Source organism: Chrysemys picta, chromosome 5 (assembly GCF_011386835.1).
Source record: "Chrysemys picta bellii isolate R12L10 chromosome 5, ASM1138683v2, whole genome shotgun sequence".
Classification (NCBI taxonomy): domain Eukaryota; kingdom Metazoa; phylum Chordata; order Testudines; family Emydidae; genus Chrysemys; species Chrysemys picta.
In genome coordinates, this window is record NC_088795.1 from 99,239,055 (window position 1) to 99,457,395 (window position 218,341).

Here is a 218,341-nt window from a genome sequence, read left to right on the forward strand (position 1 = left end):
TGGGGAGTGGGAGGAGGTGAGGGCTCTGGGTGCCGCTTACCTGTGGGGGGGGGGGTTGGCTCCCCGGAAGCAGCCGGCATGTCTGGCTCCACACACTGCCTCTGCCCAGAGGCGCCGCCCCCGCAGCTCCCACTGGCCGCAGTGCCTGGTCAATGGGAGCCACGGAGCGAGCACTCAGGGCGGGGGCAGCACACGGAGCCCCCCTGGCCGGGCCTCTGCCTAGGGGCCACAGGGACATGCCGGCCACTTCTGGGAGCCACACAAAGCTGGGTAGGGAGCCTGCCAGCCCCGCCAGCCCACCCCTATCCCCTGCCCCACCACCAGTGGGGGTCGCAGGCCACTGTCCCCCCCTCAAGCACCAACGGTGTCCCTGAGCCGCCCCAGAGCACCCTAGTTTTAGTAAGGAATATATAGAACAAGTCATGGACAGGTCACAGGCCGTGAATTTTTGTTTACTGCCCATGACCAGTCCATGACTTTTACTAAAAATACCTGTGACTAAAACGTAGCCTTAATTATAATTGGGAGGTGTGATTGCAGCAGGTGTAGGCTTACCTAAGCCAGTTTGTTAAAAATAGCAGTGAAGCTGTGGCACCTGGGGCAGCTGCCCAAGTACAAGCCCACCCATTGGCCTCTCAGAGGTGGTAAGACAACTCCCACCTGTTTATGCTCTCTGTATGTGTGTATATATATCTCCTCAATATATGTTCCATTCTATATGCATCCGAAGAAGTGGGCTGTAGTCCACGAAAGCTTATGCTCTAATAAATTTGTTAGTCTCTAAGGTGCCACAAGTCCTCCTGTTCTTCTTTTTGCGGATACAGACTAACACGGCTGCTACTCTGAAACCACAAGCCTGGGTACATATTTGAGCAGCTAGCCAATGCTGCCATGACTTCATTGCTATTTTTAGTGAACTACCTCTATCAAAGGGGGAGGGATAGCTCAGTAGTTTGAGTATTGGCCTGCTAAACCCACGGTTGGCAGTTCAATCCTTGAGGGGGTCAGGGGCAAAATCAGTACTTGGTCCTGCTAGTGAAGGCAGGGGGCTGGACTCAATGACCTTTCAAGGTCCCTTCCAGTTCTAGGAGATAGATATCTCTCTCTCTCTCTCTCTCTCTCTCTCTCTCTATATATATATATATATATATATTAAAAAAAAATGCTAGCTTGGTTATGCCTACATGTGCTGCAGTAACAGCACCTGATTGCAACATAGACATACCCACAGAGATTACAGTAACTAAAGACAAGACACAAATGGTTGTAGCAAACAATTGGTGAGAGAAAAAAAAGGATGGGGATAACAGTGAATGAACATGTATTTCCATCTTTTAGCCATGTAACAACTAGCAGGTTTGAAATACAAATATATTTTTTAAATAAATAAACTGGGCATATTTATTGATATCAATAGTTCCTAATGGCCAACTGCCTAGCCATCATCAGTTGGCAATAGACATCACAGCAGAAATGAATCTGGAGAATGGACTTGAACAATACAGTGGCTCTACAGATTAATTTGGGGAAGGCATTCAATGCACAAGGAGCAGCCAGAAGTGTCTATGAGAGAAGTAGACCAGTGTGTAATGGAGGCTGCCATCACTGGCAGATTGGAGGGGGAGAGGTGCAATACAGTGGGATACTAGAGCAGTTAATTAGGAAAGGGATCAAATTATGAAGAGTCTGAAAGGCCCAACAAGGAGTTTGTAATTGATGCAGATGTGAAGGGAGAGGTGGAAGGTCTCAAAAAGGTGGGTGATATGGTCATGATAGGTCAGATGATCTTAGCAGCTGTGTTTTGAGCTGATCTGCAGGGAGCCAGATAGGGAGAGACTGGAGTTGTCATGAAGAGTAATAAGGGCCTGAAGGGGAGTTTTGGCTATGTGGACAAAAGAAAAGGCCAGATCTTGGAAATGTTATTGAGGTAGAAGTAGCAAGTCTTAGGCCTGGTCTACACGGCTAGGTTGACACCAGGCAGGTTACATCAACCTAGCTGTGGATGTGTGTTCACTTAAATTTGGCTCCCTCTGATATAAGTACCCTGCTATGCCGATTTAATATCACCACCTCCCTGAGCAGTATAGAGTCAGGGTTGATGTAGTTAGGTTGACACAGTGATAGGGTAGACGCTCTGTTACTTACGTCAACTGTTACTGGCCTCCAGGTGATGTCCCATAAGCTGTCCCATTGACCGCTCTGGTCACCGTTGTGAACTCCATTGTTGAGGGGTCAAGTAGACAGGAAGCCACCCCACCCCTTTAAAACTCTGCCAATTTTTGAAATTTATTTTTCTAGTTGTCTGGCTTAGTGAGAACACCTAGCAGCTCTCCACTGTTGAGTGTAACTGCCCAGCTGACCATGCTGACTACACATTGCAGATGTGCTCCTGCCTGGAATACACAAGAGGTATTGGATTTCCTGAGCTTCTGGGGACAAGAAGCTGTGCAGGCACAGCTCTGATCCAGCCACAGAAACATGGACATCTATGAGCAGATTGCTCAGGAGTGCAGGAAAAGGGCTATAACAGGGACCAGCAGCAGTGCCATGTGAAAGCCAAGGTGCTGTGGCAGGCACGCCAGAAGGCCAGAGAGGCCAACAATTGATCTGGTGGAGAGCCACAGACCTATACAACTATAATAATGCCAGTGAGCTGTTCCCCCCTCATTATCCCCCCTGCCTCCTGAGGACCATACTCATTATGGCTGGTGCTGTGACTGGCGCCATGCTCTATCAATCCCAAGCAGCAGTGCGAATGTAGTGCTTACAACTTTTGGGGAGCAAGGAGAATGTATTCAGTATCTTAAGTTTCAATTTCCATCATGAATACACTGACAATGGTACCTCTGTGTGTTGTATCAGCAGCTGATGTCAATGTAGCCTTTAGGGTCTCCCCCTCCAGACCCGCAGAATGCCTGAGCCAGATAAGGAGGAGAAAGAAGAGGACTCAGGATGACATGTTCCATGAGATCCTGCAAGCCAGTTCTGAATCAGAGAACAAGACTAGGGCCTGGAAGATCACCCTTGGAGACAGCATGGAGAAGGATAGAGTGGAGAGGAGAAAGGCACGGGAAAAAGAGAGGGACATGCAGCAAGAGATACCTGAGCTTCTCAGACAGCAAATTGAGATGCTGCAGACTCCGATAGACCTACAGGTTCAACAATGCCATGCTCGCCTCTTTCTGCAACCCATAGAGAACTCAATATAGGGACCTTCCTATACTCCCCCTTAACATTCCACATGGCATAAGGGGTAATTGCACTACCTTTATCACTCCACCCAGGGAGACATTAAAGACAATCACAGTTTAACATGCACTGACTTGTGAAAGCCACAATTGGTGTATGTGTACCTGAAATGGAGTATTCTCTCTCCTTCATAAATTCTGTTCCCTTAATTTATTAAGTTTTAAATTTTTTTAATTACCTGGTTCATGTTACAGAATAAATTCTATTTTTGGAACAAAATTTATCTTTATTAGCTCATAACATATGCTGTCTGGTGCTGAGCAAGTCTGACAGCAATCAATTTCCTGTTACTTCACTGTGTCACAGAATCCATAACATCATTCACAGACATTATTAATAAGTGCATTGACAATGTTATATTCTTACATACAGAGCTATCACTACAAGATTCATATCGGGATGCAAAAGAGCAAGGCTAAGTAGACCACACTACAACAACACACACTACTCTAGCTCACTATTAAAATGATCTTTCAAAGCTTCCCTGAGCCGTATAGCTCCACACTGAGCTCTTCTAATAGCCCTTGTATCTGGCTGTTCAAATTCAGCAGACAACTGCTCCACTTCTGCCCTCCACCCCAAACTTTCCCCCTTTTGCTTCACAGATATGCAGGACACAGCAGGCAGCTATAACCATTGGGACATTTTTCACACTGAGGTTCAATCTTGTAAGTAAACAACACCAGGTCATTCTGCACCTGCTTAGTCTGTAGTTGAAGCACTTCTTGGTGCTGTTGAGGTGGCCAATGTATGACTTCATGAGCCTTGGGAGCAAAGGGTAGGCTGGGTCTCCCATGATCACAGTTGGCATTTCAGCAATACCAATGGTAATCCACTGGTCAGGAAATAAAGTCCCTGCATGTAGCTTTCTGAACAGTCCTGTGTTCTCAAAGATGTGCATGTCATGCACCTTCTCTGACCAGCCCACACTGATGTCAGTAAAGCATACCCAGTGATCCACCAGCACTTGCGTTACCATAGAAAAGTAGCCCTTTCTGTTGATGTACTCTGTGGCAAGTTGGTCTGGTGCTAAAATAGGAATCTCTATGTCCTAGTGAGGAGCAGGGCCGCCCAGAGCGGGGGGCAAATAGGGAAATTTGCCCCAGGCCCCGGGCCCGCAGGAGCCCCCATGAGAATATAGTATTCTATAGTATTGCAACTTTTTTTTTTTTATGGAAGAGGCCCCCGAAATTGCTTTGCCCCAGGCCCCCGGAGTCCTCTGGGCGGCCCTGGTGAGGAGGAGAGGATGGAAAATGATAAAGTACAGGTAGGGTCTGTTCAGAAACAGTCAAATAAAAAAGAGTCCCATTCAATTACATCGTGTAATGGCAGACAGCTAAAAGGAGACAAGTTTTTACAGTGCTTATATACCAATGCTAGAAGTCTAAATCATTAAATTGGTGAACTAGAGTGCCTTGTATTAAATGAGGATATTGATATAATAGGCATCACAGAAACTTGGTGGAATGAGAATAATCAACGGGATACAGTAATACCAGGGTACACAATATATCGGAAGTACAGAATAGGTAGTGCTGGTGTGGCATTATATGTGAAAGAAAGCGTAGAATTAAATGAAGTAAAAATTGTAAATGAGTCAAACCGTATCATAGACTCTCTATGGATAGAAATTCCATACTCTAATAATAAGAATATAGTGGTAGGGATATATTACCGACCACCTGACCAGGATGGTGAGAGTGACTATGAAATGCTAAGGGAGATTAGAGAGGCTATTAAAATAAAAAACTCAATAATAATAATGGAGCATTTCAATTATCCCCATATTGACTGGGTACATGTCACCTCAGGACGGGATGTGGAAATAAAGTTTATTGACACCTTAAATGACTGCTTCTTGGAGCAGCTGGTCCTGGAACCCACCAGAGGAGAGGCAATTCTTGATTTAGTCCTAAATGGAGCACAGGATCTGGTCCAAGAGGTGAATATAGCTGGACCGCTTGGTAATAGTGACCATAATATAATTAAATTTAATATCCCTGTGGCAGGAAAAACACCACAGTGACCCAACACTGTAGCATTTAATTTCAGAAAGGGGAAGTACACAAAAATGAGGAGGTTAGTTAAACAGAAATTAAACGGTACAGTGCCAAAAGTGAAATCTCTACAAACTGCATGGAAACTTTTTAAAGACACCATAATAGAGGCTCAACTTAAATGTATACCCCAAATTAAAAAACATAGTAAGAGAACCAAAAAAGAGCCACCGTGGCTAAACAAAGTAAAAGAAGCAGTGAGAGGCAAAAAGGCATCCTTTAAAAAGTAGAAGTTAAATCCTAGTGAGGAAATTAGAAAGGAGCATAAACACTGGCAAATTAAGTGTAAAATTACAATTAGGAAGGCCAAAAAAGAATTTGAGGAACAGTTAGCCAAAGACTCAAAAAGTAATAGCAATTATTTTTTTAAGTACATCAGAAGCAGGAAGCCTGCTAAACAACCAGTGGGGCCACTGGATGCTCGAGGTGCTAAAGGAGCACTCAAGGATGATAAGGCCATTGCGGAGAAACTAAATTAATTCTTTGCATCGGTCTTCACGGCAGTGAGGGAGATTCCCAAACCTGAGCCATTCTTTTTAGGTGACAGATCTGAGGAACTGTCCCAGATTGAGGTATAATTAGAGGAGGTTTTGGAACAAATTGATAAACTAAACAGCAATAAGTCACCAGGACCAGATGGTATTCACCCAAGAGTTCTGAAGGAACTCAAATGTGAAATTGCAGAACTACTAACTGTAGTTTGTAACCGGTAGTCATTTAAATCAGTTTCTGTACCAGATGACTAGAGGATAGCTTATCTGACGCCAATTTTTAAAAAGGGCTCCAGAGGTGATCCCAGCAATTACAGGCCTATAAGCCTGACTTCAGTACCGGGCAAACTGGTTGAAACTATAATAAAGAACACTATTGTCAGACATATGAACATAATTTGTGGAGAAAGAGTCAATATGGTTTTAGTAACGGGAAATCATGCCTCACCAATCTACTAGAATTCTTTGAGGGGGTCAACAAGCATGTGGACCAAGGGGATCCAGTGGATATAGTGTACTTAGATTTTTCAGAAAGCCTTTGACAAGGTCCCTCACCAAAGGCTCTTTTGTAAGCTGCCACGGGATAAGAGGGAAGGTGCTCTCATGGATTAGTAACTTGTTAAAAGATAGGAAACAAAGGGTAGGTATAAATGGTCAGTTTTCAGAATGGAAAGAGGTAAATATTAGTGTCCACCAGGGGTCTGTTCTGAGACCAGTCCTATTCAATATATTCATAAATGATCTGGAAAAAGGGGTGAACAGTGAGATGGCAAAATTTTGCAGATGATTCAAAATTACTGAAGATAGTTAAGACGCAGGCAGACTGCAAAAAAGCTACAAAAGGATCTCTCAAAACTGGGTGACTGGGCAACAAAATGGCAGATTAAATTTAATGTTGATAAATGCAAAGTAATGCACATGGAAAGCATAATCCCAACTATACATATAAAATGATGGGGTCTAAATTAGCTGTTACCACTCAAGAAAGAGATCTTGGAGTCACTGTGGATAGTTCTCTGAAAACAGCCATTCAATGTGCTGCAGCAGTCAAAAAAGCAAACAGAATGCTGGGAATAATTAAGAAAGGGATATAATAGGACAGAAAATATTATGTTGCCTCTATATAAATCCATGGTATGCCCACATCTTGAATACTGTGTGCAGATGTGATCGCCCCATTTCAAAAAAGATATATTGGAATTGGAAAAGGTTCAGAAAAGGGCAACAAAAATGATTAGGGGTATGGAACAGCTTCCGTATGAGGAGAGATTAATAAGACTAGGACTTTTCAGTTTGGAAAAGAGACGGCTAAGGGGAGATATGATTGATGTCTATAAAATCATGACTGGTGTAGAGAAAGTAGATAAGGAAGTGTTGTTTACTACTTCTCATAACACAAGAACTAGGGGTCACCAAATGAAATTAATAAGCAGCAGGTTTTAAACAAATAAAAGGAAGTATTTCTTCACACAACGCACAGTCAACCTGTGGAACTCCTTGCCAGAGGATGTTGTGAAGGCCAAGACCATAACAGGGTTCAAAAAAGAACTAGATAAATTCATGGAGGATAGGTCCATCAATGGCTATTAGCCAGAGTGGGTAGGAATGGTGTCCCTAGCCTCTGTTTGCCAGAAGCAGGGAATGAGTGACAGGGTACAGATAATTTGATGATTACCTGTTCTATTCATTCCCTCTGGGGAACCTGGCACTAGCCACTGTAGGAAGACAGGATACTGGGCTAGATGGACCTTTGGTCTGACCCAGTAGGACCATTCTTATGTTCTTATGTTCTAATATGCGTGCCATCTATCACCCCTCTGCAGCTTGGGAACCCCACTGCTACAAAACCATCCACTATGTCCTGCACATTGCCCAGAGCCACAGTCCTGCATAGCTGGAGAAGATTAATGGTCCTGCACATTTGCATGACAAGGGTCACTGCGGTAGATTACCCAACTGCAAATTGATTCCTGCCTGACCATTAGAAATCTGATGTTGCAAGTTTCCACAGTGCAATTGCCACTCGCTTCTCGACTATACGTACAGCTCTCATTTTGGTGTCCCTACAGGTAGAGGGCCAGGGCAAGCTTGGCCCACAGATCCAGGAAAGTTCTGCAGCCATTGCTCGTCATCCCAAACCTGCATGACAATGCAATCCCACCAGTCAGTGTTTGTTTCTTGGGACCAGAACCGGCATTCTAGCACCTCACGCTGTTCTGTGAGTTCCAACAACAACCTTGAACTTTTTCTTTCTATGTCCCACAGCAATCTTGCCGCCAAGCAATTGTCATGTTCCCCACAGCTCTTCCTGCAACTCTTCAAATACTGCTCCCTGTGCTTGCAACACTCATGACAGTAGTGCAGGCTCCATGCTTCTGTCAGAGAAGGCAGATAGGGAGGAGGGACGCGTGGGTTTGTGTGGATTTTGAAAAGAAATCGCAAAATATTATTGGGTGCAGATGAAATTATAGTATGGAGAATACTGCATTATGGAAAGTTGACCCCGTGCTCCCAGTTACCCCTGCGTAACTTGTTTTGGCCCCAGAAGGCACTACAAAAACTTCCCAAAACACCCTGTGCTGGTTGGTGGTGAGTTGCACAGTGGAATATCTTCCCACGGTGCACTGCACTATGTATGCGCATTGCTGACACAAGGAACAAAGCATGCACATGCAATGTAATAACTGTGGTGATTATATGCTGATGTAACTTAGGTCGGCATAATTTTATAGTGTACACATGGCCTTAGAAATATCCAATGATCCTCACAGCCCCCAGGGAATTTCCTAGCAACCTGTGGCCATTCAGTGGTCTATGTGCTTCCTTATCACCTCAGCTGCCTGTGCTAAGGAGATAAAACTGGCCCTGGGCTCCACTCCTTTCTGCTTCTCATTAGAAGGTGAGCAGCTGGAGTTGGGATCAAGATGGATTTTACCCCACCTCCTCCTTCTTTGGGCAGCTCTTCAATAAGCTATCTTCCCCCACTTTTGAGACATGGGTTCCTTCTGCATATATATTCAATCCTATCACTATATAGTACACTTCCTTTTTAAAAATAAATAAATGGAGATATCCTATCTCCTAAAACTGGAAGGGACCTTGAAAGGTCATTGAGTCCAGCCCCCTGCCTTCACTAGCAGGACCAAGTACTGATTTTGCCCCAAATGGCCCCCTGAAGGATTGAACTCACGAGCCTGGGTTTAGCAGGCTAATGCTCAAACCACTGAGCTATCCCTCTCCCCAATATCCTCTGAGGGAGAGAATTGGAGGTAGGTGATTTACCATGGCCTTATTTTCTGTTTTCTGACTGAAGAGAAGTGAAGAAATCTTAGACTGATTCTTCTTCTGCTGTGAAAGGGAAAATCAGGAAGGGGCCCACTGTCCCAAACAATGTGACAATATCTCCGATCCCAATCAGTGTTTATGCTGTGTGCTTCATACAATTAAGCAAAAGGGGTGGTCTCACCCTGCCTGATTTCTCCTCCACTTTTCTTTAAAGAGGAGAGCAAGAGGTAGCCTTTTACAGATTCTCCCTGCACTGAAGCAGAAAGTCAGGATCTAATCTTCCTTCTATCACCACAAGAAAGAGCAAGAGAAAGTGTCCTTTGCTTCCTCCCAACCCCACCCCCCTTCAGGACCAGCTGTTGTTTCTCTCTGCTGGTAGGACTGACATTTTTGCTTGAGAGCTCTGAGGCTCATTTTTATATTTAATGTGAATAAAGACCAGGCAAGTATGGAAAAAAATAAATAAATAACCTTGAGTTTTTAAAAAGATTAACTACTTATAAGTAGGTTAAAAAAACTACTAGAGAAGATTACTCACAGTCACATTGTGTATAACTTGTGAGTATCAGAGTCTCTCTGTGCCTGCTCTTGGAGAGCAGAGCAAATGAGAGGTAAATAATATGTGCATCCTTAACAGGAATGCTTATGTGTCACCAAAATACAAATAATAATATTACAATTTCTGAAAATGCTCTTAAAACAGAGAGAATCCTGAACTAGTATGGATTGATTTAAGCAATGCTAATTTGCCTTTCATTATGGTATTTGAGCACATACAGTATATATTTTATTTATCTGCTATGTAATATACAAATGACACATTTCTAATATTTGCACACATTCAATCCACAGAACATGTTGGCGGGGTTCAGTGAAGCAATCTCTGTCATGACTCATTAAGAAAACAAAAGAAAATCTTCACCACTGTGAGACTTTAATGCCCAAAAATATGGAGAGGAAAAGCTGATCAGAACTCAATATACACATGGTGCCAAGTGATAGAAGACAGTTCCTTATAAGTACATAAAAACTTCCTTATTTTTTCAATTTTGAGCAAGTAGGAAAAAGACAACCTCTTCTCTCAATGGGTGTGATGTTGGTATTATGTTAATAATACATATGGAAAAATAGGTCATGTAAATTCCAGTTTAGTGACTGCATCTTTACTTTTCAAGGTTGCAAAAAAAAAAAGGAAGTGAAATAAGGTTTTAAGCATGCTTGAGTCTGATATATTGCCTACTGCCTTGATTAAACTCGAGTGCTAGTGTGATGTTGCTGCTGGCACTTTATGCCTGAAACTATGAGGTTCTTTGCCAGTTGTACATGTTACAGTATTCGACACCATGAAAATGCAAGACTAATTTGGGTGCTGGCAGCCTGCCCTCTACAACAGTTCACACTTTAAATAGGAGGGATATTGGCATCTTGATAGTTGTAAAAACCTCCATGAGTTTTTTTTAATTAGCTCAGGCCTTATTTTTTGAGTGTTGGTAAGGCTGTTTCTTAAACTCAATAAAGTAATCATCTTGTATGCATTATAAATGTTTTTCTCATTCTTTTGTCTCTGCTTTTGTCTACAGCTGGCCTGTGTTTATCTGGAGTCTCCTGAACATATAGGATGTAATCTGTACTGGTTGTCACAAGTGTTTATTTTTCTGGTGTGCAGCAGATACCATATAGAAAATTCAAAACAGAATCTGTTCCTTAATCTAGTCTTTTCAAATTAAAAAAACAAAAACTAAAAAATTGTTGGTCCTCTTTTGCTTTTATTATAATTAATTATATTAACATATTAGTACCATGGAAGTTGAGCCATAAAGCCGTTAAAGCACAAAATACCACTCTTTCACTCTGTTATATTTTAGTTTTGCCATATGCATGGCCCTCTATGGGAGCTCAAAGAAATGTGTGATTTCTACTATGTGAAAAATGGCTTTTTGAAGCTCTAGAATTAAAACAGAATAGATTTTTTTATTTGCAAGAATAACTTGAACTATATTCTAGGCCTGAAACTTAGATAAAATGGTGTGGTAGTAAGACAGACAAAGACTAACCTAGGTGTCATTTTTTAAAGATCTTTATTTTTATTCACAATGACATATTAAATATAGAATGATTAACTAGATTAAATAAACATTAGTGTGGTGGGATAAGATTCCCCACACTAGCCCTGGAAGAGCAGAATTGGGCCAGGTGGGCCCAATCAGCTAGTTAGGCTGCAAACAGGAGAACTTTTGGGTGGAGGCAGCTAATTAGAGAAGCTCATCTGTGCAGGATCAGGTGGGGCCTATAAAGCCAGGAAGCTGGCTATGGACTGGGGCTGTAGGGAAAGGCTGCAGGAAGGCAGGTAACAGTCACTTCCTGAGATGAGCGAGGCGGCTTCTTGGTGCTAGTATAGCCAGAGAGGAGGGGAACTGGAGTGGTAGGAAGCAGTCCAGGGAAGGAGCAGTGAGGAATGCCTAAACTACTGAGCTGAGTGTCCCTGGACTAGAACCTGGAGAAGAGTGCAGGACTGGTTTCCCTTACTAGCCACCAAGGGGGTGGCATAGATCTGAGGTAGTGAATGTGAAGACTGCCTAGGACTGCTGATAGACTGTACCCCAGATGGGGAATGCTGAGTAACCTAGCTGGAGGGATGTCACGAAGGAGATGCAGTGAATCCTGGAGTGAGCTGCCAACCAGAATGGGAGTTGGAGTGATGGTATGCAAATGACAGGTGGGGCATTGGCCTCCAGAGTTAATCCCCAGAGTGACCAGGAGGAGGTGCTAGCCCAGTGGTGCACCCCTTGACAATTTGTGAAATGGGTGTAGTAAAACATTATGAATACCAACATTATCCAGATAGCTGGTCACAGGCCAAATTCATGACCTGACTGAAGATTGTACCTTGTGTCTCTGGAAAGGTAATTTGTTTTAGATTCATTATCCAAGCCTCTTGAAAGATCTCACTTTAGTTCATTGATGTGGACAAAGTCTTAAAATCATGCTGAAATTTTCAATCCTAAACAAAAGATCCCACCTCATGCAGTCCCCACCACACTTTAAATATAGTTCTTGCACAGCAACCTTTTTTGATTCAGTCTGATCATACTATAATCCTGGCACTTCCCACTGATCCTTTCATTCTGCTGCCAACTTTAGGCTTCATTTACCATGGGGGTGGGAAATCTGTTGGCTTGATCCCGTTTTAAAAATTGGGTTTACTGTAGTACTGGTTTAAGATGTTTTGCTTGGCCAGTTTGGATCCCTTTATCTCCAGTTCTTGTGCCTTTTTCCAGAGTCTTCTAGTTTACAGTTCCTCAGAAAAATAACTCTCCTCCCTGCACTTGAATTGTGTTCCTGAAGCATAGGCCCATGTCTCATTTAAAGAGCTAGAAGCCTAATATAAATATCTGCAGGGAACAGTTGCATAGTGCTGTCTTATCTCCTCTGATACTGTCTTTTCCAGACTTTGGTCTAATGCATGGTGCTTTTAATATTTTTTCCATAAACCTTATACCTTGAAAACTTGCTGCAGACTCCCACATTTGGCTTCCATACTTGCATAGTACTGATCACATTTTTTTTCTGTGTCTAGACTTGCTAGCAAAGACATGCAGGAAGGACCCCCACCCCAACTGTCACAGCCATTGACAGCAATATAATAATGCCCTTAGTGGTTCTTGGATGCTGAAGCTGTTTTCATCCTGTGTAATTTCTTTTTTACACCTATACTGAATAGCATATTAACATCTTGTTGCCTGAGTTCTGCTGCAGCATTTAAGTGGGAGGCAGCATTGTTTAACGGTGAAAGCCGAAAACTGACAACTTCTATTGACTTCAATGGGATCAGGACTTCCAAGTTGTATTGCTGGCACTGCCACTGACCCACAGGCAAGTTACTTAACACGTCTATGCCCTAGCTTGCTGATCTGTAAAATATCAATCTTGCAGTATGGTTTATTTTCTTTGGAAATATTTTTAGATCCTCTGTTAACATTTTGTATTTGCATTGTACTTTATAAACTGGGTGAAATCTTGTTATGGGGTGAATTAAAATCTCACTGAGATTGAGTCACCCTTCAATTAACTATAAGGATAAGACTCCACCCAAGACAAAAGGAGTATATGAACCTCCCCAGGAGTTCTTGCTAAGTATTGGGGGGGGGGGGGGAGAAGGGGGTTGGGTCAATGGTGCTGGCTGAAAAGTGTTCTTGGTACTGTGAGCAAAACAAGCAGTTTCCTACTATTTGATTTCTTCTGCATTCAGAGACATAGGACTTTCTTAGTAAGTAAACAAAACTGCATCAGTGAAATACCTGATTACTACTCCCAAATTGACCATCCCCAGGTACCCAAACTTTGGCTAGCTGCTCATGCTAAAAAGCAGCAAATATACATCTAGAATTCTGGCTCTTAGGTAGAGACATTCCAGGTGTGAAATACATAGATTTCTGTTTTTTCCAAAAGTAAAGAAATGTATGTGTGTTTTTCTGCAGGAGGAGAAATATAATGTAATATGCCAGAAGGAGGCCCCATTGCCACAATTTCCTTTTTCTGAATTCAAAGTCCATTGGCAATTTGGACTTGAGTTGTGGTTATTTATTTATTGTGATGAAACTGATTCAAGTATTGGATGCACTCTACTATGTGGGTTCTGGTAATCTGATGTCACATTTCATAGATGCCAACAAAATAACACATAGCTTTAGGATTAATTCATCTTGACCTGCTGAAGTGAAAGAATCAGGAGGGGATAAAAGCAGCAAATCCAATTCAATGTTTCTCCCTTGCACATGAGAAACAGTTTAATATGCACATTGGCTGACTTTCATTGTATCTGTCATGATTTTGTGGGGGATACCACTATCTTTGTAATAAAAATAATTAGTGAGCTGCTTTTTTTAAGATCCTCCAACTATTAATACTAGGAGGCAAATTGATTAAAGAGCCAGCATATTTGTATTATGGCAATAACTTGCATTTAATTTGCATCAGTACAATAATTAGAAGCAGTTTAGGATTTGGAACCGATGATAGTTTCTCCTCTATCTAGCATTTCCATAACTCATACCATCTGAAAATGCTTTATAAAGGCTATACAATATCTGAAGGGATCACTTCACATATCATTCAGCTGTGGCTATCTTTGAAATTAAATGCAGCAGCTGTTTAACAGCATCCAACAATACAACACAATAGTTGAATGAAAAGTATAACATCCAATTGAAATTGCAGGGGGAATGTAGGTAGGCATAATGAAATTATCCAAGCTAGAATTTACACTCCTATTCTTGAAAAAAGTTCCATCTAATGACCACAGAAGAACCTAGTTTTATGCTTTATCTGAAAGAGGACCTATCCAACAACACAGTAACTCTAGCACCATGCTGTGGTTTTGGTTAACTACTGACTCAAAAGTAACATGGAGTGAATACCTGTCTTGAGCACTTGTCATCACTAAGGAAAAGTTTGTTTTTTAACCACCTGTTAGCTAATACATGGGGAAATTCTAGCTGTTTTCCACATGCTCAGCCCTGTGCTTCCCTTTAATCTTTACCTGGACCTGCTATCACATGTAAAAAGCGACAGAGTCCTGTGGCACCTTAGACAGACGTATTGGAGCATAAGCTTTTGTGGGTGAATACCCACTTCATCAGATGAATGTAGTGGAAATTTCCAGAGGCAGGTATAAATATGCAGGCAAGAATCTGTCTAGAAATAATGAGGTTAGTTCAATCGATCAGGGAGGATGAGGCCATCTTCTCGCAGTTGAGGTATGAACACCAAGGGAGGAGAAATTGCTTTTGTAGTTGGCTTGCCATTCAGTCTTTGTTTAATCCTGAGCTGATGGTGTCAAATTTGCAAATGAACTGAAGCGCAGCAGTTTCTCTTTGAAGTCTGGTCCTGAAGTTTTTTTTGCTGCAGGATGGCTACCTTTAAATCTGCTATTGTGTGTCCAGGGAGGCTGAAGTGTTCTCCTACAGGTTTTTGTATATTGCCATTCCTATATCTGACTAGTGTCCATTTATTCTTTTATGTAGGGACTGACCAGTTTGGCCGATGTACATAGCAGAGGGGCATTGCTGGCACATGATGGCATATATTACATTGGTGGACGTGCAGGTGAATGAACCAGTGATGTTTGTGGCTGATCTGGTTAGGTTCTGTGATGGTGTTGCTGGTGTAGATATGTGGGCAGAGTTGGCATCAAGGTTGTTGCATGGATTGGTTCCTGAGTTAGTTACTATGGTGCAGTGTGTGTGGTTGCTGGTGAGAATGCCTAAAGTTGGCGGGTTGTCTGTGGGCAAGGACTGGCCTGTCTCCCAAGGCCTGTGAGAGCAAGGGATCGTTGTCCAGGATGGGTTGCAGATCACTGATGATGGCTTGTCTTGCAGCAGAAGGCTTCTGGGTACCCAAGAAAGAAACCAACAGAACTCCACTGGCCATCACCTACAGTCCTCAGCTAAAACCTCTCTGATGCATCATCAGTTCATTCACCTGCACATTCACCAATGCAATATACACAATCATGTGCCAGCAATGCCCCTCTGCTATGTACATCGGCCAAACTGGTCAGTCTCTACATAAAAGAATAAATGGACACTAGTCAGATATAGGAATGGCAATATACAAAAACCTGTAGGAGAACGCTTCAGCCTCCCTGGACACACAATAGCAGATTTAAAGGTAGCCATCCTGCAGCAAAAAAAACTTCAGGACCAGACTTCAAAGAGAAACTGCTGTGCTTCAGTTCATTTGCAAATTTGACACCATCAGCTCAGGATTAAACAAAGACTGAATGGCAAGCCAACTACAGAAGCAGTTTCTCCTCCCTTGGTGTTCATACCTCAACTGCGAGAAGAAATTTCCACTACATTCATCTGATGAAGTGGGTATTCACCCACAAAAGCTTATGCTCCAATACGTCTGTTAGTCTATAAGGTGCCCTAGGACTTTGTCGCTTTTTACAGATCCAGACTAACACAGCTACCCCTCTGATACTGCTAACACAGGTAAACTGTAAACTTCCTTGTCCATGGGTTGCCAGGCAGGGGCTGCCCCTGCCCTCGCACCTGCAGGTGCCACCCCCACAGCTCCCATTGGCCAGGAACTGCCTGCCTTAGCCCTGTTGCACTGCTGACCAGGAACTGCACAAGGGAAGTGCCTCCCAGCTGGAGCCTGCACCCCTGCCTGCACTCAAACTCCCTCCCAGTGCCTGCCCCCCAACCCTCTACCTCAGGCTCAGTCCAGAGCCCTCTTCCACACTTCCAACCCCTTAGCCCAGCCTGCATTTTATCAGTACATTTAAATCATGAGATGGTAATTTAAGCAAACATGATTGGAAAAACGCCTTTTGCTGATGAGGACCTACCCTATTGGCTTGTCTACACTAGAGCTTTTTACCTCAGATCAATTGTTTGCAGTTAACAAACAAGTAACAAGCACGTTAATTGGTTACCAATTTGAGATAAATAGGTTTGTCCACACTAATCTTATTCTCTTTGGCAGCAATGTGTTCTCTGCACCTCTGGTATCCAAGTATCTAGTGGGTGAGGCCTAGCTTAGTTTGCAAGATTTTATGGCTTCCCAATGGCTGAAGGCTTTAAAAATGCAACTAAGAACTAAAAATAATCAGACCTATATTTGCATCCTGGTTAGTGTGAATTCTCAGCCACCAAATATCTATTCTGTATTCAAGTGCATGAAAGCACTCTAGAAAACAGCTATGTAAAGCAAGGCTTGTATTTTCTAAACATTAGAGAAACATTCCAACTGATAATAAAATGCATCCATTAGGAAACATTAGCATCTAAAAATACTAATCATGTATGCATTAGTATTTACTAACCACACTCAAGCAATTCACATTTTTAGGAACTGTTTAAGGTTGTAGCAGGAAGTCAGGCAGAAGGGGAATGAGTAATAATAAATCACAGTAACTTTAGGGATAATGCTATTTTCCTTATTCCAGGGCTTTGGAGGGGAGTCCGGAGCTGGATTGCAGAGCAGTGGAGCTGCAGGCTTTTGCCTGGAGCTGGAGCGGAGCTCCAAAGCCCTGCCTTTTTTCTAAGGAAATTATTTCTGCATGTGATTTGATGTCAAACTCAATTATTTAAATGAGGAATGCCTATATGTAATGTGGCAGCTGATGAATGGAGAACTGGGCCTCCCTTTAGTCTCCTGTAAAGTTAACCATCTTTTAAACAGGTTTTCCTTTTTATCTTTAATCCCCCCCACATCGCATCTGGGGTTGCCAGGCATCCAGTTCTTGACTGGAATGCCCAGTCAAGAAGGGATCCTGGCAGCTCTAATCAGCACGGCTGACCAGGCCATTAAAAGTCCGGTCAGTGGCACAGCAGCATCCCTGTGTGCCTGGATTCTATGGAGCTCCCAGAAGTGACTATGTCCCAGCGGCCTCCAGGCGCAGGTGTGGTCAGGGGCAGCATGCAGAGCTTCCAAGTGCCATCACCACAGCTTCCATTGGCAGGAACCACAGCCAATGGGAGCTGCAGGGGCAGCACCTGCAGGTGTGGGCACTGTGCACTGTGCAGAACGGCCTGGCTGTGCCTCCACCTAGGGGCTGGACATGGCAGCTGCTTCCATGAGTAGCACAGATCCAGGGCAGGCAGGGACCTTGCCTTAGCCCTGCTGCATCGCCAAATGGGAGCTGCCTGAAGTAAGCGCCGCATGGCTGGAGCCCAGACCCTGAACCCCCTTCCCCAGGTTGGAACCCCCTCCTGTACCCAAACACTCTCCCACAGCCTCCTCCCATACCCTGAACCCCTCATTTCTGGCCCCACCCTGGAGCCCTCACCACTTCCTGCATCCCAACCTCCTGCCCCAGCCCAGTGGAAGTGAGTGAGGGTGGGGGAGAGCAAGCAATAGAGGGAGGGGGGCTGGAGTGAGTGGGGGTGGGGCCTCAGAAGTGGCAGGGCCTCAGGGAAGAGATGGGGAAAGGATGTTCAGTTTCTTTCAATTAGAAAGTTGACAACCCTAATTGCATCTGTTTTTAAACATTCTATACCAGTGGCTTTCCCCCAGGGTCTGCAGACTAAGATTTCCAAAGGGGTTCCTGCACCTCCATTTGAAATTTTGAAGGTGTCTGCAAATGAGAAGATCAAACCACTGCTCTATACTGTCACTAGAACTAGAGCCATGTTCTTTCACACTTAATATCCACTAAGGAAACATTTATTTAGAACTGTGCAGCTGAAGATTGTCCTGTAGCTTCAGTTATGGACAAGAGAATAATTCATAGCAATAAGACAGCCTTCAACTTCCATTTTATTTGGAACTAGATAAAAATTAAACTAGAGCTATAAAATTGACACCTGAATCCAAGCAGCCTGCACAGAGTTCCAGATCTTAATCCAGACTCAACCAAACCCCATAAAATTCTGATTCATATCAGAATCCAGATCTAGCCCACCCATAAAATTTGGGATGCAGAAGGTGGTGTAATTTGAATCTGGGCTCATTTCAAATAGATTTCATCCTGTTTGTTTGTTTTGTTTAAGCTGATAAGGCTTGCATAAACATTGCTTTGGCATGGTTCAAATAAGCCAGTAAATTCTGAATTGCTTTCTTCTGTTTTTATTTAACCAGAAGTAAACAGCACTCAAGTTTGAAGAAACAAATATGTAAATACAATAATAGTTCCAATGCAATCATCCATGGACAATTGTAGCAAGTGGATGGGGTAGAAAGCATAAGAATGCTTAAAATGTGGATTTTTTTTCTGGTATTGCCATTTTTGTTGATGAACTTGGTCATTTCCCGGGAGCAAAGCAATAAACTTACTGCTTGCAATACAGTTGATCTATAGAAGAGCAATAATTTGAAGAGAATAACATTAAATTTATGGACACTAAACATCTTGTACATCACCCCATCTAGAATTCTTTTCTTTAGTACCATTATCTCTTGTATGTCTATTAATTCTGACATTAATGGTCTTCAGGACTTTAAGTAGTCCATTTGTTAATGACTTTCTAAAATCAGAAGTGATTATATGGATGTAAACAAAAAATAATCACACATTTAATTTGCTTTTTTAAACCTATTTTTGTAGTCCCTAAAATGATTAAAACCAAAATGAGAGCAATAATACTTCTATTTGTCTAGTTTGTTTACCTTGTGCATTTGACAGCGAACTTCCTAAACAGAAAAATGACTTTTTCTAACGGGCCAGTTGCATCACTCTCATGCACTGCTCAGGGGTCTGTCACATATATGCTCTTCCCCAGGCTTTGCAAGAGGATAATTGCTAGAAATAATAGCAGCAAAACTGAAGTAGGAGCAGCAGGCAAGTATATGCACAGAGGAGGAAAAGCTTCTGAGCATATTTGGTGTTGCTCTTGGGTCTACCTAAAAAACCCTTTTAAACATCAACAATGGGACACCTCCCCACTTCATTGAAAAGAATTAAATAGTATGTCCTGATTTTTTTTTTAAGTGTGCTTCATCAATTTTTAAAATATTTTTCTGAGGGTGGAAAGGAGGCCAAGACTTGTGACTGCAAGTTAGAATTTACACAAAACAGCTGGAGGCTCCCATTTTTCCAGCTTGAAATATTATAACACAGCCTTTATCATTAGCTAGGCAACCCTGCCTGTGTCTCCAGAATATGCCAGAGCAGATCTGGCTGCTGGTAGAACAGGAGTTGGTCTATTCCCTGCCAGTTAGTAAAAATACTGGGTTCAGCCTATTAGTGTTCTGACTGTAAAATGTTCCCATTGATGTTAGTCACTGGACAAATGTGGGCCAATTTGGCTAGAAAACTTAAATTTGATCCCCATCATCCACTGATGCTTTGCTTTGAGGCACCTCCTTGTTGAAAACCAATAAGCAATCCAGTGTGGAAAATAGATAAGGGGATAATATTTGGCGGGGGGGGGGGCAGGTTCTCAGTTGAACTCGGAGAATCAGTTTTTACCATTCCAACAATAATAGAACTTACCTGGTCCACCTGTCTGGCATCATTAGCAGCTTATGGCTCTTTTGAAGAGTGTATTTGCTCCTCCTGTGCTGGGAGTACCAGAGTCTCTGATACAGCGAGAACTCCATAGGTCAGTCCAACTGTAGCCTGTTACGATTTCCTGGTCTTCCCAAAAGACCCTCCCTAATTTGCGAAGATTTGTGCATATTCTTGAACCCTAGCCAGTTGAAGTGCCTGGCAAAACATGAAAGCTGCTATTGATTTATGGTGTGTGGGGTGGTTGTGGTTTTTTTGTTTTTTTGTTTCCCCCCCCCCCCGATCAGCCTTAATTTCGTTCAGACTTGTCCCTAAATAGGTAGAGTGCATGGACCTTCTCAAAACAGACAGCTGCTGGATATGTGGGTCTTCTGGAGCCACACTAGCTCATGTTTTGTGACTGTCCTGCAATACAATCCTCTTGGCTACAAGTAAGCAGGAGGATTAATATATGTCCTTAAAAACTACTTAGAATTGTTTTGGGATATATCCCAAAATCTTAGGAACTCTCCAACTCTGAGGTTGGTTCTCTGCAACAGTACTCCTAGCCAAACAACTTTATCTTGCTCAGGTGGAAGAGCAAATTGCATCCAGGGATAGAAGCTTGACACAGCAACTTGGCTGTCAGGAATTGGGGCTTGCACCAGAGAGCCATTTTTGGGCACTAGTTAGGTTACCCCATGGCCTGTTCAGGGGTAGCAGAGCCTGGCCAATGGGAGCTGCAGAGATGGTGCTTACAGGCAGGAGCACTGTGCAGAGGGAGCCCACCAGGCAGCTTCCAGGTGCGGCATGGGGCCAGGGCAGGCATGAGACAGGGAGCATGTCTTAGCGGCAGCCCTGCTGCGCAGCCAGAGATCACAATAGACTGGGAGATCCTCCAGGATCAACCTGTTGGTGACCACTGCACTATAGTATATAAAATAAATCAAATGTTAATTGAGTGGCTCTCAACTTGGAAAGATAAACAAAATGTAATACAATGGAATATGTCTAATCTTTAGTTCCAGTTTGCACTGGGAGTCTCCTGTATGTCAGGGAACTATTCTGGCACTAACACATCCACAAATGATGTTCAAATGTGAGGTAAAGCTACTATTTACCATATAATATAGGATAAATATGTCTTTCGAGCTATACCCTGGAAAAGTCAAAATATTATTCCACAGATCAAAAGAAACCTGATCCACTTAAGTTTTCTATTAAGTGCCTGCTCCTTTGTTCCAAAATAATTTGGTATTTAATAGGGCTGTCGATTAATTGTAGTTAATTTTTTTAATTGCATGAGTTAACTGCAATTAAAAAAAAGTATTGCAATTAATCACAGTGTTAAACAATAGAATACCAATTGAAATGTATTAAATATTTTTGGATGTTTTTCTACTTTTTCAAATATATTGATTTCTATTACAACACAGGATACAAAGTGTACAGGGCTCACTTTATATTTTTGATTGCAAATATTTGCACTGTAAAAAAAACAAAAGAAACAGTATATTTCAATTCACCTACGTACTATAGTGCAATCTCTTTATAATCAAAGTTGAATTTACAAATGTAGAATTATGTACCCAAAAAAATGGGGGGGGGGTGTTTTGTTTTTAATACAATGTAAAACTTTAGAACCTACAAGTCCACTGAGTTCTACTTCAGCCAATTGCTCAGACAAACAAGTTTGGTTACAATTTGCAGGAGATAATGCTGCCTGCTTATTGTTTACAATGTCACCTAAAAGTGAGAACAGTCGTTTGTATGGCACTGTTGTAGCTGGCGTTGCACAATATTTATGTGCCAGATGCACTAAAGATTGATATGTCCCTTCATGCTTCAACCACCATTCCAGAATACATGCATCCAGGGGCGGCTCCAAGCACCAGCGCACCAAGCGTGTGCCTGGGGCGGCAAGCCACGGGGGGGCGGCCTGCCGGTCGCCTTGAGGGCAGCAGTCAGGCTGCTTTCAGCAGCATGCCTGCGGGAGGCCGCCGGTCCCGCGGTTTTGGCACTGGGTACACCGAAGGTGCGGAACCGGCGGACCTCCCACAGGTGCGCCGCTGAAGGCTACCTGACTGCCATGCTTGGGGCGGCAAAATACATAGAGCCGCCCCTGCATGTGTCCATGCTAATAACGGGTTCTGCTCAATAACGATGCAAAGCAGAGCAGACGGACGCATGTTCATTTTCCTCATCTGAGTCAGATGCCACCAGAAGAAGGTTGATTTTTCTTTTTTGGTGGTTCGGGTTCTGTAGTTTCCGCATCAGAGTGTTGTTCTTCTAAGACTTCTGAAAGCATGCTCCACACCTCATCCCTCTCAGATTTTGGAAGGCACTTCAGATTCTTAAATCTTGGGTCAACTGCTGTTGCTATCTTTAGAAATTTCACATTGGTATCTTCTTTGCATTTTGTCAAATCTCCTGTAAAAGTGTTCTTAAAATGAACATGTGCTGGATCATCATCCGAGACTGCTATAACATGAAATATATGGCAGAATGCAGGTAAAACAGAACAAGAGACATAAAATTCTTCCTCACGGAGTTCAGTCACAAATTTAACATGTTATTTTTTTAACAAGCATCAGCATGGAAGCATGTCCTCTGGAATAGTGGCTGAAGCATGAAGATGCTAGACATTCATATGCCTGTCTGGCACATAAATACCTTGCAAGGCCAGCTACAACAATGCCATGCGAACACCAGTTCTTACTTTCAGGTGACATTGTAAATAAGAAGCAGTCAGCAGTATTTCCTGTAAATGTACACAAATTTGTTTCTTAGCAATTGGCTGAACAAGAAGTAGGACTGAATAGACTTGTAGACTCTCTAAAGTTTTACATTGTTTTTGTTTGAGTGTAGTTATGTAACAATCTACATTTGTAAGTTACACTTTCATGATAAAGAGATTGAACTACAGTATTTGTATGAGAAATTGAAAAATACAATTTTTATCATTTTACAAAGCAAATATTTGTAATAAAAAAGTGACCACTGTACACTTATTATTGTAATAGAAATCAATATATTTGAAAGTGTGGGAAATGTCCAAAAATATTTAAATAAGTGGCATTGTTTAACAGTGCAATTAATCTTTAGACAGCCCTAGTATTTATCTTAGCACCTCCTAAGGGTGCTCAGTAACAATATATGTATTTCAAATTAATGTTGTAAACACAGTTTGGTCAGATATGATAGTGATGTAGATCTTTTCAGCCTGAATACAACCCTTGAGCAGGCACAATGCCTGCCTGACTCTTGATATGCATTAATGGCTTCAGATCTAGGTAAAGGAAGCTTAGTACTTTAGAACATACTTACCCCGACAAATGTATGGTTAGGTTGGTACCTTGGAGTTGATGTACAGAGCATTGTAGGTAATGCTATAGGTGTCAGGTACAGTGTAGATTTAGTAGGGTATTCTGGAGCTGAGGAGCCAAATTCAGAGATATGAATAGTGGTGCTAGATGTCAGTAAGTTTGCAGAAGGTCATCAGTGTCACTTGCAAACAAGACCACCTACTCTACTGAACTGCCTCCTATTAATTGCTTCTCTTCAATACAGTGCTGTGTAAGTTACACCAGCATACACTTGTTTCATCTGCTTAACATGTAACGCTACTGTTACTTCTGAATTTGGTCCGATATCATACTGTTTTTTTTAGTGCTGCGTGGGTGTCATTGTAAGTGATCAGAAATGGGACATTTCCAGTAGGTGTTTGGGGAAAAACCTTTACTCAAAACAGTTGTCAAAATACCATTGTCTAAATTTTTGATATAGTCTGGGGTTAGTTTCGGAGAGGAAGTCCATAACTAGGCTTTCCTCTTCCTCAAATACTTGGTTGGTGTTTCCCATTCCATGAGATCAAATAGTCTGACTCTTTTCCCTAAAGAAGCCCCGTGTTTTACAAAGCTGACTGCTGTCTCTGGTGTGGCTGACTCAAGTTCCATCTGACCTTCTAAGGATGTATCTTATTCCTTTGATCAGAGCAATTGTCTAAAGCCTGCTTCCCTGACTTCATATCATGCTCACTCTTGAGTATTAAATTCAGCTGGAAAGTTTTCTGCCAGGCATGATGCTTTTTGGCTTACCTTGCAGGGTGGGATATACTTTAGTCCTTGTCTCCAGGACCGAGCATTGACCCCTTTGCAGCCCTGGTCCTATGTGGATTTATTAATACTACTGCAAATAACTTAAGAAATGGACTACATTAATCTGCTCATAGGATTAAGCCATAGTTGTATTATGTATATATTTTGGAGACTTACACATTACTTTTGTCATGGCAATTTTGTCTCTCTTGCCCCCACTCTCTTTGTGGCTCTCCCCTTATTTGAGTGTGACTACCAACTGCAAAAACATAGTGTGGCAGGAGGATTACATGGGTCCTCCTAGTCAATTTCACTCTGCCCATTCTGCCACTTGGTGCTATAGGTAAAGCAGAGCATTACAGTTATACCAAGAGAGGTCTCTTGTTAGGCAACCTGATAGGGTTATTATGACTAGTTCACCTCTAGTGACAGATTTCTCACTAGGGTCAGGTCTACGCTGCTACTTACATTACATTGCTTGGGGGGCGGCTTATTCACACCCCTGAGCAATGTAAGTTATGCCAAGTAAGTGCCAGTGTGCTTCTCCTGCCGACATAGTGGAGGTGGGTTTATTATACCAACTAGAGCACTCTCTCCTGTTGGCATAGAGCATCTTCACCAGATGCGCTACAGTAGTGCAGCTGTGCCAATGTAGCACATCTAGTGTAGGCTAACCCTGGGACTATTTATCTCCAAATTATTCTTGTGCATGCTTATTAAAAAAGAATCCAAAAGTGATACTTCAGGCTTGTCTACACTACAGTTTTGTCAGGTCAGGTTTCATCAACAAAACAGTGGAGTGTACACACACAAATGTTCCTTCTGCCAACAAAATAAAACCACCTCTGAGAGGAGTAGAGCTTTTTGCGACAAAAATTAACTTAGGCCTGGTCTACACTGAGTTTAGGTCAAATTTAGCAGCATTAAATCGAATTAACCCTGCACCCATCCACACAATGAAGCCCTTTACTTCGACATAAAGGGCTCTTAAAATCGATTTCTGTACTCCTCCCCGATGAGGGGAGCAGCGCCGAAATCGACATTGCCATTTCGAATTAGGGTTAGTGTGGCCGCAATTCGACGCTATTGGCCTCCGGGAGCTATCCCACAGTGCACCATTGTGACCGCTCTGGACAGCAATCTGAACTCGGATGCACTGGCCAGCCAGACAGGAAAAGCCCCGCAAAGTTTTGAATTTCATTTCCTGTTTGCCCAGCGTGGAAAGCACAGGTGACCACGCAGAGCTCATCAGCACAGGTAACCATGCAGTCCGAGAATAGAAAAAGAGCACTAACATGGACAGTACGGAACGTACTGGATCTGATTGCTATATGGGGAGAGGATTCCATGCTAGCAGAACTACGTTCCAAAAGACGAAATGCCAAAACATTTGAAAAAATCTCCAAGGGCATGATGGAGAGAGGCCACAATAGGGACTCACTACAGTGCCGCGTGAAAGTTAAGGAGCTCAGACAAGCCTACCAGAAAACCAAAGAAGCAAACGGAAGGTCCGGGGCAGAGCCGCAGACATGCCGCTTCTATGCTGAGCTGCATGCAATTCTAGGGGGGGCCGCCACCACTACCCCACCTCTGACCATGGATTCCGAGGGGGTAATCTCAGCCATGCCTGAGGATTCTGTGGATGGGGAAGATGATGCAGAGGACGACGAGCTTGCGGAGAGCACACAGCACTCCGTTCTCCCCAACAGCCAGGATCTTTTTCTCAGACTGACTGAAGTACCCTCCCAAGGCGTCATCCCAGAAAATGAGGCCATGGAAGGGACCTCTGGTGAGTGTACCTTTTGTAAATATAAAACATGATTTAAAAGCAAGCGTTTTTTAATGATTAATTTGCCCTGAGGACTTGGGATGCATTTGCGGCTAGTACAGCTACTGGAAAAGTCTGTTAACGTGTCTGGGGATGGAGCGGAAATCCTTCAGGGACATCTCCATGAAGCTCTCCTGGAGGTACTCCAAAAGCCTTTCCAGAAGGTTTCTGGGCAGTGCAGCCTTATTCCGTCCTCCATGGTAGGACACTTGACCACGCCATGCTAGTAGCAAGTAATCTGGTATCATTGCATGACAAAGCCTGGCAGCGTATGGTCCTGGTGTTTGCTGGCATTCAAGCAACGTCCGTTCTTTATCTCGCTGTGTTATCCGCAGGAGAGTGATATCGTTCATGGTAACAGGGTTGAAATATGGGAATTTAATTAAGGGGACGGAGGTGGCTGTTCCTACTGGGCTGTTTGCCTGTGGCTGAAAAGAAATCCTTTTCCTGCAGTTAGCCTAGCGGGGTGGGGGTGGGGGATTGGTGCTGAGCTTTTCGCGTTTGGCTAGCAGGGATCTTCCCTGATACCAGCCACGCAGTGCGGGGAGGGGTAAAGCGATCATCCCAGATAATTGGATGGGGGGGTAGTTTGGTTGCTGCTGCTGCATGTTAACAGGAAAACCTCAGCACTCAATGGGCTTGGCTTGGTATGTGGGAAAGGAGGGCGCTGCTTTTCTGAAGGCTGCAGAAGCTGAAAGACAATGGTTTACCATAGCCACATGCAAGCCGAATTCTGTTGCCAAGACCTGCGTCTGTGATCTCTAACACCAAAGCCGCAGGCACTCAATATTAAGATGCAAAATGCGACCTTGTACTGAAATCACATGTACTATGTAATGTGAATAGTGTTGTTCACCGTGAAAGAATATAAACATTGTTCTGTAAAATGTATCTTTTTAAATACTTCTCTCCCTTTTTTCCCTCCCTCCCACAGCTGCAAATTTTTCAAGCCTCCGTCCCGAAGGCTATCTCAGATAAGGCAGCGGGAAAAAAGGACACGAGACGAAATGTTCTCTGAAATCATGGAATCAACCCGCAATGAAAGAGCTCATCTGAATGAGTGGAAGGACGCAGTATCAAAGTACAGGAAAGATACCAGTGAACGTGAGGACATGAGGGACCAACGTGAGGACAGAAGGGACCAACGTGAGGAGAGGAGAGTTGCTCGAGATGAGAGTTGGCAGCAGGAAGATCAGAGGAGGCAGGATGCAACGCTGGGGCTGCTGCGTGAGCAAACGGACACGTTCCGGCATCTGGTGGAGCTTCAGGAACAGCAGCAGGATCAGAGTGCCGCTGCAGCCCCTGTATAACCACCCTCCCCCCTCACCATGTTCCATAGCCGCCTCACCCAGACATGTAAGAACATGGCCGGGGGGAGGGAGGGAGGCTCCGTGCACCCTCCCACTCCACCCCAGTGGATAGCCCAACCAAAAGGGTGTCATTATTTTGAACTTTTTTAGTGGCCTTTTCCTTCCCTCTTATCCTCCTCCCAAACCCCACCCAGGCTACCTTGTCATTTCTCTCCCTCTTTTTATAATCAATTAATAAAGAATACAGGATTTTTAAACGATAGTGACTTTATTTCCTTTGAAAGCAAGCTGTGATCGAAGGGGGAGGGTGGCTTGCTTACAGAGAACGAGTCAATCAAGGGGGCGGGTTTTCATCAAGTAGAAACAAACAGAACTTTCACACCGTAGCCTGGCCAGTCATGAAACTGGTTTTCAAAGCTTCTCTGATGCGCAGCGCTTCCTGGTGTGCTCTTCTAATCGCCCTGGTGTCTGGCTGCATGTAATCAGTGGCCAGGCGATTTGCCTCAGCCTCCCACCCCGACATAAAGGTCTCCCCCTTATTCTCACAGAGATTGTGGAGCACACAGCAAGCAGCAATAACAATGGGAATATTGGTTTGGCTGAGGTCTGAGCGAGTCAGTAACATGCGCCAGCGACCCTTTAAATGTCCACATGCACATTCTACCACCATTCTGCACTTGCTTAGCCTGTAGTTGAACGGCTCCTGACTACTGTCCAGACTGCCTGTGTATGGCTTCATGAGCCATGGCATTAAGGGGTAGGCTGGGTCCTTAAGGCTAACTATAAGCATTTCAACATCCCCAACAGTTATTTTCTGGTCTGGGAAGTAAATCCCTTGCTGCAGCCATTTAAACAGATTAGTGTTCCTGAAGACGCGAGTGTCATGAACCCTTCCCGGCCATCCCACGTTGATGTTGGTGAAACGTCCCTTGTGATCCACCAGTGCTTGCAGCACCATTGAAAAGTACCCCTTGCGGTTTATGTACTGGCTGCTCTGTATATAGGGGCAAGATAGGGATATGGGTTCCGTCTATCGCCCCACCACAGTTAGGGAATCCCATTGCAGCAAAGCCATCCACTATGACCAGCACATTTCCCAGAGTCACTGCCTTTGGTAGCAGCAGCTCAGTGATTGCTTTGGCTACTTGCATCACAGCAGCCCCCACAGTAGATTTGCCCACTCCAAATTGATTCCCGACTGACCGGTAGCTGTCTGGCGTTGCAAGCTTCCACAGGGCTATTGCCACTTGCTTCTCAACTGTGAGGGCTGCTCTCATCTTGGTATTCTGGCGTTTCAGGGCAGGGGAAAGCAAGTCACAAAGTTCCATGAAAGTACCTTACGCATGTGAAAGTTTCACAGCCACTGGGAATCATCCCAGACCTGCAACACTATGCGGTCCCACCAGTCTGTGCTTGTTTCCCGGGCCCAGAATTGGCGTTCCACGGCTAGAACTTGCCCCATTAACAACATGATCTCCAAAGCGCCGGGGCCCGCGGTTTGAGAGAATTCTGTGTCCATGTCCTCATCACTCTCGTCGCCGCGCTGCCGTCGCCTCCTCGCCTGGTTTTTCAGGTCCTGGTTCAGCATAAACTGCACGATAATGCGTGAGGTGTTTACAATGTTCATGACTGCTGTCTTGAGCTGAGCGGGCTCCATGCTTGCTGTGGTATGGTGTCTGCAGTGTTCACCCAGGAAAAAAGGTGTGAAACTGTTGTCTGCCGTTGCTTTCATGGAGTTAGGGGTGAGGCTGTACCCAGAACCACCAGCGACAATGTTTTTTGCCCCATCAGGCATTGGGATCTCAACCCAGAATTCCAATGGGCGGGGGAGACTGCGGGAACTATGGGATAGCTACCCACAGTGCAACGCTCCAGAAGTCAACGCTAGCCTCAGTACATGGATGCATACTGCCGAATTAATGTGCTTAGTGTGGCTGCATGCACTCGACTTTACACAATCGGTTGCCCAAAATTGAATTCTGTAAATTTGGAGTAATCCCGTAGTGTAGATATACCCACAATGTCTGTATGGCATGGTGGTTGGTTTTGTTGCTGTAAATAGCCTCCAGCAGGTGTCCCACAATGCCCGTCCTGACTCTCTGGCCCGCAGTTTGAACTCTACCTGGCTGCAGGGTAGCAGACAGGCATCTGCCCCTCCCACTTTAAAGGAATTTTTGAAATTCCACTTTGTTTGCTCAGTGTGGACTGCTCACATCTTATCTTCCCAGCTGATCATGGCAGCTCTGTGCAGCAAATACTCTTCAGCTTGGAGCATGCTGGAGTTGTTGGATCTGCTGGGTCTGGGGGGAGATGAGGCTATGAAGTTCCAGCTCCACTCCAGCCATAGAAATCTGACCATAGGTACAGAGTTCCTTGTGGCATGTTGAAGGGCCACAAATGGGACTTGCACCAGTGCTGTGCAAAGATAAAGGAGCTGAGGTAGGCATGCCAGAACACAAGGGAGGGAAACCATCACTCTGGTGCTGTGCTGAGGACCAGTCGCTGCTACAAGGAGCTGGATGCCATCCTCTGCAATGACCCCACCTCCACTGTCAAGAGACAGCAGCCACCAGACTCAACCACAAGGATAAAGTGGTGGATGAGAAAGTTGAGTTGGAGGATGAGGTGGTACAGGCGACAGGATCATCCTGTAGCATAGCAAGCCAGGACATCTTGACCCGGGTAGGTTCAAGCCAGTCCCAAAACCCTGGCGCTGCTGCACATGATGCAGGAAAGGGGAGCTCTGGTAAGTGCTCATCTTGATTTGATATAGCTCAGTTACATGAGGTAGAGCTATCCTTTGTTTCATAATATGCTAGAAGTGGGTTAAGGGATAGAAATGTACAAGACTAGCAGTGTTTGCATCTGCTTCCTATTCCCCTGTGCAGCTACACAGTGGGGTGGAACAGTGATCATGCACACCAAGATTTCATGGGAATCCTCCAGAGAGATCTCTAGGAAACTTTCCTAGAGGTACCCTCCAATCCTCTGCCGAAGGTTCCTTGGAAGAACTGCTTTTTCTTCCCCCCATTGTAGGAAACTTTGCTGTGCCAAAGTGGCACGCATGCAGAAGATAAACAAGGACGCAAGGGGTCACCTTCAGGAGTGAGATTGGCTCCAATGACCCCACACACACATACACTTGTGGGAAATGATGGCAGAATTTACAATAGTGTCCTTAGTTGCTTGCAGTGATCCCCCCTTTTAAAAAACCACCAACAACAAAAACCATCTAGATCCTTTGCCCCATTGTGGACCTTCCCCACTCCCCTCTAGGCTAAACTCACCACGGTTTAGGGTGCTTGCTGAGCTGAGTGCTTGCTAAGGGAGATTGAGAAAGAGGTGTATTAACTATTACGATTCAATGCTATGAGTCTATTCACAATACTGCCTCTGTTTCTTGTGTCTTGTGTTTTTGCAGGTGTGCCCTTGAGGGGGAACCCCCTACACACTGGCAGAGTAAGGAGAATATGTTTAGGGAGGTGTTCCAACTATCTGATGCCACAGATCATGATCACAGGGCCTGGAGAGAGACAATTAATGAAAAATTGAAAACAGATAGTTTGGCGAGGAAGCAGGGCCAGGATTGTTTTAGTGGACCGGGAGCAAATGATAAAACTGATGGAAGACCAACCAGATGCTGAAGTCCCTGATTGAGCTGTAGTCAGAACACATGTGTGCTCACCTCCCCCTGCAGCCTATACAGAACTGTGTACTATGCCCTTCCTAAACTTCCCCCACGCATGTTCCTAGCTCACTGCAGTATCCTTTTGCTCTCTACCTCTTGGGACAGGTTCCCTAATGACACTTGTGATAACTCCAGGTATAAGAGCCTCCATTAAGAGAGTGCTCTTCAGTGTCATGTCCCTTGGAAGAAATCAAATTCTATGTATTAGTTATTGCTGTTTAGTAAAAATGTACTCTTCTTTCTTTTTTCTCCTACACACTGTGTGTGACGGGTTGGATCACAGAAACCCCCTTGGGAGCTGCCACCCGATGTGCAAAGACTACCCCTGCTCCTGTTTTCCCTGCCAGCTCAGGACTCCAGTACCCTGTCTTGCTGAGCCAGACACTCCTGTCTGGCTCCAACACAGACCCAGGGTCTGAATCACTTGTCCCAAAGCTGCAAGTTTACCTGAAAACAGCTCACAGTAGTGTGCTTGTCTTTAGCACTCAGATGCCCAACTCCCAATGGGGTCTAAACCCAGATAAATCCGTTTTACCCTGCATAAAGCTTATGCAGGGCAAACTCATAAATTGTTCACCCTCTATAACACTGATAGAGAGATATGCACAGTTGTTTGCTCCCTCAGGTATTAATACATACTCTGAGTAAATTACTAAATAAAAAGTGATTTTATTAAATACAGACAGTAGGATTTAAGTGGTTCAAAGTAGTAACAGAACAAAGTAACTCACCAAGCAAAATAAAATAAAATGCGCAAATCTATGTCTAATCAAACTAAATACAGATGATTTCCTCACCAGTTCCAGAGCACTCCCTTTTACAGGCTAATCTCCTTTTAGCCTGGGTCCAGCAATCACTCACACCCCCTGTAGTTACTGTCCTTTGTTTCAGTCTCCTTCAAGTATCCTGGTGGGGGTGGAGAGGCTCCTTCTTTAGCCAGCTGAAGACCAAATGGAGGGGTCTCCCACGGGTTTAAATAGACTCTTGTGAGTGGGGACCCCCCTCCTATGCAAAAGTCCAGCTCCAAGATGGAGTTTTGGAGTCACCTGGGCAAGTCACATGCCCCTGCATGACTCAGTCTTTACAGGCCGACGCCATTGTCCACATGGTATCTTGCATGCAGGGCCGGCTCTAACTTTTTTGCTGCCCCAAGCAGCAAAAAAAAGCACCGCCCCCCGAGCCTCCCGCCGAGCTGCCGGAGCCCGCCCCCCCGCCCCCCCTTGAGCGCCGCGCCGCCGGAGCCCACCCCGCCCCGCCGAGCGCCGCCCCGCTGGAGCCCGCACCACCCAGCGGAATGCCGCACCACGTTCCCCCCGCCGCACCTTACCAGGGGGCGCCCCAAGCATGTGCTTGGGTGCCTGGTGCCTGGAGCCGGCCCTGCTTGCATGTTTCCAGGAAGACTTCTTATGTGGATTGGAGCATTCCAAGATGCATTGTTCTCCAAGTGTTTCCTGATCAGGTACTTAACCTGGCGAATTCCTTCCTAAAGAAGCTGACCAAATGCCTCCCAAAGCTTACTTAGAAACCAAGCAAGCATACAGCCCATATTCTTAACCTCGAGTAGAAAATGATATATATGTACAAATAGGATGAATAGATATAGTAGACCATAACCTTTACGGAGATATGTTACATGGCAGAGGCAGCACAAAACATATTCCAGTTATGTCATACATACATTTATAAGCACCCCCTCCCCATGAAGCCTTATGGGGTACACTGTCACACAGTGTTTGCTGCTGGAATTCATATAGTGGCAACTGGCATGTTTGCAGATTACAAACCACGCTCAGGAAGAAATCATCAGAAGGGTCATTCCAGGTGGCAAGTAAATAAAGCCTGGTTGAATGCATTTCATAAAGACACATTACTGGGGCTTATGTCAAAATGCTGCTTCAAAGACTCCCTGGTTTGAATAGCTCCCTTTGGAGCCCCTCGAATAGCCATGCTATCTGACTGCTCAAAATCAACTGCCAGGCACTCAACCTTAACACTCCACTCCTGGGGAAACTTTCCCCCTTACCTTCACAAATATTATGCCACATATAGCAGGCTATGACAATTGGAATATTTTCCTCATTGAGGTCTAACCTGCCATAAAAGTAGTGCCAGCATTCTGCACCTACTCAGCCTGTTGGTGGCAGCAGCGAGGAGCACTTCAATGTTTCCCGTGTAAGGCTCCAGGATCATTATAGGCATTTCAATATCCCCACTGGAATGTTCTGGTCTGGAAAGAAAGTCCCTGCTTGCAGCTTTCTATACAGGCCCCTGTTCCTGAAAATATGTGCATTATCTGTGAAATGACCCTGGTGATCCACAAACACCTGCAATAACATAAAGTAGCCCTTTCTATTGATGTACTGTCCCAAGCTGGTCTGGGGTCAAAATTGGGATATGTGTGCTGTCTATCACCACACCACAGTTAGGGAATCCCATTGCTGCAAAGCCATCCACTACTTCACACACGCTTCCCAGAGTCATAATCCTCCTTAGCACGATGTGACTAACAGCCCTGCACACTTGCATGAACGCAACCCCGTCACTGTACTTCCCGACTCAAAACTGATTCACAACTGAGTGGTAGCACTCTGGAGTTGCCAGCTTCCACACAACAATCACCACACACTTCTTCATTGAGAGGGCAGTGTTCATTTTGGTGTCCTTGTGCCACAGGGCAGAGCTGAGCTCCACATACAGTTCCAGGAAGGTGGAATTGCGCATCCAAAAGTTCTGCAGCCACTGCTCATCATCCCATATCTACATAACAATACAATCCAACCACTCAGTGCTTATTTCCCGAGCCCAATAGCAATAATTCACCATGTGCCGCTGCTTCATGAATGCCAAAAGTAATCAGGGAATTGTTTCTTTCCATGGCACACAGCAGGGCAGGCACCACCGATTCCTGTTTGGCTTTGCAGCTCATTAAATTCTACATGATCAGGGTTCATAACATTTATCCCAAGACTGGTGAGCAAAACTTTTTGTAGGAAAGAAAAACCTGCTCAGAGATTAAGAACCCCCCAGTCCTGCAATGCATATGCTTAACTTTACTCTCACAAATAATCTCATTGAACTGAATGGAATTAGTGTAGTGGTTAAAATAAAATCTGTGTAATGTTTACAGGATTGGGGTTTAATGCACTTCTACTTTTGTAAAAAATTGTGAGATTAAAAATGCTTTTTAGAGGAAAATTAAAGTGTAGTGTAAACTATTCTAATCATAGCTAACAAAAGAAATCACTTAATGTAAACAGTAATATATAATTAAAAGAAATTATTTACAGAAAATAGGATGCTTCAAAGCTATTCAATGAAAGCTGAATGCAGATGAGAATGGACTTCAATTACACCACTGGCTTCACTGACCCAGAAACTGCAGCTTCCATTTGACTGTGAGAAACCAGACGTGTTCTAAGTTAAAGTGCTATTTATTTATTTATTTTTAATTGGTTAATGTAATTATATGCTACATCAACTAAAACATGCTAAAAACTAGGGCTATCAAGCAATTAAAAAAGTATTGTGATTAATCACACAATTAAAAAAAATAATCACATTAATTGTGCTATTAATAATAGACTACCATGTATTTAAATATTTTTGGATGTTTTCTAAATTTTCAAATATATTGATTTTAATTGCAACACAGACTACAAAGTGTACAATGCTTGCTTTATTTTTTATTACAAATATATTTGCATTGTAAAAAAACAAAAGAAATAGTATTTTTCAATTCACCTAATACAAGTACTGTAATGCAAGCTCTTTATCATGAAAGTTGAACTTACAAATATAGAATTATGCATTCAGAAATAAAACAATGTAAAACTTTAGAGCCTACAAGTCCACTCGGTACTACTTCAGCCAATTGCTCAAACAAGTTTGGTTACTATTTGTAGGAGATAATGCTGCCCACTTCTTGTTTACAATGTCACCTGAAAATGAGAACAGGTGTTTGCATGGCACTGTTGTAGCTGGCGTTGCAAGATATTTATGTGTCAGATATGCTAAAGATTCATATGTCCCTTCAAGCTTCAACCACCAATCCAGAGGACATGCATCCATGCTGATGATGGGTTCTGCTTGATAATGATCCAAAGCAGAGTGGACCAACACATGTTCATTTTAATTATCTGAGTCAGATGCCACCAGAAGAAGGTTGATTTTCTTTTTTGGTGGTTTGGGTTCTGGAGTTTCCGCAATTGAGTTTTGCTCTTTTAAGACTTCTGAAAGCATGCTCCACACCTCGTTCCTCTTAGATTTTGGATGGCACTTCAGATTCTTAAACCTTGGGTTGAGTGCAGTAGCTATTTTTAGAAATCTCACATTGGTACTTTGTGTTTTGTCAAATCTGCTGTGAAAGTGTTCTTAAAACAAATGTGCTGGGTCATCATTCAAGACATGAAATATATGGCAGAATGCGGGAAAAACAGAACAGGAAACATACAATTCTCCCCCAAGGAGTTCAGTCATAGAATACCAGGGTTGGAAGAAACCTCAGGAGGTCATCTAGTCCAACCCCCTGCTCAAAGCAGGACTAATCCCCAGGCCGATTTTTGCCCCACATCCCTAAATAGACCCCTTGAGGATTGAACTCACAACCCTGGGTTTAGCAGGCTAATGCTCAAACCACTGAGCTATCCCTCCTCACAAATTTAATTAAAGCATTATTTTTTTAAAAGCATCATCAGCATAGAAGCATGTTCTATGGAATGGTGGCCAAAGCAAGAAGGGGTGTACAAATGTTTAGCATATCTGGCACATAAATACCTTGCAACGCCGGCTACAAAAGTGCCATGTGAACACCTGGTCTCACTTTCAGGTGACATAAATAAGAACCAGTCAGCAGTATCTCCTGTAAATGTAAACAAATTTGTTTGTCTTAGCGATTGGCTGAACAAGAAGTAGGACTAAGTGGCCTTGTAGGCTCTAAAGTTTTACATTGTTTTGGTTTTGAGTGCAGTTATGTAACAAAAAAAATCTAGTTTTGTAAGTTACACTTTCACGATAAAGAGATTGCACTACAGTACTTGAATGAGATGAACTGAAAAATACTATTTCTTTTGTTTATCATTTTTACAGGGCAAATATTTGTAATAAAAATAATATAGAATGAGCACTGTATACTTTGTATTGTTCTGTGTTGCAATAGACAGCAACATATTTGAAAATGTAGAAAAATATCCAAAAATATTTAATAAATTTCAATTTGTATTATATTGTTTAACAGTGCGATTAATCACAATTAATTTTTTTGAGTTAATTGTGTGTTAACTGTGATTAATCAACAGCCCTACTAAAAACAGAACTTTCCCTAACATCTTAAAGTCCCTGATTTTCCGCCCCCTTTCTCTAGACATGCAAGGGTGAGATACTGAAATAAATGCGGGTGGGATGAGGCCCTCAGAGGAAAGAGTTGCAGCCTGGGACCCTGATTCAGATCTCATGCTGGTTTTATACTGCTGTTTCTCTATAGATGTCAATGGAGTTACTCCTGGTTTACACCAGAGTAAAGGACCTTGTGTCACTGACTTCTAAGACCTGCTCTACATTCTCTCATAATTTTAGCAAATAGTATGCATAAGAGAGTACAAATGAAGCCCATGGGGGAAGAAAGGCAATGAGAAGAGCGGACACACAGAGACAGAGAAGCAGTTAGAGAAAGGTGGATAGAAAAGGAAGAGAAAAAAAGGGCAGAAATAGCAGTGGTCCTAAAGGGGAGCATGTTTTCCCCACTAATTGATGCTGAATGAATCAATATTTAAGTTTTTATTTACTACAGAAAGGCCATATTGTACCCTTGATCTAGGTACAACCCTCCTGTTGAAATCCGTGTGAATTCCATTGTGGATGGAGCATGTAGTCCTGAATTTATAACCCAGCTCACATTCCATAATTAAAAATGGAGTCCAACCACCTCCACCAAATGAGTAACACCCTAATCTAGGTACTTATTATATGGCCTAAATCAGTACTCTGTCCAAGGCCTGAATCCACAGAGGGACTTAGGGTATTGCAACACGTAACTCTTTAAGTGCTTTGAAAATCACTGGAATCCACAAAGCTTGGGTTAGGTGCTAGGCTCCCTATACATGGGGAGAGAGGTGGCTTAGGATGGGATCCTGGCTAACCCAGGGAACTGCCTGGGTTAGCCATTGAAAGAAGGCATCAAAAGGGTTGTGTCCTCTGTGCCTAACTCTGTGAGAGGGGCAGGGCTTAAGTCCAGACTGCAGGGAGGTGCCTATCTTTGCTTGGGATCCACATCTGGGAATCCTACAGGAGTTAGGTGCATAAGCCAATTCTTGCAAGAAATGCTGGAAGAGGTGGAGGTGGTGGTACCACTACCTCCCTTAACTTTTAGCCAGAGGTTAGAGTACTCTCAGGATTTGGGAGACATGACTTCAATTCCCACCCTCTGTCTGATGAGGGGGAGGGAAGGATTTGCACAGGAGTCTTCTATCTCTCAGGAGAATCCCCTAACTACAGTACTGGGTTATGAGATTCTGATGGGATTTCTGTCTCTCCTGTTGAAGCTGTTCCACTTTGGATAAATAGTCATTGGAGCAGGGGGAGGACCTGGGGTCTCCCTCCTCCCAGGTGAAGGCTCTAACCACAAGTCTCTAAAGATATTCACTCTTTCTCTGATCCAATAACTATTTAAGTATTCATACAAAGTGGAACTTCAACTGGAGAGATTGAGACCCCCACCTCACAGTATTTTAAATCTAAGGCTAGGTCTACACTACCCACCTGAATCGGCGGGTAGAAATCGACCTCTCGGGGATCGATTTATCGCGTCCCGTCGGGACGCGACAATCGATCCCCGAATCGACGCTCTTACTCCACCAGCGGAGGTGGGAGTAAGCGCCGTCGACAGGAAGCCGCAGAGGTCGATTTTGCCACCGTCCTCACAGTGGGGTAAGTCGGCTGCGATACGTCGAATTCAGCTACGCTATTCACGTAGCTGAATTTGCGTATCTTAAATCGACTCCCCCCTGTAGTGTAGATGTAGCCTCAGTGGTTAGGGTGCTCTCCTGAGAAGCAGACTCCTGTTCAAACCCTGTCTCATCAGATTGTGGGTGTTGGATACAGGCCCATAAACTTGGTTTCATTCTGCCTTCCAAGCTTGCAACAATCCCCTAATTAATGTTCATCAACTGGACTCTCTCCTCTTTCTAATTCCAATTTAAAACCAACTTGTTCTAGAAATCTATCCTTCTGTAATGTATTTCCCACACCAGTAATAATTCTTTAGTCCCCTTTACCTGCACTGTTGTCTCTTATCTTTGCTTACAATCTCTGGACCTGATCCACTGAAGAGAAAATGGAAGTTGAGGCCTCACAGAAGGTGCTCAGCACCTTGACAGATGAGACCCTAAGTTTATAAAATCTTAAGAAGTGGGAATTTGTCTCACTCTGTTTTGTAAAGGGCCAAGTACATTTCCAGTACTACATTTAATTAAAAAAAGGAATAAAACTAAAAAAAAATCCTGAGAGATGTAGGCAAAACTTTTATGGACTTTAATGGGAGTTTCTGTAAGTAAAGACTTGGTAAAATCTGAGTAAGGATTTCTGGATTTGGCCTAACAGTAAGGGAGAGGAGTTCATTAAAAGCTGAGAAGTAATATGAACCTCACTACTGCTGTAAAAGAAGCTGTGTCGAAGTCAGATTCTACTTGTATGCTGAAATTAGAAGGGTGGTGGTCAAATAGGCTAAGACAACAAACCAGACACCAGTGGCTGCAATTAAACCTGCCAGCAAGGTCCTGGACTACTCAGATCCAGAGGCACCACAAATCAGTCATCTGAAGAGTTTGTGTTTTCACATTTTGAAAATTCCATGTGTATATTCCCCCAAGTTAATGGTAAGTTAAGTGGTCATTCATGTACCTAAATGTATTTTTCAGCTATTTTAATTTTATGTATCAGAAAACGGGTTTTAAAACAAAAAAATTAGAAGTTTATCTTTGTTTTGTCTCTAAACTGGATGGCAGACATACTGGTGTTCAGCTTATACTCTGCTGTTAGCACCTCCTTTAATTGGATTTGATATCAGAACCTCGATCACTCTGTTCTAGTCCCCTTCAGAATTTTTGGTAGTGCAGAAGTATGCCCCACACTATTGTTTTGAGGAGAGGTCGAAGATTGTTCAACTGTCCTGTCATTAAAGAATTTGAACCCCCCACTCTCCTAGGAACTTAAATGAGCACCATCTTTCTGGGATTTATTAAAAATAACCACTATCAGAAAGTATGCAGGATAGTCAACTTTCTACTTATATTTTTCTGTACTAGATCTGGGACCTTCAGTATTCCACTCAAGACTTGAAAGCCTGAGAATAAATCTCTCTCTCCAAACATTACTCCCCATTCTTGGATTACAAATTTCTTTCACTCTCTCTCATTTCACTACACATCTGAAACCTACTGTAGGATTTGGGGGACCTTTACATTAAGGCCAAAGGTGCCCAACCTGAGGGCTGGACTACTTGTCAAAGATAACCCAAACTTTGATAAAATGAAGCAGAGAGTAGTTGGCTGTTTTCCTTCATACAGATATGCAACCTTTCATTGTATATTTTAGCTTCAGAGACTACATATGTACCAGCATGGAATGCTCCATCTTGTTCTTCAGCAGAAGAGAAGGGCAGCTAGCGTTGTCTTGTATAACTGCCTTTTGTTCACTCCTAATTTAGACAAACCCAAGCTGTAAGAACTCTGGCCTAACTTTTGACCCTTCTCACTATCTCATGTGATCTGTCAAATCAAAGTTTCTTGGTAAAGATGGGTCAGTTACTGTGGAAAAAGTTTTAATCACAAGATGAATCTAATACCAAGAAAGTGAAGTGCATAAATTGTTCCCTCACACAAATAAGGTGAAATTGCAGACAAATAGCAGTGGTTTGAGTGTTAAAATACATTTTAAGAAAATTAAGATTCTTTTTAAAGAAAAACACCAAACATTAGAAACCCAGGAAATTCAGAGTTATGGTTGCACTTCTCTAACATGACACCCATCCTACCTTAACTCTGCTTCCATAGAGATGCCAGATTACTGACTTCCTTTTTTTGCATGTTGGGTATAAAAAAGTACACAAACAAGCATTGTAACTTTTTTGTATAGTCCATGCTGATTTACATCCTCATTTTCTTACCATCCTAAACAGTTCACACAGAATTTTGGTATACATACATTGTGTTTTGATTTCCTGTCTATAGATAAGTATTCCAGTTTGTTTCTAATTTATAATTTCGATGCAATTATATTAAAAATAATGAAATGGGTAAGCCTGATTTGCCCCTCTAATTTGGGGAGCAAAGTATAAGGAGCAGAAATGGAAATAAAAAACTCCAAAAAATATTTTAAAAACGTAAGTCATCTTTCTTCATGTCCATTAATTAATTGTGACCATATTTTTGTATCCTATTACTATCAGTGAAATTTGACTGCTGGAATGTATCCCACTACAGTGTGTCCAACAGTATTAGCTATGGTCTAGCTCTAAAGGTACCTCTGAAGTTTGCTTTGAGTAAAAACAAAGTACATTGTATTGGTTTGTTTGGGATGACCTTGTTATAAGTTGGCCCTCTATCCCATTGTGTGGTCACCAGTCTGTTACAACTGGACCCAATCCCTGCAGTCTGGGTGCTTCCAAGCCAAATTGATCTGGGTGGAGTCTAGTCAGTGTTTCTAGCTTTGGGACTACCTGTTCAGGCCTCTTGTTTGATACCCTTCTTTGGGACATAGGGCAATGCCATCTAGCTGCCCTAGACCCCAAAAATCAGTGCCAGAGACTTCCCAAGCCCCCCATTTCCCATTGTCTACATGGGCTCCCCAAGGGCTCCATCTAGGCCGTAGGCACCTGTGGCTTCTAGTTTAATCCCTTCAGAGACAACATGGCAGGCAAGCAAGAACCAGAGACTTAGCAAAGAAATATTTTACTCACATAACTTTACTCTTGAACACTTGAGTTACAGATCTTTGAAAACAAGTCTTAGGTTGCACCGTCCCCTTTTTTCCGATTCAGAAGTTTGTCAGCAATTCAGATTAGACAGAGTGCTTCCTGTTAGCCCTTCTTACATGGGGTGAGGGTTGTGCCCCTTTAACCCCTGCCTGCACAGAGCAGCCCGCTCTTAAGTAGATCTCTGTTTCTCTGCCATGTACTCCACAGAGAATCTCCAGCCCCACTCCAGTTTTGCTTGCTCCACCCCACTTGTAGGGCACTGAATAAAATAAGTCCTTTATTCCATAGGGATTGCAGGGTTGACTGTTCCTTAGTGATAGGCCTTCAACAACGTGTTAAGAACCTTTGCCTAGAAGGGCAGCAGTCTGGGAACTGGAATAGTTTAGACATGTTCAGTATACAGTACAAAATGGAATTCATAATTTGACAAAGGCATATCCCATTCTGTCACAGATCTAACCAAATGTGTTCAATTTCTAGGAAACAGTAGATGAAAAACTATTAAACAGTTATGATTTTTGCATGTAAGGGCCTTCCTGAGCTCATTCACAAGCTCTCATTTTCTCTGTATATTCAAGATCCCCCTGAAGGCCTGCATCTGTGGTGATAGCTGAGAAACTTGCTGGCTGACAATGCCATGTTTGACAAATAACTTAGCTACAACATGTATTTTATTTTATATATGTACAGATGTTGCTCCCCTTCTCCTATCCAATCTCTGTTACTTCCCTTGTCTATCCTTAGCTTGGGGGTTACTTGGACACAGTTCTGGGTTCTTCTCTGATTAGAAAGCAATGGTGTCACTGGAAATAAGTAAAACATGGGAGCAAGTATCAGAGGGGTAGCCGTGTTAGTCTGAATCTGTAAAAAGCAACAGAGGGTCCTGAGGCACCTTTAAGACTAACAGAAGTATTGGGAGCATAAGCTTTCGTGGGTAAGAACCTCACTTCTTGCATCTGAAGAAGTGAGGTTCTTACCCACGAAAGCTTATGCTCCCAATACTTCTGTTAGTCTTAAAGGTGCCACAGGACCCTCTGTTGCTTAAAACATGGGAAAAATCATTGCACTGATCAGAACTTAACAGTAGCGAGAAAAGTTAAAGTCAAAAGCAAACAAAAGCTAGTTGAGACCAGAAGGAAAATGCAGCTCAGCAAAATTAACTGCACTTCTTTCTGGGGCAACCTGCAAGGAGAACAGAAAAAACGTGGGACAGGCAAAGGATTAATACACCAGGGAAGCTGATAACCAGAGTAATAGCTAGAACCTTGGGGAATGAGACAGCTGGAATCGCGGGAAGCCGCTGGACCCACTCCAGCAAGCCAGTTAGCACCTGCTCACAGGCGAAGCTGGCAGTGAGTGGCCCAGCACGGCCTCGGGGCTCAGAGCAGAGCTAGAAGGCAAAGGGATTTTCCTGACTCGTGCGGAGGGGGCGCCCCGCCTCGGCGGGATTCCCGCAGGTTTCCTCTTTGCTCCCAGCTCGCCCTGCAGTGACCCCGTAAGCCCCAGGGGCAGCTTAGCCCCGCTGGAGCGGGCAGTGCCCGAACAGGGAGTTCCCTCCTGCGCGCCTGTCACACTCGCCTAAGAGCTGCGCAGCCACTGGGCGCGGGGGAGACCCGGGCAGGACCCCCGCCACACCAGGCATGTGCCGGGTGCGTGCCCTTGTCCCTGGGCTCGAGCGAGGGGAGGGGGGCTGGTGCCTGTGGCCCTGACACCCCGACCGTGCTCAAGCTGCCATGAAGGGGACGCGGTGGTGGGCTGCCCCCTCATCCTCCCCTTCTTTCTGGCCCGTCGGGATCGGCCAGCCCCCGCCGCCGGCCGGCTCCGGACCGCTGCTAGTTTTGGCGCCAAGCGGGAGGCGGCGCTGCTGCGGTCGTGCCCGGTACTGCCTGCCCCGCCGCCGCCCTGCCTGAGCTGGGCACAAGGCGCGAGGGAGACGAGCCGGGGCGCGGGCTCTATTGCCAGGCTGGGGCGGGGATCCCGGCTGGGCGGCGCTGCTGGGCCAGGCCCCGGGGGGTGGGGGGAAGAGTAGCGCGGAGCCTCCTCCTGGGCTGTTCTTCCCCGGCCGGACGGAGAGCGGCACTGTGTCCCCGCGGCGCGGCGCACGCTCCGCCTGAGCCGCCCCCTCTCACCCCCGCTCCTGCCGCCGCCGAGCAGCCTCCTCCCCCCACCTCTCCCCGGGCAGGAGCCGCCGCCGCACCGCGGAGCAAGGAGGCAGCGGGAGCAGCCAGGGCGCCGGCCGGCCGGCGGTGGCGGAGCAGCAGCACCCACCCGGCACGGAGGCTACTCAATGCTGCACCTTCCGGAGCTGCATGAGGTAAAGGCGGCTCCGGGTCCCGCTTCCCTCCTCCCCGCCCCGCGGCAGCACTGGGGGAGGGGGGCTCTTTGTAGGCTTCGCAGAGCTAGTTGGGTGAGGGGCTCCGGGGCGGGGAGGGGGGCTGGGGCTGTGGGCACCTGAAGTTGAAGGAACAAATGTAAAGTGGAGAGTGGCCTGGTCCCCTCCTGGGGGGGCTGCCCCCCTCTCCGGGGGGAGGTAGGGGCCAGGTGTGGGGCTCAGCACTTAGCTGCGCGGGGCTGGCTGGCCGGCAGCGGGGTTTTGTTTAGGATCCCAGCCACCTCCTTCCTTCCCCCCCTCTCCTGTTGGTCTCTTTGCCTCCTGATAGTTTTGAGGCCTAACTGCTTAGGCCTCGTCTCCCAGGTCTGAGGCTTCTGTGACGGCCCCAGAGACACGCTGAGGCCAGGATTTGGCCCTCCCCGACCCCCCTTGGGCTATAATGGGCCTTAAACTTGGGGCATCCTTTGATCTGGGTTAAAATTTCATTGTAAAATATGAGGCTGCAAACTAATAATGTTGGGCTGGAGAAGCCCCGCACTGAAAGGAGGCGCTGGAGGAGGCTGGAAAGGCAGGAGTTTGGGGGAGAGAGGTGGCTTTGTGAGGGCGTCAGTGAAGCCCTCCCGAAGGGGTGGGGGTGCAGGATTTTTGCCCTCATGATATTAAGTGGGGCCTTCTGTGAATTGAGGTTTAGAAATGGAAAAAGAGGGCTGAAAGTCGTCTCTGTTCCGTTGAACTTTTGTTTTCTGACCGATAGAGGCCGGTAGAGGACTGTGGAGAAGGAAAGTTTATAACCAGTGGCACCAGGATGGACTTTCCTGCTACCCAACCAAAACCTCCTGCCGATGGCAAGATCATCTACTATCCTCCCGGAGTAAAGGAGATCACAGACAAAATTACTAACGATGAGGTGGTCAAACGGTTGAAGGTAAGTGTTTCTTCTCCTCACCTCTCAGCATTTGCCCCTTTAAGCACTACCCAAACTAAACAAACATTTTCATCTCTGTCTTGGGAGCTCCAGAGTTTTTTTTATGTAGTTGAGATGCATATCACTTACCTCCAGATCCTCCTGGCAAAATTTGTATTATTTCTTTTTCAAAGGTTTATGATTTACTTTTATCACTTTGGTACCATATTGCCATGTCTGCTTTTATACATTCACTTAAAGTGGTGAGGGGTAGAATCATCAGTTTACTAATTTGTGTGTTTTGTAAGCTAATATTTTAATTTGGCATGAAATAAATTAAACTTCCCACAAGGGGTCAGAAGTGGAATTGCAAATATGGATTACAGGAAGCTAAATTTGTTTTTAAATGTGACGATTATTGAGAGTTCCAGGGGTTTGAAAGATACGTCATAGTCCAAGCATGGCATGATGGGAGTTGATTATATTACACACAAGTAATTGTAGTTTAGAAAGCTGGCTATTATTGATTATAAAGTTACTTGTCATTAATTTATAGCAAGTTACAAACGTAGAAGCTGCATTTCTAGAGTTTCACGACTAGACTTATGCTTCTTTGTGCACACACTGCTGCTGAATTATGTAAAGATTATGAAGTTTTGTGTTCAGACTATTCAGGGCTTGTCTACACTTGAGGGTTAATTCAGATCAAGGTAGCATGTGGATTTAGAGTGAAATGGCTGTTCTGGAATAATGTCATGTGTAGATAAGCCCATAGTGTAAATAAAGTCACAAAGTTTTTAAACTTTCATAAGTAAGAGGGATTGTCACAAGTATTTTTCTCTCCCTTTTTTTTGTTTCTTGTTTTGTGGACTCTGAGGTGTACAGATGACTTTAAATCAGTTTTTTTCAAGTGCAGAACATACAAATTTGCCATGTTAACTTTTGTGCCATGGCATATTATTTTTAAATGTATGCTAAATATAGAGGATAAAGTCAGGTATTGATTAAATATCTGGGTCACTCAATTGGTAGTATTGTGGTCTTTGGGCCAGAGAGTTGAAGATTCAAGTCTTAAGCTAGGATTTGGGTCCATGCTCAGGATGGATGGTATACTATGTAGTACTAGAAGGTTTCTGGCTGTCTAATTTGATTATATGGCGCCCATCACTGTAGTAGCTGGGTGTCTCACAAGTATTGAAAAACAGAACTAACAAATTATTCTTTAATCCTGTAGAAGAAGTAACTTGATTAGTTGATGTGAAAAAATATTCCTCTGTATACATTTAAAAAATATATTTAAGAAATAAGTTTTGCATTTAATTCTGGAAGTTGCAAAGCCTGTTGTTATCTCTTGCATAAGTGAGTTCCATAGTGTGGTTCCATCTCTTGTGAAAGCTCTATCTCTTGCACTCATGAGCCTCACCAAAAGTTAATTTTTTTCATTGTTCCAGTGGACCATAATTGTGGGGGTCATGATTGTAGAGGAAATGTCCCCGGACTGGCTCTGGCTAACTATGTTTTGTTTGTTAGGACAGAGATCTTGAATTGGAGTCTATAGAGAATGGGGAGCTAGTGTAGTGTGGAGAACATGGGTAAAGTGCCATTCCTAGATCATTGTAATATCAAGTCTGGAAGTCATGAATGTATAGATTACTGTGGCCAAGTCTATGTATGATGAGATATGGCATAATTTTCTGGAAGAGGGTGTTTTTCTCCCCTTTTCTGTAAGAAAGCATGCTCTTTTAAAAACAAACATAAACTTGTTTCCAATGGAGTTTTAAAAAGTTAGTTTGTAGGTTTTGAAAAAACAAACCTTTACAATTTAAAAGCAGCAAAGAGTCCTGTGGCACCTTATAGACTAACAGACGTATTGGAGCATGAGCTTTCGTGGGTGAATACCCACTTCGTCGGATGCATCCCTGACTATCTTGGCTGATAGCCACTGATGGATTGTCCTTCATGAACTTATCTAATTCTTTTTTGAGCCCAGTTATAGTTTTGGCTTTCACAACATCCCCTGGTAATAAATTCACAGGTTGACTGGGCATTGTGTGAAGAAGCACTTACTTATGCTTATTTTAAACCTGTTGCCTGTTAATTTCATTGGGTGAACCCTGGTTCTTGTGTTATGTGAAGGGGTATATTAACACTTCCTTACTCACTTTCTCCATACCATTCATGATTATAGCCCTCTATCATATCTTTCCTTAGTCGTCATTTTTCTAAATTGAACAGTCCCAGTCTTTTTAATCTCTTCTCATATGGAAGCTGCTGCATATCCCTGGTAATATTTGTTGCCCATCTCTGAACCTTTTCTGATTCTAATGCATCTTGTTTTGGGATGGGGCAACCAGAACTGCATGCAGTATTCAAGGTGTTGGCATACCATGGATTTATATAGTAGCATTATGATATTTACTGTTTTATCATCTATCCCTTTTTAATGGTACCTAACATTCTGTTGGCTTTTTTGACTGCCATTGCTCATTGAGAAGATGTATTCAGAGAAGTATCCACTATGGCTCCAAGATTTTTCTTGAGTGGTACCAGCTAATTTAGATCCCATCATTTTGTACTTTTAGATTTGGGATTATTTTTTCCAATATGCATTACTTCGCACTTATCAGCATTGCCTTTCATCTGCCATTTTGTTGTCCAGTCCCCCAGTTTTGTGAGATTGCTTTGTAACTCTTCGCAGTCAGCTTTGGACTTAACTATCTTAAGTGATTTTGTATCATCTGCAAACTTTTCCATCTCACTGTTCACCCCCTTTTCCAGATAATTTATGAATTTGTTGAACAGCACCTGTCCTAGTAAAGTAGCGTGACCAGATAGCAAGTGTGAAAAATGAGGACCGGGAGTGGGGGAAAATAGATGCCTGTATAAGAAAAAACCCCAACTATCGGGACTGTCCCTATAAAATCAAGACATCTGGTCACCCTATAGTAAAGATCCCTGGGGGACACAACTATTTATCTCTCTCCATTTATTCCTACATTTTGTTTCCTATCTTTTACCCAGTTATGAGAAGACCTTCTCTCTTATGTCATGACTGCTTACTTTGCTTAAGGGCATTTGGTGTCGGATCTTGTCAAAGGCTTTCTGAAAGTCCAAGTATGTTATATCAGCTTCTCCACTCTTTTGTTGATACTATCAAAGAATTCTAATAGATAGCTGAGGCATGATTTCCCTTTATAAAGCCATGTTGACTCTTCCCCAACATATGTTCATCTGTGTCTCTGATAATTCTGTTCTGTTCTATCATTTCAAACAGTTTGCCTGGTACTAAAGGTAGGGTTAGTGGGGTATAATTGCCGGGATCGCCTCTGGAGCTTTTATAAAAAGTTGGCGTCTCATTAGTTATCAGATCACCGGCTGATATAGAGGCTGATTTAAGCAATAAGTTACATACCAGAGTTAGTGGTTCTGGAATTTCATATTTGAGTTTCTTCAGAACTCTTGGGTGCTTTATTACTTTTTAATTTATCACTTTTGTTCCAAAACCTCCTCTATCGACACCTCAGTCTGGAACAGTTCCTCCAATTTGCCACATAAAAAGAATGACTAAGATGTGGGGATCTCTCTCACATCCTTTGCAGTGAATACTGATGCAGAAAATTCATTTAGCTTCTATGGAACAACCTTGTCTTCCTTGAGTGCTCCTTTAGCACTGTGATTGTCCAGTGGCACCCCACTGATTGTTCATCAGGCTTTCTGCTTCTGTTTTGCTTAAAAAAAAATGATTTGCTGTTAGTTTGTGTGTCTTTTGCTCGTTGCTCTTCAAATTCTTTTTGGCCTGCCTAATTATACTTTTACACTTGACTTGCCAGAGTTTATGCACATTTTTATTTTCCTTGGTAGGATTTGACTTCCAGTTTTCAAAGAATGCCTCTTTGCCTCTAACCACCTCTTTTATTCGGCTGTTTAGCCATAGTGGCCTTTTTTGGTCTTCTTACTATTTGTTTTTTACTTGGGGTATACATTTAGTTGGAGTCTATATTATGGTGTTTTTAAATAGTTACCATGCAGCTTGCAGGCATTTCACCTTTGTAACTGTTCCTTTTAATTTCTTTTTAACTAGCTTCCTCATTTTTGTAGTTCCCCTTTTTGAAGTTAAGTGCTATTATGGTATTTCCCCCCCTACAAGGTTGTTAAATTTAATTATGTTATGGTCGCTGTTACCAAGCAGTTCAGCTATATTACTTCTTGGACCAGATCCTGTGCGCCACTTAGCACTAATATTGCCAAATGTCTTTTCAAAGTCCATACTTGGTTATTCTTGGCAATGTAAACAAAAATCTCTGATATAACTTCATCAGTCACATGGGAAAACGTTAATATATTTACATATAAATTGATATAATTACCATCAATATTATTCACTAGTAACTTAATGATAGACTTACTTATAATTTTGACTTAATAATGGCATTTTAACAAATGTTTACATAATGAGCGGTGCAAAACTGTCTGAGGTCGTCATGCTTTATGCATCTTCTGTACCACTCCTTACCATTATCTGTTGAATTACCACACCTGTTGAATTATTTTTAGTAAAAAGAGAGCAAGAAATGTGACCAGCTCAGACACAGTTTTGCACCATTCACTATGCAGTTTGGGAAGTTTAAGTTTATGACAAGGCTGGGGGGAGGAAAGGCACTTTACAGTGTTTGTTTTTATATAGAGCCATTAATGTAAACAGTACTGTATAGTATCACCTACTATACAGTACTATTTACACTAATGGCTCTATATAAAATGTACCAAATGTCTAACAGGTCCCTGCCTCAAGAGATTTAGTCAGAGGCTCAGTAGGTACCATACAGTACAGAAAAAATATAAAACAGTAAAAGTGCATTATATACTGAATACTTAATGGAATTGGTAGAGGGTTTTTTGAAGGAAAGGAGAGAGGGGAATACATTTTCAGAGTACAAATTTAAACAAATCCTTGCAACATACTTTTTGAGGTAGGTTTACAAACCTATTTTATATGTGACAATGGAGATCTGTAGAGATTAAGACTTGTCTCAGGCCATGTAACTGTGTGACAGAGATGAGATCAGAATTTTGAAGTTTTTTTTCTCTCCCTTGTGATCAGTTAATTCAGGGGTCGGCAACCTTTGAGGAGTGGTGTGCCGAGTCTTCATTTATTCACTCTAATTTAAGATTTCGCGTGCCAGTAATACATATTAATGTTTTTAGAAGGTCTCTTTCTATAAGTTTATAATATATAACTAAACTATTGTTGTATGTAAAGTAAATAAGGTTTTTAAAATGTTTAAGAAACTTCATTTAAAATTAAATTAAAATACAGAGCCCCCCGGACCGGTGGCCAGGATCCGAGCAGTGTGAGTGCCACTGAAAATCAGCTCGTGTGCCGCCTTTGGCACGCATGCCATAGGTTGCCTACTCCTGAGCTAATTAGACACTACTTTCCTTCATGTAAGGGAGACAGGTGCTGGCTGAGTGTTTACTGTGATGGTTCCTTCATTTTGGAACTCACTATTTTATCATTGCCTTCTCTAGGACCTGGTCCATTAGTACCTGGATTAGTTAGCATTTGCAGCATATTTGGAAGTTGCTTTTCCCCAGGATTTTGGTTAGGGCATGGGCTGACGGCTGGAGGAGTTTGGATAGACTTTATTTATCCACATATTAGCTGATAGATCTTTGTGTCAACATAGGATGAGCAGTTCCTTTCCCCTTTCCTGCTTGCTTGTCTTGTCTAGTTTTATATTATGAGCTCCTTGGAGCAGGGCTTTTGTTCTGTTTGGAATGTGCTATTGGAAATAATTACTTTTAATAATACAATATGTTTTATATTATGTGTGTTAATTTATGGAATGGGTGCTTCGAGCAAAGGAAGAGGCTCTCTAAAAGTCTCTAAACATATGGAAGTAGTCATGTTGAGAGTACCTGAAGAATATGAATTGGTGTGTTATCTATGGAGAGAATCTGGTAACTGGTTTTGGACATTAATGTGTTGGAGATTTTTTGTATGTGCTTGCTTTTTGAGAAAAAATGTATCTGTATTAAGTACCTTAATTGATAATTGTAGCCAACTAGTACTTCATAATGCTGTTTTTCCAATAACATAACTGAAATTCCAGGTCTTATCAGTATTTTCATGACTTAGGGCCCCAATCCTGCAAACACTTACTTCTATCCTTAACTTTATGCAATGAGTAGTCTTGTTGAGGTTGGTGGGATTAAAAATTGTAAAATTAAGCACATGCTTAAGTGTTAGCAAGATTTGAGGCTTACAGGAAAAGAGTAGCCTGGTTATTATAGAGATCCATAGATAATTATTCTAGACTTCAAAAACTTTGATTAATTGTACTTATAGTTGCAGTAAAGTTGCACAGGCAAACTGAGTTTGCAAATGTTCTTGAGCTATTGTTGGGTACACAAGCCTAGGGCCAAATTCCTATTTTTTAGTTTACTCCGTCTAATTCTTTCAGTTAGTTTTACAGTTGTAACAATAAAGTTTCTCATTAACTAGGACAGATCACTAGTCAGTGTATAAGAAATCATGGTCTGGCTTTCTTTTTATTAAAACAACAAGAGCAAAACAGAATGCAAGTATGTATGTTTTGCAAGCTCTCTGACTACTAATCCTAAAGCATTCACCTTATGTAGGTTTCCAACTCACCCAAATATTATTGGTCCATTGTAAAATAAAGGAATAAAGTACTTCATTTTTGACCACAGTAATTTTCTTATTCTAAGTGCAGCAGCTACTAATGGCAAACTCACATCTCCAGCATTACTGTGATGGTCTCCTGGCAACAAGAGGGTAAGTTTATTAAAACAAGAGGGTCCCCAATGATCGAATGTGTGCATCAGCCCTGGTGTAGTTTGCCTAGTTTTATGGTCAGTCTAGTCAATAACCCCTTATAGTACTTTGCCTTAGGCATTATTTAATGGACACTATTCAAGGCCTACCCTGAATAAAAAATTATTAATTTTCTCATGGACTTTTCTATGGTGCTCCCTGCTATGGAATTGGAGTGTTTCGCAAACACACATGAATTAATCTTCATAACACCCCTTTGTGAAGTGAGGAGATGTACTATCCCTATTTTACAGATGGGGACCTGAAGCATGGAGAGATTAAGGTCAGAAGTGCTAATTCATTTTGGGTGCCCAATTTGAGATGCCTAGGACCTGTTTTTTTAACAGTACTAAGCATTGTGTATATCACTTAATATGGTCAAAGTACAGCTCCCATTGACTTCAGTTACAGCTGTGAGTGCTCAGCACTCCTGGAAATCAGCCCCCAGGGTCTCAAGTTGGGCACCTAGAAAATAAGGAACACACAATTAATGATCATCTGTGAAAAGTTTTTCGTTTTAAGTGACTTGACTATCATTACATTGGAATTGTGTCACAGGGATAGAATCTAGTTCTTCAGGGCAGCATTCAACTGCCTTAACCATGAGACCATTTTTTCTTTTACTGCTTTATTCACTGCACAACTTCAAAGGGAGAGGAAAGATGGTCCAATGATTAGGGTGTTTGGGAAACCTGGGTTAAATTCTTAGAAACCTTGCACTTTTGGGGGTCCTCTGCTCAGTGTCCCCTTCTAATTTTTAATCTTTCACCTTCATTCCTATTCCTTTTTTCTCATTTGTTGTCCCAAGAAATCATTTGTGGCTTGGGCTCAGTGGTCCCTCCCCCTTGGCTGAATGGTATAGGAAAGGTAGACTGGAAACTTCTGTTGTGCCTGTCTCATAACATAAGAACAAGGAGACATTTGATAAATTAAAACGTGGGAAATTCAAAACTGATATTTTTTTCATACAGTATATAATTAAACCGTGGAGCTTGCTGCCACAGGAAATCATTGAGGCCAAGGTCTTAACAAGATTCTAAAAGGGACAGGATTTTTATATGGAGTATCAATAGTTTTCATAATTAATTACAATAAGTTTTGTGAAAGGGATATTAAACCTTGTGCTTTAGGGCTTAAGCCAACCACCAACTATTTGAGATCAGGATTAGAGCTAATGTTGTGTGCGTGTGCACCTAGGGGTGCAGATATCCCACATCTGCCTATTCCTGGGTTCTTGTACCTTTGTCTGAATCATTTGGACTAGAACCTAGATGACCTAGGGTATGATCTAGAATCACAGTTCTTACATTCCTAATGCATTTGTTCCAAACTTGTGCATCGGAAACCTTTATGCCAGCACATACCAATTTGTATTTTACTTTGTATAAGATTAAACGTTAGTCATTTTTTTGTTTTTGTATTGGGATAATGCTTAGAGCACTGGTCTCCAACCTTTTAATGCCCAAGATCACTTTTTGAATATAAGGGCAACCCAGGATCTACCCTGCCTCTTCTCCAAAGCCCTGCCCTGCTAACTTCATTCTCCCCTCTCTCCGTCGCTCGCTTTCCCCCACCCTCAGTCACTTTCACTGGGCCAGGGTAGGGGTTTGGGAGGGGGTACGGGCCCTGGGCTGGGGCCAAGGGGTTCACAGTGTGGGAGGGGGCTCTGGGCTGAGCCTGGAGCAGGGGTTTGGGGGGGATGTGGGGTGCAAGCTCTAGGAGGGAGTTGGGTGCAGGAGGGGGCTCCCGGATGAGGCAGAGTGTTGGGATGCAGGAGGGGGTACAGGATGCTGGCTCTGGGAGGGGCTGGGGGTTGGGGCCCGGCGGGAGGCCACACAGGACTTACCTCCGGTGGCTCCTGGTCGGCGGCAGGCGCATCGAGGCTAAGGCAGGCTCCCTGCCTACCCTGGCCCCACACCGCTCCCGGAAAGAGCCAACGCCCCCCTGCGGCCCCTAGGGGAGAGTGGGGGACACGTGGTTCTGCGTGTTGACCCTCTCTGCAAGCACCGCCCCTGCAGCTCTCCAGACCAATGGGAGCTGTGGGGGTGGTGCTTGCAGGCAGGAGCAGAGTGTGGAGGGAGACCCTTGCCCTCCTGGGGCCGCGCTGGCCACTTCCAGGAGAGCTGTGGGGGTGGGGTAAGCAAGGAGTCTGCTGTAGCGGCAGCCACGTTACACCGCCAGAGATCACGATTGACTGAGAGATCCTCTAGGATAGACCAGTCGATTGCTATCAACCGGTTGGTGACCATTGGCCTTGAGGCTTCAGCTGAGATCAGATCCACATTGTATAAGATTACAAACACATGGTAAAAGACAGTCCCCGCCCAGAAGAGTTTACAATCTAAAAAGACAAGGCAGATGAATGGTGGGAGAAGCTTTCCTGGGGACACTGGAAACAGCCTCTGAGTCATGGCTGAGGTGGCTCTTTAGCAGTGGTCACCAACTGGTCGATCATGATTGACTGGTCGATCCTAAAGGATCTCCCAGTTGATCGCGATCTCTGGTGGTGGTGCCTACCCTGGCCCCACGCCGCGGCCAGTGTGGCCCCGGGGATCGGGGGGGGTGGGGGTGTAGGAGTCTGCCCCTGCGCTCTGCAAACACCACCCCCGCACCTCCCATTGGCTGGGAATAGGGAGCTGTGGCCAATGGGAGCTGCGGGGATGGTGCTTGCAGAGAGGAGCAGCGCCATCTGCCCCCTTTCCCCAGGGGCCGCAGGAGCGCATTGGCCCCTTTCGGGAGTGGCGTGGGGCTGGGGTAGGCAGGGAGCCTACCTTAGCAGCAGCCATGCTACGCTGCCAACTGGGAGACACCGGAGATAAATGCTGCCCAGTGGGAGGCCGCACCCCAGCCCTGAGCCCCCTCCCAGAGCCAGCACCCAAACCCCCTCCTGCACCCTGGCCCCAGCCCTGACTCTCCCCCCCCCCCCCCGAGCCAGCACCCTGTACCCATTCTTGTACCCCAACACTGCCCCAGCCCGGAGCCCCCTCCTGCACTCCCTCCCAGAGCTTGCATCCCTCATCCCCTCCTGCACCCCAATCCCCTGTCCCAGGTTCAGCCTCCCACACTGTGAACCCCTTGGCCCCAGCCCTGAGCCCGCACCCCCTCCTGAACCCCTACCCCAGTCCGGTGAAAGTTTGTGAGGGTGAGTGAGAGTGAGTGATGGGGGGGTGGGTGGGGGGTTGTGTGGGGCGGGCCCTCAGGGAAGGGGTGGGGTAGATCCTGGGTTGCCCTTAAATTCAAAAAGTGATCTAGCCTGTGAAAGGAATAATTGGAGTTTTAAGCTGCAAGCAAGTGCAGTTTGCTTTTAGGAATCTCTGCAATCTGCCTAAAACAACATTTAGGGTGAGAATTTGCTACACATATCCAATTTCTTTAGTATATTAAGCTTGGATTGCATGTTTGTTTTATTTGTTAGGTAATCTGCTTTCATCTGTTTGCTAGCCCTTATAATCACTTAAAATCTATCTTTTGTAGTAATAAACTTGTTTTTGTCTAAAACCAGTATGTGGAAATCATAACTTGGGGTAGAAAGCTGTGTATATTCCTTTCCACATTGAGGGAGAGGGCGAATTTCATGAGCTTATTCTGTATAGTTCTCTGTGCAGCGCAAGGCAATGTAATTTTGGGTTTATACTCCACAGGGGGGTGTGCACTTGAGTAACTGGGCAGTTTCTAAACTGAGCCTTCCCATGCAGAGCTGATCTCAACATCTGTGTGTATTGCTACAGCTGGATTTCTGCTGGCAAAGTGCAGTCTGAAGCCTGGGGAAGGGCTTGACAGGCTGCATAGCAGTACAGTGTGAAGGGAACCCAAGCTGATGGGTCACGTGGGCTCAGTGGTACCCCAGTCCCAAATGGCACCCGGGGCGGGGAGAGGGACTTGCCACAAGAAGTTTTATTCCCATTTTACAGATGGAAAAGTGGGGCACAGAGAAGTTGAGGATCACACAGGAAATCTGTGGCAGAGCAGGTATTGAACCCAGATCTCTTGAGTCTTAGTAGCATTCCTTAATCACATGGCCAATCTCCTTCAAATCTGGAAGACTTTATCCTGTCAGATTCAAAGTATTTTAAAATAAAAATTTGGGCCTAAGTCCATGATGTACCACTAAATTTCAAGAGTTAGAACACATGGTGGATTAAAGATCTGTAAAACATAATATACTTAAAACTTCACATGTTCAAAGTGCTATATAAACATTAATCCTCACAACATTCCTGTGATACATGGTGGTGGTGTAGTATATTGGTACCAGGATATTAGAGAGAGAAGATAGGTGAGGTAATATCTTTTATGGGGCCAACTTCTGTTGGTGAAAGAGACCAATCTTTTGAGCTTACACAGAGCTCTTCTTCAGGTCTGGAAAACGTATGCAGAATGTCATAGCTAAGTACAAGGTGGAACAGATAGTTTAGCAAGTTCTCTCTCGGTATTTGGGGGAAACTCTACAACCTTATCCTCCATGAACCTATCCCAGGGACTTTATACATGTTTCCCAAAATACACAAATCAGGGAACCCAGACAGACCTATCATATTTGGTCATGGCACTCTTACTGAAGGAATTATCAGGGTTTATAGAAACTATCCTCAAACTACTTACCACTCAAAGGGCCACCTTCCTTCATGACACAACAGATTTCCTTCAGAAACTCCACAACATTAACAACCTCCCTCAGAACACCATCTTGAATCATTCCATGTAGTTTTATCCCCATAATGCCACGTATGCTTCTCCTTCCACCAGAAAGCAAAATCTAGTTTTTAAATGAGCGGTAGGTACAAAATAGTTAACAGACGATTAGTTCACAATGGGTACTGAAGCCTTCTTAGTATTTAAAGAAACCAAACTTTGGTCCAGACTCTAACCAATGTAAACATTCTTAGGCCTGGTCTACACTAGGAGGTTATGTCAAATTTAGCAGCGCTAATTCGAATTAACCCTGCACCCGTCCATACAACGAAGCTGTTTATTTCGACATAGAGGTCTCTTTAAATCGATTTCTGTACTCCTCCCTGACGAGGGGAGTAGCGCTAAATTCGACATGGCCATGTCGAATTAGGGTTAGTGTGGACGGAATTCGACGCTAATAGCTCCAGGAGCTATCCCACAGTGCACCACTCTGACGCTCTGGACAGCAGTCTGAGCTCGGATACTCTGACCAGCCACATAGGAAAAGCCCTGGGAAAATTTGAATTCCTTTTCCTGTCTGGCCAGTTTGAATCTCCTTTCCTGTTTGGACATTGTGGCGAGCTCAGCAGCACTGGCAACGATGCAGAGCTCTCCAGCAGAGGTGACCATGCAATCGCAGAATAGAAAGAGGGCCCCAGCATGGACTGATCGGGAAGTCTTGGATCTGATCGCTGTGTGGGGCGATGAGTCTGTGCTTTCGGAGCTCCGATCAAAAAGATGGAATGCGAAGATCTACGAGAAGATCTCAAAAGCCATGACGGAGAGAGGATACAGCTGGGATGCAACGCAGTGCCGCGTGAAAATCAAGGAGCTGAGACAAGCGTACCAGAAGACCAAAGAGTCAAACGGATGCTCCGGATCCCAGCCCCAGACATGCCATTTCTACGAGGCACTGCATTCCATTCTAGGTGCGGCCGCCACCACTACCCCACCACTGTCCGTGGACTCTGACGATGGGGTATTGTCGACAGCCACTTCCTCGGAGCTGTTCGTGGACGGGGAAGATGAGGAAGGAGATGAGGAGGACAAGGCAGTCGACAGCGCTTTCAACGCTGATTTCCCCGACAGCCAGGATCTCTTCATCACCCTCACGGGGATCCCCTACCAACCCTCCCAAGGCAGTAACCCGGACCGTGAATCAGGGGAAACACCAGTAGGTAAGTGTTTTAAACATTTATTTTCAATAGAATAGGCATGGTGTGTTAGCAGTGGGTTTTTAATGATTAGTTTGCCCTAGGCGCTTAACTTTTTAGTCCTTGCCAGTGCAGCTACTGGAAAAGTCTGTTAACATGTCAGGGGCTAGAGTAGAAATCCTCCAGGGACATCTCCACGAAGCTCTCCTGGAAGTAATGTGAAAGCCTTTGCATCAGGTTCCTGGGGAGAGTGGCCTTATTGCCTTCTCCACGGTAGGAAACTTTTCTGCGCCAAGCTAGCAGCCGGTACTCCAGTATCATTGCCTGGCAAAGCATGGCGGCATACGGCCCTGGTGTTTGCTGGCATTCACGCAGCATGCGGTCTTTCTCTGCCTCCGTAATCCTCATCAGAGTGATATCACTAATGGTGACCTGCTTTGAATTAGTGGAATTTTAGCATGGGGACTGATTGCCTGTTCCTTTAAATAACTGTAACCGGCGGTTTACTGCCATGCGGTGGAGGCGGGGAGGCGAACCGTTCATGCTGAGCGGTTCGCCGGCAGCATGCAAGGATCTTTCCCGGGGACAGCCGCGACGGGGGTGGGACAGGGGCAGAGTTCATGCCGGCTGGATCGCCGGCAGCAGGAACTGGCCAACGCTCGGAGCATTGCTTGGAACGTGAAAGGAAGGCACTGCTGTAAATTAAGCTTTAAGCAGCCAAAAGTCTACGGTTTACCATGGCCACCTGCTAGCAGGATTCCGGTGTCCGGCCCCTCTTGTGTGATCTGTACAGCAAGACCCCAGGCACTCAAGGTGAAGACAGAGAATTCGACCTTGTACTGAGTGCACATGTGATAGGTACTGTGCATGGTCTTGTTCACAGAGAGAGTCTATATTCATTGTTTGCAAAAATGTATCTTTTTGAGGAATTCACTACCTTTTTCCCATCCCACAGCTGCGAGCGTCTTCAGAGCTACCCGGCATCCCCCTCCCAGAGGCTGGCGCAGATCAGGCGGCGAAAGAAGAGGACACGGGACGAGATGTTCTCAGAACTTATGGTCTGTTCCCGAGCCGAGGCGGCACAGCAGACCCAGTGGAGGGAGAACATGTCGCAATACCAGCGATTGCACAGCGAAAGGGAGGACAGGTAGCAGCAGGAAGACCAGCAGGTGACTCAAATGCTGCTTGGACTAATGAGGGAGCAAACGGACACGCCGTCCGGCGCCTTGTAGATGTTCTGCAAGACCGGAGGCAGGAGGACAGAGCCCCCCTGCATTCTATCTCTAACCGCCCTCCCCTGCCACAAAGTCCCCCCCCCCCCCCTCAACCAAAGTCCCAAGAAGGAGGGGCGGCAGGGGCCGTGAAAACAGTCACTCCACCCCGGCAGACTGCTCAATTTGCAGAAGGCTCTCATTCCCAAAGAGTTGATACGTCCTTTCCTTCCCTCCAAATGCACCTCACCCAAGCCCCCGTCCCAGTTTCATCCCCTAACTGTGTAGTTCTTAATAAAAAATACGTTTCTGTTAATTACTGTTTCTGTCATGTTCTTTTAGAGGAGAGTGTGTTTGAAGGGGGGGAAGGGGCTTGGTAATTGGAGAGCACAGTCACCTTTACCAGAGTACAGACACGGGGACAGGTTCAGCAGAAGGTCACACACACATTGCAGTCACTAGGCACCCTGGTCAGTCTGGGAGGTGGTTTTCATGTTCTGTGTGTGTGTGGGGGGGGGGGGGGGGGGGCGGCTATGTGAGTTTGTGGCGGGGGAGGGTGGTTACAGATCTTATGCAGCGGTCCTTAGCCTGGATGACAGAGCCACACAGCAGGGGATCTGTAACCGCCCTCCGCCACCACAAAGTCACATAGCTCACACACACAGAGTCCCGAAAAGGAGGGGTGGCAGGCTCCGTTGAAACAACCAGTCCACCACTGCGGACCGCTCTAGGAGCAGGAGCCTGTCATTCCTCAAGTTTACAAGCGTCCTTTCCATCACTACACCCGCTCTCCACCACAGTCTGCATCCCAGTTTCATCCCTTTACCGCGAAATCCTTAATAAAGAAAACGGTGTTAAAATAAATGAAACTTTGTTCATTATTTTTAAAGGTGTGTTGGAAGGGGGGGAAGGGGGTTGGTAACTGGAGAGGATAGTCAACATTAACTGGGTAAAGAAACGGGGGCAGGTTCAGCTTCTGTTTAAACAAACGTAATAGTCACAGGTTACCCTGCTCACTCTGGAACCTAGCTTTCAAAGCTTCCCGGATGCATAGCGCGTCCCGCTGGGCTCTTCTAATCGCCTGGGTGTCTGGTTCGGCGAAATTAGCAGCCAGGCAATTTGCCTCAACCTCCCACCCTGCCATAAACGTCTCCCCCTTGCTCTCACAGAGATTGTGGAGCACACAGCAAGCTGCAATAACAATGGGGATATTGGTTTCGCTGAGATCAGAAGCTTCTCCATCTCCCCTTCAGACATCCAAAAGCACACTCCACCACCATTCTGCACTTGCTCAGCCGGTAGTTGAAGAGTTCTTTTTCACTGTCCAGGGCGCCTGTATAGGGCTTCATGAGCCAGGGCATTAGCGGGTAGGCTGGGTCCCCGAGGATGACTGTAGGCATCTCCACATCCCCAACAGTTATTTTGTGGTCTGGGAAGTAAATACCTTCCTGCAGCTGTCTAAACAGACCAGAGTTCCTGAAAACGTGAGCGTCATGAACCTTGCCCGGCCATCCGACATTGATGTTGGTAAAACGTCCCCTATGGTCCACCAGTGCTTGCAGCACCATTGAAAAGTATCCCTTTCGGTTAATGTACTGGCTGGCCTGGTGGTCCGGTCCCAGGATAGGGATGAGAGTTCCATCTGTAGCCCCACCGCAGTTTGGGAATCCCATTGCAGCGAAATCATCTATGATGACCTGCACGTTTCCCAGGGTCACTACCTTTGAGAGCAGTAGCTCAACGATTGTGTTGGCTACTTGCATCACAGCAACCCCCACGGTAGATTTGCCCACTCCAAATTGATTGGCGACTGACTGGTAGCTGTCTGGCGTTGCAAGCTTCCAGAGAGCTATGGCCACTCGCTTCTGGACAGTCAGGGCTGCTCGCATCCGGGTGTCCTTGCGCTTCAGGGCAGGGAACAGCAACTCACAAAGTTCCAGGAAAGTTCCCTTACGCATCTGAAAGTTTCGCAGCCACTGTGATTCATCCCAGACCTGCAGCACTATGCGGTCCCACTATGCGGGCTTGTTTCCCGGGCCCAGAATCGCCGTTCCACAGCATCAACATGACCCATTGCCACCATGATGTCCACGGCGCGGGGTCCTGTGCTTTGTGAGAGGTCTGTGCCCCTCTCAGACTTAATGTCCTCACCGCGCTGCCGTAGCCTCTTCGCCCGATTTCTCAGCATCTGCCTCTGAAAAAGGTGCATGATAAGGCGCGAGGTGTTGACAACGGCCATAACTGCAGTGATGATCGCAGCGGGATCCATGCTCGCGGTGCTGTGGCGTCCGCGCTGTCACTCACCAGAAAAGTGCGCGAACTGATTGCCCGCCGACGCTTTCACGGAGGGAGGGCGGGAGTGAGGGTTGAATGACGACAGTTACCCCAAACCACCCTCGACACACTTGTTTGCCCCAGCAGGCATTGGGGGCTCAACCCAGAATTCCAATGGGCAGCGGGGACTGCAGGAACTGTGGGATAGCTACCCACAGTGCACTGCTTCCAATGTCGACGCTTGCCCCGTTAGTGTGGAGTCACAAAGTCGAATTACTGTCCTTAGTGTGGATACACACGTTCGACTTTGTAATATCGGTTCGACAATTCGTTTTAAGTAAAATCGAACTACTCTCGTAGTGTAGACATACCCTTCGTTACAGTCTGGAAGACTTTCAGATACTATCTTAATTACTATTGTTACCTAAGAATTTAAAACACATGCTTATTGTTAGTGTCACTCACAACAGTGTATGATTGCTAGCTCTGCAGCTGCAGTTAACTAATGAACACTATTCCTAGGGCTATGCTGATGTTAGTCGTTGGCTGCTGCAAAGATGTCTAATGTTTATTTACTGGTGCAGGTAAACGAAGATAGTGTTGGTCCAAAATGTGTGCTTGCAGAGCCACAAAGATTGAAAATTTGTGTCCTTAAATGTGTCACCAAGTTTTAAATGCATATTTTATTTGCAAGGGGCAGATGACATGAGTGTGCTTACCTAACACAGATCTTAGAACTGCAATTTAGGGCTGACTTTTTGGCTATATTGCCAAATTTAAGTTACACCAATTAAAATTTAGCATGACATTGGTTATATTTTAAACAATCTTTGTCTTGATGGTCATTCACTTGGGACCAACTGTCAGTTATATAGTGTTTTGTCATATCACCTAATCTTAATTGTATTCTGTCTGCTTCTATGAATAATTTTCAGACTCTGACCTTTTACTCAAACTGAGCAACTGCTCAGTGTTGTCATGTACTACTTGTTTGTCATGTATGTTGCAAGGCTGCTACTAGCAGGTCAGGCTTCTGTATCAGATATCGCCTGTCTGCAGAGCTTACTCCTGAGAGAGATACATTCCAGATGTGTTCACTATAAGATCCTTTAATGCTCTTCCAGGTATGGCAAAGGTTAGCTTAAATAAGGTATTTTACACACAGCACCACTTAGTGGCTGAACAGTATAATACCGTTTAGCATTCCATTACATCTCCCCCTTTAAGTTGTACATTCCTACCATTTACAAAATATATACTATCACACTATCTTTGAAGTCTGTTAAGTGTGACTTAATCATACTAGCTTTCTAATTACACAACCCAAACATGTAACAACTTGGTCATATGGCTGTCCATTAGTTGCAACAAGTGGCTGTGGTTGGTGTAGAATCTGAGTCACCTTGTTCTGTACCCACCATCTCTAGAGTTTGCTTGGTTAATTGTTCTTGCTGGAAAAAAAATGTAGATGTCAGCGGTTTCTGTTAAACTGTCCCTTGTTGGTCTCAATCACATGTGATCTTGGTGCTGAATTCCTTTGCTTTATAACAGCTGGAGTGATCCATAGTTTTTCTCCATCCAGTTTGACACAGTCACCACATTCTAGACCCAGCAGTTCTTTGAGTGATGTCTGTTGTAAAAGTATTCATAGGCTCTTTTTGCCTTTTTGTACGACTGGGCTACTCTCTTCATGCCTGGCCATTTTGGAGATAAATTCTTTTCCAGAGTTGGAACAGTAGTTCTGAGTTGTTCTCCCATTAGGAGTTTTGCTTGACTATATCCAGTAACTGCTATTGATGTTGATCTGAACTCTGAAGAGCAGGGAATGGATGTTCATGCTATAGGATTTTCTTTGCTGTCTGTACAGCTCTCTCAGCCTTTCCATTCGCCTGTTGGATGCTAGTACTATGATCAAAATCATATTTTGTTCAGAATGACTTAAATTCTGCTGCAGTGAATTGTGGTCCATTGTCCATGAGTAGTGGTTTGGAATACTGAAATTAGGAAACATACACTTCAGTTTCTTGATAACATTGCAACATATTATGTCTTTTGAGTACATTATTTCTGTATATCTGGAAAGATAGTCCATTATGACCACGTAATGATGTCCTCTGAATTCACATAAATCTGCAGCTAGTCTCTTCCAAGGCCTGTCTGGTAAGGCGTGGTGTTATTAAAGTTTCCTTGTGTTGGTCTGTTAGTTCTGAAGTGTTCACATGTAGTACTTTGTGGTTTATGTCCATGCTGATGCTCAGCCATCATACTGACTGACAGTTCATGGCATTTAGTTAATCTTTGGTGTCCTTCGTGGTTGAGGTTTAGGATTTCTCCTCTCATTTCATTTGGAATTCAGAATGCAGTTGCCTTTTTAATCATGACTTTTTTTTGACTTGCTTAATTGTCCACATACCACAAAGTAGTCTCTTGTTACTTCCTTAGTGTCCTTTAGATACTTGGGCCAGCAGGCCCTAATGTAACTTAAAACTACTTGAAGGTGTGTGTCTGTCGAGGTTGCTTTTTGTAGCTGATGTAGTGTCAGAAGAGAGACTGTCTCTCTTCTGACACTAGTCTTTATGTATTCACATATGCCATTATGTCATCTTCGAGCTCTCAGGTAGTTGAATGCTGGGCTCTGTGACAGTGTCTGCTACTGCTAGATTTGTTGAGAAACATATTTAGCAATTGGGTTAAACTGCATTAACCTTAGCAATAGACATTGGCATTCCAGCAGTGTCTGATCCAGGTTTTTTTCCTGTTGGTCAGGGTTACAAGAGGGTTATGGTCTGTTATCAGTGTAACCAAATCCAATCCACACAGATACCTTTAAAAGTTCTCAAATGCCCATATGCTTGCCAGGTACTCTTTGCCAGTTGGTGCATATTTTCTGCTTCTATGAGTGTGCGAAAGCAAAATGCAGCGGGCCTCTACTCAAAGCGGAGGTGGACAAACTATGGCCTGTGGACCACATCTGGGCTGTCGGACCTTTTAATCCGGCCCTTGAGCTCCTGCCGGGGAGCGGGGTCAGGGGCTTGCCACGCTCTGCGCTCCAGCTGGCAAGCGGGGTCTGGGGCTTTTTGCGCGGCTCCCGGAAGTGGCGGCATGTCCCTCCGGTTCCTATGTGCAGGGGCAGCCAGGGGTAGAACCATGGCCAATGGGAGCTGCAGGGGCAGCGCTTGCAGACGGGGCAGTGCGCAGAGCCGCCTGGCTGCACCTCCACGTAAGAGCCGGAGGGGTAAGAGCCGCTGCTTCCGGTAAGTGTCGCTTGGAGCCTGCACCCCTGAGCCCGCCCTGGCCCTAGCCCTGATCTGCCCTCCAGACCCCTCGATCATAGCCCGGAGCACCCACCTGCACCAAGCCTCATCGTCTGCACCCCCAGCTGGAGCCCCCAACCCCCCCTGCACCCTAACCCACTGCCCCAGCCCTGATCCCACTTTCCAAACCCTTCAGTCCCAGCCCGGAGCACCCTCCTGCATCCCAAACCCTAAATCCGCAGCCCCATCCCAGAGCCCGCACACCCAGCCAGAGCCCTCACCATTCCCCCCACACCCAAACCCCCTTCCCCAGTCCAGAGCTCCCTTCCACACCCTTAACTCCTCATTTCTGGCCCCATCCCAGAGCCCTCACCCCCTCCTGCACCCCAACCCCCAATTTCGTGAGCATTCGTGGCCCGCTATACAATTTCTATACCCAGATGTGGCCCTCAAGTCAAAAAGTTTGCTCACCCCTGACTCAAGAGCCATGTTGTTATAACAGTATACCATGTAGGCCAAACTGCTTGAGTCCACACTGACCCAGGGGTTTGTTCACACCAGAGTACTTGAAAACTAGAGCTGTTATGATTTTTTACCTTTTTAAGGCAATTTCTTGATTTGACCCCTATATACAAGATGTGTTGGATTTTAATAGTTCATTCAGTGGTTTTGTCACTGTAGAAAGACAGTCCATGTATTGGCCAAGGTAATTTACTATCCCCAGTCCGTAGCTCAGTTCTGATACATTATTTGCTGTATTCAGTTTTTGAATTTTGTTTTTACTTTCTCAGGGCTAGGACTGATTAGTCCAGACTCAATGATTAGGCTTAGAACTTCATTGAGGATTTTGTTGTGTTCTTCCATTAAAGACCCATGTATCAAAACATAGATAAAAACTGCAACCCACTTGTGTTCATTAACATTTCTACTACACCTCTACCCCGATATAATGCGACCTGATATAACACGAATTCAGATATAACGTGGTAAAGCAGTGCTCCAGGGGAGGCACGGCTGCACACTCCGGTGGATCAAAGCAAGTTCGATATAACACAGATTAACTTATAACGCGGTAAGATTTTTTTGGCTCCCGCGGACAGCGTTAAATCGAGGTAGAGGTGTATCTTCTTTTCTTTCTTTCTTTCTTTTTTTTTTTTAAATTTCAGTACACAAAAAGTAATTTTCAGAAACAAAATCTTCCAAGGAATGTGATAAATATGATCAGTTTAGCACTTTCTTTGGTTAAAGGTTTCAGAGTAGCAGCCGTGTTAGTCTGTATCCGCAAAAAGAACAGGAGTACTTGTGGCACCTTAGAGACTAACAACTTTATTAGAGCATAAGCTTCCGTGGACTATGCATCCGAAGAAGTGGGCTGTAGTCCACGAAAGCTTATGCTCTAATAAATTTGTTAGTCTCTAAGGTGCCACAAGTACTCCTGTTCTTTTTTTGGTTAAAGGATTTTCCAGTATGCACTTGAGGCATCCAGCTTGGAGAATATTGTAGCTCCTTTCACTTTGGGGAGGAAGTCATCCAGTGTTGGGAGGCCATATTTTTCCTCTTACAGTTGTTTCATTAAGATGTTTAAGATCCACATAGATGCATATTTTTCTTTGTAACTGGCATGATTGGGGCACATTGTGCTGTTGACTCAGTGATTTTTTTTTCCCAATCCACTCCATTCTCTTAACTCAGTTTCCACTTTAAGAAGTAATGGGATAGATATATGTATGCTTATGGCTCAGTATTGTCTCTTAGTTATTTATACTGGATCTCCTTTCAAATGTCCAAATATTCCATCAAGTTTTTCCACCTTTCTCACTAGGCTTGTCATGATTGCCACACTATGGCTAGAAAGTTGTTGGCTTGTGGTCCTTTGATCACATACCCTCTGAATGCCTAACTTTTGTCTTTACAAGTTGTTTCTGTGATGAGCTGGCCCGTGCAGTTCAGAATACCTCCAGGGGCTAGTCAGAGCTGTGTCAGGTGACCTTAGCTCTGGGAGGAGTTGAAGATGATTGTAAGTACCTTTTGAGATGACAGTGACATCAGCCCCTGAGTCAATTTGAAAGTCTATTGTCTGCCATGAATATTCAGTTTCACACTCCAGACAGGTCTTTGTCATCACAAGTGGTAGATTCCCAGGAACAATTGCCTTTGTCCTTAATATGAGTCAACTCCCTGACTGTTTTGGTGCAGCAAACAGCTGCAAAATGTCCATATTTTATGCATGTACTGTGCCTCTGGCTGGACATAGTCATCTCTTGGGATATAACTTTTTCCACATCTTGTGCATGTAGGTTGGAATTTGTCCATCTTAGCCCAGGAGTTTTCTCTCCTTGCCTCAGGGGTCTTAGGACTCTTACTTTTAGCACTCAAGTGTCTGTTTACAAATTCTAAACTAGTTTCAGGCTTTTCAAGTTGCTCCAGCCTTTTCTTCGGTTTGACTAGTTCAAACTGCTTTGTATATTTGTATAGATCTGTCCAGGTTTAAGTCTGGCTTCAGTTGTAGCTGTTGTTGAAAGATTTTTCTGTTAACCCAATCACCAGCCTGTCTGATATTTTTATGTTTGGCAGTTCCAAAATCACAGTTTTTCAGCCAATTCATGCAGAGCTTGTATAAAACATTTCCCCCTGGTTCTTGAATTCACTGTTAAAACATGCCCTTTCATAAACCACATTTCTCTGAGGTGTAAAGTATGCATCAAACATAGCCAGAATCCTTTCATAGTCATATTTGTGACTAAGAGTCCTGTGGCACCTTTAAGACTAACAGATATGTTGGAGCATAAGCTTTCGTGGGTGAATACCCACTTCGTATTCACCCACGGAAGCTTATGCTCTAACACATCTGTTAGTTTTAAAGGTGCCACAGGACTCTCTGTTGCTTTTTACAGATCCAGACTAACACGGCTACCCCTCTGATATTTGTGACTGTCTTCACTAAAGTCAAAGGATTTAAAGATACGCTCTGACTGCTTCCATACAGCATAAATTAAAGAAGATACCTGAATATCTCCAGTTTCTTGGTGGAGCTTTTTAGCAGTTCAGAATCTTGGAAAATACTGGTTCTAGTCATCCATTGTGAAGGTTTGTCAAAATTGAAGTTTTGTGGGACATTGAGGAGTGACATGTTGATAATCCTACAACCTTTGTTGCTTTGTTCCTTTTGTTTGTTCACATCTGGCACTAGTGTACTTCTGTCCCCCTGTACTCTTGTACATAGTAAGATCCTTTAATGCTCTGCCAGGTATGGCTAAGTGTAGTGTAAATAAGGCATTTTCACCCAGCGCCACCTAGTGGCTGATCAGTGTAATATAGTTTACTGTTCTATTATCAGGGCCCTACCAAATTCACAGTCCATTTTGATCAATTTCACAGCCAGAGGATTTTGAAATTGGTCAATTTCACGTTTTCAGATGTTTACATCTGAAATTTCACAGTGTTGGGACCCTCATGGTTACAATCCAAAAGGTACCCGGAGGTGGATCTGAAAAGGACCTGGGGATTAGAGTGGATGAGAAGCTGGATATCAGTCAGCAATGTGCCCTCGTTGCCAAGAAGGCTAACGGCATATTGGGCTGTATTAGTAGGAGTATTGCCAGCAGATCGAGGGAAGTGATTATTCCCCAATATGCGACCCTGGTGAGGCCACACCTGGAGTACTGTGTCCAGTTTTGGTCCCCCCACCACAGAAGGGATGTGGACAAATTGGAGAGAGTGGTACTAGATGACAGAACAAGAAGCAGTGGTCTCAAGTTGCAGTGGGGGAGGTCTAGGTTGGATATTAGGAAACACTATTTCACTAGGAGGGTAGTGAAACACTGGAATGGGTTACCTAGGGAGGTGGTGGAATCTCCATCCTTAGAGGTTTTTAAGGCCCGGCTTGACAAAGTCTTGGCTGGGATGATTTAGTTGGTGTTGGTCCTGCTTTGAGCAGGGGATTGGACTAAAGGACCTCCTGAAATCTCTTCCAACCCTAATATTCTATGATTCTGTTATTTCCCCCTCCACCCCCAGCAGCCCTGCAGGAGAAGGACAAGCCCTGTACCTCCCCAGCCTGGCTGGGACTTGCAGCTAGGAGCCCCCCGTCTGGGACATTCTCAGCAGCGGGGGAGATTGGACCCACCTCCACAAGCCTCCTCCAGCTGTAGGAACCTCTAGGGCTGCTGCCCAGCACTGGAGCTTCCTGCAGCAGAGGCAGGCACTGGGAGGTGGGTCTTATCTCCCCACCTACCCACCCCACCTCCCAAGAGCAGCCCTGCAGGGGAAGGGCAAGTCCTGTCCCTCCGCAACCTGACAGGGACATGCTTAATTGTTCACATATCCAGTAGCAAGGGAGAGATCAGATTTCATGGAGAAGGGCTAACTTCACTGTTTTTCACAGCCCTATCTATTACAGCTGATTTCAACTATTTTAAGTGGAGTCTCCTAAATTATATTATGTTTGAGTTGTACTGTAGCATGTGGGGTAAGATGTGTATGATGTCTGTCCCGTGGGACTTCTGTGTGTACATGTGGGTTTTTAAAAATGTGACTCATGAAGCTGTTCAAGCAGGGGGGAAAGTTTGTAAATTCGTTTTCAATATTCATGAAGGTGTTTTGAAATAGTATTTAGCACTTTTTTTGTAAACCAATTAGTATAAATAATTTCAGCATCAGTTGATAGTCAAGAGGTTTGAAAAGATAATGAAAATAGAGAAAAATATCTATGAGATTATTATAAACAAGGATTTGGATGAAAAATATTGAGGGTTTTGTTTTTTGTTGGCTTTTTTTTTTTTTTTTTTTAAGCTGACTATAGCACATGAAAAATGGCCACTCTTCCTTTTTTAGTTTGGGTTGGGTATTAGGACTTAATTGCAGTTGGCATTAATCAAATAAACCCCGTTCTTGTGGAAAGAATTTTTAAAACCTAGGTGGCTTTAATTTTTATATAGAAACAGGGTGGAGTTGATTTAAATCATGATTTAAATCACTAGTCAGGAAGACTCGATTTAATCATGGTTTCTACATAAAAGTGCATTCTTGTTGGTTTTTATAACCTTAATACATATTCTTCACAACTCGGAGACATAGGTTTCATTTTTAGAAGGTACACACTATACATTTTTAAACAGTGATTTATTTTGAAAACTTTTCAGATTAGTTTTACAGCTATATCAGAAAATGAATGATTGTTTGGTTATTTCAGTTACCAAAGGTAATTGAAGCAAGTATTTATGAAGTCATTGGGAGGTGAACTATCTCCAATTCAACAGGTTAATCATTAATATTTGGAGGATTTTCTTGCCATGCTGTATTAGGAGGAGAACATTACCAGACAGACCTTTAAATTGTTTTATTTAAACAAAACAACAATGTTAAGTAGTCTGGACTTTTTTCTTCAACAGCAAACATCCAATATTTTAACAAAACAAGCATATGTCCCTCGCTTCTCACATTTATCTCCAGACTTCTTCTCCTTGTCCAGATCTATTCTGCCCCCATCAATCTTCTAGTCATTGAACTTTTTGAAACTTTGCACTTTTAGAGAGAGGTAAGGGATTGACTCTGTGTTCACAAATTTGCAGAGGGACAATAGAGTTGAGGTCTGTTATTTCTCACCTCTCTCTCTATATATGTTTGTTTATTTATTTAAAAACATTTTTGCTGTTAACAAGTATGTTACCTCTGGAGACACAAATCCACAATTTGAGAACTGCAAAACTAAGCATCTCTGATGGTATCTTCTAGACTGAGCACTGAGTCCCATTGGGTAATAGCTGTCTGGGGAGGATAGAACTGCTCCCAAGTCCTAGTGGATGAAGGAAAATTAGTTGCCAAAATTTCACTCCTAGTTGTGCTGGATGCAGCAGATACCCTGTTAGAGGTAATTGCTGTGGCAATTGTCATGAGAGAGAGAGAGAGACAGACTTGTGGTTGCAACCCCCAGATTTCCCTAGAGCAGTGCAGAGTACCATCCAAAACCTGCCTTTTGATACTACTATTAACCTGTTTTATGAGAAAATGGATGAGTTTCTCCACTTCCTCAAAGATTTGAGAACAGCACCTTTGCTCACTTGGCATTTATACACTTGCCCTGAAGATACGGATATAGGGTAAGGCATCTTCTCAGCCCTTTTATCCTCAATGTCCTCAGGAGCCACCACAGAGTGTGTATAGACTGGGGAACCCAGCTTTGTAACCTCCATTGCCACTTCGTACTCTAACCCCCCAACGAAGATTTTCTTTTGACAGGACCGTCGAGACCCATGTCCCTTTATTCATGCCTCTTCGTTCCCCTATTCAGATGTTTGGAGGCCACATTCCCCAATTTGTCAGAGACTGGAGGGCTCTAACTACAGACAAATGGGTATTAGCCTCCATGGATAACCTGTAACTAATTAAATTTCTGACAACTTCTTTCCACAAGCCTCCTTCCCTGTTCCTCTTCAGGAACCATTTTCACAAGGAGGTTTTACAACAGGGAGAGGTCTGCTCCTCAGGGGAATCATAGAAAAGGTTCCACCTCAACACCATGGGAAGGGATTCTGCTCTCCTTACTTGATCCCCAAGAAGAATAGAGCATGGAGGATGGAATTCTCAAAGCCATATTCAAACTATGGGCATTCCCTACCAAAGATCTATTTTCAACAGCTCAGAACGCCAAGTACCCACAATATTGCTCCCATGCCAGATTGGGACACCACTCCCTAGGTACACTCTCCTCCTAAAATGGGAGGCGCTACTGATGTATGCACTCCACTCCTAAACCGAGTCATTCACAAGATCAGGCAGGACAAATCCAGGGTCATTCTCATTGCACCCACATGGCCCAGACAAACGTGGTTCCCATACCTGGGCCAGATGGCAGTGAAACCTGCTCCACTACCCTCCCTTCTCCCCTCTACTTCCCTTATTGCCTCACCTATCACAAGATGCGTGATGCGTACGTCACCCCAACTTCATAGTACTTCACCTCAAGGCCTGGTAACTCCATGGCTGACGAGAGTCAAGAAGAACTGTGCTGAGGAAGTGAAAGATATACTAGCGAACAGTCAGAGACTAAGCACAAGAAAAACACACATTCATAAGTGGAAATGATTCTGCAGTTGGTGCTAGGATAAACAGATCTTTCCACAGTCAGCCCCCCTACTAAGAATCCTTGACTATATACTGGGGCTTTAAAAAATTGGGGCTATCCACAAGCTCCATCAGAGTACACTTGGCTGCCATCACCTCCTTCCACAGCAAGGAGGACGGAGTCACTATATTTGCTCATCCGACGATTAAACACTTCCTTAAAGGCATAGAAAACACTTATCCCACACTAAGAAACCCTACACCCATGTGGGACCTCAACTTTGTTCTGTGCGGTCTTATGGGAAAACTGTTTGAACCCTTTGCAACTTCCTCCTTGTTGCACCTATCAATGAAGGTGTCTTTCCTCATAGGCATCACATCCGCAAGACGGGTGGGCGAATGGCACACCCATTTTTATACAATATTCTTTAAGGATAAAGTAATCCTACAACCACACCCTAACTTCATACCCAAGGTCGCCCCCTCTTTTCATTTAAATCAACCCATTTATTTACCTGTATTTTTCCCGAAGCCACATGCTGACAGGAGGGAGGCCTCACTCCACATGCCAGACATTCACAGAGCATTAGCTTTCTACTTAGAACAAAATCATTCAGAAAATCACCTAGACTATTTGTTTCCGTAACAGAATGCTCGAGGGGCCAAACCATCTCAAAACCAAAACAATCCAAATGGATATATGGATGTATCCATTTGTGCTACCAAAACAACAATCTGCAACCCCCACTAGGTGTTCTCGCACTCTCCACCAGAGCTTTAGCAACATCTGTGGCCTATCACTGACATTTGCATCGTCAATAGACCAACTCTGAAGCCCCCCTCCCTTCCACTGAGCTGCACTGTTCAATAATCACCTAAAGTGGAGCACCCACAGGGACACTCCTCAAAGAAGAAGAGAAGGTTACTACAGTTGTGTAGTAACTGAGGTTCTTTGAGATGGTTGTCCCTGTGGGTGCTCCACTATCCTCCCTTCTCCCCTCTACTTCGGAGTTTCACACCAGTTCTCCGAGGTAGAGAAGGAACTGGGTGACGGTTAGCTGCGCACTGCTATGTAACCACTTGGAGCGGCGCGAGATGGCTTACAGCGCATGTGCGGCCTAGCCGGGCACTGCTACCACAAATCTCTAATTATAAGCACAGGTGCCAAGACAATTAAAGTGGTGCATCTACAGGGACAACCATCTCGAAGAACCTCGGTTACTGTACAAGGTGAGTAATCTTCTCAAGAGTTGCATTCAGTTCCCTGTGGGTTCATTTAGCAGCAATCAACGCTTTCCATCTTCCAGTGGATAACCGTATGATCTTCAAGCATCCTGTCACAACTAGATTTTTGAAGGGGATTGTCAGATCCTTTCCAACAATGGTGAAATTCACACCTCAGTGGGACCTCAAATTTTGTTCTATCGTCTCTCACTAAAACTCCCTTTGAGCTGCTGGCCACGTGCTCCTATCCATCTTTCCATTAAAGTGACCTGTCTGATAGCTTTAATGTTGGCCAGAAGAGGTAGTGAACTGGGAGCACTTACTGTGGGCTCGCCATATGCAAACAGCTGTAAAGAAAAGGTCCCCATCCCAGATTCATACCCAAGGTATTTTCTGAATTTCATGAGCGTCAGGTCATCCACTTACCTGTATTCTTTCCAAATTGTATGCCTTGGAAGAGACGACTGCATTCTCTGGACATCCAGAGGGCTTTGGCCTTTTATCTGCAATGGACAAAAGATATTAGAAAGATACCTAAACTATTTGTTTCCATAGCAGAGCGCTCAAGAGGTCAACCTATATTGGGTCAGAGACTATCGAAATGGATCTGGGTTGTATTACCCTTTGTTACTAACTAGCTGGCATACCCTCTGCCCTCCAAAAGGAATAAAGGCTCATTGCACCAGGGGACGAGCAACTTCAGCTGCATCTCAGAGACGTACCCATACTATTGATATAGGTTAGCTAATTGGAGCTCTTTGCATACGAGACATTATGCCCTGGCACAGTTGTCAGCTGCGGATACAGCTGTGGAGACAGCAGTACTATAGTCAGCTGTCACTTCTGCATCCTTGCATCCACCTGTTTGACGACTTCTTGTTAATCTCCCATAGTGTGAGATACTCATGGGGATCATCACTTGAAGAAGAAATGGGGGTTACTTACCTGTAACTGGAGGTTCTTTGAGATGTGAGGTCCCTATCAGTATTCCATTACCTACCATCTGTGCCCTCTGCTGTGAATTGGTTACATTGCAGTAAGAATGGGAAATGGGAGAGTTGCCAGCCGCACTATCCTTTGTGCCCTTGGAGTTACAGTGCATAAGAGACACCACTTGCAAGAAACTCAGGCACATGGTGCGCATGCATATACCACGTGGAATACAGATAGGGACCACACATCTCGAAGAACCTCCAGTTATAGGTAAGTGTGTCCATTTCCATTTGACTTAACGTGTTTTATTCTTTGCATTGACAGCATACACACAGGCTGAATTTAAATGTCTAAAATATAATAGCACTTTGACAACAGTGCACAAATTTGCCTTGCTACTGAAAGTTAATCAAATTCTAGTAATGGTTCTTGAGGAACTATTTAAATTGTTGCCAATAAATATACAAAGCAATTTTTTTTGATACATAGCATTGTTATAAACTTACCATTCATACTGTGTTGTGCTCCGAAAGAGTCAATTTTAATATTAAGTCGGTTGCAAGGATAATTTTTATAAACATTTTGGAATCAGTTTAAATGAGACAGTTGAATAGAAGTTATTCAACAGACCAGCCCCTGCTTTGCCTGTCATATAGCACTGATGAATTTCAGGAAAGGAGAGATGTTTTATACCTGAAAAGCTGCAGTAATTAGACAAAATGAAGTGAATTAGGAGTGGACTTTCCTTACTCCTGGTAGTTTAAAACTGACTTAAGGTGTTGCTGTTGCAGGAGGGTACCCTTTTCCCCTCAAAATGTTTGTTTTGGAGAGGTGACATATTCCCTAGCACTCATTTTTGTTGTTTCTGGAGCAGTAATGCTCAAAGGACCCAATCTGAATTGTTACAAGAGGAATATATCCCCTCATTTAATAAAAAAAAAAAAAAAAAAAAAAGAAAGAAAATAGTTCTTGCTAACATCTGCAGTTATTTAAACATCGCATTTAGATTTATTTGTAAAATGAATTTGGCTTGACAGCAGGTCCAGTGCCATCTATGGCTGCTTCTGCATTAGCAAACATGGTGATAAGCCTATCTCCCGTTCACCTTCCACTTTTGTTACCACTGGTGAAGCTTTACTGTCAGTGAAAAATAGATCCTATTTTTGTCAGTTTTAGGGTATGTCTACACTACAGTGGCACAGCTGCAACTATGCTGCTGTAGCACAGATACTTCCGATGTTGAGGAAAGAGATTTTTCATTGATGTAGGTAATCCACCTCTCTGAGAAGCAGTAGCTAGATCTGCCCCAGAGGTTAGCTTGACCTAACTGCAGTTCTCAGGATGAAAAAATTTGTATGGTGAAACATAGTTGGTTGACCTAAGTTTTGGGTGTAGACCAGGCCTTAGTATTCTTCAGATAGTTCTGTGAGAGCAGTAAAAGAAGACCTAGGATATGCATTTGTGAGCTGTTACATAAGTTATTCATTAGAAAAATATATGTGGAATTTGACCGTGAGGATAGCTTTTGCAGTTCTAACCCTCAGAAAACTTGGAAATAAGATTTCAGCTTTGTATCTACTTGGAGCTGGTGACTTACACTATCCTAGATTTGTCTCCCCTTTCGAGAGCAGTTCATGAAGTACCTAATTATACGTTTACATATTAAGCTGTGCCATATACATCTAGAAGTAGGTCAGTTAAAACTCAATAAGTAGGGCTGCAGATTTGTTATGTCATTTGTAACAGAGCAGTTTTGTGCAATATCTTGAGATCTTACTGAATTAAGTTTAAATAGCTTTAGAGTCCATTGTATTATAAAGTTTATGTATTATTGTGGAATTGTATGTAACTTATCTGGGGGGAGACGTGGCTAGTGTAAACCTTGGGGAACGTTGTAAGCTTCAAAGGACTATTTTAAACAATGTAACAGACAGGAAGGAACTTTTGGGTCAAAGTTAAGTGGCTTTCCTACGAAATACTGCGGGGGAGGGGAGGGAATGCAAATTCCCACCTCCAAATCCAGTCTTTTGAAGCTATGCCCAGAGGAAAGAATCATTGTCTGACTGATTACCTGATCACTGTCTCTGAAGACACTGCTCTACAGCCAAAATGCTTCTGAAATAAATGTAATCAAACTAATCCTGGGTCACTGAGAACGAAAACGATGCTTAAAATTGTTGATTGGCTCTAGTTTTCAAGATATGCTATTGGGTCAGTATATACGACCCTTGACTTGGGAATGGCAGAGGATAAGTGAGTTATAAAGGGAAGGGATCTCAATTTAAACCAGAAATGACTAAAATATGTCTTTGACTGGCTCTATGAATAAATCTATGACTGGGTTTGGACAGTACTTGCTTTTTAGGCAAAACAATGAATGATGCAATCTGAAGCTGGTATTGCATCATACATGATATGAATTGCATCATGTTATTCCTAGACGTCATGGATGATGCAATCATAACAAAGCTTACATCACTCTGCTGAACAAATTGCCCTGTATCAGCTCTAGAAATCATACAGTGTCTTATTTGTCAGTGTTTGATTTTGCAAAGGGACACATTTCTGTTTAGCCAAAGTGAGCAGAGATGCCTCGTACTTGTGTGAACAGTGCAGATAACTTCTGCTATGTTTGTGGTGAAGTGACTTTTGCATCACAAAAGTGCACTATAACCACTATGGTTAAGAAAGCCTATCACCTTTATTTTGGCTGTAAAATTGGAGATCAGGACAAGAGGTGGGCCCCACACATATGCTGCAACACTTGTGCAACAAATTTTCGTCAGTGGTTGAACAGGAAAAGGAAATCTATGCCTTTTGCAGTGCCAATGATTTGGAGAGAGCCAACAGATCATACCAGCAATTGTTACTTCTGCATGGTGCCTCCAGTTGGGAAAGGTGTGTCAAAGAAGAAAAAGTGGACTGTGCATTATCCAAACATTCCATCAGCTATATGCCCAGTACCCCACGGAGAAGGACTGCCGGTTCCTGATGCACCAGAATCATTCTCACTTGAGTCAGACGAGGAAGAGGAAGAGGATGAAACTTCTGGTCTTGAACCATCAATGTCACAGGACCCACATTTTCTCCCATCCTCCTCCTCTGCACCACACCTCATAACACAAGGTGAACTGAATGACCTTGTCAGGGATTTGGAACTACCCAAGAGTAAGGCAGAGCTGTTGGGCTCCCGACAACAGCAGTGGAATCTCCTGGCAGGTGATGTTAGGGTTTCCATGTTCCGTGACCGTCAAAAGGATCTTGTCCCATTCTTCTTCATGGAAGGTGATCTTGTAGCCTGCAACAACATTGATGGTGTGATGGCAGCCCTCAACATCGTTCACGATCCAGATGAGTGGAGACTGTTCATTGATTCATCGAAGATGAGTCTTAAAGCTGTTTTACTGCATAATGGCAATGTTTTGCCATCAATTCCAGTTGGTCATGCAGTCCATATGAAGGAAACCTATGACAACATGAAACAACTTTTGAGGTGCATAAACTATGACCAACATCAGTGGCAGCTTTGTGGCGATTTGAAGGTTGTTGCTCTCTTGCTTGGTCTGCAGACTGGATACACAAAGTACTGCTGTTTTCTCTGCAAATGGGATAGTTGTGCAAGAGATTCCCACTACATCAAGAAAGATTGGCCACTCCGACAGTCATTGGAGCCTGGGAGGAAAAGTGTTCAGCATCCACCACATGTTGAATCAAGGAAGATTTTGTTATCACCCTTACACATCAAGCTGGGTCTGATGAAGAACTTTGTCAAGGCCATTGACAAAACACCAGCAGCTTTCAAGTACCTCAGTGGAAAATTTCCAAGCTTAAGTGAAGCTAAGATAAAGGAAGGTGTCTTTGTTTGTCCCCAGATTCATGAACTTCTTCGAGATGATGCATTTGACCATGCACTGCGTGGCAAGAAAAAGATAGCATGGAAAGCCTTCCAGTTAGTGGCAATAAATTTTCTCGGATACAACAAGGCAGACAACTACAGGTTGTTGGTGGAAAACCGCCTCAAGGCATACAAAAGCCTTGGTTGCAACATGTCACTAAAGATACATTTTTTGCACTCTCATCTAGATTTTTTTCCACCGAACTGCGGAGCAGTGAGCGACAAGCACGGCGAGCGATTTCACCCGGACATTGCAACAATGGAGAAACGCTATCAGGGCAAATGGAGCCTATTAATGCTTGCAGACTATTGCTGGACAATGACAAGAGATGCTCCATTTAATGAATACAAGAGACAAGCCAAGAAGCGCCAAGTAGACACTGAATAGGACTAAACTATGTACATAATAGTTTTTTGCCTTTTGTTTCATAATAAATTTTATTTATATAACCCTTTTGCTGATTTTTAAAGTGTTATATAAACAGGACAGGTGAAATATTATCATGTAAGGCAACCATAAACACATGAAAAGACCTAGGTTTACAATTTATGATTAAAACTCTACTATCTACACAATATACATAGACATAAAATGTAAAAACTTAAATATCTTAGAAACAGTAGCCAATCAGTTGTTTTAATTGTCATATTTGAATTCAGCACATCAAAATACATAATAAATAGCACATTTTATCTCTGAAGCAGACGACTTCTCAAAAATTGTAGACCAGTGAGATCAAAGACCCAAGCTGTATAAAGGAAAGGCGAACATGCCTATATGTGCTTGTTCTGAGCAAAAGCTGTTATGAACTTGTGACCAAAGAAAAACCCCTTGAACTTTGAAGGACTGACTACCTACCAGAGCCCTTGCCAGAGTTGAGGGTGTTCTCTGGTAAGCTTATTAGCATGCGTGTAGGTTCTTTTATTGTTTCTAATATGTTTTCTCTGTAAGGCTTTCACCTTGAGAATAAATGTGCTTGCTTAGAAAGGGCTACATGGAAACTTATAACTGTGGGTAGTAATGCTGTGTATAACCTCTGAAGAGTAAGCAAAGTCCAGACTGGCCTGGTTAGGCAGTTTGACTTTGCTGGGAATAACACAGTATAGGCAGCATGGAAAAACCCCAGTCAGGAGGGAGAGAGACCTCTCTTCATCGAAGAGGTGATGGCTGGGGTGCTGGAAGCTAAAATTCATGTCCTTGCTGGACCATGGGAGAGGGGAGATGGGGGAATACAGGTGCTGCCCTGAATTGTGTCAGCATTTTTTATCAAAAATCACAAAGCAGTCATGGTAAACTTAGTATAAGTCATGGGTTTAGAGGGAAATGGTGTGTAAAGTTATGCATATGAAACTTCGTGATCTATACCTCTTGTCTTAATGATGTGAAGTGATAAATTTTTAAATATAGAACCAGAGAAAATGATAGGCATCTGGTGTGCTACAGTTATTATTATTCTAAGGTTTATTCTAGCACAAGATGTTGCACGTAGAATGGTTTGATGCCTTGATGTACACTTTTGTATACATAAGTACACTTTTGTATACATAAAATGATCTATCTGCATCAACACTATTTACAGGCACCGTAAAGCACTGAGCGGTAATTACAGCAAGTGCTGAGAAACTCATTTTCAGGTTTCTCCAAAACTGGTAAACGTAGCATTGCATTTCATAGATGTAAGTATAGTATTCACTTTGTGTTACGCTGTTTATCGTCAAAAAGTGGAATAGCCTGAAACGCTTCTCTCTCAGGAATAATGAGAAAATTTTGCTTGATTTGGTTCAAATACCCCACAAGGTTGAAAAATACTGCTGACAAAATCTGGCAGCAGAGTAGTATGTATATCTCAATTTTTACAGCAGTGTTAAGGAATGCTTCTTTGCCCACTGCATGCTCATATTTGTAGGCACTGCTCCTTGCCCACACTATGAGGTCACACAAATCATTGGTCACAACATGTGCAAGTATCATAGATTTCTTTGTATTCATGATAGGAGGTCCATACTTCTGCAAGATGTTTCAGCTGATCAAGGACTTTCAATGACTGGCACAAATTGATGACATTTATAATGTACAAAGCGATCCCTCTCTTCTTCAAAAAATGAAATGTAGTCCTCTGCATGGGCTAAGTGAAATAAAGCAGCATTAAATCAGCTATTTCAGCACATTGTAACTGGAACGAGTAGAATACATGGACTTTTTTCTTTGTCCTCTAAGTGCATATGGAAATTAACTTTATGTGCAGAGCAGGTCATTTACTTTTTCAGGGTTTTTACTCCACAGCAACCAATGTTTAACAGGTGAGCAGCACATTGCACGCACAACATTCTGAAACAACAGCTTAATGCTCTGCTCCCAGGCATTTTTCATATATGTTAAGTATCAGGAGGTAGCCGTGTTAGTCTGTATCCACAAAAACAACAAGGAGTCTGGTGGCACCTAAAAGATTTAATCTTTTCTGTGTTTCAGTGTAGCAACATGCTTACAATGTTGCTAAGAAAGGCAGCTGAAACAGAAATTATGTGATGTGTTTTTAATAGTTACGTGAATTATGTAACATAAATGAATTTGTTACATAGTTCCCGGAGTTATGAAAAACATGTTTTTCTAGTAGTCAAGTTCAATTTACTTCATTCCAGTGGTTCCTAAATGCTTTGGTAAGATGATCCACCAATTGTATGTTGCCTCTGTTTTTTGAAACCCACCAGGGTCCAGATTTGTGCATGTGTGAGGGGAGGCAATAGGCCATCGTCCTTCTTCTCCTCACCTGGCCAAGGGGGAAGTGACCACTTGCAACATTGCTTTCACCAGTGGTGGCTCGTGTATAGAGGATTTTGGCACTGCCCTACCAGAGTAGGCAGATGCACACATTTTTACATACATTTTTCACTGACCTGTGGCTCATGTGCAGGCTGCACTGTCAGGGTCTCAGAAGAAGCGAAGCAATGGAGGTTTCTTGTGGGGTTTGGGGCACTGGATTCACCACCCAAACCACAGGCTGTGGTAACTGTAGAACACTCTAAAGTGTTGTGCTCTAACTGCCTTATGTAGACCACGCTGGCAAACTAGGTACTTTTTAGTTGGCATCAGCAGACTACCTGGAGCAGTTAGAGTAGGAGTCAGCAACCTGTGGCACGCGTGCCGATTTTTACTGGCACTCTGCTGCCAGCCGGGGTCCCGGCCGCCGGCCCTGCTTAGCCCGCTGCCTGCCTGGATGAACGGAACAGACTAGATTTACCCTCATGATAGAAAGTTCCATCATGCAAGTGAAGCAAAATTGTAGACCATGTCTTTGTCCCAGATCTTTAGGCAATCTTTTAGATATTCTGGCCCAGGCCATTCAGTATCTTGAAGCTAAGGACTATGACTGTGAATTTGACTCAATAGTCTACAGGAAGCCAGTATAGAGGATAGGTTTCACGTGTCTCCAGTAGCCGGTGTTTGCTGAGACACATTGCAAGGTCCTGTACTAGTTGGAGTGTCCTAAGCAGTGATGGCTTCATGCTCAAGTGTAGTGCATTGCTGTTGTCCAGGCAAGAGGTAAAGGGGTGAATAACTGAGGACTAGTCATCATCCACTAGGATGGGAAGTTTAGTGTCTGTGAGGAATCCAAGAGCGCTCTTAAAACTATATACTGAATTAACCAATTGTCATTGTCTGCCTTGAACTAAAGGACACTTCTCCACAGCTGCAAATTTTTCAAAATGCTTTCCTATACCCACCATCATAACCTCTCTCTTGATTGGGTTCAGGGTTAAGCTTTAACCAGCTATTCTTCATCCATGAGCTGATCTCATCGAACCACTGGGCCATCTTAGTGGTAGTGATACGGTCATACATGGTGAAGAATAGGTAGAGCTGTGTCTCATCTGCATATTGCTGTCACTTGAATCCACACTATCTGACCAGTTCACCTAATAATAATAATATCGAGTTCTTATATAGTGCTTTTCATCAGTACATCTCCAAGTGCCTTACAAAGGAGGTCAGTATCATTAGATACAGCCATCTGTAAAATGGAGACTCTGCCTAGCATCTGCACGAGGATGTTAAATAGTACCAGAATGAGAACTGATCCTTGTGTGACTCCACAAGTTGGAGATCCAGCAGTAGATGTGGTTTTCCATCACTACTCATTGGCTGTATCCCTCCAGGAAGGACTCAAACCATTTTAGCACATTACCCTGGATTCCTGCCCCCCTCTCTCAGATGAGCCAACAGTATCTCATGGTGACAGTGCTGGATGCTACAGAGGTGCCCAGGAGGATGAGAATGGATGCCTGCCTTTTATCCATTGACAGCAGAAGATCATCAGTGCCACTCAAGTGGCTTCTGTTCCATGTCCTGGCCTGAATCCAGATTAAAGTTATTATCCTAGACCTGGCACAATTAGGCCAATTTCAAGTTCATCTTTCTCCAGCTTCTCTAGGAGATTGCTCAGGAATGGAAGGTTTGACAGTGGGTGGTAGTTGGCTAGAACCAATGTATCAAGGGTGGATTTCTGCAGTGTTAGTCAGGCTATTCAGTGTTTGAAGGAAGCAGTTGGATATTTCAGTCATGAGTGGCACCAGTTGCTCATGACTCTCTTTTACAAGCTAGGAAGGACATGAGTCGGATTAACAGATTTTGGGACAAGACTCCTTTAGGTTGTACAGAACTTCTTAATTAGTGAATGTACTAAACACCAGGAACATGGGCAGGTTGTTGGTGGGTACAGGTGAGGCAGATCAAGCTGTTTGAAAACCCTTCCACCAAAATGTGCTGTGTGACCTTTTCAGCAAAGTAGGATAATAGTTCTCTGCAGTATTTGGTACTCTGTTTGGATACAGGCTGTAGGCACTCAGGATTGAGGAAGCCGTTTCCCACCCTGAACAGCAATTTGTGCCAGGATTTAGCAGATTCAGTGGCGGCTGAGAGGAAGGTTCTCTTGGCCTCTAATACACGCTCTGCACAGACTTGGAGAATTTGTTAAATTTCATCCTGTCTGTATCAGCTTCTTTCCACTTTACTATTAGCACTCAAGTTTTCCCGGCACCTGGTGTCAGAAAACCAGGCAATCTGCATGGGTAATGGAGATGAAGGGTCACTTGGAGGCCTGCATGTCAAGGATCAAGGCTAGCGCAATGATGATGATTCACCAGATCCTCAATTCCTCAACCTGTGAAGTGCTGCTGTCCTTTAACATGCTTTGGAACTTGATGGAATCCATGAATCTTCATGGTCAAATGAAGATCATGTTGTTTTCTTGTTGCTAACAATCAGAATCCTGCGGGCAGTGAAACTATCAAAAGTTATGTTGATATCTCACTGCAACTGCTGCTTCAAAAATTATGAGTAGCAGCAAGAATTTCAATAATTAACCAGAGCGAATGACCAAAAAAAGGTAATGGAGACTTAGGAAAGTGGTAGAATTGAGGAGGGAGTCCGAAGCAGTCTCCACTAAAGAGCCTTGAGGTTTGTAGGGGAAAGGGAGAAAAGACAGAAATCTTCCTTTCCCTTCCAACAATTGGTGTGGTGTGGTGGGAAGATTCAATTTTACCGGACATCTACTAGGCCAAATCTGATATAGTAAAGGAGTCCCCGAACAGGGTCCCAGGACAGGACCCTGACAAATCACAGTACCCTTCCCAGAAGTTGGGGATGGTACTAGGTTGATTTCTCACCAAATCATCGCACCTGGATCTCAGAGGTGGTCGTCTCACCCTTCCTATCTACTTATAGCTTGTAGGTGTCTACTAAATTTTAGTTCCTGCATAGTAAACTTCTCCCCCATTCCTCAAGTTAATAATGTATTATTAGTTGCACTTAATCTATTCTGAATTAAAAAAAAGAAAAGAAAAAAAAAGATTTTTTTTTTAAGTGGAGCTAACATACTTTCTTGAGGGAATTTTAGGTTGCTCAGAAACTAATACCACCAAAAAAGATCACAGAATGACCAATAAAACCAGATATAAAAGCAAATGAAAGCATTTTAGAGCGAGACGGTCTACATATCAAATAACGAGCACATCTTCACTCAGTGATTGCTGAACAACATCCCTACCTATCCCCATTTTCTTAACATTTTACATATGGTCACATTGTTAAAGGAAGAACAAACAAAATTCATTTCTACAGAAGCTGCTCATGAAATCTGAATACATAATCATAAAAAGAGACCTATGGGTGGGTAAGGGCATCACTGCAAAGAATACACAAAATACATTTAAACATTTTCCATGGCAACCTGTTCTTATTATCCAGGGACACTTAAAAATATATACTTTACGTATGCTCAGGTTTTTACGTGGCCATACAAAATATCAATTATGTGCATAATATTCTCATTTCAAAAAATATTCATGGAATAAATAATTTTTCCTTTTCATAGAGTAATTACGGAACAGCAACGTAACATGTAATAGTAAACTCATTTGTTCTATCCCTGCTACAAACCCTGTAAAGTTTTATTAATATTGGCTTTACGATGACACAAAGGAACTGTGCCTCTTGTATTTTAATTTTATCAGCTCATGGCTGGAAAAAGCTATCAATGAAGCTTATCTATAGGGTAGTAAAGTTCTTCTGAATGTGTAATTATCTGAAAATATTATGTTTTGAAAGTGTGTGTGTGTGTGTGTGTGTCTGTTAGTGAGTCTTCATAAGCCTTTGTTAATGTTAAAGAACTAAATAGACCTAGTTTGACTGAGGAAAAAACAGGAATTAGAGCAGGCACAGGGATAAATCTAGTCATATGCACTGGTTTCTAGTTTAGATCATATGTAGCACAAGAGTAGTTTGGACTGGAAAACAGGAAAAGGCCTGTCTGAACATCAAAGGCTGCATCTCTCAAACTTCTAAACTGTTCTCTGATATTAATAAGCAAGTATGAACCCCAAGTTCCAAGGCACAAAGCCCTAATCTTTTGGCCTGTAGACAGCAATTCCCTAAACCAACGTTTTAGAAATTTGGGAATGGAGGTCTTCCTAGAGCCAGATCATACATAAAATGTATGTAAGGTAAAAATGCTCAAGTCAATTCTGTGTTCCAACTTTAAACCAAACTAATTTTAACAACTGCCATATTTTTGACATATGCAGTATTTTTGTAGCCATGTTGATCCCAGGATATTGTGCATCTAATATTGTTAATAGTAATTTATGGCTGCTTGTCAGTTAAGCCATAGGAAATGTCATTGGGGGTTGTATAATATTCATTCTACTTCACTATTAGGTTTGGCCACCCACAACCTGGCTGTGACAGACAGATGTTAGTCATTTAATGGACTACGGGAAGGTGCTCAGATATTACAGTAATGAGCATGGTATAAGAACCTACATAGAATAGAATAGTGGTGAAATTCTAAATAGTTTGTAGCTTGACAAAGTTGTAACTTATGAACAGCAGTTTGTCACTGGAGCTAGCTGTTTGCAAGCTCAGGATAGTACTGCATTGATTTACAGTAGGTTCTCTGCTTGGAAGTAATGTTTGTAGCCATGAGAGCTGGTAACCTTTTAAAAATGAAAGCTGAAATTCTGTGGAAATTGATTCAGGCCCCCATGCTTGCCTGTGAAAGATTGGAGTGGTTGTACAAATATGTTTTCATGCCTGAGCTGTCCAATTAACTCTGCCTTTGTTATTCTTTCCTTTATATATATATATATATATATATATATATATATATATATATATATATATATATATATATATACATACACGCACAACTTCTGTGGATCATTTTTTCATGGTTTCTCTTTCCTGTGTCTCTTTTCAACTCTCAACCTGTTTTCCCTTATTTAGTATTTTTGTTCTTTCTTTATTTTAAGTTGACTAGTTTGCACATTGACTGCTGCTCTGAGATCAGTGCAGCTGAATAAATGCAGTCTCTTGAGCTTTGTTTCTCCTTTGATCAGATGTATCTATTGAGGTCTTAGCATCGATTTGTAAGGCTCATATCTTCATCTTAATAGATTCTTGGATTTGTTGCATTGAAGAATAACATTCTTATAGCTGCAAATATTAAGCTTTCTCATCATTTAATATAAAATCAAATGGTATCATTCTTTTCTGTTTTCTCTGAAAGATATTTTTTATCCTTGTAAAACTCATCTGCACCAGTTTGAACTAAACTTTCCAATAAATTTCATTTTTGGGATTCAGTTTTTCCATGCTTGATTTCAGGCTGAAAAGATGTCTTTTTCAGGAAGTTTAAGAACAACTGACAATGGAGGTTAGAATGAAAACATCCGCTCAGTCTTAACTAGAGAATTCACCAAACACAAGTGGTCGTACATATTCTTGTTATTATACAACATGGGTGTTTTCCACAGACTTATTATTTTTTCCTTTTCCAACTACTGATCAGGTTCAGTTTTCTGTATTGGTTAGAAATCTGACAGGATCACTGTCCATGGTGGTATGACTGCAGGGAAATGATTCTTGGGGCTTGTCTGCACAGTGCTTTGGTTTGCATCAGAAGGGTGTAAATTTTAGTCTGCACTAGCATATTGTGAACTAACTGGCCCGTGTAGACCCTGCTGATGTGCTCTAAAAGTAGTCCTATTTATTTTTTCCTCCTTAACCACTTACCCACTACCCCACTAGAGCCACCCTATTCCCCAACATGGAGCCTGGGGTGAAGATTCTCTCTGGGAGCTGTTGTAAACTAGAAGGGCGAGAGAAGCAACCTTTCCTTGAGCCTGTAAAGTTGAGTATTGGCAATAGCAGGGAGAGGCTGGAAAGTAGCCTTCCCCCTTAGCTGGATGTTGCAGGGCTCAGGGTAGCAGGAAGAAGGGGAGAGGCTAGGAAGAAGCCCCCAAACTCTGAATGGTTGTGTGGTGCTATTACCTGTAAAAATGGCACTGCTGAGGAGAGGAAAGGGGATTGGGGGAAGAGACTCAGTAGCTTGTGCCCAGGCAGGCACAAACTCTCTCTCTCTCTGTGGCTTTATTCACTTGAGCTCCTGGCCCCTTTGAGCTGAAGCAGGTAGGCAGCTGTGGGGTAGAGGAGAATGTTCTGGAGGACAGAATGGCCCAATGGCTGTATATTTGACACCCCCGTTTAAGAGCTAAACTTAATTTGTGCAGGTTTTGAAAGACTGACGGCCTTCTAGTGTCATCAATGACTGACCAGATCTTCTCTGTTGTATGCAGTGTAGTTGTATCTGTGTCGGTCCCATGATACTAAACAAGGTGGCTTATCTAATATCTTTTATTGGACCAACTTCTGTCACACTGAGGGTACCTTTCCCAGACCTGAAGAAGAACTCTCTTTGGCTTGAAAACTTCTCTCTCTCACCAACAGAAGTTGGACCAATAAAAGATATTACTTTCCCAGCCCCGCTTCTCCCCTCTCCCCCCCCAGAGGTGATTTACGCCTCTACCGGCTGCTCTGGGTGCCCAAACCTACCTGTCTGCACTGCCAGGGAGTGGGTGCATGACTGCTCTTGTAGCTTCCCTTTGCTTCCCCATCAGAAGTCATTTTTCTGCAGATAAGCAGAATTCCAAAGGAGTATATCATGGAGAAGCCAGATGATACCCTACATTGGATCATGCACCTAGAGTCTGAATAAATATTCAGAAAAAATGTGGTCTTCCTCTTAACAGACAGAGAAAATGAAGGTCGCAACTCAAGAGTTCATGAATTCTAGAAAACCTCTGGTTCAAATTTGAATGCCTCTTCTGGGAATGCTGGTATTGTGTATAAAGGTACACCTCTACCCCAATATAACACAACCCGATATAACACGAATTCGGATATAACACGGTAAAACAGTGCTCCGAGGGGGCGGGCTGTGCACTCAGGCAGATCAAAGCAAGTTCGATATAACACGGTTTATAACGTAAGTTTTTTGGCTCCCGAGGACAGCGTTCTATCGGGGTAGAGGTGTATATCTGCACTGCAGCTGTACCATTGTAGAGCAGAAGTATAGACATTTCCTACATTGATAAAAGGTGTTTTTCTGTCAATATAGCTAATCCACCTCTCTAAGAGGCGGTAGTTTGTCAATGGAAGAATTCTTCCCTCAACCTAGCTGCATCTACACTAGGGATTAGGTCAATTTAACTACGTCACACAGTGCCCAAAATTTTTCATAGCCCTGGGTGGTGTAGCTAGGTTTGATCTAATTTTTAAGTGTAGACCAGCTCTCAAAAATCTTTCCATGGGGCAGACTTCATATAGGAATTCTTCAATTTCCTCCTTATGTTACCATCACAAACACCATGCAATCCAAATGTCAAGACTGAGGTAGCACAGGGGAAGCTATTTTGCATTGTTTTGCTCTCCAGCCAGTTTATGCCTTCTGCCTCTGATTAACAAATTAGTTTGTCCCCTAAGTTGCAAATACTGAAATCTCATAATAAAGAATATGTGAATACTGTTAATGGAAGAAAAGAAAATTTCAGGTAAGAACAGATAACTGTTCTTTCTCTCTCTCCATACTCTCTACTTATCTAGGAGGGTCAGGGGATTTTTTTTAACCCTCACCTGAGAGAGATGTCTGTTTTGGCTTATTTTCCTCTGTAAGACATAGCAGCTTATCCAAGTGTGATGGTTCTTGCTCAGTTAAACAGAAATCTCAGGAATGTTTCCTTTGTAGTAAAACAGAACCAGCAGAGCAAGATTAGTGCATTCCGCCTGTCCTTCCTGGTAGCCAGAGATCTTCATGCCATTGGCTGAGCATGGAAGCCGCTTAGGGAAGACTTTGTGACCAAAGTAACTTCCCCCCCAATGACGAGGGGCCCTGAAGACAGTATAAGCAGAATGGAAAAACCTTAAGGCCAGTCTCAAAATATGGAGACACACCTGTATATTGCTATGTTTTTTCCCATATTAAAGTATTTGAATATAAATTAATTCCACCTGTCTATCACAGGACAGATAGTACTATAGATTGAACCTCTCTAGTCTGGCACTCTCTGGTCCAGCAACATCCATGGTCTGACATTATTTTATTTTATGTTTTTTATGCTTTATCTACTTATTTCCTTGTGCCAATACAGTAAAATTGTAAAACACTAACCCTTTGCTATGAAGAGAACCAGTAAGCCTTGGCTAGGTGGTGGTGCAAACATTGTTCTGTTTATTTGTCTCGGCGAGATAAAAATTAAGAGACCCGCTTGCTACAATATTGACCTCCCATGGTTCACCAAATTCTCTCTGTTCAGGTCCTGAGGGTGCCAGACTAGAGAGGTTCAACCTGTACGGTAAAAAGGGGATGGGATAGTGGACTAGAGTTGTCATAGAAATGTAGGGCAGGAAGGGACCACGAGACATCATCAAGTCCAGACACTTGCGCTGAGTTAGACTCAAGTACACCTAGCCCATCCTGTACTATCTCCCTTGAAAGCTTATTCCAATGTTTAAATATCTTTATAGTTAGAAAGTTTTTTCCTAATATCTAACCTAAATCTGACTTGTTGCAGATGAAGCCCATTACTTCTTGTCCTACCTTCTGTGGACATGGAGAATGATTGATCACCATCCTCTTTATAACCACCCTTAACGTATTGAAGACTGTTGTCAGCTGCCCCCTCAGACTTCTTTCTTCAAGACTAAACATGTCCAGTTGTTTAACCTTTCCTCATAGGTCAGATTTTCTAAACCTCTTATTGTTTTTGTTGCTCTCCTCTGGACTGTCTCAGATTTGTCCATCTATTTCTTAAAGTGTGCTGCCCAGAATTGGACACAGTACTCCAGCTGAGGCCTCACCAGTGCCAAGTAGAGCAGGATAGTTACCTCCTGTGTCTGATATTAGAAGAGGTTCAGAGAAGGGCAACTAAAATGATTAGGCATTAGAAAAGGTTCAGCGAAGGGCAACTAAAATGATTAGGGGTTTGGAATGGGTCCCATATGAGGAAGATTAAAGAGGCTAGCACTTTTCAGCTTGGAAAAGAGGAGACTAAATGGGATATGATAGAGGTATATAAAATCATGAGTGATGTGGAGAAAGTAAATAAGGAAGTCTTATTTACTTGTTCCCATAATATAAGAACTAGGGGTCACCAAATGAAATTAATGGGCAGCAGGTTTAAAACAAATAAAAGAAAGTTCTTCTTCACACAGCGCACAGTCAGCTTGTGGAACTCGTTGCCTGAGGAGGTTGTGAAGGCTAGGACTATAACAGGGTTTAAAAGAGAACTGGATAAATTAATGGAGGTTAAGTTCATAAATGGCTATTAGCTAGGGTGACCAGATGTCCCGATTTTATAGGGACAGTCCCGATTTTTGGGTCTTTTTCTTATATAGGCTCCTATTACCTCCCACCCCCTGTCCCAATTTTTCACATTTGCTGTCTGGTCACCCTACTATTAGCCAGGATGGGTAAGGAATGGTGTCCCTAGCCACTGTTTGTCAGAGGGTGGAGATGGATGGCAGGACAGAGATCACTTGATCATTACCTGTTAGGTTCATTCCCTCTGGGGCACCTGGCATTGGCCACTGTCGGTAGACAGGATACTGGGCTAGATGGACCTTTGGTCTGACCCAGTACGGCCATTCTTACGTTCTTATATATAGCACTCCTATTAATACATCCCAGAATGATATTAGCCATTTTTGCACCTGCATTATATTGTTGATTTCATATTCAATTTGTGATCGATTATAGCTCCCAGATCCTTTTCAGCAGTACTACTACCTAGGCAGTTACTCCCCATTTTTTATTTGTCCATCTGATTTTTCCTTCCTAAGTATAGTACTTTGCATTTGTCTTTTATTGAATTTCATGCTGTTGAATTCAGATCAGTTCTCCAATTTATCAAGGTCATTTAGAATTTGAATCCTGTCTTTTAAAGTGCTAGCAGTCTCTCCCAGCTTGGTGTCGTCCACATATTTTATAAACCTCCACTCCATTATCCAAATCATTAATGAATATATTGAATAGCACTTGATCCAGGACAGACTCCTGTGGGACCCCACTAGATATGTCCTCCCAATTTAACAGCAAACTATTGATATCTGCTCTTTGAGTACAGTCAACCAGTTGTGCAGTCCCCTACCTTATTGTAGTTTCAGATTCTAGACCACATTTCCCTGGCTGGCTTATGAGAATGTCATGTGGGACAGTGTCAAAAGCCTTACTAAAATCAAGATATATTACATCTGTAGCTTCCCTCTATTCACTAGGCCAGTAGTCCTGTCACAGAAGGAAATTAGGTTGGTTTGGCATGATTTGTTCTTGACAAATCTACGTTGGCTTTTACTTACAATACTAATATCCTGTAGGTGCTTACAAATTGATCATTTAATAATTTGTTCCAGTGTCTTTCCGGGTAATGAAGTTAAGCTATCTAGTGTATAATTCCCCTGGTCCTCTTTGTTTTCCTTTTTAAATATGTTTATGATGCTTGTCCCTCTCCAATTGTCTGAGACTTCATCCGTCCTCCATGAGTTCTTGATGATGATTAACAGTTCTGTGATTGCTTCAGCTAGTTCCTTAAGTGTCCTAGGGTGGATTTCATCAAGCATTGCTGACTTTAATACATCTAACCTATCTAAATATTATTTAGCCTGTTCTTTCCCTATTATTTTGCATTCCTTCCCCTTTGTTAATATTAATTGTGCTGAGAATCTGGTCACCATTAACCTTTTTAGTGAAGACTGAAGCAAAATAGGTATTAAACACCTCAGTCTTCTTGATGTCAGGAGTTATTACCTCCCCTCCCTTCATTTTTCTCTTGCTTTTAATGCATTTAAATAACCTCTTCTTATTGCCTTTTATGTCCCTTTCTAGGTGAACTCATTTTGTGTCTTAACCTTTCTGATTTTGTCCCACATTCTTGTGCTAGTCTTTTGAATTCATTCTTAGGAATTTATCCATGCTTGCACTTTCTGTAGGATTCTTTTTTGGGGGAGGAAGGGGGGTCATTAAAGAACTCCTGTTGGGGTTGTATGGGCCTCTTACTGTTTTTTTCTATCTTTTCTTTGTCTTGGGATAGTTTGCTGTTGTGCTTTTTATATTGTGTCTCTGAGAAACTGCCAGCTCTCCGGAACTCATTTATCCCTTACATTTTCTTCCATGGCACCTTACCTACCAGTTCTCTGAGTATGTTGCATTCTGCTTTTTTGAAGTCTTTATTCTGCTGCTTTCACCCCTTAGAATCATAAAATTTATCATTTCATGATCACTTTCACCCAAATTGACTTCCATCTTCAGATTCTCAACAAGTTCTACCCTGTTAGTAAGAACTAAATTTACAATGGCTGGCCTCCTGTTACTTCTCCACCTTCTGAAACAAAAAGTTGTCCCCAATACATTCCAAGAATTTAGACATTTATGTTTTACCATATTACTTTTCTAACAGATATCTGGGTAGTTAGTTTCCCGTTACTACTAGGTCTTTTGTTTTGGATATATCTATTATTTGTTCTAAAATGCCTCATCCACTTCTTTCTCCTGATTTGGTGGTCTATATTAAACCCCTACAGTGACATTGTCCATGTTTTTCTCCCCTTTTATCTTCATCCAGAGACGTTCAACTGGTGTGTCTCTCATCTTCTTCTGAACCTCAGAACAGGTGTATATATTCTTGATGTATAATCCAACACCTCTTCCCTCTTTCCCTTCTGTTTCCTTCCTGAACAGTCTATACCCATTTATACCAGTATTCCAGTCATGAGATTTATCTCACCAAGTCTCACTGATGTCAGTTAAGTCATAATTTAGCTTATGTATTAATATTCCAGTTCTTTCTATTTATATGTAAATGCAAGGAGTATGGGAAATAAACATCTAAGATGTGGAGAGCAGATCCCCCAAAGTTTTCCCTGTTGTTGCTTCTATAACCCTATTGCAATTTTCCATTCCTCCCCCCTACCCCAAACATTTAACCCTCTGTTAAGGTCACCTCTTTTTATACCTGTCTGTAGGCCTTTGAACCTAGTTTAAAGCCCTCTTCACTAGGCTGGTGAGTTGGTATCCAAAGATATTCTTCCTCTTCTTGATCAGATGGACACCCCCCCCCCCCCCAATCTCTTTCTAGCATGCTCCTCTTGAGAACACCATGGTCAAGGAACCCAAAGCCCTAATATTGTCATCAGTATTATGTAATATCTGACAACAGCCTGCAGTGAGTGACCAGATCTAAACTGAGCTGGTTGTAGGTATAAATCATTAAGTAATGATGCTACTATTGAGAGCAAGATTAAGATTTTCTTTAAAGGACTTTTAAATGAAATTCTTTGTTTTCATTAAGCACCTTTCTACATGAACTAAACACTTCATTGCAAGATCTTTCTCAGTGTCTTTCTCCATACATTTGGACATATGGGCCAGACTTTTTCAAAAGTATGTATGTACATTTACTGGTGTGCTTAACTGTGAATACAGTTTTTCCTGTGGCTGCATGTATATAATGGGTATTTGCATATGCATGAATACCTGTGTGTCTAAACCAAAGAAAACTGCCATCTTTTAGGATGTTAAGTGATGACTGAAATTTCTTAGTTTCTTAGTTTATTTGACACACATACTATATACAATGTAAATTATTTCAAAAATACATGGTTAAGGCTAAGATTTTGTCAAGGATATTTTTAGTAAAAGTCACAGACAGGACACGGGCAATAAAGAAAAATTCACGGAAGCCCGTGATCTGTCCCTGACTTTTTTACTAAAAATATCCTCAGAGCTCCTGGATGCCCCTGGTGCCCACGGTGGCTTGGAACTTGAGAGGCCCTGCTGCCCTTGGTGTCCCAGAGCTCCTGGGCCTCCTCGGCCGGGAGCTGCCGGGGGGAGGGCCCCCGCCAAGCTCCCAGCCAACGGCTGAATTCATATAGGTTACTGGGGTGTTTAATATATTTGTTAATGACCTGGAAAGCATGGTGAATTCTGAGGCAGCAAAACTTGTAGATGACACAAAGTTATTTAGTTTAGTCAGGGCCAGAGAAGACTGTGAGGACCTCCAGAGAGAGCTAAATAAGCTAGGTGAATGGGCAACACAACGGCAAATTAAAGTCAGTTTGCATTTATTGAAACTAACACACAGTGGAGGAAAAATTTAAACAACTTATACACTTTACAAGGTTCTAAATTAACTGTATCAACTCAAGGAAGGGACCTAGGCACCATTGTAGGCAGTTCAGTGAGAACCTCTGCTCAGTGCAGCTACAGTCAATAAAACAAACACAAAGTTAGGTTGCATAAGGAATGATATGGTGAATAATATAGTGTATATTATGCTGCCTGTATATAAAAAAGTGGTGTGGCCTCATCAGAATTCTATGTAATAGTACTTGGGGGCCCACTTCAAAAAGGATATTACAGAAGTATAGATGGTTCAGAGACAAGGACATGGGAAAAACTCACATGGAGAGCGATTGAAAAGATAGGCATTGGTTAGCTTAGAAAGGATATGAATAAGATGGGACATAATGACAGTATATAAAATAGTGATGGTAGATCAGGAACTTCTGTTCTCATTGTATCATAACACAGGAACAAGGGGAAGTTAATGAAATTAAAAGGTGGAAAAGTCAAAGCAGATGAAGATATGTTTTCACATGAGTAATTAAATGTGGAACTCGCTGCCACAGGAAATTATTGGAGCTGGGAACTTAAAATTGAAAAAGTGATTGAATATTCATATGGATATCTGGAATATCCACAGTTGACCTAATGGCAACGAACATTTTGGAGTGTATATTAAACCTTATGCTTTGGAACTATGCCAGTGTCTAATTATTAGAGAGCAGGATGAGACCTAATTGGGGTGGGAGAGATCGGTTCTGGGTGTCCCTAAACTTCCAACTGCCAGAAACTGGGACTTGGTGATGGGTTGGATCATTCAAAATTGCCATGTTCTGTTCTTTCCCTCTGAAGCATCTGGCACTGGCCACTGTTAGAGAGGACAGCATAATGGAGCATTGGTCGGACCCAGAGTGGCCATTCTTATGTTCTTATTCACAGCTGCTTATTGCAGAGTTCTTGCACTTGCCTCTAAATAATCTCGTGCTGGCCACTGTCGGAGGGACTTCAGGTCTGATCCAGCTCTGTACTGTCTCCTGCTAGAGTGTGATTGGTCAACATATGACTTTCTTTACACTACGAGATACAGACCTAAATTTAGGCTGGCAGGAAAATTAGGGCACAACTGGGTGCTCCCATTGCAGCACTGGTTCTCATTGAATTCAAACTTAAATATAAATCTTGGTCCTGATAGTCTTCAGTGGACTTGAGTCTAGCCTCTCTCTAAAGCTACCTTACTCACCATGATCAAGAGTGTCTGTCTGCAACTGCTGTGATTCTCAAGAAAGAAGAAACTTTCATTTGACAAGAATGAGATTTGAGAGCAAGAGTCAGAATCTTCTCTGCAGCTGGCCCACTGATTCTGAACTCCATTCGGCAAGAGCTGATTTTGACCTGATTTTTGATTTTGTATCTTTAATCACAAATCTTGTTGCCTTCAGAACAAAATATAACTACCGTCTCTTTGGTAGAGTTTTCCTATTTTGATTATGATCAAATTCTCCTTCCTGTCTTATAAAACAGAGTACTAAGCAAATGTCATATTTATACTGCCTGTTGTAGTAATAACTTTGGTGCTTAGGGTATGTCTACACTACGGGATTAATCCGAATTTATATAATTCGGATTTGAAAAACAGGTTGTATAAAGTCGAAATGTATGTGGCCACACTAAGCACATTAATTCGGTGGTGTGCGTCCAAGTACCGGGGCTAGCGTTGATTTCTGCAGCGTTGCACTGTGGGTAGCTATCCCATAGCTATCCCATAGTTCCCGCAGTCTCCCGCGCCCATTGGAATTGTGGGTTAAGATCCCAGTGCCTGATGGGACAAAAAACATCGTCGCAGGTGGTTCTGGGTACAGCCTCACCTCCTCCCTCCCTCCCTCCCTCCCTCCCTGCATGAAAGCAACGGACGGCAGACAACCATTTTCGCGCCTTTTTTCCTGGGTGGGTGAACACTGCAGACTCCATACCACGGCAAGCATGGAGCCCGCTGAGCTCAAGACAGCAGTCATGAACATTGTAAACACCTCGCGCGTTCTCGTGAGTTTATGCTCAGCCAGGACCAGAAAAACGAGGCGAGGAGGCAGCGGCGGCGGCAGTGCAGCGACAAGCATGATGAGGACATTGACATGGACATGGACACGGACACGGATACAGAATTCTGTGAAACCGCGGGCCCCGGTGCTTTGGAGGTCATGTTGTTAATGGGGCAGGTTCTATCCATGGAACGCCGATTCTGGGCAAGGGAAACAAGCACAGACTGGTGGGACCGCATAGTGTTGCAGGTGTGGGACGATTCCCAGTGGCTGCGGAACTTTCGCATGCGTAAGGGCACTTTCATGGAACTTTGTGACTTGCTGTCCCCTGCCCTGAAACGCCAGGATACCAAGATGAGAGCAGCCCTCACAGTTGAGAAGCGCGTGGCGATAGCCCTGTGGAAGCTTGCAACGCCAGACAGCTACCGGTCAGTCAGGAATCAATTTGGAGTGGGCAAATCTACTGTGGGGGCTGCTGTGATGCAAGTAGCCAAAGCAATCACTCAGGTGCTGCTACGAAAGTTAGTGACTCTGGGAAATGTGCAGGCCATAGTGGATGGTTTTGCTGCAATGGGATTCCCTAACTGTGGTGGGGCGATAGACGGAACCCATATCCCTATCTTGGCACCAGAGCACCAAGCCACCGAGTACATAAACCGCAAGGGGTACTTTTCAATGGTGCTGCAAGCACTGGTGGATCACAAGGGACGTTTCACCAACATCAACGCGGGATGGCCGGGAAGGGTTCATGACGCTCGCGTCTTCAGGAACACTACTCTGTTTAAAGGGCTGCAGCAAGGGACTTACTTTCCGGACCAGAAAACAACCGTTGGGGATGTTGAAATGCCAATAGTTATTCTTGGGGACCCAGCCTACCCCTTAATGCCATGGCTCATGAAGCCGTACACAGGCAGCCTGGACAGGAGTCAGGAGCTGTTTAACTACAGGCTAAGCAAGTGCAGAATGGTGGTAGAATGTGCATTTGGCCGTTTAAAAGGTCGCTGGCGATCATTATTGACTCGCTCTGACCTCAGCCAAAGAAATCTCCCCATTGTTATTTCTGCTTGCTGTGTGCTCCACAATCTCTGTGAAAGTAAGGGGGAGACCTTTATGGCGGGGTGGGAGGCTGAGGCAAATCACCTGGCTGCTGATTACGCGCAGCCAGACACCAGGGCGATTAGAAGAGCACACCAGGAAGCGCTGAGCATCAGAGAAGCTTTAAAAACCAGTTTCATGACTGGCCAGGCTACAGTGTGAAATATCTGTTTGTTTCTCCTTCATGAAAACCCGCCCCCTTTATTGACTGATTTTCTGTAAGGAACCCACCCTCCCCCTTCCCCCAGCTTTCTTTCAAACCAAATAAAGTCACTATCATTTAAAAATCATTTATTCTTTATTAATAGATTAGAAAAAGAGGGAGGGAACCCGGGTGGTATTTGGGAGGAGGATTGCTGGGAAGGAAAAAGCCACTAAGAAAAGGTTAAAAAAATGATAGCCTTTTGCTTGGGCTGTCTACTGGGGTGGAATGGGAAGGTGTACGGAGCCTCCCCCCCGCGTTCTTACACGTCTGGGTGAGGAGGATACGGAACATGGGGAGGGGGGAGGGTGGAACAGGGGCTGAAGCGGCAATCTGTTTTCCAGCAGCCGTTCCTGAAGCTCCACCAGACGCCGGAGCATGTCTGTTTGCTCACGCAGCAGCCCCAGCGTTGCATCCTGCCTCCTCTGATCTTCCTGCCGCCACCTCTCATCTCGAGCGTCTCTCCTGTCCTCACGTTGGTCCCTCCGGTCCTCACGTTCACTGGCTTCTTTCCTATACTTTGAAACTGTTTCCTTCCACTCATTCAGATGAGCTCTGTCACTGCGGCTGGATTCCATAATTTCAGAAAACATCTCGTCTCGCGTTCTCTTCTTACGACGCCTTATCTGTGATAACCTTCGGGATGGAGGAGGGAGGCTTGAGGAATTTGCAGCTGCTGTAGGGAGGGGAAAAAAGAGAGAATTGTTTAAAAAGCTACATTTTGCAGAACAATGCTTATACTCTTTCACGGTGACCAACACTATTCACATTACATAGCACATGTGATTTCTGTGCAAGGTCGCATTTTGCCTCTTAATGCTGAGTGCCTGTGGCTTTGCTGCTAGAGATCACAGGTCTGGGCAACAGAATTCGGCTTGCATGCGGCCATGGTAAGCCATTGTCTTACAGCTTCTGCGCCCTCCTTTCCCACATACCAAGCATAGCCTGTAGAGTGCTGCGGTTTTTCTGTTAACATTCAGCAGCAGCAGAAAACAAACTAACCACCCCCCCGTCTCGCCATGAATTCTCTGGGATGATCGCTGTACCCCTCCCCCCCACCGCGTGGCTGGTATCAGGGAAGATCCCTGCAGGCACCAAACTAACCACCCCTCCCCCCCCCCCCCGCTGCCGCCCCGCTCCCGCCATGAATTCTCTGGGATGATCACGGTACCCCTCCCCCCACCGCGTGGCTGGTAACAGGGAAGATCCCTGCTAGCCAAACGCGAAAAACTCAGGGCCAATTTGCCATCTGCGCTTGGCTAACAGCAGGGAAGGATTTATTTTCCGCCACAGGCAAACAGCCCAGTAGGAACGGCCACCTCTGTCCCCTTAATTAAGTTCCCGTATTTCAACCAGGTTACCAGGAGTGATATCACTCTCCTGAGGATTACACAACAAGATAAAGAACGGATGTTGCTTGAATGCCAGCAAACACCGGGACCATACGCTGCCAGGCTTTGTCAGGCAATGATACCAGATTACTTGCTGCAAGCATGGCGTGGTCAAGTGTCCTACCATGGAGGACGGAATAAGGATGCACTGCCCAGAAACCTTGTGGCAAGGCTTTTGGAGTACCTCCAGGAGAGCTTCATGGAGATGTCCCTGGAGGATTTCCGCTCCATCCCCAGACACGTTAACAGACTTTTCCAGTAGCTGAACTGACCGTGAATGCATCCCAAGTCCTCAGGGCAAAGTAATCATTAAAAACCGTTTGCTTTTAAAACAAGTTTTATATTTTCAAAGGTAAACTCACCTGAGGTCCCTTCCATGGGGTCAGAGTCTTGGGTACTGGCTTGGGAGGGTACTTCAGTCAGGGTGAGAAAAAGATCCTGGCTGTTGGGGAGAACGGAGTGCTGTGTGCTCTCTGCAAGCTCATCCTCCTCCTCCTCTCCCCCATCGGCAGAATCCTCAGGCGTCGCTGATGAGACTATCCCCGACCCAGAATCCACGATCACAGGTGGGGTAGTGGTGGCAGCCCCCCCTAGAATTGCATGCAGCTCGGCGTAGAAGCGGCATGTCCGCGACTCTGACCCGAAGCGACCGTTTGCCTCCTTTGTTTTTTGATAGGCTTGTCTGAGCTCCTTGACTTTCATGCGGCACTGATCAGAGTCCCTATTGTGGCCTCTCTCCATCATGCCCTTGGAGATTTTTTCAAAAGTTTTTGCATTTCGTCTTTTAGAACGAAGTTCTGCAAGCACTGAATCCTCTCCCCATACAGCGATCAGATGCAGTACCTCCCTCACGGTCCATGCTGGTGCTCTTTTTCGATTATCAGCCTGCATGGTTACCTGTGCTGATGAGCTATCTGTGGTCACCTGTGCTCTCCACGCTGGGCAAACAGGAAATGAAATTCAAATGTTCGCGGGGCTTTTCCTGTCTACCTGGCCAGTGCATCCGAGTTTAGATTGCTGTCCAGAGCGGTCACAATGATGCACTGTGGGATAGCTCCCGGAGGCCAATACCATCGAATTGCGGCCACACTATCCCTAATTCGAAATGTTGAAATCGATTTTGGCGCTACTCCGCTCGTCGGGGTGGAGTACAGAAGTTGATTTAAAGGGCCCTTTACATCGAAATAAATAGCATCGTTGTGTGGACGGTTGCAGGGTAAATTCGAATTAAAGCTGATAAATCCGAATTAAAGTCGTAGTGTAGACCAGGCCTTAGATAGTACAGTAATACCTGCTTAGAAACAAAACAGACAGTGTTGGGTTTTAAAGTATCACTTTGGCTTTATGAAAAAAGCCATGGCATTATCAAACTTGTGTTTAATAGTGAAGGAGTTAGTCATACAAAACCTTTCCCAAGAATTTTAAAATCCTTAATACAGTACACTGTCAAAGTTCATTGCATTAGTCAAAATAGAATAAAATCTTACATACTCTCTGAAATTTTGGGGCTGCATGTGCTTTCCCTGAACTTCAGGAATCTCTTTTCCCCCATAGTTGTGTTCATGACCTTCCTCTGCTGCAGTGCCTGTGAATTGTTGTCATGTGGTATTGATTAGATTGGGTCCATCTGTGACTGCTGTTCCCACCAATATTAATTTATGCAAATATATCAGTCCCTATTGTTGTGCCCCTCTTCCACTTGTCTGCTTATCCTCTTGCATCTTCGAATAATCCTAGATTGTGAGGTTTCTGGGGCTTGATAATCTGTTTTACACGTTTGTACAATACCTAGCATGATGGTTCCAGAACCTTGATATGAGATTCTGGCCACTACAACAAAGAAATAATAAAAACAGTAACTAAACAGTGTGCTTTTATTCCAGAAAGTGTAGTTTGTTTTTGTGTTTTCAGAAAACATATCTATGATGCATTTAAAAACAAATTTCTATTAAATGTACACTTTTAAAATATTCCATATCTTTAGTTGGGAGGGATGCAATTCTGTTTCAGAAATCACCTTAAATTCAGTGACCTTCAGAAAGTCTAGAATGTAATATTTTCAGTTTGATCACTGAGATTCTCTATCAGATTCAAACTTGTGATTAGGTTAAGTTTATAAACTGACTTTGTAGCTCCTTAACTGTGACACTCATTCAAATGTCTTGCCAATTCCTATATTTTAACATAGACCTCTGTTTAACATGTTAAAAAAATTCACAGCGATGGCCTGGTAGAGAAGGTGCATAAAAATTTTAGATGACAAATATTTCCTTAATTTTGTTTTCGGTTCTGATACAAGACAATTTGGGTCAAAGCATATGTTCATAAGTGAGAACTGATTAGAAGGATAAACTAGAGTGTGTGCAGATCTACAGTAGAAAAAATAAGTCATTCTGCTGATGGTTTCTTATGAAAATCCAACCTGGAGATTAGCTATTTCTCTGTTATTTCTCCGCTTTTTCTGTTATAGTGAAGTCTTTGTATGAATTCCATTTGAGATGCTCTGTATGTGTGGTGTGTGAAGTTCTAATTGTGCATAATGTAATGACAGTATTAAGATTGTACATTCCATTTTCAGTTATTTCAGGTATGTCTGTAATTGCTTGTCTTTTAAAAAAAGTTAAACACAAGTTTAAAACATTTAAAGAAAAGTCCTCATACATAATTCTTGAGTCATTCATTCATTTGTATGCTGTTTCAACATAAGAAATAGTCATGTACTCTAATGTGTTTATCACAGCAAGGTTTCTAGATAAAGGAGAGATTCTCATTAGAGTAGGTCAATGCAAGTAAAACAATCAAATAGTTCAACTAATACTATGTTTTTAATAAAGTGAAGCTAATAAAGCAATGTAAATTACCAATATTAAGACTTGTTTGGTTCTGATCTACTCAGCAGTTAAGTCTCCAAAGAAAAGCTCTTTATGTAGATTAGATCAAAGGGAAAGTAGTATAGCCAATTAGATGGTTTGCTCTGTAAGACAAATATTGTTGTTGAAAGCTCAAAGTAGCTTGATTATCACTTCGAAAGTTTTTTTCTCTTACTTAATTGGCCTCTCAGAGTTGGTAAGACAGCTCCCACCTGTTCATGCTCGCTGTATGTGTGTATATATATCTCCTCAATATATGTTTCACTCTATATGCATCCGAAGAAGTGGGCTGTAGTCCACGAAAGCTTATGCTCTAATAAATTTGTTAGTCTATAAGGTGCCACAAGTACTCCTGTTCTTTTTGCAAAGTAGATCAGTAGTTCAGACAGGTGTGGTTTCCTCAGAAGGTTTACTATTATTATTTGTATTACAGTAGTGCCTAGGAGCCCTAATCATGGACCAGGTATGCTAGGGATTGTACAAGCACAGAACAAAAATGCTATCCCTGCTCCAAGAACTTACAATCAATTATTATAGCTTTATTCTGCAGTTTCTTGTTTGTATTTAGGGGATAACACAGGGACCTTTGAGTTTTCTCAGAACCAGAGAAAGTTATATTACTGTGTCAGATCCCTGAAACTAGAGCACTCTCTGTCTTACAGTTGAAACAGGCACAAAAGTAGTCGTCTGATTCGGTAGCTAACAGTATCAGAAAGGGAAGGCTACCTTTTGTTTTAACAACAAGGAAATGTAATGAGGGTAGGTTAGCTTCTCACCAGTTTATTGCTTTTGCACTTCAGAGGTCCCCCTCATCTTTCATGTTAACTTCTGGCTAGTAGGCCTCTGGTAAGACAGTGAACCCATTCCTAAGCAAAGGAGAATAGCTTGCACATACCAGTTTTCAAAACATTCTCCCTATGCACTTGTGTTTTAGGACAGCTCCTTTTGATGAGTGGGGGCTGTATCTGAGGTGCCCCTTGAGTACCTGACCTCAAGTGTGCACCACTGATTCTACCCCAGCCCCTGATGAAGCATAGCTGATTGCTTGGAAAATTAAGAATGCATGTGGATTTTACAGCAGTTTGATTATTTAACAGAGAGCTCAACTTAATCTTAACAATGTTTTGGCAAAGATCACCCTATAATATTGCCTGCACTGGGTGGAAAAACTTCCAACAGCAGCTCCTCAGCCCAAGCACAGTACAGGCTGAGGGTAAAAATGTGCACAGCATTTCACAGAAATGTCCCAAAGCCAGCACTCAAACTCACACCCATTAGATGGTACATGGGTTCAAGGTCTAATTGTCTGTTGTCCTGAGCCACCCAAGTGCTTCTGAGATAAACTGTGCTTCTGCACACTGCTGGTTCCCATTGTACAGTGCAGCAATCTTACAGTGCATGTGCAAATCCACTGTCTGTAATATGGATCCCAGGTTCAACCCTAGCTAACTTTTAAAATCTTGCTTCCACAATGTGGATCTGGATGCTGGACACTTACTTAGATCAAATGCAATCTGATGATATCATTTTGGGGGGAAGAGGCCTGACATAATTTGAGCCACGGTGTGCATAGAGAGGTTATAAAAAACAGAAAATTTTACTGACAGGTCTTTCTCCCCCTTGCTGCGTCTCAGGAACCCCTGGAACAAACTATTCCAAATTTGCACCACTCAATATACTCCAGAGCCTAATGATGATCTGAATATGCATTTGGATGTTAGAGCACTTAGAAATATCTGCTGTTAAACAATAAGTTCATCTCAAGTTTAGCTGCTACCCTACGGTAATAAAACTACTCTGAAAATTTTCTGCCTTTTTCATGATTTCAAGAACTGTGCATTATGCATCTGATTCTCTCATCATCTTTGGCAACTACTGTAAATTATTGGTAAAACGGTAGCTCTTATTGAGAGATATTGAGACATCAGAACGTTGACAATAGTCAACACTAGGTCTCTGTCCAGTGCGTATCTGCTCACTGAATGGTTGTGTTGAATGTGCCAGAGAATCTAAGGCAGTCATAAATTCTTGGCTGTAAGAGGCAATGTATCATAGAGGCCCTCCATCATACAGCTAGGTGTGTTCAGAGCATCTCAGTAGTTCCTAATTCATAAATATTTAAATAAAGTTTGCTAATATTTTCCAGTTACAACTGTGAGCAATTATTGTTACATGGGCTAAAATATATATACATCAGTTGTGCTGGGTTTATAAGTCTTTGTCAAAGTATGAGTGGTTCCCCTCGTATTGTTATACCAATAAAAACTAGCAGGATCTTATTAAAGGGGACAAGATAAAGATGCCACATTTATTATGATAACAATTTGATTTATGACCAATAACTAATATCTTAATCCTTACACACACACACACACACACACACACACACACACACACACACACACACACACACACACACACACACACACACACACACACACACACACACACACACACCAGATGTTCTGCAGCTTCTGCATAGTTACCAGTCCTGCTTGGGTTCGTAGCTTGTGGTGGCTAACTGGCCAGGAAAGCTGGGCACAAGGACGAGCTGGGTCTCTGTTGGGCATGCACCGATGCCCTTCCATGTTGGCAGCAGATTGTTACCCCCCTCCAAAGTTTTCCATCTCACCCATCCTTTTTGTAGGCTTTAGTTTGAATCCAGAGTCTATAGGTCTTGCTGTGTCAGGCTGCCTCTGGGTTTGGTGATCGATCACCCGTCAATTGCAGACATGACTTTCAGCCTGGGACTGGGCTTTGATCTTCCTTCTATTGTACCTTTTCTTTTTAGGGTGGATTCTTCTTACTTTGTTAGGGCTCTTGTCTGCATCTTCAGCCCTTGGTGTTTGAACTCTATTTAATCAGGACAGGCTGGGGCTGGAGGTTGATTCCATCATCCATACATACCTCATTCACACATCTAAACTAATAAGATTACAGCAGGGTTTGCAAAAATGAAGGTTGCAGCAAGCCCTTACAAAATGGAGTAAGCGTTTTAAAATGGGGTTTGAATTACAATATGGCAAACAGTGAACAGAAGTTACAATACTGAAACATTGTCTCAGTGATTTAAGCAGGAATTGGATTGATAGTGAAACTTACAAAGGCAGCTGACTGAACAGCTATGGCTCTTAATAAGCATCTTAACTGTTAATTAGCCAGTTATTGGGGTAACCGGTTTTATGAATGAATAGTGTTTCATTCATAAAACTTTACTTATGAAGTTACATTAATAAAGTGAACAATTAAAAACAATTTCATTTATCAGTTCTACAGTATGGCAAGTAGAGGAAAGCAAACTAATGTTGATGTTCGTAGTGCCTGGGGGTCAAAGGCTAGTCCTACATGGATCATTCTTTGATGCAGGGCTGGCAACTGTCCCTTTATGTTCCCAGGGTATTCACCCTAGCAGCTGATATGTCAGGAATGGTTGGATTTCCACCCCACTGGCTTGGCATCAAGCCCCTTTTCTGCCAAAGCATGACAGTGTGGTCCTTGCTGAGGCCTCAGCAACAGGTGAAAGTATAGACATGACAGAAGGAAGTTCTGGTAGTGAATGAGCTGCTGAATGCAGAACCCTGAGAGAGAGAGACAGACACAATTTCAAAAGATAGGAGTTTGTTGTATCCTATCAATAGGGCCCTGGCTGTGAAAAACATGTTGTGGACTGTGGGTACATCTACACTATAGGGGGGAGTCGATTTAAGATACGCAAATTCAGCTACGTGAATAGCGTAGCTGAATTTGACGTATCGCAGCCGACTTACCCCGTTGTGAGGACGGCGGCAAAATCGACTTCTGCGGCTTTCTGTCGGCGGCGCTTACTACCACCTCCGCTGGTGGAGTAAGAGCGCCGATTCGGGGATCGATTGTCGCGTCCCAACGGGACGCGATAAATCGATCCCCGAGAGGTCGATTTCTACCCGCCGATTCAGGCGGGTAGTATAGACCTAGCCTGTGAAATCTGGCTAGTGTAGGGGAGCGACAGGGTTAGGAGCTCTCCAGCCAGGGGTTCCCACCATGCGCTGGGCTCTAGCTGCTAGTCCTGGCCTGAAATGGGGAGGGATGGGACTTCCTCTTCCCGTGGGAACTGCTCCCAGAGCCAGGTCAGACCCACCTCCAGGAAACTCCCCTGGCTGCAGGAAGCTCTGCTCTGGCTGGGCGCAAAGCTCTGAAGGGCAGCACAGAAGTGAGGGTGGCTGTCGGCCCCTGACCCAGGCGAGAGCCTGGGGCTCCAGCTGTCAGCTCCTGTCCCAGGTGGGAGGCTGCTGGGAAAACCAGGACATGTGGTAACCCACTCCCTATACCCTGCAATCCTCACTTCTGTGCTGCTGCTGACAGTGGCACTGGTTTTAGAACTGGGCATCCAGCTAGCAGTAACTGCTCTCTGGCTGCCCAGCTCTGAAGGCAGTGCCCCTACCATCAGCAGCATAGAAATAAGGGTGGCAATCCCATGAGCCCCTTACAATAGCCTTGCATCAGGAACCCCACGGTTGCAACACATTGAAATTTCAGATATAAACATCTGAAACCGTGAAATTGATCATTTAAAAAAATCCTCTGACATTGAAATTGACCAAAATGGACAATGAATTTGGTAGGGCCAGTGGTCTACAGAAGACTTGTTATCATAGGCAATCCATCGATTTGAGAATGATCTCTATGATGGATTTACATATGGGTCCTGAGGTGACTCAGGAGGCCGATCCTGGAACCACAGATCTGTCTGCTGTAGGTACAGGCATTTCCTGGCGGGCCAGCTGCCTGCTGGGAACATTCTCTGTCTTCAGCTTCAAGGGCAAGGCACTTCTCGAAGTGGGCCCCTGCCTGATGGAGGATGTGGCGCCAAGTAGCTTGCTCCTCTCAGCTTGTGATGTCCACATCAGTTTTCTTGAGATACACTTTCCGTGCCTCTTCCTATAGGTAGAGGGTTGGGAGAGTGGGATTCTGCAGCAATTTTGTGCTTCATGGTTATTTCTTCTACAGAAGCAAAAATGTCTTTGGTGTAGTTTCTCTATAGCAGCTATCCCTTAGACTAAATATTTTGGGGTGGGAACTTTTAATACCTGTACGGACTGAAAAAATATACTGGGATGTACATTTATCGCAGTGGTTCTCAACCTATTTACCATTGTGGGCCACATCCAATACTACCTTTGTGGCCCTGAGGATATCACATGGGTCGCAAATGTGTGTTGATTGGGTTGCGGGTTGAGACCAACTAGTCTAAACAATCCTTGCATTGCCTACGTCAAGCACAGATAGTCAGAGCTTCTTTCCCAAAGGAACCTGTCCTAAGCAGTTACACCTGATCGGTATGCAGGCCTAAAGCAAAATGTTTTCAAAGCACATTTAATCCAGTGGTAATAAATAGAGCTCTGTGCGGATACAAAATGTTTATCTTCATCTGAGCTGTGATCCCCAAACATGGTCTGCGGATATCTGCAGATTTGCAGGGCTCTAGTAATAAAGAAGTCTCCTTATCTGACATTTTTGAGGAATTTTGTATATGGTAGAGGTCAGAAGTCTAATTGCTATGAGGAGGATGCTTGGACTATTCCTGGGGGAATTCTTCGCCACTGTGTGGGCACAGAATTCATATCCCCTGCAGATTTCTTTGCTTCCCTGCAGAAGAATGACTTCTGATGGGGAAGCAAAGGGAAGCTGCCAGAGCGGTCACGGAGTCCTCCCCAGCAATATGGGTGCATTGTTTTGGGTGCCCAGAGCAGCTGATAAAGAGGTAAATCACTGCAGCGGAATGAGGGAGGGAGCTCGGGGTGTCCCAGTTGGTGGTTCCTAACTTGGCTCAGCTGCTAGTCCTGGCTGGGCTGGGGGTGGGGGATGATGGGACTTCCTTGTCCCCGCTAGGAGGATCTGGGTCAGACCCGCCCCCAGAAACCTTCCTTCCCCCTCCCTCACTGCACATACCCTTCCCCCTGCTTCCTGTCCCAATTGCTCCTCAGACGCAGGAAGAGGGTTCACTGTACAGGGAGCTGTTCCCCATCGGCCGAGCCCCTGTGAATCCAGACCCCCCACTGAGCATCACCCCTCTGCACCTGAACTCCCCACGGAGCCCCTCCCCCCTGAATCCGGACCCGCACCTGCACCAACCGGACCGCCACCTAGGGTGACCAGATGTCCCAATTTTATAGGGACAGTCCCAATTTTGGGGTCTTTTTCTTATATAGGCTCCTATTATCCCCCACCTGATTTTTCACACTTGCTGTCTGGTCACCCTACCTCCACCACACTGAGCCCCCTTCAGAGTCCAATTCCCCCTGCACCTGGAACCCCCCCAACGATACCCTGTGTATCCAGATCCATCCTGCACCTGACCCATACTTTGGTGATAGCACCCAGATTGCTGCACAGGGCTGGGCAGGCATGCAAGACACTGTTGCTCTTGCTTGCTATCTTGCCATGCCTGGTGTGGAGGGCAGGGCCCCAGGGTGTTTTTGGGGCAGCCTCAGCCCTTGGACTGTGTCAGGGGTGGATGCAGCCTCACTGCGAAGTCTATGTCTCGGAAGAGGGTGGGGGGGTTGATGGACCCTGCGCCGAGTACCTCTTCCTTGGTACAAGCGCTCTGGCACCGTCAGCACGAGCTCTGGTGCCGAATAAGGACAAAGACTCATGGCACCATCCTGGCTCCACTCGTGATTCATATGCCACATGTAGGCACCATCCTCAATTGCCTGTGCCGCAGAATAAGAGGCTGGAGAGGGGTCGTTCTCCCCCTGCTAGGCCTAAGGAGCCAGCCGTTGTGAGACCCGAGTTGGGTCACACTACTTCGATCCACCACTGGTGACGGTCATGTTGACTCCTGGCCACATGGAAGGGCGGTTGAGTTTAGACCCTCCTCGTTTGCTGAGGCCGAGCCGGGAGCTGCATGTCCCTTTGACTCCGGAGGCATTCGAGGAAGCCCAAGAACTACTCCCCCTCTCAGCACTGTTCTCCCATCCTAGACAGGGCAGGTTGCCAGTACTGGTTGCTCCCCGTGCACCTTCAAGGGGAAAGCCCGTCATGATGCCCCGCTGATCTCCAACCCTGGTGCGCCACTCTCCAGCAACGGAATAGACCGAGCAACCACGCCGGTACCAGAGCCCTCGGTGCGAACAGTCGGTGCCTAGAAATACCGCTCCTCCTTGGTCCTTTTTCAGACACCTCGGAGTTGGAATCGGACTCCTATCGGTCCTGTAGGAGTAGGAGCAGGAGCAGACGGTCCGCGTCAACCTGGGACCGGCATCTTTACCCGGCACTATAGCCTGTGCAATGGTAGCCCCCAGCACAATGGCCCTTTTGGACTCCCTGGGCTTTTCATCAAAGCCAAGGTCTGAGCCAAGGGCAATGTCGGTGGCCTCAGCCACGTTCGTACCCCCTCCAGCACTGTCTGCATCGTCAGGATCAGGGGTAGCCCCATTGCCACACGGCACCTCCATCCCGATGCCTCCGGCACCAGCACAGCCTGCACTGGCCCCAGTTGTTTTGGCTCCGGCATCTCCAACACCAATCTCCGGCACTGACGGCAGCTCCGGCATTGATGATGGCCTCAGCACCGATGATGCTTGCGGCACCAGCTTCGGTGTATGCAGTTCCGACACCAAGGGGCGCAACACCATCCGCGTCAGTACCGGCTCAAGAAATCCAGGTGTCGCCGGACCCCTTGGGTGCGGAAGGAAGGAAGCAGCCACCGCTTATGGGAGTCTCTTCCTTGTCCTCACCGGGTGAGGTGCTGTTGGGCATTGCTACGGCCTCTGCCCTGGAGGACAACAGGGTGCTACAGCAATTGCTGCGACGGGCATTCAGGCGGAGGAGGTAGTGGAAGATGTAGATCCAATGGTAGACATCCTTGCCCCCTCCGGACTTGCACGTATTGCGCAGCCTCTTATAAAGACAGTCTCTGACATCACAAAAACTTTGTGTCAGACCCCAGCCTCATTGACCCCTACGGCTAAGCGCAACTCACCCCCCACCTGATTATCTCGTGGTACATACTGCTAGCCAACATGAACGCAAGGGCTTCCAGGGACCCTCCCCGAAGAATTGGGACGCAAAACGACTCTACCTTTATGGGAAAAAGGTCTATTCCACTGGCGGATTGCAGCTCCACATCTCTAATCAGCAGGCCATCGTCAGCAAGTACTGCTACAACACATGTGGGGCAATGGCAAAGTTTGCAGAGCTGATGCCGCAGGACTCCCACGCCAAGTTTTCGGCTCTGGTGGAGGAGGAGAAGCTCATTTTGTGAGCTTTGCTTCAAGCCGCACTGGACTGAGCAGATGTGGCTACCCGTGTGATGGCTATGGGCATAGCCATGAGACGGGGTTCCAGGTCTCGGGCCTGCCATTTTCAGGACCTCCCATTCGAGGGTTCGATTCTCTTTTCTGAGAAAACGGACAAAAGGCTGCATAGCCTAAAAGACTTGAGAGCCACTCTCAAATCATTGGGCCTCCATACTCCCGCTATGCAGCGGAAGCATTTTAGACTGCAACCTTCTCCGTGCTTGTACCAGCAGAACTGTCAGGATAGTTCCTGGAGGAGGAACAAGAGTGGCAGGAAAAGGCTGCACCCATCCTCAGGCGAAGGCTCTGGCCAACCCAAACCACCTTCCGGCTCCAAACCAGCCTTTTGAAGGTGCGGTTGAAGACGGCGCACCAGAACAAAAACTGGATCTACCCCGCCTTATCTTTTCCTCCAGACTGTCCCCTTCCTACTGTGCATGGTCCCATATCGCTTCGGACCACTGGGTGCTCCGCGTGGTAGAGAGGGGATACTCCATCCAATTCTGTGCCCTCCCGCCCTTCCACCCCAGTTCCCCGTCCCTCTTCAGGGACCCCTGTCATGAGCAACTTCTTATACAGGAGGTGCACACATTCCTTTCACTAGGAGCAATGGAAGAGGTTCCTCAGGAACAGAAGGGCAGGGGTTTCTATTCTCTGTATTTCCTAATACCGAAAGTCAAGGGCGGGCTTAGGCCGCTAGACCTGTGAGAACTCAACAAATTCGTGAAGAAGCTCAATTTCCGCATGGTCTCTTTGGCCTCTATCATCCCTTCATTGAATCCAGGAGACTGGTGTGCCACCCTCGACTTGAAGGATGTGTACTTTCACATAACAATAATTCAGTCCCACAGAAAATACCTCAGGCTCGTGGTGAACAACACCCACTACTAGTTCACAGCCTTCCCGTTCGGCGTGTCAGTGGCACCTCGAGTATTCACCAAGTACATGGCAGTCGTGACCATGTTCCTCCACAGGTGACAGGTACAAGTGTTCCTGTACCTTGACAACTGGCTGATCAAGGGCCGATCCAGGACACAAGTAGAGACGCAGGTTGCCTTCATAAGAGCTGCTTCTGACGAACTGGGCCTGCTACTGAATGAGGGGAAATCACCGCTGTCCCCAGTTCAGAGAATAGAATTTGTAGGGTCGGTACTGGACTCGACACATGCCAGGGCATTCCTTCCAGAAGCGAGATTTCGAGCCCTGGGCGACATTATTCAAGGTCTCAGACAGTTCCCCACCACCACAGCAGGGAACTGCCTGAAACTTCTAGAACACATGGCAGCTTGTACCTACGTAGTATAGCATGCCAGACTCTGACTTTGACCTCTTCAGTCATGGCTGGTATCCATGTATCGGCCAGCCCAGGACAGTTTGGACAGGATTGTAACTCTGCCTCACCGGGTTCTCAACTCCCTTCTGTGGTGGATTGACCCACAGGTAGTATGTGATGCTACAGCCATGCCTCTTGCTAGTGACGGATGAGTCAGAGTTGGGCTGGGGGGCACATTTGGGAGATCAGAACACAAGGCCTCCGGTCTCAGGTGGATCTCGCTCTCCACATCAATGTCAGAGAGCTGAGAGCGGTACGCCTTGCATGCCAGACTTTCCGAGCACACATAGCAGGGAGATGTGTATCAGTCACAACAGACAACACCACGGTGATATTTTATATCAACAAACGGGGGTTGCACACTTGTCTCCCCAGTGCCAGGAAGCCATCATGCTGTGGGACTTCTGTGTAGAATACACCGGCAAGCACCGTACCTCTCTGGAGTACAGAACGAGTTGGTGGACCATCTCAGCAGGTCACGCCCGGACATAATGAACTCAATCTTCCATCAGTCGGGTTTTCCCCAGATAGACCTGTTTGCCACGCGATGCAACAGGAAGTGTCAGCAGTTCTGCTCCTTCCTGATTCACAGCCTGGGCTCCATCGTGGATGCATTCCTCCTCCCATGGGGAGGCCGTCTCCTATATGCGTTCCCGCCCATCCCTCTCATTCACAAGGTGCTCCTCAAGATACGGAGGGAAGAAGCTTCAGTGATTCTGATAGCGCCAGCCTGGTCCTGCCAACACTGGTACACATCGCTCCTGCAAAAGCTTATGTTGTATTTAATGTCTTAATACAATTAAAAACTAATTATTCTTCTGTATCACATGGTTAGAAAACATTGTTCTATTTGTAATAGTGGAATTGCCATACAGGTTATCAAGAGGGAGTAAACAGATTATTTTATGTAATATCTCCATCAACCACAATGGGTGTTTAGCAATAGAGTGCACTCTCTCTCTCTCTCTCTCTCTCTCTCTTTCTTTCCCCCCCGAGGTAGTTTTTTGCATTACTGAAATTTAAAACCTGTATAAAAGAAATGGGACTAATTTATTGGATTATATCAAATAGAATATAGTTAAATTTAAATAAATCTTTCTGAATGATAATTCCATTTATCTTTGTATATGATGTTGTGATCTGGAATTAATATAGAGGGGTTTTATCATATTATTAAGTACTTGTTTATATGTTTGTTTTACAGTAGTGCCTATCAGTGTTATTCATAGACAAAGACCTCATTTTGTTAGGCAGTTTACACACACAGAACGAAAAGATGGTTTCTGTTCCAAAGAGCTTGCAATCTAAGTATAGGACCAGAGACAATAGATGGATGCAGACAGATGGGGGAGTACAAGGCAGCAAGGAAACTGTATTGGTCAGCATGGTTGGCAGTGGTCTCTGCATACCAATCGCCTATCCGTTGTCAGTGTTTTTTATAGGCATCATGGAAAGGGTGAGTTTTAAGGAGGGATTTGAAGGAGTATAATGGAGAAAGCATGAAGATTGTTGCTTGAAAAATTACCAAGTGGGAATGGAGGCTGGCCTTATGGGCTGATCAGAGGTGGGGATTGACTTCTTGATACTGAGTGAGAAATGATGGGTTGAAAGTGAAGACAAGTAGCTTATCTTCAATGTGATAGAAAAAGGGGAGTCACTGATGGCATACAAAGAGAAGGAGGGGTGACCTAGCCAAAGTGATAGGTTAAGAAAATAGTCTTTGCAGAAGCCTTCTAAATGGATAGAAGGGACGAGATTGTTTGTCCAGGGCGAAAAAAAGAATGTCGTAGTCAGTGACTACAAGGTGAGGAGACTGGACAAGAGTTTTAACTATGTGAATGGATAGGAAAGTCCATATCTTAGAGAGGTTATGCAGAAAGACTCTACAAGATTTAGACATAGCCTGAATATGAAGATCCATAGAGAAGTCCAGGTCAAAGGCCATGCCCAGGTTATGGTCTGACGGACAGACAGGATGGCAGTGCTGTCCACAGTGATGGAGAAAGGAGGTGGCAGGTATGGGGTTTGTGGAGGGAAGATTAAGAACTCTATTTTAGCCAAGTTGAGCTTGAAGTGACAGCAAGCTATCCATGAGGATGGCAGAGAGACAGGTTGAAACTTCAGTGTGGACAGGAGGAGACAGGTCTGAAATAGAGATAGATCTGAGAGTCTTCAGCATATATATATTAGCTGAATTGTTGTTTATTGATGAGATTATCCAAAGATAAGGTGTAGAGGGAGAAAAGAAGGGGGACCCAGGATAGAGTCTAAGGACTCTCCACAGAAAGTTGGAGGAAGGGGATAAGGAGGATTCAACTTGTCCTTCTATCCTAGGGTCTTAAAACAAGGTAGTTAAAACCTATTGGCTAATACATTTTTAAAATACACATTTTATCCTACTGTGTAGACAGGCCTTGAAGAAAGGCATGGGAGGAGAGTAAATAGGAGCTTGTCAGATATAGCAGGGCCTGGGCTTGTATCTGTCAGGGAAAGCGGGTCAAAATACTCCCTACCTCTTTACCAAAAAACCCCAAAACTTTGCCCCCATGTTGTGTTAGTATCGACCCATATTTTTACTTCTTTAAAAATGGTGGGGTCAGGGAAAAGTGAAGACAACCACCCTTTGTAATTTGTCCAAGATATCACAACAGATTTGTGGCAGAGGCAGGACCAGAAACACTCTTGTACTTTAACCCACTAGATCTTGCTGCTACTTTTGTGTTATCTATATAAATAAAATTTCCTTCCAGCTTCTAGGAAGGACAAGTGATTTGTGATGCTATGCCAGAGTGACTGTTGTCAGTATAGGATGTGAGGATAATACTGGGAGGCTTGGTAGACAAACGGATTTTTTTTTTAATTTGTTTTATCTGCTACACTTAAAGCTGGGTTCCACAGTTCCAGGAAAAAGAAACAGCAATATTTTCCTATCAACTTTTTAAGCAGTGGCACATTTAATAACTGAGGAGCCACTTCATTATCATTCAAAATGGCATAGTCGGAAAAGAATTATCTATAGTTAAATACAAAAATGTATTTCTAATTGTCAGCTCTATAAACTCAGTCTGGGCTTTGAAAGTCAAGCGGGGTTCTTTCCTTCTTATGCATTACCAGTACTAAAGATCCCGTAGTCTAAATTAGATCCTCAGGATCTATGGTTCTGTCTTTCTATCTTCTGTGTTATATTTATATGCCCTTTATTACCGTGGTATCTGAGTGCTTCACATTCTAATATGTTTATCCTCACAGTACCACTGTGAAGTGGGGAAAAACTGTTATCCCCATTTTACAGATAGCGAATTAAGGCACAGAGTAACTGTAACTTGCCCAATTGTCACACTGGACATCTGTGGCAGAGTGGCAATGAACCTGTGTCTTAGACTAATGTCGTAGCCACTGGACCATCCTTCCTCAAAGTTTATACCTTTTGCAACATCTTTGCCTCCAAACTATGCCTTTACTTAAAACTGTACAACCCCATTGCATTCAGTAGGATTGCACAGGCATAATTAATTGGAATTTAGTAAACAATTTTGTTGACAATGCACAACAGTGAGTGGTGTCTAGCTCAGTTTCTGCTAGTTGTGCTAACAGGAATAAAAAGCAATGCACATTTATTTTTGTCACTTATGTAAACAGAGATGACTCTGAATACACACAAGTTACAGATCTGTTGAGTAAATAGTCTTGGGCACAAAACTCGGACCCTCACCCCCTCTCTGGCCCATTTACACTAAGTAAAAGGGCCAGAGTGGCATAAAGGAACACTAAAAGCCTTGTATCTGTCTGGGGAAGGATTCTGCTATAGGTGTTGCAGAAGTCAAAGATAAGATTGCCTTTTTGGGCCCTCTTCATTAACTCTTGCATAGGGGGTGGGGCAGAGCTGGAGCCATCGCACTTCAACCTATAGGGCAACCCCAGGCAACTGGCATGACTTAAAGTAGTGCTGCCTAAATTACACTGGAGCAGGATTGGGAGAGTGAAAAAGTGGCTTAGACCTACCATAGCCACACCTCTCCTCTGCCTAGGCTACACATTTTTTGCTGAGCCTAAGGTTTATTCTGTGCTTTTGGCCATATTTGTGAGAACTTTTAAAGAGTTGACTTAACAGTATCAAGTTCAAAATATCTGTAAAAGTCATACGTCTATTCTGCAGCGTGTCCTAACCAGGAAGTTATGTTAATGCTAATAATTAGGTAGTAAAATAACTGTGGATGGTATTGCATCCTTTTAGAAAGCATTATTTAGCAATTATGAATGAAAGTAGAAAGTGGATTAAGTCTTTTTTTCCCTTTTCTTTAACTCTTAGATGGTAGTAAAAACCTTCATGGACATGGACCAGGACTCAGAAGATGAGAAACAGCAGTATCTCCCTTTAGCCTTGCATCTTGCATCTGAATTCTTCCTCAGGAATCCCAACAAAGATGTGCGTCTCCTTGTAGCATGTTGCTTGGCTGATATATTCCGAATCTATGCTCCAGAAGCGCCATATACATCCCATGATAAACTTAAGGTAAAATATTCTTTTAAAAGAAGCCCTTTTCCCCATCTAATTCTCTTGCAGTTGAACATACAATCAAAGGATCCATCAAAGACTTTATTATATTACCAAGTTTTTGAATATACTGACACTTAGATTTATTAGAGACATTAATTTAGTACATTCAATGAAATTAATTTGAATGAACTCATAGCTGTCAGAGGATTATTATGTATGTTTTTACATTTTATTTTATCCTTTTTGTTTTACAGGACATATTCTTGTTTATTACAAGACAGTTAAAAGGCTTGGAGGATACTAAGAGCCCCCAATTTAACCGATACTTTTACTTATTAGAGGTAATATAATTATTGGAACTTTTAATAGACCATGTCTGCCCCATAATCCTATGAAGTGTAATCAGACTTTCCCTGTATGTGACAGCCTGTTTAGGAATTCTTTGACATGCTGTAGAAATTATGATATCATGAATCAGGTAAAAGTTTAATTATTGCTTCTCCTGTGTTATGGCTCAGTTTGACTTATTAACTATGTGCTGAGTACAGTGTTGCCCATAGTTTGAGAAGCAGGATAATACTATTTGTTTTAAATTTTGACTTTTAGTCATGATTAGCCATGTCCATAGGATTTTACATAAAAAATTACCAGAGGTCTGATTCTTTCAGGTGTGTTGTTTGCGAGACTTCATTCGCACAACAGGTTTTCCCACATTAGGAAATTATTTCAAACACAGGTTGAACTGCAAATATGATTATGCTGGTCATTGGGAAATTAATATAAATTTTGGCTAAGCTGATTTAAAAATCTATTTGCAAGACAAAAATGACTTTAAAATGGTTATGCTACCATGACTGTATGTAGAAACCATCTTGTAAAGTTTAAATTAAAAATTGCTTCATGCCATGAGAGAGAAGATAGCATAGATGGATAGCCTACAAGCATGGCTATACTAGTTGAATTTACAAGTTATATCAATCTGCTTTTGCACATATGAAATCGGGTCAGTTCTTAATTAGTTTTCATCATGATTTATTATTTTTATTTGTATTATAGGACCCCATTGTGCTAGGCTCTAATACAAACACAGAGACAGTCCCTGTCCCAAAGAGCTTGCAGTCTAAGTTGTATAGTGTGACTTTTCTTTTATATTTTAGTTAGCAAAATTTAGACTTGCATGTCTTAGTTAAAGGTTGTAATTCTATTATTGTGACTGTTTTATTATTTTGTTTGTTTTTTATAGAATTTAGCTTGGGTTAAATCTTACAACATCTGCTTTGAGTTGGAAGATTGCAATGAAATTTTTATTCAGCTTTTTAGGACTCTTTTTTCAGTCATCAAGTAAGTTGAATTATTTTAATATATATTATCAAAATATCTTTGGTTTTTGAACCTTTGTCTCTGTAGACTGAGTTCTTCATTCAGTTTGCAAATATTCATAGATTATAATAGAACTAGTTTTCAAAAAGGACATTTTGTGGGCAGCAAATAGCAAAACAGTATCTATAATATTTCATTATACATGTGCTCTGTCTAAAAAGCCTAAATTACTTGGTGACACTAGAAAAAATATTATCCTGCTCAGATTCAATTATCTTTATTTTGTACGTGTTCTGAGATTTATATGACCGAGGCAGACCAATTGAAGTAATATAGTCAAAGTTCATAAATGTGGAAAATATGGGTCAGTGAAAGGTGAACAATCTTAGTTGTTCATCCATTTATTCTTTAAAATACTGCTAGGACATGAATTTTCTTGGCCCCTTGGGTGTCTGGAAGTTTAATTTTAATCACCTTTTTTATCTTTTTAGCAATAGCCACAACCAGAAGGTACAAATGCACATGCTGGATTTGATGAGTTCTATCATCATGGAGGGTGATGGAGTAACTCAAGAGCTTCTGGACTCCATTCTCATTAACCTCATTCCTGCACACAAGGTCTGCAAAGTAAAATACAGTGACAACATATAAACATGTGTTTCAGCACAACAATGGTATTTGTTTTGTTTCCTTTGTCTTGTTACATTTCCCTGTCTTCGGACATTCTGTACCATTCGTCACAGCCGTCTTTTTTCCAGTCTTGCAGCAATGGATTGAAAACTCCCTTTTGGGAACTCATTAATGTCATTCCTAACTATATGTAAAGTTTTCACCACTGACTGACTTAGTCTACATGCTACCCCAAGAGTTGTGCACTGGAAGACCAAGACTAAGACAAATCTCTTGCAGGCTAGTTTAGTATGCTGCTGAACTATCATTTTTAAAACTTACGTTTTAATATTTTATTTTTATTGAAAAGATGTGGCATATTTTGATTGTTATGCAAGTGAATGATGGTAGCAGGGCTTACCCTATCAGGCATCAGGACCTGCTGTTTGCCGTAGTTTACGTTGTCAGTCAAACTCTCCTCAGCGGATGATTTTCCATTAACTCTTCCCTTCCGGATATTGGTTTATTAACAGAACATTTAACTCACAGCAGGACTTCCAACCTTCTTCCATAGTTTCAGTAGTTCTTTCCAGCCTCGTCTCTGAGCTCAGTAGTCTTTCAGTTCTTCAGTGTCCATGTAGTCCTCCCTCTGACGCTTCAGAATCTTTTATATAAGCCCTTCCCAGCTGAGGGTTCTTCCCCTTTTAGCCTACCTGCCTACAGGTGTCTTAGGTGAGGCTTCTCCCCCTAGCAGGCTCCTATTGTCTTTCAGGTCTTAGTCCTCAGGCCCTCTGCTTGGGAGCTCTGCAGAGTTATCACAAACCTGTCTTCTCTCCAGCAGGCTCTCTGAACTCTTACTAATACCTAATCTCCAGGTTGAATTTGTAATCTAGTCACATGATCGCCACTTGAATTCTTAGGTCCATCAACTGGAAGGTAACTAAATGAGGTTCAGGTGAGCATAAGGCCAGCCTTGGAACAGGCACACTGGGATTCACATGTATTCTGGGGCCAATGCCCCTATTACATTGACCAATACAATTACCTTGAAGAAATGCCTGTGCTTTTGCATTCCTTTCCATAGATTTTTATCTGTAAATTTCAGCCTTTAGCTGCAGCTAATGAACTGTATCATTGCTGGGCATCCATTGCCAGTTATTGATTAGTTAAATTAAAATTATCAAAAGTTATGGAGGCACTAGCTGTAATTAAAGTTGAGTTGAGATTGCATATAAAGAAGAGATCCATTCTTTCTGCTATGCATAAGGAATACAGTGCATTCTCCCCAAAATGTACAACACTTAGTCTCTGTCCGCCAGACAATTTTTTTAGAGAATTTATAAATAAATCTGTTAATTCATTAATAAGTTAAAATTGCCATATTTAATTATTTTAGGAACTCTGACTTTCAGTATCAGACCTATTATTTTTTCCCAAATGATCTCAGTAAAAAATAAGAGGCTCTTCAAACTTCCCATATAGTTAAAACTCCCTGAAATCTTAAAAAGCAACGAAGAGTCCTGTGGCACCTTATAGACTAACAGACGTATTGGAGCTTGCGTCTGACGACGTGGGTATTCACCCATGTAAGTTTATGCTCTAATACGTCTGTTAGTCTGTAAGGTGCCACAGGACTCTTCGTTGCTTTTTACAGATCCAGACTAACACGGCTACCCTTCTGATACCTGAAATCTTATGCATAGACCACATTTAAAGATTTTTTTAAGATTGGTAATTTTTTGCTGCTGTTCTTCATAATTGCCTGTGTGTTCTTCAGCAACAAATTGAAGAAAAATTCTCTTCAGAGAAATCCAGAAAAAACTGCCTTATTCTAAAATGGCTGCCATCTGTTCTCAATGGGACTGTGGCTCTAGAGTAAACTTGCCAAAGATGGCCCCTGCCCTTCATCTGTTCTTCATAGTGCTCCTTTACACCTCATAACTGCACAAGGGGTTACCATGTTCTGTGAGGGCAGTTTGGCTTCACTCCTGCAGGCATAATGAGAAGTGCTCATCATGTGGGTTCATCCTCGTGGAGAATAATGAGATGATGGCCTGTGGCCTCAGTCTTATTCAGAACAATAAGAGTTAGCCATTTTGAAAGTGGGCATGTGTTTATAAGTTTGTCTGAAGAAGATTTTGTTTTTCATCCTCTCTTGACCGATTAACTTTCAGTTATGAAAAATAACGGCAAAAATAGCAATCCTAAATATATACTTTTAAAAACCATCTTGCGCCAGATTGACTCACGAAGGAGATCTGGGAGAAGGGTGCAGGGGGATGTGGGGAACAGGATGTGGAAAGCAGGAAGTAGGGGTAAATTGGGGTGTACACTTTGCCTGATCATTGCTGGTTTGCATCAAGAGAGCAGTACAAAACCTTACTTGAGAGGCTAGTATCCTTGGAATGCTTGTGCAGAGTTATGTAACGTAGACAGAGTATACTGGTGAATCTGATCCTAAAAGATAAAATATTTTATTTCAGGTCGATAGTATATACCTTCAAATCAGTAGTAGTAATACGTGATAGCAGTCTCATTGGGTTTCTTGTTTACTGTTCATGTATGAAATTATTAATTTTTAAAAATCGAGGAAATTCCCAGGTAAAAATTACATTGATATGGAGTTAAAGCTAAGAGTAGTGTGAGTGATGTAGGGTAAAAATAATTACTGGAATGTTTTAATTTATTCCCAAATTAAGCATTACAAATCCAGGAAATTTAGAATTAATTTTAAATTCAAATATGTTGAGACATAGAAATGTACAGTTAGGGCATCTAAACAACCATAAATCTGTCCTGTAGTGACATCAGATTTCTTTCATTTTTCTCCCCCTAATGATTTTAAAAGTAATTTCAATCTAATCTGGGGACTACAAACACGATTATGCATTAATCATAACTGCATGCTTATTGCATGTTGTCAAAAGAAATGGAAGCTTAAGGCATTCAGAGAAATTGGAAAGTAGAATTGGGGTATATGCCACACATTAATTTAATATTCTGTAGAAGATATCTAAATGTTTTCTTTTTATTTATAAAATTGTCTATGGGCAATAGATCTACCTATTAAGTAATGCAAGGAAACCAGCTTTATTTTTGTCCATGATTTATTCTGTGAAAAAAAAATCTACAATACTTTTAGCTTTTGATACTCCTGAGTCACATGGCAGCTTTTCCACACCTTGTATAAATGTTGCTACAAGATACATTCTGTGTGTCAGAAAGTCTGCATATTTTAGGCAGTAGTGCAACTTTCCTCACAGGAAACATTATCAAAGGCCTTGTGAAGATAGGGGATGCTTATCCAGTAATTTAAAAATATACTGCAAAATTCTTCTCTCTGATCTAGATCTTCACTGAAGTAATTATGTTCTGCCTTGAGAGAATTCCCTAATTCTGCACATGATTATATTAATTATCTGGCCATAGGTATGTAAATTAGAGGCAAACTAGCACAAAAAGTGTATTTTATTCTCTTGCACAGAGCATTTTATAATACTTCAAAATATATGCAAAGCAACTGAACAATGATAATTCTCTGTTACTACCGAATAAGGGTACTGAAATGGCCAGACTATTATTATTTTAATGGAAGTTCTGCTCATGCGCGGAGAGCAGAAATTTTGTATTTCTTTGTTATGTCCCGTTGTGCTATGTGTTACAGGCTTGTTCACGTGATATAAGATTCTACTTGCAGATCAGTTATTTGTTTCAAAACTTTAATATGCACATACTTACAAAGGACAACACTGCAGAAAAAATGGGATACAAATATATTTATACCTGAGCATGAAGTATAGTGCTATTCCTACATTGCTTCCAGTTTTATTCTTCCTTAATCAGTAAAGAAGACTTAATAAATATAAATGTGATAAATCATTTCAAGAGTGCAAAGTAGTTAATCTTTTTTTTTTTTTAAATGAGCTCTTACATCATTAATGGTGATTCACTGACTATCAAGGTGATATATGCTCGGCCCACATACATTCAGTTGCTCTGAAAATAGGAGAAAGCACACTATGGTTTTAACTGTATAATGTGTAGCAGATCAATATATTTTTAAGTTTGTAATGTAACTATATGGTAGAAATTTGTTTTTTGATAAAGTAAGATTTTTTGAGTAATAAATTTTATATTGCTTTTCCCTTCTCTAGTGTATAATCTCTAGGGATGCTAAGATTGTCACTAAACTACGAAATAATGAGGCATTGTAAGATTGTACATTGGAGTGTGTGTGTGTCCAATTCTTAGAGTTGATGGGATGCTATCAATGTGATTGAAAAACAATCTTTACAGATATAAGGGTGTTTCATCTCTTCTGTTGATTTTTATAGGGTTTCTGGAGTTAGGGAGGGACTGACTTCATTGGGGAACAGTGAAACTGAATAGACGCAAGTGCTGTCAAATACTCAGTAAACAAATGTAAAAGAATGGTGTAAAATAGAGTGTTTTGCTAAGTCTTTCAGTTACAGGTGTTTTTTGTAACAGGTCACAATTTTCAGGCTAATGATTTTCATATAGAGAGTATCCCTTTACATCTAAGTTAACAAAACTCTTTGTATGGGGTCTAGGTAGGTTAAAATTTTTTACTCACTTTTTTAAATTTTGCAAGTAGTCTCCTTTGGCCCTGAAATTTTTCAAGCCTAAACTCAACTCAGAGGTGAACTTTGAAAATTCCAGCTTATCATGGAAACTGAGGGGTATAGTGCCTTTGCTAAATTTGAAAATATTTTGAGTATAGAATTATAATAATTTGGAACATGCCCTGTAGAAAAATCCTTGCAGGTTTACAAGGTTGAAAATTATCCCTCTGCGAAAGACTTGTACAAGGCTGATCCTCTTCACAAAGTTGAATTTTACCACAAGTGTGCACTTGAAAATTAAGTGCTCAAAACACAGCCTTAAGATTTTATGCTAGAACAGTTTTCCACCATATGGCTAATTTGGTGTTTGTTAGTTACCAAAATGGGAAGAACATGAAATGGAAAAAAAATTAATCCAATATTAAGCATGGCAACTACACTCAATTACAAGTATGGCGAGTTCTTAATGGAGGGGTGTGAGGGGTGTTTAGCTTCTGGTTAAGTTCTATTTTGAAGTGTCTGAAATGTTTTTAGCATATTCTAAGTCTGGAGCTGCGTAATTAAATTACCATTATGGAGTTTTGGTAGTTTTGAGAATAAGAAGGTTGGTTTTATAAGACCCCTTTCTAAAAACATGTTAGTTCATGGTTTTGGTTAAAAGAAAAAAAATTAAAAGATGCCTTTTAAAGTAAACTGTATCCCTTTTAAGTTTGATTTTTCTCCTTTCTTTATTCCAGAACCTTAATAAACAAGCATTTGATCTTGCAAAAGTCTTGTTGAAAAGGACTGTCCAGACTATTGAACCATGTATCGCCAATGTATGTAACATATGAATTAATATACTCTCTATATAACTCCAGGTACCTACTAATTGTTTGTTTGAAGCAGTCAGTACTATAATAAGTACATTTTGTAACACAATCACAAAATATTAGCCTTATTTTCAAATTAAGGTAAATGTTTAAAAAAAAAAGTTGCTATCTATTAATTTCCATGTTAAAGAAATAGATTTAGGAGTTTGATGCTTTTAGAAGCCTAATAAGTGAAGAAATCAGTTAACTTTATGCAGGTAGGTCTAAAGTTAAGTATCTAACCCCACATTGTAAAAAGACAAGTGGCCTGACTTTCAAATGTACCAAGCACCCAAGACTTATATTTAAATCAAGGCAGTTGTGAATGCTCCATACCTTTTGAAAATCTGAAATTTTTTTATTTAGTGCCTAGTTTTAGGCTTACATGTATAAAACTGTGATTTTTTTACTTATTTTAATATGCTGTACATATTTAAGATATTGATGCTTCAAAAAAGTCTGGGGAAATGCAACACAGTTTAGGCAGTCTTTTTTTATTCTTAGTAGAAATACTCTATTAGCACTTGCAGCATTTCCCCTAGGGTTGCTGACTTTCTGATTGCAGAAAACCGAATACCCTTGCCCCGCCCCTTCGTCGCTCGCTCTCCCCCACCCTGGCTCACTTGCTCATTTTCATTGGGCTGGGGCAGGGGGTTGGGGGGCAGGAGGAGGTGAGGGCTACGGCAGGGGGTGCGGGCCCTGGGATGGGGCCGGGGATGAGGGTTTGGGGTGCAGGAGGGGGCTCAGGGCTGGGACATGGGTCAGGGTGTTGTTGAGGGGGTAAGGGCTCCGGCTGGGGGTGCAGGCTCTGGGGTGGGTCTGGGGCTGAGGGGCTTGGGGTGCAGGAGGGGGCTCTGGGCTGGGGCCAAGGAGTTCAGAGTACAGGATGGGGTGCGGGATGCAGGCTCTGGAAGGTAGTTTGGGTACGGGAGGGGGCTCAGGGCTGGGGTAAGGGGTTGGGGTGTGGGAGGGAGTTCAAGGTGTGGGAGGGGGCTCAGGGCTGGGGCAGGTGGTTGGGGCATGGACTCCCAGCATCGTTTACCTCAGGCGGCTCCTGCAGCAGCTGGCATGTCCCTGTGGACCCCTAGGCGCGGGGGCGGCCAGGAAGGCTCTGCGTGCTTCCCCTGCCCCGAGCGCTGACTCCGCAGCTCCCATTGGCTGGGAACTGTGGAGTTGGCACTCAAGGCAGGGACAGCATGTGGAGCCTCTGGGCACCCTGCCAGCTGCTGCCAGGAATCGTGCAGAGCCAGGGCAGGCAGGGAGCCTGCCTTAGCCCTGCTGCGCCACTGACTGGACTTTAAACTGACTGGTCAACAGTGCTGACTGGAGCTACCAGGGTCCCTTTTCGACCGGGCATTCTGGTCAAAAAGCAGATGCCTGGTAACACTAATTTTACAAATATTGACTAATCCTGTAGCAGCACTGTGAGGTATGTAAGCATTAGCCACATTTTACAGATGTAGAACCTGTGGCAGAGAAATGAAATGGCTTCTATCTTATTTTTTCTGATTAGTTGTGGTTTAATCTAAAACAGTTAATTCTATTTAGTATGTATATAATAAGATTATGTAATCAGTATTGCCAACCCCAAACATTAAAAAAAAAAAAAAAAAGAGATTTTTAAAAATAATAAAATGTGGGTTCTTTTTATCTGCTTCTTGGTTTTTGAGCACTTAGGGTTCAAGTTTCCTTCCCCTTCCCAAGCGATCATGAGGGCTAGAAATTTAAAAACAAAATTCTTACATAACCTGACTCCAGGAGATGGGATTTAAGAAAAACACCAAATATCACAAGACCCATGATAAACTCATGAGTGTTGACAACACTATAACACCATGCAATTATTTAAGAATGAGTAGAAGCTGATAAAGTCCTTTGGCTTGTTTCAGTACTTTTGCATGCTTGGCTATGAAAATTAGGAAGAAAAAAATCATCTACACCAGATGATTCCTTAACCTTTTTTAATGAAATTTTGATGGATGATCATGAATTTTAAGTTATCAGTTACTTAGCTGCATATTGATTTTTAGTTTTATTAGGTTATGGAATGTTATGGTTGTTTGTTTTATCATAGGCATTTGCTTTTTAATGTACCAGATTCTCATGAATTAATTAATTATGAAAGTCAGATAAATTTAATTGTAATAAAAACACTGATTTTTTTTTACTTTCTGGGCCCAAAACCGTACCATTGCAGGCAAACGCCTATTGATTTAATAATGGGTGCATTATTGGTCCCATTGTGTTAGAATTAGTGTATGTAGTACACAATCAGTAGAATACTTTAAAAAACCATAAAACTTCAATGAATGGGAAAAGTCTGCAAAGAATAACAGCATTTTTGTTTGTTTGTTTTGTGCTTGTGTGTGTTTTAGTTTTTTAACCAGGTTCTGGTACTGGGAAAATCTTCAGTAAGTGACTTGTCAGAACATGTATTTGATTTGATACAAGAGCTGTTTGCCATAGATCCTCATTTATTGCTGTCCGTCATGCCACAGCTTGAGTTCAAACTGAAGGTAGGATACAGTGAAGTTCCTGAATTTAATACAAGAAAATCAGGAGTATGACGTTGGGAGCCACAGATTTAAGAACTATTTTCATTATTTCAGTTGATAACTTGAACACCAGCACTTTTACACTTTGCATTATACGGCTGTTATTTTAATTTGATCAAATAAAGGGGATAGATAGAATTATGTACAGACTTGTTAAAATGGAAAACCTGAAGGTCTTTCTTTAAAAAAACAAAAAACAAAAAAACACACATTATTTTCTTCTGTATATACTGTAATAACAATAATGATGAACTCACTTGGTATTGATGTGAATGTCATAAGTATTTGTATTTGGGGTTCTTTTTTAAGTGTTGGTCCCTATGTGTATTTCACTGTTGGTATGTATATGCTCATTGCACCTCAGACCAGAAGATTCTTGCTAATGGTGTCTGTTGGTCCGCGCCTGTGCTCTTGCTCCCTTCATGCTCTGATTAGAGAGTATAAGGGGTGGGACAGACCTTGAGGAGACTTCCTCCAGCTCTGAGGCTCCTGGTAGTTGGAGAGTCATGGGTATAGAGGCTCATGGTGGGGAGGGGTCAGGCAGAGAACAGGCACTCCTGTCTCTAGGTGACTTCAAGAGGGCTATCTCTCCCTCAAGAAGGCCCCTGGGAGGAAGTGGGTGTAGGGGCTCACGGGTTGGGGGGCATGCAGCTGGTGGGTGGGAGGCACCTGAGAGGGGAAGAGGAGGGTCAGGTGGGGGTAGCAGGGCATGACCAGTGGCCAGTTTTTCTGTGCCTCGGAGGTGGCAACTCTATTTGTAACTTTTAATATACATTGAGGATCATGTTATTGCCTTGTGTGGAGTAGTGGGATGATCTAAAAATGGTTATTTGTGTTGTTAATTTTCAAATCTGCCATCTCTCAGAGCCTGGGTGGTTCCATTAACAGAGGTGAGCCCAAAGGGGATTGTGGCATGAAAAAGTTTGGGAACCATTGAGTTAGATTTTGGGCAACCCTCTTCCCCATCTCCAGGGATCCCTCCCTTCCCAGTATGGGACTCCAGTTATGCCCAGGATTCTGGGCTTCAAGAATTGTCTCCTACTCCCAGTTAGTGATGTCAACCAAAGGTGCCTCTAATGCCTTAAAATAGCTCATATGTCCTCTAAATGCAGTATCTCTTGCTCCTTCCTGCCCTGAACCCATCAAGCATGGAAGTTTAGACTTAAGAAACACGACCTGGAGCTTGCAGACCCCTTAGATATAGTCTGAAGACCCCCTGAGTTCGGCGGATCCCCAGTTGAAAACCACTGCCCTACACCCGCGAGATCAGATGACTCTTAGCATCCAAGAAGCTCGAAAGCTCATTGAGGTCATGGTACCAACCCACAGGCTTCAAAGACTGAGATCATCTCCACATTGGCCAGAAGCAGGCCCACTGGTTACGCGCAAAGAGAGACATGAGCCTAGACCAATATGATCTCCATTACTGGTGAAGGACAGATGACCATCCCATATACCATCGGCATTGACAAGAGAGAGGACTCCACATGGTACCACTGTGGAGGACATCATCATCCTGCCAGATCTGGAATCTCCCATCTTATCAGAACCAGTCTTTACAAGGGAAATCCAGACATTGTCAGTCCACAAAGTTTATGAAAGAAGCCAGTCTCCTACTCCCTCTACCAGTCGGGCTATTTCCTCATTGATGATTCCGACGGCACCACCTTTGAGATGGAGCCCACATTTTGTTTATTGGGCTATTCTGATATGAAAGGAGGACTGTCATTACTGGCTCCAGCTTGGATAAGCAGACACTAGCACCGAACCATCTAAGAACTTACTCTTTTATATCTTATCTATTAGACCCTACAAGACTATAGTCACTGCTTTGTGAATTCCTTTTTTTGCTAAAACCATTTATAACCACCCCATATAATTGGGGCCTCTTCTCAAAGATTTTTCTCCTATCTTATCAGTTACCTTACAGGTTCAGTTTTTCAATTAAATCCAGTGTTTTCAGTTTAGCATGCCATCTTTCAGGGCCTTTCCATGACTGCTAAACACATTTTACACAAACTGCAAAGCATATATTTTCTTTAGCCAAACTAAATTTAACTCTTTGTATAATCCTACACCATGATGGGTGCAAACCACTATCAGTATAAAATGCTTTCCTTTGGTCTGGCAGCAGCACCTATAATGTTTACAAAAAGCAACAGAGGGTTCTGTGGCACCTTTGAGACTAACAGAAGTACTGGGAACATAAGCTTTCGTGGGTAAGAACCTCACTTCTTCAGATGCAAGACTTACCCACGAAAGCTTATGCTCCCAGTACTTCTGTTAGTCTCAAAGGTGCCACAGGACCCTCTGTTGCTTTTTACAGATTCAGACTAACACGGCTACCCCTCTGAATGTTTACAAAAGTGCTTTCAGTAATGGCAGCACACTTCTGGCACAGCAGTTCTGTAATCTGTCCATACGTAGATTATTGATGGGAAAGTCTCATTGGGAGGTGCATGAACCTGATCTCTGATCAATCTTTGAACATCACTAGGAATCTGCATGAATGTAGAAAAGTCCATTTTAGCTCCAATACAGACCATTAGATTTCATTAAAGATACTGTAGATGTGATCATGGGCAAAACTTACCTCCCTGTGGACAGGTTTCAATCTGTGAACATTCTGATCAACTGGCTCAGAAAGAGCCCCCAAACATGGATTCGGTCATGCCTTATCCTCCAGGTCACGTAACTTCTTGCATCTATATGACACCATTGAGGAGGCTCTGACTTCACAGTCTACAAGAAAATGGTATACGTGCCAAGCAGGCACAGTATGGACACATTATTTATGTTTCCTCCCAGGGTCTGAGACTGTTTAGCTTAGTGGCAGGACAAGGAACAGGTGTGTGTAGTTCCTTTCGCTCCACCACCTCCTGAGAAGACATTAATTATGGATATCTCCTTTGTAGGCTGTGGTGCTCATCTGGATGAACACATAGCTCAGGGAACATGCAAGTCCAGGATGCATAAATCTTCTGAAACTGAGAGCAGTCTGAAAGGCCTGCAAGCGATGCAATATTATTCATTCATACCCACGTATTAAGGTGCTGTTAGACAATCTGACAAATGTGTTATATGTAAACAAGCAAGGGGGATCAAGATCTATGCCACTTGGCATAGTGGCCTATGCAGCTGGTGTATTTGTCATCAGATTACCTTATTAGTAGTTCATCTTCTGGGAATACAGAATACCCTAGCGGACAGTCTCAACAGATAATTCTCCATGGAACATGAATGGGAGATCCACAACTCAGTAGTGAAAGACATATTCCTGCAATGGGGATATCTCCCTCTTTGAATCTGTTTGCATTACAGAACTAGAAATGCACAATGTACTGCTCCAGGGGAACACACAGTCAGAACTCCAAGGGATGAGAAATTTGATGGAAGCCATTCTCCCACTCTCGTTCTTACCTCAAATTCTCAGGAAAACCTAGCAGGACAAAATAGTGATTATCCTCATCACTCCCAAGTCCCCAAGACAGTTCTGGTTCCCCCTCCTTCTCTGTCTTTCATCTTGTCCACCAGTCTTTCTCAGACCACCTCACACCGGACAGGGGCAAGATCAGGCATCCAAATCTGAAGCCACTCACAGCTTAGTGGATGGGTGTCAAACTTCTAACAGAAATATCCAACAGCTGTTAAAGCTTCTCATTGCAGGAAGGAATCCACCAGAAGGTATTACTTAGTTGAGTGGAAAAGATTCTCTTTTTGGGCTCAGTGTCACCAAATATCTTCAGAGGAGATGGACATTCCCACTATTTTAGACTGACTATTCAACTAGAAAACCGCTGGTCTTTCCCTTAGCTCCCTGAAAAGTTTGCTCAGAACTTTTCCTCCAGTAACTAGACCTGCTCTGACATGGGATTTCAACTTGGTCCTTTCAGCTCTAACTAAGCTACCATTTGAAGAACATAAGAACATAAGAAAGGCCGTACCGGGTCAGACCAAAGGTCCATCTAGCCCAGTATCCTGTCTACCGACAGTGGCCAATGCCAGGTGCCCCAGAGGGAGTGAACCTAACAGGCAATGATCAAGTGATCTCTCTCCTGCCATCCATCTCCATTCTCTGACAGACAGAGGCTAGGGACACCATTCCTTACCCGTCCTGGCTAATAGCCATTAATGGACTTAACCACCATGAATTTATCCAGTTCTCTTTTAAACCCTGTTATAGTCCTAGCCTTCACAACCTTCTCAGGTAAGGAGTTCCACAAGTTGACTGTGCGCTGCGTGAAGAAGAACTTCCTTTTATTTGTTTTAAACATTTAAACATTGTTTTAAGCATTAGCAACTTGCTTACTTTCCCATTTATCTATGAAGGTAGCTTTCTTGGTGGCCATCACTTCGGCTAGAAAGCTAGGCGAACCTGTGGCCCTTGTGGCCTATGCACAAAGTACCATTTTCCATATGGATAAGGTTTCATGGAGACTGCACCTTAAGTTCATCACCAGTGTAATCTTGGACTTCTATATGAATTAGACTGTATGCTTACCTGTGTTTTTTCCTGTGCCTCAGACCACCAATGAGAAGCAGATATGGACATGCATTGGGCGTTGGCTTTCTGTCTTCAGAGAACAAAAGCCTTTAGGAGATTACCTAGGCTATTTGTGGTCCTGGCAGAATGCATGAAAGGCCAAGAGATAGCTGAGTGGATTTTGGGCTGCATCTTGCTCTGTTACCAGATATCTGATACACTCTGTACAGTGGAAGAGCAAGCCACTCCTTCAGAGCAAAAGCCACTTTGGTAGCTTTGCTTCAGGAGGTGCCTCACCTTGACATATGTAAAACAGCCATGTGGAGTTCTATTCTTACATGAGACAGTGTCCTGGTGCAAGACTCCTCAGTTGACGCATCCTTTGGGTCCTGCAGTCATCTATCCTCCATCATGAGTATTGCTTGTCAATCACCCTCAGTGGAATACACATAGGGACCAGTACTAGAAGAAGAAAGATTACTTGCCTTGTAGTAACTGGAGTTGTTAGAGATGTGTATGTCCTATCTGTATTCCACTACCTGCTCTCCTTCCCCTCTGCTTCGGATCATAGACTTGATTCACAGTAGAGAGTGAACTGGAGAGGTGGTTGGTCCACACCACCACCTCTGCCCGTGGATTGGAGAGGAAGAGCACAGGTGCAGATCAAAGGATACTGCTAGCAAGAATCTTCCTGCCTTAGGGGCATAGGACGCATATGTACCCAGAGTGCAATACAGATAGGAACTGCACATCTTTAACAACTCATTACTATAAGGTAAGTAACCTTGCTTTTCAACTATAATAGTCTATCTAGTTAATACTAATTTATTTTTGTTTTATCTAACTGAGCATAAGAAGACTTTTTCAAGAGCAGTATGCAAAATTTTCCGTGGAACTGGATAGGTAGAGAATTTGCTCTTTGTGAGCAAGGACTTTTCATTTAGCGTAGTCAGTAAGAACTTGCAGTTTAACTTTACTATATGGAGGAAAAGTGTGTGGAGAAAGTGGGCTGATAAGTAGACCAAGGGTAGGGAAAACCGATATAAAGTATATGGTATGTTAACAAAATTTTTGTAGCAGACAAGTATTTCTAAGTTACTTATCAGTCTTCTTATAACCAGTTAGAAAGTTACCTGACTTATCATGAAAATCCTGAGTAACAGCTGGGGAATAGCTTAGTCATCCTGTTTTTTTAATTGTTGACATCAAATTTGTCTGTGTTGAAATTGTGAGCACCTTAGGGTAGGTGGTGTGGTTTCTTTTATGTGTTTGGAAAGCACCTACCCCATTGTGGGTACAACTGGAAATAAACATTAAATAATGATAGAGAATAAGCAGCGAGCTTCTAATGATTTTCAATAGGATTTTGATACCTAACTTCCCTTTGAAAATTGCAGCCTAAATATCTCCCGCGTTGATAATAAACATCTGTTTCACGTCAACATTTAACTTAATAAATGTCTCAAACTTTTCCACATTATATTTGTTAAAATACATTTTAAAATAAAAATAAACTACATCGTTGACTATAAAAAGGACATTTTAAAATTACTGGAGTTATGTAGTACACAAACTACTGCATGTGTATTTTTCTTTCTAAATGAAAGATTACTTGTTTGGAAGTGGACAGCTATCCATCCAATGACTTTTATATGTTTGTTTAATAGGTAACAGTGTGTTTGCTGTTATTTTTGTCTGATGGTCCTAATGTTATGTGACTAGAGTTAAAGAAAATCAGAGTACCATTATAGAGCAAAGATACAATCTTATTTTTTGCTTGAAAAACAAATTTCAATTTCAGATAATTGAAAACCACCTTGCTTGCTTTATGGCTACCATCCATATGGCTGAAGCTGACTGGATGAGACTCTCCAGAGTGTTAGTGGAGTTGTATAATCTGTCAAATTTTGCTATTGGGTAATACCAGTCTAAAAGTGCAGTTTTTTTTTTTTAAAAGTGCTTAAAAATGTAATATATTACTTTTGGAAAAAATTTTACAGATTTGTTGATATATATATATATTTTTTTTAATGTTCTCTACCAGTTAGTCTGTTTACCGTTTTTTGTCTCTTATTCAGGAAGGTACTTCAGCACATGCCTAACTTTAAGAATGAGTAGTTCTAATTACTTCAAATGGACTGCCTTACATGGATAAAATTAGGCATGTGCTTAAGTACCTTACTGAAGTGTGATCTTTCTGAGTATATTACTCACGCTGATATAAAAAGTCATTGTGTAGGACATATTCAGAGAGGTCTGGATTCCAGCTATATGATGAACCTATTACCTATGTTTGTAATTCATTACTATAATCTATATTATTAAAATCTTCATAAAGTACAAAATAACCAAGTGACATTAACAATGAAAAACAGATTAATGCCTAATTTTAACACTGCTAACCTCCAACTCTTTAAATTTCATTTATCAGAAATTCTATTTAATTAAATTAAAATAAATATTTTAACACGGTAACTTGTTGTGAGGGGATGGAGGGGTGAGGGGAAAGAAGAATTGTGTATTGTAACCAGTACAAATATGAGAAGTCATAATTTCCTTTATAGTTGCATTTGAACAGTTAATGATTTAACGGTTTATCTATTTCTTTTTGGTTTAGAGTAATGATGGAGAAGAGCGTTTGGCTGTTGTTCGACTTCTAGCTAAACTATTTGGCTCTAAAGATTCTGATCTGGCAACACAAAATCGTCCTCTTTGGCAATGCTTTCTTGGACGGTGAGAAGACATACAGACCAACTTCAGAATTTGTATTCTTTACAATTGCTAAGTATTCCTAATAGTGCTGTTAATAAGAAACACTTTTTTCCAGCATTTCTCTGTTTTCAAAAGCTATAGTTAATTTGTTTTTTTATTTGGGCGGGAAGATTTGTTACGTATTGTATTTGAACTTTCAGAAAGCCTTTGACAAAGTCCCTAACTAAAGGATTTTAAGCATACTAAGCTGTCATAGGATAATAGGGAAGGTCCTCTCTTGGATCAGTAATTGGTTAAAAGACAAGAAACAAAGGATAGGAATAAGTAGTCAGTTTTCAGAACGGAGAGAAGTTAATAGCCTTGTCCTCCAGGGAGCAGTACTGGGACCAGTGCTGTTCAACATATAGTCATAGATGATCTGGAAAGAAGGGTAAATAGCGAGTTGGCAAATTTTGCAGACATTACAAAATGACTCAAGATCGTTAAGTCCAAAGCAGAATGAAAAGCTACAAAGGGATTTCACAAAACTGGGTGACTGGATAACAAAATGGCAGATAAAATTCAGTGTTGATAAAGTAGTGCATGTTGGAAAACATAATCCCAACTATACATACAAAATGATGGGGTCTAAATTAGCTGTTACCACTCAAGAAAGAGACCTGGGAGTCATTGTGGATAATTCTCTGAAAACATCTGTTCTTCTTCGAGTGTTTGCTCATGTCGATTCCTTCCTGTGCGTGCCCACATGCACAGTTGTCGGAGACTTTTGCCTTAGCAGAATCTGTAGGGACATCTGCGGCACCCTCTGCAGCGCTGCGTTCATGCATCAGTATGTCAGGTGCCGCCAGTCCTACGCCCTCCCAGGTGGACAGTCAGAGTACCTTTTTCCCTTGCTTCGGAAGTGGTCAGCGGTTTTTTGCTCCTACTCTGAACTGTGTGTTCCAGCTGTAAATAGTTTTGTTTGTAGATAGTTTAGTTAAATACCTGTTAAGTACTGTAGTTAGTCAGTAAGGGTCTTGGTGGGGACTTTGCCCCAGTCTCCCGGTTTAAGACCTATTCTGACTACAACAGGCCTATGCCTGTTAGTGACCTGCGTGGTAGCTGTTTGAAGTGCCTGGGGGAATCTGACATAAAAGAGAAGTGTTGCATCTGTAAGAACTTTCGTCCCAGGACACAGAAAGAACACAAAATTCCCTTGAGGGCCCTCCTCATGGAGACCGCTCTTTGTCCAGCCTCGGAGCCGGCCTGGCCAGATACAATGCCCAATACTTCAGCTTCGGTGCGCAGCACACCCCCGCCACTGGTCCCCTTCGCTGGTACCTAAGAAGAAGGCTAAGAAGAGGGACCTGATGCCGAGCAAGCCAGATCAAGGGGCATTGGGCAAAGCACCCTGCTCGGGGCACCCGCGCACACTGGAGCTACACCGGGGCTCTGCCCAAGGGAGTACCACCCTCCCGCAGGGACCCACCACCGACTCTAGGGACCCAGGCTGATGGTGCAGCTGACGCACTCTGAGCTTCTGGTGACCAGAGAGCAAGAAGCGCTCCCACCGCAATTGGTGCTGTGTGCGGTGATGGAGCCTGCTAAGGCTCCTCGTGAGGGCAAGCCCGCCATGAGGGCCTTGCACAAGACAAGCGAGCGCCGTTGGTCTCCGGAACCAAGACAGAGCCTTGTGTTGCCATGCCTTTGGTCTCCGCGTCAGCACAGGTCACTGGTTCACCGTTATGGGTCGTTGATGCTGCGCTCCTGGTCTCCACCCTTGCACGAGGACTCACCCAGAAAGAGACGCCCCTCATCCCACAGTCAGCACTAGTCGTTTTCGTGCCGATGGTCAATGTCACTGAGACTTCGGGGATGCTCCCCAGCTCAGCGCCGCTTTCCCTACTCCTCGAACTGGTCAGACTGTTCCCAGCACCGGTCACCTGCGGTGACAGTTAGCCGCCAGACCTAGGCCTCGATGTCCCCGCCCTGGTCATCGGAGGAGGAGGAATTCTCCAGTACAGAGAGGGAGTTTAACCCCTCGCCTAGGCAGCAGCACGGTGGTGGAGGAACCAGAGCCCACCCTGAGACCTCCCTCTCCGGTGGGTGACGATGCCCCAGGCCCTCCCCCAGTGGTCCAGTCATCCTCCTCCTCTCCGGACGAGGCAGTGGTGGGGCCCTCCAGGGCTAGTCCATTGGATGACTTCAAGGAGCATCAGGCGCTGCTCTGCTGGGTGGCCACTAACATGGAGCTCAAAGCGGAGGAAATGGCAGAGCCGGTGGACACATTGTTCAACCTGCTCTCGGCGTCCACCCCAGCACAGGTCGCACTCCTGGTGCACAAGGGGGTCCTGAATATTGCCCCGTCCTCCATCCTGCCCACTTCCAAGAGGGTGGAAAAGAAGTATTTTGTCCCCGCTAAGAGATTTGAATACTTACACACCCACCCGCCCCCGGGTCGTCAATCATATCAGCAGCCAGTGAAAAGGACCAACAGGGACTGGCCAGTTCCACCCCCAAGAATAAAGAGACCAAGAGACCGCACCTCTTTTGATGCAAGATTTATTCGATGGCCAGTCTCCAGTTTCGGGTGGCGAACCATCAGGCCCTCTTGGGGCGCTGGAATTCTAACTTGTGGGATTCTCTCCTTAAGTTTAAGGACTCTGTGTCCCAGGAGGTGGCCCAGGAATTTGGGGCTCTGGTGGAGGAAGGTACCGTGGCAGCTCGGTGCTCCCTCCAGATGGCCTGGGTGGCCAATTCAGCTACCAGAGTGGTTGCCTTGGCGGTGGTCATGCAGCGCAGTTCCAGGCTCCAGCCTGTCCCAGCAGATGCAGGCCTCTATTCAGGACCTCCCGTTTGACAGGGCTGTTTTCTGACCAAATGGACGCAAGACTGCGTGGCCTAATGGACACCCGCGCTACACTCCATGCATCATGGAGATGCATACTCCTCAGCCTGCATGGCAGCCATTCCGGCATCCCCCACCACCAAGGCAGTGGCAGCCTCGGTAGGGGCCTGCGAGGAGAAAGGACGCCGGGTTTAACTTCTGCCTCCCTTCATCTGCCCGCTTACTGGCATAGCCTATTCCAGCAAAACACCCTGGGAACCAGAAGCGCTCATTTTGGGGGTGCACTCAGGAACAACGCACCTATCACCTCCCTGGATCTGTCCTGCTTTTTCCTGGACCACCTCCACTCCCTCTGTTCGGCCTGATTGAGGGTCACCTCGGACCGTTGGGTGTTAGATGTAGCATCATCCGGCTATAACCTCTGGTTTACGGCCGCCCTTCCCTCCCACTCCACCTCTTCCCCGTCCTCTTCAGGGACCCTTCTCACGAGCAACTCCTCATTCAGGAGGTGGACAACCTACTGTAGCTGGGTATGGTGGAGGAGGGGAGGTTCCTCAGACAATGAGGGGAAAAGGGGTCTACTCCTGTTATTTCCTAATCCAGAAGGCGACCTTTCTGGACCTGCGACAACTCAACAAATACCTCAAAAAGTCGAAGTTTCGCAAGGTATCCCTGGCCTCCATCATTCCCTCCTTAGATCTGGGCAACTGGTATGCCAAAAGATGCTTGTTTCCATATCTCTGTTTTCCCAGGACACAGGCGTTCCTGTGCTTCATGGTGGGCCAGCGCCATTTCCAGTTTATGGCGGTCCCCTTTGGCCTATTCTCGGCCCCCAGGGTCTTTACAAAATGCATGGCCCCTATAGCCGCTTACCTAAGACACGGGGGGTCCCGGTCTATCCTTATCTCGACGATTGGCTCATCAAGGGCAGATTGTGGGATCACGTGAAGAGCAGCTGTGATCTGGTGCATGCCACATGCCGCAACCTAAGCCTGTTAGTAAACGAGATGTCAACCCTCGTATCTGTGCAATGGATAGAATTCATCGGGGTAGTTCTCGACTTCACGGGGGCAAGGGCATTCTTCCCAGAGTCCCATTTCCAAGCCATGTCGGAAGTAATCTCCTGTGTGATGGATCATCTGCTCATCACTGCCTGCACCTGCCTAAAGTTGTTTGGTCACGTGGAGGCCCACATATACGTGGTCTGCCACACCCAGCTTCACCTCTGCCCATTGCAGGGATGGTTGGCATTGGTCTGCATCCCCAACAGACACGACCTGGACCCCGTAGTCAAGGTGCTGCACACCATGCGAGTATCCCTGGCGTGGTGGCTGGATCCTGCGCCAATCCTTCAGGGAATTCCCGTTGCGGCCCCATCCCTATTGCTGACTATGGTGTCTGATACCTCGGATGGGGAGCCCACTTGGGAGAGCTCAGTACTCAAGGCCGCTGGTCATGGGTCAGCTGCTCCCTCCATTTAATTGTCAGGGAGTTCAGGGTGGTTTGCCTGGGCTGCCAGGCTTTTCGATCCCAGTTGCAGGGCAAGGTGGTTCATGTCCTGACGACATCATGACCGCAATGTTTTATATCAACAAGTAAGGTGGAGCCAGGCCCTCAGCCCTTTGCCAAGAAGCATTCCAACTCTGGGACTTCCGTGTGCAGCATGCCATTCATCTTGTGTCAGCACACCTCCCCAGAACTGGGAACGTTCTGGTGGATCACCTCAGCAGGACCTTCTCGTCTTGCCACGAGTGGTCTCTCCACCCCGAGATGGTTGACAAGATTTTCTGAAAGTGGGGGTCTCCCCAGGTGGACCTGTTTGCGACTTGCCAGAAGACGAAGTGCCCCCGGTTCTGCTCATTCTGGGGGCTCGACAGGGATTCCAGGTCAGATGCCTTTCTGCTTCCCTGGTGGGAGCTCTGATGTACGCTTTCCTGCTGGTGCTGTTGCTCCACAGGGTCCTCATGAAGGTTAAGCAGGGCAGGGCCAAGGTCATACTTATCGCCCTGGCTTGGTCTCGCCAGCATTGGTTCAGTACGCTCCTGGACCTGTCTGTGTTGGCCCCGATGCTGCTGCTCCACAGGCCAGATCTCCTATCACAGAATCAGGGCAGGCTCTTGCACCCAAACCTGGTGGTGCGGCACCTGACAGTTCGGTTGCTCCATGGCTGAATTCTGAGGAGCAGGAGTGCTCAACCTGAGTCCAGCAGGTCCTGCTGGGAAGCAGGAAGCCCTCCACTAGGGCCACTTATCTGGCCAAACGGAAAATTTTACATGCTGGGCTTTGACCCGAGGGATTAGGCTTGCGCAGGCTTTGCTGCATCTGATCCTGGACTGCCTTGTGCATCTTAAATTTCAGGGGTGGTTCCTTTCATCTATTAAGGTCCACTTGGCTGCTGTAATGGCCTTTCACCTTCCGTTCCAGGGCAGGTCGGTCTGCATGCATGGCATGACGGTCCAGTTCCTGAAGAGCTCCGGAGCGACTACCCTTGAGCCTGGGATCCTGTCCCTCCATGGGACCTTAACCTGGTGCTCACGCAGCTCATACAAGGCCCCTTCAAGCTCTTGGTGTCCTGTTCTCTTCTTCTGCTCTCCTGGAAGGTGGTGTTCTTGGTGGCGATAACTTCTGCCTGGAGGGTTTCCAAGATTAGGGCACTCACCTCAGAACCGCTGTATACCGTGTTCTTCAAGGACAAGGTCCAGCTGCGGCCACACCCGGCTTTCCTGCCCAAGGTGGTTGCCTAGTTTCCCATGAGCCAGGACATATTCTTGCCAGTCTCCTGTCCAAAACCTCATAAGTCTGAGGGGGAGCATAGATTGCATTTCCTGGACATCAGGAGAGTGCTGGCCTTCTACATCGAGAGGACCAGGCCATTTCGTAAATTGACTCAGTTCGTCGCTGTGGCAGATAGGATGAAGGGTTGTCCGGTGTCCATCCAGAGAATTTTGTCTTTGATCACTTCCGGCATCCATTTCTGCTATGATCAGGCCAAGGTGCCTCTGCCAGCAGTTGTCACCATTCACTCAGCTAGAGCGCAAGCCTCGGCGGTGGCTTTCCGGACCCAAGTGCCCTTTCAGGATATCTGCAAGGCTGCTATCTGGCCGTCCTTTCACAGGTTCACATTGCACTACGCCCTTACCTAACAAGCTTGAGACGATGCTGGCTTCAGTAGAGCAGTGCTGCAAGCCGCACAACCGTGAACTCTGAGCCCAACTCCAGGGATATTACTTGTGAGTCACCTAGAATGGTATCGACGTGAGCAAGCACTCGAAGAAGAAAAAATAGTTACCCACCTTTTCATAACTGTTATTCTTTGAGATATGGTGTTCACATCCATTTCATTACCCACCCGTTTACCCCTCTGTCAAGAGTTGCTGGCAAGAAGGAACTGAGAGGGCGTAGGGCTGGCACCGCCTGATATACTGCCGCATGAGCACGGCACTCCAGAGGGTGCCACAGCTGTCCCTACAGATACCGCTAAGGCAAAAGTCTCCGACTATGCACATGGGCGCGCATACACCTAGGGTACGTCTATACTTACCTCCGGGTTCGGCGGTAAGCAGTCGATCTTCTGGGATCGATTTATCGCGTCTTGTCTAGATGCGATAAATCGATCCCGGACGTGCTCGCCGTCGATGCCAGTACTCCTGCTCCACGAGAGGAGTATGTGGACTCGACGGGGGAGCCTGCCTGCTGCATCTGGACCCGCGGTAAGTACCTTGTAGTTCGAACTAAGGTACTTCGACTTCAGCTACGTTATTCACGTAGCTGAAGTTGCGTATCTTAGTTCGAACTGGGGGTTAGTGTGGACCAGCCCCTAGAATAGAATGGACAGGAGCAACATATCTTGAGGAATAACAGTTACGAAAAGGTGGGTAACAGTTATTTCAGTGTGCAGCGACGGCAGTCAAAATAGCTAACAATATTAGGAATCATTAGGAAAGGGTTAGAGAAGACAGTAAATATCATAATGGCGCTATGTAAATCCATGGTAAGCCCACACCTTGAATACACCATGCAATCCTGGTTGCCCCCATCTCAGAAAAGATATATTAGAATTGGAAAAGGTATAGCGAAGGGCAACAAAAATGATAAGGGGTATGAAATAGCGTCCATATGAGGAGAGATTAAAAAGACTGGGAAAAAGGATGACAAAAGGGGGTATGATAGAGGTCTATATAAAATCATGAATGATGTGGATAAAATGACATAACACAAGAAACAGGGGTCACCCAGTGAAATTAATAGACAGCAGTTTAAAATAAACAAAAGGAAGTACTTCTTCACACAACACACAGTAAACCTGTGGAACTCATTGCCAGGGGATGTTGTGAAGGCCAAAACTATACCTGGGTTTAAAAAAGAATTAGAAAAGTTCCTGGAGGATAGGTCCATCAATGACTATTAGCCAAGATAGTCAGCTGCATGCTCTGAGTGTCCCATAGCCTCTAACTGCCAGATGCCAGGACTGGACAACGGGGGGTGGATCACCTATTCTGACAGGATATTGGAGTAATGGACCATTGGTCTGACCCAGTATGGTCATTCTTATGTTCTTATGATTTGCATTAAATAGAGTTTTAAAATAGGGAATCTTTGATCCATATAAAGTATTTTAAAACAAAAATAATTGAAAGTTAAGTTGCAAGAAATTGCCCTAAGACCAGGGATTGTGCGTTCAAAGATCCAAAAATATAAGAGCCTTGTTTATGATGGTACATTGTTATACCTAAAAGCATCTTTTCAATTTATTTGTTAAATACCTCCGATACAATACTTCACTCTACCTAGACATTTGTATGTTTTTTGTTGGGTTGTGGGTTTTTTTTTTTTTTTTTTGCATGGCCACATCCTTTTTAGTAAATAGCAATTTTAAGTGCAACATTATATTAGAGGGTTCTTATTTTCAACACTCCAAGGCTGTAATCCTGACCCCATTTAAGTGTATTATTGCTATCCTGATACTTTTTGCCCCCCCCCCCTTTTTTTTTCCCCCACAAGAAGCATTTTGAGCTTTACATTTTTAAAAACCTAATGGAGATTGTCAAATTCTATTTTATGTATTATCATGTACTCTAAAATTATTTTTATGCAGTTGACGTAACAGTAACACATTCTCAACATACTTATGTGACGATGTAAAGAGAAACATTGATTTTTAAAGATAACCCAAAAACTTAACATGCTTCATTTTCCATCCCTCTAGATTTAATGATATCCATGTCCCTGTGAGGTTAGAAAGTGTGAAATTTGCCAGTCATTGTTTAATGAACCATCCGGATTTAGCAAAAGACCTTACCGGTAAGATGCATAATTTAAAGTTTAAAAAATTTTTTGTCTGAGGGAGGAAATTGTTTCAAGTACATAGCAATATGGTTCTGAAATATGTTAAGACCGGACTTGCCTGTGCTGGATGGGGAGTTCTAAGGTATTCATTTAAGGTAGATTTTCCTGTAGAAGGCAAGAGAGGTTTTTTAAAAGTAGGCATTTCACATTGGGTATGTTTTGTTGCTAGCTTTATAGAACAAAGATGGTCCAATTATCCTATGTAGAATTAGTTTTAACCTGATCATCTCAAATTTTGATGAAATCTTGGCCCTGACAGAGCAGGTTAACCATTGAGCATGTGGAATGGGATTTTCAGAAGTACTTGGTGTTTCCCTAACTCTGCTTCCATTGATTTACAAAATCCCACCCATGATCTAACGATTAAATTCCTCCTGCAGGCCAGCATTATAGCCAGTTTTAACTTGTGAAAGTTGGAAAGCAGGGATAGAAGAACATAACATAAAGACCAGTTACATCCTTTGGCATATTTTCATTTTTCAGTCCCCTTTTCCCCACCCGCCTTTTTTTTAATACCATAATCATGATGTGCTCAGCATGCTCGGTCTCATTTTCAGTGGTGATTAGCACTAATAGATCCCACTCACTTCAGTAGGAACTGAATGCTCAGCACCACTGAAAGTCAGGACACTTACAATTAGATTTTTTTCCCCTTAAACCGGATGTTGGAGTAATTGCTGAAGGTGAATGAGCAGATTTTTATAAAGTGAGAAATAGGTCTATATTTTCCTTTTTTTTTAAAATAGTTCATGTATTTTGGAAATGTGAAATAAGGCATATTGCTAAGACTCAATTTGTGCCCACAGTATTGTGGAATCTCTGGAAAATATTAGTTTTGCCTGTCTTCACCTGCTAGTATTGATGCACCAGACTATGGGTTGGTCTACACTAACACTGTAAGTCAATCTGAGTAACACTAGTTCATTTATGTAAGTTACATAACTGAAGTCAACATAATTTAGGGTGACTTCCAGTGTTGTCTACACTGCACTATGTCGATGAGAGACGTTCTTCCATTGACATAGCTTCCCCCGCTTGGGGAGGTGGAGTACAGATGTCGACAGGAGGGCGCTCTCCCTTTGACTTAGCATGTCTTCACCAGACCTACTAAATCGACTCTGCTGCATCGATCACAGTGGTGTCGATTTAGCCGGTAGTGTAGACCTGGTTTACGTTTTGCTGTTCAGATATCTGTATTCTTCGGCAGGTCTCTTCTCAGGCTATATCTATGTTACAGGAACTATAGTAGCATAGCTACAGTGCCATAGCTGTATCACTTTAATCCTGTGGTGTAGACAAAGACTACAGCAATGAAAGGGGTATTTTCATCATTGTAGGAACTCCACTTCCCTGAGCAGTGGTAGCTAGGTTGGACGGAGAAATGCTTCTGTTGATCTAGCTTCATTTACACCAGGGACTAGATCAGCATAACTGTGGTGCTTAGATGTGGATTTTCCATAGCCCTGAGCACCGTCGATCTAAGATTTAAATGTAGACAAGACCTCATTAATATTCATTGGAAAGATATATTTTAAGTATTTTAGGTAAAAGAATATGTGGGGGTCTCAAGGTAAAATTGTTCAAGTTTATACGTGGTCTGATTAGAGAGATGTCGGTTGTGACTCCACAGTTAAGTTTGCATTGTGATTGACAGGAAACAAATCCTTTAATTTCTATTCACTGTTTCTCTAGAATTTTATAAAAAAGGGATTAAAGGGATTAGTAGGTTGGCTAGTAGTTTAGAGAATACTAACTTTTCACCTTTGGAAACTCTCTGGTTCAGATATGGTTTAAGTTGTAACTGTAAATGAGTTTGATCTCATTAGGGTCTCTATTGGATATTGGCCAGTTCTACGCAGACACTTCGTAATTTGAGCTGTGGTGTGGCCTGTTGAGTCTATATTTGATTTACTCAAGTAGTCCGTAAATACTTGATGACACAATGGCCCTGTAACAATTTTGAAGTAATCATTACAGCGAACACGGCAAAAAAAATTCTTGTTGAAAGGTATCTAACTATGAAGTTATAAAATCAATATAGTCTGTTTAAATAGACAGTTTTAAAGATTCTGATATGTATTTTGAAGAACCGGTATCTGTATGATATACCAGAATAACTCTCAGGGAGTTGTTGCAGAATGTAGTTGCAAAACCCTTCCCCCCTCCCTCCCCCCCCAATACTGTAAAGGACTTTTCTACAATTTTTTTTAAATTAATGCATTAAGGCAAAGATAGGATTTTGATGGGAATTTCTATATTTAGATATTAATGATGCTATTTAAATTGACAGAAGATTATGCTATGACTAAAATAAAATCCTTAATTTAGTCTGTTGTGATGGATCATGCTTCTGTGAAACAATGCTCCCTCAGGGCATTATAGAACAGTGTGTTACAAACATAATCTAAAATATTGAGGCACAGTGAGCTGAGTTTCAGCCTTAACTCGGAATTTTATCATTTCTGACTCAAACTAATCTTTAATGATTTACAACATTTTAAATGTATTACTTATATTGTAAACACCTTGGGGCTGAGAATTATTATATACAGTTTCATGTGCAGTAGATGATATAGTTATACATTTTAACTGAGGTTTGTGTAGTTTTAATTTTCCTAATAGAGTGTCATTTGTTGTGCATCTGCAACAAAAGCTCTTGAGTATACTTTTCATGGTTACCGTTGTTGTTTTTTTGTTGTAATAGAGTACTTGAAGGTTAGATCACATGACCCAGAAGAAGCCATTCGACATGATGTCATTGTTACAATTATAACGGCTGGGAAGAGAGACCTTTCTTTAGTCAATGACCAGCTCCTTGGCTTTGTAAGAGAAAGAACACTAGATAAACGGGTAAGGTATAATACTTCATTTGCAGTAATTGCCACCTTTAAATACAACTAATGAAGAAAAAAATGGCAAAACCAGAATCTTCTGTGCATTGAGGATATGTGTTACAGTTTTGTGCGGTTAATTAGAATGCAGTGGCAAAATTAATTCTCACTAGAAGGCAGACTGTTCAAATGCAGGCAGTGTGTCTGAGCAGGGGCTATATATCAGGGAAATGAGATCATTATTCTGCCAGGAATAATACGAATTTCACCATCAAGCTCCTCACTAGCCAGAGGTCTGACAGTGTGATTGGCCTAAGGGAGTTGGGCGCCCTCCCAGAAACTTGTCAGTGAAGACTAATTTCAGCTCTAGATGAGGTTTCTTTATGGGATTCATCTCTGAAAAGAGCTTAATGGACTTAAATTCTGGGAAAAATAAAAATTGACAGCTGACTGGAAATGGCTATGAAGCACACATAACTATTTGAGGTAAACAGTAATATAACATGGTGTTTTTAAAAGGCTTTCACTCTGTGTATTTTAGGTGTCTTTCAAAGTGAGTAGGAGACATATAACTTTTGTGAGCTCTCAGCATTCACCAGATTTTTTTTTTTTACAGCTTTTGTCTTATTCTTTTATATCTGCTTGTGACTACCTCCTCATTTTGAATCTAGTAAGCTTTTGAGGCCTGAACACATGATTTAAACCTCATTTAACTATTCTCCTGCATAAGTACTGATGACAATACTTGCTTTCCACAGTTCATATTCCCCTTGGACAAGCCCCTGTTCTTGACACATGTCCATCCATTTGCTTCCATCTGATTCTTTTTGGGCTACTCTTTTTATTCAGCTATTCAACTAGTGTAGATTTTGTAGACTACTGACTTTGTTCTATTTCTTTGGTGTAAGTTGTCTTAGTGCTTCCAGGAGAGGGGAACTGAAAGCTTCTGATCCATGAGAGTCCTCCATGAGAGCTCTTTTTCTAAAGACCCAGCCTGCTTGTAGAAAGGGCACTGCAGAAATGGTTCAAACACTTTCTTCTTCTGTTGAAACAGGCCATTTTATCTTAGAGACTCCAAGTTCAATGGCACCTTCTCATCTCAATTCTCTAGGAAGAGGCTTATTGAAGGAAAGTTTTGGGATAGGCTTTGAAAGTTGGCTCAAGTTCCCATTTGCCCAAACATCTAGGCCAGATAGGGACTTTTCCTTTCCCCAAGAAGAAACTCTTGGGTTAGTCAACTTCAGTGAGTGGCTTTGGGATGAGAAACCAAAGGAACAGACTCCAAGCTCCCTTCTCTCTTTAACCACTTCCCTGAATATCTCCAGTTTTAACTTTTCCTTCACCACTGAAGGAGGACTCAAAAGCATTTTGGGAGCTGACAACCTGCCTGGCTCCTGTTTTAGAGACCCCTTGAATTGAGAAAAAGGGAGAACCCGGTGACTTTTCTATCCTGAATTTAATAGAAAACTGAAGAAGGGCTTTTCTGACAAATAAAGGATTCTTTGGAACCTTATGAAACTGTTGTCTCACCCACTGACAGAAGAAATTAATTGTACCAGGTATCCCAGGAAGGTTTTGACCAAGGTATTTAAATCTCTTTTGAGCTAAATCAAAAGAGCACCTTTCTATCCTTATCCTTCTTTATCATTCTGCTGCCTTTGATGCTGATGATCTCATTCTCCAACTTTTCTCTCTTGGCTTCTTTGACTGTGATCAGCACCCTACTGACTGCTCTTTTAGTTTTTCATATAATAGCTCCTTATCTTCCCTTCTCTCTATAGATTTTTTCCACACCCATCACTGTTATATCTGAATTGCTCCCTCATCTGACAGCATTCTCTCAGGATTCTGTCCTCCCTTGTCTGTCGTTAATGCCCTTCTCTGTTCCCAGGGTTTCAACTACTACCTTTGTGCCAGTAATTCCCAAACCTACCAATTTCACATTTCAAGCTGCTTCTGATATCTCCTTTTGATGGATGTTCTACTGACATCTTAAGAATAACCTTTCCAAAGCTGAACTTTTCCAAAATCTTTCCTCCTAATCCTTCTCCTTCACCTTCCTTCTTTCTTCCCAATGACAGCTCAGTCCTTCCTGTCTCCTGTATAGCTGATGAACACACAGCTCAAGATGGGAATGTCTATGTCTACATGTGGAAAATAGTATTTAACTACTTTTTGAAAGATAAATATTTTTGTAATATTTTATTTTCTTCTTAGTTTGTTTTAGTTGCTAGGTAAGTAGGCAAATACCCACAAAGATGTCAGTATTTTATAATTTATTTAATTGATTTCATGTGCACTTGAAAGTTTTCTGTACTAAAATCTGTATATGTCATGCCACCTAGTGGCAAATTCATAGTTTCTTGCCTTTTACCTACATCCAGTGTTACTGATTGTGAATTGCTTTTTGATTTAAGAAATATATGGCAAAACATGGATCTGATTTTTCCCTCTTTATATAGTATAGGCCCTGACTCTTCAACTGTTGGTGTATGAGCAGACTTCTCTGTTCATGTAGAGCTCCATTAACTTCAGTGGGGTTCTATGTGGATATAGCAAATTGTCCATGCACTGTCAATTTTAGACTTTAGTTTGTAATGATTTGGCAAGATGAAAGTTCTCTCATCAACTTAACTGAGGTCCTTGCGCTAAATACTGGATTGATTTTTGGTTGTTCCATCTGAAAAAGGAGTTGGTAGAAATAGAAAGTGGTTTGAGAAGCAAAATAGGATTTGAGACGCTTCCATACAACGATGGATTGAAATCAGAATTCATTTTTTAAAAGAAAAACGTAACCTCTTCAGGGTAGGACCACTAGCATAATTGGGGCCTCTGAGCACCACCGCTAATAAATAATACTGAGAGGAAGGCATAAGAGCTTTATAAAATGAGTGGACAGTATGGAGGCAAATAGTTTAGTAAAATTGTAATGAGATTAGACACACCACATGAATAATAACATCTGCAATTACACTAGATAGGATTAAAAAATTATGAGCACTGTCACAGTTCAGGGGAACTGCACCTGTATTTCCCCTCAGCCATTGCCTTTCTGGGTGGAGACCTCTGTGTCTCTCCCTTATGACTGGGGTATTCCCAGACTGCACAGTTCTCTCTATTTCCCAGCACAGACAGGTTGCCCGAAGGACACCTGATTTCTTTCTCTTCAGAGAGTGATTATCAACAGTTATAACTACTGCAGTTCTTTCTAAGCAGGCCTACTTTTATTCTTAAGGTAAAAGGTATGAAAGAAAAAACATTTAAAAATAACAACAGCATAAACATATGGTAATAGGCTTACTAGAATTAACCCCAGCCCTAACATGGATTCTGGAAAGATAAGTCCTTTAACCTTGACCCTGGGGAGTCCTTGTGGTTATCAGTTTATCACAGCTTGAGCTAAGAACAATCGTACTCATAACCTGTTCAGTTTCACCTTTCAGGGTCTTTGATCTGGAGTTTCCAGATGTAGGTAATTAGTATACAATGAGTCTCTCTCGCAGGGCATATATTCAAAAGGTTGCCTTCTGAGGGGAGAATTTGCATCCCTCTCACTGCAAAGTACTTACTAGGAATCCTCATTATACCTATTGTTCCAAAAAGACCTTTGAACTTCATGATACCTTCCAGAGATTGCATTAATCTTTTCTTTCTGCTAAAGAATTTCTATACAATCTCACAATAGTACATAAATATTTCCTTTCTAATATAATATGCCCTCAAAGTATTAACCTTAGTTCAGTAAGGTTTAATGAAATTCAGAATATTGTCAGTCTGTCACAAGCACTATGAATTCTCTCATACTTCAGGACTAGCTGAGATGTGGAAGAAATTCTCTCCTAAAGTACAAATTGCACAATTGCAGTTTCATGAACTTCTTTGGGGTAGAGGGAGAGGAAAAGTTGGATCTTTTGAAGCTTCCAATGTAGATCATTATGTAGGAGACAGTAATACCTAACTAAATGAACCATTGTTCTGTTCTGTTCTGTTCTGGTTGCTTCCATGAATTAAAGTTGAGTTTACTGCATCTGTCTGTTAACTTTGTCTTTCTCACTTCATTGCATTTAGTATATATTGTGTGTATTTGTGATATTTAATAAACATATTTTTCTTTTAAGTGGCGAGTAAGAAAAGAAGCTATGATGGGACTTGCCCAGCTATACAAGAAGTATTGTCTTCATGCTGAGGCTGGCAAAGATGCTGCAGAGAAAGTGAGCTGGATAAAGGATAAACTTTTGCACATATATTATCAGAATAGCATTGATGACAAGTGAGTCAATTTAAGCCTTCATAAATTTAATTGTATAGCTATAAGAAATATTCTGAAGAACAAAAGTGTATGCTTATCCCGAGGAAGTTGTTAGAAGATACTAATGATGTCCTCATGGCACATTTTAAACATTAGTGCTGCCAGTGTTGCAGATAGATTTGGAATTAATTCAACACTCCCCCTTCCAGCACCCCCGATTAAAGATTATTTGCTCTAAGTTATTTAGGATGATCAGGTTTTTGTATCTAGCCCTAAATTGTAGACTGGGAGCTAGATCTGAGATGATGGTTAGCTTTTTCTTTCTTAAACTCACTGACTACTGCTTAGAAAAAGACTCTACTTTTGTTTCTCCTATACTCAGTTTTTGTTTTCTTGTGGGGGGTTTTTTGGTCAGTAAAAGTTGCTAAGGCTGACTGCTAAAATCCATCATTACCTGTGGCAACCTTAATTCTGCTTTTATAGGTATGCATAATAATACAGTCTTTAATTACATGAGGTACTTTTTTTTTTTTTTTTTTTTTACGGGACCCATGTCTCTTTCAGTGCACAAGATGGGTAGTGTGCAGGGTATAAATCAGTGTTGCCTAGTGAATGAGGTGGTTGTCTGTAGAACCCTTGCCTCACTTGTTGCAAAAATTAGAATTGTGAAATGAATGAGGCAGGGGATGGAAAGAAGAGAAAGTGTGTCACATGTCATGGCAACTGCACCTGTATTTTCCCGTCAGTGATTCAGCAAGGGCACCCACTCTTGGCTTTCAGCTCCACAGCAGTTGCCTCTCGTGGGTGGAGAAATGCATCTCTCTGCCTACTGATCTGGATATTCTCAGGTTGAACAGTTCCCGTGCCTTCACTTGCTGTTCCCAGTGCAGACAGGTTGCCCAAAGATACTTTCTTGCTTTCTCTTCAGAGACAGATAACAGTGTAATTGCTACAGATATAAGTTACTATACAGTTTTTTCTAAGCAAGTCTACTTTATTCTTAAGGTGAAGAATATTACAGAGAAAACACATTAAAAACAATAAAAGAACCTATGCTAATAAGCTTACCAGAGTTCATGTAACACTCACATGGGCTCTGGCAAGTGCAGTCTTTTAATACCTCATCCTAGGGGCATCCTTGTGGCTTCAGCTCAGAACAAGCACCCTCATAACCTATTCAGTTCCCTTTTTATAGAGCCTAGGGGTCTTTGAACTGGAGTTTCCAGAAGCAGGTAGGTAGTACACCCTGGGGAGAGAGACCCTTTATATATCTTCAGAAGGTTGGCTTCAGAGAAAGAGAATTTGCATTCCCCTCACCTCAGTGCGTTTCCGAAAGAAATCCACTTTATACGTTTTGTTCCAAAAAGACCTTTGAACTTCCTAATACTTTCCACTGATTTCATTAATCTTGTTTTTCTGCTAAATTCCATACACTCTCACAATAGTACATAAACATTTGCATTTGCAATACAATGAGCTCCAAAGGTGTTAATCTTACTGAATTAGGGTTAATTTCATTCAGTAAAGTTTATCTTAATTCCATAAGGTTTGTTCAGGATCATACAGGATATTGTCAGTCTTTCACAGAATTTTCTCATGGTTAAGGCAGTTGAATGCCACTGAGGAGATTAGGTTTCTCTTCTTGCCATAGATTCCTTTTGTGATTCTGGGCAAATCATTTAGACCAGCATTTTCCCAGGTGCCCACTAGTTGTATGCTGCTTATTTTCTGACTGCCCAACTTAAAAAAAATTGGGGCTTGATTTGTAGAGATGCTTGATGCTTAGAACTGCAGCTGAAGTCAATGAGAGCTGTGAATTCTCATCCTCTCTGATAGTAGAGCAGTGTGGTTTGGTGGGATGAACCTGTGTAGGGGCTCAAAAGGCACTGAGTTCCAATCCTAGCTCTGCCACTGACTTGCTCTTTGGTGGTGTGGTAAATGATTTTGTCTGTCTTGTTTCAGTTTCCGCATCTGTAAATGAATGTAAGAATACTTACCCACAACCCTCAAATTTAGTGCTGTAGGGCTTAACTTAATGCGTGTACAGTGCTTTAAGCTTATAGAGTACTATTAAAATGCTATGTCCTCTGAAAATCAGGCCCTGTGTGTCTCAGATTAGTGTAGTCTTTTGCAAATTTTGGTAATTTCCTCTGTGACTCTGTTCCTCTTCTCTGAACACCCTCAAGGCCACACTGAATGATGAGGATAAAAAGAGTTATTGAACAGCCGTCTCAGTCCTTGAGCACTATCCATCCTGTGCACTGAATAAAACTAGTATGTGATCATGTGTGTATCATCACACACTCACATACGCACAGAATGAAGGTTACACAGACAGCCTTAATTTTGTCACTGCCTAACATTTTAGAGCTTGACTTTGCAACCCTAAAAATGTTCTTTTAATGTATTTTTGGTATGCAGTCTGTATGATTAAAGCTTATCTGTTGTGCAGTGCATGGTTTTGTATGTTAGTTACATATAATCATATAAACTGCAACTACTTTATTGTGAAGTTCTTTAATCAAAGTTTCCATAAAAAAGTTGAGAAATTAAGTTTGCCCACTTTGTTTTCCCTTCAGTCTTTTTTCTTAAGTATATCTTGGTGTATGCTTACCTCCATTTTTTTCAGTGTTATTTGTCCTCAGTTTTTTTTTATTATAAATATCAGCAGTTTTAAATATATTATGTTTCTGTTTCTTAAATACTATCCTTACCTTTTGAGACATTTTGCTAATTCTACCTTTTCTTCAGCTTCTTATTGTATTCTTCTTTTGTGTTTTTTACTCTATGGGTGTGCACACTCTTCCTGTTTCTCTTTAAATGAGAATGGTGACAAGGATAGATCCTGAGACTAGTTATTAGAAGAATCTAGAGGGAGAAAGGAGAATATCATGGGTGATTAAGGCCCATTTTTCTTGGCATCTGAAGGAATGGGGGAGAGTTCATCTGGGCATTTCTTTCACACCTTTCCAATAGCAGTAGGAAGGAGACCTGTGGAAGGCAGATAGTTACTACTTTCTTCTACCTATTTAGGCTGGAGAAGGTTCCAGTGCCAGTATAGCATAAAATCATAGAAATTTAGGGCTACAGGGGACCTCAAGAAGTCAGGATCTCTGTGTTTTACAATTAATCTGAACATTATGGATCACTTTGGAAATGTATGGTATTAAAAATTTATTTTAACTTTTTCTCTTTTCTGCAGGTTACTGGTAGAGAAAATCTTTGCTCAGTATCTTGTCCCACACAATTTGGAAACAGAAGAGAGAATGAAATGCTTGTACTATTTATATGCTAGCTTGGATCCAAATGCTGTCAAGTGAGTAGAGGTAGAAAAGTAGGCTGCTTAGATGCTTTTAAAATACATCTTCCTTTGAATCTTTTCCAGCGTATGCCTTTTGATAGAAAATGATCAGTCTTTATTGCTAGCTCTTAGTCAAAATATTGGTAATGACAAGACTTGACGTTCTTGTTAGTCAAGTAATTTGAGAACTCTAATTCCTCTGGATTTAGACATTAATAGCTGGTGAAATTAACTAACCTGATTTTTATTTATTTAACAGTTTCTTAGATTGGAAACTTCTCTGTGCAGGTACCATGACCTCCATAGTATTTGTACAGCATCTGTCATCCAGATCCCGCACTATGCTATTACAAGATGAACAATACAATAATAAATAATGAATTACCAATACTGTTTGCAACTATAGTTTCAAAGTATTTCAAGTACACACATTTTTAAATGCTGATTCCAGATGGATAACTACAATAAAACAGGATGCCTTGATGTTAGGGGGTATTTTGATCCAATTTTAATGTTTTCAGTGAATTTTATATCAAGAGTAACAAACTCCAACTTCAGTTATTTTGAATAACATTGGTTACCTGGTTGCAAGATTGAAAGTAATGTGCAAGAAAGTCGTAGTTGAATAAAATTCAAAACATCAATTTAGTAACAATTTTAGGGCTGCAGTATGGCTTTTAAAAGAGTTATAAGGTTTCAGTATAGGTAGGTAGTATTATGAGACTTCTGTCTATTAAATGTGTAAATTTAACAGAATGCAAATAAATCTGTGGCCTGTGTGAATGTGGAGAATATTATTTCAATTTTTTGTGAGAGAGAGAATGGGGCATTCTGTAATATCTTGTCTATAGCAGGTTGGATATAGGTGGATGGACAGTAGGGAGATGGTTTTGTCTCTGGCTTGTATGTCGTAACTGATACCAAATGTTATAATCTTGGTATATTAGTATGAGGGTAATACAGTGGAGGATTGAGTCTGATGTGAGTTTGTCTTTTGTTGACAAGTTTTGTAGTATAGTGTGACTGATTTGTCCTAGAAGGGAAAAATGTTTGGGAGGACATTGGTTAAAGGATTCATTCAGGAAGAGGGACAGAGCTAGGGTTGGGCTTAGGAACCTTAGCTTCAAATTTTCTACTTTAGAGATTTTAATATTTTTTTAACTAAAATATTCTCTTTGAAAAAAAAATTCTCTTATAAGAAACAAACTTCATTCTGTTTTAGTTTTTTGGGGGGGTGAGGTTGGGAAGTTTCCTTGGTGTGTGGGTGGTTTTTTTTTTTGAGGCTTTGTGGAAGTTGAAAGCTCTGACAAAGATAATGGACCAGGTTCTGGTTTCAATTTCACCAGTATAAATCTTGAGCAACTCCACTGAAATCAAATGAGATGTTCTAAATTACATTGTTATATATGAAACAAAATCTAGTCCACTATGCTTGAAACTTGTAACCCCAGTTAGTGTAGCATTTGATAGAACACCTTTCTAGTGTCTTACAGATGTTGTACATGTGAAAAATATAAGCTCAGCTAATAATAATAGCATATGCTTTACTAGCTCAATAAAACTAGCGTATTCTTACAGCATTTGAAGGAACGTGATTGTCATTTCTTTTTCCCTCCCCTTCACAGAGCACTGAATGAGATGTGGAAGTGCCAGAATATGCTTAGGAGTCATGTACGAGAATTATTGGACTTGCATAAGCAGCCCACTGTACGGTTTTTAAAAACTTTTTGTTTTGTCATTAGAGCTAATTTACATAGAGCTAATCTTTTTTGTTTAATGTGATTATTTTGCTGTTTGGTTTACACTCACAAAATGTTGGTCTTTCATTAAGTAGAAATAAACAACAGATATTTTAAAAATCACTTTCTGTAAGTAACTGTTTCACCTGTAGGGATCTACATGATTTATCATGATTTTCTGTTACCAACTAACAACTTCTTAAGGAGTCAAAAAGTCACATGTAACATTTTATTGTCAGTTTCTCACTTTCGCTTAAATCACTATGAAATGTTTTAAGATTCTTAAATGGACAGTGCTGTAACATCAAAATAATTATAATTTGTTCATGTTAAAGCAGAGTTCAAATGATATTTTAGTAGGATAGGATGTTGCTTGAATTCTCCTTATAGGCTGTATCCTGAAACTGTAGATGAAAATTCATGTTTGGATTATCATGTTTCAGTGGCTTGTTGTAGTTCTGCCTTATTACAAAAAGCAGAATGTATGCTACATATTAATTTTGCAGGTTTTTTTTAGTGTAACACTTGTTATTAATACCATTGTACTTTCTTTTTTGTCTGTTATTCCAAAAAATTAGAATGGATAGGGCTGCAACAAAAGTAGTGACAGATTAAATGAAGTGTGTAATATAGCATATTACCTGTAGGGAACATCACTGATGCTTTTTTTTCTCCCTCCCCCAGTCGGAAGCAAATAGTAGTGCCATGTTTGGAAAGCTGATGACCATAGCAAGTGAGTGTGTTAATTTGTTCTGTAAATAGTTATTACAGTATACCTGAAGTTTGCATGATTACAAATATTGAAATAATTAAATAGTGCTGAGTTACAAGTTGTAGGTTTATCTTATGTTTCAATTTTATTTAATAATATAGAAAACCTTCCAGATCCTGGAAAAGCACAAGATTTTGTGAAGAAATTCAATCAGGTTCTTGGGGATGATGAGAAACTTCGATCTCAGCTCGAGTTGTTAATCAGCCCTACATGTTCATGTAAACAGGCAGATGTCTGTGTGGTAAGGATATAGAACAACTGAATTTTATATGTAACATATTTGGGCTTAACTAGCCATTCAGAAGTGATGGCATCTCAAAGTAACTTAGGCCTGGTCTACATAGGGGGAGGGAGGAGGAATCGATCCAAGTTACACAACTTTATTCACGTAGCTGAAGTCGACGTACTTAGATCTACTCACTGCAGTTTCTTCACTTCGGTGAGTCGACTGCTGACGCTCCCCCGTCGACTCCGCCTGCTCCTCTCGCCCTGGTGGAGTACTGGAGTCGACGGGAGAGCACTCGAGGGTCAATTTATTGTGGCATACCCTTAATGTAGTTTTATGTGACCACTTTAGTTTCATATTGCATAAAATGTCTTTTTGGCTAACGTGAATAAAGAGCTCTCAGATACATTTTAGAATCAACAACTCAGTTACTAAGAGTACATTTATTCACTTCATGTTGTTCCTTTTTTGGGAGATGGCAGTCAAACATGATCTCTGTAATAGTCTTTTTGTGATATTCTTTTAAGTCTTGTTTAATGTAGAGCTCCTGTACTTTGTCTTCCAACTCTACTGAAGCGTTTTTATGAATAACATAAACCTTACCTACCTTATAGATTTTTTTTGACTTCCAAGAACATTCCTTTGAAGATTGTATGTGTATTCTGCAATTGTGTTTTTGTAAAGGTGTCTACTCTTTGTCGTCATTTCATGTAAAATAATTGTCCGAGTATAAATTAGATGTCAGATGCTATTTCTTGGGTCTGCTGGTTTGACCATTATTTTTTAACGGAGGCATTTGTAGTCAAGAACATGTGCCTGGACCTCTTGTGAGAGGTTTGCAGTGTTGGATTTGTCACTCAGAGGTCCTAATTTGTTCAATAGTAAGACAGGTGATGCCCTGTATAAATAGTTTCTTTCAACTGTTATTTAAAAGGAGGGCTTCATTTTTTGTTGTCAGTGGCAATACCAACATTACAGAAAAACTTTCAGTATGCTCTTCAGTCCCAATGTACTCACAGACAGTCTGAAAGCTTAGTTGTTATAAAGGACAATAGAGTATCAAGAGAGGAAAGCTTCCTCAGTCCCACTGGTTCCTTTGACATCTTCGCTGAAGCAGCAATTTTTTTACACTTTTAGGAAGCTTAGATACAGTCCTTTTATAATTTTAAGGAGCTAGGTACATAGGACCAAGAAGTAGATCATGTGGAAGTTTTCCATATTTAAATTTTGACTCTCCAGATTTTGTCCACCTGAGGGCCAAGTTGGCAACTTGTCTAGAGCCAGATGGCCTCTGCTGATTTTTTTTTTCTTTTTTAAAGCAGCAAACTCTATCTGTTTATTTTCAATACAGAAATGCCATTGCTCAGAACAGTCACATGCTGAGACCTGTAGTATCTGTATGCCGAACATATATATTAAAGATGGGGGAACTTTTAAAGCACATTGTGAAACTGTAGACCAGACTTTGGCCAATTCTGTTTCAAGTTTACATTTTATTTATCTTGATTTAAAGTATAAGAGAGTGCCTATATGCTCACAAGCTCTAGGCTTCCTGACAGTAATTAAACTTAAAATCCTAACAGTAATTTAAATTTAGTCACAGAAATATCACCTAGCAGCCCTGGAAAGTTAACATACCAGCCAATAGATACCACTGCAGCAGCAGCAAAAGAAAAAAAAAATCCTACTCAACCAAAAAAAATAATTCCCTCATAAAAACACCATTTCCCCTCAAATAAAGCCTTGGACATTACAGTGAAATATGAAGATCAACAAATTCAGGCTATTTCAGACAAAGTGGGGGTCAAGTTCCAGAGCGTAGGACCCTCAAAAGAACATCCTGTTTTCTGTCTCCTATCTCTTGTTGCAAGAAAGGAATCAAACTTAAGTGTCTCCACTGGACTCAGCTGTGATAGTACTCCATCAGGAGAGTATATGTCCTGTGGATCTCACTCCAGGTGCTCATTCAGCTTGTGCGCAAGATCAGACTCTTTGAATAGCATTGTTTGTTGGGCCTCTCATGCACCAGGCATGTCCTTATGTCCTTCCCCTACCTGAGAGCATTAAAAGCAGAATGGCTACAACCAACCCTCAGTTCCTTCTTACCGCCATCAGTGAAATTTTTGTTTTTGCAATTTCCTCCTCTAATTAGGCAGTTAAGGTCAACTTCCTAACAAATTTCCCCTTTCCTTTAATTTTTAATAACATTTAAAAAAAACTTAATTTCTTAAATTGTCTGTAGCATTCTGTGCCACTTCTTAACCTAAAATGGTGTTTTTGAAGCCATTAGGCTTCAAACTCTGTCCATCGTATAACAAACTTATTCCTCTGACAGACTATCATAAAGGCTGCATAAAGGTGAGAGCCATGTGCTGGACTGCTGCTTGGTTTGCTGTACTTTTTCTACAAGAACAAGTAAATCAAGGGACCCTTAGCAGAAGTTATACCTTCTTGAGCAATCAGTGAGAGGAACTTCAGACCTTGGAGAATGGGCATCAGTCTCCAAAATGGAGCTCATCACTTCTAAGTCCCAATCAGCCAGTGACCCTGTTAGCCAGCATGCAACACCTAAGGGCAGTACTAGCAAAGGAACTGTGACACCGTTGGACAATGATCTGAGACCAGCAAAAACTATCTCGGTACAGGCTACAACGCCAGCACTGAAAAATGATGCTGCTCCTCACCAGACAAGGGATATCAGAACACCAAGATAAACATGATTCTTGACACTCATCTCTCTTTCCATAAGGAGAGGCATAAACCTTCACTCTCATCCCAGGAACGGAGCACTAATCCCACTCCTATGATGGGGCAAAGGACACTGGCACAGCTTCTAGCTTGGTAGCAAAGAGACTGAGTGCCTACATCTAACACCGTTAGTGACTGACAAGCACCAGGGTTGGCATTGGTAGTAGTATTTGCCCCAACAATAAAACATTTTAAAGGTGCCAGTCAACAGGATGTTGGAGAAGGTTGCTATGTCTCTGGCACCAATCTTGGCCCTGGTGGCACTACACTGAGCACCGGTGTACAATCCAGAGCTCACATTACTAGTGCCACCTCAAAGATCCAGCGTCACCATTGAAGGATGTCTACTCATTTCCCCCCTCCTCAGGACACCCCTTCTCCCTTCCATTTGCACAGATCAGGAGAGGGGTTTCACTCTTCAAATCAGGAATATTCACTTCAGAGCTTCAATCATCCCTCCTTGAAGCTCTTAACCTAGCTGTGCTCTTTTTCTGAACTATCAACCCTGGGTTCTAAACCATCCCTTGCCTTTGATCTGTCTTACATTTATAACTCCCAGGGTTACACCAAACTCGTTACACCAAATTAGGGTGCACCTGGACTGGAACAGCAGAACTGGCTCCAGTTTCATCTAAGGGGCCAACTACCCCGTTGCACACACAGTAAGACGTCACTTCAGACTTCTAAGCCACTTGCACATACCACCAACTGGGCTTCACCTACGTCCTTTACAAGGCTGGCTAAGGTCGATGTACCATCACAGGAGACATCAAATGAACATGCATATCGTGGTTCCAGCTCACATTCTGTCATCGCTGAGCTAGTGGTCAAATCCCAAGAATGTTCAGAAGGGAGTACTACCCCCTTCTCCACATCTCTTCCTACAAAAGACACTGATCACAGATGCATCAGGGACAGGGATTGGGGTGCACAACTAGATCACCTCCAGATACAAGGAATGTGGTCTTAAAAGGACATGACTCTACTCTATACATAAATGGTCTAGAATTATGAGTGATCAGATTAGCTTGCATAACATTCCTTCCTGTTTTAAAGAATTCCATTATGCATATTCTCATGGATGACACATCTGCGATGTATTATGTAAACAAGCCAGGAGATGCCTGCTCGTCACACCTATGCCGGGAGGCAATCAAGTTATAGACATGTTGTTGACACCATGAGATAACTCCAACAGCTCTCCCAGGAGCCATCAGCAACTGAGCAGACTTCCTAGGCTTCAGCTTCCAGTCACTGGATCTTGTTACACCTTTATCTGCCAGAGTAAAGAGGAGACCTTTATTATAAAATTTCTGTTATCTGTTTAGGTACTTCTCTTTGATAAGCTAAATAGAATGAGCTCCTTGAATGTCTCATCATAGGGCATGTTGTCTAATCCTTTAGTCATTCTCACAGCTGTTCTCTGAACCCTCTACAATTTATTAACTTCCTTCTTGAATTGTAGAGACCAGAACTGGATGCTGTATAACAGTGGTGGTTGTACCAGTGCCAAATACAGAGGTAATGTAACCTCTCTCCTCCTACTAGATATTTCCTGTTTTAAACATCCAAAGATCAAAGTAGCCCTTCTGACCACAAGTGTCACACTGGGAGCTCATGTTCAGCTGATTACCCACTATAATGCTCAAGCATTTTTCAGAGTCACTACTTTCCAGGATAGAGCCCCCCAGTCCTGTAAGCATGGCCTGTATCCTCCTCATTAGCTGTATGGGTATACATTTAGCCATATTAAAATGTATATTGTTTGCTTGCACCCAGCTTACCAAGTGATCCAGATCACTCTGTATTAGTGACCTGTCATCCTCATTATTTACCACGCCTCCAATCTTTGTGCCATCTTTGAAATTTATCAGTATTTTATGTTTTCTTCCAAGTCATTGATAAAAATGTTGACTAGCATAGATAGGGCCAAGAACCAATCCCTGTGGGACCCCACTGAAGCGTATCCGCTGGATGATGAAGATATCCTGTTTAGTTACATTTTGAGCCCTATAATTTAGCTAGTTTTTAATGTCATTTAATGTTTGCCATGTTGATTTTGTATAGTTCTGGTTTCTAATCAAAATATCATACAGTCAAAATGCCATACAGAAGTCTAAGGGATCAGTACTATTACGTTTGTCAACCAAATTGTAATCCTGTCATAAACAAATAAAATTAATTTGACTAAACTCATTTTGATTGGCACAAATTATATTACTCACATTTAATTCTTCATGAATAGCGTTCTATAACATACGTTCTGTTTATTTTGCCTGGGATCAAAGTCAGGTTGATAGGTCTATAGTCACCCAGGTCATCCTGTTTACCCTTTTAAAATTTGTTTGTAGTGTTGTTATAGCCGTGTTGGTCCCAGGATATTAGAGAGACAAGGTGGGTGTGGCAGTATCTTTCATTGGACAATGTTCTGCTGGTGATGGAGACAAAGATATTGAGCTACACAGAGCTCTTCTTCAGGTCTGGGGAAAGTACACAGTGTCACAGCTAAACACAAGGTGAAACAGATGTTCGGCATAAGAAGTTAATACATATTCCAAGAGTTCATTCAAGGTAATGTGGCCCATTAGAATCTCTGCAGCCATAGGACAAAATAGGCAGAGTTTTAGTGGGTTACAGATTGGTCTTTATTAAGACCATGATTTTTAGTGTCTAGCATAGTTATCAGTTTAAGCTCCAAGGCTTGTCTTTTGAAGGTGTTTTGTGCAGATTATCTTGGAGGAGGAGGACTGAGATCAAATATGGAGTGATTGTTTTTTGAAAAGTGTTCGCCCATAGGAGATAATGTGGTTTTGTCTTGTATCATTTTTCTGCGTGAGTTCATTTGAGAGTGTAGTGAGTGTTGTTTCATCCATGTAGTTGTTGTTGGGATATTTAGTGCAGTGAATAAGGGACATCACGTTGTGATAGGTATGTGTAAGACCCCTGGATCTTGAAGGGGGAATTGTTGGGGGTGTTTATCACCATAGCAGTGGAGATGTGTCTACAGGTTTTACATCTGTTGTTCTGGCAGGGTCTGGTGCCACTTTGAGTTGGTGTATCCTGGGTGGGGGGAACTTGCTTCTGATGATGAGCTTGGCAAGTTTGGGGGGTTGTTTGAAGGCCAGAAGTGGGGGTTTGGGAAAGATTTCTTTCGGGATGTGGTCCCCATCGAGTATGGGTTGTAATTGTTTAACGATACCCCATCTGGGTTCCAGAGAAGGGTGGTAGGTGACAACTAGGGGTTGTCATCAGATGTTTAGCTGCATGTGTGTTTTCCCTCTGTGCTGTCCCAGCTCTGCGCAAATAGCTGGCACAGCAGATCTCAAGCGAACCACCCAATGACCACAAAATCCATTAAGGTGCGAAGATGCTTGGTCAGGTTTATTGTCAACAAAGCACAGTCCTAGCTCCCCAGATCAATGTCTACAGTTACACTAGCACATGTATGCTGGTGACAAGGGATGCAGCTCAGTCAGTGGTGGGACTTTCCACTGCCTCCTCGGCTGGACGAAGACACTCACTCTGAGATACATCTTTATGCACCAATACAAACAGGTTATGTACTCTGACATATTAGGGTGCCACCCATTGCCTTCTACCCGTAGGTTCGATCAAAACATCTGTCTTCATCATGCTGTCACCCTGACCTTATCCTTATGATGGGTCAGCATGTTCCTGTTATCTTTGGGGAATGTGCTGGTATTAAGGTGTTCTGGTACCACCCTTCTGGAATGTGCTTGCTTGAGTGCTTTGTGCCTTGCATCACTTAGGAATATGTGGTTTTGCATCATGAGCCCTATGCTTGCCAAATTCTGTGAGCAGGGCCTGCCTCTTGCTCCCGACCTGACTGTGCTTTATGTCAGCAAAGTTTTGACCACTTTAGTTCAGGCCGCAGGCCTCTAATACAAGGACTTTTGTCTCAGGCTCTCTTCTTAACTACAGGGATATGTGGCTGGAGAGGTCATTTTTTCTGTATTGAAGCAGGTTGTCTTGGGGTATTTGTGTGGCTCATTCCATGATGCCATCTACTTTTCTGATGGAGTGTCCTTGTTCGGAGAAGGCAGTTTTGAGCGTGCTAAGATCTGTATCCCAGTCTTTCTCCTCAGAACATATTCTGTGGTATATGAGTGTGTGGCTGTAGATAACAGATTTCTTGGTGTATTTGGGGTGGTTACTGGATCTGTGACGGCAAGTATGGTCATCCATGGGCTTCTTGTGTATGTCTGAAGGGTTCCATTGAATCTGATTATAGTTTGCAGGAAATTGATGCTGGTGCGAGTGTGTTGTAGAGAGAGTTTGTTAGAATTCTTAAATGTGGACAACCTAGCACAATCTTGACCCATCGATTATATTTTGTTCAGTTCCATTAAAGTCCACCTTACATCAATTTCAGCATGCCACTCTCCTCCCCCCATGCAGTCTTGTTAAGTTTTCTCTGACCCGACTATATCCAGATTTTTAAAGAGGTTACTCAGTACTTACCCCACCAGTTCAAGAACTCCCTCCAAACTGGGATCCTTCATCCCTCTATTGGCTCCTCGTCTCTATCACATCAAACGTAAGCTGTTCGTCTTCACTTTTAGTGCCTTTCATGGCCTGTGCTCACCCTATCTATCCTCTCATTCACTGTCAAGATGTCAACTTCCTCTTCCAGTTGGCCCAAGATGCCAGCCTACATGCCCCTCTAATTAAAGTTCAAACAAGCACCTTTGTTTTTTCTCCCATGCTGCCCCTTACACTTTAAAGAAATTCCCCATCAGCATCTGCAAAACTAACTCATTATCTTCCTTCAAATGTCTCCTTAAAATTCTTCTTTGCTGTGATGCTTACTAAAAAGTTGACAGCAGTTAGGCTGCTGGTGTACTGAAACCACTGCCTGCCATACTGAGCAATACTGTCTCCTTGGGTATGTCTACACTGCAGTTAAACACCTGCAACTGGCTCAGGTCAGCTTGTTTGGGTTCTCAGGGCTGTAAAATTGCAGTGTAGACTATCTGGCTCAGGCTGAAGCCTGAGCTCTGGGACACAACAATGGAGGAGGGTCCCTGAGCCCAAACATCTATACTGCAATTTTACAGCCATGCAGCCTGAGCCCCATGAGCCCAAGTCAGCTGATATGGGCCAGCCTCTGGTGTTAAATTGCAGTGTGGACATATGCATTATTTTCTTGTACTTCCATCTGTCTGTGCTCCCTTAACTCTCCAGCCTGGGCTGTCTCTCACAATGCGTTGCTTGTGACAAGCCGCGAACCCTTCCAGGCACTATCACTTAGCACAGCAGCATGTGGAGCTCCAAACCCAGCTAAATTATGTGAATGCTCCCTGAGCCACTCATGACTCACACAGAGAAAGGCACCAGCGAATCTCCCAAGTCCCCAGCCTTGTACCTCCGGAATATACCGTCTTACCCTGGATAGAAGCCTGACCAATGTAAGTTTATTACCCAGTCTGCCCCTCCCTCGATATAGAGACGATGCACACTAGCCTTTGTAAACTGAGCTGAGATTTCCCAAGCACTTCAAGCAAAACACACTGTTTTCGGCAAAATATAAAACAGGGTTATTAACTTCAAAAAGATAGATTTTAAATGGTTATAAGTGATGGGCACAAAAGGTCAGAGATAGTTACCAAAGAAAATAAAAGGTAAGCTCACAGTCTAAATCTTAAACCTTATTCGATTAGGCATTATTTGGATCAAGCAGCTTTCCTCACCCCACTGGATATTGCAGGTAGGTTACAGTTCTCAGTACACAGGCTTCCCCTTTAAGCTTGGTACCAGTCTCCTCAGTCCAAATCTTTGTTTTCCCAGCATCCCATCTTATGTAGGGGAGGAGAAAGGCAAAAGCATGATGCCACTGTCCCCTATTTTATATCCTCAATTCATGTGCCTGGAAAACATAAGTCCCAACATGTCCTGGTGGGCTTTGCTGAGTCACGGAGATAGGGTGACCAGATAGCAAGTCTGAAAAATCGGCACGGGGGTGGGAGATAATAAGAAATGAGGACTGCCCCTATAAAATCAGGATATCCAGTCTCCCTACATGGAGCTGAGCAATCTCCCATTGTGTAAGGCTTGTGAAGCTCTCTTTACAACATTGTTAGTCCCTTGCTTACCACTCCCCTGCTGATTAAGGGTTGTTTAATGCCCTCCTGAGAGAGTATCACCTCCTTTGTTGTCCCCAAAGAACTAGCACTGGAAGACTCTCAAACTTACAACATATTTCAGTAATAATCATACAACAAAATCTCCTAATTTCATATACACCAATGATAGACGTGTTTTGACAGAATGATGGGTTTCAGCAGATTGACTTTTCATATGATATCTTACATGGCACACTTTGTATGAAATATATCATAACTATATGATGGGTGAATATGGGGTTCCAGGGTGTTTCTTTGAGGTACAGAGTGCCACAGTAAGTAACCGTTTTTTCTTAGGTAGTTGGATGAAGTGCTTAAGCCATTGGTTATTTGCATAAAAGATACTGGGTCAGATTTATAAAGGTATTTAGGCACCTACGGGTGCAGATAGGAACCTATGTGGCATTACAAAAGTGCAGAGATGCCTAACTCCCATCACTCCCATTAAAAGTCCATGGTAGCCACAGCCCATCCTTTTCAATGATTGTATGAACTGTGAAGCTAGTTCGTGAAGAATTGACTTTTGTTCAGCATTATTTCTACAAATACAAAATGTATAACACTTAAGAAATAATTAAAATTAGTGTAATGATTTTTGCTTGTAATATAACACTTTTTTCTTTTTGTAGCGGGAGATAGCCCGGAAGCTTGCAAATCCCAAGCAGCCAACAAATCCTTTCCTGGAGATGGTCAAATTTCTTTTGGAAAGAATTGCCCCAGTGCACATTGACTCAGAAGCCATTAGGTAGGCTGGAAGATTATACTGATCCATTACTGACTTTAAAGAGGATGTTAATACTAGGATTATCTTCCATATTAATTTACATCTGGTACAGAAGTATCTATCTGCATTTTTAAAAATTGTTTATATAGTTGTCTTCATTTCCATCAGTCTAGAAAACTTGACTTAATTTCTGCTAATTTTTTTTTTTTAAAGCTTAGTGGTGCAAATTGTAGAAACATTAATATAAAAGATGGTATTGGTAAATTGACTATTTGGAGGCCTTATTTGAGGATGACAGGCATATATAACTTCCATATAGCTAACACTGGACATAGAATGCTATCTAATAATTGAATCAATTACTTTATCTTTGTGGGTTTGAGGAGGAGAATTTGGGGGTTCTTTTTGTGACTTACCTGGCAGCTTGATTATGTAAGTGAGCTAATACTACCAACTCAGTTTGTCACCAAAATAAAGGCTTTGGGGAACAGGTGTGTTGAGGGGAGGTGGGATCATTTACCAAACTATTATATATGTGTTTTCATATTGTTTTGATTTAACTGAAATGGCTTTTTAAATAATATATTTCCCAGAAAAATCAGGAACCTATAAGCATAACATCTTTTTACTAGTCCATGAGAACCAGGAAGTAAAGGATTTTAAAACTGACCAATCTAGTTCATTGCCAAAACTTAAATGAAGCTAATCTGAAAATTCTTTGTCATAATAATCTATGGTGTCTCTGTTAATGCACATAATCAAGTTTAATAATATATCTTTATTTAACATTTCTTATTTTAGCGCACTAGTAAAGCTGATGAATAAATCTATAGAGGGAACAGCTGATGATGAAGAGGAGGGTGTAAGTCCTGATACTGCTATTCGTGCAGGACTTGAACTTCTCAAGGTATTCTACAGCAATGTAGATTAGTTTTCTTACACTGTATGGTAATGGAGTCCCCAAACAGCTTCAATAAATTACCCACTTCTTGTAAACAGTCAAAAAGTCACCACATCTTGGAATTTGGTTTTATTAAGAAGAAGAGTAATACAAAAATACCATTATGTAATCTCCAGCCTAAGCCCCTTTTCTAAGTGTGGCCTGTCTGTCTCAGACCTTAGCTTCCTCACCACAGAGGGAAGCTCGCATTTACTTCATATTTAGAGCAGAATCTAATAAACTACATCTGGTATGTTAGCAACCGGCAACAGCCTGCAGAGATCCAATGCCTGCTAAAAGGGATGCAGCAGGAAAATCCTGCCCCTCTGTTACATACTTTTCCCTTTCACACCTTTCTCCCCAAAAGCTATTTTTAGTCTTCATAATGCAAATGCTAAATATTGCAGCAAAATTTGTTTAATATGAAGATTATATGTGATTCCTTCTGAATTCTCCTGTCTTTAAAAAGAGTTGCATCCTCCAGTTACTTCTAGAGAGGCTAAAGGAATTAGTCACTGTGTTATCATCAGCACTTTCTAGTCTAATCCATGAGACCATCCCCTATTGTCTACAAGACACTGAACAGTTTTCCAATTGCACCCCTATTAAGGTAGCAAATGGTGTACCAGTCAGTTGTAGTGGGGCCTCAGCTTTTCCACCTGCAGAGGAACTGCAGCTGATGGTTGTGACCAGGAGTCCCTATGGATCCAGTTGATGCAAACAGATTCTACACCAGGGGCGGGCAAACTTTTTGGCCTGAGGGCCACATCGGGTTTCCGAAATTGTATGGAGGGCTGGTTAGGGGAGGCTGTGCCTCCCCAAACAGCCAGGCGTGGCCTGGCCCCCACCCTCTATCTGGCCCACCCCTCCCCATTCCCTGTCCCATGACAGCCCCCCGAGGACTCCTGCCCCATTCATCCCTCCCTGTCCCCTAACTGCCCCCCACCGCCCCATCCAACCCCTCCTCTCATTCCTGACTGCCCCTGAACCCCTGCCCCATCCAACCACCCCTTCTCCCTGACCGCCCCCAGCACCCCTGCCCCTGACTGCCCCCTGCCGCCCCATCCAATCCCCCTTCTTCCTGACTGCCCCTCCCCCTGGGACCCCTGCCCCCATTCAACTCCCCTGTTCCCCGCCCAGTGACCGCTCCGACCCCTATCCACACCCCAGCCCCCTGACCACCACCCTGAACTCCCCTGCCCTCTATCCAACGCCCTGTTCCCTGCCCCCTTACCGCATTGCCCAGAGCACCAGGACAGGCAGCTGTGCTGCCCAGCTGAGCCAGCCACGCCACCGCGCAGCCCAGAGCACCACCTCAGGCCGTGGCTCTGCAGCTGTGCTACCCAGCAAGAGGTCGCAGCTCTGTTGAACAGAGTATTGCGCCAGCGGTGCAGTGAGCTGCGGGGGAGGGGGCTAGCCTCCTGGGCCAGGAGCTCAAGGGCCGGGCAGGAGGGTCCCGCGGGCCGTACTTTGCCCACCTCTGCTCTATATCTACAGTAGCTCAAGTCAGACAAGTCTTTCTGCATCCTGCCTGGTTACCATTCCTCTTGTTACCTACATGGGCCCAGTACATTCCCTTGACCCTGTGTAAGACCTGACTTCCCCCAGGATCTCAGGTGTCATAGTTCCATATAGAAGCTTAGGCAGGAGGGGCTGCTGGAACCAGTGGCAGCATAGCAATACAGTGGCGATGAACAGGATACCAATGCCTAAATAGAATGAAGGAAAATCCTGGCTGGAGGAGACAATCTTGGAACCAGCAGCTGGACCCTGCTGGAGCTTCCTGCTGGAACTATAGTTTCCTTGATCTCTTCTGGAGCCTTTGTGCTGCTGGGACGAAATTATCCAGAGAGTAGCAAAAACAAAATTTCCCCTCTAAGCATGACCAGAGGGGAGTAAAGCAGAAGAGAGGAACTAAGTGGAGGAGGCACATTCTGGTTTCCCCCTCACATTAGGGAGCCAAGCACCCCAAAAGATCTTAAATCTCCAAAAATCTCCAAAAAAAAGTGCCTTTAAAGGGGGGGGGGGGAGGGAAATGCTTAAGAAAAAGGAATTTTGAATATCAATACTACTTTATAAGCACAAACCTAATTCTACACTCAAAAGGTTGCTGCTGAATTTTCTTGGATGGTGTGTTAGAAGATCTGTAAGTTATACAAATTGGCTCTATATTTAGCATTCATGAGTTATGATGATGTAATGTAGAATTTTGTTCTTCATTAAACTCATATATTTCACTTTTGAAGGAGTCTTTTGAATTTCAGAGGTTTAGACCTGAAAAGTGATTTTGAGAGGAAGGATTTTGCATTGTGTTTAATAAGATAGCAATATTTACCAACTTTTTCCAACTTCAGCTATTATAAAATATTATGGCACACAATATTTTGTAATAATACATTAGTTATTTACATAGCACCAATAGTGCTGTAGGCACTTTATAAGGCAGGTAAGAACCTGTCTCATATCTTTCACTGAAAAGTTTACTGTATTCATATGGTATGAGGGCAGGGGAACAAATATTTTATTTATTCATATTTTGGGTCATTTACAATAAGACTGTACAATTACATTGTTTTAGCACATGTAGGTACATTTCTTAATACGGAATTAACAGTATTAACCAATATCCTGTATATTGACCAGATAGTGTTATATAATTAACTACTATTTAGATTGTACAATGTCTGTTAGCATTATCTAACACAATATGGGGAATGGTAGGTGACAATAGCACTGTGACTGAACAGAGAATTTTAGCATGCACCTGTACAGTTACGGTTTTGGATTATTTCTTAATGCAGCTTTAATGCAACATAAAGGTTTTTAATTGTTGAGTGTTAATATTCCTCTGAGAAGGAGACTAAGGAGGGAAAGGTCTTTCAGAAGAAGAAAGTTTTGAGGAAGGACTTGAAGAGTGTGGTAGCATGACAGATAAACGCATATGGGAGCCATCTGGAAGAAATCCAAGGGGGATGGACACTAATGGGGAAATTAGTCATGCAGCTTATGTGGAGTGAGTGGTACATGGTGTATAGCTGAAAGAACACTAGAGAAATAAGCTGGTACCAAGGTGTGTAGGGCAAGAATAGAGTGTGTTTTTTCAAGTAGTGTCCCTCTGGGTGCTCCACCTCAGGACAAGAAGCAATGGGCTTATATTGCCTCAAGGGAGGTTTAGGTTGGACATCAGAAAAAACTTCCTAACTGTTAGGGTAGTTAAGCACTGGAACATATTGCCATGGGAGGTTGTGGAATCTCTGTCATTGGAGGTATTTAAGAATAGGTTAGACAAGCACCTGTTAGGAATGGTCTAGTTATTACTTAGTCCTGCCTTGAGTGCAGAGGACTGGACTAGATGACTATTGAAGTTCCTTCCAGTTCTACACTTCTATGTTTCTATGTATGTGCACTGTGTACTTTTGATCAGAGATTTTTGTCACACACGTCCACAGGTCTCTGCTTGTGCCCCGGATATTCCTGTGCTTTGATATGAGGGGGGTGGGGAAAGAGGGTGGTAGACTCATGCCACTCCAGTTCCTTCTCAGTCAACTGTGGCTTAAGATGGTGTGTCACAACATCCGTTAGCTAGCTACTTCTCTTGCTTAATATATTTTTATTCCTTTGCAGTGAGTATCGGAATTCCCTCTTCTTTACTCCCTTCTTTCATTTGGTTGATTTGGGCCTTTATTTTTTCTCTGTCCTTGAGTTATGGGTTACACCCAAGACCCCAAGCTTCAAACTCTGCCAGACCTGCCACAGGTGTTTTCCCTGCATGATGGACACTCGAGCTGTCTCTGCTGCTTGGGAGAGACTCATATCCCCTCCAAATGTAAGATCTGCTCAGGATTTAAAAGTAGATCTAAAAAACTGAGGGAGGACAGGCTAAAACTCCTGTTGATGTGGAACATTCTCTGAGATCTCTGGGGTCTGAGTCACTCCCTTCTCCCCTGCCCCTGCATCTGATTCGGTTACTCATGGAGCCCTTGGGGACTGTCACTGCTGACGCCTTAGAACTTCCCAGACCATCAATAAAGAAGAGATCCCATTCCCTGGAACAGGATAAGAGAAGGGGAAAGACACCGTTTTGGTCTGGATCGCAGGAGACCTCACATCCCTACACAGGTTATTGCTAAGGTCCCCATCTCTTCCAGTATGGAGACCCTGGCACCGGCTAGGGAAACTACACCATGTACCAAAAAGCTGTCTGTTAACCCACGGAGGCACCAAAGCCGGCACCAGACCCAATGCCTCCAAAGCACAAGGACTTTAAGGTTAAACTGAAATAGTCATCGGTACCACCTTCCTCTGCCAGCAGAGAGACGTACATGGATCGCACTCCAGTACCACCCAACATACTAACTCCTGAGGGTCAGTGTTCGGAATCGTTGGTACCATCTAGTCTTCTTTGCCATAAGGATCTTCAGATCCTTGAAAAACCTGAGTCATCGTTGTTCCAGGTTACTCAGAGCTACTCCCCACTAGTACAGACTTACCTTCCAGAATTGATGTACTGTCTGGTACCAACACTGTCACTGGTTCCTCACAAATCCATTGAGGGTACCAAGAGGAACTTCCAACATATTCTGTGATACCATCTAACCAAGACTTGACCTCCGGTACCCACTCAACGAATAGTACTGCACTGTTTGCCCCTTGGATGGACATGGGAGTGACACCTCATCTGATTGAGATGTCCATACAAGGCTCTCCTACTTTACTATTCCAGCCTCCTTCCCTTGCAGTGCACCCTGAGGAAGCCCTTGCAGAACACACACCCAGCAAATCGGGTAAGGACAACCCTGTGGTCCTTCCCCCTTCCTCTTTCCATCTCAGTGGGCTTATTGGAACCCAGGGGCCCCTTGTGGCAACCAGCTTTACAGGATTCCATCTCTTAAGAGGATATGTCAAAAGCATCAACTTCACAGGAGTAACTTGCAGAGGAAGAACCACCACCACTTTACCTCAAATCCTCCTCCTTGCCAGATGCAGTTGTTATGCCTCCTCCACCATCTTACACTGACAATTTCAAGACCTTAACAAACAGATAGCAGAGACCTTGCAAATTCTATTAGAGTCGATGCAGGAACCCCAACATGACTTGTTGGACATCCTCCATATATCGCCTCAGGGCAAAATTGCCTTGCCTGTCAATGATGTGTTACTGGCCCCAGCCTGTATGGTATCAGCCTGTATCAGTCCTCAACCACTATACTACCTATGTGTAAACAGACTGACAAAAAAATACTATATTCTGCTTGGAGTATTTTTTTCTACTACCTAACACCTAAATCCCAGTGGTTGAAGCTGTTAATGAGCAAAAGAGGCAACATAGATCCCGTTCAGCGCCATCAGACACGGAGCTGAAATAGCTAGATCTTCTGAGCTATTCTGAGCTCCTTGTAATTTCTAGTAGCCAATTACTAATTGCTGTGATGGCAAAATATTATTTTATAAACTATTTAAAGTTCTCATTTTTTCTGATCTGCTACAGGACCAGAGGGAACAATTTCAAGCTCTCATAACAGATGCCCAGACAATTGCCAAAGCATCTCTCCAGGCCTCACTTGATGCAGCCTGTACAGCTGCATGTTCCATGGCTATGGCAGTGGTAATGCGCCAAGCTTTTTGGCTGCAGTCTTTCTGGCCTCCAGGGGGGGAGGTAGAAAACTGTTTGGGACCTCCCCTTTTGAGGGACCCAAATTGTTCAATGTTCCTATAGATTGATACCTTCATTCACTTTAGGACTCCTGGGCGACACTACAATCTTTGCATCTATGCACCTGCATCAAAGAGAAAATACAGTAGATCACAGTCAGTGCAATGCTCTCACCCAGTCCTCTACGAGTCCACCTGATTGGCTGAACTTCCCCAAAAGAAGCTCAAGTATGCTAAGAAAGGGCCATACTCTGCAGTGACTTCCAAGTTGCCAACATCCTCAAAACAACCTTTTTGACTTGTTAGTTGAGGGTCATGAGCTCTCTCTTGCTCCAGATCCTGCTCTGTACCTATCTCCCCTCCACCTTTATGGGATCATCTCTCCCATTTTCTGCATCCCTGGGAGCTCATCACCTGAGACAGATGGATTCTGGAGTTGTCCATGGGTTATGCCATGCAGTTGAGGAGCACACTCTCTCTGTCCCTCTTTATGGAGTGCTCTCATGAGGGTCTCTTGAGGCAAGAGGTAACAATCCCTCCCAAGCCTGGGGGCGATTGAATCTGTTCCACTGGACTTTGTCAGGAAAGGGTTCTGTTCCTGGTACTTCTTGTTTCCAAATGAAAACGGAGGATGGAAACCAGTTCTGGATCTTGGGACTTTGAACAGCTTTGTCCACCCTCAACAGTTCAGAAAGATAATCCTAGCAACAATAATTCCCTCCCTGGATTCAGGAGATTGGTTTGTCTCCCTTGATCTTCAGGATGTTTGTTTTCATATAACCACCCATCTCTCCACAGTTGTTTCCTACATTTTGTGGTGGGTAAGGACTGCTACCAGTATCACATCCTACTCTTTGGCCTCTTCACTACCCCAAGAGTCTTTTACCAAAGTCCTCTTAGCAGTCTCAGCCCATCTTCGCCGGATGAGAATACCTGGATGATTGGCTCCTGAAAGATCACTCATTTCTCAAGGTGTAGATAGCAACCCACAGAGCCATATCACTGTTCTGTTCCCTGGGCCTCTGCCTCAATATAGAAAAGTGTGCACTCATGTCCACTCAACCTGGAGACTTCATCAGGGCTACTCTGGACTCCTCCACTGCCAGAGCATACTTACCTATGGAAAGGTTTGCCGTAATATCCAATCTCATTTCTACAGTACAACAGAGTCTGACAACCACTTCAAGGGCCTGATTGCAACTCCTGGGCCATAGGGCAGCTTGTACGTTTGTGACACCCGTAGCAAGATACATTCCAATGTCTTCAAGCCTGGCTGAGAACCATCTACACCCCCAACAAGCACAGTTTATCAAAGCAGGTGTCCATACCTCAGAGGGTCCTCGATTCTCTAAGTTGGTGGAAGGATCCACAAAAAGTATGTGAGGGAGTTCCATTCTTGCAGGTTCTTCCCACAAGGATCATCACTACAGACACCTGCCTGATAGGCTTGGGCGCACAATTTCAGAACTTCACAGCTCAAGGCAAATGGACCCCTCAGGAGGTGATCCTCCACATCAGCATACTAGAGCGGAGAGTTGTTCTTGTTGCTTATCAGCACTTTTCTACCCCACATCACGGGCCACCCAATCAGAATAATGCTGGACAGCAGAGCAGCAATATATTATATCAATCAACAAGGAGGAGCAAGATCCCAGTCCTTATCTGTAACACTGTAAAACTGGTGCATATCATGCCCCATACAGGTCTCAGCGGTTTATTTCAAGGACTTCAGAACACAATGGCAGACTTGTTCAGCAGACATTTCCACCTGCAGGAGCTGAACGAGGAATTCCGAAGGATGTGTCTTTTTTGGGGTAATCTGGAGATGTATGGTGTTGCAAAGAAATCTAATACAAACTGTGGACAATTCTGTTCAAGGGGAAGAGTACAGCTGCAACTCAACTGGTGAGGCCCTAGTCTTCCATTGGCCTCATGTATTGCTATATGCTTATCCCTGGATGTCTTCACTGCCTAAAGTCCTAAACAAATTGAAACGGGAGATATAAGTAGCCATCCTCATAGCACTGTAGTGGCTGAGATAGGTGTCGTTCCCAGAGCTGGTGCTCATGTCTTGATAACCTGAAATTGAAATTAATGGAGAGATCCCATCTCCTAGAACTGGAAGGGACCTTGAAAGGTCATCGAGTCCAGCCCCCTGCCTTCATTAGCAGGACCAAGTACTGATTTTGCCCCAGATCCCCAAGTGGCCTCCTCAAGGATTGAACTCACAACCCTGGGTTTAGCAGGCCAATGCTCAAACCACTGAGCTATACCTTCTTTCTGCCTTGCCCTGACAGCGGATATCCTTACTCAGGAGTTGGAATCCATCACCCACCCCAGCCTCTGGGCACTTCACTTCACGACCTACCTACTAGTTGGCTTTCTGGTGTAGATCAAGATTGCTCCACAGAGGTACAAACAGGACTGCGTAATAGTAAGAAATCCTTAACAAGCAAATCTTGCCTACTGAGGTGGAAACACTTCCAGGCTTGGAGCAACCATTGATCTATGCCTCCTCTCAAGTCCTGCCTGACACACACATTCTCCATTACTCACTACATTTAAAAACTGCAGGATTATCAATGAGCTCAATCAAGGTTCACCTAGCTGCCCGAACAGCCATTCATCCCTCCATCAAGGGATTTTCAGACTTGACTCACTGGACCACTGCAAGGTTTATTAAAGGTCTGTTCAACCTTTTTCCTCCTGTCAAGGAACCTACTCCACTATGAGACCTCAACTTAGTGCTAAGTGCTCTGAGGAAACGCCTGTTTGAACCTATGGGAAACTTCCCGCCTTCATTTGTCTCTTTAGCTCTTGTTCCTCATAGCCATCATTTTGGCCAGGAGAACAGGGGAACTAGTGGCACAAGACACACCCTCACTTCCTAACTAAAACTTCTGGACCTGTATGAGAGACTGGGTCTCAGAGTGAAATAGGACAAGTCCACCCTGGTATTCACACAAACTATAGAGTTTATTGGAGCAAGGCTGGATGTGGTGTCACCAAGGGCGTACCTACCAGACAACAGTTTCTTAGCCATCGACAGGCTTATATAGCAAATCTGGATGGGCCCCAGGATGTCCATTTGGTCTTGCCTGGCCCTGTTGGGTAATATGCCTGCAAGTAGTCATGGGACCCCATTTACAAGGCTCCACCTCAGATACCTGCAAGTGTGGCTCAGTCTGTTTACGCTCTGGGCGGACACAGCCTCCACTTTCTAGTTTCAATTCCTCAAAGGGTCTTGGACTCCCTGGACTGGTGAGTGGACAGGGAAAAGATGTGTGGGTGGGGTGGGGTGGAAAGAGGACCCTGTTCATTTCCTTGCTCATAGTGAGGATTGTGCCACAGACACATCCCTAGTATGTTGGGGGGGCCCACATAGAGGGGCAGGTGACCCAAGGAACATTGTCCTCTTGGGAAGCTATGCTTGACCTCAATGTGCTGGAGTTGACCTGCAAGCTGTTGCCCCCTCACTTCATGGCCAGTCAGTCCAGGTGCTGTTAAACAACACGATGGCAGAGAGACAAGGTGGGTGAGGTAATATCTTTTATAGGTATTGTCTACAACATGATGGCAGTCTACTATATCAGCAAGCAGGGAAGGGGTATATTTCCCGCAACTCTGGACTTGTGCATAGCTCTTCAAATTGCCCTGATTGCCATCCATCTCCCAGGGGTTCAGAATACCCTGGCAGACTCCCTCAGGAGATCTTTCTCCAGAGAGCACAAGTGGGACTTTTGTGGTCATGTGATCACAGGCTTGTTTCTCCCAATGTGAACTAAAAGTGAGAGGAGTCCTGCTCCGAAGTGGTGTTTGCAGCCTGGTCTCTCTGAGTGACACCTTCCTCATGCAATGGTCAGGGATCCTGAGATATGTGTTTCCCCTGATCCCTTTGTTTCCCCGGTTACTAAGGAAGATCAAGCAGGACAAGGCGCAGGTTATTTTCATAGGGCTGGGTTGGGCCCGTCAGTTCTGGTAACCCACACTGTTGTAGCTATCAGCCTGGCCTTCCCTGGTTCAAGACCTCTTGGCACAGGATTACAGCAGGATTCGCCATCCCAACTCATCCACGCTACACATGAGGGTATAGATTTGGATGGATTTTGAACCTAGAGAGGCCTGCTCAGGGCCCTACTGAGTAGCAGTAGGAAGAATGCTACCAGTACGTGCTACTACACAGAATGGAAGAGGTTTGCAATCTGGTGTGGTCAATAGGGACTTTTCTTTCTGTGATCTGGGGTGTCAGTTGTGGTAGACTACCAATTCTCCTTTAAATCCTTGGGATTCTCTCTCAGCTACCTTAGGGTCCACCTAGCAACCATCAGTGTGTTCCACCCACCAGTGGGCACCTACTATATGTTCTCATATCTAGTCACATCCTGGTTCCTGAAGGGCTTACTTAGGATCTTCCCTCCAATGCCAGCCTGAGACTTAAATTTGGTCTTATCAACTCTTGACAGGGGTACTGTCTGAGCCATCTTGCTCCTTGCTACACCTTTCCGTGAAGGTAGCATTCCTGATTATAATCATGTCAGCCAGGAGGATAGGTGAATTAGGGGGACTCATGGGAGAGCATTGATACACATTATCTTCCACAAGGACAAGTTGTTCCTGAAACTGTTCCCGAGGTTTGTCCGTAAGGTGGTATCAGACTTTCACATCAATCAAAGCACCCACTTCCCTGTATTATACCCTAAGCCAGATGCCAGGAGAGAAGAGACGAAGTGGTGCTGTCTGGATGTGTGTAAGGCCCTTGCCTTTTATCTACAAAGGATAAAGGCATTCCAGAAGTCTCCTAGACTTTTCCTCTTGTTTGCAGAGAGGATGACAAAGAGGCCTTTTCGTCAAGAGTCTGTCAAAGTGGGTCTTGGGCTTCATAGTGCTCTGTTATGAATTGAACAGTGTCCCTTTGGAGGCAGTGTGAAAACACACTCACGAGCCCAGGCATCCTCAGTCGCCTTCTTTAGGGAAGTCTGTATTAACATCTACAGAGCAGCAACATGGAGCTCTGTGCATACCTTCATGAGACATTATGCCCTGGTGCAATCGGCTGCCTCAGAGGCCTCCATGGGCAGGGCAGTTCTGCATGGTACAGGGCTCTGGACACGCACCACTTCTGGAGGAGGAAAACTTCCTGTGTATCACCTGAAGTGCAGTAAGTTATAGAGAAAAGCACTCAAAGAAGGAAAGGTTATTCACCTTGTAGTAACTGGAGTTCTTTGAGATGTATTGTTCCTAAGCGTAGTGCACTACCTGTCCCTTTTCCCTGTGTCCTCGGGTCCTTTTGTGGGGTACAGGAGGGAGAAGGAACTGAAATGACTGCAGTCTATCAGTCCTCAGTGTGGAGCATGTTAAAAGCAGGGACTCTCGCATGGCCCGAATGGACACTGCTAGAAAAATGTTGGGAGTCTTGGGTATGGAGCACATGCACAACCTGAAGTGCACTGCACATAGGGACAACATAATCTCGAAGAACTCCATTTACTACAAGGTGAGTAATCTTTCCTTTCTTGGCTCTATGGTAAGATACTCTTTCAAAGAATTTCTTTACATCTGATGTCTATATGTGTGTAAAAACAACGAGGAGTCCGGTGGCACCTTAAAGAATAACATTTATTTGGGCATAAGCTTTCGTGGGTAAAAAAACCACTTCTTCAGATACATGGAGTGAAAATTACAGATGCAGGCATAAATATACTGACACATGATGAGAAGGGAGTTATCTTACAAGTGGAGAACCAGTGTTGACAGGGCCAATTCAATCAGGGTGGATGTGGTCCATTCCCAATAATTGAGGAGGAGGTGTCAATACCAAGAGAGGGAAAATTGCCTTTGTAGTGAACCAACCACTCCCAGTCCCTATTCAAGTCCAAATTAATGGTGTTAAATTTGCAAATGAATTGTAGCTCAGAAGTTTCTCTTTGAAGTCTGTTTTTGAAGTTTTTTTGTTGAAGTATGGCTACTTTTAAATCTGTTATAGAATGTCCAAGGAGATTGAAGTGTTCTCCTACTGGCTTTTGTATGTTACCATTCCTGACATCTGATTTGTGTCCATTTATTCTTTTATGTAGAGACTGCCTGGTTCGGCCAATGTACATGGCAAAGGGGCATTGCTGGCACATGATGGCATATATCACATTAGTAGATGTGCAGGTGAATGAGTTCCTGATGGTGTGGCTCACTCACGTGGTTGGGTCCTCTGATGGTGTCGCTAGAGTACATATGGGGACAGAGTAGGCAACAGGGTTTGTTACAGGGATTGATTCCTGGGTTGGTGTTTCTGTGGTGTGGTGGGTAGTTGCTGGTGAGTTCAGGTTCGGGGGCTGTCTGTAAGCAAGGACAGTGAGAGGTCTGTGAGAGTAAGAGATCATTTTCCAGAATAGGTTGTAGATCGTTGATGATGTGCTGGAGAGGTTTTAGCTGGGGGCTGTACGTGATGGCCAGTGATGTTCCGTTATTCTCCTCGTTGGGCTTGTCCTGTAGTGTATGTAGTATATGTGTATAGTGTGCAACTCTTATCCTGGAAGCCCAGCTCAGATTAATCCAAAGGTATACAGTACTTGCATCCTATTGGACATCCATTTGACTATTTTCCCCCTTCCTAACACATGTTTTCTGAATTCCTGTATTCTTAGAGTAGTTTTGCCTTGTGATAGCTACTTGTTCTTCCTGTGGCCAGCTTTGAATCCCTGCAGGTTTGGGAAAAAATTATTAGGTAGGTAATTCCTTTACAAGATGTGCTTGAATGTTTGTGACTTAGATTAAAATGGATATCAGTTAAACCTGGTCATTCTTTTTGTACCCAATTATTTAAGATTCTGGAAAAATTACGCTTTTGAGATTTCTCAAAATGAGCGGAAAGAGTTGCTTACATAGGTTGAGCTATAAAACAAGTTCTAAGTACTATAATAATGTCTTGAATAAATATGTTCAAATATTTAAAAATCCAATTAAAAAAAAAAAAAGTAATGGATGGGGAGCCCTGAAAAACAAAATGTTAGTTAATGTATTTTAAGATGCATCTTAAGATGTGTTACAAGAAGCACCTTATATGAAATGACATAAACATGCTACTGTTATTTCTCATAAAGAAACATAAGTGGAAATCATTTTGTTTGTTGGTAATCCATTATGCATGTGCAAAAACATTTTTTGGTTTTGCTATGTATCTACAGGTTTTGTCTTTCACACATCCTACCTCGTTCCACTCTGCAGAGACATATGAGTCTCTCCTGCAGTGCCTCAGGATGGAAGATGATAAGGTAGCTGAGGCAGCTATTCAGATTTTCAGAAACACAGGCCACAAAATAGAAACAGACCTGCCGCAGATAAGATCGTGAGTGTATTTCTTCACATACTGGTAGTGCCTTTAACACTTAAAAGTCTGAACCCCTCCTTTAGCGTATTCACCATGTTGCTACTAAAATAATCTTCCTTTCCTGTTGCTGTGAACTTGTATGCCTTTTACCCCACCACCTTGATCCCTTCACTGGTTCCCTGTCTCTTTTCACATTTAAACTCCTTGTCCTCACTTTATTTTTATGTATTTGTTGTAGGTTTAATATAAATACATTATTAAAAAAACTCCTTAAAATATACACTTAAAAAGCAGGATGTAGTCTACCTCCCATTTTAAAATACCAGCAACAGCAAAGATATCATAAAGATTTAATTTAATCTCCGAACATTATTTCTACCCAATGGTTTCCTTCACGCAGCCTCTCCCATTTTTTTGAGAAATGGAGAAAAGGTGACCCCTGAAGGTTAAAAACTCTGGTTATTATGGACCAAGTTGGAAACCACTTCCAAAGATATGGGATATTCTAACAAAAACAATGAGGAGTCTAGTGGCACCTTAAAGATTAATAAATTTATTTGAACATAAGCTTTCGTGGGTAAAAAACCCATTTCTTCAACAAAGAACACCTGCTGTCTGTCAGTCGTGGGTTCCATCTCAGGTGCTTCTGCTAACTATAACTGCCCGAGACATGAGGGGAAAGAGGCAATTTCTTCAGCAGTTTTCAAGCCGTGTAGGGCTCTGTAAATCAAAACCAACACCTAAAATCAATCTGGAAATCAGTAGGCAGCCAGTGCAGATCATAAGGCATAGGTTTCGTGTGCTTGTGGAAGGAAACACTGTCTCGCAATCTAGCTGCCAAATTCTGCAGTGGGGAAAGCAGGGGGCCTGAAATAAGGTATGCCAGCAGGTTTGCCAGCATAAACTGCATCCACACTAGGCATGCTTTGCCAGTATAGTATACCCAGTATAGCTATACTGACAAAGTGCTCCTAGTATAGACCTGACCTTAGGGTTTGACACCTCCAGAACATGCTGTGCTCCCATTGAGGCAGATAGCTATGACTTGAATTTGAGCAATTTTATCTGACATGAAGAAATTCCCTCAACTGGAGATACTTTATTCATCAACTGAGCAAAAAATTCCTCAGATTAACCAAGCAAACTAAATAAGATTATTCAGATATGATGGTGGAAGCAAAGAACCATTTCTTTGCCTCTCTTGCAACCACAAGATGGGAGTTATAAAAATCTTTGTTGCAATCTGTCAGATTTGAGTCTAGACTTGCATCACCGCCATTCTGGCCATCTTCTCTTTTGCTTTGGTTGTTGCAGGCCCTCTATAAATCAAGGTGACCTGTGAGGCAGAAACTGTGGAAAAGAGTCCCAGAGGGCACTTCATTGATGATTGAGGACCAGAGTATTACAATAATTCACCAGTCCATCAATAGTCTGTCTGAGGAAAGGAGTTCTCCCTCAGACCCTTTTGGAACTCCTCAGGTCCCTCTAGTTCAGTAGTTCTCAAACTTTTGTACTGGTGACCCCTTTTACATAGCAAACCTCTGAGTGTGACACACATCCCCCCACACCCCCATATAAATTAAAACACTTTTTTATATATTTAACACCATTATAAATGCTGGATGCAAAGCGCGGTTTCGGGTGGAGGCTGACAGCTCGTGACCTCCCCTCCCCCCATGTAATACTCTCGTGACACCTGAGGGGGTCCCGACCCCCAGTTTGAGAACCCCTGCTCTAGTTTCTGAGAGAAGACTATCAAAACAGGTCCCTAGTCCAGACAAGGGAGGTGAGCCCTAACTCGAAGTCAAACGAGCCAAAGATCAGTCTGTGACATGGGGATAACATCGAGAATCTCCACCTCCACTGCAATCCCAAACACCAAACTAAGTATGTGCCTAACTATGATTTGTGCCCAGAACCATCTGGGATAGCTCCTTGGTGACCATGAAATCCTGGGTTTTTCAGATGACTCGTTGTCTATGTGGATGTTAAAGTTACCAAGCACTATTGGCCTTGACCACTCCAGTGCCACCATAGTGAGGAACCTCAGCAGATCGCAAAAGGACTTCATTGTACAATGAAGTGATTGATATGTAAGGGTCAGTTCCAACTTAACTGTATCTCTGGACTCACACATAAGGTGGAGCTAACTTACCCCCTGCCAAGTCCCTCACTCTCATCAGAGAGGGTAGAATCCTATTTCTCATATAGCTACAGAAAAAGGCAAAGGACTCTTTACCCATCTCCACAGCACTGTCACCCTTGCCACATACCAGACACACACAGTACGCACATATTTTTAATCCACCTCATCAGCAAATAGCATGCTCCCTGACCCCAGAATCTCGGCTGGGCGGGGTCCCTAGGGTTTCTCCTAGAGCCCCTGCTTGTGAAGTCTGGGTTGGGGTCACAATGGCAAGAGTCACTTTCAAGGCACTGCATGACCCTTTTCTGGATTCAGCCCTACTCCTTGTATTGTGCTTTATGCTCTGCCCACTCTTCTCACCTTGATGTTCTCTTTGTTTCCTTCTCCCACTCATTTTTGTGCCCTGGTTTCATGCTGCTCTTTGTGTGGAATGACCTCCTTTTGACAGTGCATGTTGTCCTCAGTCTCAGCTTTAAAATCTTTACTCAGAGCCCACTACTTTTATCTAGCTGTACACAATCAACCTCTAATCAACATGTATTTCAGAACTTCATTTGTTGCAATACTAGTCTGTCCATTTTTTCATCTATTCACTACTGTTTCCAAAGATTATATGATTTCTATTGTAAATTTTTTGTGGGAGAGATAGGGTCTCTATTTTCTGTAAAGCACAATACGAAGTTATGGCGCTATATCAATATTTAAATAACATGATTTTTCTAAGACCGCTGCTAATTTCAGTACTATCACAAGAGAGTACGGCCATCTGATACCGCCTTCTTGGAAATCTGGTGTAATCCTCATTTATATCGGCGAGTTCACAATTAATTTGAATCCTGCACTATCTTGTTTCCTTATTCACTTAATTAAACCTACCATGGAAGACTTAGCTAGTTAAGAGGGAGTCATTCAGACAGACACCAGCTTGGAATACTCTGTTCACATTAACATACTTTAGCATTCTTCCAGATTTCCTACTTTAAGGAAAAAAAAACAAACCTGAGACTTCATTGTTCCAATTCTGTGAACACTGCTTCAATCTGTTCTTGCTACCTCTGCTTCTGTAGAGAATGTATGGACTTTATTAGTGAAAAGTGAATGGCAAATAATCTATTTACTGGTGAAGTATATTGTGCTTTACAATAGACTTTCCTTTTTTAACATATGATTCAATTTCTAGATGAGGGTCAGTTGTTTACATGCATTTGTCTCATTATCCTTCCTGAACAGCTTTCAAAAGAGAGCTTGATGCTGAAGATTTTAATTCTGTGATCAGGGACCTGCATTGGTGAAGAGTTCAGCCAGCAAATATTACTGGAATTAATTTTTTGTTCATTATAAATATTTTATTTTGAAATATTGTGTTTAATTTTTGCAGGACATTAATTCCTATTTTGCATCAGAAAGCAAAGAGAGGTACTCCTCACCAAGCAAAACAGGCTGTCCACTGTATACATGCCATATTCTCAAATAAAGAAGTGCAACTTGCACAGATCTTTGAGGTATGTTTGCCAAATTTGGTATAATGTTTTTATTGAATTTTGTTAAAATAATTTGCATCTTTTCACTTTTAGAGTTGCAATTAAGAAAACTAACTTAATCTTGATTACCGTAGAATCCATGCATAATTCAGGAGCTGGAAGACTGAATTGAACCCTTAGTGCTGGAACTCTGTGCTTAAGCTGTTTCTAGTAAAACTTAGGAGAGAGTGCAAATACATGCTCTTCCCCTACCCCCAGTGACACTGTCTGGACACTGAGTAACACTTCTAGCATACACAGAGAAAATATCCCTTCTTAGTATTCTGGCAACTATTATGATGAAAGGGAAATGCACATCACTTATGCTTTGATAGAAGGCTCTGTTCACAGATGTTTTCTAGCTTTGCCTCCTAAAGCTCTCCACCTAATTGTGGTCAGGCTAGTTACTTCTGTTCACAATGTAACTGGATTTATTTTAAAATATTAAATTTCCATGTAGCTGAGTTATCTGATTTTCTTTTTGTCTTTAGCCACTGCACAAGGCCACCCATCCTAAAAATAGCTAATATGTTCAAAGTCTGAGTAGTAGTTCTACTGAATAGGTTAGAATAGAATGGAACCATTTTATGTCTTGTGTAGTCCAGCATGCTATATGAACTGTAACATCTAAACAAGTGGACTAATTTACAGGAGTGCTGAGCTCCTATTTACTACTTTGAGATCTTAGGTCCTCTAGAAGATGAAGCTACTTAATTAGACACAACTTCGGGTACCAATATTTGAAAATTTGGGCCTAAAAGAATGATACTGAGCCATTTCACTTGGGATGAAAAATTCTATTGCTGATCTGACATTCCTAGTAACGCACAAAACTTCCATTGGGTTGCAAGAAATGCAGAATCAGGTCTTGTCTATACAGGGACACTCAGGAAAGTTAACCTGAATTAACTAATGACTATTTAAGCTGCATTAAACCCATATGGACACTCTCATTCAGAATTGAAATGTGCTTAATTTGGTTTAGCTTAACTCACCAAAGATAAATTGAAATAAGGACATCTTAATTCTGAAAGAGAGTGTCCACATGGGTTTACAGTGGTTTAACTACTGCACTTTCAGTTCAGAGTTAATTCAGATTAATTTTCCTGAGTGTCCCTGTGTATACAAGCCCTCAGGTCCCTAGTTAGTAAAAAAAAATTAAAAAGGTAATCTTTTATCACTAATATAATTTCACACACTATAAATTCTGTAATTAATATAGCTATTTTCACTATCCTATAAATTACAGCGGGAAATGTTTCATAGACAAAAAGTTGTCTTGGTTTCATAAAATGATGTCATTTGGGAGGCAAGTGCAGTTAATCAGCAGTCCAGTAATGAAATAAGTTAGTTCATTAAGCTGTTCAGGCATTCACACTCAACAATTTATAATTCATTTTGAATGGAAATTTTTCTTCCCCCAGCCTCTTAGTAGAAGTTTGAATGCTGATGTTCCAGAGCAACTTATAACTCCATTAGTCTCTTTGGGCCACATTTCTATGTTAGCTCCAGACCAGTTTGCTTCTCCAATGAAATCTGTGGTTGCAAATTTCATCGTGAAAGATCTCCTCATGAATGATAGGGTAAGATTTATTTTTTAAGTCCTTACTTTTCTGTTTTTCTTATGATTGAGTCTCTGTAAGCTATACAGCTGTTAAGTTTTTGTGATTAGGCCAATGAACCTTTAATGTTCACTATGGGTATATCTACACTTCGAAATTAGGTCGATTTAATAGAAGTCGATTTTTTAGAAATCAATTTGATATGGTTGATTGTGTGTGTCCCCACTAAGTGCCTTAAGTCGGCAGTGTGCGTCCACAGTACTGAGGCTAGCATCAACTTTCGGAGCATTCCACTGTGGTAGCTATCCCACAGTTCCCGCAGTCTCCGCTGCCCATTGGAATTCTGGGTTGAGCTCCCAATGCCTGATGGAGCAAAAACATTGTCGCGGGTGGTTCTGGGTACATGTAATCAGGCCCCCCTCCCTCTGTGAAAGCAACGGCAAAAAATCGTTTCTCGCCTTTTTTCCTGGGTTACCCATGCAGACGATATACCACAGCAAGCATGGAGCCCACTCAGCTCACTGTCACCATATGTCTCCTGGGTGCTGCTGGCAGACGTGGTACTGCAGTGCTACACAGCAGCATCCCCTTGCCTTGCCTTGTGGACGGCACACGGTGCCAGGGCCGGCTTTAGGCCGATTCAGCCGATTCGGCTGAATTGGGCCCCGCGCCAAGAGGGCCCCGCACTGCAGCTGTTCACCCCGCCCCCAGCTCACTTCCCCCTCCTCCCCTCCCCTGCACGCTCCGCCCCCTTCGCGGGAAGTCTGAGACGAAGCAGGGGCGGGCCGGCAGCACAAGGTAAGCTGGGGTGGTGGGGGCAGGAGAAGGGCTCCGGGGAGGCGCGGCCGGTTCCTGCAGGCCCCAGCGGCTCTGGCCCGGCTTGGCTCCAGCCCGGCCCGGTCCCCGCGGCTCGGGTCCCGTCCCCCCCCCGCGCGGCCCGCGCGGCTCGGGTCTCCCCCCCGCGGCGCGGCTCGGGTCTCCCCGTGTCTCCCCTCCCGGCGCGGCGCGGGTCTCCCCGTGTCCCCCCGTCCCCCGCGGCGCGGCTCGGGTCTCCCCGTGTCTCCCCTGTCGCTCGGGTCTCCCCGTGTGTCCCCCCCCCCCCCGCGGCGCGGCTCGGGTCTCCCCGTGTCTCCCCCGTCCCTCGCGCAGCTCGGGTCTCCCTGTGTCCCCCCTCCCCCGTCCCCCCCGCGGCGCGGCTCGGGTATCCCCGTGTCCCCCCCCCATCCCCCCCCGTGGCGCGGCTCGGGTCTCCCCGTGTCCCCCCCCCCCCGTGGCGCGGCTCGGGTCTCCCCGTGTCCCCCCATCCCCCCCCCCCCGCGGCGCGGGTCTCCCCGTGTCCCCCCCCCCCCCCCCCCCCCGCGGCGCGGCTCGGGTCTCCCCATGTCCCCCCCGCGGCGCGGCTCGGGTCTCCCCGTGTCCCCCCCCCCCCCGTCCCCCTGCGGCGCGGCTCGGGTCTCCCCGTGTCCCTCCCCCCCGCGGCGCGGCGCAGCTCGGGTCTCCCCATGTCTCTCCCTCCCCCCCCCCCCGCGGCTCGATTCCTTGCTGCAAGCCCCGCCCCCAGGAATCGGGCCCCGCTCTTGCTAAAGCCGGCCCTGCACGGTGCAATACAACTGCTAGCCGTTTTTGTCATCCTGTGGGTGCTCCTGGCCAACCTCAGTTAGGTTCGTCGGAGCGCTTGGGCAGACATGGGTGCTCCTGGCTGGCCTTGGTGAGGTCGGTTGGAGGTGCCTAGACAAAAATGGGAATGACTCCAGGTCATTCTCTTCTTTAAGTTTCGTCTAATGGAGATTCAGTCCTGCCTGGAATATCATGCCAGCTGGAGGCTTCTGCCTCAGGCTACTCTTCCAATCGGCAGCACCACACGGTCGCACCTACCCGAGCCTACCCCTTGCTCCCATGGCTCATGAAGCCTGGACAGAAGTAAGGAGCAGTTCAACTATAGGCTGAGCAAGTGAATAATGGTGATAGAATGTGCCTTTGGATGTTTAAAAGCTCGCTGGCGCAGTTTACTGACTCGGTTAGACCTCAGTGAAACCAATATTCCCATCGTTATTACTGCTTGCTGTGTGCTCCGCAATATCTTTGAAAGTAAGGGAGAGATGTTTATGGTGGGGTGGGAGGTTGAGGCAAATCGCCTGGCCGCTGATTATGCACAGCCAGGCACCAGGGCGGTTAGAAAAGCACAGCAGGGTGCGCTGTGCATCAGAGAAACGTTGAAAACCAGTTTCATGACTGGCCAGGCAACGGTGTGAAAGTTCTGTTTGTTTCTCCTTGATGAAAACCCGCCCCCTTGGTTCACTCTACTTCCCTGTAAGCCAACTGCCCTGTCCTCCCCCCCCTTTGATCTCTGCTTGCAGAGGCAATAAAGTCATTGTTGTTTCAAATTCATGCATTCTTTATTAATCCGTCACACAAATGGAGGGATAACTGCCAAGGTAACCTGGGAGGGGTGAGGCAGTTGTAGGGGCACCCTCTAGAATGGCATGCAGCTCATCATAGAAGCGGCATGTCTGGGGCTCTGACCCGGAGCGGCCCTTTGCCTCTCTGGTTTTTTGGTAGGCTTCACGCAGCACTGCTGCAGGTCCCTGTTATAACCTCTGTCCTTCATGCCCTTGGAGATTTTTTTAAATATTCCGGCATTTCATCTTTTGGAACGGAGTTCAGATAGCATGGATTCGTCTCCCCATATAGCAATCAGATGCAGTACCTCCCATTTGGTCCATGCTGGAGCTCTTTTGTGAATCTGGGACTCCGTGGTCACCTGTGCTGATCAGCTTGCTACGCTGGCCAAACAAGAAATTAAATTCAAAAGTTCGCAGGGCTTTTCCTGTCTACCTGGCCAGTGCATCTAAGTTGAGAGTGCTGTCCAGAGCGGTCACAGTGGAGCACTCTGGGATAGCTCCCAGAGGCAATACTGTCGAATTGCATCCACACTACCCCAGATTTGATCCAGCAGGGTCGATTTCAGCACTAATCCCCTCATCGGGAAGGAGTACAGAAATCGATTTTAAGAGCCCTTTAAGTCGACAAAAATGGCTTCGTCGTGTGGACGGGTGCAGCGTTAAATCGATCTAACATTGCTAAATTTGACCTAAACTCGTAGTGTAGACCAGGGCTAAGGATATGTCTACACTGCCAAAAAAACCTGCCGCACCAAGTCTCGGAGTCATGGGGTTCAGGCTGTGGGTCTAAAAATAGTAATGTAGACTTTCCCACTCAGTCTGGAGCCTGGACTCCGAAACCCAGCAAGGTGGGAGGGTCTTGGAGCCTGGGCTCCAGCCTGAGTAGGAATGTTTTAGCCCTGCAGTTCAAGCCCCATGAGCCTGAGTCAATGGACCTGGGCTCTGACACTTGGTGCTATGGGTTTTTCTTTGCAGTATAGTCATACCCTAACTGTCTAATATGTTGATATCATATGTAAAAGATGATACATATGGTAGTTAATCTAATCATTATAATCTTTGTTTTAATTTTTTACATGTTTTTGTTTGTGAATCCATCTTTAAACTTGTATAAATGTCTGTAGTCAACAGGTGAGAAAAATGGGAAATTGTGGTCCCCAGATGAAGAGGTTTCCCCAGAAGTTCTAGCAAAGGTGAATATTTTTTTCGTATTAAGATGTGCACAATATTTGAAATAAGAGTTTAGTTACTTGATAGCGTATCACTGACATCTCTAAACACTACCAATAGAGAACGTTAAAAGAAATATTACCAATTAATTTTGGTAACAGTCGTCTTTTAGAATAGCCTAAAAACGTATTAAATAGCTTAATTTCTGCTAAACTAAAATTTGAGAGAGATAAGGTGGGGGAGGTCATATCTTTTATTGGACCAACTTCTGTTGGTCAGCGAGAGACAAGCTTTCAAGCTCCACAGAGCTCTTCTTGAGGTCTGGGAAAGGTATTATGATTTGTCACAACTAAATACAAGGTCAAACAGATAGTTTACCATAAGTAGTTAGCACATATTCTAAGGCAGGGATAGTAAATAGGCAGACTGTGGTCCAAATCCGGACTGCCAAATTGGACCGCAGGGGCAGAGGTGATGTGTGGTCATGTTCTTTCCCCCAATTTCTCCTGATGCCTCTGAAGGATATGCCCAGAAGCGAGGAGGCAGCACCTGCCCTTGGGAGCAGTGCTCTCCAGCAGCAGGGAAGGTGAAACAGCCTCATGTTGGGAGGAGGAGGAAGAGCTTAGACAGCCGCCCTGCTGCTTCCTCCCTCCTCTCCCCCCATGCTACAGGGACACGTGGAGAGTGCTGCTGCCAGGGGGAATGCTACTTCCTCGCAGTCCCTGGAGCCTCCCTCCCTCCTAGCGGTCCCCAGAGGCTTCTCCAGCCCCTTCATCCACCCACTTCCCTGCTCTAACCGGCCTCTTTCCCTACCCAGTCCGCCTCCAATCACCCACTTCTGCCACATCCCAGCCTCCCCCCATCTCACTGGGGCTGTTATTTGGAGTCTCTTTTTGGTCCCTCCTGCTACCCGGAGCCTCCTTCCTGCACCTCTGCTATCTCAGCCCCCAAAGGGGCATTGCACCGCTAGCTGGATCATAGTCCAACAGCTTCACCTCCTGGCTCTGAGCTCAAAAATACTCAAACACACTCACACCCTACTTTGCTGCCCAGATCCCAGCCCATACCCATTCCTCTTCCCCCTGTCCCATCTCTACTAGTTGGCTCAAATGGGGACAAAGAGAAACACTTGGAGGGGGCAAATAGCAATGCCAGGTGGCTCTGGCCCGCCCCGTGCATCCTGGTTTCAGTTTAAGGAAATAAGGTCACCTAACACTGAGCAGGGTGGGCGGGAGCTTGGGGAGACAATTGGGGAGTTAGGGGAGGGAAGCTGGGGGGGTGAGCTCGGCCTTGATTATACGTTGACCAAGAGATTTGAACGTTGACAAAAAATAATTGACTACCCCTGTTATAAGGGACCATTCAAAGTGAAGTGGCCCATTAACACCTCTGTAGTCATAGGGCATAAAGGGGGGGGGGCCTTGGGGCTCTGAACTTTAGCCACCAGATGGGGCTTGGAGCTTCAGCCGCTGGGGTGAGGGGGAGCTTGGTGATCCAGCTTCAGCTACCGGGGGAGGGGGGGGAGAGGAAGGAGGCGGGGAGGTGGGTCTTGGTACACCAGGCTTCAGCCCTGCAGGGTGCACTGGGGCTCAAAGCTTTAGCCCTGGGGGGAGTGCTGGGGCTTGGGGTTCCCCGTGGCTCTGCTCCTGGTTTCAAGCCCGCAGGGAGTACCAGTGCTCTGGGCTTCAGCCCCACGGTTCCAGTTTCAGCCTCACAAGGGGTGCCGGAACTCATGGCATTAGTCCTGGGGGGAGCGCTGGGGTTCTGGGCTGTCTACGGCTCTGCTCCTAGTTTCAGTCCTTCGGGGGCGCCAGGACTTGGGGTGCTGGCTTCAGCCCCATAGGGAGCGCTGGGTCTTGGGGCTCTGGGCTCCAGCCCTGCAGGGAGCGCTGGGATGTGGGGCTCCAGGCTTCAGCCCCTCAGGTTGCTCTGGGGCTTGGGTATTTGGGCTTCAACCAGCAGGGAGCACTGAGGCTCTGGCTTCAGCTGGGACTCAGGGCTTTAGCCCTAGGGGGGAACACTGGGGTTTGGGGCTCCCCGTTGCTCCACTCCCACTTTCAGCCCAGTGGGGGCACCGGGGCTCAGGGGGCCAAGCTTCAGCTGTGGAGCCCTGTGGCCCTCTGAAACTGGCTCATGTACCCCTGGTTGAGAACTGCTGCCTTGGAATATGTGCTAGCTATTTAGGCTAAATTATCTGTTTTATCTTGTATTTAGCTATGACACTCTGAGTACCTTTCACAAACCAGAAGAAGAGCTTTGTGTAGATCGAAAGCTTGTCTCTCTCACCAACAGAAGTTGAGCCAATAAAAAGAGATTTCCTCACCCACCTAGTCACTCTAATACCCTGGGACCGACATGGCTAGAACAACGCTTCTTAAAACTAAAACTTTGTCACTGCTTATAGTATTGTAGCTTATGTGGCCATAGAAATACACACTGTTGCAATGTCAGTGGAAATTGTGCAGTGAGGTGTTCTGTCCTATCTTCTGGGTATTCAGTATTCTGAATATTAAGCTTTACTTTGTTTTATGCAGAGATTCAAATGACTAGTTCTTCTGGTTATAAAGGTGTCCTGTAAACTGATGCACTGTCATATTACTGAATCTATAGGCAGACCAAGCTGAAATAACAACAGAGTGTGATGAACTCCTTTCACCCATCTTTACAGGATATTTAGTGTGAACCTAATTATAACTAAGGTTAAGATTCTGTCACGGGTATTTTTAATAGAAGTCAGGGACATGTTGTGGGTAATAAAAAATGCACGGAAGCGCATGAAGAGTCAACTTTTACTAAAAATACCTGGGAGGGGGAGAGAGACTAACAGTTGGGGAGCGCTGCCTGGAGCTGACCTCTGGCAGCTGCTCCTGTGGCAGGGGCTGACTGCTGCTGCTCCAACCCAGGCTGCTGCTTCAACCCTGGGACTGACCACTGCTCCGGCGGCCCCAGGCCTGGCAGCTGCTCGAGCCCTGCCATTGTGGAAGAAGTCCCGGAGGTCATGACCTCTCTGACAGAATCGTAGTTTTAATTATGACCATTTCAGGGGTGAATGTCTGGTTAATGGGTAGCAACTTTTTTTATTGGTAGACTTTTTTATGAGGTATTAGGAAGAGTCCCTACATCTAACCCCACCTCTGTGTCTATGATATTTTCCATTTTCATGCAGTAAAATATAATCTATATTCCTCTGATTTCTTCTACTCTTTGATAGGATTGTCTTTTTTGCTGCTATTATCAAATGTTCAGTAGAATCATCCAGAAACCATTTTGCACCTCTTCATTTATTTCCACTCAACTTCTGTATCAAGTTCATCTTCACCTCTAAGGCTTTGGAAATTTCTCCCAATGTCTACAGAACATCTCTCCTTTCTTACTATTCCACTTCAAAGTCTCTTTGCTTTATCCCAATCTCCTTGTCTGTCTTCCCTCTGTATTCTTCTCTCAGTTCATTTTTTCTTCCATGCTGCATCCCCATCCCAATATGCCATGCATTTATCCATTCTTTGCTTAAATACCTGCTTCTAAAACCCTTTTTCAAGCAAGGAACTACATCCACTTTTCCAGATAAATAAAAAGTTTACTACTTCATTTTTTTCCTTTTTAAAGTCTGCATTTTATTGAGCAGTAGCCTATACAGATTATAATTTGATTACAATAGATTTTGGTGTTTTATTTACCTTAGTTGCTATTAAAATTACCAATTTGTTTTCATGTGTTCATCTTTAATAGGTGCAAGCAATTAAACTTTTGGTACGCTGGCTCTTGGGTATGAAAAACAACCAGTCTAAATCTGCAAATTCAACACTCCGGTTATTATCAGCTATGTTGGTCAGTGAAGGAGACTTAACAGAACAGAAGAGAATCAGGTCAAATTATGTTCTTTTCTTTTTCAGACTCTTCCATCTATTTTGTTGTAGAATTTCAGTGAATATTATGAATTTAGGGTTTTTTCAATAGCTGAGGAAGGATTTTTGACAGGATTTTACAAGGCGTGCAGAGAACAGGATAATGGGGCAATGTAAAACAGCTGGTTAGGGAGTATAATTATAGTTGCTGAATGGCATATATATAAAAAGTATGTGTGTTGCTACCCCTAATCTAAATTTAATAGCAATCTAATCGGAACCCTGTAGACATCTTGATGCTTATTAGAAAAGACCTCTGGGAACATCTTTCCATTATTAGGATTGATTGATCAGCTTTAATATGTTTAAGACCCTGGCAGCTTCTGTTGGAGCTCCCAAGGATGGGATCACTTCATACCTCCAATCAAATAAACCATAAATGGAGAAACGGAGGAAAGGGAAGGAAATCACTGGAACAAAAATATTACAGATTCCACTCTTCCAGAATATTTTTTTGTAATTTTGTTTTTTTGTAGTAACTAAACTCTCATTTAAAAAAAAAAATAGCCCTTTTGATTGTGAAGAAACATTGATTAAAGAATACTCTGCACTTCTATAAAGCCTTTCTTCAAAGGATCTCAGAGACCTTTGCAAATATTAATTAATCCTGACAACATACTTGTGAGATAGGATTCCCGTTTTATAGATGTTTTGTCTGGTGCCTTGTTTATTCAGCTAGTCATTAGCAGAGATAGCACCCATGCACTGACACCATTTCCTATCTTAATTATGATGGTTACTTCTCCGTTAAGCCAGCCTTGCAGAAAGATATATTCAGACAGACAACAGCAACAAAATGCTAGTTCCACCCCCTCAGTTAACTTCAAAGCCTAAATATACATTTCTATGTACATGGTAATTTCGAGGGGCTCTCTGATACCATGATTACGTGCCCCTATATAAAAGTCTAGATGGGATAAAACCATTTAAATTAATAAATTTGGAAATCTAAGTAACAAACTACAAATGTGGTATCTTTCCTCCAACCTTGAGGATATGTGTACTTTTTACTGTTGCTAGAGGTTTCTGTTACAGAAGGCCCCATCTTGCCAGGAAATCCACATTGACCGACCCCCATTGACTTCAGTAGATTGGAATCCACCTTCATGATTTTTTTTTTTTTTTTGCAAGATCAGGCCTAAGTCATTGTCAGGAGCTTGTAGAGTGATAGGTTTGCCCTGGATCATTGCAGTCCCAAGTCTTTTACAGAACTGAAGTGGAAACCAAAGACTTACAGTTTGAGCATTTGGAACATTGTATGCCTAGACATTTATAACTTTTTAATGTAGAATTTAATGTTAGGTGAGAAAAAGTTGTATGTTATAGAAAAACTTTATCTGATCATTTGGTTCTGGGATTCAGAGCCACCAGTCCAGACTAACCTCTTGGTTTTTTACTGAGCCCATCAATCAGTGTGCCAATGACCAGATAATTTTGTTGGGAACTCCTTCCCTTTTATGGTAGTCCAAGTCTCCACTTTCTGTTGAGAGCTCCCTCTTCTTATTCAAGGGAAGAAAAAATTGAAGGAAGTGAAAGTTGTCAGCAGGTGTGAGAAAGAACTGTTAACTCTATAATCGACTAATATTGTTCTAGGATGAAAAGAGGAGTATTTTACTTACGAGCATATAATCTTCTGGCAAGTTACAGCAAACAAGTAACTAAAAAACAAACCCTGGAAAATACCAACAATAAGCTTGAAATACTAGATATTACACAGTGGAAAAAATAATATAAAAATTAAACCTGCAGTGTCAGCCTTTTGGAGTCAGTATAGCAGATGATGCCATGAAAATCAAAAACTTAAACTAATTGATTCTTTGAACTTCTTATCAAGCTGAAATAATATTTTAAGGAGAAAAGAGTCATCTTCATATGATTTCTTCCTAACGAGGTTAGTTTAGATTAAGAGCCTAAAACCATATTGCTGACAGCTGGTTTACAGAGGTTCTTATTCACAATTTTTTAATTGAGTGGTTTTGTAAAAGAAGGGGAAAAAATACATAAAAAATTTGAGTATAATGATTTTTCTTTTATGTTTTTGTAGTAAATCAGATATGTCTCGTCTCCGACTGGCTGCTGGTAGTGCCATAATGAAGCTTGCACAGGAACCTTGTTACCATGAAATAATTACCCCAGAGCAGTTCCAGCTCTGTGCACTTGTCATTAATGTAAGTAACTGCTCTTGAATTATGAAGTGATGGTTAACAAGACTATATTGCATCCTCACCACAGAGCTCTTGTTGATGCTAAGATTTGATGTTTCCCTTTCTGCAGTGCAGCTTTAAAAAAAAAAAAAGTTCTGAACACTTCAAATATCACATTATGTCTAGTCATCTTTTTAAAGTATGTCCCCTAACTACCCAGTTTTAGATTTTTCTGTTATGTTTAAGGGACTAAGATTTTTGTAGTTGCACTGTTTTGTGTTTTTGCTACTACAGGATGAGTGTTATCAAGTGAGACAGATATTTGCTCAGAAGTTGCACAAGGCACTTGTGAAGTTACTGCTCCCATTGGAATACATGGCAATCTTTGCCTTGTGTGCCAAAGACCCTGTGAAAGAGAGAAGAGCACATGCCAGACAGTGTTTGCTCAAAAATATCAGTATACGAAGAGAGTATATTAAGCAGAACCCTATGGCTAATGGTGAGTACTGTGTTAAAATGTATTCAGAGTGTAAACTTTGAAGACTAAACTTTATGAGAAGCTTTTAAAAAATTAAGTAAATGATCTTGTCTAGCATTTTGCACAAAAGTATGTTTTCATGGTGATTTTTTTTCTGGTTCTTATGGAGCTAGTGCAACAAATTTAATTAACTTATTTTGTCTAGCAGTTCCCTTATCCTCTTTATAAAGTATTTTTCTGTACTCTACCAATAATTATATTTTTGAATACAAGTTGTTACCTTTTTAGTTAAGATAGCTGTTCAAATCAGTTTTTTTCTTCTACAAAAATAAAACTGTCAAATTCTGACTTGTTTGGTTTTTCTTTTTGTAATAAGATGAAACAGCTTTACAGTATTCTTGATGCATTAAAACTTGCAAGCTAATATGTGGATGTATCAAAACTTAGCATTGCATATTCATGTAAAAACAAATTAACTGAAATTCTGGGGTTCTTATTCTCTCTGCATGTATATTTAAGTTGCTTATATGTTTATTATTCCAGAAAAGCTGTTATCTCTGCTGCCTGAATATGTGGTACCATATATGATTCATTTACTGGCGCACGATCCAGATTTCACAAAACCTCAGGATGTTGATCAGCTTCGTGATATCAAAGAGTAAGTATCAAGTCAGTCCAGAATAATTGAGACTAGAATAATTTTTCTGTGTTTGAAAATGTGAAGATGAAGCCATCACTCTTATTATGAAGGAGAACTATCAATAAAGGCATTCTATAGATCTGTTTTCTTAGAAGCGAATAACTGATCTTGGAACGAAAGCAACAGCTATCTGTTCAGCACTGTGTTCTAAAAGCTGAAATAGCAAAAGACGTTTCTTCACAAGTATAATAATTTAATAAATGTTTTAGGTTTTTTAAATGAAATTGATCATTTTAGATCCACTCACTCAGGCATATTTAATCCCTGGAAAATGATACAAGGACAGCCATCTTCCGTGCACAGTGTTACAGACTGTAGATAACTTTTTATGCTGCTTGAAGAACTCTGCTTTGTAGAAACTGAATATTTTGTAATAGGACATTGTTTGTTCTGATTCTCAGTTCTATTTCACAGTATTCTGTTTCCTAGGAGTATTTGTTGTATTCCCAGAAAAGTTGACACCATTAGAGTTACTATGTAATGTGCATGAAAACACTTAAAATTGGTATTTCAAAAATTATTTAAATTGTACATACAAAATTATTATTAATTTTACTAGGTGTCTGACACTTAAATTGAGAAAAATAATGACACTGGGAGATTGATGCTACTTCATCCTTCACTTACACAGTTGTGTGTGTCTATGTGTAACTTACTAGCATCCTATGATCACCCATTGCCCTGAGATTCCTGCTGTACTTAAGTAAGGCAGGCTGACTGCATCTTAGTATTATTAGCATAATTTGTTATACATCATGACCTCATTTATCATCTTCATTGGTTCCTACTCTGTACCTTCTGCATCATCCCATATACCTGAAATAGCCTTTCTATTTCTTTTGAAATACACCATGCTTCCTCTGTCTCTCTTCAAGGAACTTTTCAAAACACACGTATTCCATTAAGTATTCCAGCTCTAATGGCTGCTCCCCGCACCCCTGTGGGTACGTTTTGCTTTTTTCCTTGGGTTTTCATTTTGTGCCTTGAGACTTTAAGACCTTTAGGACAAAGGCCTGTTATCTTTCTGGCACTGACCTTCTACTGTAAAGCATGGTATAACTATGTGGTGCTATAGAAATAATAAGCAATAAATGACTAGTATAAATAGCCCAATCCACCCATTTCCTCTTCAGTCTTTTTTGCATCTTTCACCTAGACATGTGTAGGGTGCCTCAGTCTAAACCTGACTTCTGAGTTGCCTGACTGTGCAGAAAACAGAGGCAGCTGAAGACTGTCCTACCACAAGCTCTGCTTTTTATCCAAGACTTACCTGCTGAAAGCACTCCCATTTTCTGGAATGTACTTTCTCACCACAGATCCTGAATAATAGTGAAGATTTTAATTATTGGCTGTTTAAAAGTACTCCTCCAAGGGAGTATTAATTTGTGCACAAAGCTTTTCTAGGACTCCCTCTTAGAGCACTCTTACATGAATTCTCTTCCCACACAGTTCCTCACAGAGTGGCTGAACAAAAAAATTGACCACTCCAAAAAAAGAAAAACTCCATTCTTCTTTGAGTTCCTATGGGTACTCCACTTAAGGTGGGAATGTGCCCCACATGCCTTTGATTGGACACTTTTGGTACCAGTGCCCATTCGGTCTGCACATGCGTCCTAGCTATATACCTGTACCGAGGGCATATAGAACTGTGGCAGACAAATCACCCTCAGTTCCTTCTCAACCACTTCAGCCTGAGAGAGAGTGGCTAGTGTTGCCTGGTTCTTTAGCTAGCTTACTCTTTCTTAGTTTTAGTTAGTTAATTAGGTTAGCAACTAGGTTTTGTTTTGTTTTTTCAGTTGTCTCATTTCCCCCCCCCCGAAACTCCTAATCTCTTCTTTTCTTCTCCTCATCACCACCCAGGCTATCTCCTTCCCTTTGAAGGTACATTTTCTTCCTTGGGACCTGCTTAAATTCTGAGAGTGTAAACGTTGCCTCACTTGATTGGAGTCTTTCCCAGTTAGTGACAGCCACTCTCACTGTATCACTGCTTAGAGAATACTCACATTCCATCTATATGCAAGATAGGCTCAATGTTCGAGAGTAGGTCTAGGAAGAATAGGGAGATAAAGTTTCATCTCTTCATGATCTGAGCAGACACTTCTGTCGGGATCATGAGAGGGAACTCAACAACTATACTCAGATATTTCTCACCAGGGGCTTCTCAGAAATAAATCTTCTTGCCACCGCCGCCAACAAGAAGCATAAAGCTTGTTTGAGAAGTTATCTAGGTTGTCACTTCCTGTTGTATACCTATCCTCTGACACCTCTCATCCACAGAGTCTTAAACAATACCAAGCAGGAGAAAGCCAAAGTCATTTTAATTACACCAACTTTGCCAAGACAGGTTCCCATATCTAATTTGTCTCTCATCTCACCCTATCATCAGTCTTCCATTAGCACCTGAACACCTCACTCAAGAGTCTGGAAACATTCTTCACTCTAGTCTCAGCATTCTGTGACTCAAGGCTTTGTTCCTGGTTGGCTCTCAAGGTACAGCTCTGTTGCTGTAGAGAGATTCAGAAGATACTGTTGAATAGCTCAAAAGATTCAAGTGGGAAGACTTGCCTACAAAAATGGAAGAGATTCTACCACTAGGGTACCCAGCAATACCTGTTTCTTGTCGAATCTCCCCTCTTTGAGATTCTAGAGTATCTTTTCAGTTTGATGAGCACAGACCTCTCTGAACTCTACTAAAATTCACCTGACAGCTGTCATGATGTTCCATTCCCCTGTGGAAGGGTTCTTGGTATTAGCTCATCCTACGACTTCTAGGTTCATCAAAGGATTATCTAACCTTTTTTTGCCTGTCAGGGAACTCACCCCAGCATGGGATTTGAATTTGGCCTCAACTGTCTGAAGACACCTCCCTTTGAGCTGTTGGTCAGGTGCTCAGTTTCACAGTTATGCCTGACAATGGCATTCTTGGTGACTGTCATCTCCACTTAAAGAATCTTTGAGCTAGGAGCTTTGAAGGCTGATCCTACTCAGTTTTTTTTTTTAAAAGATAAAGGTCTCTCTCTGACCAAATCCCCAGTTTTTACCAAAGTTGACCTCAGATTTTCCTATCAATTAGATATTTCATCTGCCAGTCCTACAGCTTAAACCATCTGTCTAGGTAGGAAGCTGCTCCTCATATCTTGGATGTTAGGAGATGGTTAGCCTGGGAGTTGGTCAGAATTTTAGGGTGTCTCCCAGATTCTCTTTCTTTCGCAGACAGAGATAAAGGGGTTCTGGTGTCCACCCAAAGACTCTCCAAATAGATTTCGGGTTGTATTCTCTCCTGCTACAAAGCTGCTGATGTTGAGCATTGTCTTAGAGGTATATCCCATTCCACAAGATCTCAGTCTACCTCTGTGGCCCTACTGAAAGATGTACCTGTTACAGAAAACTGCAAAGCTGCCACATGTGCTTACAGCCATACTTACTCAAAGCACTGTGCCTTAGTGCAGGCATCTCAGGCAGATGCTGCCTTTGGGACTGCTGTCCTGCTGATGGTCTTAGACGAGGGGTAGTCAATTATTTTTTGTCAAAGTCCATATTTGGTCAAGGTATAATCAAGGTCCAGACCCGCACCCAGCTGTCCTTCCCTAACCCCTCGATCGCCCCCTAAATTCCCCAATCGCCCGCCAGTTCCCTACCTGGAGAGTAGAATGAACTTATTTCCCTACACTGAAAACGGGACATACAGAGCTGGCCTGAGCAACCTGCTGTTACCGCTCACTCTCCACCCCCAAACGTTTCTCCGTGCCCCCAATTGAGCCAAGTAGCAGAGATGGGGTAGGGGGGGAAGAGGAATGGGCTGGGATCTGGGCAGCAAATCAGGGTGTGTTAGGGTTACCATACGTCCGGATTTCCCCGGACATGTCCTCCTTTTGTGTGCTAAAAATAGCGTCCGGGGAGAATTTGTAAAGCACTCACAATGTCCGGGATTAGCAGAGAGTGGCTGGGAGGGCTGCAGGGAAGTCCCGGGCTGGACTCAGGAGCAGCTGTAGAGGAGCCGGATCCGCCCTGCATTCTGAGCCAGCAGCTGCCTTGCAGCCCAGTCCGGCAACACTGTGCAGGGCCAGACCGGGTTTTGTTGTGCAGGGCCAGACCGGGTTTTGTTGTGCTGGGGAGCTCAGCCACGTGTCCGGCTCGGCTGCACAGAGCCCAACACTCTGTTCTGAGCAGCAGGGTAAGGAGGTCAGGGGGCAGGAAGGTTCTGGAGGTGGAGGTCAAGAAACGGGGGGGGCTTTTTGGGGGGAGTGGAGAAAGTTTTGGGCAGTCAGGGTACAGGTAGGGGGTAGGGTCCTGGGGGGCAGTTGGGGGGGGTCTTAGGAGGGGGCAGTTAGGGGACAAGGAGCGGGGGGGGGGTAGGGGGCTGGGAGTTCTGGGGGGGAGCTGTCAGGGGGCAGGAGTGGAGAGAGGGATCGGAGCAGTCGGGACAGGGAGCAGAGGGGTTTAGATGGGTTGGGAGTTCTGGGGGGGGCTGTCAGGGGGCAGGAGTGCGGAGAGGGATCGGAGCAGTCAGGGGACAGGGAGCAGAGGGGTTTAGATGGGTTGGGAGTTCTGGGGGGGGGCTGTCAGTGGGTGGGGAGTGGTTGGATGGGGCGTGGGAGTCCCAGGGGTCTGTCTGGGGGTGGGGGTGTGGATAAAGGTTGGGGCAGTCAGGGGACAAGAGGCAGGGAGGCTTAGATAGTCCTGGGGGGCAGTTAGGGGCAGGGGTCCCAGGAGGGGGTAGTCAGGGGACAAGGAACGGGGGGAGGGTTGGGAGGTCAGGGGGGGGCGGGAAGTGGGAGGGGCAGGGGCGGGGCTAGGGCGGGGCTCCTCCCGTCCTCTTTTTTGCTCGCTGAAATATGGTAACCCTAGGGTGTGTGTGAGAGTACTTTTGAGCTCAGAGCCAGGAGGTGAAGCTATTGAATTATGATACAGATAGCAATGCGATGTCCCTTTGGGGGCTGGGATAGCAGAGGGGCAGGAAGGAGGCTCCAGGCAGTGGGAGGGACCAAGGATACTCCAGATAGCAGCCCTGGGGAAATGGGGAAAGGCCGGGATCTGTGTTCCTTGTAAGCTGTGTGCTTGGGCGGCCATGCAGGAGAAATTTAAGTGCCCATGCGCACAGCCGGCAGCATGTAGTCAGGTGCCCTTCCTGCCATGTTTCTCTGTGCTGCAGCTGCTTCCAGGAACCTCCTGCTGGCTGTGGGGAGGGTAGTGGGGGCTGGCAAGGGAGGGAGCTGATGTCAGAGTGTCCCCCTGCTCCTCTACCCCATCTCTGCAGAGCAGGGTAGAGGGGACAGCCTGGCTCAGGAGGTCTTGGAGCTTTGGAGGTCTGAATGGCGAGTGTCTGAGTGCCTTTCTTAAAGAGACAGTGCACTGTTTCTGAGATTTCCCCAGCAGCTAGCATGCTCATGCTCTCTCTCTCTCTCTCTCTCTCTCTCTCTCTCTCTGCCCATGTACCCCATCTCCACAAAGCAGGGGAGGGGAGACAACAGGGTTCAGGACAGAGCAGGAGAGCTTTTAGTAAGTGTCTTAAAGAGACAGCTCATGGCTTTCCCCAGCAGCTAGCGCACACACTGTCTGTCTCTCTCTCTCTCTGTGTGCGCATGTCTCACACACACCCTCTGTCTCTTTCACACTCAACTCCCAACACATACTTGTATTGTTGTTGTTGGTACTTTTTGGTACTTCCTGCAATGCACATCTATTCTCTGTAATTTTATTCTTTCAAAGTGTTATTTTAGTGTTTTGACTGGTCTATGCATTTCATAAGTTTTATTTCTCTTACACTTAAATTTAATTCTTTGAGTAGTGAGCTCTAAAATGCCTAATCTATCCTGGCTGGAGTAATTATTCCTATTGTAACTTTTTAAAAATATATATTCTGGGTTCTAGTCATGGCGGTGGGAGAGGAGTGTTGGATAGTGGCTAATGCAGAGGTTACCAGCTGGATAGGCAAGCACTCTAATTTGGCTTGTTTATTCTGAAAGGCAATGTGGCTGAGACTTGGGTCTACCATATTATAAACCTAGGTTCTATTTTCATCCCTTCCGGATGTTACCTTGTGCAGCCCCTCAGTTAACTTACTTTTAAATTGCTGAGGGAGGCATTGATGCTTGCCTGCCTTCTAGTGTAGGAGTAAGAATTATTGTTCAATAATAAGGCTTGTGAAAGGCTTCTTGGCTATCAGATCAGTGCACTTTGCCGAAAGGTACTTTGTGGGAGAGTGTCTCTCTGTCACCTAGAAGGAATATTGCCTATGTTTGTGATACAATGGAACAGGCAGCTGGATTCAACCAAAATGTGAGACATCTGTCTCCATTATTGGGAGCTTCTTCAGGGGTGATGGAACAATTTTTAGAGTCAGAGTGCTAAAAACCATTGAATAGAACTGTAAACCCTGAATACGATGAAAACCATGTATTTGTTTGCTATTACTACTTCCAGACCCCCAGCACTGGTAGTTCCAGTGCCCCTGATTTGCTTGTTACATCAGCTCTCTGTTAAATATCCTTTCTTTTGCATGATAGTGATAAAAGGATATATACAACAAGGAGAAATTATCAGTAATCCATCTTCTTTCTTCCCTTCATTTTCTCTGATATTTTTTTATTTTGTGAGGTTAGCTCATGGAAGTGAACTAACTAAGGAGAAAGTGAATGAGTTGGACTTTTTATATAGGCCTTGATTGAGTCTTTTCCACACAAACAATTACCATAAAATTCATTTTTCATGCTTCTTTAATCTAGAGTTCACGCAGGGCTTGATCCAAAGCCCATTAAAGTCAATCCAGAATAGTTAGTTAATTTTGTGGTACAGGTATTTCAGTGTAGTTTCAAGTTAACTTGACATTTTAAGATCTGTAAATATATATGTGTGTGTGTTCTAAACTGGGTTGGTGGTATTAAAAGACCTATAAATTCAAGCATGAACCACACACGGAATTTAAAACATATATGCCATTTACAGATTTTTAAATGTCAAGTTTACTTGAAACTATACTGAAATACCCCTGTGCCACACACACACACACACACACACTTTACCCACAGTTTTTTAAGACTCTGCTGTTATAGCTGATAGATCTAATAGAAGAATGTTTTAAAGATGTTGCTATTCCTGCTCCACATATGGAGATCACAATATCAAACATGGTATTTAGTTACTTGTGTTTCATTAGGTGCCTGTGGTTCATGCTTGAAGTTTTAATGACAAAGAATGAGAACAACAGCCATGCCTTCATGAAAAAGATGGCAGAAAACATCAAGCTTACCCGGGATGCTCAGTCTCCTGATGAGCCTAAGGCCAATGAAGTAAGAAATATGATTCACTTGAGGAGTGGTGGTTGAGAGCAGAAAGGTTTCACCATCAGATGTACAAGACGACACACAAGATGTTAGCGCAAAACCAGAAATGTTTATTGTCCTCTAGAGAGAACGTTAGTTGTAAGCAATGTACATATGTTACTTATCTCCAGGTTTTAAAAAAAATTGTTGATTTTAGCAGTGCACAGCAGTAAGCTAAGTTGAATAAATTGCATTTGTTAAATATTGTCTCCTATTCAGTGTTAATTGTTTCACTACAGCCCTGAACTTTTAGTTGCATGTAGATGTTAGACAGTTTCTTCTCTGTGGAAATAATTTAACATGTATAACTACTATGAATGTCTACTGTTGGAGTAAGAAACTGATTGGTGTGTTTGAGTGAGCAATAGCCATCAGATGTGCTTTATATGTCTAAGATATTTTTCATTATTCATTCAGAAGTATTTTATAGAAAATAAACTGGGAACTACAGAGAGGGGCAAGGTGTGATGAGGAGCGAAGCATGCTGTTAATTCTTTAAGAGTAAAATATGTTCTTAATAGCTGATACAGAATTATTTTTGCTCATTGATTATACATTTTAAGAGTACATTCTTGCTACTCTTACGAAAATTATAAATAATATCTAAAACACCGTTTCCCTTTTTTTCCCCTCAGAAACTCTATACAGTATGTGATGTAGCACTGTGTGTAATCAACAGCAAGAGTGCTTTATGTAATGCAGATTCACCAAAGGACCCCGTATTGCCAACCAAATTTTTTACGCAACCTGAAAAGGTAATTTCGTTAATTCATTTTCTGGGAAGAGTAATACAAATACTTTGTGACTTAACTTTCCAGGCTATATCATAATTTAAAATACAGAGTTGGGAGGAAAGCTTGTATTTGTTATAAAAAGTATCTGCTTATATAGCACAAATTGTATGCTAAGCCATCTGTCCATCTTGAGCAGTTGCAGCTAAAGTTGTTCGTTACCAGGCGATAGTTATTTAAAATACTGATGGTTTAACTGACATTGACAGGACATTGTATTAAGGAGTTGTGCACCTGCCAGGAGGGAGAAATGAAAAATCCAAAACACAAAGAGAAAGAAATGGAATTCAAAGCTGGCAAAAAAGTATAGAGAGAAAACTGATAGATCAGTGATTACATTTTAAAACATCCTACATATATTTAATTCTGATAATTGTTTGCTGTAGTGCATTTAATTTAAAAAAAAAATCCTTTTAATATAATCTTTAGCCTCTTGGGATTTAAGATTTCCTTGGGCAACCTCATTGTCACCAGTAGAACCCTGTATCACACTATCATAATCAGGACATAAATTGCTGAAGTAGAGTAAAATGAATTCTACAGGATAGATTTTAATTTCTGGTTGTGCAAGAGAATACATCTTAAAATTTCCAGTATCATAAACAGAGACCCCTTCCAGAGCCTGATATTTCAAAAGTTAAATGATGTAACTTGGTAGTTTACTTGCATCATTATGGAGTATCAAATACTATAGTGATGCAGGCCAAGTGAGCATGTAGATCGGGGTGGGCAAACTTTTGGGCCTGAGGGCCGCATCGGGTTTTGTAAATTGTATGGAGGGCCGGTTAGGGGAGGGGGTTGTGGCCCAGCCCCCGCCTCCTGTCTGCCCCCCCTCCCAGGACTCCTGCCCCATCCAACCCCCCCGTTCCCTGACGGCCCCCTTCCCTGCAACCCCTGCCCCATTCACACACCCCTGTCCCCTGACCACCCCCGCTGCCCCATCTAACCCCTCCTCTCATTCCTGATGTACCCCTGCCCCCATTCAACCCCCTGTTCCACCCGACCCCTATCCACACCCCCTGACCACCACCCCGAACTCCTCTGCCCTCTATCCAACCCCCCCTTGCTCTGTGTCCCCTTACCGCGCTGCCTGGAGCACCGGTGGCTGGCGGTGCTACAGCCGCGCAGCCCGGCTGGAGCCAGCCACACCGTCGCCGCTGCCACCACGCAGCACGGAGACCGGTCAGGCCGGGCTCTGCAGTTGCGCTGCCCCAGGAGCTCACAGCCCTGCTGCCCAGAGCACTGGATGATTTAGTTGGGGATTAGTCCTGCTTTGAACAGGGGGTTGGACTAGATGACCTCCTGAGGTCCCTTCCAACTCTGATATTCTATGATTGCACCAGCGGCGGAGCGAGCGAGCTGAGGCTGAGGGGGAGGAGCCGGGGCTAGCATCCCGGGCCAGGCGCTCAGGGGCTGGGCAGGATGGTCCCGCGGGCTGTAGTTTGCCCACCTCTGATGTAGATAGATAGATTTGCATTATGATTGACTAGGTTGATACCTATATATTCACAATCAAAATGAAATAAGATTACAACTTTCAGTTTATAAAAAACACTTCTCTTTGGTCTTCCGAAACAAATAATAATGCTACACACAACATATACAACAGGGAAATCACTTTTGCTTACCTTCAAGTTAATACAAAATATTGGGAATCTGGAATTGAAGTGCGTGACTGCTGAATACAAACTGTGCAGTTCTGAATACAATTTTTTTGTGCTTTATTCGATTAAATCTGTCACTAGGAAGCTATATAAAATCTTAAGTATAGTTTCTGAAAATTGGAAAGGCCTCAAGACTGTTTGATGACAGCAGCTTACGTGACAAAATAAATCATTCACACTGACATAAAAATAAAACATTAAAATAGAGAAGACAAATGCAGATTTAATTACTATCCTTTTTTCACGCAGGACTTCTGTAATGACAGGAATTATATTACAGAAGAGACAAGGGTTCTTCTTTTAACGGGAAAGGTACTATATGTTAATTTATTGTAATAACTTTTGATTGCACATGATATATAGCGATTAATAGGCATTCTAGTTTTTCATTTTCAGAGAAATCACTATAGCAGTTCAAAAAGTGTATTACCAAGTTTGCAATTTTAATTATTAATAGTTATACATAGGTGCGAGAATTGTAAATTGCTAGAAGGCTCAACAAATGCCTTTAATTTGACACTATTTTCAGAGGGGAGCAGGGGACAGGGCTTGCTTGCTATCTTTGCATTGTCCATCCTGTGCACTGACAAAAATCTGTGGGAGGAAAAATAGTAATTTATCATATAATTACAAGTTGCCTCATAATTTGTACACACAAGTGTGCAGAAGCAAGGTTGAAAATGCTTAATTCTGGCATTTACTAGTTTTGGAGGCCTTGATTTTGTAACCTTGTAAAATGCAAAGATCTTGAGAACAGCATAGTTCACACATTTCTCATTTAATCTTCATTTGCATTTGCTACTTTACATACTCTCTTCCATGTAGCTATAGAGTACTACATAATTTACCTTAAATTTTGTTTAGAGTCCGAAACAATGGTTTTATAGTATTTGTGTACATGATAGAGTTATGAAACACTGCCTACATTTATAGCTTAAATAGTTTTCAAATTTGATTACTGAAATGTTAATATTTGAAACAAATTTTCACTGGTTGTATAAACTGAGCCCTTCAATTCTTTGATAGTAGTCATTCATCTAATTGAATCTTCTGGAAACAGCATTGTAGCTAGCAACTCTTGCTAAATAGGGGACATATTTTTCTCACTAATGCAGCTCTAAACACAATAGCAGGCCTGGTTTATTTTCTGTTGCTTAAGTTATTTAACTATTACTATTGTACCAAACCTCTGAAAAAATTAACATTTATTCAGTGCCCTAACATTTTAATGTTCAAGTTTATTTCACTTTCTCTCAGTTCAAATTTCAGATAGATAAATGGTATATTATTTTTATGATAAAACACACAACTCTAACTTTCAAGTAAACTTAGTGCACTATTTGTTCCAGGGCAGTGTAACTACCGGTCCATGTGCTTAGTGTAACAAGCTATTTTTATGCAGGACATTAGCATGTTATCATGCCACTGTCTCAGCCACTGGCCCTGTGTGCACTCAGTATAAAAATAAACATCCTGTCTTTCAGCTTTGCCCTGGTTGCCTCCTAATAGTTTAGTTGCCTCCCTGCCACTAGAGGCTAAAATTCTGCTGGTCAGATGGCTGCCCAGCATCTGTGACATGGTTTTCCTGCTTGGTTTCCTGTAAAATTAACCCTCAACTCCAGAGCAGTATGGAGAGAATATTTTTATTTAACGTGGTCTAGAAGGAAACCTGAAAACTCACTGGAGAAGCAGCTTTATGCCAACCATGCTATAAAGAACATGCCCTAGCTTCCCACAGAGTATATGGTCCACCTCCTTTTCCTATTTAGGCACCCTGAACAAATAGATTACCATCAGGCCCATCGAAACCAAAAATACCAACCATGCACCAGAAGTCCCCAAAAGACATGATATAGAGCAATTGATATTTTACATTAGCTTTCCTTACGCTGAATTAGGAGTGTTCAGATTTCCCATTTTCTTGGACAGTGAATCTAATCCTACCCTTCTGTTGGGAAAGTTTGTATTTATTTGCCCCCCCCCCCCCCCCCCAGTATGATATTAGCAGCCTATGGCCATTTGCATGCCTGATATGCAAAGTTCCCTGAATAATATTTTTTTTATAAAATCAAGCGGAATGGAACGTAGCAATTGACGACAGCTGTTGTGTTAGGAAAGACCTCCCACAAATGCCTTTTATTGCATGTTGCTAGTTATGATGGGAATTATGGCTGCAAGTGGAAGGGGTTATTTAGTATAATAGTTGTAAAGTTAATCCTCACTATACCATAGAAAATATTTTAAAAAATTGTTAGTGTGTTTTTAAAATTCTTGTTTGTATACCTTTAATAAAAGCTTGACTAAATCTCTGTGTGTTTTAGCCAAAACCAACTGGTGTATTAGGTGCAGTAAACAAACCATTATCTGCAACTGGAAGGAGACCTTATATTAGAAGCACAGGATCAGAGACTGGAAGCAATATTAGTGTAAACTCAGAGCTGAGCTCTCCTGCAGGAAACAGATCAAGGTACATGATGTTTGTTTGTTTGTTTGCAGCTATTTACTTCATTTAACACTATATACTCCTGTGTTTGGGAAATAAGTGTTTTGTTTGTATGCCATTGTACTGTGCTGAATTTGAACAATCAGGAAATGATACTTTGCATTTTTTTATTCCTATAACCCAGGGTTCTTATGGGCACCCTTGTGATCCTTTTTTTTAAAATAGCCAGGATAATTGACACATTGAGAGATTGTGAACTGCGCAGTATCATACAGCAAGTCAGTGACGTAGACAGGAATAGAATCTAAATCTAACTCCCTGCCCTGTTTTCAATCAATTAAACCACAGATGCATCTCTATATAATTGATCTTGTACCATGTACATGACCATGGAATCTGAGCACCTCGAGACAACACTTATCAATCTCACTAAACTAAGAGAATTTTCTTTCTTGTGTACACTGTGCGCATTAGCTATAATAAAGACAATTTAGATCCAGATGGATTGCAAATGTATTCTGATGTCATGTGATTGAACACTCTAGCTACTTGTTTTTAATATTTTTCCATCTGAAAATATATTAATAAACCACTAACAAGAACATTGTTGTGTAATTAGATTCTACAGCCCACATGTTTCTAATATGAAAGAATTAAGATTAATCACGTAGCTTAATAAACAATAAATATAATTTCTCTTCACCTTTTAATGACTGTAGTGTCCCAGTTAAAACAAAGAGTTGTGCTGAGTAAGCACATTTAAGTCGATATGTAGTTTAATAGAAGGCTAAAACAAAATGATATAAATAAATGTTGCTTATAATATGTGACAGGAAAATGCTTTATTTTCTAAAGTATATAGGGCCAGATTTTGAAAGGTAGTGAAGTGCCTAACTTCCATTGATTTTTAAAAATCTGCCCGAGAGAGAGAGAGCTTGCACTTTGAAATTTTAAGGTTGAGTTTAGCTTGTTTCATAGTTGATGAACTTGATAGGCTAAATGGTTAAAGAAAGAAAGTCGAGTACAACCAAAGGTTCAGTTGTTTCATAAAATTGAAGTGTAGTACCACTTCTATATCAATTTGGAATGTGTCCCTCAGCTAGGGCAAAGCTTGGGTGGTCCTGGGGTACACACAGTAATGGCTCTGAATATTCTTACTACAGTATGTTTTGTGAAAAATCTCCCCTCCTGGAACAGCTGTGTGCAAGTTCCTGGTTCTGATTAATATATTTGTTCCTATCTTCCAAACTGGTGACATCACACTTGAATGAAAGTTAATACTTGCCTGTATGGGAAACATTCTGATAAGGGGAATATAAAAGTGAAGGCAAGTGATTTTTTTTTACTTTAGTCTGCGCTCCTGCCTGTCTGCGTTGTTAAGAATTAAAAAATAGTTGCATACATGATTGTTCTTAATTCCTCTAACAGGGAACAGAGTTCAGATATATCAGAAACTGGGGTCAGTGAAAATGATGAAAATCCAGTGAGGATTATTTCAGTCACGCCAGCAAAGACAGAACCTGTGAAAAACAAGGTAGATTTTATATTTTTAAAGGTGAACACTATCTTTATAGCTAATCTGGCATAGAAATGCATTTAGTATATACCAGCATTTCCTAGATTGTCTCTGAAAGAATTGATGCCTCATCTCATTCAATGTAATTATCTCATTTTCTTTGTCAGACCATAAAAAGACAGCTCATTTTCAGAACAACTAATGATTTTTTTCAGACAAATGGATAGATGTATTGTCAAACAGTATAGACTAGAGTTCTTCATATTTTATGAAATACCAATGGGGGAGTGGAAGGGAGTACAATGGAACCTTCCTGTTTCCCATCTTTTTTTTCAGTTTGTTCACTGTTTTAATATTTTAAGTTAAGGTTATATCCAGTGTGTTTGACTATTTACATTTGATAGATCTGCTTGATCTGTTAAATATGTGGTCAGAGATTGCACTCAGTTTAATAAAATCACAATTAGCGATTGTTGAGAGGAGAAAGGAATATGCACAACAGCACAAGAGTTAAGTAAAGAGTATTCCTCCCAGCATTACATTTCTTTGTATCTACTGCATTGTGCCACAACCAAAATAGCATTTAAACTTTGATTTTTTAAAATATTTTATTTCCTTGAGCTTTTTTTAAAGAAAAAAAAAACCTTTCTCATAGAATAATTTTTTAAAAAAAAATCTAAGGTCAGTGTTGCCTGCCCAGAACTGGGCCCTGAGATGGCAAACGGGTTCGTTGCCCGGTGTGCTTGGCACCAATAAAGACACCGAGGGGAGAAAGCAAGCCAAGTTTATTTCAGAGCTCTGAAATGGCACTAGGAGATCAGCATGTCTCAAATCCAGTGCAACAAATACAAACAACTTTTACCTTTTATACTTCAAACTGTTTCTGTGTAAGCCTTTGTTCTGTTACTCCCTCTTACCCCTCCCACCCCTCCCTTCTGTAGCAGTTACAATTAGAAAAGTTCCCATTCGTCTGCTTATCTTTTGGCCTTGCAAGGCCTGTTTACAGCAGCTGCCTGCTAGAAAAGCTGACCCTTACATTTCTGCTTCAGCATGTAAGCAGTTAGCATAGAGGTAGGTGAGAGTTCACAAGATGGAGTCACTGTGGTTCAGGTAGGCCCAGAGCAGAAGAGCTTCATTGGCACTTTTGGCCTTCCACTCTCCCGAGTTACCTGGTAGCTATGCCTAGTGACACCAACATCAGTACTACGTTTTTGTAATTATTGAGAAGGGAATGGATAGTGCTAATTTTATGATGTAATACATATATTCATCCAGTCTGTCAAGTAAATATTTAGGTAAAGATGAAAGCAGGCATTTCAAGTGCATATTGTGGAAGGAGGCTAATCTTTATGTAGACAAGGTTGAAGATACTGTCATGTAAGATCATTTATGACTTCCTACCCACACCTTCTCCAAAACTGAAAACAATCTTTCTGAAATTTCACAATCGTATGTTTTTTGTCAGGGTGGAATTTTTCTGTAAAGTTGAGACAAATTGGACAAGGCATATGGGAGACATGACAGTTCAAAAAAGTAAATGTTCCCACTTTTTGAAAAAATGTCTTTGGTTGAGATTTTCAAAGCTATACGGTATTTAGGTACACCGCTCCCATTGAAATCACAGGGAGTTGTGTAGCTAAATTAAATAGCTGGATTTGGAAATCTCAACCCTTACTCATTTGCTTCATCATGATTCCAAGATGTCTTGCTCAAGGGAACACCAAATTTATTCTAAGCTGTTGGCTCTGGTGAGAACTTCAAGATAATTTAGTTATTAAAGACAGTTTGTGATCCTGTGTCCACATGTCTATTTTTTTAATTGAGGTGATCTACACCAACTGAAAGTTAGCTTCTTAACCTGTAAGGAATGTATTTTACAGAAACATATACTAGGAAGCCTGCATCCACACACAAGTGTGAGGAGGGAAGAGTAGGTTTATAGCCAAGAATACCTGAATTCCATTCCCAGTGCTCCCATTGCTTGACCTTAAAATGTTCCAGTTATGTAGCTCTTGACTGCTAAGGAAAACTAACTAGGATTACCCAAATTATACAAATAGTGACTAGCTCAAAGGTCACTACGAATAAAATATTGCCTAAGGGGAAAAATAGTTCCCAAGATGTATATGTTTTTTTTTCACACGTGCATTTTATAGAATCTGTTTAATCTCTACCCTTTCTTTCTGGTAATACATTTTGAATCATTTGTAATCATGCTGAATTATTTCCCTGTATAATATACATTATATATATAATTATTGTTACTTAGCAGTTTGTAGGGCGCTTTCAAGAACAACTTATATATAACCATTATGACCAAAATATAGAAAATTAAAGTTCTTCCCAGGCACTACCAAAATGCCTCATATGAGACTATTTAAAAAAAAAAAAAAAAAAAAAAAAAAAAACACCCAGGAAAAAATAGAAAAGACTCTTACCATGAAGTTTGTTTAGCCATTTTTTAAAGTAATAATGGAACGTCTAACAAGAGAGAAATCCTAGTTTCAGACACCGCATCTATCTTATGATGAATGGTTTTAATGGATGTGTTTTAAATTACATGAGATGATCAGGTGCCACATTGATAAATGCCATATATACATTTTTTAAATAGCTAAACAAAAACCTTTTAATTTTTCATTCTTTAAAAAAAGGAGGCAGGGAAATTAGCACTGTTTTCATGTGTCTGAAAAACCCTTGGAAATATATGGGTTTATGAGTTTTATTACTCTATAGCAGTGGTTTTCAACCTGGGGTCCGCAGATTTCCAAAGGGATCTGCACCTCAATTCAAAATTTTTTAGGGGTCTGCAAATGAAAAAAGATTGAAAACCACTGCTCTGTAGCAAAGTAAAGACTAACAGATATTTCATGATGCCAAATTAATATCAAATGGAAGCAATGTCAGCCCAGCAAACAGCCAGATGGTTGCTCTGATTTAAAAATAATTAAATGCTGATTTCTGATTGGCTGAACCATAGACCAAGTCTGTTTCCTAAAACAGCAATAATTCAGCCTTTTAATAATGGTTATTTTACAAGCATCTAAGGTACATTCCTGATGAACAACCTTTTTTTTAACCAATTGCATGTTTACAACTTTTGTAGATGAACTAGTGTATACAGCCCTTGGCAAACTCAAAATGTTATATTAATATGTGACAGATTCACAAAAACATATAATCTGTATTACTTAGTAGAAAGTAAAGAGATGGTGGCAGAATTATGAACTTGGCGATGAAGTTCTTTTATAGGTGCCATTTTAAGTTCTGGTGGCATCAGAGTAATTTTTCTTTTTGTCTCTGGTATTGAGTAATTAATAGTACTTGTACTGCATAAATAAGGAGACGCAAAACCATCAGAATATTTTTGATAATCTGAAGTTCAGACTTGTGTGTTCTATTCATAAGCTATCTGCTAAAAATGGCCCCAGCTACAGGGACCATTCAGCTCTACTTGTATTTTTACCCATATGAATAACTACAGGTTTTCAAGGTACAGAGGAAATAATGTAAATAATTTCACTGGGTCTGTTGCCATGGTAGAGCCATGATGTTAACAGTCATCATCTTAAGTATGCTCCTTGAATACTCCTCTCTCCTCCTCCATGTGAGATTTGCTGGAGAAGTGCTGGCAACTGTTCCAGAGGCCACTGATTAGATGGCCACTCACCACCTCTCCCCTTCACCCATGGATCCATTGCACAGCCCTGCCGTATGTAAGAGAAAAAACATCCCCACATGCACACAGGCATTGCTCCTTGTTCCTAGTGAACTTGGCAAAACATGTGAGGATGGGAGATTCCCCGCATGCCCCAGTTTCCATCCCCCTCACTTCCCCAAAACCTATTTTTTTGTCATGGAGTGGGTTCTGGAAGGGGTTTTATTTATTTTATTACTACTACTACTATCACAGCTTTACTGGAGGTTGGGCTCAGAAATCCATCTACTAAAGTAAACCCCCTTTTTGCTGCACTAAAGTCTTGTTTCACCGGAGACATTGCTTACTGCCCCTCTAGTAGATCTCCTATTGATGGGCAAAGAGCCTGTGAAGAAGCATGCTTTGTAGGGCCATGGTGAGAAGTGAGAGTGTTATAGTCCTACCATGATCTTAGTTACTTTCAAAATACAAGGAAGGTACTCTGAGACTGAAAGAAAGTGCACTGTTATCATACATTATAAGTTTCATGTATTAAATTTATTGCAAGCAAACTATGCCAAACTATGGTATGTTTTTTCACTAGAACCAAGCCTACCCGCTGGGTGGGTGTTTGTATGATTTGTTGCATATCTGCTTCAGAAATTTATGCTTTTGTCTGAGGTAGATAACAGTTACAGCTTGGCTTTTGGGGATCTTGTTTTTGCTAAGTAGGAATTTTTCTTTTCTTTTCCAGGAGATTCATTCTGATCAGGCTACACAAGGAAACATTAGCACCGAACGTGGAAAAAAAAGAACGGCAGTGGCAGCTGGATCAGAAAACATTCATCAAAAAACAGAAGAAAAAAAAGCAGATGAATCAGGACCACCAGCCCCTCCCAAACCTAGGAGAGGGCGTCCACCAAAGTCTGAATCTCAGGGCACCACAGTAAAAAATGATGAAACAAATAAACCATCTGGCAGGGGAAGGAAAAGGGCAGCAGTCAGTCAAGAGAGTTCAGGGGGTTTAGAGGCAGGTAATGCCAAAGCACCAAAACAGCAAGACATAGCAAAAAAAGCAGCACCAGCACAGAGACAAATTGATCTACAAAGGTAAAAATAGCATCTTTCCTACCTCCAAGATATATCCTGAGCTTTAGAAGTAATGTGTTCAACAAATGGTTAAACACGCTAACCAAAACATTTACTAATAACCAGCATCATGGCTCAGCACATTGCATTGTGAAATATATTTTTTCCTGGTGTATCTCAAGACTAAACCTATGTATATGCTATGAGAACAAGGTTCAGATCACTGAATATGGTATATCAGATGAGAAACCATATCCTCTTTTTGTACAATATTATTTCTTGAATGTGGTGCTTCCATTGGCATCATCAGCATCACTATGTCAAAGAGCTAAGAGTGTTGGAGTTGGGATTTTTCACTCCATTTACTAATGCAAATATACATGTGCTCTAACTCAGGACCCTGCTCTGGTCAGTTGACTAACAAAAGTTAAAAGCACTGTATCTTTGATGAATGAAATAATTTTTTTTAAAACATTTGGGGTTTGATGCTTGTTTACTCCATGTCCTTTCTTGAAACAATCACCTGTCTAAAAATATAAAAAAGCAAATGGATAACAGAAATTGAAACTGTGCATTCAGCTATTAGTCTTTGGTACAGCCCTTTTTCATTCTCTGTATACATGCTTTGATTTATGCATTCACTGAATGGTCTTTACATTTGAAACCCAACTTCATACACCAGAACTAGACATTCAAAAAATCTGAAGAATTGGCTTAGCACAACCTTGGATGCCTATCTCCAAACATGTTTTAAATGTGAGAACCTTTAAAATGCAAAAACATGCCAAGTAAGTTAATGTGCTCAAAAAACCCTCAACTTAACCTGAAATAAGTATTTGAGTAGGTCTGTTAGTAATTTACACAACAAGCTCTTTTTAAAGAGCTTGCAGAGATCATAGATTAAAAATAATTTAAAAGTGGAAAAAATAGAGCAAGAAATTAATTTTTAATAAGGAAGAGGCTGCATCTTGAAAGCAGTCCAAAAATCACCTGGGCATGATTGTAATCATTATTGATATGAGATGTCATATCAGAATAGAGGAAATCATGTCTGTGACGGCATCAACCTAGGAAGTGAAGGGATTGCCGACTGAGACTCTCGTTTCTAGTTTTAACTAAATTCTTTCTATATAGGACAGAATGAGATCTTCCCCAGCCTTCCCATCTCACAGCAAGACTGAGACAGATAATAGGCTCCCAAACCCACAAAGGGTCATATTAGCATACAGTCAAAAAGAATCTGTATTTTACACTTTTCCTTGAAATTCTGTGGTATTTAATTTTGTACATACTTAAACAAGCCATGCAGTATGTATAAACTCAGTGATTCCTAAAGGAATGTCAAAACAGTGTTAACATTTTTCAGAAGCCAGGTGCTGGGAAGTGATGGAGATTCACTCTTGGAGATAGAATCAAGTCCAGGATATTCATCAAATGATATGGATCATTTTAAAGCCTGTGAGAGCAGCCAGGAAGACAATGAGGATACAGAGCTAGCAGAGGGAGGCTTCCTTAAGGTGCAGCAGGGATTTATACAGGGCTATTTTATATTTTTATTGTAGTTTGTGCAGTAGGGAAGCAAGGAATCCTATTTTCCTGCTATAAAAATCACCTTTGAGTGTGAGACATATCACAAAATCTTAGCTTTTTAGACTATAAGTAATTATTTGTGGATATCAGAAAAAGTATTTGCTGGGTTAATTGCTTTTAGATAAGAGTTCAGTGATATTCTTTGGTAGGCTTGAATTCTTAAAGCATTTGTTTTAAGTTACTCTCCCCATTCTGCTGCATTTATTCAGTCTGATTCAACAAGATAAAATGCTATTCAATTATAGAAATTAAAGAATATATCTATCTTCATTCAGGTTTCTGTATCACAACTTTTGGTTAAAACATGAAAATACCCAGTAGGGAAATGCAGACTTATTGAACCATGCTGAGCTAGTTCAGAAAGCGATACAATATAGTGCTGGAAGATTAGAAGCACAAGTGAAGAGTCAAGCATATTGTTGAAACTTAAATGTACGCATTGGTGAGGGTGGCTTTTATGGTTCAGAAGTAACTGAATTTTCTTTACCCAAATATTTAACTCTTCTTTTCTTTTCTCCTCTATAAGGTAAAAAGAAAGCTTACTCGAAAAGGGAGGAAATGAAAGCCAAATAAAGGCAAGCTCCAAGCTTCTGCAAAAACTAAGATTCTGAAATTTCCTGTACAGGAACTGAAATTACTTCAAAACACACAGCTTTCAGCTCTGAAAACAGAAGGAAAACTATGCTTCCCTTTTACATGAAATTTAATCCTTCTAATGGAAATGTAAAGCAGAAACTCTTGAGAAAGAGGCTAAAAGCATCTGTACTTATTTCCCCAGAGACTTTTTTTTATGAAAAGTCAATAATTAAGCAAATTGCTTAACACTTGGTTCCAGTTTCTGCATATCTGGAGTTTAAAAGTGTTTTACTCCATTAATTTTCATGCTGCATTTTTTTTTTAAAGAAAGTCAAAGGAAGTCCTTTTACTGACATCAAAAATTTGTGATTTTAGAGCCAGTTTATTCCCATGTTTCACAAGAAAAAGTAGAAGTCTACTGAATGGAAACAAGAGTAGAGGAAAATCACAAGAAAAATTTCTTTGCTTTACTTTTGGAGACTGTTTTATGTATAATTCTTTCCGCCTGCCTACTTTTCTGCAAAAATAAGATGTACAGATTTCAGTTCCCTGCTATGAAAAGTCATGTGGTGGCAATTTTATAAATGTTGCTTTCTGATTTTTATCAGAGTGGGAAAATAATCACTTAAAATTATTATTGATTTGCAAGTAGACATTTCATTTTTTAATTTTTCCTCCATTTTAGTTTAATATAATTTGCAATAAATGTACATATTGATGTTTGTTTTATAAAAACATATATCACTTTTAAGTGTTTTTACTCCAGCAGTTCTGTTGGAATATTCGAAATTTTAAAGGAGTAAAGACAGTCCAGCATTTGATTTTATAATGTTTGTCACCAGATTTTTATTATTGATGTAAAAAAGTCAATTTTTAAAAATAGTTGGACTTTGGCAGCTTTGTAAGGAAAGTTGGAAATGTTTAGGATTGCTCTCAATTTTAAGCATTGTGCTGATTGGAAGTAAGTCTGTTTTGCATTTTGTCTTCCTGTCCAGGCTCATTTTTAATGTTTATTTTAGAAGACTGTTGCATCAATATTATGTTTCCTGGCATCGTGCAGCATAGATACAGTGTACACTTTTATGTACACGTGATCATATTTAAGTTTGTTGCATAAAATAAACGCTTCTAGGTGTCATATGGTGGTCCTTTTTTCATTCCCCCTAAATATAATTATTGTGTATCTGTACACAGTAACATTGCATTTGAGCAAATAGGCTGTGTGCTGGCAAGTAGGTAGTAAATTTGCATCTGAAAAGACTGTTTGATCTGTTTTTTATAAATTCATTTTTCCTGCCTAGAGGATAAGCACTGGACTGCAACTCAGGAGAACTGGGCTCTATTCCTGGTTCTGCCATTGGCCTGCTGGGTGACCTTGAGGAAGTCGCAGCACACCTCTGTGCCTCAGTTTCCCCATTTGTAAAATGAGGGTAGTGTTACTTCTTTTGTAAGTGTTTTGAGATTTACTTATGAAAAAACACAGTATAAGAGCTAGGTATACAATATATTATTTGCTATTGATGCACTGGTTGAGGAATGCTTTCTGTCCTAAATTGGTGAAGTGTTGCTGTATGTTGTTAAACTATTATCTTTTTCTAGTCCCAGAGTGGCAGTGCTTCATTGGTGGATAAAATTTTGTGTTTATCTTCACACAGAGCAATAGCTACATCTTAGGGCTTCTAGAGCAATATGAGAATCTCTGGCATTAAAAGAGTCTTATAAACATATTATATTAAAGGGACATTGTCAAGTTAGAAGTCATATAATAGTTAAACATTTATTTATCCTGTATCAAGAGACTTTAGATTTCTAAAACTGAAAGAATTTTAGAAATCTGTTCTACTCTTCAGCATACATACTGTTTACTTTTGACACGTAAGTCAGTTTTACCCGGGTTCTCATTCTAAAGTTCAAATAAACTCTTTAGGATGACTTTTTGTTTACAATTTAAAACATTTCTATAACAAGTAGGTTTTGGACACTTTTTTAAAAAAAATTACAAAACCTAGATTTTGGTTATAAACTACAGTCTCTTATAGTGTCCCTTTTACAGTTATTTGGAATCAGAACTTTCTGTACTTTTATAAATGTGTAAATCAAAATGATTAGTCTGAAAAGTTTAGAGATTTTAGAAAATGGATGATTAAAACTTCTCTGTTCTTTTTGCTCAGTGTAAATGTATACAGCCACTCACAAACTCAGTGTGTTGGAATAATATGTCAAGGGAACATTTTTGTAAATTAACTTTGAATTTACTGTTGTACACAGTAAGCTAAGTTTTACTTGATTGTTGATCAAGCAATTGCCGTTTTGTTCCTGATTTTCTCTAATCTTGAACTTTTGTCAAGTATTTATTGAAGATCTCTTAACTGTTATAGCCTAGGATTTATTGAGGGTAGCCTCAGTGTTGTGTTTTTTTTCCTTGAGATACATCAGCAATTTTTTTTTTTCCTGAAGAGCCTTTAGAAATTTATTTTAAAACGTAAAAAATCCCATGTTATATTCTCTGGGACCAAATGTGACGGGACTTGGTTTTCCACTTCTTTGCTACAGCCAGGAATACTTTCATAGCAAAATCATTGAAGCTGCAACAGCTTCCTCTTTCAAAACTAGTATTGTCCCCCACGCTGGTGAAGGATGATTGTCTTCTACGCAAAGTGATCCACAAAAAGAATTAATTTTCTATTCCGGCTCCAACCACTGGCATTCACGGAGACACAGCTAGAAACAGACTGCAGCTCTTTACTTCAGAGTACAACGATGACATATAAGCATAATTGGGGGAGTTTTGACTTACCCCCTTATCTCTAAAGAATAAAAAGCTTACTTTCTCTTGCTTCTGTGTTCAAATGGTTCATGACTGCCTTAGAGGAGAAAGCTAGAATCCTTTTCTTTCCAGTCTCCCTGGCCAACAGTAGGTTATACCTCAGCTCCACTTCAAGAGGTGCACTTGTCAGCCTCCCTCCCCATTCAGTATGGATGACACCAATAGGAGGCTAATATTGGAGAATTGGGAGCAGATATCCAAGTCAAAAGTTTCAAAGATGGAGGACGAAGGGAAATTCAGATATCTTTGAAAAGCTTAAGTACAAAAGGAAAACTACTTCTCATTCCTTCTCACTCACCTTTTTTAGGGGAAGGGGTGGGTGGAGGGGTGTGGTAAGTGGCAGTTTACCAGTGTGTGTGTGTCACACATTTTCTAAGGGGACTGGAAAATTCCTGTGTCTGACTTCCCACCCAGAAGACTCAATGTTTTTTTCCACGAACACATGTAGAATCATAGTTCTTTAGAAATTCCTATGGGAAGTGAAGAGGTCAAACTCTGTAAGTGGTACTTATTGACCACAACTTCCACTAAGGAATTGAATAGTACACCCTTTTGTGGCATTTGTCCTTCTTTCATATGGCAACTTGAATGGCAGTATTAAAGGTTGATGTCCACTCTGTGGCTTCCAGTGACATAGAATTAATCAAGGCTGTCCCTCTGGAGAATGATCTTAGAGCGCAGCAGTTCACTAGCTGTTCCATGGTTTGGATGTCTTCTCCACATTCGCATATCTGGCTGTCCTTCATTTTCCTTTTATGTAGTAATTGCAACACCTGTGTGAGGTCCTAATGCAGTTCGCTGTGATCCATATCTTACATGACATGGTAAATCCAGGTGGTTGGTCTGTAGCATCCATAATCAGGTCTTGATTCTTGACCCTGTTATTTTCTTCTGCCATATCTCTTTGGGTGACAGTCCTGAGGTTTGAAGTGCTTTGTAAAGCAGTCACCTCAATAGGCAATATGTTAAGTTTGATACCTTTCAAAGGAACAAAGCTGTCTGTCTTGGTGTTGAAGGAGGATGCTACCACAGCAACCTGTATTAAAGACACTTTCATAGCTGAGGAGGGGAAATTTTCTCCCAAAGATATGACCAATAAAGGTCCAGAGCATTTTTATGGCAGAAGTGAGAGGTATTCCTCCTGGTCTCACCTGCTTCTCAAGTACAACCATCACAAGAATCCACCCAAGATACTGATGGCATGCCACAAGACAAGGGAGACTTGGCTGTTTCTAATACCTAATGACATCCTGAGAAGGCAAGCTCAATGAGGAACTAGTCTGTGCACTGTCAAATCACAGCTTCATAGTAAGTCACAAAATAAGCAGCTTCATACCTGTTTAGTCCCCATAACACATGGGAGCAGTAAAAATAATTTACAAAGGCAGGCTTCCTCTCCCGAGAGAGATCACCAGAGTCAGGACTTGATGGGTTATTCATTCATAATATGGGTACCCCACAGGATGTGATTGCTGTGCAAATACCCCCTGCAAGCCTATACAGAAATTCCCAATCTTTTAATAGGAACTGCCGCAGAGAAATCTAGAGACATTACTGCTCTCTAACAAGAAAAGTTGGAAAAAATCTGGCATGGTGGAAGTGGGAGTCCTCCCTGATAAGCACCTTTTTGTAACATCATCGTCAAGAGATTTTAGTACATCTTTACAGGGCCCATGGTCATCACAAAAATCCCCCTACAGCAGCAACAGATTGGAGCTCAGGGCAATTGTTCTAGCAACGCTACAGTTAATCCACTGTTCAGACATAAAATCTGTTAATGTTGAACTGTCACATCAGAATTATACGTGAACAAGCCAGGAGAATCTGGAGCAAATACCTCCTGAATGAGAGTGCAAGGTCCCAATGTAACATGTTCCCTATACCACATATCAGTGAAGACTGCCTTTGTAGTAACTGTTACATCAGCTCAAAGGGTAGGGGAGATTCAGTCCCTCATGGCAGGTTCCCCTTAAATAGTGTTTCATTAGGACACTTATGGACAAGCCTTATCCCAGGTTACTTCCCAGAATTGTTTCAGAGTTCCATATGAACCAATTCATTCAACTACCATTTTTTTCTCCAGCCCCACTCACCCCCAGGGGGAAGCTAAATTTTAAACACACTCAATGCAGTCAGAGCATTATTAAATTACCTTAATGGTACAAAAATGGAGGAACGCACCTATATTGTTTGTGGCCTTTGCTGAAAGGGTTAAAGGTCAGGCAGTGTCCTCACAGAGATTGACAGCTGTGTAAAGAGGAGTTTGCCAGGTTAGTTCCATGTAGTCAAATTAAAGTTCATTCCACTAGAGCTCAAGCTGCCTCTGCTGCCTGTGTGAAGAATGTCCCTATTCCTGAAATAAGGCTGTCCTGCAATCATTGTTTAAGTAGGACTCCTAGTACCCACCTCCATGCAGGCAGACAACTGCTTGTTAGTCACGAAGAGCAGAATCCATGTGGGCAATCACTCACAGAAGAAAGAATGGTTACCTTATAATAACTGGTTCTTCAAGATGTATTGTCCACATGGGTTCCACGACCCGACCTTCTTCCCGCTACAAGTCCTACTCCAATGGGATTCTGTATTGCGAAGGAACTGAGGGACAGTTGGGCC

General features: G+C 42.8%; 2 protein-coding genes and 1 long non-coding RNA gene across 9 annotated transcripts; 2 read left to right on the plus strand and 1 right to left on the minus strand.

The window, feature by feature from the left end:
* Positions 1 to 11,410: 11,410 nt before the first annotated feature.
* On the plus strand, positions 11,411 to 19,230 carry LOC135983736 (uncharacterized). Its single transcript, XR_010601509.1, has 3 exons — positions 11,411 to 11,985; positions 12,660 to 12,955; positions 17,037 to 19,230. It is a non-coding gene; the product is annotated as an uncharacterized LOC135983736 (long non-coding RNA).
* Positions 19,231 to 43,044: 23,814 nt separating this feature from the next.
* PDS5A (PDS5 cohesin associated factor A) lies at positions 43,045 to 214,039 on the plus strand. 7 transcript variants are annotated; one of them, XM_042843417.2, is made up of 34 exons: positions 43,045 to 43,222; positions 43,995 to 44,165; positions 114,126 to 114,329; positions 114,569 to 114,655; positions 115,558 to 115,655; positions 116,126 to 116,252; positions 121,564 to 121,644; positions 124,053 to 124,193; positions 131,333 to 131,448; positions 139,461 to 139,555; positions 142,305 to 142,450; positions 146,550 to 146,701; positions 149,883 to 149,996; positions 151,607 to 151,688; positions 152,405 to 152,453; positions 152,594 to 152,733; positions 162,239 to 162,354; positions 163,135 to 163,240; positions 176,104 to 176,264; positions 179,771 to 179,894; positions 181,337 to 181,495; positions 185,001 to 185,069; positions 188,776 to 188,912; positions 190,996 to 191,119; positions 191,390 to 191,594; positions 192,117 to 192,231; positions 199,430 to 199,562; positions 200,231 to 200,350; positions 202,300 to 202,362; positions 204,372 to 204,517; positions 205,922 to 206,027; positions 210,401 to 210,756; positions 212,102 to 212,252; positions 212,852 to 214,039. In XM_042843417.2, the coding sequence occupies exons 1-34, from the start codon at positions 43,196 to 43,198 to the stop codon at positions 212,885 to 212,887; spliced, it is 4,257 nt and encodes a 1,418-aa protein (XP_042699351.1). In that variant the 5' UTR covers positions 43,045 to 43,195; the 3' UTR covers positions 212,888 to 214,039. The 7 variants fall into 7 exon arrangements, with proteins under 7 accessions (XP_042699351.1, XP_005286425.1, XP_042699354.1 ...); XM_042843418.2 differs by lacking the exon at positions 43,045 to 43,222 and adding an exon at positions 43,224 to 43,315; XM_042843419.2 differs by lacking the exon at positions 43,045 to 43,222 and adding an exon at positions 43,320 to 43,438.
* On the minus strand, positions 96,026 to 98,430 carry LOC135983997 (uncharacterized). The gene is made up of 2 exons (XM_065598131.1): positions 97,697 to 98,430; positions 96,026 to 96,619 (listed from the first exon to the last, which is right to left on the minus strand). The coding sequence occupies exons 1-2, from the start codon at positions 98,223 to 98,225 to the stop codon at positions 96,159 to 96,161; spliced, it is 990 nt and encodes a 329-aa protein (XP_065454203.1). The 5' UTR covers positions 98,226 to 98,430; the 3' UTR covers positions 96,026 to 96,158.
* Positions 214,040 to 218,341: the final 4,302 nt, after the last annotated feature.

Bases quoted from the DNA above. Each gene is read 5' to 3' on its own strand.
- PDS5A (XM_042843417.2), top strand. From the start codon at position 43,196: ATGCTGCACCTTCCGGAGCTGCATGAG. The intron at 188,913-190,995 runs GTCAAATTATGT...ATGTTTTTGTAG, and splicing joins ACAGAACAGAAGAGAATCAG to TAAATCAGATATGTCTCGTC. The intron at 206,028-210,400 runs GTAGATTTTATA...TTTCTTTTCCAG, and splicing joins CAGAACCTGTGAAAAACAAG to GAGATTCATTCTGATCAGGC.
- LOC135983997 (XM_065598131.1), bottom strand. From the start codon at position 98,225: ATGCAGGCTGATAATCGAAAAAGAGCACCAGCATGGACCGTGAGGGAG. The intron at 96,620-97,696 runs GTGAGTTTACCT...CCCTCCCTACAG, and splicing joins CCCCATGGAAGGGACCTCAG to CAGCTGCAAATTCCTCAAGC.